Raw genomic sequence first — 288,358 nt, forward strand, 5'->3', positions numbered from 1 at the left:
AAATTGGTAGAAGTACAACTTCATGGTATTGGGAAGGGGTCGAAATTTAGGAGTAGAGCCTCCTTGGATAATGTAGGTCACTGGGGGTTTGATTCTGAGGAGTACGTTTTGTTCCTGAGTCTCTCTCTCTCTCTCTCTCTCTCTCTCTCTCTCTCTGCTTCCACTCCTCCCTTGAGGCAAGAAACTTTCTTCTGCCTCATTCTTCTACCATAATGGTCCATCTTGCCACAGCCCCAAAGCCATTAGACCAAGCAGCCATGGACTGAAACCTCTGCAACTGTGAGCCAAAATAAATTATTTCTCCTTTTAAGTTGTTTTCCTCGAGTATATCATCACAGCCATGGAAAACTGACTATTATATGATGAAACTTCCTTTTGTGAATGACGGTAATACCTTGAAGGATGGGTAAGACCCTGAAGAAGATGAAAGTGGAGGAGAAATGGGAGGGGTAGGCTATAAGTTATAAATGAATAAATAAATGAAATAGAGGAAAATGTGTTGCTCAAAAATGGCAGAAATTCAGTGTGACTCAAATGTAGGCTTCAGGGAGTAAAAAATAGTGTGTAACAATTGAGAAGCCTGGGATGTGGGTAGAGGGCTTTAATTGCACAGCACAGTGTGTCATTGAGGCCTAAGTGGCTTGCACCATCCATTATGGGGTTTCAGAGGAGGGAAAATGCAGTGTGAGCATTTGCTCTTGGAGCCTCTGTTGTGGAGGAAATTCTGTGTGGATATTACTCTCCCTGGGTCTGTCTCCCTGAGTGGTCTTTGAGAACACACATTCTGGGTCTGTGTGTAGTCAGGCACTTAGGGAGTCTGCTAGTGGATCAAGGAACATTCTGTTATGGCTCAAACTCAGGATTATCTCCTCCCTCAGCCAGCGGAGCTGCCAGCGATCCTGGAGGCATCTGAAAGGGTTTGCTCATTCATGCATTTATCAGGCAAAGCAGCACAGAGGCTGCTTGTGAGGAAGACAAGATAGCAAGCTTCTAAAGGGAAAGGGAGGAAGTGACAGAGCAAAATCCAAACCGCGTTGTGGATATACATATGTGTATGTATATATTATATATTTATATGTTTTCTTCTTAAGCGGATGTTATCATTTAGCTCAGTGCCTTTATTAAGGAAATAGATACTTTACTAAAAGAAAATTGTTATCAGGATTGAGGTGTGAAAGTTCTTCACTGTCACTCAACCAAAGCTGCTTTCAGAGAGGGAGGTGTACAGGGTCAGGTGGGGTTGGGGGTTGTGTCTGAATGCACAGAGAGATCTCTGCATTGGGAGGTTCCAAGTCGGGCCCAGCAAGCAGGCAGGCAGTTTGGCAAACAGGTATCTCCTCCCGTGCCAGGAGGAATGAAGGCTGCATAATACAAGAAGATTCTTATTCTATTTCCTGGTAAGAATTTTTGTGGGCTGTCATTTAACCTGTGTGGCAGTGGGGCAGACTAGAAAGTAGCAGGCAGCCTAGGTTAAAATTAATTCAATTATTTGGCACACCTGTGTTAAGCACTTATAGGCTAAGCTCTGTATTAGATTGGAGGCTGAAGTAGAAAAGGAGATAAAATGTCTGTTCTGCATGGAGAAAATGTCTGTTCTACACTCTCTTTTGATCTGTGGATTCTGTCTCCTCTACTCACCATCATTCTCAGTGAATCTCTGAGGAGAGTTCTACTTAAAAGCTTCTTATGGTGTGACCCACAGCCCAAATCTGGTCTAGCACCTAGTTTTATATAATTCAAGATGTAAGAATGGCCTGTGCATTGGAAATAGTTGGGGAAAAGAAAAATAATGCTTCGAGACATAAAAATTAGGCAAAAATTTGTTGGACCCTGGCACACACCTTAGTTTGTGTGTAATTTGGAACTGCCTTCAGTCTACAATGGCAGAGGTGAGTCAGTTTGACAAGAGACCACGAGGATTGAAAAGCCTACATTTTTGCTATTTGGCCTTTACAGATGGCCAGTCTGAAGTCTCAGCCCTTGCTCACCACATTCTCCTCCAAGTTCACTCTAGTCAGACTGGCTCCAGCTTTCTGTGGCAATTATTCCTGTCAAGCAAAACTGTGTTTTCCATACTGCCAGATCCTTGGATGTTTTTGTAACTTGATCTTTCAATGGCATTACACACAGTTGGCATTTCTTTTCTTAAAATATGTTTTCTTTGCTTTTATGACACTTGCTTTTTTTCTCATTGCTTCTTACCTTACTGCCTGCTTTACCAATCCACCAGTTCGCTGTACTTCTGTATCCTGCACCTGCCTCACGGGAGACATTCGAATGCCACAGAGCCTCTCCCTAAAGCCATGCCTACATCTGCCCCTCTCCACCCCTGCTTTCTTTCTCACAAACTCTGCAGTCCCCTTGCTCTTCACTTGCACAAAGGCAAACATCGCTGTATTTTTGGATGACTGTGTTCTGTGGTTTGGTGACAGCTCCCAGGTCTCTATCCTTGATTCCATTCATGAACACACACAGGCGTCTGGATCTGAAGAGATGCAAAGCCAATGTCCTATTGCAACATAGTTCTAAACAATGTGAGCTCCAGAACAGTGCAATAACTATAACCTTTGGGAGGGAAGAATAAAACCACCTGTGGACTGAAACTTGTGGAGAAGATTTTCTAATCCTGTGCAAAGAAATGCAACATAAGCATTAGTGTCCTGAAATTCCTCCTCAGAGAAGGACTCACCAGCCTCAGGCTCACTGTGTGAACTTCAGAACATATTTACTGTTCTCTGGGACATTCTCCAACCCTTCTAGGCTGTTAAGAATCTTTCAAGGTTTCAATTGTTTGTTGTCCATAGTATTGTAGTCACAAAATTTGCAGGTTGCGGGAAATTCATAATCCACATAATTAGTTATTTCCAAATTTAATTTTGTGATACTTGAGACTATTCAGGAATGCACATGTCTTGTTATCTCAGCAACTGCTGTACTGTGCACCATAAAGCTTGTAGTGTATACTGTGCAAACAACTGAAAATTTGAGTCTGGGGTTCTAAACAAAGCCTTGATGAAGCTTCTAGTCCAAGTGAGTGGATCACTTACATGGCATGTTGCCTTTTTAAATGTATGTCTTAAAGTGAACCCGTGAACCTGATTACCTTAACTTGGTAAGCCTGAATGTGTTTACTAGCAGAGATGTGAAGGAGCCCTGGATTCCTTTGGCCTGGGGAGCGCTGCCTCCCTCTGAGGCCTAGGGTGATACCAGATGACCCTTGGCATTTTCCAAGTGCCAAGGTGTCTCTTGGCCTCTTCTGCTGGCCTGTGGGATTGTTCTGTATATTCTCAAGATAGAGCTCTTGGGAATAGCTGAGAGTTCTGCCCTTTATTTAGTCGCCCTGTCTGGGAACAACCAGATTATTTTCCTCTTTGGCATGGTTATTTCATTTACAAGTGTTTCCTGGAATAAACAACTCCCTCATCTCTTCCTGTAATTCTCAGGAGTGAGTTTCCCTTCTCCCTACACTGTATCGGTGAATGGCAGCTACTGTCACAGCATTATAAAATGTGACAAACTGGATATGATCTTTATGAATCTGGCACAGAATGGGTTTCTTTATTTCCAACTATATTGTGCAGGGAATTGAAGATTCTCTATGAAATCATATTACACTGAAAAAGCACTGAGTGGATTTCAGTCACCCATTGCACATATGGTGGTAAAGCGGTGCATTTTGGGGAGAACGGATGATCAGCAGACCTTAGAGAAGGGAGAGAAGGTGATATTGGCACCATCTCAAGGCCCAGAGACTTACCTCAAGCCGTGACACTAAGCAAATGGCTAAACTGAGGTTTGCTCTAGAAGAGACTTTAAAGGATCATGAATAATTTTTAACATTTAAAAGCATACGTAGAGTTCTCTTCAGAGAATGATTGCATCAATTACTGGTGTTGCAAGCTAGAATCATCATCCTTTTCTTGTGTTACAGACTCTGTCTGCACCAAAATGTCTTCCTTATAGACTCTCATATTAAGGAATGATTTTTAAAAATAAACCCTTGAAATGTTTCCCAAGGTGCTGCTGACATGATCCTTTCTTCAGATATCATGAGGGTTCCACACAAGATCTGTTTATAATAGTATCATTCAGAAGTTTCTAAAGACTTACTTAATTTTTTTAAATAGTCAAAATATTAATTAGCAATTTCTTCTGCCACATGGATGCCTTTAATCCAAAGGGAGCTACCTAGTGTGGAAGAATGACATTGTACCAATACTGTGGCATCATCAGACTAAGATTAGAAAATCAGCTGAGGAGGAAATGCATGCATCCTGTACTGTGGCCTGCAGTGTTCTTAAATCCAGAGTGCTACAGACAGCATGTGGTTCCTGGGTTGTGCATTTCCTCCAAACATCCATGATGCTTTGCATCATGGCTCTGGCTCCCCATTATCTCCAAAGCAGAATGTTTTAACATGGCGTGAAGGGTTTCAGGCCCTCCTTCCAGACTCTCTCCACCACCCACTGCAATTCCATGTGCATTTCAAGCATCAGCTCTGCACAGTTGTCACAGTTCAGTAAACGAGCACGCTGCTTTTACACCTGTGGTTTTGGACGTGTCTCCTGCTTCCTACCCAGGGTGCTCTTATACCCTTGCATGCCTCATTCATATTCAGGTCAATGCTCACCACTATTTTTTGAGTGGTATCCCTTCCAATAATCATGTAGATATTTAATCCCTAGTCTGACAGTATTGAAGCCTTTGCAAGGTGACTGAGCAGAGGTGACTGGGAAGGTAGAGCCTTCATAAATGTGATTAGTACTTGAAGTTGAAGGGAGAACTCACACCTTTCTGTGTCTTCTGCCATGTGAATGCATTGCATTCCTTCCCTCTGGACAACACAGCGACAAGACCCTATCTCAGCAGAGGCCAGCTCTCACCAGACATCCATCATACCTGTGCCTTGATCTTGGACTTCTCAGCATCCAGAGTTGTGAGAAGCATATTTCTGTTGTTTGTAAATTTCCTGTCCTGTGGGCTTTTGTTACAGTAATATAAACAAAGACAGTCATGTTCTGGAGGAAGCGCTCACCAGCCTTCCTTTTGTATTCTGTGTACCTCACCCTGCAACAATAATTTTCTCCTTTATGTGGATTCAAGACCTTGTGAGTGTCTTTGCAGTAACAAGTGAACCATAACACTGTTATTTATTTAGTTGTTTTTTGTTAGGACATGTTTGTGGTACACAATGTTTACATTCCATATGTGGACTTGGTACGAGTATGTGATACATCTTAATCACATTTTTCATCGTCTGTCTCGTCCCTCTGTCCCCACTCCACTCATCTGCAGATGCCCTCCTTTTTTTTCTCTTTGTATGTGTTTGCAGTACCCAATGTTTATATTCCTTGAGTGGAGGCGGTACATGTACGTGATACATTTTAATTCCTTTTTAAAATCTCCTATCCTTCCCTTTCCTCCTCCCTGCCTCTATCTCCCGATCTCCTTCTCCTTCGGGAAAGATCTAGCTCCCTATGTCCTATGATCACCTTTTATTTTGCCCTTTATTTATAGTTTGGGTTTCTCATAAGAGAACCATCAATATTTAAGCTTGTGCGTCTGATTTATTTCACTTAACATTATGGTCTCAAGAGTACCGTTATTTACGTATCTGCTCTCCTTCTTTCCTGGACTAGGTGTTTCTTTCTTGAGGACAGAGACTGTATTCAATTATTTTTGGCTTTTCTAGCATCTAATATCCAACACATAACAGGTGTGGGTTGATACATTAATGAATGATTGAGTAATCAATGATTAATGAATTAAAATAATCTTAGACCCTGGTTCATATTTATTGAGCTGCTGTTTCCACTGCTGTACTGGAGCTGTGGGGAATACAGTTATTTTTCTATTGATGGGGTCTTCATGGTTCAACCGTAAAGATAAAACTTCCATACTTAAAGCAATTGGAGCATTGACTGACAACTGGTGTCCTATAGCGCAGTCATTGTGGAAGTGCTGTATCAGAAAAGGTTTTGTGCTGAATTAAATTTGGAACATTGCATTTATGTCCTCCTCCCAGAGATGACCATGTGCATATGCACATAAATGCTCTCAGAAATCCTACAATACAGAATCCTCTGTAAATTCTGAATCTCAAGTGACGAAATGGCCTTTTACTGTGTGGGTGATACCTCCTAATAACCCAAGGTTCTGAGGGATTTACTGATTTAAAGAACAGAGATAAGGGTCGAATTGTAGAGAAACAGAGATATTACAGTGGGTGTGAATAGGTAGAAAAATATCCTACTATGAGGCTGGCTTTGGGGAATTAAATGAAGGGAGAGTTTGTAGTCTGGGTTTATTTGTCTTGCTTTTACTTTTCTGTTTTCACTGCGTGAAACCATCCCTGGGCTGCTGGGTGACTTTTGCTGCTGTGGGAAGTTGTGGAGACCTTGCATGTGCCAGGGTGCCGTATGTTCATTGCCATTATTACATTGCAACCCTGGGAGCTGGAGAGGCTTTCAGGCTATTTCACAGAACAACACCTTTGGGAAGAGAGAGGGGGTGATCTTCCTAAAATTATAAAAGAAGCAAGAGGCAAAGCCAGTGCTTGCTGACCAGATCTGATTCCCAAATACATTCATTTAATCACTGAATGCATAGCATCCGGAAGAAGAGGCTCCTAGGGAAGAGTCACATGGGATAGTCTAGAGACCAGTTGTATTTCCTTCTTTTGTGTAGATTAATTTTATGGGTCAGCTTTCTGGGCCATTGTGCCCAGATATTTGGTCACACATTACTGTAGATGTTTCTGCAAGGTTTTTTTTTTTTTTCTTTTTTTACAGTGAGACTTACAATTAAGTCAGTGGACTTTGGGTAAATCATGTTGTTTTCCTTACTATGGGTGGGTCTTGTTCAATCAGTTAAAGGCCTGAATAAAAAAAACTGACCTGAGATAGAAGGAATTCTATTATAAGACAGTCTTCACACTTAAACTATAAATGTTGGCCTTTACTGAGTTACTAGTCTGATTGTTTTTAGATTTGAACTACAGTGTCATTTCTTTCTGGGTCTCTAGTTTGCAAATTTTGGACTTACTGTTTATGTAATTGTATGAGCCAATTCTCTTTAATATAGTTTTCTCTATGTATATGTAAATATAGCTATCATATATATCTATCATACATGTATGTTCTATTTATTCTGTGTTTCTTGAGAACACTTAATTTGCGAATGAAAGGTAAATCATATAAATGTTATTGGATTATGGTTTTAGTTATGGAGTTAGTGATTTTAGTCACATAGTTAGTAGTTCAAAGGACAGAGCAAGGAAATATTCCCTAAAATGGAACTATCTGGAAGAAATATAATTCTAGAGGCAATGATATACCATCTCAGGCATCTGGCCATCATATAACCAGTACAGCAGTCTTGAAGTATCTTGCACAGAGCAGCTCTTGGGGGCTTCAACATCAAATAAAGGCATCCACCCACCTTGAAATACTACCTTTGTCCATGGTCTGTGACATATTAGTAAAACTAGTTTTCCGAGTCAAGGCTTGATAGTCAGCGTGGATTTTAATGTTTGCTCTTCGAGTTGCTTACCATCTGATTTTTGGTGCAATTTGTTTGATAACTTTTGTCTTGTTTGTAAAATGAGGATAACAGAATATTCTGCAACAGGATTTTGATTTATTTAAAACAGTATACATAAAGAACTGTAAAACAGTACAAGTAATCTATGCCCTGTGATTACAATGGTAATTGTTATTATATCTTGGTATAATTATATCTTGGTAGGAATTTGATGTTTCATCCATGCTAAGCAGTTTGTTCAAAGCTCTTTGATTTACTCAACCTATTTTCTCGTTAATAAAGTTTTTCTATCCTAATTCAACTCTACAACGATCTCTCTACTTTATACTCATTGTCTGAGTTACAGGACCTTGATTCTTTACTTTTCTTTGTGGCTGTTATTTAGTCCCTTAGCAAAAGTCTCCTTGGTCTCCCTCCTTGTCTGTACATCCCGAATCTCTCTTCTATCTCTTTTGCATCACCTCTGCTGACACCTGAGCATTTCAGGTGCAATAAAATAGATTTGCTTCCCTCTTCCTAGCTGAATGGGAAAGGGAACGCCTAAAACAAAGGACCCTGCACCAAGAGAAGAGGCTGTGGAAATATTGTTTACACAGATGGGGTGCTGCTCATGAAAGGCTTTGCTTTGATTTGAAAAGAAATTGAAAGTAAACAGAAGCTTTGATTATCCAGCTAATCAGGCTGAAGGAGGGTCCCAATAAGACTGAACTGAACTCTGTTTTCTCTCCCTGTCCCTAGTGGTAGACTTCTTCTTTTAAGATTTTCTTTCATCTCATGTAAAGACAGTTTTATTGTCAAATTCCTTTCATCTACCTGAATTTGCCTTTAAGCACTTGCCTTGTAACCTTTGATTTCTCTGCTTGAAAGAAGGGGGTGAAATCCTGAAATACTGAAATGGTGTTGATTTCTAGAACTTACATTTGCTTTTTCTTTTGTTGCCGTTGTCATCATCAATTATCTTGGCCTCTACTTTTTGCTTCCTTTCTTTATTCTTCCAAACATACATGTTCTCCAAAGCTGCCTGAGTGGGCAGAAACCGCTCCAATTTCTTTAACTATACCTATATGTACAATTGTATGATATATATATATATATATATATATATATATATATAATTTTTACTGATACAAATATGATACTTAGAAATATTTATAGAGTAACATGATGTTTTGATACAAGTATAATGTTCAAATAAGGATAAATATATCTGTTTTCTCAAAAGAACAATGTTTCAAGGAAAGTATTTGTTTATTGTGAAAACAAAATCCTTCTAGCTTTTGTTATATAATCATCTATAGTCACTCTACTATTCAATAGAATCCCAGATCTTCTCTCTTCCATCTAACTATAAATTAATATCCATTAATCAACTGTTCTCCTTCTCTCCCTCCCAAGTAGTTTTAGAACAAAGAACTAACAGTGTGATTGCATTTTCGTCATTTGGCTTTATTTTATCTCTTTGGCTTCCCACTATCATTATAAATTCTTGATCCTGGTGATCTTGTGTATCTGGTTTGCCACCATATTCCAAGCACCTAACATAGGTCTGGAACATGAATTACTGAATTAATTGATTATTGATTAGTTTTCTAGACATGCTTTCTAACTGCTTTCTTGTTGTAGACATATATGTGTTTTTGATTGAAGAATTTGTCCAAATAATTGATTCATCTAAATTTATCAATTAAGAGATGCCAATTATTACTCAGATGCTCATATTTTCATGGGGTGGGTTAAGTTAATCTTAATTCTGGGCTTTCATAACATATTATGTTGTCTACTGGTGCTTACTCTGCCAGCATCAGCTAAGACTCTTTTGTGAACATTGTGAGAATGCAGGTGTGATGGCAATCTCAGTGCCGCTGACTGAAACTCCTGAGTGGATGCATCTGAAACCCAGGGAGCAGCCCTTCTCTGCCATCCTTGCTTTCATCAGTTACATCAAAGTCTTGAACATTCTTCAGCACAATGCTTCCTTTAGGGATAGACCTTCCTAACACAGGAGAACAAAGGTAACAAGTGACAGTCCATCTTAGTGGCTCTTCCAAGTGTAGCTGGAATGTCATTTCAACAAAGCAGATGACTTCTCAGGGAGACTGAACTGAGACATTCATGTGAAGCAAAAGAGGAAGTTAAATGTGGAGCTGTCAGTCTGAGCAATGCCCTTGCAATAGCCTTCCTGGCATCTCATTTGCATGAGTTGTGAGATAGTGCTCAGCTCTGTCTCATTTGGAAATCTGGAAACCTAAGGGACAGACACTGAGGCACCCACCAGTAAATCCAGAAAGTGTAGCAAGGTTAGTCCTTCTCTGTTAGAGACAGAAATCATGTGCTGGTCACTTCCTGGATGGGAAAAAAGAACCTGTGAAATTATATGGCTTTCCACTTCAGCAAATACTTTCCCAGTTTCGGGAAATTGGTCAGATAAAGAGATTTGACTGTCCTCTAATGAAAGGGAGAAGCCTGCCTGTGAATGAATGAATAAAATTCTCCTCAAGAAAACAAAAAAGATAAAACAACAACAATGATCGAAATCAAATCAGTCAACAAGGCTGAGGGTTATAGCTTTGAGATATTTCACATAGTTACTAAAACTTGTTTGCTTTTCTTTATATCTTTTTCTTCTTTTTTAAAATTTCGTACTCATCTTATAGATTGCTCAATCTGTGGCATTCATTGCTTGATGTTAAGGGGGGAAAAGAAAAGAAAGTAAGGAAAAAAAGAGAAAAAGAACTTTTGAATGAGTATTCAAGGGATAAACAATAGATTTGGAGGAAGGCGAGGTGAGTCTAAGCCAGCAAGTTGGCAAGAAGACCAGATCAGGTTTCCTAGGTTGGGACCTAGAAGTCTGAGAAGCAGTGCAATGCTGGGCTCAGTTATCCTGGGCCCCTGAACAAGCAGGAGCGAGGGAGTGTCTGCCTTGATGTACTCTCCTCTGGCTAATTTGGGACAGGAAAGGCTGTGAACAATGGCAAATATGTCCACAGATTTTGTGCTGTTTCCAGTATAGAATTTCAGAGAGGTGGCAGGACCCACGAAGGAAATGTCAGTGAGCCAGAGCAAACCAGGCCATACAGAGCAGCTAGTTTCCCCACCATTGGTCGTTACTGCAGCAGCAGGACGACCCTGTGTGTCTGTGAGTGCAGAGGGAGAGGAAGCTCAGTCAATCACAGATCTCCTGTGATGGCTCCACCTGGGATGACCTTAGTTGAATGATTTCCTTGCGTGGTGAAAGGTTCTGAAGTAGGTGAGAGAAAGCTGGATTCTCGGAGACTTGGTTGAGAGTGACCCCATCAAGAGTAATCCAGTGAACTAACGAGCAAGAACCAGGAGAGAGGGGGACACCACTAAGAAAAAGCAGCAAGGAACAGCCAGTCACACTGAGACTCCATGCTCAGGCATCGGTACATCATTTCAACAGCCTGACTTTCACCTGCTAGAAGGTTCTTCTTGAGCCTAGATGCTTTTATGTTTCTGTATCAGACAGGCCAGCAGCAGCACCAGAGAATAAGTGCCACTCCTGCCCCAGAGCCACCTTCTATCTGTACAGTAATAGGAGCTAGTGTAGGACCACTGAAGCTCTCTTCTACTCAGGTGGGGAAACTCAAAAGAGTGTATTCTACATTGATCCTCAGGGTTCCCCAGCAGGAGGATGCTCATTACCCATGGCAACTGCTTTGCCATCCGTTCCCCAATTTGCTTCCCATCCCTCTGCCAATGTTTCCTGGGATCGCCTCCAAACTAACTATGTGCACTTGAATCTTAGTCTCGGGATGGTTCTCCAGGGGAACTCAGACATTTACAATTAGAACCAGCATGCATACATGCCATACCAAGATGTAACATCATATAATTTCACTGAATTTGGCACAGCTGGGGTAAGAAATGGTAATTAAAATAACCAAACTGAGGTTTTTATCAATATGGTTTAAAGATAACTGAAGATGGATTTTTTATTCAGTTAGAAAAACCCAAGAAGATTATATAAGTTTGCTTTTCAACTTTTGGCTATATCCTTTTACGGATAGATTCATTCACAAAATATGTCTGTCTATTCAGAAAGGGAGACTTCCACACTGTCAGCTTCTGTTTTATTCCCTGTCTTCCCCTCTCTCTGAACAGCTATGCCACACTCTCACTGAAGACTAAAGGTCCTGGGGAACTTCTGAAAATATTATAAAATCAGTCCTGATGTAAATTAAAAGGTTCAACCATCTGCTCATCTGGAATGATTTAATCTATGTAGAATATCTGGACACTTGTACAGCCTTTGAATTGCTATGTAAACTTTCTGGAAATGTTTTATTCTAACACCGACATTTGCTGACAGAAATACTTATTCTGTAATCTAGAACTTTTTTTACAGCAGAAGGATATTTTTATAATACTATATCATTTTCTGGTATTTTATTATCTCTCTGACTGATTTGGTCATATTTAACATGTAAGTTTTTAAAAAATTTTATTTTAAAGAGAATAAAACCAAACAAAATAAACAGAATAAAGCCAATTAAAACAAAATAGTGAAAGTGATACAGGATTTCAAAACAGGATGATAGGGAATCAGCAATGGTCACCACAATGCCTCTTGTTATCTTCAAAATTGCTCCTCATACCACAGATACAATAAAAATCAACCAAAACAGAATAGAATAAAATGACAAAAAAGGCATTGAATAAAATAAAACAATAAAATGGAACAAAATTAAGCAGTGAGAACAATGTTGGATTTCAAAAACAAGACAGAGGGGAATCCCCCATAGTTGCTATATTTATCATTATCCTCTAAATAGATGCTCAGATTACTGGCTTTAGTCCTACAAAGCCAATCAAACAATACAAGAAACAAGTTACTTTTGTAACTCAGTTGCTGTCAACTCAGCCTTTGATTCTCTGAGTCAGCCCAATGCTTGCAGGCAGTAATGGTGGGTTTTTTTTTCCTGTCTTATCCTATGTGCCAGTTGACTCACAGGAAGGGTGAACTGGCTTGTTTTGCCTCCAGGGCCTCATATGGTTACTGCTGGCTCACTGGAAAGGTGAATTGGCTTCTTGTTTCTCCTCCTTGGCCCTGCAACACATAAGTTCTTAAGGAAGCCTCTAAAGGAGTTTAGTGTGAGTAACCATTTGTTATTATCTGCAACCTCACTGCCAGGTTTCAAGAAATAATGTCTCAGGTCTAGTGTTCATGTATGTCAGGGACTGCAAATTCACAAATATTTTTAATTTTGCATACTTCTCTAAGAGATAAATGGAGGGTTGGGATTATTGATATCACCCTTTTGAGATTTCCTATGAATTCTTTAGGGATGGGCCTTTCTCACCCACCAAGACTAAACTAAAACAATGTAAGATTAAAAAGCACTCTAGGGTAAGATCTTTCTTAGCATAAAATTATCTCTTCCCTCTTGAGTTGTCCCAAGTTATCTGTTGCCCTTGCTGCTGAGTCATCAACCTCTGAGTCTTCCACTTGAATTTTCTGCTAATCCCTCCTATCATTGTGTACACCCAATATATAGTGACTCTGGAATGTCTGTCCTGATGCATTGACCTTCCAGATGCCCTTTGTGTATTACTGAGTTTGTCTCTGTTTCTTATTTCATCTTTTTGTCATACCCCTCATACAGGCAGTTGGGGATCTTGGGGACAGATTCCCTCTAAACATAGATCTTTAGTAGAAAGCCATTTTATGCAGGCAGCACAAAATAATGTATACAACTGCTCCCATAAACTCTATAAAGACTCTTCTCCTTGTAGTTTTGTGTATTCTGGCTTTCATTTTATGGGATACAAATACGACATTGTCTCAGAGGTAGGATTCTGTTCATCTTATAGCTGGTCAGCATTGGTCAAGTAGAATAAGGCTTGGAAATTGACTTAGGAATCAAGGTGTAAGGGCCATCCCTATGAGAATACATTATAATCCTATTCATATTTTATATTCTGTGCTAACAAGCCATACTCCTAAAACATTTCAGCTAAGCTACATGTTTTAAATACTTTTAATGTTCCCAGAACTACAATCTACAATTCATCAGTTATTTAACATGCCACACATTTCAACTATAAAAAGTTCATTCTTACTGTTTCCTGTACCAATTAGTGTTGCTTGAGATATAGATAGTAAATGTGTTTTGGTATTTGCCTACAGTCTGTGTTTTTCTGGTATAATACAAAACGGCTATGTTTATTTAGATATACAGGCTTTTCTCTGCTTTTTTTTTAATGATAAAAGAGATGTATAATAGAGAAAAATAGAAACTAAAACTACCTTTTCATGGCTTTTGGATTTCCCAGGAGTAATGAAAAGGATGCCTTCAATATTCAGATTATTAGGGAGAAAGCGTCATGGGTATCAGGGCTTCCTTTATTCTATGTTCTAGAAAGGACTCTCCAGTGCTGGTGGATGGGAAAAAAGGGAACGGACAGTTGCTGAAAGGAAAACTTGGTGGAACTGAAGTCAAGGGAAGCTGTGTGTTGCTGAGTCAGAGTCTTGACACATAAGCCTTTACTGAAGTAGTGTCTACTGTCAGTCACCACAGCCCATCAACAGTGTGGGTGACCATGCTGTTTACTTAGAGCCAGGGGCTATGCTAGGCTTTTGTTTTGATCAGGGAATATTTCTTTTCTTTTTTTTATTTTAAAGATAATAAAACCTAATAAAATAAAACAAAATATAGCCAATCAAAATAAAGCAGTGAAAGTGGTATAGAACTAACTTCAAAACAGGACAAGAGGAAATCTACAATGGCTACCATAATATCTATTGTTATCATCACAATACTTGTCCATACCATCAGACATAGTAAAATCAAATCAAATAAAACAGAATAAAACCAATCAATGCAGAACATTAAACAAAACAAAACAATAAACTGAAACAAAACAAAATAGCGCAAACAGTATTGGATTTCAAAGCAATACAGAAGAGAATACCCAATAATTGCTGTAGTGTATACTGTTATCCTGCTAGTAGATGCTCAGATTACTAGCCTTAGGCCTGCAAAGTCAATCAAACAATACGAGCATTTAGTTGGTTTTCTATCTCAGTTGCTATTAACTCAGCCTCTCCTCTGAACCAGCAGGTTGCTTGGGGTTGGGGTGGGGGTTCTTGATTTTTAGCCCTCATGTCAGTTGGTTCACGGGATGGGTAAACTGGCTTCTCTCTTCCTGGGCCCCACATGGCTTGCATAGCTTATGGGAAGAGCAAACTGGCTTCTTGTACTCCTCCCAGATCCAGCATGGCTTCAGCCAGTGAATGCTTCTTCTTCTTCTTCTTCGTCGTCGTCGTCGTCGTTTTCTTCTTCTTTTTCTTCTTCTTTCTTTTTCTTCTTCCCCTTGCTCTTCTTCTTCTTCTTTAAGACAAATGAGGCCAGAACAAAACTGATCAGAACAGAACCATGTAAGCAACGCAGTACTTCACCATAAGACAACCTGATATTAACAGTAGCTACCACAATCAGTGAATGCTTCTTTTCATCACTCATTACTACATGATCTACTGGCCCCTTGGGAATATTATTTTTTTAATTTTTACTTTGAAAAGAATAAAACCAAATGAGAAAAAAATAGGGTCATTCAAAACAAAAGGATGGACATAATACATAATTTAAAAGCACAATACAAAGTGCTCTACAATGGATACCATGATGTCTCTTGTTATCTTCAATAAAATTGCACATACCATCAGGTATAATAAAATTGAACGTAGCAGTACAGAACAGAATCAATAAAAACAAAACATTGGAGACATTATAAGACTTCAAAAGAAGGTAATAGTCAACCCAGAATGGACATCAGAGTGAATCTTATTGTCTTCAGAGTAGTTGCCTATACTATCAGATGATGCTATAAAACATAACAGATTTGAATAAAATCAGTCAAGACAACACAGTGAGGGGCTGGGGATTTAGCTTAGCGGCATAAGCACCTGCCTTGCAAGCAGGTAGTCGTGAGTTCGATCCCCGGTACCGATAAAAAAGAAAAAGACAAAAAACAAAAACAAAAACAAAAAACAAAAACAGACAACACAGTGATCAAACAAGACACTCAAATAAAATCAGTCAAAACAAGGCAATGAAAGTAATACAGGGTTCCAGATTAAGTTAATAGGAAATTAAAAATGGTTACCATAGTATATCCTGCTATCTTTGGAATAGTTCTCTATACCTTCAAATCTAGTACAAGTAGACAAACTGGAACAGAATAGAACCAAACTAAACAGAGTGATGAAAGCAATATGGGCTTCGAATCATGATACAAGATTACCAATGTCCTCTGCCTTCCCTATTTAGACAATTCCTCCCCTTTCACTTTCCCTGGGTGCGTTGTACATTTAGGGTTTAGATTAGGGAGGCAGCTCGCTATTTACCTAATTGTTCTGAACCTTTTTACCCCTGAGCTTGATCTCAAGTTGTATTCCTTTACCTACAAAAGCCTCAAGATTTTCCTTCCTTAGAGCTGGGTAGTTCTCCATTATATAAAAGTGTTATGTCTTTCTAAACAGTCTGCAGCTGAAGGACGAGCTACCCCCACATTTTTCTGGTTTCCTGTCACATAGAGCATTATTTTCTCATCTTCGAATTTCAGTCCATAAGCCGTCTTTCAGGTTAATTCTATTTTTTATATAGAGCATCTTGCTGGACCCTATCTCCTGATCCACTCTGCCTGTGTTTCTTTTTATTAGTGTATCAAGGCCATCTGTGTTAATGATTATGGTCAAACTTCTCTGCCATGCTAATTTTCTGCCTTTGGCTGTCTACTTTCTCCCTTCATTGCACTGTCTGCCCCATTCAGTGAGCCTCCTCTGCCATTGTTCTTGAAACCATGATCTTTTTTTTCTTTCTATCTAGAATGTCCTTCAGTGTTTTTTGTAGGGTTGTATGCTTTCACGAACTCCCCCAGTTCCTCTTTGTCATGGAAGTATCTTGTTTCTCCATTAATTTTGAGAGATAGTTTTTCAGGGTATATCAATCTGGGTTGGAGATTATTTTCTTTCAGGACTTGGAATCCTTCACTCTAAGCTCTTCTTGATTTGATAGTTTGTGTTGAGAAGTCTGTCATGATTCTGATGGATTTTCCTTTATAGGTGATCTGTTTCTTTTCTCTGACTGCTTTTAATATTCTGTTCATGTGTTGAATTTCTGGGATCTTGACTATTATATGTCCGGGTGTAGATCTGTTTTGGTTATAGCTGGCTGAAGTTCTGTATGCCTCCTATATCTGGATATCATTTTCTTTTCCTATGCTTGGGAAGTTTTCTTTAATTATTTCTGTAAATAGCCTTTGTATTTCTTTTGTGTTTACCTCTGCTTCTTCATTCACATTTTTTTATTCTTAAATTATTATAGATCCTTTAGCCTTTGTATTGTTACTTCCTGGTTCCTTGTTATTTTTAAGAGATCTTTCCTTTCATGATCACACATTGCAAACCTGTATTCAATGTTTGATAGTCTATCTTTAGTTTCTTTCAAGCAGTTTTGCCAGCTTTCACTGGAGTTTTTAATTTCCTGGTAGTCTCTTTGAATCTGTTATACATATTCTAGATTTTTTTATATTCTTCATTAAAAGTTTGTCTCCTCTTTCTACACCTCTCCATTCTTCCATCTGTGCTTCTTGAGAGGTACTTTGCATTTCTTTTATTATTTTTCTTATGTATTCCTTTATTTGTATTAGAATTTCTGTTTTTAGTTCTTTTATAATGTCACAAAGATAATTCTTTATGTCAGATGCTGCTTTTTCAGGCACTGCAGGCATGCAACCCCTGATCTCTTCTGTGTTTACCTTTCCTGGGCCAATACTGTTTCAGTTGGAGGCTGGAGACCTCTTGTTTCTTCCCCTTATCATGTTTCTGGTTTCTTCCAGATGAGTGGACAATGGGGGTCCCTGGCACTTCCTTATTGGGTGCAATTACTCTGAATAATGCTGGGATTGCCAGGGCTAGGGATTGATACCCTCCCCAGTCTGCTGATGACCACTGAATTATAAATGGGGGCAGGGCAGGCTGGTCCCTCCCTTCTGAGCTGATCAACCACTGGGAGTCTTCACCATGTTAGTGTGTGCTGTGCAGATGGGGCCAGTCAGGTATAGCTTCAGTGGACCTTGTCCTTGGCTATTGGACTGTGCACAAAGACAGGACTCAGTCCAAGCAGTTCTCACCAATCTGCTCTGTGCTAGGAGTGGCTGACTGAGGCTGCTGCAGTTCTGGTTCCAAGCTTATCCTGCTTGACTCCAAAATGTCACTTGGACAATTGCCTACTCCCATGGAAGGACTGATTTCCTTGCACTCACTGTGAGCCAGTGCAGATCTCCAAGCTGAGTGCTATTCTCTGCTCTGCTGCTCCCCTCCAGGACGGTGTCCTTCTGCTGACGCCCTTAGGCTCTCCAACCCCCAACTGCACCACAACTGCATGTCTTTGGAATCAGCGGTGTTTCATATACAGTGGGACCAGCTCCGGTGAGAGCATGTCTGTCCATGATTTTCATCTTTTTTCCCCTTTAGTTTCTTTCTAGGTTAAGAGGATCTATCTCCTTCCATCTAGTCTTCTCTGGGATGTTTTATTCCAGCATCTGAGCTGTTTCTTTCAGAGAAGCTCTTTATTTTGTTGCTTATTGATTTGCCATCTTCCCAGCTCCTCCGGGGCAGATTATTTTTGTGCTTGGATACTGTTCTATCCCTGCCAACCTTATCTTACCTGGATATCTTATCTCTTTCTTCCTTTGTGCAAGGTCCTAAAAGATTTTCAGGCCATAAAGAAAAGCAGGGTGCTGTGCTACAGAAAAAGTATAGAGTGTTGGTGTTTGTCATGACGTGAATGGTGTGAAAAGTCTTATTTCCACATCTTATTTGTGTTTAGCTAAGTGAAAACAGCTAGAGATTTTCCTTGAAGGAAAAAAACCCCAGTGAACTACTCTAACCTGACCTAAATGTATAGATTAAATTCTCTGAACTTGATTAGTAAGAATTTAATTATATGTTAAAAGTGTACTTCAGACAGTTCTGTCGTGTAGGAAGCAAGCTCTGAATTGCTTTGATTAGATTAAGCAGCTCTTCCTAAGATAATCGAATCTTAGGCTGATCTTGCCTCATTTGTTCTTTACAGTTTGTCCCTCTGCTTTGGTCTGCTCCTAGCTGGCCACTTATGAGAACTTATTTAATAAGGTATAACAAATCTCTAGCTATGTCTTTGCAAGAAACTTCATTCTTCTTCCTCAGAAAATTTACTTTAGTTTCTGTGTTCAGTGAAAATATAATATCCCAGCTTTAACTAGGTATAAGGCATTTATATTTGAGGAGAAGAAGCAGTTCTGAGTGGAATTCAGAGAGTGGTGAAGAAATATCTACATGATGTTTGTGCTTTAAAAGACCATGTGGTATGGCTTGTATCTAGATGTCTATCCAAAGCCTCACGCACTTAGGTGGGGCTTTTCAGAGCTGGCTGGAGCTGAAACTGTGTTATTAGAATTAAGGATGTTTGAAGACTATATTGGTTTAGCATGGTTCTGCGTGCAGATAATAAGAGAGCCTACCCTGGGTGTGGGTTACACCAACTTACAGGCTTGTAGCCTGGATGGAAAATAAAGGGAAAGGTGGGATATAGGCTACTGTGCTGCTGCTCCTGCCTACCATGCCTTGGACTGTTTCTCCTCTACCATGAGCTTCTGCCTTGCCACCCGGTCTTGGAGCTATCTTACTAGGGATTGAAACCACTACAAACTGTGAGCTAAAATAAATCTTTCTTTGTTTAACTTGTGAATGTCAAGTATTTGTCTCGGCAATGAGAAATGCAGCTAAGATACAATGCGAATAGCAGATAAGCATATAAAAACGTATTTAACAAATTCTAATTATTGGGAAAATGAAAGTCAAAACCACTTCATACCCATTAGGTTTCGCATATCAAAACAAAAAGAAACAGAAAGTAAATGTTGTCAAGGATGTGGAGAAATTAGAATTCTTGAATATTGTTGACAGGTATGTAAAGTGACATGGCCACTATGGAAAACAGTATGGTAACTCTTGAAAACATTAATACTAACATTATCATATGATACAGCCATTCCACTTCTGGGTATATACCCAAATTACTTGAAATCACTATATTAAAGAGATATTTGCACACCTATGTTCAGAGAACCATTTTTTCCAGTAATCAAAAAGCAACCAAGAGTTCCTCAAAAGATGGTACAGACTGTAGTATACACAATAGTTGTACACACATAGACTGTACACTTAAGATGGCACAGATTATGTGTATACTACACATCAATAGAATATTATTTTGTCTTAATAAGGAAGTATGTTCTGACACAATACAACATGAATGAACTTAGGGTACCATTATGCTATGTGAAGTTGTCAGTTCCGAAAAGATAAATACTATATGATTCTACTTATATGAAGAACCTAGAGTTGTCAAAATCATAGATACAGAAAGTAAAATGGTGTTTGCCAGGGCTGGAGCCATAAGGTAATGAGGAGTTACTGTTGAGTGAGTGTGGATGTTGAGATTTGTAAGACAAAAAGTGTTCTGGAGATAGTGGGGATGTGGGAATGGCTGCTCAGCAAAGGGAATGAAATTAACACTATTGGACTGCACACTTAAGATGCCACAGTTTATGTTACATATAATTTACCACTATTAAAAAAACACCATGTATGGAGGAGGTCATAGAATTTCACATATTTTCTAACCTTGCTCACCAGAATTGTAGATCAGGAAGACATTTAAGGTGGTAATACAAGTGAAGAGCAAAGAGTGGGGATTTTTGTGCAGTTCTCTGATTAAAACACTTCCTGAGACTTTTCAAGATAAAAGTGGTTATGTGAGTGGTAACACAGATATCAGTGTCTGATTATAAGAAGAAGTTTGTTAATGAATTAGGCTACATATTCAACACGGGTGTGTAGAGGGCCTCTATTCCACAGGGTCCTTCAGGAACCCAGGCTGATGAAGGTTGCAACATGTTATGAGCTTGCTCTGTCATTATGGCTTTTAGAGTTGTTCAGAGGAAGAGAAACAGAAGAAGATAACACGGTATTATTGGAGCATCATACTTAGGGTGACAAACATTTTTCCATTTGAATGTTACTGGTCAGAGCTTCAGGTATAATGTCAATTTAAGTGTAGATTGAGAAAATGGTTTACTTTTCCTGGATACCCAGGAAGAGGCAAATGTAGTGGAAGTTCATACATGCATAGAATTGTTTCTGCCACAACGAACTTTCTTAAATGCCAGAAATTAATAGAAAGTTCTACCATGAACCACACACATTCTGAAAACATCAAATCAATGTTGAAACTGTAATTGTCATCCCACTTTTAGCATTCTAGACAATTAGTTCCAATATCTATTAATTTATATATGCCATGTTTCAAGAAAAGTCAGGATTTCTGATGAGAAAAGTATAGAAAGATATACAATAAATAATGGAGAAGGAGCAAAATGGTCAGTTTTGAGCTGTCCAGGCTTAATGTTGGAAATTAAATGCTGTCATTTTTCTGAGCTTTGTTTATCAGGGACTATAACTCATTTCTTATACTGGCTTGGATTCTTATATTTTATATAATGCACACACACAGCATACCAAATAGCTTTTCAATAGCAATTTTACAAAAGATGGCAAATTTTTGGTCTTCTCAATAAGAAGACATAATATTAACTTTGCCTTGAAGGCATTTCTATGGGGAACTAGTATAATAATCTCTGCATGTAGCTCTTCTGGCTATTTGACTTAATTCAGGGACAGAGCTTAGAGGATTGAAGAAAAGAATATTTAACAAATCCTTTTTCCTATCGCTGGATATCAGTCGTCCCACTGAGAGTTTTAACATTAGAGGGATAGATCATAATATGAAGATCAGTGCCTCTGTTCTTAAGCATAATTATTCTATGTTATTGGTTGAAGGAGATCCACGTATTTTAAATGGAAGAGTTGACATTATGCTAGTAAAATTAGAGAAACTGGCTTGCATTGTTACACTGAGTGTGAATTTTACAGTAAAGGACTTAGAACGTTGTCTTTTGAACTTAAAGAAAGTTTGTTAAATTAAATCATGTGTGCCAGGGGCTGGGGATTTAGCTCAGCGGCATAAGCACCTGCCTTGCAAGCAGGCGGTCGTGAGTTCGATCCCTGGTACCGATAAAAATGAAAAGACAAAAAAAAAAAAAAAAAAAAAAAAAAAATCATGTGTGCCAAGAACATTCCTATGTGGCCTGATTTTCACAGAGGTGATTTGACAGAGGTTTGGAAGGATTAAAGCGCATGACCTATTTTGGGGTGACTGACTCATGTGTGGTTCCCATCCCTGCAATCAAAGTTTTCTGCAGCCTGCCTCTGATGCTTTTAGCCAGCTAGTTATAGCTTTCCGACTCACCCAAGCATAAAGGCACACCACAGACACCTGAATGTCCCTTTCAGTTAGCACTTTGGGTGTTACTTATTGCTTCCTGACATAATCTTTACCTTGTCAAACTCTCCTTTCTGATATCCAAGTTGAAGCCTCTTCTTTCAAATCTCCTCTTGATTCTGCCACTTTGATTTTGCATGACTGAAAAATTAAATGTGCTTCTTTGGCATCTTATTTTCAGATACCATCCATAGATTTTGGTTTGTATGCATTCTTCGACTCCTCGTTACTGTTAGTTTAAGATCAGGTCAGCAATCCCTAACCTTGTACCTCTTCTTATCAGATGGACCAACTGTATTTTCAGAAAACTTATTTCAATAAAGTTGGAGATGAATCAAGTGGTACCCTAAAAGTCTTTAATTCTTGTTCACATTCTCCAGGTAAATTTGAAGTCATAGCTACTCAAGGGTATGCCAGTTATGCATGATAATTTTTCATGAAGTCAATCAATAGAGGGCTGATTTTGTTAAAAAGACTAACAACAAGGTTTATTATACAGCAGGTGATCAAATGATACGGTGAATGTTTCAATTAAAAGCTTATGACAAAGCTGGATGTGGTGGCATTTACCTTAATCTCAGCACTTGGGAAGCTAAGGAAGCAGAATTTCTGGGATTTATAGGCCAGTTTGGGTTACTTAGTGAATTCAAAGCCAGTCTGAACTATGTAGTGAGACTCTGTCTCAAAAAAACAAAACAAAACAACACTAAACACTTACTACAGTAAAATAGACATTGCCAAGAATGATTGAATGTATTTGACAAGAGAGGAAATATTTTGAGGATATTAATAGAAATACAAGTTTTATTATAATACATTATAAAATTTAAATATTTATCATATTTTGTGATCATCCTTTGTTGATCAAAAATTCTATTTGTTGTAATTTCTGTCAAATAAAAGCATGATATGTCCTCCTCTACCTTATTCACAGATCTGGTACTATGTGACTCTTCCCCAGCGTCAAAATACCATGAAAATAAACATTTTAAATCAATTTTGAATGTAGAGAAAGCCAGGAAAGTGCAACTAAAGACATTTATGAAATAGAATGTCCAGAAGTGCTTCAGAGAGTGGCAAGAATGATGGGATAAATACATTTGAAGAGAGAAAGTATCTTGAAGGGATTGATGGCAATGTGTGTTTTACAGTAATGATTTAAAAATGTTTTAAAAATTCACTGTATTTTCTGATCATACTTTGTACTTGGAACCCATTCTTGAGAGATGTACAACTCAGTCATTATTTGGATTTCCTTTATTTTCAAGAATTTGAAAACACTTTTTGCTCTGAAATACCCTTCGATTTAAGCTTCATTCCTCAAATACTTGATAATGGCTGGGCTTGATATTTTACAATTAAGTAGAGATTGAATTCTACGTACAGGAGATAGAGGTTAATAAATTGTAAAGTTAGAGCACTTGGGATTCAATATACATTATTAATATCCTTTAACTAGAAAATCACTAAAAGTTCTACACATTTGTGTTTCCAAGCAGATTCTGCAATGTCTGACATTTTGATCTATGTAAAAGATTGTACTAACAATGTTTGCTTCTTAACTTGATTCATCAAATTGACTGCTTAACTTCTGAGTCTCTTTACTGTTTTAGTATCCTTTTGGGAAGTTTTCACTGTGTAGGGCTAGGTAGTTGCAAGAAAAGAATTCAGGTATATTCACTGGGTTAAACTCTGTACTTTGATAACCGTATATTCTTGTGTTCTACTGGATGCTAGGAGCAAAGCTCTGGAATTATCATTTACCTGGTGGCAGGAGCGAATAGGACTAAATGAAGAGTCAAAACATTGCACTGGAGGGCTGTATTTTACAGAGAGGTTTATGTGTCTGTGGCTACTCCCAGATTCTTTCTGTTGTGTTTCCACTTAACTTCCAGAATTGAAGTTCTCAGAGCCTGTGCTGCTTTAAGTTCTTCACAAGAGGTGAGAAACGTGTCTTGAATTCTCTGTGGTTCCAGAGAACCAAAGTAAAGGTGACATTAAGTAGTTCCCAAAAGTTCACAGAGATTAACATGCTGCTAAATTATTCAAAAGGATCGACATTTCTTTATCTTATCCATATGCATCACTTGGTTATCCAGCCAGTGCTGCAAAGTTATGATGAGAAATTTTAAAGATAAGATTAATCAGAATATCCCCCTTTGTTAAAACATCAGCTCTAAAGCTAGATTTTTTTTTTGAAAAAGCACTCTCTGTGGGATGAGGATCGACCTGAAAAATATAATTCCACTGCATTGTGCTGATGCAGCTCTTCAGTCCTCTCTCAAAAACAAGTTTGTTTGTACCCCCTTCAGCAGTGATAGGTACTGTCTATGGCATTAACAGCCAGGAATGGAGAAGTAGGGGAGGGAAGAAAGGAAAGGTGTGTGTAAACATGCACCTCCTGTAAAAACCAGTGAGGTAACTGGACTGGCTTGCTAAACCCTGGTTCTGGAAAGCCACAGACCTTTCTTTGTTGCCCTTTGTTGCCCTGTTTGCTCCTATGTTGGATTGAGTTACACTACAGTCGCCACACTGTATTGTTTTCTCCTCTAAAATGAATGCCCATCAACCTAGCTTTGTGTGATGCAAATGACAGTTTGTTCTTAATCTCTCGGAGGGCACCTGCACAGGCAAAATTTATGCCTATTTACTCTTTTTGCCTTCTGGGTCCTTGCTACGATTTGGTGCAGATGCTGAAACCCGAGTGTGCTGAAAATGCTTAAAATTATGGTGAAGGAAATCAACATGCTTCGCTTTTGAGGATAATTTAGTGTAAGATACTGTTTTAGGATAATGAAGTGTAAGTCACTGTTGATTTGACAACTTTCACTTTTGGACCCACAGAAGGATAGCTGTAAAACAACAATGACAACAACAATAACAACAACAACAACAAAACTGATGAGTGGATTTAGTACTTGGCAAAAGTTTGAGACTTCTGGCTGGAGAGAGGCTGTGAAGCAACTTCAGTGAGCTTGTTGATGATTCTGCTGACCTGACATACACTGATCCTTAGCTGCAAGGCCTCTTGGGAACTGAGCTGCACTGTTTAGAAAAATACTATGAGTCTATGGAGGGAAGCAGGAAGTCACCCAAGATATTCACACTCCTAGCTGATGCTGTCGGGCTGTTGCGGAATCTCAGTGGAGTCCCACTGGAAAGGCTAGGACGAAAGAATCTAGCAAAAGACTGGCGAGCAGAACCACAAACATAAGAGAATTTCATTGTAGGGGATAGAGGTGGGGGAGAAACATTTAGTGAGGCTGGTGAAGTAAGCAGGATTCAGGTCATTCTAAGCCCACCTATCCAATTAAATGAGGAACTTTATTTTACATTTTAAAGAGAATCATACTCTTTAGATTTGGGGATATGTTGAATAGCCACTTGAAAGCTCAAGTTTTCCCAGGGATAAAAGGATTTTTTGAGGTAGGAGGAATTGACCAAAAATTGACGGATGAAGTGTAAGACACTGTTGATCTGACAAAGGCCATTACTAAAATGAAGAGTAACAGAATTCCTTTTAATATTGAAGTAGACAGTCACAGGAAATTGTAAAAATAATACACAGTGGTTCTGTGGGCCCTTCTCCCAGTTTTTGTCAATAGTAACATGGTATGTAATTATAGGGTGATGTCAAAGTCAGGAGAGTGGCATTAGTATTGCCCTCACAATTTATCCAGAGGTCACCCTGCATCATTTTGTGTGTGTGTGTGTGTGTGTGTCTTGGCTACCTTGGTTACTTTTCTCTCAATGCTGGGATAAAATGCCCAACACCTAAAATTAAGGAAGGAAAAACTTCTTAAGCTTACAGTTTGTGGAGGTTTTAGTCCATAATTAGTGGAGGTTTAGTCCAAAGCAGAGTGGCAAGACACAGGGACAACACTTTAAGGCAGCAGAAGACAGCATCGCAGCAAGAACAAAAAAGGGGAAACAAGTCTCTCTTCCTCCCTTATATTGTATGCAGACCACTCCCCTCCCCTTGGTGGTGTAGCCCGCAAAATCTCAGTGTTCTCCTCTTGTACAGGATGGGGATATTTACAAAATAAAAAGCCTGACTCCCTGCTGAATCCCTTAGCTAAACTTCTCAAGTTGACACCGTATCAACCATGACAGTGTGTATTTGTGTGATCTCATCATATGCATGAGTAGATTTGTTACCACCACAACTGATCCATCAACTCAGCAGTTCTCATGCTACCCTTTCATAGTCATATTCACTGGTACCCCTCACCCCATTGCTCCCTAGCATTGTCTCTAACACTTCAAAGTCTACTCTTACTCCATTTCTAAAATTTGGTCACTCTGAGAATGTTATTGCACTAGAAATATGCAGTATGAAACCTTTTACAATTTTCTGCTCCCACCTTCAACACAATGACCTTGAGATTCATGTAAGTTGTTTGGTGTATCAATAATCAGGAATGTAAAGAGTCTACCAGTTTTTTTCTATTCTTATCACATTCTGGTTGGTAGCAATTTAGATAAGTATTACCTTGATACAGGGGACAAAGAAAGTAAAATAGTAGCTAACCCCTAAAGGAATTTTGCATTAAAAGTAAGAAGGACAAATGTTACACACGCTATATCTGGAATCCATGGAACTGAGTGACCTTTTTCTCAGCCATAGCAGTCATAGATCCAGAGATCTGCCACTGTTCTTTACCCCGTAACTTGGGCTTCTTTGGATTTCTGTCTGGGTGGCAAAATGGGAACCAAACTAGCAAAACTTTGTTTTCTTCTGTGCTGTGTGTTGGGAATTACAAACAGTCATGAAAACTAGACCTTGGTTTGCACCCAGGATCTGCCTGAAGCAAATTCCATCCTCTGTGAAGGGAATCAGATGCTTCACATGTTATGTAGAGGGGTTTGAAACCTGTCTTCTCTACCCATAGAGCTATTAGGGGTATTAAATGGGATAATGCATATTATTAAAATGATATTTAAACTGTCAGGGTTTATTTGAATTGAAAATGATAGTTTTAATATTGATGTGTCCTAATGAAAGGCTTAAAAATTACTTTCCTCCTCCAAATCCCCAGTTCTATGATGTGAAAGGGTGCTTGGGGGTAAGAAAGAGCAGGGCAATCAGATCTCATTTATTAAAAGCTCTGTCACATTGAAAATTTACCTATTTTTCCATGCTCAGTTGTTAAATCTAAAAGTATATGTAATACCTACTTTGAAGGATATTGCAGTGACAGATTATAGGCATAATATTGTCATATTATGGAAATATATGAATAATGTTACAAGAATAATATGGAGGTTGGTCTGTAGTAGGTTTATAACAATGGGAGCTTTGCTGTTATTACCACTACTTTTTATGTCCTGTGAACTAATTTCTTTTGTAAAATACATGGTTACTAAACTCTCAGGGTCAATGTCACAGGTGAGGATTTCATTGCTTGCCTATAAATGTGACCCTTATTAAAAAGGTGACACATCCTGGTCCTGCTAGATTGGAGGCATGATATAGTGAGAACACTGATTTTGGAACACAGAGATCTGACATTAAGCCACAGTTGTGTTATTCCTTTCTTAGAGACAGGTGACATAATCTTCTGACCATCAGTTTTTCTTTATCTGTAACATGGAAGCTACTGACACTTTGCCTGTGGGCTGTTTTTAAAATTATGAAAAGCACCTGATGCAAAGGCTGGTATCTACAGGTACTTGGTAAGGACACGGATCCTCAAGCTTTACCACTTCAAAATAAAAAGGTAAACGATCCCAAGGTGCAGGAGAAGTTATTTCTTCTGGCACTCATGCTCTCACCTACTAATTGAAGGGTGGTGAAGATCAGGAATTGAAACCTTGTGGCCTGAGGGCTGTATTTTCTCCACAGAGGGACTCTGATGAGCAGCAATATGTCTCTGTCTCAATCTCTTTCTACTTCTTTATTTATCACTTATTTTTAGTATATGGGCTTGAATGTCGTTAGGAGTGCAAGGACTCACTAGTTCCAAATGCCTCCTCATTCTCTATTACCATTTACTAGATTTTGTCTCAAATGTATTCACACACCTGGGCATTTAAAATGTTTGAACTAGTTACAGCTGAAATAAGCCATCATTTTCCAAAGTAAGATCTAAAGAATGTTGAATTCATAGCTAAATTTGAGAAGCAGAGGCTGAGGCTAAACAAATTAAATAGATTTCTTTAGTATTGAACTTCACAAGAACCAGTGTAGAAAGGGGTACAGAATTCAGTATTTCCTAAATGTATCTCTTTTAAAGCAGAATTCCTATCTTGGATTTGGATATGTCACAGAATTAAAAAAATCACACACTAAATAATCTACTCTGGGAAATACCAGGTGATCTAAAATTGTATCAGATGGTAACTTGTTCTCAAAGATTGGGCCTAAAGATTTGAAATATTGACTTTAAATATATGCAGGAAATACAAAGAGAATACACAAACTCATTTCCACAAATACATGGAAAGACTGAATGGAATTGTCATCAAAGTTCATAGTTTCAAAACCTACTACATTTATACAGAATCCATTTAAAAAATCTAGTCTTTTCAAGTCAATATCGTTTCCAAAAAACTGATTTAGTTATACTTTTAAGCTTGACATTTATTGAAATACAGCTCATTCTGTATTAAAAGGAGCCACCAAGAGGCCACATTCTTTTGATATTTGCCCTTGAGAATGTTATGTGAAACAGACTTTTTAAAAATGACTTTAATCATTTAGTGTGTTTCAATTTAGTACAGTTTTAAATGTACTGTATTAAGTTAAAGAATTCTTTGGTACATGAGAAGATCAATCCTAGTAAGATTATGTTAGCTAGATTTACTCATTATTTTTATATTTTAATTTTATGAGTATAGTATTTATAATTATTCATCAATGAAAGACTACCTAGGTGTTTCTTTTCATATAAACTCAATGAATATGTAAACACATATTTAGCTGATTCAGATATTTTGGCACTAAAAAATCTGTTAACATCTAGTCTGATCAGAATGTGTCCTTTTGATTGATTACTTATTGTCAGCTAAATCTGTTTAACTTCTAAATTATTCAACTTTATTCATTTATTTGTTTGTATATTTATTTTTGATACCTTCTTCAGCTCTCCAGGTGTTTCCATCCCTTAGAATCATATCCCTAGACATACTTTACTGCTAAACAAATATGTGCTTCAAATAATAGATCGGTGTGGTCATTACATGACAAAGTAAACCCACATTAGGTGACTTTATTGAAAAAAGTACTCCTAGCAAAGAAAACATGAACTGTCATTTTAAAATTCATTTCCTATTATTTTCTCATTTTTCTTTCCTTCCTTTCTTTTTGCCTATTTCTCTTACTGTTCTTTTCTCTTTTCTTAGTTTTTAATTTTATGGAAAAAAGTAAAACAAAATTTCATAAAAAAATAATTGGAGAAAAAAATTAGGTAATACATGAAGTATTGTTATCTTTAGAGAAGTTGCTCAGAGTATGAGATATGAGCATAAAATATTCTCTAAATGATATTAGCACAAATCTTTCTTTTCAGTGAACTAACAGAAACTAGCAGGAGAACTATCTTGTATTTTGTATTTTCCTCCCCCCCTTCCTTTTCCCTTTCTTCCATCCCAGTTCTTTGTTCTTCTCATTTCAGTATATTTATGGTATATTTTGAACCTTATTTACTCTTTCAATTTGTCCCACCAGGGAGACAATATGATGTTTATACTTGTGAGTCTGATTTATTTCACTTATGAGTATGGTCTCTAGTTGCAGTCATTTACTTATAAAAGTGTCAAGTTTATCCTTCTTTATGGCTTCCTTTGTATAAAAATACCTTACAATATTCCATTGCAGGAAAATATCATATTTTTTTATTCCTCCTCCTTCTTTATTCATTCCTCAGTTGTGGACATTAGGGTTGTTTCCAAGATTTAGCTATTACAAATTATTCTGTTATAAACATGGATGCACATATATCACTGTGATATGATGTTTTCAATTTTTCTGGGAAGATACCCAGAACAGAAATAGCTGGGTCAAATGGGACCGCTAATGCTAGTTTTTTGAGGAATCTCTACACTGATTTCCATAGTGGTTGCATCAGTCTACACGTCTATCAACTGTGAAGAAGAGATTCTCCCCCCCATATCCCTGCCAGCATTTGTTATTGGTTGATTTCTTGATGATAACCATTTTTTCTGGAGTTAGATGGACTCTTAGTGTTATTTTAACTTGTATTTCTGCAATGACCAATGATGTTGAACATTTCTTCATATATTTATTTGCCATTTGTATTCTTTCATCTAGAAGCGCATATTCATCTTAGATATCCACTTTTGGATTGGCTCTTTGAATTTGAAGGGCTTATTTTTTATTTTTTATTTTTTTTTGATTCTTTATATGTTCCAGATAGAACTCTTTTGTCTGAGGGACAATTGGCTAAATTTTTTTCCCACTCTGTGGGTTGTCTTCATGCTGTCCGTGATTTCTTTTGGTGTGAAAATCTTTTGAATAAGATGAGATCCCAGTTGTTGATTCTTTGAAGTATTTCCTGTGCTCTCGTTTGTGAGCTCTCCGCCCATCCCTATGTCTTCAAGATTTATACCTAGTTTCTCTTCCAGTATATTTAGTGTTTCTCTTTTAATACTTAGATCTTTGATCCATTTTGATTTTAGTTTAGCGTAGGGTGATAGGCACGGGTCTAGTTTTAGTGTTCAGCATGTGAAAAGTCAGTTTTTCCAGCATCATTTATTAAAGAGGCTCTCTTCCCAGTGAACATTTGGTCTCATTGTCAAAGAGAAGGTGGCTAAGTGTTCTTGGAGCTGTTGCTGAATCTTTTAATATGTTCCACTGATCCTCAGGTCTGTTTTTTTTTCTTTTTTCTTTTTTTGTGTCAGTACCATGTTTATTTTTTATCATGATAGCTTTGTAGTATAATTTCAGGTCAGGAATTGTAAAACCTTCTGCCTTGCCTTTGTTGCCCAGTGAATTTTATAAAAGTTTTCTCTAGATCCGTGAGGTATGCTAATGATATTTTCATTAAACATGTATATAAATTTTGGTAGCATGGCCATTTTCACTATGTTGGTTCTTCCTATTCCTGACCTATCTATGAGCAAGGTATATCTTTCTATTTTCTGATATCTTGTTTGATTTCCTGTTTCAGAGAGCTGCAATTTTCAATGTATGGAACTTTTACTTCCTTTGTTAGATTGATTCCTAAGTATTTCATTTTTTTGGATGCTATTTTTAAGGGTCTGGTTTCCCTAATTTCTCTCTCAGTTAATTTCTTGTTTCTGCACAGGAATGCTATTGATTTTTGAGTGTTACTTTGTACACATGTGTGCTACTGAATTTACTTATAAAATCTACAAGTCTTTTGATGGAGCTTTTGGGATCTTTTGTGTAGATGATTTATCTTCTTCCTCTTGCATTCTTATTCTTTTTATTTCTTTCTCTTGGATAATTTCTCTGGCTAATGTTCCCACAACTGTATTGAATAGGAATGGTGATAGGGGCCATCCTTTTCTCATTCATGATTTTAGGTTGAAAGCTTTCAGTTTTTGATCATTAAATATGACTGATTGTAAGCTGTTGGTTTGTTATAGATGACTTTTAATCAGATTGAGATAAAGACCGTCTATTCCAATTTTCTGTAGAGTTTTTATGCAGAATGGGTGTTGGACTTTGTCAAATTCTTTTTCTGCATCCATTGAGGTGATCCTGTGATTTTTGGCTTTGGCTCTGTCAGTGTGGTAGATTGCAGTAACTGCTTTGCACATTTTTAAAAATTTTATTTTAAAGAGAAAAACAGATAAACAGTGAAAATGAGTTTCAAAGCAGAGTAGTAGGACAGTTACAATACTTGATACATTGTTTATTGGTGCTTAGCAGCAGTTATTAGAACACAGGACATAGGTATGATATCTTGTTTAAAGAATAGTTTCAAGAAACAAACAGAAGCTAGCTATATTACTACCTTAACTCTCTTGTATTTACACATTTTTTTCCTTTTACCCATTCTTTGGGTTTGTCTTTTCTTATGAATAGTTTCTTTCTAATTCACAATATCTTTTATATACTTCTTTATTTTAAAGAGAAAAAAAGACAAAAACAGAAAAATCAAGTTGCAAACAAACCTAAAAAAACAACAAAGGAAAAATGACAGCAACAACAACAAACCAAAAATAGGTAAATAGATTTTCAAATTAAGATGATTAAACAAAACAAAACAAAATAAGATGATAGGAAATTTTTTTTTTTTGTCTTTTTCCTTTTTATTGGTATCAGGGATCAAACTCACGACTGCCTGCCTGCAAGGCAGGCGCTTATGCCGCTGAGCTAAATCCCCAGCCCCTGATGATAGGAATTTAACAATAGTTGTTTTCCTGTATATTCTTATTTTCAAAATAGTTGCTCAGATTACCAGATATAGGAATAAAACAAAACAGTAAATGGAACAAAACATTGGATGTCAAAAACAAGACAGAAGGAAATCCTCTACAGTTGTTACAATGTACACTGCCTTCCTTCAAACAAATTCCCAGACCACCAGCTACTATTAAGTCGGATTATTTGGTGGTGAAGCACTAGGTTGCTGAAAAGTGTCATGCTTTAACCTGTATTGTTATGTTGTTATGCCCCCTTTTATCTCATCCTCTCCCTTATTCATTAAAAAATTATTTAATTTTTAAAAAAAAAATATCAACCAATAAAAAATGCTGCTGGATCTGTAGGGAAAAAGAAACCCTTTACAACTGTTGGTTAGAGAGTAGACTAGTACAAACACTGTGGAAATCAGTGTGGAGATTCCTCAAAAAATTAGGATTAGAGGTCCCATTCAACCCAGGTATTCCCCTTCTGTGTATCTTCCCAGAAGGATTGAAAAACATCACACCACAGTGACATATGTGAAACCATAAGGTTCAAAATATACAATAGTCACTGTGAAATGGGAGGAAACTGTTCAATAAAAAGAAGAAACTAAGATAGGGGAAAAGAGAAAGGATAGAAGGGAAAAGAAAAAATGCAAGTTAGTTATACCATTAGTGTCACTTAGTTCACTAAATAGGAAAGGGTGTGCTAATATTGATTGAAGAAAGTTTTATGCCCATATTTTGTACTTGAGTGACTAAAGATAATGATGTATAATTTATCAACAATTGTTACTTTTTCATTATTTTGTTGTGAAAATTTGTTTTACCTTTTCTTCTTAATATTAACAAATAAAGTAATTTAAATAAAAGAAATAAAATGGTTTGCATTTGGAAAACCAAATAAAACACAATTTTATTTGTGGGTGATAGATGCTTCTCTGATCATTAGAGTAACGTGATTTGGCAAATAGAGGTTAAGTGCATCTTTGAAGAAATGCAGGTACAACCTGGTTTATCCTGAGAGAGACTTTTGATATTGTCCTTGAAGTATTCTCATACTTTGGAAAATGCTGTGCTAAATTTTAAACCTATTACTCAAAGTAATGAGTTGTCCCTTCTAGAAGTTTGATCAATGTAATAACTCCAGTAAGGGGCAATCTTTGTGAAACCAGATGGATAATTAGGGGGAAAATGTGTCCATGAGAGAAACCAAAAAAGAACAGCTTTTAAGAAAAAATAGTAATGCTTCTTAGGGATTTATTAAGTTCTTTTTTGTGCTATGGATTCTTTCAGATTGGGAATCAGCGAACTTTTTCTGTGAAGGATCAGATAGCAATGTTTTAGGCTTTAAGAATCATCTAATCTCATCACAACCTCCCTCTTCTGCCCTCGTAACACAAAAGTAGGCACAGAAAAAATACATGAGTGGATGTGAGTGGCCACGTTCTAATAAAACTTTGTTTACAAAACAGTCAGGGGTATGTGTTTAGATGCGGGCTATAGTTTGCCGACCACTATTGTGGAGGTGAGAGGGGATCAAAAAAATCCTACAGAGTTTTTTTCTTTTTTTAAACTTTGTTCTTACACAGAGTTTGCTTTCAAACATTGGGATGGAGTAGGGAAATAATAATAAAGGGTAAAACTGAGAAGGAAAAAAAGAATACGACATCATGAATGCTCCACGGAGAATTATACAGGATGCTACACTGAATGGGAGGAACTTTGGTTGAAGATCTCAGTGATGAGAAAGGACCAGTTTGGCACTGACCTCAAGGAAAAGTATTTTGGCTTTTAAAAGAGATTCAATAAACTGAAATGCACTTGATATAGTACAGGAACCAAAAAGAAGTCAAGGGGACTAGTGTGGATATATGTGATACTTCTTTTTTTGGTTGCTCATCTTTGCATAACACAATGATTTTGTTCATCATGGGATGTTGGTACACATACATAACACTTCTTGATTCTTTTTACTTCTTCTGCCCTCTTTCCACTTGTGAAGGACCTGTCTTCTGATTCCTACTATTTACCTTTAATTTTGGTCTTTAAATTATTTATACTTTGGGTTTCTCATATAAGAAAAACTATGCAATATTTAAGCTTGTGTCTGATTTATTTCACTTAATGTTATGGCCTCGATGTGTGTCCATTTTCCAATAAATGACTCTAGTTAACCATTCTTTATGGCACAGCAACACCCCATTGTGTATAAATGCCACATTTTCTTTATCCATTCTTCCAGGAGAAGATTATTTTTTATAGAAATAATTCCAAAGTAACTATATGTGTGGTGATTTTCAGCTTGGAATTTTTAGTAGTACAAAATCATAAACATTGTCAGTTTTCTCTTAGAAAGAAATGCGCCTTATTTATTTGGCAGTACAGAACTGACTAATAAAACTATCCATAGATGTTTGGTGAAACAATCTAATCTTAATATAACAAATGAATTTTTCCAATGGCATTAAGGCTACCCTGTTATTCTGGAATGTTTTCAAGAGCAATAGCAGAAAGCTGTAAGAATGGCTGCCAGAAATGTGAACTGATTTTTTTACATGATGAGACCTCCAGAGGCAGGTGACCACATGAACTGGTTCAAGGGCTTAGTAACCTCCTGACTAATATGTCTGAACATATTAGGATTTTCTCTTGCATACACAAAATTGCTTCCAAAGAGCTAAGAAACACATTTAGGTTCAGGTTATGAAGAAGGAGAAGGAGCAGGAGGTAAGGGCCAGCAGTGTCTGTTGCAACTCCTTCCTCCCCTAATAGATTTCCCCTTAGGTTTTAATGCTAGAATTTAGTCCCATGATCCTATCAGCTACTGCAAGGAAGACTAGGAAAGTAGGAAATGGATTTGCCTTGATTGGATTAGGTAACTCATAATTTATCACTAGGCTGGGCACATTGCCAACCTCAAATAAAATAAAGTTTCTGTTGGTGAAGGGAAGGGAGATGGAAATTAGGTAGGCCACTCTGAAGATTGCATGTCATTGTGGAAATGCTAATTGAAGAGGAAATGAGATGAGCAGAGTGAAGAATTGTATTCTCAGTGCAATCACCTACATTAAGGTAAATTACCAACCGTCTGAGAAGTGCTTATGAGTAATACACAGTACCTAGTTTATTTCTCATAACAACTCTGTGAGGCAGGTAATTTTTTTCGTATTTTTTATAGTTGGGCAAACGAAGATTGAAAGAGGTTAGGTAATGTAGTTAAGGTCACACAGCTAATAGACCAGCAAAGATTCAAAGTCTGTTCTCTGATTCTAAGTCCTGGCTTCTTGCTATACAGCATCCCTGTCCTGAAGACGCCTTACGGGCAGAGCAAGGTGCACAGAGTGGCGGACAATTATATTCAGTGGAATGCAGATGAATGAAACACTTTGTACTTTAAATTTGGGATTTAGGTGAAGCATATGATTTAAGCAAAAATATTCCTTACAATATTTTAATAATCCTCTGGCCAACACAAATTAACAGAGAGATTCATATTTCATGGGAAAGGAAGTAATTAATTTGTTCTTTTCATTTTGATCTCTATTGATTTTTACTTACATATTTTCTTGAAGTTTAACTAATGTAAGTCAAAAATATTAAAAGTACAACTTAATAAATTTGTGCATTTGTCTAAACCTATGCAACTATTACTAAAATGAAGATACAGAGTAAACCCAAGGTCCCAGAATCCACTACTGTACCTTCTTTAGAGTGATTGTTTTCTCATCAAAACTTCTTTTATGATGGACAAAGTTTGCCTGTTGTTATTGATTAAATACATAGAGTTTTAAACTTGTATTTTAAAGAAAAGTTCACTTTCTCAGCATTTTATATATCAGATTCATTCATATGATTTCACATATCAGAAACACTCATCACTATGTAGTGTATTATTGTATCATGCTACAGTTTATTTCCTCATCCTACTGTGGGTAAACATTTTGGTCATTTCCAGTTTTTGGTTACTTAATAGAATTGATCCAATATTTCTGTTCAAGTCTTCCATAAACATGCAATTCATTTCTGTGAGTGTTTATCTGGGAGCGGGGTGGAGGGTGATGGGACATATGTGTGCTTAGTTCTGGGAAAGTCGATTACACTTGTCCTATGCTTGCTCCAATTTATCTGTCTACCAGAAAAATAAAAGCATTTCATATCCTTGGAGTGCTTTGTGTTGTTCTTCTAAAAATTTTAGTATTTTTCTCTAATTAATTAAGATAAACATCTTTTTATATACTTACGGCCATTTTGATGTTCTTTTTTGTGAAATTTATTCAAGTTTCTTAAAACTGAGGACATTTTTTTCCTTGATTTTCATGAGTTTCTTATGTATTCTGTTATACACACAGGTGTATTTTTTTATACTGTGTATACTGTAATTACTGCCTGATGTTTCTCCTTTATAGTATAGCTTCTCTATTCCAGCCAAGTCAAACGTTCATACTTGGTCTTCTTTGGCTGATACTAGCACACCTGAAGCATGAAACTTGCTTTCCTACAGCAAATACTCCTTTATCACTATCATCCCATGTCCTGTACTTTTTTCAAAGTTCAAATGAGAACCTCCCCCTGGAGGTTTTGTGCATAGGCACCTATTACACACCATCACTTTCATATCGATTTTCTGCTTTGTGAAAGAAGGTTGATAGTTTGCTTCTATTGCCCGTCTGTTTGTATGAGTGTGCTCAAGTCATGACACTTAGGCAGCATTCATTAAGTGTGAATTTTGAGGTCTAATGTGCAAAAATTCTTACATCAGTATTTATTTTCTTTCTTGAATAATTTCAAGATGGGTTCATTGGTAGTCATAAATTTTATTTTCTTTGTTTTCAGCCTGTGGCCACAAACTTCTTAGCCCCTGAGCAATTAAGGTGGGGGATAAGGTGAGGGATTTAGGGGTTAGTTTGTTGTAGGAAGAAATGATTTCTCAAGACTTTGCTCTTTCAAAACAATTAACTTTGTAAACATTTATAATTTTCATCGAAAGTATTTATACAGAAATGTATATTATTACAGAGTGAATAATTGTATAATCACAACCCAAGTCAAGTAGTGAGCCTTTTCTAAACCTTGGAGGCTGTCTTTGAGATCTTGAGACTTCAGATCATCTCCTCTTTCTTATGCTATATTCCAGGATTCATTTCATGGTAATTAATTTCTTGCTTTTTAAAATTACTTAACCTCATTGTTGAATAACATTGTTAGTTTTGGATATTTTTGAACTTAATATAGTATGACATGTTGTAAGAATTCTTTTAAAAAAGAATTCTTTGGGGTGTTTTTCTCAATGTTATATTAGAAAGAAGAAATCCTGTTTTGTGTCTAATTTATATTTATTCCAGCATAGCATTACACTGTTTGAATGAATGGTATGAATCACTGTGATTCATTTGCCTATCACACCATCGATGACTGTCTCCAGTTTGGTTCTATAGTGAACAGTGGCGTTCAGCAATCCAAAGTGGGGATCTAGGTAAGCATGTGTACATCTTTATCTGGATACATGTGCAAGGTGAAATTACTGGTTGCATGACATGCGGGTTTTCATTCTTACAAGGCAATATCCACTTAATTTATCTAAAGAACTTAAGGAACACAATTATATTGGGAAGCTTTGAATGATTCCTACTCAAAGTTTGATATTGTAGTTTGTTTTGAAGACAAAGAATCTGATGCAGACCAGACATCTACTATCTCACTTGCCCCATATCAGAAAACATGATCTTCGAGGCAGAGTTGGGATGTGTTAGTCAACTCCTTCCTGATTATGTCAAGCTGTGGACATTTCAGATCCTTACCATGTCAAGGAGGAAGAGTGGTGTAAACAGATACATAGGCTGCAGTGAGCGAGAGATTGGTGTAGGGGTGGAGTCAAACTGCTTCTGCTACTAAAGTTGTATATCAACTTTCAGCCCAGTTCACTTTTTGTCTGGGAAACTTGTTGAGCATGGATAGGGGCATCATGGAGAATTATGGAGTACTGAATCAAAGTGCTCTAACATAGTGATCTTTACATGCAAGTTCTTAAGATGCATTTTTCTCCTAAAAAGAAAATAGCAATGCTCATCTCTATTTACTTCAATATATAGATCAGACTTTAAGTTGCTATTATATTTAGGGTCACTTTTTTTTGTTTTGAGATGGGGTCTCACTGCATAACTCAGACTGGTCTCCAACTCGCCCCAGTCCTTCTGACAGCCTCCCAAGTGCGGGAATTACAGATGTGTACTACCACATCTGGATTAGGGTCATTTTTAACTTGTCAAAATTCTTGAGTTCTCTTAGTCTCCTCTGTAAAAACTAATGTATGATTCTGTGACTTGAATAATAACTTACATTTTTGCTAGATTATCCAATTTCTAGTAGTCTGAAGGATTTTCTTAAGGGAGAAAATGATTAAGTGTTACAGAATAAAATATAATGTTTACACTGTTCTTTTTGTGTGAGAATTTGTGCCAGGTGGACCTACCCCTTTTTCCACAGTGCAGGAAGATTCCAGTTTCACTAGACTACAGTGTATTTATATGAGTGCATGTGTTTATAACATGCTTCCTTTGTGCTTATCACATAGGTTATGTGTGTTTTGAGACAACACAAAGACTACAGGATGAAAATAGATCATATTTAGCAAGTTTAGGGGATTTTATAGAAATGGATAATTTCTAATTTGGGAGAAAAATTTATTTGTATATTAAACCAATTATTGATGAGTTATAAAGCAGTAAGCTAATTCTACATATATTTTTACAACAACAAACAATGCTTTAGGGGAAAACTGTACCTCTATAAAGTACTTTGAAGCCTGTTCTAACTTCTCTGGGGATACATACTCTCTTTCATTAGAAAGACCAAAAAAAGTTTTATGTTTCCTGTGGAAACTTCATGCACTCCTAAATCACCTTTCTTCTTCTTTAATTATATTTCCTTGAACTCTAGCACAACCCTGTCTGCTTAGCACAGAAAATCTCACGCTGGAATGGGCGGATAAAAGAGTTGCATCTGTGTGGGGCTTCTCATCTCCCAGCATGTTTCAGAAAATCCCATTCTGAATTCTACATCAATCTAAAGAACTAAAAGTAATTATAAAAATACTCAAACAAAAGACACATTTAAAAAAGCAAATTCACAGGGAGCCAGTGGAATAAGATTCAGATACAGTTGACCCTCTGCATGCAAGGGCTCAGAGCACGTGGAGTCAACCAACCTTGGATTGAAAGTGTCGGAAAATGAAATTGTATCTGCCTTGAACATGTAGAGACTTTTTCTTGTTATTATTCTACAAACAAGGCAGCATGGCAACTATTTGCATAGCATTTACATCTTATCAGGCATTATAAGTAACCTAGAGCTAATTCAAGACATAGGAAGGATGTATGTGTGCTATAAGCCCATAGCATAACATTTTGTATAAAGAGACGACCACCCATGGAATTTGAAATCTGAAGGTGGTCCTGGAACCAACTCTTGGAGAAAACAGCACAGTGACTATTTGATCACCACTGAGGTTATTTCTGCTCTTTCCATTTTATGTGCAGATTTTTTTTTGTGTGTTTATGGCACAAGACTTGCTACACAGTTCAGGCCAGCCTTGAGCTCACTTTCAGCCCAGGCTGGTCTCAAACTCAGGATCCTCCTGCCTCAGCCTTCTGAGTGGATGTGGCCACCACACATGGCTAATGTGCAGATGTTTTAGCTTCCTATTTGAACCTGAAACCTTCTGTAAACATCCTAACAGTTTAAGATTTGTAATGCCATTTTAAAAGGCCAGACTGCTTTTTATTCATTTATGAGATGTCATGGCCAAAGAAGGGACACAGGAGATGCTCACTCAGGACAAGTAAGTTCCTTATACTCACAGATTTTAGAGACAAGAGGCATGGCCTGTCATGCAGGGCCACATGGGAAGGACATTAATATTTCACAGTTGTGGGATGAGGGATTTGTCTTATTCTGCAATCCCTGTTGTCAATCCACTTCTCAAGTTCTAGGATTCCACTTTGAGTTTCTTTTGGATTAAGTGCTTAGTGTCACACAGAGAAATTGAGTTTAACATAAAGCTGACTAGTCACAAAGATTTGGGTAATTAAGAAATTTTCATTATCTCAGCAAGACCTTTTTATCCAGCTATATTTTGCCTTAATTGTGGTAATAATAACAAAGCCAATGAACTTACTACCTTCCCATTAAGAACCTTTGAGTGTTTTATTCAGAAGTACAATGATTCTAAAAGGTGACAGGTAACCTGTTCTCTACACAGTAAGCTCTTCTATTTGATTAAATCACGTATTTTGTTTGAGTTAAAGGTGAACACTAGGTGTCAAAACACTGGCTATTATTTCAATATACGCCATTACTTTACAAAAATACTTGTTAACTTTCTTACAAGGTTCATATTTTGGCATGTTCCCCATTAACTCTTGCTAGAGGTTAGGTATCTATATATTTAGATGTGTGTAAGGGGTTCTGAAAAAAAAGATATAATAAAATTTACTCCTTGTGGTATAAGCCCTGTGAATTTTTATTAATTTATTTTTTGTACCAGGGGATTGAATTTACAACCTCACACTTGCCAGGCTGGCACTTATGCCACTGAGCTAAATCTCCAGCCCAAGCCCTATGAATTTTTGACATATGCATGGACCTGAATGTCTACCACCATAGTCACAGTATAGCATAGTTCTATTATCCCAAACTTTTTATTGTTTTTCTTCTGCATTCAGACTTTTTCACCCAGCTCAAGTTTTGGCAAACTTGAATGTTTTCTATGCATATAATTTTTCCTGTTTAGAATATAATATCATAGAATTACACAACTTTCAGCATTTTGAACTTGATTTCTTTTGTTTGGCAAAATGTATCTTGAAAGTCATCCATATTAGCAATTCATTCCTTATCCTTCCTATTAATCAGTTGTATGACTGTATATGGTTTGTTTATCCCCTTCCAACCTGAAAAACAATTAAGCTACTTCTAATTTTTGATTATTATCAATAAAGCTGCTTCAAATATTTGCATAAGAATTTCTGTGTGAATGTGTTTTGTATTTCTTGAATAAATACCTGAAAGTGAGATTACAGAGTAGCATAGCGAATATATATTTAGTTACAAGAAATTACCCAACTAATTTCCCAAGTTGCGGTGCCACTTTGTGATTTTTCCAGTAATGTATGAGATTTTTGGTTGTTCCACACATCCTTACCCGCACTTTGTTTTGCTAGCTTTTTATATCTTAGCCATTTTTGTAGATATATAATGATATCTTACTATATGTTTCATGAGACTGATCATTTTCTATGCTTAATGGCTATCTATATAGTTTGTCATAGTTACTTTTTTCTCATTGCTGAGACAAAATAACTGGCACCTCAAGTTAAGGAAAGAAACATTTATTTAGCTCATAGTTTGTAGAGGTTTCAGTCCAAGATAGGGTGGCATAGCAGAGGGAAACAGTCATGGCAAGTAGAAAGCAGCAAAACAACAAGCAGGACAGACAAGACTCTTTCTATCTCTTATATATTGTATCTAGATTGCTGGGATTAGGGCGGTGCCAAATTATCAGTGAGATGATCCAGCAATCACCCACCCTTAATCCCAGCATTGCACTATGAATCAGCCACATACCCTAGATTCAGCCAACTTTGAAAAATCCCCTATGATTGCATGAAGCTTTGAGGGGTCATCTAGACACAAACTATAACACACCTTCCCTAGTAAGGTGTCTGTTCATTAGTTTATGCTCAATTTTAAATGGGGTTGTTTTCTTATTATTGAATTTGAAGAATTTTTGTGTAGTTTTTGTTTCCAATTTCCTTGTCAAACATGTGACTGGGATATTTTCTGATAATCTGTGGCTTATATTTTCATTTTCCATAGGCTAAAGTTTTTATATTTTTATAAAATTCAAAGTCCAATGTTTCAAGAATTACCTTTTATAAATCATCCCCCTGGTGCTATGTCTGACAATTCTTTGCTTAATCTAAGGTCACAATGATCTCCTGTGTTTTCTTCTAACATTTTAATAGTTTTATATTTTATGCTTAGATTTATTTGAATAAAGGTAAATATAGGTTGCAGTTTAAAATGTTTTGCACATATAGCTATCTGATTTTTCTAACATGATTACTGAAAGTATTTCTTTTGCTATCATATGGCTTTCATAATTTTGCCAAAATTCAGTTGTTTGTATCCAAATGTGGTGCCTTTCAAACTTCCTAGACTTGTTCAACTGAATGTGATTATTGTTTCACCAATAGCTACAGTTTTAAGTAGTAGGTCTTGAAATCAAGTAATGATTTCAACTTTCTTTTGCTTTTTCATAATTAATTTGATTATGGTAGTATTTTGCCAAACTATGTAAATTTTGGCATCTGCTTTCTAATACCTGGGAAGGAGCTAGTGGGATTTGATTGGTGTGCTTTGGTTCTATGGAGTAGATTACAGAGAACTGACATTTTACAGATAGTGACTCTCACTTTATGAATCTACTTGTGTCAGTGTTTTCTATTTTTCATCATAATGGATCTACAGACATGTTGTTAGATTTATATTATGTACTTAATTTTTAGTGTTTTTGTAAATGATAAGTTGATTTCCAATTTTAATTGCTAATGTACAGCAATGCTACTAATTTTTGTATTGATTATAAATCTTGCACCTTGCTAAATTCACTTAGTATTTTTGTAGCTTTTTTTTTTTATAGATTCCTTTGGAATATATATATGTCATACCATTTACAAATAAAAGAAACTTTTTTTCTTTTTGTAATTTGCATGCATTTTTATCCCATGTCTCAAAGCACTAGTTGGATCTTTCAGTACAGCATTGAAGAGGAGTGATAGATGCATATAAACATTGCTGTTTCATTTCAGATTTTAGGGATAAACAGTAGACTTTTATCGCTAAGTATGCTGTTAACTTTACTTTTTTTGGTAGATGCCGTTCATCAGGTTAAGGAAATTTCTATACATTCACCATCATTGAGTGGTTTCTTTCTCATCATTAGTGAATATAAATTATCTCAACAGTCTTAAATTTTTAAAATTATTTTTAGTTTGTAGTACATAATGTTCACATTCCTTGTGGGGAGTGGTGAATGTACACAATACATCTTAATTCCTTATTTCATCCCCTTTCCCCACTCTTCCTCCTTCTCTTGATCCGCTTCCAATTGAGAAATCTTCCTGTTATTTATCTATTCCAATTCCTATTATCTATTTTTTGTTTCTCTCAATTTTTGTAATTTGGATTTCCCGGATAAGAAAAACTATTCTATATTTAAGTTCGTGTGTCTGATTTATGGGCAATGGTACACAGATAAGACTGGGGGCATTCCTTCATCTTTGATACAGATAGCTTTGTTGAGCCTGGTATTAATAAGCACATTCAGAGATTCCATCTCCTTTAGGGCAAATTTCTCAATCTCTTTACGTGCCCCAGGGGCCTGAAGTCCACTACCTGGATGTGCTTGTGAATACTGATGGTGGATTTTTAGTCACCACCTCCTGGAGTAAAAGAAAGGCCTTTCTTGCCACCTTTCTTTGCTGCAGCCATTTTGCTGGGCTCAGATTGGAAAGGTACAAGTTATATTTCTTTATGGAATAATTTTGCCAAATTGATAAATGAAACAATATGATAATTGAATTTTATTATTATGCAAATTTAATTCTTTATTGGCTGTGAGATTATCCTATTTATTTTTCCTTGGACAACTTTTGGTAGTTAGCATTTTTCAAAGAATTGAGGCTACTTATGTGTTGGAATTTATGAGATTAATGTTGTTTGTAGTAAGTCCTTTTATTTACTTTAATGTTTGTACTGAGCATGTTTATGTACTTCTTTCATTCCCAATACTGAGAAATTGTATCCATACTCTTTTTTTATTGGCTAGCTGTTCATGATGATTAGAGATTTATTTTTATTTATTTCTCATATAAAATTATTATTATTTTTATTTGAAAGAGAATAAAACCAAACATAGTGAAACAAAATAAAGTCAGTCAAAACAAAACAAGGAGAGTGATATAGGACTTTAATATTCTGTTATTTTGTGCTGCATTTCTGAGATCTTGATTATTATATGTCTAGATATAGATTTATTTTGATTTGGTTCGCTGGAGTTCTATATGCTTTATTTATCTGCGCGTCAGGTCCTTTTCCAATGCTTGGGAAATTTTCTGGTCTTATTTCAGTAAATAATCTTTGTATGTCATTTGTCTTGTCGCCTGCTTTATCACTTATACCTATCACTTTTAAATTATTTGTCCTTTCATCAATTTGAAGCCATTGAATTGTTATTTCTTGGTTCCTTGTTATTTTAAAGAAATCTTTCCTTTTGTAATTGCTAGCTGCAATCCTGTCTTCAAGGTCTGAAAGTCTATCTTCTCTTTTAAGAAGTTTTGCCTGCTTTCAATGGAGTTTTTAATTTCCTGGATTGTTCGCTGAATCTGTTTCATGCATTGTAATGCCTTTCTCTATATTGTTCAATAAAGGTTCCCATCATTTTCTTATGATCCTGTTTTTTTTTCTTCTTTTTGGTATTGGCAATTGAATTCATGACCTCATGCTTGCTAGGTAGGTTCTTATGCTACTGAGCTAAATCTCCAGCCCTATCTATGTCTTTTTTAGATATGCTTGGCAGTTCTTTAACTATGTTTGTGATTTCTTCTTTTTACCTGGGATATTATTTCTGATCTGATTACTTTTATAGCTCATGAAGTTGTTTCTTTATTTTCTTTGCTATCCTTTCAGAAATTTCAGGTATTTGACTGCTAATTTCTTCCATGTCTGTCTCCCAGACTGTTCTGTGTGGGCTGAATGTCTGAGATTGTCTTTTGTTCCTTTGTCTTGACATTTTCCTCAGTTCCTCTAGATGAGCCAGTTGTAGAGTCCCAAAGTGCTTCCCACATTGGCTGCTCCTCCACAGGGCCAGGCACCTGAGTTTCTTGTAATCTAGGTTCTTGAGGAGTCAGTGGGGCGTGGGGTGGGCTGTTCCCGTCATGTATGGCTTCACTGAGATTCCCTTGATGGTGACAGGTGGTTTTTCTGGTCTTCTGTGGTTACCGGTCCCAATGGTGTCTCGATTATAGTTTTATTAACCTTTCAACAAATTACTCTTTGGTTTCATTGTTTTCTTTATTGTTTTTTTATTTTAACTTCATTTATTTGTGTGCTAAGAGAAGTTAACAACTTATATGGGAGGAAAGATTGGTTATTTTTACCAAACATATAATATTGTCATTATTTGTCTTTCACTTCTGAAGTTCTAAGCTTCCCTCTAGTAAACTTTCCTTCAGCCTGAAGAATTATTTTTTGCATTTGTATTAGATATGATTATTGGTTTTTCATCTGAAATTTTGTAAGATTTCTTTCTTTTGAAAATTAATTTTCTCTGGATTTTGAAGCATCTGTTCCTGGGATATGGAATTCTAAGCTGCCAGTTGTCTTTCAGTGCTGGAAAGATGTTTTATTGTTCTGAATTTAAAAGTTTTGGATGAGAAATTCACCATAATTGGGTCCTTTTTCTCATTTTTTATTTATAGCAAGATGTCATATTTCTTGGATGCATTAAAGATGCTTAGGAATTGGGTACTATAGCTCGGTGGTAGTGCTCTTTTAGAGCATGCAAAAGGGTCTTGTTTTGATCCCCAATACTACAGAAAGAAAAAGATGCTCAAGCCCTAGATTTGCTCTCCAGTGCTACAGAAAGAAAAAGAGGAAAAAATTTAGGATTCTGCTTGGAACAAGACATTGAAGAGAGCCAATGCCTTCTGACAGAGAGTCTTCGTGTAGCAAAACTTCAATATAGCTTCTGAACCTTTTCTTAGACTTATATGTGCTCCTGTTTGCCAAATTCAGCTTTAGCAAAGAACCCAGCTCTGTGAGGTTACCAGAACCCTCACCCTCACTCTCACCGCCTCATCACCCTGCAGACTGGATCAGACTTCTCATCTGTCACCATCCCCTGGTGTAATGTGTGATCATGCTGGCCAATCTTCAAGGGCCTCTTATTTTACTTTCTCTTCCAGAATGATGGTTCCCTCTGCACTTTCTCATAATTTTATACAAGTAGGGATGCTTTCAGTATGATACACAGGAGAAAGAAAGTCAGACAGACAGACAGACAGACACACACACACACACACACACAAAGACAGAGGATGGATTGAATAGGGGTTTCTCATATGCTCTTTGAACTACAAACACTTTGGCATTTTTTCATTTCAAAATATTTTTATTAGTTCACAAAGGTCTTACAACAATAAATTTCATCTTGGCATATTGAAATTCAGGAATAATGCGCTTCAGTTACATACATTGTTCCCCTGGTGTTTCTCTTTTTTCAGAGTCGTGTTATTAGAACGAGTCTGAGAAGAACTTAACCAAACCTAAACATGGACTGTTTGGAGTTTCCCTGACTCCCTTTGGAGGGTTGGTTTTCTCTCAGGGACTCTGCACAACCATTGCCTCTGCAAAGCCAGTGTAGCTCTGACTTGCGCTGTCTTGGGCAAGTCTGAAAGAGAGAGAAAAAGAGAGACACAGAAAAACACAACAAATTCAGGTATTTCTCACACGCCCTCTTCCTTCAGACACCACTTTTCTTAGTCCTTTAGCTAGAGCAAGAAAGTTTCTGTCAGAATTTTTGCTGCCAGAGGCACTGTGAAATTCTATAATTCATTGACCTGGGTCAAAAGGAAAAAAATACCACACAAGGAACTTGACACTGTCCTAGTTGTTAAGCTTTCTGATATTTTTACTTTTCAAAACTGTCAGCTACTTGCTTATTGTATTCTTTCCCAGTTTCTTCATTGCAAGCAGTAGAAGAGACATTGCATAGTGAATTTATTCTATCTTTGCAGGCACTTGTGGTTCTAAAGTGATTTTAAAGGGAAATAAAACTTACCTAAAGGTGGTAAACTGCTGGTAGGTGATGGAACTAGTAGTTACAGTTTTTGAGTCATTTATGGGGGTTGACAGACTGACATTTTGAATATTTGTAATTTTTGAAATTAAGTTTGTTCTGGAAGACCTAGGAGGTATATTTAACAATTTTTTTCTGACGTTAAGCTGTATAAGATGTCTCTATTATGCATTTTTATTGCAGTCACTTATTTATTTCTTTGTTCTTAGTACATTGACTAGAAATAGCCCATTTCTTGTCTTTGTTTTACACTGACTCTTTCAGTTCTCAAGAAAAAGAGCCACATCTTATTCTCTTGGATGATCTCAGTGTAGCAACAATGCCTGGAAATTGATAGGCACTGAATAATTATTCCTTGAATGAATCAAACTATGGAGGACTCATATACATATTTTTCCAAACACAGATAACTACAGGCAAAAAATATTGTTGTAAGACATTGTGAAGTCAACATATCCTTTGAGATTTAAATTATGAATTAAGTCTAATAGTTTCCTGTATGTCTTTTCTGATTCACTGGGCCTTGTATATTCCTGGTCACTTTTTCATATTGATAGTTCAACCCGACTACAATTTATGTCCTATGACTCCTCTTTCTACCACACAGCAAATCAAACAAATAACTTACTATTATTCTTGTTTTTCCATATCTTTTATGAAAGATGGTTTTTGGATATGTGAATGTATGTACGTGTGTCTGCATGGGTATGTATGTATGCAGATTTTGAGAAGGTACAGGCTTTGTCTTGCAGGCAAAAACCTTCAAATGAAGTATTGGTTGCCTCCAAGAGTGCATCTTCTACATTGTTACACAATCTTTATCTCTCTCCAAGTGCATTATTTCTCATTCTATAATAGAACAGTTTATCTTTACCCTCTTCTGTTCATTTGAATCTACTTTTGCATACCAGAAGATACGTTAATAGGACTTTCCAAAATAAAGAGCAATCTAACCCTTTTGTCCGATAGGAAAAAATGGCAGAATTTTTAAGTTTACTGTTGCCTTCCTGTCTGTTTTTTTAATAGATGTATTTCAAGTCACCCTAATTTCCCTATAAAACACAGGAGCAGTTAAAGTAAGCTTAAGAATTTGAATGACAATTTATTTGCCCTGTTACACTTCCTGACAAGTATATATATTGATTTGCCAAAATCCTCAGGAAGAGGACCCCTTCCTAAGAAGAACGTTACATCCTATTTGCAGAAAGGCCAGCAATTTGTAGCTAGAAGGCATGTGCTTGAAATTTGGATATGCAACTTTTTAGCTGCTTAATTTTCAGAAAAAACTTTATTTCAAGCTATGAGGGGGCTTACATATATGCATGTGTGTGTGTGTGTGTGTGTGTGTGTGTGTGTGTGTGTGTGTGTTCTGCACATAAAGTTACCTACCTAATTTGGCTTATCTATTATAAATTTCCATGCCTTGGTTTACCTATTGATTCTTTGATCCTCTGTTTTATCATCTGTAAAATGAGAATAATTACATTTTCTATAAGAATGCAATAATAATACTATAAATCCTTTTGTAAAGTATCACTTCTGCTATGCCTATCAGTCATTACTGTCCTTATTGTGTCTCATTTCCAGTGATTATTTCATGAGAAGTTCCTCTTGATTTTCTAACACTGATACCAGTGGTGGTGACCACGAGCACAGCAAATTTCTAATAGAATATCTGAAAGTTAAACTGGCTGGAAGGAGTTTCCTGTGTATCAAGGATCCATTGTATTGTGAAGAAGCTAAATCTTTATGCTTTGCGTTGTCTTCTTACGTTATCCCAGCATCAGTGTCCAAGGATTTCCTGTGTAGAGTAAAAGAATTAGAAGCGGTGAAAAGAAAACAGATAAAGGGAAGAGGGCCCTGTAAGTGACTGACCTCCAATTCTATTTAAGAAACACGACTGAGGTTAACAAAGACTGACATCTCCGTAGAAATCTGTTCAATATAAGTATGTGTGGAATCTGGTCATCTCTGTGTTCTGTTATCCTCATGATCACCTTTCATGGTGGTTCTTGGCTGTTTTCAAGTGAAGCTAAATTTGATCAAGTAATCTAATAAATTCAATCTATCTGCAAGAATATTTGAAGGACTGGAGAACTGTGAAATAGACTCTTGTTGGGGAATATAAATCTGTACACTATAAACCACAGAACTTTGTATTAGCTATGTCTAATCTCCCATGGAAGCAGCAATGGGCATTTTGATATTTATTTGGTTGGTACATGACTTTAACTGAAAAGGGGGGAAGAATGTTTAGAAAATTACTTGGGCTGATGATCTACTAAGAAGCATATAAGTGTGGTCAAATGTTGTGACATGATCATTAAATCAATTCTATTAGTAGTTTAATGATCATATTTAAAATTCACTCTCTGTAATAAATGTCTGCATTGAAATTTTTGGGTTTGGTAGGCCAACTTGCATCATTCCTCATTCATTAAAACAATTTCTATAAGAAATTTCAAGGGCAATTTTACAACAAAATGAGTAGAAGTTTAAACAATGAAATGTAAATCACTCATTATGCCATTATTCCAGCCCAATAATTGATTTGTTTTCAAATGCTCTCCCAACTCCACATGCATATATTAGTGGTAGTTGCTATCTTAGCAATCAGACTGATTTATAATCTGTGTTTTACTTGACATTGTCATTAGCATTTCCTGTTATGGGTTGCAGTGCTTATTACTATCTTTTGTTATTTAATGACTTCTTAATAACATTTTGGTAGTAAGTTATTATATTATTCCATTAACTGAATATCGTAGTTTATGTGAACATTTATATTTTTTTCAAATATTGCCTGGTATAGATATTAGAGCACTATCTTCATGGATATCAGTTTTGCTGTTGTTTTGTTTTATTATTTGTTTTTGTATTAGTATATGCTTGTAGTGCACAATAATCACTGCTTTAGAATTTTCTTGGATGCATTTCCCTGCAGATTTAAAATTTAGTATACCACATTAGCGTCACCAGCACAAAGGAATAGGAATAATATTGTCATTTTTTGGTAGTAATGATTAAAACCTTTGAATAATATATTAGTTACCTTATTATTTCATGATTGATTTTATATTTTATTAGTAGTGAAGTTGAATATTTTCTATGTTTATTTTCTAGAACTTTCTTTGTGTGCTCTCCACTGCCTGTTTTATCTATTTGTAGTTTGAAATATTTTCTTATATATTAACAATTTGTTGAAAATATTTACCTACTTTGGTTTTTGTTTTTAATGTAAAATTTCTATTTTTAATGCAAAAGAATTTAAATTTTAGGTAATCACAGGTCTTCAATTCTCTTTGTAATTAGTTTACTTCAGATAAGGAAAATGATCATTTCTAGTCTTGTAAGTTTTTCTTTTTTCCCTATGCTCTGTGTTAGAAAATACAATTTAACTCCTTAATCTGTAAATTTAGTTTGAAGAGTTGAGATTCACTTATATATGCCAAATTAGCTGTTTTAAGGAAATAACATGTTCTTAGATTTTTCTGAGTGAAACTGTGAAAGTGGAGACAAACTGTACAAATAAGCATGAAAACATTCCCAAAGCATAAAATTATGACATCCATTTCTTACTTCTTCACATGATCATATTGAGAAACTGATGAACACTTGATAGTATCACATAAAATAATTACTTTTCTATTTTTGGAAGATTTTATATAATCTTGAAATTGTGTGTTTCTTGGAAATTTAGTGAAAATCCCTTGTAGTATTACCTGAGTTTGAATTAAAAAAAAAAAAAAAAAAAAGTTAGGGAACTGTCCAACACCGTTTTAAGCCTGTTTTGGTGTGTTATTATTTTCTCTTAGTTGTTTTCATTTTTTCTAAGTTTTGAGAACATCTTGGAGCTTTTGTAGTGCTGTGAGCATTTAAGAAATCTGTGATATAATATTAGTTATGCTTCTTTTTAAATCATAGTTGTTTCTTTGTATTCTAGTTTCTGAATCATTTTCTAGAGAATTATTGTTTATTCCTTTAAAGAATTGAGTTTTTATTTGGTGCTGCTCTCAAAGTGACTTTGTTGTCTAGTTCATTTATTTTCAATTGGATTACTTTTTTCTAAATTTATTATGCTTCACTTATCAACCTGAGGTTTTTTCTAGTATAAGCTTAACTTTTCCTCTTAGTTCTTTTTAATCACTGTTCCACAGGTTTTTATATGTTAAACATTATCATTATTTTCTCCTACATAGGTTAACAGTTTTCATTCTCATTTCCTTTTGAACTCTCAGTTCTTTAAAAGAGTTATTTAAAAGAATTTTAAAATCTCCAAATGTATGTTCATCTTTCATTTTTTTATTATTGAATTCTAACTCAGTTGTATTTTGTTAGGAACAAATAATCTGTATAATATCCATCTTTAGACATTTTTTTTGAGATAAGGCTAATATTTTCAAATACTCATGCTTGTAAATGTCCCTGAGGCTCATGGAAAGAATGTCCTTTAGTCTTCTTGGGCTGCTGTAACAATTACCACAGACAGAGGTGCTTAAGTAGCAGAAATGAATTTTTTACAGTTCTGGGACTGGCAAACCCAAGGTCAAGGTACTGCCAACGTGACTCCCAACAGAAGCCCTCTTCCTGCAAGTAGCAGCCTCCTGGCTTTGTCCTCCCGTGTGCTTTCCTCCAGGGCAGGACACTGAGTGTGGTCACATGCTAGGCCTGGGTACATTCTGCTAATCTGACAGCTGGATTCTTGTGAAACTGTTGTCTGCAAAGACAAGGGAGGAAGCAGAGGATAGAGAGGAGGCCAACTGAAGTTTTGATTAAAAAAGAATATTCATTAGGATTTTTATTAAGATTAAACAAGTTGAGAACTTACACATCTTCTAGATGAGAAGACAATTTATCAATTTTAGGAGCTACCACATCTTAAAGTTTTGCCTTAAAGTATTTTTCTGATATCACTCTCTATGCAAACACATTTTAAAAATGCTTCATTGGTTTTTTAAAAATTTTATTTAAAAAGAAAAAGAGAAAAAACAAAACAAAACAAAGCAGTGTAAGGGTACAAGTGATACAGAACTACAAAAAAAAAAAAAAAAAAGCAAGAAATCACCTGTTAATAGAGTACACATTATCATCTTAGAGATAGTTGCTCAAATCACAGAGTCAAAGCATACAAAGTGGACATTCAAACAGAGAGATTGCAAACAGTTGTGTTCAATGATCCAACCAAAAACATTAATATGGTCAGCTATTTAACACCCCTAAACACACTTGCTGTTGTATTCTTTAGAGCACTTTTTTTTCCCTCTCTTTTTTACAACAAAATTTACACATTTTGGGTTTTATTACTCCTTAGTTCTTATTACTTTTTTTTTTTTGGGGGGAGAGAATAAAGTCAAATATGGCAAAACAAAGCTGTCAGTCAAAACCAAGGATAGACATTGCACATGATGTAAAACAGAATACAAGGTTATCAACAATGGTTATCAACAATGTCTCTTGTTTCCTTAAAAAGAATTGTCTATCTCATTAGATATTATAAAGTTGGACAAAACAGTAGAGAACAAGACCAATAAAACTTAAGCATTGTAAACATTACAGGACTTCCAAAGGAGACAACAGTCAAACCAGAATGGGCATCTTAGTGAATCTTATTGCCTTCAAAGTAGTTGCCTATACCCTCAAACTTGATACTATCACTACATTGGTTTTTGTTTTTTTATTTTTTCTAAGAGCGTTCAGTTTTTTTAGGCAATACAATCTGATAGTATCTTTTTAAATTGATTAATACAGTTGTTTTAAGTTTATTTTTAATTTTAAAGATAGTAAAATCCAACAAAACAAGACAAAACAAAACCAATCAAAACAATGCAGCAAAACTAGTATAGAACTTCAAAGCACAATACCAGGAAAACAACAATAGCTACCATAGTATATCTTGTTATCTTTACAATAGTTGTCCATTCCGTCAGGTATAGCAAAATTAAACCAAAACCAAAACACAATAAGACCAATGAAAACAGAATATTGAATAAAGCAAAATGATTAATCAGAAAAAAGCAAAACAGTGAAAACAATATTTGACTTCAAAGACAAAATAGAAGGAAATCTCCCATATTTGTATATTGCATAGTGTCATCCTCCCAAGAGCTGCTCAGACCACTGGCCCTAGGCTGGCAAAATCAACCAAGCAATACAAGCAATTAGCTGCTTTATGTACCTCAGTTGCTATTAACTCAGCCTGTCCTCTGAATCGCCCAGATGCTTGGGGAGTGGGGTGCGCTGGTAGGGATGGGAGACACATGGACAGTGTTTGATTCTCAGCCTGCATGCCAGTGGGCTCATGGGATACAATATCTGACTTTTCTCTCCCTGGAACCTGGGCAGCTTGCACCGTTTATCAGGAAGGCTGGCTCGTTGATTTCTTGGTTGGTCCCTCAAGTCCCAGCATGGCGTATTCTCGGGAAACACTGAGTTCTCTCTCCAATACAGGTACTTTAATCTGTCGTAATTATTGATATATTTGTACTTCTGTATATCATCTTATTTTGTGCTCATTATTTTCTAACTTTTCTGTGTTTTTTTTTCTTTCAAGATAGAATCCTTTCAAGCTTTTGCATTCTATAATATTATAAAGCAGGTTAAACTAAATGAAAAGTAGTGTGGGTCAAGCTATACCTTTACCAGCAAGCAGTGTAAGTGAGATAAGCCAGAAAAGGCTACAATCTGAGCTTGTTGTTGAAGGGTGATGAAGACCAAGATCATGAAACAGGATGAGGGATATTTAATACAAAAAATACTTGCAAATTTTGAGCTAAAAGTGAACCAGCAGTCAGGAAAGAGCACTATTATTAGGTCATGACGAGCAGAAGAAAAAGACAGTCTAGAAGAAGATGAAAGGAAGAGGGCATGAGGGCAGCAATGAATGGACTTGGACAGCATCTTAACAATGAGTGTAACAAATATCATCAATGTTTTATAGTTGTTTATGAGCAGACTGGAGAAGTAACTTTAAGTCTTGTGTTGTAGTAGGCTCTCCACGTGTCCTCAGGGGTAATGGCAGAAGAAATGCACATTCAGTGCCATCTTGGTATGAGAGAAGCAGGCTGGGAGTGAACTGCTCTTAGAATAGACACAGGGAAACCACAGATGCCATCTACGACTACTGGAATCCGTCTTTCCCAAGGATGCTGATAGACAGAGAAAGTGACGTCCAAGTTGCTGCAGGAGGCCAGGGACCCCACCAGCTGCCTATGGGCTTCTATGGAAGAGGTGACCTCTTCTGAAATGTTTCTTAGGAAGCTAAATCAATAAACTTGACTTCACAGAACCATTTAAAGTTTAAAGCACAAGGACAAAGGCTCTCCCAGACAGTCTTCCAGAACGTGTTCATAACTGTGAAAGAAAGAGAAGGACCAGGCTAAGAAATGCCATTCAACGAGAGCAAAGTTTGTGTGTCCCTATTTGCATGCTGGGCTAGGCAATGGCCTTTTGTAGTGATAAGAGAAAGGCAGACATCTGTTCGTGACCCTTCCATTAAAACCAAATTTATGAGCGAGAAGGAAATAATGGCAGAAAATTTACAAGATTTATGAGGCAGAAATTGAAGAGTGTGTTCTGCTGCCGTGGCTGTTGCTATTGCTAATAAATCTGTATTTCCTAGTTGCGACTCTTATCCAGGGAACTGGATGATGATCCCATCTCCCTGGCATTAGCAATCTGAATGGAGCAACAAAATGTCACTTTGCTGATGATTAGGTGCTGGCAGGGGTTCAAAAGTGCAAACACACAGTTCAATTCCACCAAAATTTCCCTACTTACACTGCCTTCTCAAGGAAATTGTGCTGTTAGGGCTGAAATTTGTGTAACTGTTCTCTACATTTGGAGTTTTGTCATTAGTATATCAAAAGATTGCAGTGAGAGGAATGCTAAAAAGGTTTTGTGTCAGCTGTCATACATAGTAATTTTTCTATGAAGCCACAGTATTTTAAAAAGTATGTTACTGAGACAGAAGTAGGTAGAATGGACAATGAACAGGCTGGAGGACGCAGAACCTCAAACAGATGCAAACTTAATGCACAGTTAAATTCTCCTTGTGCATCCGATACTAAAGGGAAGAAGTATTGGATTTTAATGTAATGAAACACAAATTTGAGGAATTGTTGGTGATTGCTTCACTGAGACCTGCACTGAAATAAAATTCCTAGGAGACAAGTGGTAGAAGGTGCTTAATTGAGAGTACGGTTTCAAATCCGTATCTAGGGATTTAGTTATAGCAGTAACTTAATGTTTTAACTGGAACAATTTACTTACTCTTTACAAAAGCATCATTGTGCAATCTGTGAAATGGAAATAGGACTTGAAGCTATCTCACAGGGTCATTTTAAACATTAAATGGAATAATACATGTGAAGTGCTTTCTGCAACATCTGACATGAGCTACCAGGTTAGTAAATATCCAGGAGGCCGCTTAGCATAATGCTTACAGTCAAAGTTTAGCTCCCAGTTCTTTACATTTACAGGAAAATTATTTGTAGGAAGAAATGAAGTTGAAAGTTCATTCCCAGGCCCATGCATGAATATATAGAAGAATTTTCACTGAGTTTGAGTGATTAAAGCTGGCTAATTTTTTTGCCTTCGGTGAAACTTGTATTGATACTGGCCTAAGCTTGAATCTAAAAAAAAGGAATTAAGTATAAAATTAGGAAAAGGGTACAGAAGGGAGTAAAATGCCAAAGTGTGACTCTTGCACTATTAACACAGAGAACTAGACATGTATTGGAATTGTGAGTATCCTTACACATGTAATTAACTATGCTTTAATGCTGTAAGCGCCCATGTATTCTTCTCATAGACAGCCTCATTTCTCATATCAATCCCCCCAAAAAACTTACCTGCCACTTGAACTTGGCTTGTCAGAAAAGTTCTCACCCCTCAGTACAAAGACTCTAAAACTTTTAAATGTCCTAATTTATTTATGTATAATTTACTTATTTATTGGGTAGCAGGGATCAAACTCACAGCCCTGCGCTTACCAGGCAAGTGCTTGAGCCACTGAGCTAAATCCCCAGCCCCTTCTAATTTACTTTAATATCGGATACACATTCTCAGGTTGTCTTATTTTGTTTTTACAGCAACACTTCAGAGGAGGCATTTTCATTCCCATTGTCACAGATGAAGAGATTTAAGTTTGAAAAGCACATGCAGAATAGCAAGGCTTAACTAAGATCTCAAATCTCTTGAAAACCAACATCTCATCACAGCTTTAGTGTTGTAAGAAACTTTGCTCATGGCCACTTACAGTTTTAGAAAAGTCACAATTTTCAGAAAAATGAAGTGAGAATATTTGTAGGTAAAAGGTCAGTAAAAGTTTGCGGACTTCCATACCTCATCAAGTAATAAAGACAATTCATTGGGTATGACATCAAAAGATTTCTCTCTGTCACCTCCAGCCTTCTCTCCTTTTCTGTCAACATTAGTCAGTGAGATGAAGCTAAATTAGCTAATGATGATGCAACCAGAGTTCAGATTATGTGGATTACATAAGTATTATTGTATTCATGACCACCTGAAGTCTTGCACCCTATTTAGAGTTCATATTATTAACATTTTGGAGTACAGTACCACCCTATCTTTGATGTGTATATATGTTATACATGTCTCATATATGTGGGAGGAGTTATACATAGAAAACAGACTTCGCCATTGTTAGTGATACAGTGATGAGCACTGATGATGCATATACTCAAAAAAAATCTGGGGTACATAGAACCCTCCATTTCTCTCTTAATGTTGCACTCATTTAAAATTCTTTGTTAAATGAGTGTGTGTAAAAATTAAATGAAATGCTTTTTAAATTCATTGAAAGTGTAATTTTAATAGTCTATTATTTATATGCAGAATTAATTTAAATAAAAATTGAGATATTATCTATGAGTGTTATTTTTTTCCTTTTCTTGATGGGCATTTAATTAATGTATTTATTTGAGTTTATTGACAATTTAAATAAACATATTGTTCCCATTCATAATAGGGATTGCTTCTGTACATGATATATCTTGATTCCTTTTTTTCTAATTCCCATCCCCTTCTTTCAAACACACTCCCCAATTCAGAAAGCTCTGTTTTCATTTTATCCTTCGTTTTTCATTTTTATCCTCCTTCCTTCTTTTTCCCTGCCCCCTCCCTAATACTCTTTTCCTTTTGAAAAATTTCTTCCTACTTCTGAATATTTATTGTACATTTTTGTTATTTACATTTTCAATTTCTCACACCAGAAAGATAGTGCGATATTTATACAAGTAGGCCTGATTTATTTTACTTCTGATTATGGTCTCAAGGTTCATCCACATTTAGCTATAAATGTCTCAATTTTGTCATTCTTTATGGCTGAGTAATACTCCATTATATAAAAAAACACATCTTAAAAAAATCCACTCATTGGTTGATGTGTATTTCCAACATTTTATTTTGAAAATTTGCAAATGCACAGAAAAGTTAAAATAATCATTGGACTTACTTCCTGGATTTAATATCAACTAAGTATTTGTTGACATTTGGTTGTATTTAATTGATCACTTATGGATCTATTACTGTATATCCATCAATCAAGTTTGATGAACTTTAGACTCAGTTGCATTAGCAATAGGCCTAATCTCCAAACACTGCAGTGTATATATCATTAACAAGTATTGAATAAAGATTTCTTAATTATCATCTGTGTAAAATTCTGGACTACTGATTATTTTGAAAAATAAGATATTGGAAAGAGAATTATCAGGTCAAAATTCATGGACACTTAAAGGCTTCTCATGCAAATAACAAAATTTATTTTTAGAAAAAAATATTTTTGACAATTATGTATCTGCCAGTAGTAGTCTACAGGAGTCTCTGTTTATCAATATTTTTGTTTATCAACTTTTTTGTCAGTGGAGTACTAGGAAAATTGTTATGCCTAGACTATGAATTAGTTTGAGATTTGGTGAGTTATCATATCATTCATTGTATAAAATTTATAATTCTTGGGTTAATTTCTGATTCAAGTATGCCTATGCCTTCATTCAAGTTTTAGAGTTTTTCTTATCATTTCATATGAGTTTTTTGTAAAATAGAACTAGTGACAAAAGAACATGAATAATTATGGAGAACTTGGAATCCACCTCCAACTTCCTAGAAAGAGACTATGACACATTGACATAAGTAATGATGAGAAAACTTGAGAGGCTCATACGAATCTCTATTTCCCCATAATCAAATTGCTCCTTCTTAATAACCAAATATGGTTAAAAAAGAAAACAAAAATAATACACTTTCACTCAAAGGCACAAAGAAAATAAACAAGTAGGATGCAAGCATCACTGATGATGTGTGGTCTCCAAATTAATAAAATCTTAATTATTTGCTCTAATGTGGACTCTCCAACAAAGCTAGTCTCTTGGGTGTTTCCGAGATAGGGAAATATATCCCTTACCCAAGTTCACACAGTTAATACGTGAAGGCACTGGGATTTGAACTCAGAAATATTAAGTCCAAAGCGAGAAGACTTAATGATTCTTCTTGCAAGCAGTCTTGCCTCTGACCCAATGGTTGTGGCCCCACTATTCTTAGACAGAAGGAACATCCTAATTCTATCTGTTTGGACCTACAGTACTGCTGCCTTGAGTTCTCTCTTGCTTTGTGCTGTTGACTTGTAGGCGAGCTGGTTAGGGACACCAACTTTTGATCTGAAATGAGACAGTAACATCTACTAGCCTGTTTGTCAGTCAGAACTAACTTCTTATGACAATCTGTATCTGGGTTATTAGAATAAAGATTTGCAAGCCAAGATCTCAGAATGCAGAAGTGATCACTATTGACAGATCCTGTTATGTACCACTTACTACTTATAGGAAGGGTCAGATAACTGCTTAGCAGAAGGAGAGGGAGAGAAAGGAAAGATCTAGAGATTGTTGGGTGGTGGTCACATATGAGTGTGAGTAGACAGAGAAACACTGATGATAACTGACTAATGGAAGCCTAGGAAAGCTGCTGGTACTGGGTTGATGCTTAACATCTCATTTACTTTCCACATGCAGTAGGAGAGCCTGAAGTCCGATTGTGAACACAGTGCCAGAAAATGGCATTTAGCATAGCTAAATGTTCCTAAGGGGACATTTACCCTCAGAGAGCAATGAGGGAAGCAAATTGCTTCTCAGTTTTAGAGATGCTGTCTTGTCCACCCAGAGGATGTGTTTCATTATCTGTGACTTTGCAGAGGATTAGTGCTCACGGTTCACTGAGGCAAATTTGCCTATCAAAGCATTGCACTCACTGGAGGATTGTTGCTTTCTTTCCTATACTTTATCTTCTCTTATCATAAAGGAAATTAGCAGTATAGAGTGAGAAAGTACAATTAGAGATATTAGTGAAGAGTTACTAAAAAGGGAAGAAACAGACAAAGTTATTGGCACAGTCCAGTTTTTAGACACCGTGGCCCAATGCAAGGGACTTTCCTTGCCTTGGAATGGACTCAAGGGTCAGAAAGTGACAACCTGCTCTCTTTCCTTCCCTTTCTCCATTGGGCATCTCTGAAGAAAGGTATTTTATGGTATTTTCCAGTGTTAAGTTATCAGTGTTCTGAATTCTATGCCAGTGTAGCATCATTGCCTAGAGATGAATATATTTGAGTATCAGACTCTGAGATGATTCTCATAATACCTGCTTTTCAACATTGATCCAAGAAGCTGGGAACAAGTGGATCCCTGGCCACCCATGGAGTAGAAGAGGAAGTTTTAGAAACTGCTGCGGAGAAGTTTTGAGTATTGTGATTTCCAATTGTGAGGTCTGTAAAATACTGTGATTTTCAACTTTTTGTTAGTTCTGGAGTCTCTTCTTAAAGTTTACAAGGGGTTGGTGGAAATAAATGGAAACACAATAGTTCTCTTGCATGTCCCTAATCTGAGTCCTTTTGACAAGATCGGTAGTCCTATACTCTTATTTGAATATTTTAAACACAATACATGCTAACTAGGGAAGATATGGACAGTTAAGAAAAAAAAGGAGAAGAAAACTACATCACACAATAGTAACTACTTTCAGGATTCATGAGTCTGTGCTTGCAAAGACATATTTGCTTTAAAAATATTTTAAACACATTTTTGTATTTCTCCTTTTATTTGGAATTTTAATATTAAAATATATTATGTGTATATTGTACTGGCTCTGCATTTTTCTTCATTTTTTATATGTAAATTTCTGCAATTTGTGTCAAAAATGATAATAATAATAATAATAATAAAAAATATTGGGTAATGTCCTTAGAGTAGATCATAAAGTGCAAAAATCTATGTTTTTACTAAAACATCGTACAACCAATAAGATAGTTAAGACCCTTAGATATCTACCTACTATGGAACCAGTTTTATAAGTGGTTTCATGAAGGGATCAAAGAGGCTTCCATAACATGATTACGTTGATTGAGTAACAGAAACAGAAGTGAGATGGTTAATAGGAAGGAAATATCTCCTTTGCTTCTTTGTTTGTTCCTTTCTTTGTTTTTCAGAGTTATTTGTAAATCTGGCTGTTTACAATAGAAATTACAAATCTTTTTTCCCCCTGTAAATGGCCAGGAAGTAAATAACTTAGGCTTTGTCAGTTGTGGTGGGTTGATAACTAGTGGTCAATTTGTAATTCCAACTGAACTAAATCCATGTGGTGCTGAGCATGAATGGCCCACCTGAGGGTTCATGCCAAGATAAAAAGGAGAACTGGAAAGGAAGAGGAGATGTTGTTGGTTCTCTTGGGTATAGTCGGTCCTATTGCCTTTGGTTCTCCTGGAAGAATTTGTCAAATTCCTTTCCTGATATGAACTTGGCTGTTCTCATTGTTAAGGAGCTTGGGACCTTGCTGTTGCTGAGAATGGCTGCAGTTCACTTTGGGGGAGCTGTGGTCCTTACTTTGAGCATTTCTTCCTGGCTCTGGTGGGGAAGATTGTGTGCATTTGTACCCTGGAGAACTTAGTCACACTGGCTTCCTGATATGAACTTGGCTGTTATCATCGGAGGAGCTCAGGACCTCATGTCACTTAAGATGGCTCTGGTACTTTTCAGGGGAGCCCTGGCCCTTACACTGAGCATCACTTCCTGGCTGCAGTGTAGATCCCTTGGCCTACTAGCACATATTCTTCATATGGGTATCACAGACTTTCTAGCTTCCACGGCTGACCCTTGGTCCTTTATTGGGTTTTGTCTTAGATCTCTGATCTTCCAAATGAGTATATGGTGGAGGTTAAATAAAAAGAGACAAATTGTATGATTTTTAGGGCTCCAGGAAGGTCAAACCCTTTAATTAAGCTCAAGGCTTTGAGGGTAAAAGCCTTGAGGATTCTCTGGATTAGTCCACTTATACTAGGACCAAGGACAAAGTGGGGAGAAACTGAGGAAAGTGTAGTCAATGAGCAAGACCTTGGGAGTCACTTTAAGGATATTTCCAAGTAATGAATCAAGTTAATTCAGTAGCACTGTCTTATCATGGTAGAAGTGAGACTGTAGGAATAATCTTTGCAGCTGCAGTCTCTACCTAGCTAATTGGGGTTGGAGCCAAGTGTCCGCAGCTGTGGCCTTATCTTGCCCTTTGAGGTATCTCTGGCCTCACAGGCCACTACAGGCCTCAGCCAGGACCAGTGATTCATAGAGGCTCACTTACCATGAATCAGCTCCCGTTGCCAGGCAAGGGGCCTAGGCCTAGGACAGACTCACAGATAAACATAGAAAGCCAAGTAGTAAAATTTAAATCCTGCTCAGAGCCACTTCGGAGTGGTCTCCAACAGTCCTTCCCAGTTCAGATCCATGAAACAGACTTACATGAATATTGTTATGAACTCTAGGCTGCCAGTTGGATTCATGGGGGTCAGTGTCAAGGGCTCTTCAACTGGACTCACGCAGGACATTGCTATGGGATCCAGACCCTCAGCTGGATTCTTTGGGTCTTAGTGTGGACATATTTCCTGCACTTCCTTTTATATTTAACTCTTTGGGTGATCATTATAAAATAGTACTATAAATTATGTGTCTTATATTGTCTTGTTCTACTTGCAAACCCTGACTACAAAACAGGTCATACAGTCTTTGTGATAACTCTTCAGCTCTGCCTACATAGAGTGAAAGTAACCATAGAAAATATTAGCAAATGGGCATGACTATGTTCAAATAAAACTTTATTTATAAAAAAATGACCTTGAGTTGGAATTGGTCTATAGACTGTTGTTTACTGACTCATGACTTCAAGACTGAGATACTGACTGGACATGGTTCACAAGTGGGCAGGTTCACTGTGATTTAAAAGGATACCCACATTGACTTGTATCTTGAAATTTTTTTCTGAATTTATTAGTTATAACAATTTTTCTTTTTTGTAATGATTGGTCAACCTGGTCAACAGTTCTCTAGGCATTGAAATTAGTGAACTGGTATGGTTTACTAATAGGGTCAGCTATCTCCATTCTTCCTCTACCTGAATATTTGTTATTAGAGCCACATGAAGAAAACTGGACCCAGGCTTGCATGTGAAAAATGGGTGACGATGAACAGGTCTTAACTCTGTGTGTTATAATGCAGTATTATTCTCACTTGTATTCCAGAAGCATTGGAAAAGACTTACTTAAAATCAAGAGAGCTTTTATTAATAATTTTCTAGAATTTCTTCTGTGCTGAGTTTCATTGGAGACCTTACTTGGTGGGAAGTTAGTAAAAGGATTTGATTTGTGAAGGTTTTTAGTCCTATAGTTAAATCCCATTAAAAATTCACTGCATAGCTTTCTTAGAAGCAATCCCTTTTCTCTATGCATTGTCAATATGATATTTTAAAACTGCACACTCTATTTTCTTCCCTGGATAAACTAAAAAATATGTCACTTGAGCGTCGATCTACATATGCCTGTTGCTCAGAGGACAGTACTGAGAGGTGGCAGGCGGCCAGATGGACTGGCCTGTCTCCTATGATCTTCTGAAAGGACACTTTAATGCAAAATAGATTAGATTTTTACCAAGTCAGGCTTCATGTGTCAAATGCTTATGTTGTATCATTTCCCATCCTCGTTACAATTACTGTCTTAAGAATTGATTCACATTATGCTTTTTGGGGGTCTTCTTTGCAATTTTACTGGAATAAAAATAAGACCAAGCAGTACAGTATCTGCACATCATGGAGAACCTTCTTTTGCCTCTAGCAATGAGATTTCTTTTCTTTCTCAGGCAACCTGTATATGGAGGTAACTTATGGAAACACGTGTTTTCCACTGGTAAAAATATGGCATGGGATGCGGAAGATAGAAAATTCATTCAAAGGAGTAGAAGGGAGGATCAGCAGTAGAAATACATCTAAAAGAATGGGGGTATTGTATTGGAAAAGTATTTTTAAAGAAGTAGTGATAACTATATTAGTCAGGGTTTTACTAGAGAGAACAGATATAACACAAGATATACAGTTGTAAAAGAAACAATATTGGCTTACGCTGGTCATCCAACAGAGTCCAATGAGGAAGCATGCAGAAGGTGTCTACACACTGGGGTCAAAGGATTCAATCCAAGGTCTGGAGTTCACCCTAGTGTCTTGTGCAAGTCCACACCAGCAGGCTGATAGGTCTGCGACAGAAGGCCAAAGGCTCTATGATGGAAGGGTCTACACTGAAGAGTCTACACTGAAAGCCAGGAGTCATGTCTAAACCAAAGGCAAAGACTGGAGCTTCTCCCAAGAATGGAATGCATTCCTCCTTCCTCCTTCCCTTTTATACCTCCATGTGATGAGCCATCCTAGGGTGGGTCTTCTTCTACATCCTTGGGCGTAGAGTTGCTAAACCCATTTGGTTAAGCTTCTAAATGTCTCAAGTTGACACAATCAATAGATCACTACAACAACTAATCCTAATATCCAAGGAGAAAAAAAAAAACCAGATGGAGATTATGTGATTAATAGTGAGTGAACGACCTTTAAAAAAGACTTTTTTGTGTCAAGCATTTGGAGGGGAGATATCTGAAAAAAATACGCGTATTACAAGAAATTTTGGAGTTTTGCTAACCCATCTTTTACACTGTACAAGGACAATGTGAATAATAACCAAAATGTGGACCTGATTCCCTGTCTTTGAGTCTCAGATCATTCTCTCAAAGTTTCTGCCTTGCAGAGTGAAACATTTTCAACTTATTTATCATCCACATGTGAACTTTTCATTGCTTTTCCTATGGTGGGTGCAGGCAGCCTTTTAATAGTGTGTTTGGGGGCTGGGGATTTAGCTCAGTGGCATAAGCACCTGCCTTGCAAGCAGACGGTCATGAGTTCGATCCCTGGTACCGATAAAAATGAAAAAGACAACAACAACAAAAAAATATAGTGTGTTTGAGGAGCCCATCTCAGGAGATGATCCGGGGCGAGGTGATGGGGTTGCTTGCTGGGTTAAGTGTGTGTTGGAGGTGCTCACCCCATCCCTGTTGCAGGTGGTTCTGTGGCATATTGGTATACCAAAACCCAAGGGAATGTCACAATCTGGTGCCCGTCTATCTTCATTTAAACCAGTGTCTGGAAAGTAGCATTGCTTGGGTCACTTTTTAGTGTGTGCTAATGAGACATCCTAGAACATAGTTTGGAAACAGATTTGGGTGAGGCTATTCATATACTCCTGATTGATTAACAAAAACTACCTGATCAGGGGTGCTAGGTGTGGCCCTGACTAAAACTCTTTTCCCAGATTCCATCGAATTAAAAGTCTCCTGCACAGCAAAGGAAACAATCAGTAGAGTTAAAAGCTTGCAAGATGGAAGCAAGATCCCAAAAGGATAATCACTTACAATGAAGCCATGGATAGTCCAGATCAATGAAGGACCAGACTACCTATTCATCACTTTTCTGCAGCGTTAGAGCCACCGTTCATGAGGGATACAGGGCTTTTATGCTCCTAGATCTTCAATGCAGCAGAGGAACCATAAGTAGAATCACAGGATAATATATAAAATACACACACACACACACACACACACACACACACACATATATATATATAGTTATTTAAAAAAGGCAACTGAAAGTAATTAGACTTCTTAAGGAATCAAATTTATTTCAAGAGACTACACATGGTTATTTAATCTCCGGTACTGAATAATTTTTTGTTTTGTTTTTCCTTTTGTTAGTTTTTTTTTTTAAGTGTGAATGCAAGTGATTAATGAATACAGACTTAACAAGTGTGGTTCTAAAAGTTCCAGCTGTCATCACCTTGGGCTACAAATGACCCAGTGAAAGAGGCAAATCCACTTAAAAGATCCTCTATATCTTGTTCTGTGACTAAAGTGACACACTAATCACGGGGAACCCAGAATGATTCAACATTTTCTTCTGCTCCCTTGGTATTTTGGTTTTACTTTAAGCCCTGTGAAAATGCTGGATAAATGCCTTGAAGTTTGCAGGGGTGTATTTTTTTAGTGAATATGATTTGCATGTCTTTCCAGGAGTTAAGCAGCCTCTGTGGGGTGTTGGGAAAATATTTTCTTTCCTTTCATTTTTTTTGTGGGGTGGGAGTAGGGGAGGGTCTTGAAGTTCTACAATTCTGGAATAGTTGGTGGGTACATAGTTAACTTGCTTTGGTTACATGTTGGACTTTTTAACAACCGAAGAATCCATGAATACTAAAGAAAAGTTGCAGAACAAGCAATTGGCTTAGGTATGGAACAAAATTCTTGTGCCCATATTTTAATGTAATTGTATAACTGGGAGCAAAAATATACTCTGCTTTTCAACTGTAGGTGCTCCAGACTTGCTCTCTGTCATTAACACTAAATGTGCAGTTTTTTTTCTCATTTTCATCAAAGAGAAATGTATGTATCTTTCTGTAAATTCTCTTTAATTTCTCAGCAAAATCTAAAAGGGGAAGAAAAAACTCATGAGAATTAAAACTTACATGTTTTTAACCATTGAGGCATTAATGAACCCTGCTAATAGGAGGTGTGTTTTCATGCAAATTATACTTCTGAGCTTACTAGCATCTAATTATATCTTAATAAATAGATTTTATTACTACAGCAAAATGGATTTTTAGGGAAAATAATGTGAAATTCTGGAAATTTTGTTTTGGGCAGAGAAGAGCATTAGTCCTGTCTTATCACATTGCCATCCTGTTGCACTCCAGCTTGTGTATAGCATGCTAAAATAAACTTTGTGTGTGTGAAGAAACTAAGGGTCCAATTTAAGATTGGGTGATGTTAGTGGCATAATAACAAGTTCTCTGGCCTGACATAGCATCACACACAACACACACCTACACAAAAATTAGTATATCCATGTATGTCAAATACAGGTTGAAATAGTGGGGCATTTATATAGTCATAGTCTTGTAAAGTAGACCGGATCCCCTGGGAGTATTTGGGGAGAAAGTAACTACTAATTTTGCTCTACCCCTTTGCTTAAGAAATGTCCAGTTTTGAGCAACTGTTGTATGGATGGGTTTTCTTGTTCTATTTATTGAGACTTTTAACAAATATAGTTTATGAAAGAATCGGTTGGGCTCAATGTTAGAGTAGAGCAAATATCTTTTTAATCTGAATTTCTGCCCTGCTTTAGATTTTTAATAAAGTATAAGCATAGATTGCCAATTCCACTTGATGTAAACAAAACTTTTTATACATAATATATATGTATATAATAACTTATTGTATCAGTTCAGGTTCAGAAACTTGTGGTAGGCCAGTTCCAGATAGTTTCATTTCACCTGTAAACTGTGTCATTTTTACTGATAATTGTAATTTTCAAATGTATAATATGTTTACAGATGTGCCCTGCATTTAGTCTGCCTTGTTCCTCTTTTGATTTTTGTTGAGTCTCCTGCCTGCTTGCCAAAAGCTAGGACGCTTCAGGCCCATGTACAATTGAAATGAGAGGCATCCTTGAGCTTTAAAGCATTGAACAAACTGGAAAATGCAACATACCACATACTGAAGTGAAAAGTCTGTGTTTTTTTTTTTTTAATAAAAATTTTCAAAAAGTTAAAAAAAAAAAAAAAAGCTTGTAAGATGAAGAAAATTTTTCCTAGTGTGGTACTTTCCTGACAGAGCATTAATACCAAAATCACAAAAGACTTCTTAAAAATTCCAAAAGAACAAACAACGTAATCACTAAATACTCAAGTGAATTGAATGAACATCCCTCAAAAGAAAAAATACAAATGACCAAAAAGCATACAAAAAATTTTCAACATCTTTATCCATCAGTCAAATGCAAATCAGGGGTTCCAATTTCAGCCATCAGAGTAGCTATTATTAAGGATACAAAAAAGAAATAAAAAAAAAAAAAACCAAGCATGGTGAGGATGCAGGGAAAAAGAAACTCTTCTACACTGGAATGTAAATTAGTTCAGCTATGATGGAACTCAGTATAGAGATTCCTTAAAGAACTAAAAGTAGACCCACTATTTGACCTGACTATAGCATTCCTTGGCATATTCCTCAAAGAATTAAACATCCACATGCTACAAAGACAACAAATATATAGACGCATAACATTAGCTAAGCTATGGAAGCAGCCTAAGTGCCTGAGAACAGATGAATGAATAAAGAAAATGTGGACATACACAGTTGGGTATTATGTCGTTGGCAGAAAAGATGATGGAATTGGAGGTGGTAATGTTAAGTGGAATAAACTGGACTGAGAAAGTGAAAATCAAACTCTCTCTGTTTCCTTTTATGTAAGATGTTTAGGAGCAGAAGGAGGGAAAGAGAGAGGACATGGAAATAGACAAATGGAAAGGAGTTGGGAGGGGAAAGGGAGGCAGAAGGGAGCTGATGGAAGGTGTGATCAAAGCATGTTACCTACACTGAGGAATCTGCCAAAATGAAACTCACTAGTTTGTGTGACTGATGCACACAAATGGAAAATAGAATATTTGAAAATGTCCTTAGCTATGACATTACCCTTTAAACCTTGGATTGCAAGTGTATCAAATAAAATAAGATTAGATCAAAGAAAATTCTCTTTGTCCCAGAAAGAACAGCAAACTAACAGTGCTAACTGAGATTCTGACATGAGTTGAAATGTTTTTTTATATTATAAACATTGCTTCCTTTTATCCTCACTGTGGCTTCATATATAGATACATTTCTCATTTTACACAAGAAAGTAGAGATTCTGAGAGACAAAGTGTTTTTTCCAAGAGATATATAATCAGTTAGTTGTGCAAAAGAGATAACTAACTCTCATGAAACTAGATAGACTCCGAAAGATAAGCATTAGTCATTCCTGGAATGTGGGATTCTTATTGTTAATACCAGGGAAGTCCCAGGCAACAAATGAAATCTTCATTACTAAGCAGCCTCATGCCTCGGAGGGGCTTCCCATGGAGATCTGGCCTTCTGTTTCAGACTTGAAACTTCAGTGAAACAAACTGACATTTAGTGGATTTTACTTTCCTTTAGGCTCTCTCTCATTTGTTATCCAAATCCGTCTTCCCAACAATTTCCTAATCCATTAAATCAGCACCAGTCTTGTTCTTACATTTTGTTTTAGTCTCAGTCCTTGAATTTTAGAATATGTCCTAAACAAGTGATTTACTCACTTAATATAGAAGCTGATGCTTCATTGTGAAGACGGTAGCAATGTATTTATTTTTTTCTTTTACAACAAATAGAGTAAAAATGATAATAAAGAATAAAATGATAATACAAAACAATAAATTAAATATGGTTAATATAGTGTATATTGTTATCTTCAGAGTAGTTGCTCAGATTATAAGACATAGACATGAAAAAATGGTCAAACAATGGAAGCACAAGCCATTCTTTTTGATGAACTAATAAAGATTAGTTGTATAACTATAATATATATATACATATATAATCTTTTCCATTCTTTATCTTTGCCTTTCCCCTATCCCAGTTGTTCTTTTTGAGCAATTTCTTCCCATTTCACTTTCATAATATGCATTGTACATTTTGGATCTTATTTATTCTTTCAGTTTTTTATACTAGGGAGACAATATGATGTTTACATATGCGAGTTTGATTTATTTCAATTATGAATACTCTTGCAAGAAATTGCATCCATTAACCTATAAAAGCCTCGAGTTTGTTTCTTTATAGCTGAGTAGTACTCCATTGTATAAAAATACCACATCATTTTTAATCCATTCTGTGGTTGATGGGAATTTGAGATGTTTCCAAGGTTTGGCTATGAACATGGGTGCACATATAACACTGTATTATGATGTTTTCATTCTTCTGGAAATGTACCCAGAAGAGAAACAGCTGGACTGAATGGGACCTTCAATCTTCGTTTTTTGAGGAATCTCCATACTGATTTCCATAGTGGTTGTAACAATCTACACTCCCTTCAACAGTAGAGAAGGATTCTCTTTTCCCCAAAGCCCTTCCAACATTTAATCCTTAGATCTTTGATCCATTTTTTATTTTAATGCATGGTGATAGACATGGATCCAATTTTAGTGTTTAGCATGTGGAAATTCAGTTCTCCCAGTATCATTTATTAAGGAGGCTGTCTTTCTTCCAGTGAACATTTTTGGCCTCTTTGTCAAAAATAAGGTGACCGTGCAGCTATGTCTACATCTTCTAATATTTTCCCCTGATTTTCAGGTCTGTTTTTCCAGTACCATGCTGATTTTATCACAGTAGCTTTTCAGTAAAATTTCAAGTCAGGCACTGTTTTGCCTCCTACCTTGCCTTTGTTGCCCAGGGTTGTCTTTGCTATTCTAGGTCTTTTCTGTTTCTAAATGAATTTTCAGAACGTTATCACTACATATGTGTGGTATGTTAATGGTATTTTGATGGGGATTGCATTAAATCTGTATAACAGTTTTGGAAACATGGCCACTTTCACAATGCTGTTTCTTCCTATCTGTGATCAAGGAATATCTTTCCATTTTCTGAGATTCTTTCTATTCTCCTTTTTCTGAGTACTGTAGTTTCCAATATACAGGTTTTTAAAAAATCCTTTGTTAGATTGCTTTCTAAGTATTTTATATTTTTGGATGCTTTTGTGAAAGTTGTTGTTTTCCTAATTTCTCTCTCAGTGAGTTTGTTGTTTGTGTACAGGGATGCTATTGATTTTTGAGTGTTGACTTTGTATTCAGCTATATTGCTGAACTTGCTTATTAAATCTAATAGTGTTTTGGTGAATTTTTGGGGGGTCTTTTATACAGAGTATCATGTTATTTGCAAAGAATGATAATTTAATTTCTTCTTTTCCTATCCTTATTTCTTTTATTTCTCTCTCATGTCTAATTGTTCTGGTTTATGTTTCCAGAAATGTACTGAATAAGAGTGATGATAGTGGACATCTTTGTCTTCTTCTTGATTTTAGAGTGAAAGCTTTCAGTTTTCGTTCATCTAACATGTTGTTGCCTGTTGGTTTGGCCTAGATGCCTTTTATCAGATTGAGGTAAAGACCATCTATTCCACTTGCTCTAGGATTTTTATCATGAATGAATGTTGGATTTTATCAAAAGCTTTTCCTGCATGTATTGAGTTAGAGAGAATTGCTTCCCTTTCAATTTTATTGAAAAGTTTGAGAAGTATTGGCATTGAATCTTCTCTAAATTTCTTGTAGAAGTAAGCCGTGACTCCATCAGGACCTGGGTTTTTGTTTGTTGGTAAGTATTTAACTACATTTTCAATCTCATTAAGTGGTATTAAGTTATTCAGAATTTTTACATCTTTATCCAGCTCTAGAAATTCATATGTTTCTAGGACTCTGTCCACTTCTTCTGTGTTTTCCAGCCTATAAGAATAAAGATTTTTGAACAAATTATTGATGGTATTCTGAATTTCCACAGGATCTGTAGTGATTTCATCCTTTTCATTCCTTATTTCACAAATTTGAGTTTTTTCTTTCCTTTTCTGATAAGGTTAGCTAGGGGTTTATCAAGTTTGTTTATTCTTTCAAAGAACCAACTTTTCAATTCATTAATTCTTTGTATTGTTCTCTTAGTCTAAATTGTTATAATTTCTTCTTTGATCTTTATAATTTCCTTGCTTCTGTTAAGTTTGACTTTGTTCTTGTAGCAGCTTGAGGTGCAACATTAGCCTAAACAATGAAGTCCTTCAAATCTCAGATTAACTATTCTCTTGGATAGTGTTGTCTGATACCCTCTGCTAAACACCAGCACTAACCCACACACAATATACAATTTAAGTAAGCCTTTAAAGTAGAACATGATCCAGGGATGTAGCTCAATGTCTCAGCACTTGTCTGGCAAGCACAAGGTCCTGTACCCCACCAAAAATAAATTAAATAAATAAAGTAGAACATGCACAAATAAAAACACACACATTACAAATGTGCAGTTTGATGCATTTAATGAAGTGAATGTGTTTTTGTAATCATTATCCATATTATGAAGCAGAATATTATCAGCACCTTGGAAATTCCCCGATTCTCTCTCTCAGCCACCGTCCCCTTCAACCCACTTTTCTGTTTAATTCTGGTAAAGTAGTTTTGCCTGTTTTGAGCTTTATGTCACTGAAATATTTTGTGTCTAGTTTGTTTTGTTTACTATTTTGTTTGCCACAGGCACAGGTTACAGGAGGAAAGAGTTCATTGTGTCTCCCTACATAAACATTTAAGTTCTAGTTTTTGCCTGATATGAATGGTATTAGGCACATTTTTGCCATCCCTCTTTGGTGAACATAGATAAGCATTTTACTGGGTGTGTACCTAGGAGTGAAATTGCCTAGTTATGACGGTGAGTCCACATTTTGGATTTAGCAAATAGTATCAATTTTCCAAAGGGATTTAGCTAATTTATATTCTGTCAACAATTACAGGAGAGCTTCAAGCTTCATGCATGGCTAAGATTTATTCTAGTGAAGGAAATGTTTATCTTCTATCTTAGGGAAATCTTTGTAAGTCACGTCTATTAGTGTTTATACCCATCTGCCTACCTCCTTTCTTAAAATTTTTCTTCCTCCTTAATTCCCCCTTTTTCATTCTGTCTTTGCTCTGGCTCTTGATTAGAGGTGCTGATTAGGACTGTGACATGCTACCATTGTTCATAAGTGTGGACATTTGTAAAGAAGACTCTTTAAATAAGGCAACACAAGAAAAAGCAATCCCCAGAATTGTAGGCAACCATTCTGTATATACTTGGTTTGATGGAGGGAATTCTGTACTCTCCTTAATCCACACAAAAATTGAGCTCCAGACAAAAACTGACCTATGTATACATCAACTTACAACAACCATTTCTTATGTTTCCTCCTCCATGACTTCGATGGTATTTAATACTGACTCATTTATTGCTTTTAAATTTGCATTTTTTTATTTTAAAGAGGATAAAACCAAGGAAAATAAAACAGAATAAAACCAATCAAAACAAAACAGTGTAAATGATACAGGATTTCAAAACAATATGAAATCAGTAATAATTACCCAATGCCTCTTGTCTTCAAAATAGCTGCAGATACATCCAGACATAGTGAAAATCAAACAGAACAGAACAGAGTAGAACCAATAAAATCAAAACAACAAATGCAACAAAGGACTTCAAAACACGACAATAGTAAATCCAAAGTGGCTATTTTAATATATCTTGCTATCTTGAAATAGCTGCTCATACAATTGTACATAACAAAATCAAATAAAACAGACAGAACAAAGTCCAACCCAGCAAAACAATGACAATAATACAGGACTTCAAAACAAGATAATAGGTAATCAACAATGGCTACCACTCTCAGAAAGAGATCCCTCCTAGATGTCACACTGCATATTGCTATCCTCTGAATAGATAATCAGACAACTGGCCCTAGACCTGCAAGGTCAGTGAAACACCAAAATACCACAGACATCAAATTACTTTTCATCTGAATAGCTAGCTGTGTTCACAGCCTGTGTTTCTCCAAGTCAGTCGGTCATTTATGGAGAATCTGGTGGGCTTGAGGACTGGCTCTTCTTGTTCACCCTGCATGCTGGAAAGGGCTGGGATCTGGCTGTGCCCCACCCCTAGTGGTGGCCCATAGATAGCACTGGTTCACAGGGCTGGCTTGCTTCTTGGTGACTCCTTGTTCTCTCCCCTTTCAGTCTGTGAATGTCACTGACTTATGGGGAAAGGCTTGGGTCTGGCTCTCCCCGCACTGGCAGTGGCCCACGCAGGGCCCTGATTTGCAGAGAGGCCTTGTTTCTTGGTGAAGCCTTGTATTCTCCCTCTGCAGGCCACAAATGATGCTGACTCATGGGAAAGTCCTAAATTTGTATTCTTTAAGGTCTTATCTTTGCATTCTTCACATTTTGCATCTTCTTTGGCTCTTATTTTCTCTTGCTCTATTAACTGAATGCTATTATTTCCAACTGTTGTGAGTTTCTCTCTTTTTTTCTCTTTATTCATTTGCTTTCTTGATTATTTCATCCATTCCCTCTGACAAACAACACTATCAAACTTAGAATCATAACTTTAACTTCTCAAAAGCTCTCGTGAGGCTGGGAAGATAGCAGATTGACAGGTAGCATGGTAGAGAGCTGCTCTGAGAAAAACTCAGATGCTAGAATTTAACACCATGGAGAAGACCAGATGAAAGGAGAGGGATTCTCATGACCCAGCAAGAAGCTGAGGAAAAAGAAAAAAAGTAAAAAATAAAAACAAAAAGGAAGGAAGGAAGGAAAAGCGTGGACAAAAGGCTGGAACCAGACACACTTGCACTTTGAAATCTGTGTTTCTTAAATTGTTTTCTTATGATCTGTTTTGTTCTGTTTAATTTTAGCCTCTTTAAAATAAAAAAAAAAGGTCAACTACCATACTAGAGCAGAGGCTGCCAATGTTATGCAATGTTTCTTAACTTGTCAGTTTTTAAAATCATGAGATTTTCACATTAAAAATTACTTATGCTTGCTTCAAACACAGGTAGCTGGCGGGAGCTGAGCAGCAGGGTCTCTGTGTCCTAGTTTGCATGGCTCATGCGAATTTCAGTGGTCCTGCCTGAAGCCTTCATTTGCTATTTTTCTGCTGTGCCTTTATCTTGATACCAAACTTTTTCCACTCAGATATTGTCCAAACACTTTGTACTCAACAAATTTAACATGCAAACCATCTTACCAACCTTACCCATATATAATTAAGAGGAATTCAACGTCCAACCACTTTGTTTTGGTTTAATACTTAATTTTATTAATACTTAGTCCTCTGGCTACTCCCTCTCCTTTTGCTGTATATCTGATGAGGAACCAAATCCTGTAAACTCTTTCATTCCCGAGTCTCCTATGTGAAAGCCTCCTCCCTTCATTGCATCATCCTAGTTCAGGGTGCCGTTTCAGCCTCATGTATTGCAATATTCTTATCAGTATTGGTAAGCTTTATTTTTTCACAGATATAGTCCACACAAAACTCCTATTTGTTTAGAAATTCCTCATAAAGTAATAGTTATATTGTACCATCTTTCTAAAGAAAAATTATTGGTTGTTTGCTAGACCCTGGTTATTAAAGAATAAACTCATTTATTGTCTTATTAATCATGACCCTCTATACCCTGGCTCCAATCTTCCTTTCTTGACACCCATCCTTTCTTCCCTGATGTAACTTTTTGAGAGTTGACTTTGTGTTTTGCTTATGCTGCTCGCTTACCCTGAAATGTTCCCTACCCTCACATTTCTCTGTAAAATTATCATTAATTCCTCAAAACGAGAACAGCAGCCATGACTTTTCCTAACCCCAAATTGATCATTCCATCATTCCCTGGGTAAATTGTCTTACTCTCCAACTAATTTAAGATTTCTCTAATTGGAGTTCTCCCAACTGTGAGTAATTCTAAAAAGTATCTGAGTTTCATAAACATATGTATGTTCATAGGTGTTACTTTCTCAAGTGTAGAGAATCATAATCTCTATAGAATGTCAAATGTAAAACACCATTTGGTTGTGTAAAAGACACTGATATTTCTTCTTATATAGTGTGATGGTGCTTTAAAGATTTGTGTTTTATATGACACTGTGTGCTATATTATGTTTTTGGGGGATTGTGACAGATCTTTATCTTTGTACCCTTGTACTGCTTGGACAGTCTGTTTAACACCTATAGATTGAAGAAATAAACTAATGTAACTTTTTAGGAACACAAAAGAGTTATTATTTAAAAATGATTAATCTAACACATCGGACAAAACCTATTTTTTGTTGGGCTTCCTATATTATTTTCTAAAATAACTTTTATCATATTCTGGTTCCTCCATTTGCTTAAATCTGGTCATTCCAGAATTGTTTTTACCTCCCAACATCTTCTAGTTTAAAACCTGTATCTAAATAAACACAGATATGCTATTCTAGGTGGGGGAAGGGAAATATTCTTCACTGTAACAGAATCAAATCTCAGAGACTGATATGAAAATCATGACTATGAAATGATCTTCCCCCGTGTGTGAAGATAGAACTATATCAAGTTGCCCTGGCTGATTGGTTCTTACAATTGCTCATGGTGATTTATTCAACTTCAAGTCTCTTCTAAGTTTTCCAAAGACAGATAGGGCCAAATTACCTGCTGGTGCCTAATTTTTCAGTCCCAATACTTTAAAAGACCACTTTGGGGGCAGTTTCTGCTTTGATGATATTATGGTGCATTCACCAGTTAACAATGGTAGGATGATTGTCATTTAGGGGACCCATCTTAAGTGCACAATGGTTTCTGATTAGGATAAGACTGCAATTGTTGTTGATTAGAAGACTGCACTGTGGTTGGCTGTTATCTTCTTAGAAAAAGGTGGCACCTGTAAAAAATCAATGATGTATGAGTTGAGAAAGCTCTGAGATAGCATTTCCGTTAGGTCCAAAAGGGACGACAGAATCAAAATTTCTCAGTCTCCAAGTTACTTGGTTCATTCATATAAAAAAAAAAATCTACATCAAGCACCTGTGTTGTGCTTTTCACTATGCCAGTAGCTGTTCTGGATCAGCCAGAATAAATATAAAGTATTATTCCTACCCTCAAGTAGTTTATAATCTCATTGGATTAAACAAGACATTTAAATATATACAATTAAAAAGCAATGCAAGGCAGTATGTGGACAGGTTGCAAAGTACGTTATGTAAATAGAGAACGTGATCAGGCTTAAAAGAGAAAGAAGAAAATGTGCCATTCTGAGAGGACTGGATTAAAGCCTGGTCTTTGTTTCATTTGAAAGTAAAATGAAATAAATAATAAGAGCATTAATAGAGCTGCTTATGTGTTTAGCTTTTAGTCAGGGGAGTTGAATGCTGAGTAGGAAATCCAAAAATTTCAAGTGGACATCTTGAGTATTTCCTAATGTGTGTTGTATTGATTACTCCTGAAGGTGCCAGACCATAACAACATCTTTCTAACTGTGGTCTTTCAATTTGCATTCTCAGAGTGACTTTATTTACCATTGGGCTATTAATTATCTTCATCAGTGGCGGCTTTTGAGGCATTTATTTGCAGCCTTTACATTCTGGCGTTTTTCCCCACTGTCTCTCTTTGTGAGTGCATAGATCACTGCGTCTCCACAGTGATCTATGGTGCTCAAGAAAGGATTTTTAAATTGACAGGCTGAAAGATGCCAGCACCCGGGAGAGTTTTTTAAACCCTCTGCCAATGAACTTGGTGCACATCAATGCCTTTAAAAGAATGAGTGTCTGAGAAGCTGCAGGGCTCTGCATCGTTTTACCACTGAAAAATGAGACAGTGATTTCAGGTGGTGTGAAATGGTCATTCTATTCTTTAGTCGAAAGTATGTGTTAGAAAGGAGATTACATCAGTGGAAAGATGGAGAACAAAATACAGGGTGAACAGGACAAGTTCACATAAGTGGCAGTGTGCAGAGACTCTTGGGGTCTGCTCTTTCTGAAGGATTAGAAGAAGGGGGCAGGATTCTTCTCAGTGGAAATTAGAAGCTCCACCGAGGGACATTTTAGCCCTTTTCACTCTTTTCCTGATTTTCAAAGAACTGAAGCTTTAAATGAATCAGAATCTCCTGGGTTATTTACAGATCCCACAGGTATGGAGCAGGTGTTTCCTGAGACCGCATCTAGTCCCTGATTTTGAGCATTTCAGTCTCCTGAGAAAGCAGTTTGTGTTTAATCTAAACATAAGGATAGAGTCTGTCGAACCCTTCTATAATACCGGCCAAACAGCTCAAATAGCAATGCAGTGAACTGTGCCAAATGCGTGTTTCATGCTATGTTATCTGGACTGTATCCCCAAACTCCTGTTTTAACCCTCATGTTTTTCTCCGTTACTGAGCACTTCTAAGTGAGAGGAGACCAGGACACAATGATAAATTAGGCTTGGCCTGTGATGAGCTGGAGTTTCTTAGAGTCCTTTCAGGCAGACAGAAAATTAGCAAATGTAATTTTGTAAAGGAAACATGGAGAAGAGACGTCTGCAGGAAGTTGGGGGTCAGAAATGCTTCTGGATGTGTGCTGAATTTATTTCTTGCAAGGTTCCTAGGGAAAATGTAGAATGACCACAAAATTACATTCACAGGACTTTAATTAGGTACTTAAATTTATCTGATATTGAAGAAATTTGTGAAGAAAAACTGCTCACGGGGGCAAATCATTTAAGTGTCTGTACTAGGTTATTTCACGTATATCTGAATAACATTTTTTTTTCCTATGATAAGTTGAACTTTATAAACAAAATGCTACATTATATTGTCTTGGGTTCTTGAAGAGATTCAGAAAGATTTAAACAGTGTCTCTATTAAAGTGCATATTCTTGAATCTTAGTTGGTTCATCTGGTCGTCTCTTGGTGGCAATAATAACATTATCTGAATAATAATAATAATAATAATTATTATTTTATTATTGAAAGACAGGCACTGTGCTACTGAGCTATATCCCCAGCCCCACTATCTGAATTATTATATTTTGGTGGCCATTGGAAAGAGTTGTATGAAGAAAATTTGTATGTTTCCTGTTATTGTGGCCTTTATACTTGTACTCTGTTGGTTACAAATACATAGCAGCCTTCCTAAATGTGTCTTTGAACACAACCCTTAGTACCCCTCTCTTCTCCTTCATCCATTAAAAGGGGAAAATACCACCCCCTCTTCTGTTTTGTTTTGTTTTGTTTTTGCTTGACAGAGTTACAATGAGGAGCAAACAAGGAAAGCCTTACAATATTCTGTCTTTCTATCAAAAATACCAAGCAAATCTCTCCCTGGGAAATTCTGACCTTCTAAACTATTTGGTGTTCTTTTCTGTTTTCAGTTTTCCATTGTCTTACTTTAAGACACTTTTTGTGTAAAATTAAATGATCACTTCAGACCAACTGATTGTGCTTTACAGTCTGCCTTCTCTTTATATACATTGCAGCTCTTGGATCTCTTGTGCTGCTCATGTATCAAATTACAGAGCTGATTTGTTTGCTCCCAAGGCTAAGTTTTTTTGTCATTTACGATTCATGGTGATTTGTGAGACACCCTAGGGGCTGGATTACTATAGGCAAAATTTTGGTGTGAAGCCTCTATGTGCATAGAGTCATTTAAATTTAGATCTGACCATAGTGCAACAAGGAAATATAAAAAGCGGATTCCAGCTCAAAGATCTTCCCGGGAATCATGTCATTATAAAGAATGGAAGTGATTGTCGGAAATATTCAGTTCAGGCACATTTTTCTGTCTATTGTGGAAATTAGGCTACAATAAACTTGTCCACAGTTATATCTAAAAGGACCAGAACTCCAGTCTTTCAAGTTCTTTTCAGACATTTTTATCTTGGCCATTTTACTATTTTAAATTTCAGTATCCATGTGCTCACTTTAGTGGCATATACAGTACATTTCAGTATCCAGATGCATTCTGGTTTTCTAAATAACCCAATGTAGGATTTGTCAATATTATCTTGGTAGCATTGCTGTTGACTTGTATTGTTTAAATTAAAACTGAGTTATATTCATCTTGAAAGAAATTTTGGTGAGTGGGTGACTCGATTGACATAAATTTATGTGACTGTTAAATATATGCAGCTAAAATAGTGCTTACAAATCTTATTTTAGTCTTGATCTGTCTACCCCTTGGTTATGAGAATGCCAGTATGTTACTTAGTTTTTCAGCACCTGAACTGCCTACAAAGTGAGTATATGACTATCTTTGGTTACTGAATGATTTAAAACAATTCCTCAGTGGGAAAGTTCGGATTATCTGCAACATTATACAAATGCATTAATGTTATTTAAATGCCTATCCCAGCTTTGTTGGTTCAACAGGTCACACAATTCTAGCACTCTGCAGTTAGTTCCATAACATACACCAAGGGTCCTCCTTAAACTTTGTTCTTCTGATCATAAGTCACCTTTCTTTCTTTTTTTTTTTTTTTCTTTTCTTTTTTTTTGTATTTTTACCGATACCAGGTATCGAACTCACGACCACACGCTTGCAAGGCAGGCGCTTATGCCACTGAGCTAAATCCCCAGCATAAGTCACCTTTCTTGATAAAAGTAGTAACATGTAAATTCTAATTTTTAAAATCTCTTTAACAAGATTTTAAAATCTTTAAGAAGAATGGCAGTGGAACATCATCTGTATTAAAACAAAAATTATAAATTAAGGGATGTTATGAGAAAACTGGTGTGAGATAGAGGGCTTGGTAATCAGTAACTTTAAATAAGCTGCAGGGTTTATTCTGAATGTTAATTCTGAAGCAGAATTTTTGTGTCTTCCCCCATGGCCATGTCCATACTAATGTTAACAGATGTCCCACCTTCCAAAACAGAGAGACAGCTTGGCAGCTCTCTGTAGTTTGAAAATGTAATTATGGCTGAAAATGTGATATTGCAACAGCCTTTCCAGGTTTTAATTGTATCTGTGTTTGGCATAAGCAACCTTCGTTTACCCACCATATGGGTAACTGCTGGGCAAGGTGCTATCTTGTGCCCTTGCTGTGAGTTAGTCAACTCTTGATTATCTGCAAAGGAACAGGTCCTATGGCAGATCAATCACGGCTCTTATAAACTCAGCCAGCTCATCCAGCTCTGAGTATGTAGCAGGGCTGCCTCCTCATATTGTCATTTGGTTTTGTCTTGGCAGCTGAAAACTTATTTTAATATTTAGTTGGCAGAAAATCCCCTATTAATCTGATGCAGATTTATCAGTTATGCTCTGCTATAAGACTTCACATGATTTTAGATATGTACAGTACTTGGATTTGCAGAATAGAGAAAAACTCAGATGACCCAGACAGCAGACCTGTGGCTTGATGAAGTAAGCAATGCAAATGAAAAATCTGAGCCCCAAACTGGCAGGGCGATTTATCCAAGATGTTCAAAGTAAAAAGAGTGACTTCAGTCTTGTGGCTCTAAAATCAGGGCTCTTCTATCTACCTGATATTTTCTCGTAAAAGATTGGGAAGTTATTTAGATGGATAATTCCCAGTTTTAGTTGTATATATTTGAGTTTCTTTTCTCAGGATAGATAATGAAAAGGTTGAGCTTGATTAAACAAGCTGAAAGACAGAATCTATAGGTAAAGAGGCAAGGTCATCTCAATGTCATATCCATTGTTTCTAAAGTTTCTTCTCTGCTCCTTTTCTTAGCAAAAACTATTAACCTTTTGTGGTTTCAGACAAAGCTCTTTGGTGGGAATCTGGTAATTCACAGAGTAAAAGTCAAGTGGACTTGGAGAAGTAAGAAGATCTAGGAATACAGCCAGTGGCTGACTACACTGAAATTGTAATGGACATGGAAAATTTTAGTCTCAAAATATCTATAAAGGATGCTCCAAGATACTTCGTTGGCCTTAAAAGTAAAAAGATGATTAAAATATGTTGCCTTGGGGCTGGGGATTTAGCTCAGCGGCATAAGCGCCTGCCTTGCAAGCAGGCAGTCCTGAGTTCCATCCCCAGTACTGATAAAAAGGAAAAAGACAAAAAAAAAAAAAAAAAATGTTGCCTTTAAGGTACTTATTAGAAGGTGGGAGACAAATGCATTCGCAGTGATTTCTGAAACCTTAGTAAATTAAAGGTACTTTTGAAGCGTTGTAGGTTCAAGAGAAGGGAAAATAAATTCAGTACGATGGTGAATTTCAGTTCTCTCTTGCTTAGTTTGGTCACAGGTGGGAAAACTGAAGCATTTGATAATCATGGAATCAAAGAAAATCCCTTGAGTCAAATAAAGATATACTGCCAAATGAAAGCTAAATGTATAGGAACATTCAATCTTGCAAGACCTCAGCTGAGCTTTTTACAGTCAACTGTGTTCGGCCATTTTTGGAGGGAATCTTCTGACTTTTAGTGTGAGTACTCAGCATAAAATCACAATGTTAAATAGCAGAGAAACAGCTCTCAGCAGGAATGTGGATCCAAACTACTGAAGACTTTCTTTCTAAAAACATGTGTTGGTCACATCAACTAACCTAGCACACTGAAATAGAATGTCCTAGGCACCGGATGGTCCCAGGAAGAATTCTGATCAATGTAGTCTGGGGGCTGGACTTGCGAAGGGAGGGCTTGAAGTCATTTTATACAGTGCCACATGCTATCTAGGTGTTGGGTGAGGAGGTGGCCTCTCCAATATGTCAAAATCTCATTTTCTGGCTACAAGGTCTCCTACCAGCAAAATGGTTCCTTTCTTGTGCCAAAATAGGAGTATTTACCCAGATGCAAAAGATAAAAAATAATGACATTTAAAAAGATAGCAGTGCTTAAAAAATATGGATTTAATTACGCATTTCTATCATTTGGGGATGGAGGGATTCAGAAAGGTATGTGTAAAATCTAACTTCTACTGCTTCAGCATCTTGCCACTGTGGTCCTAATGTAGGTCTATTTCGTTCTACTTGGGTTAGTGCTTCGATCTCTCTCTCTCTCTCTTCCTCTTTCTTTCTTTCTTTCTTTGTTTCTTTCTTTCTTTCTTTCTTTCTTTCTTTCTTTCTTTCTTTCTTTCTTTCTTTCTTTCTTTCTTTCTTTCTTTCTTTCTTTCTTTCTCTCTCCTTATCTCTGCCAAACTAGAGAACTACTGTTTGTTCCCAGAATCTCACATAATCTTTATCAACCTTTTCTTATGGCTTTTTGACTTATTTCGCTCTCCTTATAGGACCTGAAAATTGATCCCTCTGTCCGGAACGAAACAGAAGTCAAATAATTCTTCCACTGATCTTCATCCTAAATATCCAATCCTCTTTCATATCTTTGGCTCAAGACTCCTTGAACTAAATTTTTCCCATAAATTTTTCCCTAAATCACACCATCTTATGAGCAGATACTCAATAATCCAGTAGCTTTCCTGTACTTCAAACAATTTAGTTCTCAATTTAAGTTTTGAATCTTTGTACCCATAGACACTGTAGAGAAAGAAGTTATGCTCTCTTGGTAAATGAAAGGCTTTCCAGGTTAGAATGCTGCAGTAGTAACTCTGAAAGCAATTCTAATACTTATCAGATCCATTCCAAAGACAGATAAATGTAATGTATTTGGTGAGTGTGAACTGAGTTTTGATATGTGCATATGAATTCATTTGAGTTGCTAGAACAAAAGAGCAGATTTATAATGTTGTAAATGATAATACTTGGTGTCTTTTAAAATACTTCCAGATTCATCTCACTTTCAAAAACTATTTAAAAGTCTTTGTTTAAAATATGCCCTAATTTAGACACATCATCATATTATTGTACTTTATAGGGAAAAAATGAGTATGATAGGTCAGGTACATCAGATATTTGATGATATCAAACACAATTCTAAGCATTTTACATATGTGAATACAATTAATCCTCTTCACAACTCTACTATTATCATTCTAACTTTACAAATAGGAATGACCCTGTAAGATAGATGCTATTATTATTCTAATTTTACAGATGAGGAAACTGGATCAGATAATTCAGGAGCTTGTCAAAATCACACAGCCAATAAATGGTAAAGTTATGATTCAAGTATAATTCAGGCAATTTATTATGCATCTTCATCTTTCTTTTTTAATCCTTTATTCTTTGATAGTAGGTATTGGTTTGCACAGTATTAGTTCAATTTCTTCTCTTTCCCCTAGACTCTTTTCTCTGATGGAAAGGGTTGTGACAGTTACAGCTCTGATGAATGTAAAACTTATCATTGAATCCCAGAACTATTCATCAAATCTCTCCTCTGTGTGTGATAAAGGTGAGTTTGTTAGACAATAAGCAATAACAAAGAGAATGACTATATTCTTGTACTTTTCACCATCAATAGGAAAAGCCCTCCCCAGATGAAATCATATGTGATGTTCTAAAAGGGGCACTAATGCAAGATAATATGCTGGTGCAACTAGTGTGTAAGTCACATGAGAGTGACACTAAAAGCTACTGTTAGTGGAGGAAGAGGTTTAGTGCCAGGCTGCACCAAATCACTTACAAATATGGATTGAGCTGTGCTTAGTCAAGGGGTAATTCTGGAGTTGTTTACCCTCCAGGCTTTCGTTCTTCATTTATACCAATATAAGGGCCATATACCTACAGAAGACGACAAGGATGTAAAACACAGTTAATGACTCTAAATACTCTGATGATTTCTAAAACAAACATACTTGGTATATAAAACTTCTGGATTGACAAAGAACTGGCATTAGAAGTTCTATGTGACTCAGCTATCTCACTGCTAGTATCTTCTGCAAAGAGCTTAAATGACCATACTACATGCATACCAGTGTTTACAGCAGCACAAATCACAATAGCTAAATCCCAGAAGTGGCCAGAATATCCATCAATAGACAATTGAATAAAGAAAATGGGGTGTCTATGTATGATACAATGCTACTCAGCTATAAAGCATGGCATATATGTAGGAAAATGAATGCATCTTGAAAATATATATTGAATGAAATCAACCAGACACACAAGCTTAAATACCCTATGGTATCTCTCATTTAAGTGAGGAAAAGTACAAAGGAAATAATAAAGGATGAAAAGAAAGAAACAAGGAATAGTTCTCTTGCAATAAGGAAATAGTTCATGGGAACAAGGGAAAGGGGTGAGGAGGGGGGAAGGAAAATGAGAGATATAATGATGTGGTGTGTACAGAGCCCTAACAACTGCAATTAACGTAAATACTGTATGCCAAAACATGAGCTAAGACAAATAATAATGAGTAACAGAAGGGAGTGGGGAACCAGTGGTGGTGATGGGATTAAAAAAATAAGAGAAGAAACAAGCTGGCATGTCCCTGTTACCACTCCCCAAGGTGACTGTACACTGTGTAAATTGCAAACATGTACTAATAAAAATATCAAAAAGATTTCTGAGTTGATATTGTGTTAATTCACTAAGTCATCCTCTCATTCACTTGATCATGACAGTGAATATTTACATTTACTGTGTTCTGAATCTCTTAGGGAATGGGGGCCTCTATCTTAGAAAGGAAAGGAGAAAAAATAACTTCTCTGACCATGCAATCATTTCTGGGGTGCAACTTGGCATTGTAGGAGATATTTAAGAAATCACCACTGAATTTGAAAATTTTAAATGAGTTGAAATCAAGGATTCGACTAAAGTTGTGGATTCAGCAAGCATATTCTGACTTTTTGTAACATTTAGACATTGTGGGAGACAGTAAAATGAAATTCTGGCCTTCAAGAAGATGACTGTGCACTTCATCAGGTTTAATGTTGTGTCTATAAAGCAGGGCGTGTGGGGCAAATGGGTGAGGAAGGTCTCTCTGTGTAATGTGAGATGAAGACTTGTAAATTCCTCAGTGCATTGGCTGAAAGTCTCTGATCCAGTGCTCCTCACTATCTTTCTTCTGCTCATCCTTGTGATTGCCAACAAACACAGCCTTTCCAGTTCTGCATGGGAGTGCATTCTGCAGAGGAAGACACGAGCACAAAACATGTGCATCCGCCCAGGAAATCTTCCTGTGCCCTCTTTTCACTGTGCTTCCCCTCCGTCGGGTAGAAGGAGAGGACTCTACGGATTCTGTGTTGAGTAAAACCATGAGATGGCAGAAGCTAGAAAAGCTAACCCACAGTGCAGTGCAATATAAGGGAGAAATTGGTGTTAAGCCACTGTGATTTGGAGGCCTTGTTTGTGACAATTGGCCTAACTCAATTTATTCAGTAGCAGAGTTTGTCATGGTTTATATCAGTGGCCCCCGAGCCTCATGCAATTATGGATGCGACCAAATCTAGCATCTGTGATTGCTTTATTTGTCTGGTGCTTGGACTGGGGGTGTGAGTGCTACACCTGCCTAGGGGTGGAGCCAACACATGATGTAACTGCAGGAAGAAGATTCCTCTCTCTCTCTCTCTCTCTCTCTCTCTCTCTCCCTCCTTCCCTAGTTTGAACTTGCTGCCATGTCACCCTGCCTTGCAGCCAGCTGAGTATGTACTGAAACCTCCAAGAACTGTAAGAAATAAACCTTTCCTTCCTTCATTTTGGGCGTCAGGTATTTTGTCTTAACAACGAGTAAAAAGTAACTAAGACAACGCTTAACTTGCACAAGGGCCAAATCCTAAAAGCTAGAACAGGTCAAGGCATAAGAGAAGATAATCATAAAAGTTATAGTTGTGAAATTTATTCACCTTTACAAAGCAATTTCACATATGTCAGTTCGTTTTGGTATTGAGTCTTACAAGGAGATAAAGCAGATAGTGTTGCAAGCATTCTAATAGGAAAACCAGCTTGTTTGTGTCAGACTGGATGGAATCAGGAGATTCTCAAATTTAGTTCAGTTAGAGAAAAGCTACTGCTTGGAACTAGCCATGGATGAGAGATTTTGCTAATGCAGAGGTTAAAATCATTGGCTTAAAATTCTTTTTTCCTTGCTTTAATCTGATACGTGTCTGGAATGATGGGCAAAGAACGTGAGGGGTGGGATCGCAGTTCTAAGGGGGCATGAACCTGCTTTGAATGGGCTCCATTGGCTGCCCTAGAGCTGCTGTGAATGGCAGGAGAACTATGCACGTGGTTGTCTCCACAGCATGGCAGTCCCGGGCCTTCTTTCTGTTTGGATTACTATAATCATAGTTGAAGATGACCATATCCTTCAGCTGGAATTTCTGAATTTAACTGGTCTCTTTCCACTCCTAAACAAATACAAACACCTTTCACCTCCTAGAGCATCCAATTTGTGCACAGTCATTGGTATATATTTGTTAATAGCATATGGCCTTTGGTTTATATATTTATTTATTGTTACTGGGAATCGAACTCATAACCTCATGCTTGCCAGGAAGGTGCTGTGCCATTGGTCTGTATCCCTGGCCCTTGCTCTTTTTAGAATAGGGAGATTTTTGCATGCAGCATTTTTGTATAGTCTATAAGGGTTTTTTCTGGGTGGTCACCCACCCTGACTCCACAAGTCTCCCACTTAGTGAGTATTTCTAATTATTTTACTTTATCAATTCATGCAAATAGCATACCAAGCATTTTCTTAGATATGGGGCATATAAAAGTGAATATGGAATGATTCCTACCCTTAACAGAAACATTTAAGAGCATATTTAAAGTCAACCAATTTGATTGTTTATTTGGTTTGACTTCATAAAGGCATGCTAAGTACCTTCAACAAAAAAAATGTATTGTACTCACAAAGACTGGGATTAGTGAAAAGTAGAACACATGAGATTCATCAACCAAGCTGCTCTGAGGATGAAAGAGCAGATTATACTCAAGCTCGTCTAAACTGCAAAGCTCATAATCCTGATGCACTGGCACCTTTTGCAAAGGTCAGCCAAGACCTTTTGCAAAGCACATTAAAGACAAAGGAATTTAGTGGTTCCTGGGACTGAAAAATCCAGACTAGGGAACTGTTAGATTTGAAACAAATTCTTTGGTTTCAAAGGTGATACTTACGAGAGATTCTTTTTCTTCTAGATGAGTGACCCTTGTGCATTGAAAGACTCACTCCTGTATCATCAGTAAGCTGTCAGGCAGCACTTGTCTTTTCTGTGCACAGTAGGGCACACAGTATTCCAGCCCAGAAGACAGTTAAGGATTACTAGTGAAGGGTCATCGTGCTCAGTCCTTGTGAAAAGCTGAGTTGCTTTCTTAGTCTTGACAAGATGGGGAAAGATTTGTGTTGTCAGTGAATCTTAGTGGAGGAAGCAGCAGAAAAAGGCTGGGTGGGTGCCTTTTTACCTTGAAATGTCCAGAAGAGATGAAACTTCTCTTTTATGAAATCATTTGTGTGTGTTAGGTAACGCAAGCTCTGCCTGGCATGTAAGCAATGGGGATGAATGTGAAAAAGAGAAATAAATAGGCCAGCCTTTAAATATATCATTAAAACCATTTCCAGATGGCCATTTCAAATATAATAATTTTACATAATCCAGATCATGACAGTATGGTCACATTGTATCATCCAGCCTCATATTAGTAGCTCACAGCTTTAGTGATGTTACAGACCTATGCAATAAGTAAATAAGCAAACAAATTCTTCTTGCAAAATTGCATTTATTTGCAAAGCTGCAGGTACTTGTGTCAAGATTGTATTCAAATCTGATTAGATCTAGTTTCTCAGGTAAAGTTTTTTAAAATTAGTATATATCAGTAATTCATAATAATTATACTCACATACACATGTCTTTGGCTAATACAATTCCTGTTAAACCCCCTACGGTGAACAAGAAAATAAACCCCAGAGCTCATAATATTGCAGGGGACCATTTAATGTTGCCTCCGTGTAGTGTTGCTAATCAACTAAATACTTTTACTAACATGTTAGTTATTCTCTTTCTGTTCATACTCCCCATGTCTAGAGCCACCTCCCATCTCCACGAAGCCCATCTCCAAATTTTATTCCCTCTACTTGTTGGCTATGCTTTCTTCTGTGAATTCCTTCTTTGGCAAGTTATTGGCTTGAGTTCTGAGACTGCTGCTAGCATACCCAGGTTTTTATTCCCCTGTCTCATTAAGCGGTAGGAAGATATAAGGCTTTCCAATAATTTTAAGGAAATTCCTAGAGTTGAGTCTTAGTGAATGAACTTGGGCCATAATCCAATTCTAAATTAATCATTCCCAGTGAATCTCCAAAAATGGGTGGCTCAGTTTGCCAGTCTGGATCTCATGTCACCCAAAGCACACGTGCTGATGGAGTCAAGAGTCACGTCATCAGTAGCAGTGGCAATAGTAATGGCCTTCCTAGGTCATGGGCAATGGAGATGGGGTACCGGTGGGGTGAAGGTTGGGGGCATAGCACCTATTTAGACCAATCCCTCAAGAAAATCTTACACCTAGCATTTTCCTTCCTAGTATCTAATTATTTCTTTTTGATTCAAAATTCTTCTGATTACAAGAAATTGAAAACATGCTGTCTCTACCTAAGACCACAAACAGAATGAAAACCAATTGAACAGAAAATGAAATGCTCAAACAAACCCACTAATGCTTTTTGGAAGGATCCTTGAGTATCTGGCAGGATAAAAGGCAGAGCTGACTATGCCTCTAGAGAAAATCAAGAAGAAAAGATTGTTGGCAACAGCACAGAGTAGGAGTTTATGGTTGCTCCAGAATAACGGAATCAATGTCACTCTTCTATAAAGATTTTCAATATGTGTCTCAATTAAGATTCCAAATTCGCAGGAGACAGTATTTGACTAGCCTATTGTAGGTACAACATAAATCTCTGAATTAATTCTATTGCTGGGACATAGAGCTATCTAATATGACACAAGAAAAATTTTCCCTTTTTTAAAGAAGAGAAAATCATGCTCATGGAAATGAATTTTTCCAATATTGTACAGCTAATTATAGCAGAGCCACTATTTATATCAATGTTGATTGCATAATTTATGTTCTGTAAATAGTATCAGGCCTGTTAAACTCACTGTGACAGAAACCCCATAATTCTTAATTTTGCTATATTAGCTATAATTTGCAATGTCTTATAATTTTGCTTTTTTATGTGCCTTTCTGGTTCAGACTTTTTTGATTCCCTAGTATGAATTAAGCTGTGTTCAATCCCCTGGTCTCTCCCAGTAAGGATGGTGTCCTTGTGGCCCAGAGCTGAGGGGCATCAGAGCTAACCACAGAATGTGTTCATCAGAGGCAAAGCCCCCTCTGGACAGCTGTTCTCCCTCCTTAATGAGAACTCATCTCATCTCATCTTTTGTAACAATTTGAATCTGAGTTATATTGGATTTTGAGTCTAGTTTATTTAAGGAATGATTCTTTCAACACACCATTCTAGTCCCCACAAACATCCATGATTCGAGAATTCTAAACTCTTTAACAGTTTCTGCTCATGGTATGTGGGAGAAAGTTAAACAAACTGTGGTAAAACTAGATAGGAAAAAATCCCTGGTTATGGCACAGTTATGTTAGAGATGATGAGTTCGTGTCCTTTATCTATTCTGCAGATCAAATGTTAGACTATTTTTCAGTAGCTTTTTGAAGATTATATACATATATATATACATACACACATACATATATATCATGATTGTATATATATATAACCTTCAGAAAGCCTATATATATATATATGTGTGTGTGTGTGTGTGTGTGTGTGTGTGTGTGTGTGTGTATTTATATCATCTATCTATCTATCTATGTAGTCCATCAAATCCCATACCTGTGGATTCTGCATCTGTAGATTTAACCAACCTCAGACTGAAAATATTTGAAAACAAAATTTCATATTACTTAATGTGTTCATATTTTTTCTTGCCATTCTTTAAGCAGCACAGTATACTATTTGTCTAGACACAATTTAAAGTACAGAAAAGGATCATATGGATTGTATGCAAATACTATGCCATTTTATTTACAAGAAAAACAAAAAGCAAAAGTGACCAACAAACAACAACAAACCCAAAACACTGAAAATATGGGTTTTCAAAATAAGATGATAGGAATTTAACAATGGTTGTTATATTGCATATTGTTGTCTTCAAGAGAGTTGCTTAGATTACTAGATATAGACATGCAAAATTGATCTAATCATATGAATATTAATTATTCTTTTCTACGAACTAATAGAATTAATAATAGTCATCTCTATCTATCTATAAACTTGTATATATATATATATATATATATATATATGCACACACCCCCCTAAATTTGTGTCTTTTTCATTTTCCCTTATTATGCCATTTTATATAAAGATGTGAACATTTGCACATTTTGGTAGATGTGGTGGAGAGGGAGAGTCCTGGAAGTAATCTTCTATGGATGATCACACATACACACACACACTCTCTCTGAGGGGAATCAAGAGGGAGGAGAGAGAGAGGAAAACAATTAAGACTAACAATAACCTTGTGTATTTTAGAAGATAACTATATGAAACAAATTAAACTCTATATACTATGGTTTTATGTGTTTTTTATAGTCTAATTCAGAAATCAATTTCTAACCCTCTTCACTAAGAAAGTTAAAGTGTTTGTAAAGTACTTATTGGCTTCTTTGTTCACTATCCTTCCTGTTATCTTTTTCTGATCAAAGGTAGCCATGATTCTGGATGGTTTACTCAGGCTAGCACTTCTGGCTATTGGAATGTTATAATACAGAAAGTTCTGTCTCTCAGGTGAGACTTGTTAAGTTTTCACTTTCTGTTGCTATTAGCTCCAACATGGGATTCCCTTGTGCACTATTCCAATTTTCTGCTTGGTCTCTTTGATATGCTGAACCGAGTGAAACCATTTCTAATGGTGAAATTGGGAAAACCTTCCCCAACCTTGCTAAAATCATCTGGCTCTAGTGTAGCATGGTCTGTTTCTCCCTTTATCCTTTAACCTTTGTGTGTACTTTTCCCCTTCTATCCCACTGTCTTCCATGCCCTCACTGGCTCTGTAGCTAAGTAGAATGCTGTTGCTCTAGGAATTTCAGGCCAACATCAGCATAGGCTCTAAAAGCACACGCTGACAGAATTTGCAGGCCGTGGCTAAGAAGGAAGAAACTTATCAGAGAACATTAAGAAGGATATATATCTCTGATGCTTGACCCTTTTCCAAGGCAATCTGCTTCAAGGGAGAGTTAGTGGTAAGTTTATATAAGATGACTTTCCTGGTACAAAAAAATAATGTTATCAGCCCAAAACAACAGATTAGCACTTGATAGCTGCAAACCATTTTTACTTGTGTTATCTCCATTAATCCTCACAAGTGCATCATCTCCTCTAATCCTCATGACTTTGCAGGAGATGGTACTGTGATCCCTCTTTTCAAATGAGTGTCCTAAAGTTTTATGAACTGGTTGAAATGTCTACACCCAAACTTGGGTCTGAACCAAGATCTTTCTGCTCTGAACCCAATCTCTTTCCCTAACACTGGATAGCTGCACTAGAAAAGGCTGTGGTGTTTTGAGGTCCTAACACAAAAACAGACTTTGTATTGCCATTTACATGGGTTTAGAGCACAGATCTAAAAAATGATTCCCTTAAGGAGGGTCAAGCTCAGCAAAAGAATATCTGCTTGTTATACAAAGATGTCTCCCTGGATCAAGCATAAGTTGTAGGGTAAGATTAAAAGATCAAGAATGGAACAAACAGAGGGGTATTTTTTTATGTGATGGAAGAATCTATCCAAACTGGGCCCTCCCTATCCAATAGAGGAAAACTAATTGCATGTTTGCACGAGAATTTTCTTTTCATTTGAAATCACAAAAGGCTATCTTTTAGAAGAAATTAAATATTATTTCTATAGGAAAGGTGATGAAGTTCCTTAGAATAGATGTGACTAGCAATGGCAAAGCAGACAGATGGAGGATTCTTGTTAGGAAAACCTGCTGTGTTAGTCCAAGAAGTTCCTTTATTATGTTGCAAAGAAGCTCAAGATGTGCATAGGGCTGTATCTTATGTGATCAAAGAGGAGCCTTTCTAAGGTCTTTTCTCTCTTTGAGTCTAAGAAGATGAAATATTTTTTTTTCATTTCAAGAAGAGTCTAATATATGAGAGGCAGCCAAGGCTCTTTTTTCCTGTTTGACAATGCTGCTGACGCATAGCTGGAGACTGATTTATCATCACATTTAAGAAAAGCTTTTAACAAACGACAACACATAGGGACATTAGGCAGTTTCTTTTCCCTGCATAAAACAAAGTGATAAATGGTATGTGAATCTTAAAGCCATAATCCCTCCAATGAAAACTCTAAAGTGTGTGAGTTAAAATATCTGAGAATTGCCTTTTCAAATTTACAAGGCATTTCATAGGAAAAAATTGAGTAAAGTTAGTTGAACTTGATTAGTTTCTTCTCATCTCAGTGCCTGTCTTCTATCACCATTCCCTTGCCTCACATTCATGAAATGTATTACGATTTTTTCTTTTGAAGACTCAGGTGAGTTAGACTCGTGACTAGTTCTCCCCGGCATTTCTCTGACACCTGATTTTTATTCTTGACCATTAAATTAAGGAGCTCTAAAGTAGACCATACCCTTACTCCATTAATCATTGGTTTGTATGAGAGATTCAAGAAGGTCAAGCCAAGAGAAAGTCAAGGGCTATTTCAAAGCTTTATGTAGTGTCTTCCCTTACGGTATCTATGGCAACCTACTAACCTGATGGGCTTCATTTCACACACACCTTGTTTTCCTTTGCAAGTTCAGTTGGAGATTTGTGTCCCTTTAGATTCTAAGTAACCATGCTGGCATGAAGTCCAGACCAAGATTGGTAAAGTATGACCAGATGACAGTCCAAATTCAGCCCACTGTCTGATCTTATAAATGAAGTCTTATTGGATCACAGCCATGCCAGTCTGTTTTTGAATCATTTGTGGTTACTTTCTCACCACAATGGCAAAGGTGAGAAGCTGTGACAGTGTGACTCAAAAATGCTTAAAATGTACATTATCTTGTCCCTAGCAAAAATAGTTTTATTTCCCCGGTCTGGCCCCTTTCAGCATAGTGTTAATGGGGGTACAAAGAAGAGATGTTCCCCTTCACTTCTTTCATATACATAAAACTGTTTGTTTTTCAATTTAATTCCTAATATTTAAAAACTCATCAGACTTAGTTGTAGCTCAGATTCCATTTTTTTAATATTCAAAAGAAAACCACTATTGTTCATAGATATTTCATGTTCTGCAGCTTTCTTATTTTGTTATTTTAAATAGTTTAAAATAGATAAAACAAACAAGATAGAGAAATAAAGAGACACCTGTTGGCTTGTCTATTAGCTTGGCCAGCCTCCCTTCCTGCCAACACATAGCTTCCTGCAGATATCCTGCTCATCAATCCTCTTAAGCATGCAGCACTTAGCATAAGTCCCTAGTAAATTAAATACCAAGCAGAACTAGGAAAGGGTTGGTAAGTACATTTGATTATTTTATAAGGTTGGGAGACAGAAAGTACATGGAAATTTGAACCTCCGATTGCTGCTTCTCCTTTGCTGGTCTTCTAAGTCTCCTAAGGAGTTGTAGAAATGTCCCCACTCCTTTCTTGGATATCCATGTCCTGTTGGTCTGCAGTTCTGATTGAGTACCAGTTGTACTTCTTCAAAGAGCATTGGGTGGTTTTCCTTTGTAACGCTGGGAGTCTTTCTTTGGAGAAGAAATTCCTAACTTTTGGACAGTTTGCTACATTACCTGAAGCATTAGAACAATTCAGCAGTGAGCTAGCAACGTTTTTTCGTACCAGGAATTGAACTCACAACTTCGTGTTTGTCAAGCAGGCACTTACACTGCTGTACTAAACCCCCGGCCCTATCTAGCGACTTTTAAACTTCTGTCCCAGAAAGCCGGAGGTTAAGCTCTCCATATCTCTTCTCTTCCAAATTCTGAAGAACAAAATAAAAATCAGTAATATCAAAAGAGAGCTAGAAACGCGACTGTATGCTGTAGCACCAAAAAGGTAGGTTATTTGGATAGTGGGAAATTAAGTTCTAAATCACCTTGCATCATCCAAAATGTGTTCCTTATAAACATCAAGAGAAGAGACTTGAAGTTTTTCTTGCAAACCGATTCAGATGACATTCACATTCTGAACTATGAGGGATGCCAGTCTCTGGAACAGACTTTTAGAGAAAGGCTGTCTTGTTAGATTTACTGTTTTATGTGATATTCTCCCACGTCTTAACTAAACAACTTTCAGGGCAGGGTAGGCTCTTGAATATCCTTGATAAGATAAATGGCCTTTCTATTTAGAAGGTCATATTCTTGGGCCAGGTGTACATCACTGGCAGTTTCCCAGGTAGAAAGGGAGAAAAAGAGTACAAAGTTTCCTTTCCCATCAGATCACCCCAAAGGACTTTGTCCCTGAGAAAAGGCATACTACCAACAGATGCAGACTGGACCATTACACGTACTGTCTCGTCTTGAGCCAGTGGAACAAAGCAACTTCTTTTCTAGGCCTATAATTTCATGATTTTATAGGTTCTAAGGCTCTGATTTTCTTGCCTGTGATTAAAACTTTGAAAAGCACACATTTTTATTGAGATGAATCTTGCCGTAACAGGTGTGGTGGGGCACAGCTCATTAAAGATCTGTCTATGAAAAGGCATTAAATCCTCCCCTTCGTTTTTATAGAAAAAAAATCTCAGCAGTGACACCATAATATCTGACCTTACTCATTGCACCTGGAGTCATTCACCAAGAATTCCACAGGAATTTTGCCAACGAATTTAGCTCTGCAAATTAGCAGTACAATGATTTCAAAATCACATTCATCTGTACTTTGCAGGAGGTTTTAAAGTAGCTTAGTCAACCTTGATAAATTAATTCTTCCTTTGAAATAAGGGAATAATATAACTTATTATTAGCACATTTTATGGAAGTGGAATTAATCCAAATTGTTAGTAATTTAAGATGCATATTTCAAAAGCACATGATTTAATTCAGTGGAATGAATAAGATTAAATTCGCTCTAACCTCTTGTCAAGAAACGAGTACAAGGAGATGTTGTGATGAATGGGGACGGTCTTGGTAGCAAAGCATATTTTAGGATTTAAAGCAATAAATGTCCTTCTACCACTGGCATTCCTTTCAAGGCTCCTTTGCACAAGCAAGCTGCTGCCAGCCCATGGAGAGCAGTGATTCTCCACAGTCTTTCATTCTAGCTATAAAAGGACTCAGAGTGCTTCATCCTTGGGAACATTTAGAAAGAAGTGTCTATTGAGGATTAGGACAAAAAGTAAAGAAAAGCCACATTGTCCAAGTCTGAAACAAAAATACACAAATACCTTTTCTCTTAATTTTAGTCTCTGATATATGGGTAAAAGAATTGAAGTCAGTCCTACAGGAAGTCAAAACAATATTTAGCCCATGTACCCCACCCACAACAATGTCATCCATTTTTATTGTCAGTGCCTGAGGTCAGTGATGATGACCCTTTTAGAGCTTTTAATGAAGTACAGCTCCCCCTAGCATGCATATGGTGGGTTCAGAATCATCGCCCTAGATCAAGGTCCTTGACATTCTTACTTGGAAAACTAACTGCAAAAACACTGAAACTGGTTTCTTTGCTGCAAATTTCTTTTGCCCCAATCCAGTTGCTTTCCATACTGTTAAACCTACTGCGAACACATTTATTAGAATAAAAATGACATCTGATAATTTCCATGCTTAAAGTTTCTCTATATCTCCCATAATGGTTGTGGCAGACTTCAGAGTTGCTAGGATAGAACTTGAGCCTGGCCATCTGGGCTAGATATGCACCTCTAGAGGAATGCTCTGCTCCCATCAAGCCAATCAATGTACATTTCTCCATGAAATTTTTCTTTTCGTGTTCTCAGATCCATGCCACTGAACTTCTCACTTGAACTGAAACTCACTGGCTAAAAAATGGCAGCTAAATTTACAGCGCTCTTAACTTCGAGGCAGACATAATCCTGAGGTTTTGTACTTGTCCATGTGTTCAGTCCTCTCAGCACCAGTGGGGAGTCCGTCCTCCTACTCCCCTTGCTTCATAAAGGAGGAACCTAAGCGGAGCAGTTCAATGATTCGGCTGAGATGCCACAGAAAGTAAGCTCAGATCACGTGATCATACATAAGGTACTTTGGTGCTTCTAGATTTCTTCCTTGAAAATTCTGTTCAGAGGCATTTCACTGGGATGCCTCCAATATGTCCTTGACCTGAGAAGCAATGTGTGTCTATGCTGTTTAATATCCCACACCTTCCTCAGTATAGTTCATTCAGCACTGCACCTGCTGAGTTCCAAGAGCAGCTGCGATCTCAACGCTCTGCCCTGTCTTCCCATGCATAATTCTATGCAAATACTTATGAAAAGGTGAATGATTCACTGGCTTCTACAATGAATTATTTCCTTGTTTAAAAATTCTCCACCTTCCTGGGGAGTAATTTAGCCTCTACAAGACAACAGGTACTTCAGAGTGAGTGATGAAATAAAAGAGTAAATGGATTGATAGACTTTTTCCTGGTGCCTATCTGAAAGTAAACCAACTTCCATCAAAATAGCATTTTGCTTTACAATTTCTTTTGCCATTCTCTTCATTACAAATACTACCTCAGATAACTATGCAGAGAAGTCTTGAGAGGAAATAAATTCACAACTAAAATAAATCTGTTTACTTGGTTAAGCAGTGGCTAATTTTGTCTTGCATTGCCATGTTGGTAGAGAAGAGCAATTCTGGTGCAGACTGTTAGTGTGATGTTTTCTCATTTTTTTGTGTCATTTTAGGCATGTGGTTGAATTCCAACATACATAGTTTTTCAACTCGAAAAACTGGTATAATAGGGCCGAGGATACAGCTGAGTGGCACAAATGCCTGCCTGGCAGACACAAGCTCCAGAGTTCGATTCCTGGTACCAAGAAAACAAAAGCAAAAATACAGTATAAACCAAAACCAAAACCAAAACCAAAACCAAAACCAAAACCAAAACCAAAACCAGTCAGTCCAGCATCTGAGTGGCAAGATTCTCATGACTCCTTAGCTCAGCACTTCTGCTCTCTGGTCTGACTGGAATGCACCGCTTTTTCCTGGGCTCTGTTGCAGCATGGAAGCCCATGGTTATGAATCTAAGAGTTCCTTGGCTGAAGTTCTTCTTTCCTCAAAAGTTATGGTTCTGTTGCCACTGCTCTGTCACGTGCTTTATGTCTACATCATGCTATATAAATTGTAGTCAGTTACCTAAGGTTAACAACTGAAACTCCCAGAAGTAGTAAAGAAGGTAGCTATTTGTAAGTCATCCGTAGTAGTAATCTTTAGTAACTGGTAATTAGACACTAATTAGCTCATTTGTTTAGTGTTGTTTTTACTTAGACATTTAATGAGTTAATTACAAGAGAAAGAATTGAGTGGTAATTAAATGCCAATTAAGGCTTTTTATATATGTAAGCGAAGCATACTGGTTAAGTAATAACGTTTAAAACTAAAACAACGAACTAAATGCTTTAGGGTAATGTTGTAAGAGTTGTTCTATCCTTATAATGATTATCTTGGTGCATTAGTCATGTTTTCTACACAGCAGATTAAACAAGTTTCAGGTTATTAGGATTTCTCAGCCTCAGCTCTATGGACATGATGAGCCCAAAAATAGTTTATTGTAAGCAGCAACTTTGCAGCGTCACACGCCTTTCCTCATTGGATGCAGTAGAGCTTTTTCAATTGGAAAAAATGTCTCCAAACATTATCAAACACCCCTGGGGTTGGGTAGGGATGAAGATGTAAAATCTCTTCTAGTCAAAAGCTAACCGAGTGATACTCTAATTTTTGAATTTTTTTCTTTTATTTCTATTCAAGATTATTTTATTTTCACTACTTGTCTGAAGTTGAACTTTAATGCTAATTTTAATATCTTCAGGCATCAGCAATCAACTATATTACTACAAATTAACTGCTACAGTGATAAGTATTAGGCACCAAATTAGAAACCTAAAGATGTAGACTTGTAGTAAGTGTCCCATCATCAGTGGCTGGTCTTGGATGACCAGTGTATCATCTTTGACCACCATACTAGTTTTCTCATCCGTATAAAGCAACAAAAATCATCCCTACTTTTGTATGGAGGTTTAGGACTTCTCATGCCAAAAAATGTTGAGAAACCTTTTTCCTATGGTCACAAGGATGTGCCAAAATCATCCAGAACTTCACCTAATTTATTATTTAACTTCTTCTCTAGTTAAAATGTATTTGTTGAAGGATTTCATTGTGTGCTGAGTATTCCTTCTAAATAGTGGGAGTAAATCAGTGAATAACACAGAAAACTATATATTGTGTTGGCATGAGACAGAAAGTGTAGGGACAAAAAGCAGTGTGAGATTAGAGAATTTAACTTTATTTTATTTTAATTTTTAAATGTTTTTATTTTAAGGAGACTAAAACAAAAAAGAACAAAACAAAGCAAATCAAAACAGAACAATGGAAGCAGCACAGCACTTCACAACAGGATAATTGGACATCAACAATAGCTACCATAATGTGTCTTTTCTTTGAAATAGTTGAGCATACCCTCACACACAATATCAACGTAACAATATAGTATAAAACCATTCAAGAGAATAAAAGCATTACAGGACTTCAAAACCAAATAACAGGAAATGAACAATGACTACTATCTCATTTTCCTCAAAAAATTTGTCTATACCATCACACATAATAAAATCAAATAAAAACACAACAGGATAGAATCAATCAAAACAGAAGAACAAAACCATGGTAGGACTTCAACATAAGATGATAGGAAATCAGCAATGTCTGCCATAAAGTCTTGTTTTCTTTAAAATAGCTGTTCATACCATCACACATAATAAAATCAAACAAAACAGAATAAAACCAAATAAATGAATGAAAGCATTATACGATTTCAAGCAATATAATAGAAAACCATGATTACCATAATATATCCCATTATATTCAAAATATATGCCTTTACCATCTGACAACATAAAATCTAACAAAATAAGACAGAACAAAGCCAAACTTAACAAAATTGTGTAAACAATACAAGAGTTCAAGATTAGACAGTAAGAATTGCACCTTTCCCTCTCAGATGTTTCCCCCCCTTACATTACATTAACTATTTTGTTTGTGGATCCCATTAACTCCTTCTGTTTCTTATGCTAGGGTTCACGCATACGAGTTCGAACTGGTTTGGTCATGAACATGATCGCCAGTTGCATCCATTTACCTATAGGAGCCTTGAGATTATTCTACTTTATTGATGGGTAGCTTTCCACTGCATGAAAATACCATATCTTTCTTATCCATTCTGTGGTTGATGGGCAAGTTACTCTTGCTTTTTTTGGTCTCCTGTCCTATGGAACAATTGTTTTCTCTCCTTTGATTGATTTTCAGTCTATGAATTTCCTTTCCAGTTAAATGTGTTTCTTGTATACAGTATATCGCTGGATCTTGTTTCTTGATCCACTCTCCCTGTGTTTCTTTTTATTGCTGACCTGAGGCCATCTACATTAATGGTTTACAACCAGCATACATTGGTTTGTCTCTGCCCTGCTATCCTCATGTTGTTGGCCCTCCACTTTCCCCTTCATTCAGTTGCCTGTCCTGTTTGGTGATCCTCCTCTGCTGCTGTTCCTGGAACCATGGTCATCTTTCTCTCTATCTAGAATATCCTTTAGCACTCTCTGTAGGATTGGTTTGATAGTCATGAATTCCTTCAGTTGATCTTTATCATGGAAGTATCTCATTTTTCCATCAATTTTGAAAGATAATTTTGCAGGGTAGATCAGTCTGGGTTGGAAATTATTTTCTTTCAGGATTTTAACACTTTACTCCAAAGTCTTCCTGATTTGATGGTCTGTGTTGATAAGTTTGCTGTGATTATGATTGGTTTTCCTTTATAGGTGATCTGTCTCTTTTCTCTGATAGCTTTTAACATTCTGTTCCTGTGCTGAATTTCCAGGACCTTGATTATTATATGTCTGGGTGTAGATTTACTTTGCTTATGGCTATTTGGCGTCCAATATGCCTCACTTATCTGCATGCCAGATCCATTTCTCATATTTGGTAAGTTTTCTTCTATTACTTCCATGAATATCCTTTTAATTTCATTTGTGTTGCCTCTGCTTCTTCACCACCACCTATCACTCTCAAGCTATGCTTCTTTGTTTCATCTTGCAGATGTTGAGTTATTATTTCCTCATTCCATGTTATTTTTAAGAGATCTTTCCTTTCACCATCACTAGGTGCAATCCTATCTTCAAGGTTTGAAAGTCTATCTTCAGTCTCTTTCAATTGGTTCTGCCAGCTTTTGATTGAATTTTTAATTTCCTGCATCTTTCTTTGAATCTATTTCATTCATTGTAATTTCTTTCTACATTCATTCAAGGTTTCCATCACTTTCCTATGCTCCTCTTTTTTGTGTATGTCTTCTTTAGACCTGCTGAACAATTCTTTCAGTATGTTTGTGATTTCTTCTTTTATTTGAGACATTATTTCTGATTTGATGCTTTTACAATCTCATGCACTTGTTTCTTTAGTTGCTATCCTCTCAGAGATTTCAGGTGTGTGAATTCTGTTTTCTTCCATGACATCTCCCAGACTTGTTCTGTGTGGGGTCTGAGATTGCCTTTTGCTCCTTCATCTTGACATTCTCCTGGGTTCCTTCCAACAAGCTGGTTGTAGGGCCCAGGCACTTCCTGAGTTGGCTGCCTGTAGGCAGTGTAAGTGGATGGACAGGCACATAGGCTCCTCTAATTCCAGAGTTACAGGGAGGTAGCAGGGTGTGCAGCAGGCTTCTCCAGACCTATGCAGCTACACTGGGGCTTCACTGATGATCAGGGGTGCCTGTAGTTGGGGCTGCTTCTCTCAGCCTGTGTGCTACACTGGGACACCCACAAATAGTGGCAGACACATAAGGGTGTGTTTGGTTCTGCTAGTACGTGATAGTTGCCTGAGGGAACCAAAGGCCTCCAATGGTGTCCTATGGATGCACAGGGCTTACCTGTCTGTGTGTCTCTGCTACTTCTGGCTGCCTGCAGGAAGGATCCTGCTGGTGGCAGCTCCCTGAGGTTGAAGGAGGATCTGCTGGTTCTTTCTGTCCATGTTGGCTCCCTGTAGGATGTGGCATTTTGGTGGCCGCGAAAAGAAGGCAGAGGTGGATTTGTCTGTCTCTCTTGGCCAGAGCTGAGCATGCAAAGGAATGGCCTTCCTGTGGTGGTGCCCAGAGGCAGAGACAGATCTTATGGCTCTCGTGGCGCCTGCTGGGTGTGCAGAGGAAAGGGCCTTCTGGTGGCGGCGCCCGGCAGGAAGAGAGTGATAATTGAGTTTTAAAGAGAGTGTTCTAAAAGTCTTGCTGAGAAGGAGCTATGCCTTAACAAAGACAAGGAATGGGCCATGTATCTCAAGAAACATATTCAAGACAGAAAAACTACGTGTAGTGCTAAGCCAGTTTTCCTTTTCTCATCCAAAGGCCACTTATTCTAAATGGGCATCATAACTAATCTTGATCATAAAGTTAAAGCTGAGCATTCTGTTAGCAACATCTCCTGGTTTTTCCTTTTCAAATGTATGAAATGTATCAATAGGATATTTTAAAATGAGTGCATGTCTTTTTTAACACAGAGTTGGGATAAATGAAGAAATGAGGCCTATCCTTGTATATACCAAGAAGAACAGTGAAAGAAGAATGTTTTAGAGACGATTAAAAAATAAACGCACATGGTTACTGTCATCTAATAATGTTAAATTAGTTTTCCTTGCCAGTTTGAGTTTATTGACAATAGTATTTCAGTACCGCATGAAGAAGTCACTTTATGACCTACATGATTTCAAACCTTCAAGATTACTGTTAATCTACTACTTGTTTTAATTAGGAGGCCTAACAAATTAGATAAATATTGAGCTTTAGAACCTCAATCACATGATACAAATCAGGCACAATTGCAGTAAATAACATGTTCTGCTGTTCCTGAATTTTTATATTTTTTTCAGTCAACAAAGTACAAGGATAGATTACCAACCTTCACTTTACAGTCAAACCATGAAAGCTGAATTTTTAAAAACAATAGTTTTACCAATACCACAATTCTTTTTCAATGTCAATTTATTCGTCAATGTCAGAAATGCAGATTCCAGTGATTAAACAAAAGTACAAAAGCAAATAAAAACAAAGTATAATCAAAATTAAAATTGACAAATAAAAATTATATATGCTTAAATATAGTTATGATGTACAGGAAAACGGTTCAAAATACAGAGGTGTGCTAGGATGACTTCATCAATCTAATCTAATCTGTCTATCTATCCGACTTTACGTCCCAGTTAATTCTGTGATGGATTAACAAGCTCACATCCATTGTCTGTGCCTTATGGAATGTATCTTCTGGATGTCCATGCCTCCATCAGTCTCTTTTTTTCAAGATTTCCTGGATCATTTAGAGTGTCTCATTATCTAGCAATCCTCAGGAAAGATAGTAAAGAACTGTATTCCTCATAAATGTGGGTGTTAAAAGTCAATTTATTTGTGCATAAAATTCTTAGCTCACATTCCTTTCTTTAATAATTTACATATATCAATCCATTATTTTCTAGAATAATACAGTGATATAAAATAGCACTTGAATTTTACTTTCATTCTGAGTGAACTTGTTGATTTGCTTGAATGTCCAGAGGAATGTTTTAGAGTCTAGTAATTTCACTTGAGTACAGTGTGTTCATTTATGTCCCTATGGGTTGATTTTCCTAGGTGGATTGTGTACCCTTACAAAATACAATGTCAACTTTTTTTTTCTACCTTTAGGAAAGTTTTCTTTGATTACATTTTTAATATTCATTCTTTTTCATTGCTTTGGTTTATATTTGCAGAAATCTTGTTAGAAGCGCTATGTTAGGTGTGAATGATCACACTGACACATTTATTCCAATCCAACCCATAGTCTTTTCTAATGTGACTGGCACATATCAGAAGAGATGGAGTCCGTTCTCTCTCTTGGAATCTGGGTCACACCTTGTGATTACCCTGACCAATGGGTGACAAAGCAACGATGCCAGTGACTTCTGAGATTGGGACATAAAAAGAAAACATTTTTCCTTTATCCTTTTGTACGTTAGACAGCCTTCCCTTGAAGCCCTGGCACCATACTGTGAGGAGTCCCAAGCTCCCTGGAGAGGGTGGCTACAGTTGTTTCAGGGAGTAGACTCAGCTGGACTTTCATACAATAACCAGCATCAACCACCAGGCACCAGGCATAGGAATGAGTTCATGTTACATAACTGCAGCTCACTTTCTAGAAGTTTTCCAGCTAAGGTCCCAGTGTATGGAGCAGAAATTGACTAGCCCACTAGTATCCTGCCTGGCCCTCAGAAACTGGGAGACAGAATTACTATCCTCTAAGATTTAGAAATATTTAATATATAGACTAAAAATCCAACACAAGTGTCTTTACTCCTTTTTCTCCTTAAGTTACGAAATATCCTTTTTGCCTTTTCAATTTTGATTATACTTTATTTTTATTTGCTTTTGTATTTCTTCTTGTTTAATCAGTGGAATCTGCAATTCTGACATGGTTTTGGGCAATGTATTTTTAGTTTCCTCATGAATTCTATCACCTTAAATCTGAGTTTTTCTGGTTCTTATTACTGTTGTACTTTCATATCTTGTATCATTCTTAGTGCCATCAACATAAAGAAAGCCAGACTCTAACTTGCGAAGGGCAGAATTTTTTCAGTAATATACTTTTGCAAACAGGAAAAGAGGTCAGCATGAACTGAACTCAGCTTCGGTTTGTACTGAGGTGATCTTGTGTTTTCAAGGGAGAGAGAGAAACTGTGTAGGAGGTAAGTGGGAGCTCAGTAGAGACAGGAAAGTGAAAAACTACAGAAAGCAGAAAAAGAGGGTTGGTGGTGTAGCTCAGGGATAGGGTGGAATCTTAGGGTTTGTTAGGACCTTGGTTCAATCCTCGGTACTTCCAAAAAAGATGGGGAAATGTGGGGAGGGAGGGACTGGCCGGTGTGACATTCATCTGGGCTGGTTAATTTCTGCTCCCCACTCCCTAGAGGTGGAGACAGGGGCCCTGTCTTGAGGTCTTGATTGGAAAAGGCAGTAATTTCTTTTGGAAGCTTTGACTTTCCTCAAGCTGGCACTTTAAAGAGGTCTTGAGTCACCATAGCAGGTGGCTTTGAGCTATCTGAAACTACGTTATTGTTTCTACAAGATTCTAGGTGAAGTTGAGGCCTATTGAGCAGAGTGCTCAGAGGAGGCTGGTTGGGGCTTAGCGGTAGAGAGAATGTTTGTCAAGGCCTCTTAGATTGTTTCAGGAGGAGGGTGGGGCGCAGTTTTGATTGGTTTGGTGAACATGTCTGTTGGATGTTCTTTTCTTGTTCATAGGAGTGTGATCCTTTTTCCTGTAGGGACTTTATATGGCACTTTCCCTCTGTCCTTTTCAGTTGTGTGTTTTTATGTGAGGTGGTTTTCCTGAACGCCTCTGAAGAATTAGCTATTCTATTTTCTCATCCCTAGAACTCTTTCTTGCATTCTTTTGCTCTCATCATCTGTTCCAAGAGCTGCCTGTCCTCTGGTGCACTCCTACCTCTATCAGCATGGCCTTTTCCTTAGGAGCCTGTTGCTCTGTAGCCTGTTCAGTTGGGACTCCTCTCTAACAATTCCTCCTCAGCAGACTTCATCATGGAGGGGGCTTTGGGCTATTAATTTGAGAAGTCATAGGGTCTATAGTGTTTTCAGATCTTTCTGTAGATTCCTTTTGCCCAGGTGACCATGGTAGGAGCTTTATATGCCTCCCAGGCTGCAGGGTATGCCATGCCACGAGTATCTGTGAGGCACTAGGAATTCTCCTGTCCTTGGGTTCCTGTGATGCCCTGGGAATTTCCTCTTGAGTAGAAGCCAGTGGCTCATGTGAGATTTCTGTTTGACTATTTCAATTGGAAAATTCAAGGAGAATCATATCACATGGTTATCAACATTGTGATCGTCCCAGAATTCCATGTATACGTTTTAATCTCACACTATTGTATGTAAGAGGCTGCCTTGAGTCATTTATCCATAAAGAGGGGACATAAACAAATTTAGAGAAAATATGAGTGACATTCCACTTCTGCCTACCACATAGCCAGCCCCAGAGAGCTGTCATATTCTTTCCCACTGTCTCTCATTGTAACATCCTCTATATAAAACTTCATAGCTTTATCACATGAAAAAAACATAAAGGTTTTTTTTTTTTTTCTTTCAAACAATGTCTTATAGAAGCAGCACGTTTTGTTGACAGCTGGTTCAAACCTTTGAAACTTGAGAATTTTGGAATGAGCAGGGATGGGGCTGGGGATAAAGCAGGATAAAGGAAACTGTTGGGAATTGGCCAGCTCTGAGCTCTGGAATTTCATTATTTCCTACAAGATAATAACACACGGATCTTTCTTCAATGTGCTGACGGTTGTACAGTGTTGTAGCCCTCAACAACTGCAAACCTCAGATGAAACAAAAGACCTCTGGTTAAGAACTTGCTAGGGAAATGGTTGTGGGGTAAGTAAGAAGAGTACTAAGTTCAAGGTTATCAGCACTGCCTCAGGCTTGACCCTGAAGATCCCCTTTCCAAGGTGGAGGGATCTGTCTGAGCCTGCTGATCTTCCCAAAGTTGCGCTCAGCCATCTGCTGAAACCCAGATGCTTCCGACTTTAACTTTGGTTTCAGGCATTAGAAGAGATTAGACCTGAATTACAATTGGGAAAATAATCTCTACTATTATGAAGCAAATAAACCTTTAACAGCATTAAAAAAGACACTTCAAAGTTTTTGTTCTACCTTTTATTTTTTTCCTCCACCAATCTCTTTTAAACAACATATTGCAGAGTGAAGTATAAACAAATCAGTAGCATATGGCTTAATCTTCCTTCAGATCCCCGTTGGGCTTGGGAAATTAATTGACAAACCCAGTGGCGAAGCTTTCTGGTAGAATTTGGTACTCCAAATGTAGCAAGCATGGCTGGAATTATTTAGGGACCACAGATAACTGTTGATGCCTCCTTTCTATCAAAATGTCTTCAAGGGCGATGTGAACGCCCCTCTCTTGGCTGACTCCCTCAAACTGAGAGTTTTCCTTCTGCTTTTATTTCTCTAGGATTTTGATTGGTTAATTTTAAACCGTCAGTTTTATTGCCTCCTTTGGATTCAACTGTATATGCCTTGGCAAATGCTAAGGTGAGGAAGACTGAGCTGAATTGTCTATGTCCTATGTAATGTTCCAGAAGTCTCATGAATTCTAGGTATCTCATAGTGAACTCAAGAAGACATGAAAGGGATTAGGTGTATGATCAATCGCTGAGATTAATTTTAAAATTCCTCACTATGAGCAAAAGTTAATTAAGATTCTTTTGTGTCTGCCAGGATTGGAATAGAAGAGGCAGTGTGGTAGGCAGGGCCGTCTCTTGGCTTTGGATTGCAGAAAGATTGCAATTGGTTCACCTCTCTGGTTCTCACTAGTTCCTTGACTCTTTATAGCTCAGCTAAAATTGCAGGTATTGCTCTCTAGGAAAAAATAGCTTCATTATATGTGTATTATAGCAAAACCTGTAACTTGGCCTTACTGTATATGTGTTTTTCCCTTCCCCCTCTGGATGACCTAATTGATATGTTAATCAATGCTCTCCTCTGTAAAGAATTGTAAAATCTTAGCTAATTGACATGTTAACCATTGTTGCCCTCTACATATAACAGATGTGGTGCTAAAGTAAGGTGACTAAGGTTGTTAACTGCTGTTCTCTCTATTCTTTGCTAAGGAAAACAAGATTTCTTCTTATCTAACTTGCTTGTATGCAGGGAGACTTGCTTGTTAGCACAACCCTTACCTGATCTTGCTCTTCCCATGAAATGCAATCGCCAGTGTTTCTGTTTTGTAGTGCGCCACACCCCCATCCCCCTCCTTGCATTGTGTGACCAGCAGCTGTTTGTGGATTTACAAGATAAAAGCCCTGACTTTTAGCTGTCAGGTGCACAGTCTCCAAATTGGCTCCTAGAGGCTGTGTCACCAGGCCTGGCCTAAAATAAAGCCTTTGCTCCCTAAATTTTAATTTCTTGCTTCCTTGGGTTTTATTCCAGGGTCCGAGTTATCACAGCAGGTTTATTGCTAGAGGCCTTAGGAACACTGGTGAGCTCTTGCCTGAGCTCAGCTAGGGGTGAGCCATGGGGTCTAGGGACTTGGGGCTAAGGCAGAATTAATCAGGGCAGTGACCTTTGCTCACCTTTTAGCCAGTAGCTCCAAAGATAGCAAATGTCTGCAGTGATTAAGAACAATAGATATCACACTGTCAGCCACCCAGACAATTGCTTTTGGTAACCTCACTCCTACCACTTAAAGATAAAACTGCCCTCCTGCCCCTGGAACTATTTACTTTGTTCTTGTTCAACTCTGCACACTTTCTCTGCTAAGCGAGGAGAAAGGACAGGAGCTGCTTTTTTGAAGTATGTTTTGGGGGCTGAGCTGTATGGGTCTGGAGACTTAGAGAGACGTTAGAGTTCTCATCTAACCCATTTGGGCTGGGGATTTTAATCTCACAAGCAGCCACTTCTGTAAAATGGATAGAATACAACCAACCATGCCTTCCCATGAGCCAGGAGCAGCCACCATGGGGAATGAGAAGACAATCAAGAAGCCAAACCACACCTACCCGTAAGCCAGCCAGTATGGGACAAGAAGAGAAACCTTCTCCCCCTGGTAAGCAATGGACTCATTCAAAGGAAGTCAGGCTGAGATGATAGCAACTGAAGTAAAAAAAAAAATCAGCTTAATACTTATATTGTTTGATTGACTTTGCAGACCTAGAGCTGGTAGTCTGAGCATCTATCTAGGGGATAACAATATGCATTGTAGCAACTGCTGGTGATTTCCTTCTGTATTGTTTTTGAAATCCAATGTTTTGTTCTGTTTTATTGTTTTGTTTTATTCCTGTATCTGGCAACCTGAGCAACTATTCTGAAGATAACAATATGCAATATAACAACCATTGTTAAATTCCTATCACCTTGTCTTGAAAACCTATGTAGCTCTTTGTTATTGTTTTTCTTTTGTTGCTGCTGTTGTTTTGTTTGCTTCTTGATTTTTCTGTTACTTTTTTTCTATTTAAAATACAAAAAGGAAAAAAAAAATGGGTAGAATAACCCGACCTCACAGTTTTTCAGCGAGAACTGAGTAATCGGATGTTCCACAGTATTCTCAGTGCTGTAAGCAGCACACAAAACAGGCTTCCTATAAATCTTTTCTCTCTCTTGGTTTACAAAGTCCTACCCTGACCGTCAGGGCTACCATCTATCCATAAGGGTGACTGTGAAGTCAGATGGTTCTGCTGTATGCAAGCTGATTAAAGTTTTAGGCATTGTAATGAATCTTGGAAGTTATTCCCAAAAGCCCTTTAAAGGACATACCTATGCAAAGCAAGATACCCCTGAAAACACAAGCTGCTATTTTGCAATTTTTACATGTGGGAATGGACTATCTTTCCTCTAAATAATAAAATTCAATCAGTGTAATTACGGAACTCACAGCTGACTGACATTTTTTCTTTTTCTGCTTGATGCTGCTTTATTATCTCTGGAACTGGATATTTATAGTTGTTTTACTGCCCTCATAATATTTTGAGACATCAAACTTCCAACAACTATTTTTTTTAATTTTGAGAAAGATGACATTGGGAAAAGCATGGAGCTTATCATTGGCAACGCTCACTGACGTACCATAAAAATTAACAAATGTGATACTGACAATTTCTTTTTGCTTGTAATCTTTCAAATTGCAACCTCTTTATACCTCACTAATCCTATTCTTCTTGTCCGAAGGCAATCCTTAATTGTAAATTCCACATGACTCTTTCTAGTCCATGCAATTTTATTTTTACTAAACAAGATTCAGTACCAATAGGTAATACTGTGTTGCATTTTTTGAAATATGTATAAAGGTCTTGAAATTCTGTTTCATTCAACAAAGTTTCTGAGAGTCATGCATGTTGCAATATGCAGATCTAGTCAATTCAGATGAACTATAAAATTACATTTGTCATGTGACTGCACCAAAAAATTATTTATTGCTTACTGACATTTACATTATTTGCAACTTTTTTTTTTACAAAAATAGTTTTAGGCACTGATATGGAGCTGTATGATAAAATGCACCTTTTGCAATATGTAGTATAATGAAGAAGAAATAGTTACTTTCAAGATGGGATTCTTTAAGAAGTGGCTTTAGCAGAATCTTGACCTGGAGTAATGACAATGGGTTGGGTGTAAGTTTACTATGTTTCTGTGATTCTCAAAGTTTCTTTCTCTTCCCAGACTCCTCTGGCTCTTGCTTTCTTTATTATTTTCAATACTGGAGATTAAACCAAGGCCCTAAACTGAGCTACAATCTCCGTCTATTTTATTTTTTATTTTGAGACATGGTCTCACTAAACTAGCCAGGCTTACCTTGAGCTTGTGGTCCTTCTGCCTCAGACTCCTCAGGAGGTGGGATTACCAGCATGGGTTGATGTTTCTAGCTTAAAAATTTAGTTTTCAACAGAATCCTCTATTCTACACACTCTACAAAGGAATCCTTATATCTATGCAACCTTTTGAGTTTCTAAATCTCTGTTTTGATTTTCTTCTTTTCTTTCATTTGCTGACTTCTGTTTTCTTGATGAAGTTTGCTTTATTCTTGTATCTCCTCTACTGGTCGAAAATTTCAGTATTATTATTAAAAATTTCTTTCAAAGTTATCCTTAAAATTTTAAACTTTTCTACATACCCAAACACTTGAGCCCAGTGGGGTTCAGAGCCAGTGCTCTAGGGTTGTCAGCTGGGTCCCAGCATCAAGACAAGAGGCTGTGACTTTCCAGGGCAGCAAAGGTTTGCACATCAGAACCGAAGCACGAAGCCCTCTAAACATTAAATGCTGTCTCGGTTGTGCTATGCAGATTGCTCCTTCTGCACATCTTTCTCTTTGCATATTGCAGAGATGCTTTCTGGCCTCCTGGCTGGCCCAGCACACAGGACTCACGTAATTCCCATCCTACTCCCAGTCACTCATCTTCTAGCCACTTCCTTCTTCATGGATTAATAAAATCTGGGGTAGGCCCTGGGTCAAGGCCTTTGTTCTGTGAACCTTCATCTGGGCCAGGTTCAAGACCCTTTGGCTGCCCATAACTATAAATATGTCTTAGTGTCTCGATCCTTGCCATGGGTCGCACTGGAGGTGGAAGACTAGAACTAACTAACTAGAATGCCAAAAACTTTTCCATGAGATTACAAATGTAGACTTCCTGGATCACAGTGAGGTTGGAAAAAAGGATCTGTATACTTTTGATTTCTCACATCAGAGAAACAATGCAATATTTACACACATGTGTCTGATTTATTTCACTTATGAGTATGGTCTCAAGATACATCAATTTACCTAGAAAAATTCAAAAATATCCTTCTTTATGGCTAAGTAATATTCCATTATATAAAAAATTCTTTTAAAATCTATTTTTCAGTTGATAGGCAGTTAGACTAGTTCCAAAATTTAACTATTAAAAATTTAGCTATGAACATGGGTGCATGTGGATCATTGTGGCATGATGTTTTTAATTCTTCCAGGATGACACCCAGAAGGGGAGTTCCTGGATTAAAAAGAATGTCTAGTCCTAGGTTTTTAAAGAATCTTCACACCAATTCCACAGTGGTCGCACCATTTACACCATGATTGGAGAAATGTTCACTTTTCCCTATAGCCTTATCAATCTTTATTGTTGATTGTTTTCTTGAAGATGTCCATTCTTTCTGGAGTGAGATGGAATCTCAGTATTGTCTTAATTTATATCTCTCAAATGATTGGTGATATTGAATATATTTTCACTTTTTTGTGATTTGTACTTCTTTATATGAGAAGTGTCTATTAATTTCAGATGCTCATTACTGAGTTGAGTTTTAATTTTGGGAAGTCCTTTTGTGGAGCTTTTGGCATCTTCTATATAAAATATCATGTCATTTTTAAAATTCTTGATTAAATGTTCCAGATATTAGCTTTTTGTCTAGGGGACAACTGGCTAAATTTTTTTCCACTTGTTAAGCTGTCTTTTCACTCTATTGACAATTTCTTTTGCTGTTCAGAAGCTTTTTAACAAGATGAGATCCCAGTTGTTGATTCATTGTAGTAATTCTCATGCTATTGGGATTTTGTTCATGAAATCTTTACCTGCACCTGTGTTTTCAAGAGGTCTGCCTATTCCTTCCACCAGCAGAATTGGTGTTTCTGCTATGATGTTTAGATCTTGATCCATTTTGGTTTGAGTTTAGTGCATGGTGAGAGACACAGGTTTAATTTTAGTCTTCTGCATCAGGAAAGTCAGTTTTTCTTGAACCATTTATTAAAGAGGCTACTTTTCTTCCAGTGAACATGTTTGACCTCAAAGATTAGGTGATTACATGTCTGCAGTTGTTTCTGCATCTTCTGATCTGTCCCATTGATCCTTACATTTGTTTTTTGCCAGTACCATGCTGTTTTTTAATCACAATATCACTGTCATAATTTCAAGTCAGTAATTGTGATACCCCTGCCTTGCCTTTGTTGCCTAGAATTGTTTTTGGTATTCTAGGTCTCTTCCTGTAACAAATGAATTTTAAGATTGTTTTCTCTAGTTCTGTGATGCATGCTAATCGTATTTTGATTAGGGTTGCATTAAATCTGTATAACAATTTTGAGAGTATGACTCTTACCGTTATGTTGGTTCTTCTTACTCAAAGCAAGGGATATCTTTCCATTTTCTGATATCTTTTTCAATCTCCTTTTCCAGAGTACTGTAATTTTCATTGTATAAATCTTTTACTTGTTAGATTGATTCCTAAGTATTTCATTTCTTGGATGCTATTGTGAAAGTTATAATTTTCCTAACCTCTCTCTCAGCATGTTTATTTGTGTACAGGAATGCTATTGATTTTTGATGTTGACTTTTACACAGCTGTGTTTCTAAATTTGGTTGTTAAATCTAGAAGTCTTTTTGTGGCGCTTTTGGCATCTTCTACATAAAGTATCATGTCATTTGCAAATAATGACAGTTTAAATTCTTCCTTTCCTGTCCTTATTCCTTTTATTTCTTTGTCTTACCCAATTGCTCTGGCTAGTATTTCCCAAACTAATTAAATTAAATAGGAGTGAGGTTAATAAACATCATTGTCTTGTTTTTTATTTTAATATGAAAGCTTTATGTTTTTGACCATTTGGTATGATGTTGGCTGTTGATTTGTCATAGATGGCTCTTATCAGATTGGGGAAAAGGCCATCTATTCTAATATTCTGTAGCTTTTTTTTATTAATCATGAATGGGCTGTTGGACTTTGTCAAATGCTATTTATACATTTATTGATATGATCAATGCCATTTTTGTCTTTGATTCTTATGATATGGTTTATTATAGTTATTGATTTACATATGCTGAGCTGTCCCTGCATTCCTGGAGGGAATCCATTTGGTCATGGTGTACAATCTGCTTGATGATTTGCTGCAATCTGTTTGCTAGGATCATATTGAGGATTTTTGCATCTATGTTCATGAGAGAGATTGGCTTATAATTCTCTTTTTATTTGGTTGAGTCATACTCTGGGTTTCGAATCAGGCTTATATTTGAATCTAAGAATGATTTTGGAAGTGTTGCTTCCCTTTCAATTTCATTGGAAAATTTCATCGGTAGAGGTGGTAAATCTTCTCTAAATTTCTTGTAGAATTCAGCAGTAAATTCATCAGGACCTGGGTTTTTCTTTGTTGATAAGTTTTTAATCACTTCTTTAATTTCATTGACAGATATTGAGTTATTTAGAATTTTTATATCTTCTTGACTCTGCTTTGGTAATTCATGTGCTTCAAGGAATTTGTCTGTTTTCAATTTTAATAGATTATAGGGTCTCAGAGTAGGTATTGGTGATATTCTGGATTTCTACAGAATGTGCTGTGATTTTACCCTTTTCATTACTGATTGCATGAATTTGAGTCCCTTTTTTCTTCTTTTTATAAGGTTTGCTAAGGATTTATCAAATTTATTTAATCTTTCAAAGAACCAGCTCTTCAATTCACTGGTTCTTTTTATTGCTTTCTTAGTCTCAGTTGCATTAATTTCTTCTCTTATCTCCCCAATTTCTTCCTTTGTTTGTGCTTTGTATTTTATTTATTCTTTTTTTTTTCCTAGGAGTTTGAGACTCAAAATTAGGTTATGAGTGCACATTCTGTTTTCCTGATGTAAGAATTCACAGCTATAAATTTCCTTCTTAGCCCTGCTTTCATTGTGGCCCAGAAGTTCTAGTACATTGTATCAGCATTTTCATTTAATTTTAGATAATATTTTTTTCGACTTTTTCTGTGACCCATTGGTTGTTGAAGAGGGTGTTATTTAATTTTCATGTGTTTAGTGAGTGTTCGTGGTTTGTTTTGCCATTGATTTTCATTTTACTGCACTATAGTCAGAAATATGCAAGGAATAATTTCAGTTCCTTTGTTTTTACTTATATATATTCTATGAGTTCATATGTGGACTATTTTAGATAATATCCCACGTACAGCTGAGAAAAATGAATATTCTTCTGTTGTGGGTGTAACACTCTATAAATTCCATTTGTTCACAGGTTTGGTTCAGGTCTCTGTTTCTTTGTTGATTCTAGTTGACCGGTCTATTTATAACAGTGGGGTTTTAAAGTCCCACATTACAATTGTGCTAGTGTTTATTTGATTTTTCATATTTGTTAGTATTTGCTTTATGCAATTGGGTGCACTGATATTTGATACATATATATTTATGATTGTTATCTCTTCTTTCTGGAATTTTTCTTAACAAATATGTAGTGATCTTCTTTGTCTTTTTTGATCAGACTTAGCTTGAAGTTCACATTATCTACATTTTTTTCTGAGTTCCTGTTGCATGAAATATTGTTTTCCATCGTTTGACTTTGTCGACAAATTTCTTTTTGAGTTGAATATGTTTCTTTTATGCAGCATATTTTAGGATCTTGTTTCTTGATCTATTCTGCTAGTCTGTTTCTTTTGATTGGTGAATTGAGTTCATTTACATTGATAGTTATAACATACTTATTAACTTATCTTTCCCATATTATTTTCTTGTAGTTAGTACCCTGCCTTTCTACTTCGTTTGTTTTCCTGCCTGGGGACTTCTTTCTGTTGATGATTGTGGAATTTTGATCTTCTTTATATCTTTCTAAAATATCTTTCAGAGCATTTTGGAGAGCTGGTTTTGTGGTCATTTCTTCAGTTATTTATTGTCCTGGAAAAAATTGAGGGCAATTCAACATAGCTGAATAAAGGAGGAACTACAATGGATCTTCACAGCTATGTTGAATCCCCTTCAGTTTTTTTTTTTTTTTTTTTTTTTTTTTTTTTTTTTTGGTAATACTATCTCACTGTGATTTGAATATAAATTTTCCTGGTGTTTAATGATGTCAAATATCTTTTAGGTGCTTATTTACTACTTTTTTTGTCTTTTGTAGACGAAGAATCTATTTAAATCTTTATCTAATTTTATGCATTTACTTATTAAGTGATGAGTTTATTATATATTCTTGATACCAATCTGTTGTTTGATGTTTTGCACTCAAAAGTTTTTCCCCTCAGACTGTGGGTTACTTCTTTGTTTTTTTCCAGCACTATCTTTTGTTGGAAATTTTTGTTAGAAAGTCCAGAATTTTATGGGCAACAATCAGCATGGAGAAGAGACTGTTCTGTATGCTGTTCTCATCACAGTACTAGTTTTTATTTATAGTTGGGTTTTTGGGGTTCTATAAGATTTTTCTTTCAACTAAGGCATTAGGGTAAAGGTTTGCTTTTTGCTTGAATATCCATCTTTTCCATCACTATTTGTTGAAAAGGCTACTCCTTCCCTGTTAAACTGCTTCTGTACCTTTGTCAAAATTTTTATGACTACTACTGCTACTACACACATACTCAATTATATGCACACACAGGGTCTTGATTGCTATAACTCAATAGTAAAACTTGAAATCAAGTAGTGTATTTCCTCTAACTTTGTTCCTCTTTGTTAAAGTTCCAGCTATTCTGTATCTTCATGTTTCTATATAGTATTGTCAAATTGTACTGAACGGTCTGCTTGGATTTTTCATTTCTATATTTAATTAGCTGACAAAAACTGTGTATATTTGTGTATGTTTCAAAATATGTACACATTTCGATATGCCTAAATCAAGTTACTTAACATATGTATTACCTTACCTTCCTTTGTGCGTGTGTGCATATGTGTGTGTATGAGTTGAAAACAATCAAAATTTAACCTCTTAGTGGTCTGCAAGTATGTAATACATGATGAACTGTTACTAGTATTTTGTATAATAGATCTCCTGACCCTACTGGGATTGTGATAGGGATTGCAGTGAATTAGTTCATCATTTGAGGAGAATTGACATTTTACATTAGTGATAGCTCATCCATCAGTATAACATCGATCTCCATCCTTTAGGTGCTTAATTTGCTCTGGGTACTATTTCCTAGTTTGTAGTGTACAGATCTTACATGTAGTCTATCAAATTTATCATTCAGTATTTCATACTTTCCGTACTGACTAGAAACCTCCGTAAACCATTAATTTGAAAGATTGTATATGACTTTCTTTGATGTATTCCTTATCTTCAGGGTTGATAATTTCTTACTTCAACATTAAATATGATGCTAATGTTGGATTTTCACAGATGGCCTTTGTTAGGGCAAGGCACTTCCCCTTATTCCTAGTTTGTTGAGAGTTTTTATTAGAAATGGAGATGGATTTTCTTAAATACTCTTCCTGTATTCAAATGATCATGGATTTCATTTTAATCTGTTCAGATTGTTACTTTCATTGATTAATTTGTAAATAATAAACCAACCTTACATTTCTGGGATAAAACCTCTTGGTTATAATGTGTTTTCCTTTGTAAATATTGCTAGACTTGATTTGTTAACATAGTGTCTGTGGTTTTGCATTTTTCATGAAGGGTATTGGTTTGTAGCTTTCCTTTCTTTTAATGTCTTTGAGTAATTCTGGCTTCATCCAATAAGTCAGGATATGTTTCTCTGTGTTGAATTTTTTGAAAGAGTTTTGTAGCATTAAATTATTTTCTTTTGAATTGTTTTGTAGATTTTACCAGTGAAACCATGTAAGACTTGAATCCCTTCCATAGACATATTTTTAAAGAACAAATTCAAAAAAAGAGAGAACAAATCCAATGTCTTTACTTGGTTTGATATTGTACAGAGTACCTAATTTAATCTTGAGTGAGTTTTAGTTACTTGTTACTTTCCAGGATTTTACCCATTTCATTCAATTCATCAAAGTTATAGCCTTCATAATTTTTTTTTACTATCTTTTTACCATTTGTGAGATCTGTAGTTATAATATCTCTGTGCTTTATCTTTTGTTCTGGTAAGGCCAGCTGGACTTTATTACTTTTATTTATGTACTCAAACAACCAGCTTTTGGTTTTATTGATTCTATTACTTTTATGTTTTCTATTTCACTGGTTCTACTCTGCTCTTTATTTTCTTTCTTCTAATAACTTTTATTTGGTTTTCCTTTTTTGTTTGTTTTGCTCTTTTAAAATCAAGTTGGGGTCATTAATTTCAGACCTTTTGCTATTCTAATGTAAATGTTAAGTATCACAGAGTTTCCGCTAAGCCCTATGTTAGCTGAATCCCACTGATTTTAATATTGTGTTTGTACATGTTTCTGTTTAGTTTAAAATTCTTAATTTTCTTTTTAATTCCTTTTCTTTGGCTTTATTCAAAAATCCACAAATTATAAAGGTATATAAAAGATGATCCTTTCTCAGCTTGCTAAAATTTTTTTTCACAGTACTGAGCAGGGTCTTGTGCTTGCTGGGGAATCGCCTTACCACTGAGCTACAAACCAGCTTTCTTTGAAGCTTTTAAAGCTGAAGTCAGAGCAGCTTTTAGGCAATGGCTAATCTTTCTCCTTTTCTGAAAAATAAGTGCCCTTCTGTATACTCTGCCCAATGTCTGATACATTATGAGGTATTTTTACTCTGTAGGTGGGAGCACACACTGTTCTTGGTTCCACGTGAGCTGTAGATAATGTTTTTTCCATTCCTTGTGAATGGTTCTTTCTCTGGCTTTGAGTAGTTGCTCTACTTGGCTTCACTGTTAAATTCTTACCAGAAGCCTTAAGGGGACTCTCTACAAATCTGAAGAGCTCTTTTTCTGTGTAACTCTCCTCTCTTCCTGATAATTTTCTCTGAGAACTCTTGCTATGTTGATCTCCCTGGATTCCCAAATTCAGCTCCTTGACTCAAGGGTTGGGAAACTGCAGGTAATAAGCTGAAGCAATTGTAGGGCTCAATTGATTTGCTTCTCTTCTCTAAGGATCAGTATCTTAGTGTTACCTACAATACCCTTTATTTATACATATATATAAATATAAATATATGTTTGCAAATAAAGGGTCTTTGCATTGAGCTATAATCCCAGCTCTTTTTCTTTTGAAACAGAGTCTCACCAAGGGTAGACTTGAATTTGTATTCCTCCTCCTCATCTTCCCAGGGATTATAGGCATGCAACACAACACCCAGCCCCCAGTTTTAAAATCATTTTAAGTAAGAGTCAATCCCATCACTTTTACTTCTTCTATGTAAATGTTTTTTAAAGTGAGTATGACTTGCAGTTTTGTTAACAGAAGTTACAATGTACTGAAAAGTGAAGGTAAATAATTCATGGTGCTTTGAAAATGCTGGACAACACTCAGAATCTTACATTCAGCACATCTTTGAAGAAATTTATGAGTAATCTAGACTGGAGGCAGAGATTGCAATGAGAACACGTCTAGTGTGAGAAGTAACAGTCTTGAAGAATTTATTCTCTATGCAGCCATCAAAATTATTCTTTTAAATAAAAAATCAAATTATATCACTATATAAGATTCTGTGTTAAGATTCTCCTGTGGCTGGCTATTGCACTATAATAGAATCTAAAGTGCACAACAGAGTCTGCAAAACCCTAGGTAATGTGGTTAGAGCCAATTTCTAATCTCCTAAGCGCTTATTCCTCTCCATCTAAGATTTGCTCCCCCAGGCCTCCTTACTGTTATCCAAATGTATTAAACTAACCACTAACTCAGGTCCTTTAAGCTTGTTTTTGCTTCTAGTTGTGTGATCTTTTGCTAGACCTCTTCTAGGCCAGCTCAAAACCATGTTTATGTTATTATCCAGACATTTACCTCTCCAAAGAAGCCATCTTTAACTATCCTAATGATGTAGCCATTCTCATCCAATATGATCTGCAGAACACACATCATTTTATCTCTTGATTCATTTGTTTATTTATGCGTTGCTGACTTTCCCCCTACTGTGTAAGCTTCAAGGATTTGGCTTCCTTTCTTCTACATGCCCATATTCTAGACCAGCACTACAGTATGAACCTCACATGTCCTCCCAAAGCCCATGCATTGAATGAAGGCTTGGGCTCCAGCTGATGATACTGTTAGGAGGTGGTGGAAAGTTTAAGAGACGGGGCCTGGAGAAGGAAAAAAGTCACTGAGAGTGTGACTTTGAAGCATGTATTTTGTCCTCAAGCCTTGGTGCATGCTCTTTTCCTCTCTCTCCTTCCCATCTGCTAGGTGAGTAGCTTAAGTCTGCCACATCTTTCTGCCATGATGTTTCTGCCTGGGAACCAGCCAAGCCATGGTCCGAAACCTCTGAAATCATGAACCAAAATAATCCTTTCCTCACTTCACCTGATTTCATCAGTTAATTTTTCACAAGAACGGAAATCTAACACAGGAAATTAGTATAGACACAGGGGCTTGTTTCTGTGACTACTCTGACAATGTGATTCAAAAGTCTTAGGAAATGGCTTATGGGAGGAGTTTGGAAACTTTTAGAGAAGCAAGCTAGAGAAATCTTAGAATGTTCAAGTGGAACTTAAATGGATGATTCCTATGCAAGATCAGAAGACTAGAGTGCTGATAGGATAAGAGACAGTAGACTATGCTCATGTGGCTCTAGAAGGAATCAAGATTATTGGATAGTGAATGAAGGTTTTTCATGTTACATTCTGACAAAGATGTTGTTTACATTTTATTCATGCCCTGAGACTTTTTGGGAAATGGAATTTAAAGATTATGGACTTCATTAATCTGGAAGAGGAAATTTCAAAGCTGTACAACATACAGGTAGTGGCATGGGTACTGATTTACAGTAAGTGCTGGGAGCAGAATGAAAAGATTAGAAAAACTTATAGTTGGCCCAGAAAAGGGTCACATGTAAAGCTTCAGCCTAGGATGATGTTATTTCTGAGGAGAATAATGCCCATAAAGAAGCCAAGTACTTTGCACCAGGACAATAGGAAGCAAAATTTGAGGCTTGAGGGCATCACAGGAATCAGCAAGTCTCCAGCCATCACCAGGGTACCAAAGGGTAAACTTTTGATTTGAGAAGAGAAGCCCTGAATTCCCTGCTACAACAATGCTGCACAGGGAATTGGTCCAATTCCTTTGAAGGCCTGTATTTCTGCATTTTGGAAGGAAATATTTACATTGTGACATTGTATCATGGGATTTTACACCTTGCTTTTTATTTTTATAGAGATTAAAAGGTTAAAGTTTGCTTTGAGTCTCAGAAAAGACTTTGGACGTTAGCTTTTGAGCAATGATGAAACTGTTAAGACTTTCATGACTCGTGAACTATATGCATTTTGCTTTATGAGATGGACATAAGCTTTTGGAAGACACAGACAGGGTGTTTTGATTTGGATATTTAATATCTTCCGCAAGTCCATGTGCTGAAGGATTGAACCCTGACTGATGATGCTACTTGGGAGAGGGTTGAAAACTCCAGGAGACAGGGTTTGACTAGAGGAAGTCAGTTACTGGAACTTTGAAGGGCACATTTTTCTCCCACAGCCTGGCTGTCCCTCTCTACTCACCGGCTACCATGAGGTGAACAGTTTTACTCGGCCACACTCTTCTCCCATGATGATTCTGCTTTGGAGTCAGCTGACCATGGGTTGAAACCTCTGAAATGGTGAAGAAAAATAAACCTTTCCTCTTTTAAACTAATTTTATCAGATATTATATTACAGCAATGGAAAACTGGTACCCATACTATTGAGTACATTGTGGATAGGCTATAAATGCTGATTTAATGAGTAAAGATGTATAGGTAAGACTTTTGTATGAGTTTTAGATATAATTTCTTTAATTATACCAAAGCCAGAAAAAGGAATGACAGTTATTAAGCACAAGCCACTTTCTACATATTATCTTATTGAATAGGACATGAAAAGTTGTACAGAATTCAGCAGGGTCGTATTTCTTTGTCTACTTAATAGAAAGTCAGAGATATAGGCCTCAACAAATGCCATAATTGTTTTGTTTTATTCCAGTACAGGTCTTCAGCCTGGTCACTAGAACACTGATAGGCTCATTAATTTTGTTTAAAAGAATCACTCACATCAGCCACCTGGCATACTATAGTGGGTAAGAACAATTGATGTTTTCACTCTGTAGTGGCTTAGTGCTGGCAGAATAACTACACTACAATTGGTTAAAATATGTTCATATTTTTCCTCAAAGTTTCTTGACCATTCCCTTCCTATTTTTCTTCCTTTAGACTCTCTAGACACATTTAAAATGCTGTCTTGAGCTCGCAGAAACTACCTCGAGGAAAGTAGGAGATAGGAGATAACAGAAGGTATTTGTAGTTGAGGTTAAAGACCTTTTGTTTCTCCTAGAGGAATCTCTAGTGAGGGAGAAAAGCCTTCTAAGGAGAATGGCTCTTCAAATTCTCTGCTGAAACATTTGTAAAAATCAACAAGCCCTGAATTTATTAGCATGGACAGCAGTAATCCAGTGGGTTTACTTAAGGTTATGGTTCACAAGGGCAGGGCAAATAACATAGCTATGCTTGCTCGTGTACTTTCTTACATCCTGAATACTCTATCGCAAGAATGCTGTAGACTGTCCTAGGTGAGATGGCACCTCCTTATGGACTTCCAAGGAACATTTGATCAAAAAGAATAATGAGGAAGAAAGAAAGAAAGTTACGCAGACAGATTGGGCTATATAATGGAATCTTCTGTTTGTTTGGCAGCCTAGTCAGTTACCCAGCCCCATGTTGCTTGTTATCTTTTTGTAATAGCATTCCCACTAACCTTTGAAAAAGGACTCCTCTGTGTTTGTGTTTTAAGAATGAAACTGTGAGTCAAGTTGGCTTTCCTTCTTCCATTCAAGAACTGAGTATATATGGTAAACTTTGCTTGTTTAGTCCCTCTCCTGTGATACTATGAAAATAAAGTTTAGAGCCTCTTTCTTCTAATGTGGGAACTTTGATCAGATGTCTTAGAGAAGTCTTATAATGCCCAACTCTTAGATCCCAATTTTTCAGCCATTCCATTTTTATATGAGCTGCTCAAGAGCTTTCTAGGACATCTTCACTTTCTCTTTAAACTTATCAGAGTTCACTTCTGCTGCTTATCACCAAAGAAACTAACTTCAGCATGTTTGTGAGTATATATTTGTGGATGCTAAAAGGATTTTCCCCATTATGATACTTCAAGTATGATATGAAAGTCAAGTGATCCATTCTGGTGTAACAAGGAACTTCTCTAGGTGGGAGTTGGAAGACTCTTAGGTGCTGCTCTAACCTTGAGTTCTTCAACTTTGTGTGTTCCTTGATCACAAAACTTTGGGGACCCTCAGAAGAAGGAGAAATTTTTTCAGCATCCTCTACTTCCTTGTTTTAATGACTTGCACCCATTTATATTGAAATTTTGCTTATTTGATAATACTCTGAATTCAGAGCAACCGTGGAACATATCACAATTGTGAGCTAGACCTTCTCAGGGACCTGGTTCAGCATGTTTCTTCCTTGGCCATAAGACAGCTTATCCATACCTTCGAGGGAAACAGACTTTCCAGAGTAGGAGTGCAGTTCATGGTTCTTTTTTCTTCAACAAGAAAACATGGGTTACTAGGCAAGCGCTTGAGCCACTGAGCTAAATCTCTGGCCGGATTTTTTTAACACCACAAATCAGAAAAAAAGGAACAGGATCTATAGTTACAACTCCAGGGAATTTGGGTATACTATGTGGAATTTATGTATTTATTTTTATTTTAAAGAGGAAAAAAAAATAAAAAATAAAAGTTTCACAAAAGGCTAGTAGGAGAGTAACAATAGTTAATACATTATATATTGTTATATTCATAATAGTTGTTCAAAGTACATGATATAGGCATGAAATATTGTCCAAACAATATGAGCATAAGAGATATTAGCTATATCTTTTCAACTAAGAGATATTAGCTATATAACTATCATAAATATCATATCTATCTATCTATCTATCTATATATATATATATATATATATATATATTTAATTTTCACTTCCTTTCCTCATTCTTCCATCAAGGATTTTTCATTTGTTTTTTTTTTTTTTTTTTGGACACTTTCTTCTCTATTCCCAGTATGTATTTTATACATTTCAGATGTTATTTACTCGTTCAATTTCTTACACCAGTGAGACAAAAATATGTTACCACATGTTACTCTGATTTATTTCACTGATGAGTATAATCTCAAGTTGCATTTATAAAAGTCTCATTTATCCTTGTTTATGAGTCAGTAGTAGTATGTTTTTTATCCATTCCTCAGTTGATGGGCATTTGAGTTATTTCCAAGATTTAACTATTACAAATTGTGCTGCTATAAACATGGGTGCATATATATCACTGTGGTATGAATATTATGTGGAATTTAGACACTAGTTTTTAGTAAGAGTAGGGAGAAATATAAATCCCTCCAATACAAAGACTGAAGAAATGTACTTGAATATGAAGCCTAGATCTGAGAAGGCAATTCAGTGTTTTTTTGACAGTCCTTTGAGGTGACACTGAAAGAGATGGTGGTCCTGGGTTCAGATAGACCTACTGCTCTTGGCTGATGGCACGTGTAGTCTGCAGGAGTACCATAGAAAGAGCACCAGGTTTCACTGGGGTGCCCTAAGCTTCAAGGTGAGGGAGTCTGTGTTTACAGAACTATTGGTATAAATAGAAACTCAACATGGAGAAAGAAACTTGAAAGAGAAAAGACACCCAGTTCTGCTGCTGAGTTTATCCCTGGCTCCCACTGGCCTCTGAAAAGCACAAAGATACGAAACACTGATCAAGTATGGAGGGAGGTATGGGGGCAGTGGGGATGGAAGGTTGTGAGGGGCTGGAAGTGGAGGATGGGAAAGGGAGAAGCAGTGAGAGCCAAGGAGAGAGAGCCTGGTGGGGTAGTGGGGTAAGTGGGAGGGGACTGAGGCAAACAATGACTGCATGGAACACAGATCTGGGGCACAAGGGCATGGAACGATTGTTTTATAGCTTACAACTAAAGTTACTGGCATCCCAAATGATGGAATTCTTAATTTTTTTATTTTAAAGAAGATAAAACCTGGGAAAATAAAAGAGAATAAAACCAATCAAAATAAACTAGTATAAGTACCACAGGACATCAAAACCTTATGACATCAGCAATAGTAATGCCTTTTGTTGTCTTCAAAATAGCTGCAGTTACCTTCAAACATAGTAAAAATTGAACAGAACAGAATAGCATAGAAACAATAATAACAAAACAATGAATGCAATAAAGGACTTCAAAACGAGCTAACAGTAAATCCAAAATGGCTACCATCAGATGTCTTGCTGTCTTTTAACAAGTTGCTCATGCCATCAGATTTAGCATAATCAAACAGAATAAAAAAAGAACAAAACTTAACCCAAGAAAACAATGAAAAATGATATGGTTTCCGGGAGGAGGTCACCTCCTTGTGAGGCCTGGTTCTCTCCCCCTGCAATTGCTAATGGCACTGACTCACGGAGAGGCTTGGTGTGGCTGTCCCCACTCTGGCCCCTGCTTAGCTGATGGGATTCTTTAATAGAATCCATGGAAAGATTTTGGATATGCAGAATCAGGAGAAGTGAGAAAAGAGCTGAAGCTCAAAGAATTAGAATACACATTTATTGAATTACCTGTAAAGATCAGAGAGATGAACATAAATTCTCTAGGTATTTATATCCTAGCTATGTTTTGGGGAAAACTTAAGTTCACATAAAAGTAGAAATTAAAATGTTTCATGGTGAGAAATATTAGAACTACCATATGTGGAGAAATTTATCTGTAAATTAATATAACTGGTTTGAGAAGGCAAGTCAGAGAGATAAGTGGCTTCCCACTGCCTTAGTAATTTTAGGAGAGAGATATATTTAGGGCATCAGTAAATAAAATAGTACTAGATCTTTCCATGTAAGTGGAAGTTAACAATGGAGGTTGCAATCATTACAAATGTTTTTCCTTCCAACCAGATCTCTTACTTATTAGACCTTTCAAGTGTTTTATTAATAATATCTTCAAAGAATTATAGAAATGTAAAAAGACATTCTTGAGCAGGTATATTAGTCAGTTTTACTGGAGAAACAGATGTAACACAAGATATACAAATGTATAAGAAATGACAAGATTGGCTTCTGATGGTCAGCCAGAGTTGGATGAGGAAGCATACAGAAATTGTCTGCATATTGGAGGCCAACAGATTCAATCTAAAGTCTGGAGTTCACCCCCAGTGTCCGTTGCAAGTCCGCATCCGCAGGCTGATGGGTCTGTGACAGAAGGCTGAAAGGTCTATGCCGGAAAGCTGTAGAGTCTACACTGGAAGCCAAGAGATGAGATCTAAACCAAAGGTGAAGACTGGAGCTTCTCCCAAGAATGGAATGCATTTGTCTTTTCCCCTTCCCTTTTAAACTATTCAGGTAATGAGCCACCCTAGGGTGAATCTTCTCTACACTCTAGGGTGTAGAGTTACTAAACCTACTTAGTTAAGCTTCTAAATGTCTCAAGTTGACACAATCGATCAACCACTACAATTGGGTCATTGTTCTACTCCTCCATCAGGTTGTAAGAATATTCTTTCTCTGCTCACTGTTCCTTTGAATATTCACTGAATTTTCTCAGATGTATGGCATTGGGACAACTTGATGTACACACTTCCCAGCCCAGTTTCCAGTCTCTGTCAACCATTTATCTGGTTTGTTATGGCTAAACTCATTTGGGATCTTATCTTACTCCCCAGTGGCTGCTCATGATCCTCTGAACTAATAGAGAACATAAAAGCACTATCAATGGTAACAATAAATCTGAAAGAAAATAACAACAACAAAAGCTTTAGACATAGGCTTTAATCCAAAACATGGATTTTCTCTTTCATTTGTCATACTTGGTGTTTTACTTGTAGAAATGTTGTGTAACCTGGAAGGCCTTTCAACCTCTGATTCTTTCAATCCCCAAATTCTTGTTTTCTTCTACACTCCACTTATACCAGAGGATATCAGTCAAATATCAGTTCCTGATCAAAGGAGAGACTTGTGCTCAGTTTCCAGTGGGTGCTGGCCATAGGTCTCTGTGTTGGGGCAGTTGGAAGTGGTTTCTTACTTTGTCCCAGCAGTGCATCATTTGATGAGTCAAAGTGTGAATACACTATTAGTCTTTTGGGTTAGACCAGTGTTGGTGAACATTTTAGATACCGAGTGCCAAAATGCAACCCCAAACCCATTTATTTATCACAAAACATTAACAGTGAAACTAAACCTGAATGTTGAGGTTTTATTTTAGAAAAAATAACATCACAATAATATCTTTTGTCTTGAAAGAAAAGCACAATATTATGTGTACCATGGGTTTGCCTATACTAGTCTGGGATCTAGATAGTTGTACATTTCATATTGCTATCTGTCTTCATGGATAAGTACTTATTTATTAGAGAGGGAAATCAAGAAACTTTACTTCAAGAAGTATCAGTTAGAGAAAATTCAAAAGTCTTGGCTGCATTGTAAAAAGGGTGTATTAGACAAAAAAGCCAAAACCGAAATCAAAACCAAAAATCTTTGTAATGGGTTCTGCTTCTTTCTTGAAAATATGAGGAAAGCTATCTATTTCTACCCAAAATATGGACATCTGAGCATGCTTATGATTTTGTGATTCTCATAAACTGAATCTTGGTAGGGACCTTTTGATTTTAAGTAGTAATGCATACATAGCATTAATCAATACATGAGAAACACTGTTTATGGTCTGTTTTCTTTTTCTTTCTTTCTTTTTTTTTTTTTTTGTCTTTTTAAAATAAGGTCTTGTTCTGCAGTGAAGATTGGCTTTGAGCTTACTTTGTAGCCCAGGCTGGTCTAGAACTTGCAATGATCCTTTTGCCTCAGCCTCCCAAATGCTGGGATTACAGGCATTCACCACCACACCTGGTTTAAGGTCTGTTTTTCACATGTGGATTCTAAACCATTTAAAACTGAAACTGGCAATTCATTTCTTCCTAAAATTTTGGAATGCTGTAGCTTCTTTCACAGGTCAGTGTGCATTCACCCTATTTTACATAGGTTCACTTAAAGCAATGTGGCTAGAAAAATAGTCCCTAAAAGATGTTATGATCAAAACGTAACAGAAATACTTTTGATAATTCACTGTTTTCCAGTCCCCACTGTCTTGCTTTAGGGTGAGAGCACATACAGTTATTTTAAGGAAATCTTGGATAAATGAGGTCAGAAATAAATTAACCTCAGAGTATCATATGAATTAACTGTTAGGAAATGCTGCATCCTGATTATATGAACTGGGTCTTCTTATGATTACTTGGGATAACCAGTCCTATGTATTTCTGTTCTTTTCTTTGAATTTAAAAATACAAGCTCAAGTTATTCTTGTGATATTAAGGATGAAAAAAATCTAAACTCTTTTTCATGTGAATCACTCCTTTTAGAACGGCAGCATCATAGATTTGGGCCTGATATTGGATACAGTAAAATAAACAAACTATAAAGCGCTCACTTTCCCAGCTGCATTTTTTAAGTAGCGTTCAAATAGCCCTGTTCGAAGCCCTCAGCAGACTGTTCAAAGGTGTTGGAAGTTTTCTGTTGTGTTGTCAACTCTGAGGCCTGCTGAGGGTGGGAGGGGAGGAGAACTTGGGAAAGGGCGAAACTTTGTTGACTTGCATCAGACAAATTCTTTAAGGTTTAGTTTACACACTGCGTCAGGAGTAAAACTTCAGAAAACTGCAGTGAGAGAAGAGAACTCTAAAATCCCTTGATTACCCATCTGCTTCACCTAAAACTCAGGCTCATCTCCCCTGGCTGCTGTAATATTTTACCTTCCCTTCTAACTTCAGGACTTCAGTTCCCATAAAGATGCCAAGAACTGTACCTAAAACAGCAAACTTTAGTAGGAGTAACGGAGGCAGGATATTGATAACTGATGGACAATTTTCTTTCTTTATGTCTCTCTCTCTCTTTTTTATTCATTGGTGGAGGGTAAAAATTCAAGTCTCAGGGACCATCCTACAGTGACACCCTCAGACTTCTCTCCAAGGACTTGATTTGCGAATGTTCTGGACGTATTGAATCAGTGCTCACAGGCAAACAGACTTCATATGTGTCTAAAGTGCTGAAACTGTGAGTGGCTTCTCATGGAACCAATCATTTTTCTTGTTCCTTGTCTTCAGTTTCCAGCTTTAGGATTAAAAATGTCTTGGATATGCAGCCAATGGATTGGAGTCCCTGTGTCTGAAGGGCCTCATGATTTGTTGAATGCTCTTCTGTCCACTTCTTAAAATTTTTAATACTTGTAGAAAAATACTAAACTGGTTTTGAGAGTAAATTACAGATACTACTTGTTTCGTATCAGACTGAGAACGGTAAGAGAAGCACTGGTCTATGAGATTTGGTCTAGCGCATACTGCTAATTAGTCTGACCTAGGGGCAGTTGCCCATTTAACCTCTGTGGTAAAAGCTTAGTGAGTTGGATAAAACTGGTGGTTCAAAGCAGCTTAATGCTCTTCTTTCCCCTCCAATATTTTAAACATTTGTTGAGAAAAATGTAGTTGATCCTAAGGGTAAATTACAAGTGTTGTTTTTTGATGTTAGAGAATGGTATTGTTCCCTTTGAGATGTCACTATTTTTGTCCCCTGCAGGAGTTTGAGGTGGAAAGCGTGGACTCTATTTCTGTTTCAATGCAAAAAATAGATTGTTTATCTCATACATTTTCAAAAGACCTCTTCAGGAGCTATAGTTCTGTGAATAGCATTCCTGGTGATCAGGGCTTGTGGTTTGAGGAAGTAAAAATAGATTCATATAGAGGGCAATGGTATGCCAGGGTGAGAGGAGTTTGCTTGAAGATGATTTAAGTTGGAAATGGTGAATTCTACAATAATTATTAAAAATTAAATATTCTTTATATGCTAATTGAAATATTATCTTGATGAAGAATGATTTTCTCTGCCTAACTTGGTTTCAAGTTACAGAACTTCTAACTACAGAACTCCCATAGTCCTTAAACAGTATTGATGACACTTACTTGACACATACATGTGCTTTTTGAGAGTAAAATTTATTCATAAAAGTGCTAATGTTTTATGTTAGTACTGTATTTTCTTTTTCATATAGAGAAAGTTTGCATTTGTTTAGCTCGTTTTTCAGAAGTATTTTGGAATGAATTCATGTAAGGGATGAATGTAAGTTCCTTTGAGGTTGACCAAATTAATTTGCATTTCTTATGTTACTCTCAGGGTCTAGCAAAGGATTATGTATATTGCTCATGATAATGATTATGAAGTGATTTATCAGTTTCTTTAGGATGTTTCCCAGGAAATGAAGGAAGGCTCACTTCTGTTTCTTTGGAGGAGCTTCAGTCTTCACCTTCACTGTGGACACAGAGTCTCCTGCCTTCTGGTGCAGACACTTCCGCTATCATTGCAGACCTTGAACTTCCTGACACAGATTCTCATGAGTTGCTACTGAGATCCAGACCTTTGACTGGTTTGTTTGGATCTCCAGCACACAGATAGACCTTTTGTATTCTTTCACATCTCACTGTGTGAGCAGCCATTGCAAGCCAGTTTGGTAAGTTCATATATATTTGGGTATCTTGTATAAGTCTGTTTGCCTAGTGAGCACTGATTGATACACCTGGATTCCAGGAAAGGTGAAAGCCTGCATGACAGACCACCACAGACAGAGACAACCCTTCCTGGGATTGTCCTTCAGCCATAAATCTATAAACAGTCTTTGGCTGTAAAGATTCCAGAACTGTGATTCTAGATCTGAAATAATGATCAACAGGACCCCAGTGTACCAACTTATCCTTGCAAGCTGGTCTCCTGCCTCTGGAGGCCTCCTGAAGTTCTGTAGCAGAGAGTGCCCCCTTCAGTGACCTAATCTGGAGTCCCTTACTACCTTTCCTCTAACTTTCCAACTGAAACTTATTTTCTGATAAATTTGTGCTCTGGTTTAACTTCTATTTCCACTAAAGCAAGAACCCACTTGAGCAGGTGACATTAGCATCCACATATGTCCCTATAAACATACCCAGCTTTGGGTCACAAGATGCCTCTCTCACTTTTGAAGAGCTTCACTCTAATTCTCTGCATTAGTAATTTTAAAATTCTGCCAAAAAACACATTTTGCATTCTGCTGATGAGTCTTTAAAATTCTTTTTCTGTGATGAAAGTCACTAAACTTCCTCTGGGTTTGGGTGAGGCAGGATTCCCCATTTCTGCTTTGAGGGAATTCTTTGAGTGCTAGTTGTACAACTCAGGTTGTAGTAATGGAGACCAGCAGTGTTACAAATCCCTAGGCAACAGTTTTCCAGATCATATAGGAAAGAAACTTCCTTTTCGGAATCATTTAGTTCAAATTCATTCCTTAAGGATTATGTTCTGAACATATTAACCAATAATTAAAATAATCCTCAAAATTGGGCGTGGTGGAGCATACTTGTAATTCTAGCATTCTTGGCAGCTGAGACAGAAGATTCACAAATTTGAGCCCAGTTTGGGCAACTTAGATATGCTGTGTCTCAATAAAATGGAGTGGGGAGCTGAAGATGCCGCTCAATCAATCAATCCTGGAAAAAAACAGAATGAGACAAAGCTCTGCAACCCATAAGAGGCTCCAGAGGACCACTGAGAATCTGATCAGCATTAATTCACGAGAAATGATACTGTTTGAGAATGATATGTACTGCAGTGTAAAGTGAGAGAGACGACTCACAGTGTAACTCTCACTGTGTGTTTATAATGTGTTCACATTACGCATTGCTACTTCAGTCATTATTAATAAATCCTTTTTTCATCTTCCTACCATCTCAAGACAAAGAAATCATTCAGGTGCTCCTGTCAAATTCAGATACTTAGGTTGAATCAGTTGCATGTAATTATTAGAATTAATGTGCTGGCACCAGGAACATTTATAGAATGCAGACTTAAGGAAATTACGTTTTGGAGTGTTATGATATACAATGTTCATATACAAAGGAAAAATTTGATAGCATCTGCAATATTGATAAATCAATCAATTAGTCAATAGGCAGATGTAAAAAGAGGATAATTAGAAGGGCACATCTTTTCATCTACCTCTGCCTTTTTTTTTGACCTATTCATAAGGATTCTCTGACTTTTATTCTGTAAAACAGCTTTCTCTTCCTTTCAATTTTTCTTCCCACTCTGGTCTTTCTTAGTCCTTTGTTACTACTCTCTCTCTCTGTAAGCATTTTGATTAGTATATTCCCTGAGTAACTATGGAAATAAAAAGCCATAAGCCATTGTTTACTGACATAATATCCTTCGGGCATCAGTGATAAAGCCACAATGCCTTGTGGATTGTCTGAGGTAAAATATTCATCTTGGGATGAATTCTATGGTTATCTTGCTAAGGTGTTTATTTTTGAGATGACAATCTTTTGCCTGTCAGAGGACAGAAAATCCTGAGATAAGACATGGAGAAGTAAGATCAGGTGTATGGGTACTCATGCTTTGAAAATAAACATCATTTCAACATCTCAGGGTCAGTGATAACAGAGAAAAGTTTGAGAATAATGTTTTCTATTCTCATCAGCTGGTATTGCCATGACATTTTATTGATCAAGGTCTTCTGGCCACATCTTTCTCTTCAGGGTCCAAACTGTCAGTGTCTCAAATTCAAGATGCCAATAGGTCAAGAGTAACACTTTCTTCTACTTGGAGACACAGTGTTCTATTTATCCCAAGACTGCTTGAGGAGACCAGTGCAAAGAGCCTTTCCTATGTGCCAGCAAATTGCTTCATTCTTTTTAAAAACATTAGACGTATTCAATAATTATAAAGTTCTTTTTAACAATAGGCTATCGTGAAGTTAGGTTGGCATAGCATTTGAGGATTTTGGCTGTGTTGAACTGATGGGCAGCATTAAAATAACGTCAGGTATGATCCCAATACTATTGTAGAGAACACAAACAAATTTTAGTAACCAAACTATTTTCTTAGGAAATATACAGTCACTGAGGTCCGATCTAGTTTTGAATTCTGGTTCTGTCTGGCTTTATTTTATTTTTTGGTGTCAGAGATTGAATTCATGACCTCATGCTTGCCAGGCAGGTGCTTATGCCACTGAGCTAAATCCCCAGCCCATGTCTGATTTTAAAGACTGCTTCTTTCTCAGCTACTTAGTGAAAATGCCACAGAGATCATTGGTGTTTTTTAGCTTCGCTATATTTTAACAAAATACTTTAAATTGATTGTCAGTATTTATTGGAAGCCTTCATACAAATACATGGACCTTCAGATCTTAGAAGATAGGAAAAATTTTCTGAGATGAATACATACCCAGTGTGTATGTATGGGATTAAGGGAAGATGTAATAAGGCAGAAAGGTAGATTGATGAACTTAAAACATAGGAATGGAAATATCCAGAACAGAAAACGCACACACACACACACACACATACACACACACACGCACATGCACACACATGTACAGAGAGACAGAGAGAAATAGAGGGGGGGGAGAGAAAGAGAGAAAGACAGAGACAGAGAAATACTAAAATACATAAAATGTCATTTAGCTAAGACACAACATTGAACAATCAATAATTATGAAACTGGAGTCCCCAAGAGGAATGGCCTGATTACTTAAGTGGTTTAGGGATCCATGCAAAGTGAGGTTGGATCCAATTATTGGTCAGTGCGCCCAGTACTGAGATAACTACCCAAGGTTCAGAGTACTGTGCTGAGTTTTCTTTTAGGGAAGCCCTGGTTAAGGGATAGAAACCAGCAGCTCTCCACAAGTTCTGTCACCTGTGAGAAAGGCATTACTGTCCTACAGTACAGGCTTTCTTTTTGCTATTCACTTAGTTGATCCCTGGGAACTACTTAAGTTGTCAAAGGATGTAACATGGGATGACTTCCTTCAGCACCATGAGGTCTGGAAAAGGACCAAGAGTGGAAACCACCCTTCATATAGATAGTTACATCAAGAGTGTCTAGGTTTGGCTCCATCCTGTAGTAAGGAGGACTCTCACTGTGCAAGCTCACAACATGCTGCTTCCATGACCCAAGTAAATATGGGAAATTACAGGTTTAGGGCCCTTTATAGCATCTGTTTCCAAGAGAACTCTATGTAGCCAGCAATTAACATATATTGCTATATAGCACAGGACCTAGGAATAAAGTCAGAAATCCATGAACACCTTATAGCTATTATGATTTAGGTGATCGAGAGACTCCACAACACATGAGAGAGAGGTTGCTCAAGTCTACAATGAAGGAAACTCTGAGGGTAGTGCTTGTTCTTTTTCAGTTTGAAAAGATTCTTTATTAGAGAAGATCTCATCCGAAATGAACTGATTTTCAACAAAATGCAAAGTTTGTATGTTGCTTTTAGGACCCCACATGGTGTAAAATGTTGGACTTTTACTAAAGTTGTGAGTGTTGAAAGAGTCAAGGGCTATGTCTTCACAATGTAAAGTTTGTAGTCATCTTAGTTTGCCATATATTTCGAAAATTAATTAATATCTTAGAACTCACACTATTTTTGGGACAATGGGCCATCTACTTGCGATGAGCTGCTTTTTTTAGTATTTGCCTGCACTAATGAGTATGTCAAATGTGTCAGGCAAAGATGTCATCAATGTAAAATCATGCTTGTGCTGTAGAATAAAAGTTCATGCAGTTAAGATGTTAACTGCAAAGAGAATGTGTGATGAGAAACAAGCAAAGTGCACCATGGTCTTATAAAAGTTTACCACGTTCCCCCTGGAAGTGAGGAAACCTATGGCTGACAGATTGTTGAAATGGCCCTAAACAGAGCATCTGAGCACATTCATGTCATTTTCAATAGACTTGTTCATATCAAGCACATCAAGCACAAATAGCAAGCACATTCATTGTCAGTAATGACAGTGATATGTCTTACATGTGTGGGAACACAGTATTGAGGTTGTGAACATTCTGTACGGCAGCCTGTCTTTCCTCCAGGTTTAAGAACCCAAAGGCCAAGTTAGGATTTTCAGTGCAGAAGCACTGGGCATAATGTGCTGTCTAAACAGGGCTTGTACAATGAGTACATTGAGTTCAAAGAGTTCAAGGCTACTTTGAGTTTACACAGGGACACTGCCACAAAGATGAGATCATTCCTTCTCGAGGAAAAAAAATGGCAGCTTCTAGGAAGCTGGTTAGAGCACCTCTTGGGGGAAAACAGCTCTGATGCTAGAGTTTGACAACATGAAGGTGGCCAGATGATTGGAGAATGAGTCTCACTAACCCAGGAGGAAATCAAACAGAAAAATAAAATTAGAAAGAGGAAGGAAAAGCGTGAGTGGAGGGCTGAAGCCCGACATGCTCAGTGAGACCAGTTCTGTGCTGTGCTGGGCGTACCATGGAGTCGGATGATTCAAGGTCAGGCTGAAGCTGCGGCTGCCAATAATGGGAGTGGGTGAGTCCAGGACCCTTGGTGGGAGGACGCGATGCAGTGTGGAGTGGAGCCAAGGTAGGGAGCTTTACTGGCTCTCAGTGAGTGCTGGAAATTGGGTCCCATGCTGTGGGAGGTTGACTGGAAGACACCTTGGAGTAGGGCAGAGCCTGGTGGTGGCAGTGCCACGGTGGTGTCAGTCAACTGTAGCTGGCCCAAGCTACTCCCACCAGTCCTCTCTGGGCCAGTTTGTTAAACCGCTGTTTTGCATTGACCGATTTTATTCGAATTTGGTGTGCTTGATGGTGAGGAGCCTAAGAGTAGAGGCAACCACTCTGAAGATGACAAGTTGTGATAACATACCAATTCCGGTTTATTAACCACTTTTGAAGTTCTGCAATGTCTCCAAAGTTGTATTTTTATTAAAATAGCTATGTAATGCTATGTTCAATTATTATATGTCTGATGATGTGGACACTCTTTTGAAAATAACAAGAGAAAGCATAGTAACTACTGTAGACCACCTAATATTGTGGTTTTTATATCGTTTTTTCATTTCATGTTTTTCTAAGAATTTGTTTTTTTTTTTTTTTTTTTTTTGTCTTGTTATGATCTGTTTTTTCCTGTAATACAGAAAGGATAAATATACATGTAGAGATTCACACATGGGGAGAATTTCTAAACAGTTTACGGGAACAGAGTATATAATGTACAATGTAATGAACAGATACTCTGAAGAAGAAGAGACACTAAGAAACCCAGTGCTAATTCTGTTAAATTATGGTATAAAATCTAGCAAAACTGTTATTCACTGTTCAGAATGATATTAGTCTAGTCTTTTATGTTCAATTTCAGCGTACATAAAGATAAGGACAGCTACTATGAAGAGAATGAGGAACATTATCGAAGTAACTATTGACTTTTGTAATGTCAGGTCTTGAAGACCTAAAAAGCCTTCATCATCCTGTAATGATTTGATTAGTTCTATAATGTTCAGTATGTATTCAATGCGTGTGAAGATGGGGACAACTATTTGGAAGAAAACTAGAGACAATAAGACAGACAGTGAAGATCTCCAGTGGACTTGCTTTGAAATCAGTGTTTCTTAAAATTGTTTCCTTATGATCTGTTTTGTTCTGTTTTGGTATGTTTAATCTTACCCTCTTTAAGATACGGGCAATTCTTTTGAAGATAGAAAGAGGCATTATAGTAGCCATTGTTGATCACCTTGTATTTTGTTTTTACATCATATACTATGTCTATTCTTGTTTTAACTGACCTCATTTTGTTTTGTCACATTTGGTTTTATTCTCTTTAAAGAAATTAATAAGAACTGTAGGAGTAGTAAAACCTAAAATGTGTAATTGTTATCATAAAAAAGAGAGGAAAAGAAAGTGCTCTAAAGGATATAACTGCATGCATGTTTAATTGTGTAAGACAGATAACCATACTACTAAATTTTTGTTGGATCATTGAACAGAACTGTTTGCAGTCTCACTGTTTGAATGTCAACTTAGTATGCTTTAATTTTGTAACTTGAACAGCAACTTCTAAGATGACAATATGTAATCTATTAACTAGTGATTTCTTACTATTTGGTGTTTTTTTTTTTTTTTTGAAATTCTGTATTACTTCTACCCTTTTTACTATTTTGTTTTTTTTTCTCTTTAAACAAAATTCTTAAAAAAAAAGATGAGACCATCCCTTCTCTAAGGTTCTTTCCTATAAAACACACATGTAACAACACTCATTCTAGTGTTTTTCTGAGTATTGAGTGAAATTTTCTCCATTGAGTACTTGGGCTCTGAGTTCCTCCTCGGTGGACATTCCCCTTTTCCAGCACACCCTCCTCTCCATGTGCTATTTACAAAGGAATTCCATGTCTTAGACATTGCAGTCACCAGCCAATGATAGCTTTATGGGATATCCAGAAGGACCCTCCCTCTTTGGGCAGACTCTGCCATTGCCATTTGTAACTTGCTTGGGCTTATCATATTCAGCGTACAGTTACCATGACTAGTTATTTCTAGAAATGGAACCTTTCAAGTAGAAATGCAGACTTGCTAAGACCTTAGGAAATAAGTTTCCTACAAGAGTGCGAGAAGCAGATGGCATTCTCGTTCCTCATGCTATATTCTGAATGGTGAAGGGTGTTTGCATTTTTCAATCCTGACGATACTATTTTTTGTGAATGAAGCATGAGAATAGAACTCGCTGCCTACTCCACTTCTGCTTAGAAAACTGCCCTTCAACTTTGCTCAACTGTATTCATCCTCAGAAACTTTCCACTGCCCACTTCTACTCTCCTCTAAGGAATTCACACTCCATCCTTCATCTGACAACACATCTACCACAGACCTCACATAATGCTGGAAAAGGAGGGACCTTCCACTTCACCAAATCGCAAAATTATTATTTTAAACACTAAATTGGTTCCCTTGTTCCTTAGCCATAAAGAAAAGGGACTTTGTCGATTTCATAAGTCAGCTTTAAAGCATATTTCTTTAAATACTATTTTGATTAATTCTTTGCATTAATGTATGCTTGATGTAATAATGTAAACATTACAGAAATATTTAGATTAAAACAGATAGTGCTTTCTTTTTAAGCTCCAGTTCTTTTTTCAATGTGATCATTATTACAAATGTAGTACTTATAATTCTACTTATTTTAACTTCTTTATGCAGCATTATTCAAACTGTACACATTATAAAGTAGGATAAAAATGTTTTAGTTTGAAGCTTTTTTCACTCTTATTTCATGAATACATGGTCAATATTTTAAAAATATAGCTCATTTTTGAAGTATGACTTCACTGTATTCTATATTAAGAGTTACAACAAAATGGTCAATCATGCTCATATTGATGGACATTTGCATAATTCCAACACTTTTTTGCTAATAAAATATTACTGTCAGAAACATTTATATGTCAAAATAGTCTTTCTCAAACAAGAAAAGAAAAACATGTATATATGTAATATATATTAATAAGTGGATATTAATATATTAATATAAAAGATGTTTATACACAATTTATATATAAAATATGAATTCATTCTCAGAGTTAAGATTATTTGGTTAAAAAACTTATACTATAAATTTTAATTAGTGCTATCATGAGACTATTTAAAAATTGCTGAAAATTACAACTTTTAGATATGTAAATAGACTAATTTTCATACTTCCTTATTACCAGAAGTTGTTATTCAGTTTTTTCAGAGGAAAACATTATGACTTCTAGAAATCTGTGTCTATTTAGTTTTTTTATCAACTATTCCAAATATTTTAACATATTTGTTGATTTTTGCATTTTGTTTTAGTGACCGCCTCTTCAACTATTTTGTTCTCTTTATGTTAGTTTTTCTTTCTAATTATTTTGAAGAAACTGTAAATTGATAGTTTTTACCTTTGTCTTTCCCATATATTGCAGATAGATTCTATTTCACCAAGTCTATCTTTTCTTTTTACTTTGCAATAAAAATGTTTTCAAGTTTTGCAAAATTAAATAATTTTAAAAAAATGATTTCTGAATTTCCTGGTTTCCTTAAGAAAACTTTGACAAGGAATGCATATTTCAAGTGGAATATTTTACATATAAATTATCATATTTTTCTCATTTGGAAGAATTTATATTCTCTCATCCGGAGTTAAAAACCTGAGGTTATAATTTGATTGTCTAGCATGAATATTTTCTCATCTATGTTTTGGAGCTGCACTTTAATGAAATTGACTGTGCTTGTCATTAATTTATTGTCTCAGCTTGAAATTTACCCTTCTTTCCTGTGCTTTGTGAAACTGGAGCACAGTTCTGTAGATATTTTTTCCTTCTAGTTGGTACAGCTTTAGTCTTTGACAACAAAGAGTGCTAAAATAATTCTTCAAGGCCAGAGCACTTCTTCTGCATCCAGTATACTGTGGCGAGCAACATTTGGGGTGTGTGTGTGTGTGTGTGTGTGTGTGTGTGTGTGTGTGTGCAGAAGGCTGCCCTGGGTTTCTAAACTTTTTTTGTTTGTTCTTTCTCAATCCTATAACTGTTAACCACTTCCTGTATCTGCAACACCAATCACTATTATGCTTCAAAATCTTCTTTTACTCCTTTGAGTAGAGAACTACTCTTTATTCCTTAATTATGTCTGTGATAACTTGTGCTTGTTCAAATGACTAATACATTGTTTTTCTCCAGACTTGACTCTATCTGATACTGATAATATCTGTGAGGCTTCTGGGAGAAATTTAGCAGATAAACCTACTGCGGGCAGCAACATGGTACAGAAGACAGATTCACCCTAAAAAGCACAGTTGTGGCTTCTGACCCAGTGACAAAAGCAAACAAGATAGGACAATCAAGCTCCACACTAAATGTCAGGCGGTCTAAAGGCTGTACTTGGCTCTAGAGCTCTGTGATTCTCTTAGCCCCAGGCTACCTCTCTGCAAAAGACCACATTGGACATGATCAGTATTTCTTTTTTTTTTCTTATTTTTTTAAAAAGAGAATAAAACAAAAAAGGACAGAACAAAGCAGATCAGAACAGAACAATGCAAGCAACTCAGCACTTCACAACAAGATAACCAGATATTAACAGTGACTACCATAATGTCTCTTTCTTTGAAATAGTTGAGCATATCTTCACATACAATAATATCAAACATAACAAAATAGTATAAAACCATTCAAGACAATGAAAGCATTACAGGGTATTCAGAACCAAATGACAAAAAAATGAACAATGGTTACTATAATATCTCCTTTTCCATAAAAAAATTTGTTTATACTATCATACATATTAAAATCCAATAAGACACAGCATGGTAGAACCAATGGAAAGACAAGAACAAAAGCATAGTAGGACTTCAAAGCAAGATGATATTAAATCAGCAATGGCTTCCATAATGTCTTGTTTTCTTCAAAGTAGCTATTCATACCATCACACATAATAAAATCAAACAAAACAGTATAAAACCATTCCAGCTAATGAATACAAACATTATAAGGCTTCAAAGCAATGTAATGGGGAATGAGATTACCATAAAATTTTATGTACTCTTACTCTTACACTAGGGAGGCTATACAGTATTTATACATGTGAGTTTGATTAATTTTGCTTATGTGTATGATCTCAAGTTGTATCCATTTATTTATAAATATCTCAATGTAATCATTCTTTATAGCTGAGTAGTACTCCATTGTATAAAAATATCACAACTTTTTTATCCAATCCTCAGTTGATGGGCACTTAGATTGTTTCAAAGATCTGGTTATTACAAATTATGCTGCTAAAAACATGGGTGCACATATATCATTGTGGTATGATGTTTTCAGTTCTTCTGGGAATATGCCTAGAAGTGGAATAGCTGGAGCAAATGGGACTTCCAATCCCACTTTTTGAGGAATCTCCAGACTAACCTCCACAGTGGTTGCACCAGTCTACACTCCCACCAACAATGCAGAAGAGCTCCTCCCCTCGACCCCCATAGCCTCCCCAGCATTTGTTGTTGGTAGTTTTCTTAATCCTGGCCATTTTTTCTGGAGTGAGATGGAATGATCAGCTTTTCCTAAACTCTGGTAGTTTGCATTTTGCCTTATGTTTGATTATGTTGATTATCTGTATTTCAGTTTAATTAATATTCTTCAGTCAAATCATTTTAAATTATTGTTTGCCAAAATATATTGCTATAAGCAAACATTTGTTTACCAAATTAAAATGCTTATATAAGAATTAAAAGCATATCTTATAATGCTCCTTATATTAAAATTTAGGAAAGACTAGACCAGAAGATTCTTGAGACAAATCTCTTTTAGCTCTACAATTCTGGTCCATGGGCCCATGTAATTCATGTGTTTTGTTTGTTTGTTTGTTTGAGAGTGGTGTGAGGATCATTTTTAAAAAAATTGTATTAATGAATTGACAGAAATATCCATGTCTATATGTATAAATAGATACACACCTATTTTTATAACTGTGTGTATATCAACTAATCTACCTAGCTTGTGGCTCACACAGGTGGTAAGTCTTAAACTACATTCCAATATTTTTTCTTCTTAAGAATTTGTTCTCCTAATTGGTGTGTTTGCATAAATCAAGCTAAAAGTGTCTCTTTGTTGGTCTTGGCATTCCTATTTAAATGTTAACCTTGAAAGGACAAAAACAGATAGCTGTTTCCACACTGTGTAACTCTATATAACAATCAAATGGTGCTTTTTATGATTCGTTCGCGCTCAGAAAATGTTTTCAATGAAGAGGATGATGAAGAAGTTTCAAGGATTTTTTACTGAGTTCAAACAGTATTGTTAGTTACTGCTGTCACAGTAACAGATCCATCCACATTAGTTCTACTGTTGTTCGTAGTGATGGGAAACTGGAATATTGTTTTGTGTGTCTAAGTGTAGGCTTGCATATATGCATTGTTAGGTGGGCCTTCATAATCTTAGGGATTTTGTAGCATCGCTTCTAATCCTTTCTGGAATCTCAGTGCTCCCATTCTTTTCTCAGTTCTGCTGTCACAAAAACCTTAACTTTGCAAACTGATGACAACCTCTTTATAGAAAGTTGTTTTTGTTTAACGCCCTTATTGAATTTAAATCTGCTATCCTTGTGTTAGATCTAAAAGGTATAACTTTATTTTTAAAAAATAAGAAGTTGAACAAATGAATGAGGTAAATTCTTCACAGTTTGTATGTGATGTTTTTTGTTCTGCTTTGTTTTTTTCCCCACTTTTAGTATCTGGCATCTATTCTAATGCTCTGTAATCCTTACTCTATTTAAGCGATCTACCCATACTGTGTCTAATCAATATGGTCTCAGAAAATTACATATAAATATATTATGCAAGTAAAAGTATAAATATAATACAGAAGATTCTAAATAGTGTGATAATTTCTTACAGGTTAATTGTACGATGCCCTAAGGTGTTAAAAATGTTTTTCTGGAAAACTGATGTCCTATTTGAAACCTGAAAGACAGGTCTTTTAAAAACACATTATAATGCATTAAATGTGCGAAGTGCTTTATAATACATCATGAAGTTCTTTGTCATTATAATCCCTAATGCTGTAGCAAATTATAGTTCCTTATGTACTGCTATTTCTTCTACCTCCTTTGATTACCAGCCCTTTGATGGGAAACCATGTCTTTTAAACAGTGGACTCTCAGGGCCAAGTGTAGTCCTTGACACAAAACTCATGAGTAAAGAAATAATACTGAGTATGAATATTTTAATAAAAGACACTTAAAAATAAAGACTATATACTGAAAGTCACATCAATGACACTTTCACAGGAACTCGAGTTATTTCCAAGAAAATCTGGAACATGCTATGCTTTCTTTTTCTACAATAAAATGTAATAGTAAGATATCTTGAGTTATTTAGATTTTATTTCTACATTCACCTTCTCACAAGATTTGAAGCAATTTACTCTGGCTCCAGGTCAACCCTGTAAAATGAAACAGTGGCAGCCTCAAAACATGAAACAAAAACATCACATAATATTTTAAGAAATTTAACTCTAAGAGAACTCTATGAAAGTAGTGCTATACACAGATTCAGAACATCGTGGTGGAATTTAAACATACGTTAAAGAAAGCTATTGCTTATATTTTCTTTTCCATTATTTTGTTGTCACATACATCACATCTTAATAATTGCATTCCAACCCAAAGCCCAGTTTACAACTTGGAACACAGTGGGTACTCAACAAACATTAGTATTTGGTGATTCTTCTACCTGCTGAAGTGTTGTCACCAGTAGCATAATATCATAGAACACAAATTCTTTGTAAAACTTATGAAAAAAAAAGAAAAGCACATAAAATAAAAATAAAATTGAGATGTCTCTAAGTACAATATCTACAAATAATCATCTTAACATTTGGTTATATATTTTAATTTTGTTTTTCTAAGTATAACCATACATACCTACAAACTCACTTAGCAAAAAATGATGTATTATAATGCTGCTTGTGAAATACAATTTTCATTTCAACATATTTTATTATTATTTCATAATGTTTTTGCACCTCATATAATAAGTCAAAGCATACAAGTTTGCAGCCTCTCCTATTTTCATAATCCAGAGGAATATATGCTTAGCTGTTATATTTATAAATGCTTTTTTCCTTGGTTATCATTATTATATTTATTTTCTGGCATACACATTTTAGGCAATAGTGCTTTTCTTTCATGTGTTTTGAGGCTTGGTTGGTCAACTTCTTTTAATGCTTTATAAAATCCAATTATTGTCTGCACATACCACAGTTTATTTTACTTTTCAGCCACTAAAGGATATCCTAGGTTGCTTTCCAAGCTTTAGCAATTATAAGTAAAGCTATCATTGATATCCATGTGCAAGCATTTTTTTTTGTTATAAGTTTTTATATCATTTGTGAAAATACCAAGGAGCACAGTCACTGGATCATACAGGAAAGTTTTGTAAGAAACTGCCAAATTGTTTCTTGAAGTGATCATACCATGTTACACTTGAAATGAAGGAGAGTTCTAGTTGCTCCACATCTGTATCAGCAGTTTGTGTTGTCACTGTGCAGGTTTGTCTGTTCTAGAAGATGTATAATGGTGTCTCCTGATGTTTTCAATTTGCATGCCTGATGACATAAGCCATTCTTTGGAAATTCTTTTCTATATTTATTTGCCTTTTGAATATTTTCTTTTGATGAAATGTTCATTTAAAACTTTTGGCTCATTTTTCCATGAGGTTGTTTCTTGTTGATGTTTAAGAATTTTTATTAACTTTGAGTAAAAGTCCTTTATCCAATATTTTACTTACCAATATTTTCTGGTGGGAAATTTTTAAATTATTGATTCAGTATCTTCATTTGTTACCAGTCTTATCTATATTATTTGATTCTTATGTCAGTTTCAATAGTTTATAGGAATTTGTCTAATTCATCAGTTATCTAAATTTTTGGCAATCACTATTAATATTATTTTAATTTTACTTCTGTAAAATATCTAATGTTCCCCTTTGCAGTCCTAATTTTAGTACTTTGAATTCATTCTCTCTTTTTGTCTGTCTCTGTCTCTTTCTCTATTTTTGGATCAGTCCCCTAAAGTTTTGCCAGTTTTGATGTTTTTTTCAAAGACTCACCAGTGATAACCTGTGGTGCATTGATAACTGGTGGTCAACTTGTAACAACCAGCTGAACTGAATTAGTGTGTGCTGAGCATGGATGGCCCCTCTCAGAATTGTTGCCAAGATAAAAAAGGAGAACTGGAGAGGAGGAGTTTAATGTTGTTGGTTCTCCTAAGGAGCTTGGCAAGCTTCTTTCCTGCTCTGAATGGTTTTTCTCATCATCAGAGGAGCTCAGTAGCTTGTTGTTGCTGAGAATGGCTGTGGTTCATTTTGGGGGATTTCTGGTCTTGTCTTTACCACTTCCTGGCTTGGTAGGGGAAGATGTGTGCTGTTCAATCTCCAGGAGAAGCTTGTCACACTGGCTTCTGATATGAACTCAGCTGGTTCTCATTGCTGGAGGAACTTGGGAACTTGTCACTGACAATGGCTGTGGTACACTTTTGGGGGAGTCTTGGTCCTTATTTTGAGTCTCACTTCTTGGTTCCAGTTCAGAACTCTCAGCCTGCTGGCACAGATTCTTCACCCTCCTGGCACAGATTTTCTAGCTTCCACCATTGACCTTTGGCCCTTCCCAGTGCAAATCTATGAAACAGACTTGCATAGATATTATGGTGGGCTTGAGACCTCCAGTTGGACTCATGGTACATATTGGCATGGGCTACTGTAGGTCTGGACTCATGCAGAATTTTTTGTTGTACTGTCGTTTTCCTTTCTTTATATTTTAAAAAGTTTTTTTTTTAAATTTATTCTAGTGCTCTAGTATCCATTGCACCAATGGGTACAGTTGCTTTATTTTGTGTATTGTTTATAGATATGTAATTCTACCTTGTCTGAAATTGATTTTGACACTATTATTGTCTATTCTTTTTGCCTAGTATACTTGCAGTGACCCTTTAGGTTTAATAATGTCATTTAATTTTAAGAAATCTGATGGAAATATTCACATATTCAATAAAATTTTATTGAACACTAACTGTGGAAAAGGTTGGGTTTTGTGACCATGAAAGTGTTGACATTTTAATACATGAGCTTAACCACTCTGTTCATATCAAAACTAAATTATTGATTATATTTTTGCTTCATAATCTTGTTTTATAGTTGCTTTGAACTTCATTCTTTTGACTTTCATGCATACGTCAAATTTTTCTTTTCTTTTATTCTCTCCAGCAAAGTGAAAATTATTTATTTCTTTTGTTTTTCCCACCACTTGCTATTGGTTACCTTTAAATTAAAAAAAGAAGCTTGGGCCAATGATACAGCTTAGCAGCACAGGGCTTAGAGATTTTTAATTTATCAAAATAATAATTGAACTATTTGGTTCCTCTGTGTGGGATAAGAAGATCCCCCACTCATTGTTTCTCTTTCCTCTCCTCCATACTCCCAAGTTTTTAATGATATGCTCTAAGATTTTATATCTAGATTATGATTTAGTTATTATTTTTAATTGTGCCATTTTTCTTTAAGCAACTTCTTTGGTGATTGAATCATTACCTTTGGATTGACAGGAGTTACATGATTCACTCCTGTTTTTTGGTGATCACTGCCAATTTTTCAGATGTTCTTATTATTCTTTAGTTGATTTAAATTAGTCTTTGGGTTGACAGATCCAAAGAACTGTAAAAAAGTATAGACTAAGGCAACATAGAATATGCTAATTTAAGAAATCTAAACAAAGTCATTTTAGTGACTTAGTTTCCATGGCTTGGCTAGTGAAATCATATATGTGGTATCAGAGGAACGGAAAGATTTCCAGTTGTATCTTGCAGGTGAGCTGAGGTGAGACTTAGAGACTACTGAAGGATTATGTCAAAGAGCTGCTTTGTTTTGTTTATTTGCTTAAATTTATTAGGGAAGACTACAGTTAAAAACCAGTGAATATGTCATATATGTTTCACAGTTGTCTGCCCTTGTTATTAGTGGATTGGATAATTCTGCCATTGCTCAAACAACTATTATTAGTGTCTCTAACAACTCTTATACATAACTATATTTTATGGCAAAGACTTACATAAGAACTAATACTTTCTTCTGAAAAAATTGAAGAGAAAGGCATGACTTACAAAGTCAGTTTTATTTGCTGTAAGCAAGCCAATAAGGATGTTTGTGAGACATCTTATATATAATACAGATTTATGTTAGAGAAGGTATCATATAAAATTTTTAAAAAAGTAAACAAAACAGACATGAGAGATGTATGAAAACAGGAATGGGCAATTGTCTCACAGATACCACCAATTCAAGGATGTGTGATGATCTTATAAGACAGTGATAATCACATTTGTACAGTGGATTCAAATTCGATGAATTGAATAAATTCAAGTTTTGAGCATACATAATGGTATAGATGCCATGTTTGACACTTTGCATATGCTTTTTAATAATCACCAATTTCTGTGAAGTTCAAATTTGTTTATTCATCAGTCCTTTGTGACATACAAATATATCTGAAACATAAAACTTCTCATAAAACTGGTCTACATATCTGTTATGGTTTATGTCAGATTCCCCCTCACTCAGGTCTCATGCAGTCATGGATGTGGCTGAATCTAGTATTTGTGATTGGTTTGTTGTCTAGTGCTTGGATTGGTGGTGTGAATGCTACAACTGCCCTGGGGTGGAGCCAGCATACAGTGTAATGACAGGAAGAAAGCATGTCTTTCTCTTTTGCTGTTCCTGTTTGCTGTTTGCAGCAGGCATGTTGCCCCGCAGCCATGTCATTTTGCCTTGGAGCCAACTGAGCATGGAGTGAAACCTCTAACATGCAAGCAATAAACCTTTCTTTCCCTAACTTTGGTGTCAGATATTTTGTCTCAACAATGTGAGAGAAAAAAGTAACTAAGATAACGTTTATTCCATTTTATCAAGCTATACTACCTACTAGTGTTGGAAAACAGTGAAGTTACTTCAAAGTTTTTTCTTTCATTCACCCTTAGTTTCTGGATGCAAATTTCTTTCTCTTTTCATTAGAGACATCTCCACTCTCATGGACACTGTTGTACTAAGGTCCTTACTAACACTGAGGTCCATTACTGTGACCTCATTCTTTACTGCATGCCATTTTCCAGTGTAATTTCCATGTAGTCTCTGCCCCACAGTGCTGTAGGGGAAACTGAGGAATAGTGCCCACAAAATGAATATGACTGAGTTGCCTCAGGTGCAGGGCAGAGGTGCAAGCTAGCTGAAGCACTGAAACTGCCTTATCTTTTTTGTTTCCTATGCCATAACATACTGCACTTTTTAAATGACATGTACATTTTCATGATCTTAAAATGTTTTGCATATTAAAAATGCTGGCCTGTATTTACCTAGCCAGAGGTATAATGCCTACTCTTGCATTTACTAGGTTTATCGCATCTCCTGACACATGCATTGGGATAATGGACAGAATTGTATTCTTCTAAGTGAATTCCCTGATACTCAATAAATCAGTTTATTTCTGTTTAGATGGGGTTGTGCATAGTCTGGCTCGCTGAAGATATTGTGGGTTGGTGGGATGTTAGTCTCTTGAAGACAAAACTTTGAGAATTAGGAGTCTGATAATTAATCATTAACAGATGTATTTTTTAGGGAAAACTGGTGTATTTTTTTAAAAAATAGAATCATTGAAATTTAAAATTCATGTGGGTGGTTTACAAAATAAAGCTCACAGATGGCAGAACTTGGATTTGATCCTAATTCTTCTGACATCAGGGCCCATTTTCTTTAAGGAATGCTTTTTAAAATTTTGTTAATTTTTTTTTGTAGCCTAGACAAGAATAACCATATTAAGGAGAAATTCTGCAAGATCTGCTTTTTCTTTTGATTAGTCCAATTTTGTCAGCAAAAACTTGTCACTTGGAGTTTACCTGACATATATTACTTTAATTCGATTTTTGGTAAGATTAATCATTTATTTCCCCTGTAAAAGTAAGTATAAGCATATAAACATGAAAAAGTAATACAGAATTTTGTAATGCAATGAAAGATTAACTAAGAATGATTGAATATACTGAAAAATATAGTTTCCTAGAGAGTTAATCAACAGTCTAAGACATAACCTTAAAATAATATAATGCTTGGTTTTGCAACACTTTATTCTATTCTTACAGAGGAATTGGTTAAACTAGCACCGGGACATAGCAACCAACAGTGTCTCTTTCAAGATTCTATTTGGGTAGATTTAACACATATTATTCTCATACAACACTTTCTATTGATGCTTCTCTGCATTCAGCTCTATTCATCAGTCTATATTATCCTTTTTATTGTCAGGATCCTTAGTATTAAAGATAGAGAGGCTTTAATGCTTTTTTTTTCAGTCTGTTACTGTTGGAGACTCAGATTTAAATAAGAGATTTGTCTGACTTTATCCCTAGACCTAGCCATCCCTATTTCTATTTATAAAGACATTAAGGTTTTCTTTGTGCTCATTCTCTGTCATTGTGCTCTGTGATATTGTAACCAAAACACCAAGACTGGATAATTTGAAGGACAGAAATCTAATTTCTTTGAGTCTAGGAGTCTGGGGAGTAGGAAGTTCAAGATCCAGATGGCAGCAGATTCGGCATTCTGGGGAGGGTTCTTCTCATGGCAGAAGGCGGAAGGCAAGCTACTACTGAGTGACCCAAGTATTTTTCTCAGGTGGATCTGAAGCTGGGAAATTTTCTGTAACTTAATAAATGTTGACAAAGATGTCAGGACTCATCTAGCTTGAAGCACATGATTTGGGTTGCTGCTGAACACTTCCCGACTACTCATTTCTAGAAAGATTGTCTCAAAGCATGTGGTCCTGTGCATTCCACCTCTCACACTCCAGGTCACACAACTGCAATGATACACTTTGCTAATATTGTGGAAATTTCTTGTGACAAGTGACATGGTCATTGGTCATCTCTTCCTCCATGGGATTGACACCTTGAGGTTATATTCATTTACAGCATCTAGACTCATGCCTTTATTCTTTTCCAAAAAATGCCATGTGTTGCCAGGCATAGTGGTGCATATGTGTAATCCCAGCACTCAGGAGGCTGAGGCAGGAGGATTGCTGTGAGTTAGAGGCCAGTCTGGGCTACAGAGTGAGTTCAAGGCCAGCCTGAATTGCATAGCGAGACCCTGTTTCAAAAACAAAACAACAGAACAAACAGAACAAAACAAAACGAAACAAAAACCCTGTGGCCTGTCTTAGAGTTTCAAATAGCTCCTGATTCTGCATCATTCATTAATTGTCGTGCCTGTTTTGTAAGATGGCAAATTGTCACCAGAACAGAAATTCAATATTAGGATAGACAAAAAATTGCAGTTAAAATTCCCACATAGTGAGACATTAGCAAAATGTTAAAAGAAGATCAGAATATACTTCAAATTTAGATACTTTGATGTGTGCAAAAAGAGGAAATTTAAAGCAGAACCTTCTTTTCTGTAAGGACTATTGATTAGCATAGTTCCTGGCACAAAGCAGATATTCAATAAACAGGCTGAACTGAAGAATAAACAGTGAGCATACATGGTCTTCCTCCTGTTCAATGATTCATTGATGCCTCTAGGTGACCCAGTCTTCTTTCCCAGAAGACGTAGTCTTAGGTGGTCTTCTGTTTATTCTTCACTCTTGTTGCAGTTTTAAAAGGAGTCCTTCCCCAGTTCTGAAAACATCTAATGTAAAGTTTTATTCCATCTACCAGTCTCTCTATTTTATTATATCCTTTAAATTTTAATTTTTATTAGTACATGTTTGTAGTACATAATGATTACATTTATTGTAGGGAATTGATATATATATATATATATATATATATATATATATATATATATCCCCATTTCTCCATTCCTCTTTTATTTAGCCAGCATCAGATTCATTTATTTACCAGACTTACAATAGTAGTTATTAAATATACAGATTAATAACCAGTAAATAGGACAAAGATCATATAAAACACATGAGACAGTTAAAAGAAATCAAGGTACACTGTTAGATACATTGACCATGTTGGATTATAATAGCTTTTTTTTCTCTTTCTCTTTTTTCCTATTATCTGTCTTTTATTTTGTATCTTATTTATGTATTAAGTTGTTCATGGGAGAGAAATTATATGCTATTTAAGACTGTGTATCCAACTTACCTCCTCTGCACATTATGGTCTCAAGGTACTAAAAACTATTGTTACTTTTTGGAAATCTTGTTAGGGTTAGTCATCTGGGCACTAAAACTTCTAAAGAAGCAAGGCTTAAATCTGTGTGTTTGGGAGGCAAAACAAGCCTTAAATGTACTTCGAATGAGCTAGACCTCTCCATTTTGTTCTTGCTGCTTACCTGACCTACCTTTTCCTTCCTAGGCAATTTCCCTGTACAGTTTCTACTGTGGTGTTTCTTCTGGCTGGGAGACCTAACTCCTGTTCTTTAAATACAAATCAGCCAGGTGCTAGCCCTGCTTTATTTTGACTCCTTGAGTAGTTTTCTTTACTGGGTTAGTGTTTGGAATGATATTAAGGTTAGTACTGGAAAATATTGTACAGAGAACAACCACAGGAACCTTGGAGCTATTTGATTTATAGTCATGGCATTGCATTCTTAGTCTGTTATGTTACATAGTTATTACATGTGATAATTCGGTATAAATTTCCTTCAGTGAAACTAAGAAAGGCCAAACTGCCTCTAACAGTAATCACCCAGAACTTTTCATTTCTGCCCCAGGAAATGAGATACAAGTGTGTACCTCCCTTAATCAAAGTGCATAGGCTGTCAAATATTTTGAATCAATCCTGTATTCAACTTTTCACTTTTTTGTTCATTGCCTTTTCACATTCATTATCTTATTTCAAGGTTTTATATGGTTTGTTTTCTCTTTTCTTTGCATGAGATACTGTTCCCTTATAAGCCAATGAATATGTAACTAAATGAAGATTTGATATTTAATAGTCTGTCCAATTAGTGAAAAACTTTTGTTGGAATAAAATTGATTTTAAAATAGATTATAAAACATTTGATATTATATTTGAACTCTTAGAAAGCATTCAAATTATATTGTTCATTAACTTATATCCTATTAATTTAAAACTTTTCTTTTATTTAATTGCTTCTGAATTAATTTTTTCCAAGCCATGATACTTTATAATTAGTTAATTTTTTTCATTGGATTTTTAAGCATTTGGGAAAGGAAACTCTGCAAACACAGAGACGAGATTTAATGTTTTCTGTTCAGGTTCTTGATTTTATATTTATGACTTTGCACATTTATATTATTTTTGCCTTGGAATTGAAGCTTCAGGGTCTATCATAATTCCATTGCTTACTATTCCTCTACAACAAAGTGCCATCATTGTTCTCCTGTGACCTTTAGCAAATGGTATCGCTTCTCTGAGCTCAAGTTCATTCTTTGGTAAAAGATGAATAATTACAGTATCTATTTTATAAGGTTATTATGATTGATTTAAAAGATGCAATATTCATGTTATGTTTTGATCACACTTTCTGTATAAGGGTAATAGATATGTATATGTCATATGTATACCCAAATATCTAGTATATATATGTATCATATGATGGGAGTGGTAGCAGTATGTGTCTGTGTACGCAGGGTGAGGGGGTGGGAGAAAGAAGTATATCTTGAAAACATTTTGTGGTCCAGGCTGAAGGAGACTACATCACTTTTGTTCATATGTTGTTAGTCAGACAGCATGGCTCTAGTGTTACTGGAATGTAACTTGGAAACCTCGTAGCTGTAAGGACAGCTTCCTGCTGGCAACAACTCTTTCTTACAGAAAGTGAGTGTGGGTCTTTGACAGGTAACAGGATGCCAGTCCTACACAGTCACATAAGAAATGATTCATGAATGTTGGATGCAGTTTGTGTATTTTTGTGTGCTCTTTAATATAATGTATCTTACTTACAATTTACTTGTTTGACTTTCCAATTAGGCTGGGAATCCTCTGAAGTCACCCAGTGATTGTATCCTTCACAGGTTGTATCCTTGATAGTTGGCAGAATTCTGGAAAGGTTTAAGCTCTTTTTTTTTTTTTGTCTTTTTCATTTTTATCGGTACCGGGGATCGAACTCACGACTGCCTGCTTGCAAGGAAGGTGCTTATGCCCCTGAGCTAAATCCCCAGCCCCTAGGTTTAAGGTCTTAACAAATGCTTGGTGAATAAATGTCTAGGGATGATATACACTTCACAGAATAAATGAGTACCTTATCTGATGTTAAATATACAATTATAGTCCCCCACCCCCCCGTAAGGGAACAGAAAATTACAAACAGTTCTTTGATAGTTAAAAGTTAAAAGTTCCAACCATGTGAACTAGCCTCCTTGTTTGGCCTCATAAGTATCAACAATCTGAAGAAAACTAAGCCATCTGGGTATGGATAGCAGACGATGCTATGCCAGTTAAAGACAATGCAGATAGTCCTTTCAAAATGTAGTCTAAAGATTATCATTGATTTCCTTTTTCTCTGCCCTTTAGGAAGAACTAACTGCAGCTAGATGTGTGGTGCTAGTTATCAATGATTTTGCAATTTAAAAGCAATATCTGGAGTTATAGGAATCTTCTTAGAAGGACCGAGCTTTCCTCTGGTGTTCCAGGGCAGTGTTAAAGCTTGCTTTTCCTATTAGATTCCATTCAATCTAATGAGAATGGAATGCTGAACAGAAAGCTATGATCTTTCATCACTTATTTCTCTGTACTTCTAGTAGGAATCACAGAAGAGGACAGGACTCTTGTGAAAGGCACTAGAACTTCTATTCTCTGCGTCCTCAGAGCCTTGTGTCTCATTGCTGGTGAGTAGAGTGCTGGTCTCTTATAAGGAAGCCAGGGCTGTGGGGGAATAGTGACACAGGCTGTTCCGTTACTGTTCCTTTGGGGCTTTCTCTTTGTTCTCAGGAGGAGACCAAGGGAAGGTTCTAAATAAGAGAAAACCCTTGCTATTAGTTGTTTGTCATTCCTTCATGAGTGGAATGCACTGTCTTGTGTTGTGCATAGGAAACTAGCTTTTCTGTGAAATGCATGAATGGATTCTTCAAAGTCCCCCTATGGGCGTCCATCTCAGCTAAATTTTTGAGGTAGGAGCAGATGTTCATTTTAAAATAGTATCATTCTAAACCAGGGACTCTCTCTCTCTCTCTCTCTCTCTCTCTCTCTCTCTCTGTCTCTCTCTCTCTCTCTCTCTGTCTCTCTATCGCTGCATCTATCTCTATCTCTGCATCTATATCTTTTGCTAAGTGTGAAATTCTATTACATATTTATAGATATGAATTACACTGAATATGGAAGAAAGCCTTAAGAGACTTTCTTGAAATTCTTGGTGCATGCTATCCTTCACTTGACAGTTAACTATGAAACTACTGGGTGTAATATACACATACACATACGTAATGGTGGGCTGAGTGTGAGGTGAACTTATCTGCAGACCAGCCTAACTATACATTCATTACTCTCTTCTCAACAAAACTGCAAATAGACCACATGTGAAATATCAGGATGACTCGTAACTATTTTTTAAATCCCATGTTAAATGTGCAGATATCTAAGATCTGCTATATTAATAGATCATTTCCAGGACTAAATGTAATAATATTTTTTTCAAATCTTGACATCACAAATAATTCTCTACTTGACTAAAACCTTCTTGAGGTCTCATACTCTGCCTTTCTTATTTGTGTCCTCCCCCACCATCCCAGTGGGGTTGAGCCTGTGACTTTAAAAATGTTGACAACTTGGATTGCACTCTGGAACCTATTGAGAATCCTGATTCCTTTTTACCTTCTAGGGAAATTACAGTGGTTTGACCTCTTTGTCAGAATGTTTATACTTTTTTTTTAGAAAAAAATTCAAAAACAGCTGGCTGTATTTCCTATTTCCAATTCCTCTGCTCTATTTGTTTTGAATGACACACTAATTTGTGTCTTCCCTCTACCACTGAGTCTTGCCATGGGTCTTAATGATTGCCATGATTCCAGACCTGGAAGTTGGTCATTACTTGAAATTAAAAAGGAACGATCATTCCCTTTTTCAAGTACTTCACTTTGATTCTCTTTTAATCTTCTATTTTATTTCTTACCTTTTTTCAATTTTTCCCACTCATTCATTTTGCAATGTCTTGTGTTCCTATTTTTCCTGTGGTTTGCCACTTACACTTGTCTTTCACAGTTTCATCGTTTAAAAAGATATATGCATGCTGACAATTCCTAAATTTATGTCTACTACCCACATCTCTTTCCCTAAATCATTTTCATGTACCCTCTGCCCACTCCACACATGTCCCTTCAATATAAAGTTGGCATTTTAGGTTTAAAATGGACAACACAACAGGGTTTCTAAGCTCACCAAATCCATTTTTCTCACAATTTTCTTATCTTTATGTTTGGTAGCTTCATCCTGACAATTGCTTTCTCAAAAAAACTTGAAGATATTTTACAACTGGGTGTGGTGATTCATGCCAGTAATCCCAGGACTCAGGAGGTTTAAGTAGGAGAATCACTGTTAGTTTTAGATTAACCAAATAGTGAGTTCATGGCTGGTCTGACCAGTATAATAAAGACCTTGTCTCACAAAAATTTTTTAAAAAAAGAAAGAAAACAAAACTAGGAGTTATGCATTTCCTTTTTCTTATAATTGCACAATAATCTGCTTATATTTTAAAATTTCCACATAATCAGTTATACAATCAAAATGTATCTTCTATTTATTTCTCATAATCTTCTCTACCACTAATATTATCTAAAATAATTATAAAATAATATTCTTTCTCACCTGAGTTTTTATAATGATCCTCTAATTTCTTGTATGCTCTGCCTCTCAATTTGGCAAGTATGCAATTGTATAATATGATTTAATATTCAATTTGAACTCCAATTTTTGTTATAGACATGAATGAATGGGTGCCTTATTTCTAGATGTCTGCTGAGAAGTCACTCTACCCAGATTCAGCCTCAAGATGTAAGATAGCCTTGAGCTTCCTTCACCAATCAACCAACATACATGCACATGCACACGCACACACACACACACACACACACACACACACACACACACTTTCAGGGTGAGGTTGGGGAATCTCACTTTAACTTAGTGAGGTATCATTTGCCTGGAAAGTGTGAGGTCTTGAGTTCAATTCCTGGTATCCTAAAATAAGTAAGTAAGTGAATAAATAGATATTGTCATGTAATTCCTGGGAAAATAGTTGTAGTGAAGCAGAGGAAAGAGAGATCTAACCAAGAACAAAACCTAGGCTGAGTTAGCCAAGACAAACCAAGAGGAGCACTTTTTTTTCTGAAGACTAAGATTCTTGTATTATAGATGATGGAGTAAGAAATCTCAGTGAATAGAATCTGGTAAACTTCCTATTCATGTGAAAATCTGACCAAATATCTTTTCCCTGTTAATAGCCACAGTGAGTGCCAAATATTGTAATATAAATAATGTAATCCCTTTACCGATCCACCTTGCAGTCCAAAAAGTTATATTTATTGAAAGGGTTTTGGCCCACATGGGACACTGTAGCCAGAAAAGACCTCAGCTGGAACCAGGGAGCTCCTATCTCCTCCGCCCCTAGAGATTTACCTGTAACTCTATCCCCCCCCCCACCCTTCCGAATCTTCCCCTGTCACCAAACGTGTGCCAATGAAATAACTGTGCATCTCTAATGGCCCTAGGGCACTACCCTAAGCTTAGGCTACTTATATCCCCCCCACGCCACGTGTCCTGCAAGAGAGATCACTGGACTTCAGCAGCCAGGGGTGTCAGTCATCTCTCTCCGTGTTCTCAGAATAAAGGCCTCTTTTTGTTTTATACTTTTCATCTTTTGGAAATAATCCTATCATTTATAATTCTATGGAAACATTTGTGGAATCTCAGCCAGTTAATTTCAAGTTATCACTTCTAGTGCAATCCGTGGTGAGAATAAACACACTAAGACATACTTACAGTTACAGGCAGCCGAGTGACCTTGAGTCTGGTCCAGGTAAAGATATACAGAACAATGGCCTCACTCTGGTGTTTCACCCAGAGTTTAACTCATGAAGAAGGAAGTGGCTCGAGGATGAGTGACAGAGGATGAGTGGGAATTACATGATACTTACTATGAGCTAGGCTTGTGTAGGCAGCTAGAAAGCACCTCTGCAATATGCAGACAAATGGACATGCAGAAAAATCAATCTGCATAACTCAATTGGGGTAGCATTTAAATGTTTAGGAGGCTGTTGCTTTAATTTCTGATATGTAAACTTTGGTGCCCTGGCCTCTAATTTTGAGGTTCATACCTGCTTGACTTTCCTGGAGCTATGTGGCTCTGTCATCCTGCTGTGCTCAACTATTTTTAGGGAAACAAAGAGAGAGAAAACAGGAAACTGTGGGCTGGCTTCAAAGACTACACAAAGGTGCCTTGGCTAACCTTATATACATTACTTAGGGCCAATTATAGTGGGGGAAAAGTATCTTAGCCAACTCTACATGCAACAATACATTGAGACAAGGCCTGGTTTAATTAATGCAGAGGTAGTTGTTTTACATTCAAGGAGAGCCATCCAAATGTTTTTCTGTGACTTTTCATGACAAGAATGACTTCAAAAGCAGTGTCACTGAGAGATGTTTTCTTTCTATAAAGGTTCCAAATCAGCATTTATCTTATCTCATCTTGTTTTGTGTTTTCTCTGACCCAATCTATTATTTTCTGGCTCTGGTCTGAGACTTGAATGTTACTTCAACCCTGTTTTGTTTAACTACATGTTATGTAGACTTTATCTGCCTTTGGCTACTAGGAGCATCAAAATTTTCAGTTTTCAACAACTTTCCAGTTCTCTGAATGAAATAACTTTCCCACTTTCATTAATAGGAGAACAAACTTCTGACCACCCACTCATCAGATGTGGCATTTCATCCAAGACTCTTGTGTAGGGTAAACAGACCTGAGATTAAATCAAATGATATTTGGGTCCCATATGTGAAGAAAAATGTGAAGTATTAGCACTTGACTGCATCTCTGCTTGTAGTATACAAGTAATAATAATTACAGCTGTAACTGATGTCATCGGCTTTGTGTTGAGCAGTGTGCTGCATTTTTTTTCTTCACAGTAGATGAGGTAGCACTGTCTTTATTGCTTCTCTGTTTATGAAGGCATGGTGACTTGGCTAAAGTCATGGGAAAGCAAACTGTGAAACAGACATTCACAGATGCTTTCCTAATGCCAAAACCTATGATGTTAACAATTCTACAGAACTATCTCCCTTAGGATAGGGATTAGTAACTGCAAGGCAAGATGCGTAACTTTTTTCCCTTCTCTCTCCTGTACTTAACAACTCTCTTGTACTTGAGTTAATCTCATTATATTCGTTTCTGTCCTGGAAGAATAAAGTAACTGAGCAGTTTCAATGCAGGTATAATGCCCAGATTGAGATAATAAACTGGGCTCTTGAAAGATTTCCTAATGTTCCCTACTTGATGGAAGCTGAGGGAAGCTTAGTTTTAAATAGATCATTGTGTCATTAAACAGATCATTAGATGAGGATATTTTTCATCCCAGTAGATTGTGAAAAATGGAACCAGACACCTTTTGTAGGAAGAATCCATATTTGGGCAGCTTTCTTCTGAGTTGCCACCAGCTTCTGGTGGCTCCAAAAGTTCTTTGGTTGTGACTGCAGACTCTAATCTCTCTTGCTGCTTACTAAAAATACATTCAACTCAAATGCTAATGCTTAAATTTGATATTTAGTATATCAAGTTTACTGTTTTTTTTTTTTTTAAAGAAAAAATAAACTGTAATTCTACCTTTGGGCCTTTTTAGATGTATCATTAATTCCAAAGTCTACATAAATAACTTCTGAGAGCAAAAAAATACTTCACAAATCAGACTAACAAAAACAAGGAATTCCAAAGTCATCTGAAACTATAATTGATCATTCCTACACTCGGCAGTCCCTTGTATATGCCTAAACAAATTAAAATGATTACACCTGACACCAAGATGGCACCAATTTTCACTTTAAATTAAAGAGAAGGTGCAGTGATAGGTCTTTTTTCAGACCAGAAAAGAGGTCTCCAGAGACTCCTGGAATTCATTAATACATCGAGCTTTGAAGTTTTTCCTTTGGCAGAATTTCTATTTTGAGTCAAAATCAAGCTACGGTATGCTAAGATTTCTTCTCAGTTGGCACCATAAGTTAGAAAATACTGCTGGAAAAGCCATAAAGTCTCTGTGGGGTGGAGAAAATGCTTGTGATTCTAGATTATTGGTTGAACCCTTAACCCCAGTTTGTAATTCTTTTAGTGTTTTACAGTGAAGGCACCAGGGATAATAGCATGCTTAGTGCCATCTGTACTTTACTAGGATGGATGTTGTCATTAAAGAAAAACTATTATACTACTTTCCTTCTCTCTCCATGAATCTTGTCTTGCTTAGTTAAACCACACAAAGAGAAAGGAGGACACTCTGTGTTATATCTAAGGGCACCAATGTTGGAGATAGAGTGTGTTACTTTATGTTAAGGATTATTTCACCAGGTGTTTCACTGTGTATGGAACACTCTATGATATCTAAGCAAAGAGAAGAATGGGACTCTCAGGTTCCACTACTGTGTAAATTACATTCCAGGTCCATGCACAAAGCTTCCTACCCAGTATGTCCCCTCAGTCAACTAAAAGAGGTCTCAGAACAACATGTGCAAAACAAGACTCTTACCTGAGCCTTATAGAGAGTTGAATGGTGTCCTTCCCCAAAGTGATTTATGCCTGTATCCTTTATTTAGAAAAAGGACTTTGAGGATATAATTCAGTCAAGAATTTTGAGATGAAATTGTCCCGGATTATCTGAGTTGGTTCTAACTCCAATGACAATGTCCTCATAAGAGAAAAGAGAAGATACACAGAGAAGGAGAAGAGGGAGACAGAGATTAGAATCTGCAGTCATAACCAAAGGACATCTGTAGCCACCAGCAGTTGGAAGAGGCAGGGAAGGATGTTTGCCTGAAACCTTTTGCAGAAAATGTGTTCTTGCAAAGCTTTGATTGCAGACTTCTGCCCTCCAGAAGAGTAAGAAAATAAATTTCTACTGCTTTAAGTTAGCAAGTATGTTGTTATTTGTTACAGCGACCCTAGGAAACTAAAACACCCTTAGATCGATTTCAGCTCCGGTTCTCAGATGCCTGGTGTCATGCTTGACTCCTTTTCTTTTCCTGCATCTCTCATCTGATACATCAACACATTATATTCATGTTTGCAAAAAATCCCCAGAAGTCAGTGTTATTTCTATTGGTATAGCTTTTGTACAAGCTCCATCTTAACCAAGTGGGTCAGTTGGGGCAGTGTGGTCTAAAATCCTCTTAACTCATCTTATTTTGATCATGTCTTACTATACTCAATTTCGACAGAAAAGTCAGAGTGATCCTTTAGGAAAAAAATCATATTTTTACATTTGAATACTTCCAACCATTTGTTCCCCATTTTACTCAGAACAAAAAGTAACATTCTCACAATGATCTCTGAGGCTCCAGGTCAGCTCCCTCCTACCTCTAACACTCAGAGACTGGACAAAACTTGCAACTATTTCTTCCACAAGCACCATTCCCAATACTACTAAACCTCTCCATTACAATTTACATTCTGACAAATTAAATGATTTTCTTATTAAGTGCCTTGATTGTCTCTCCTTACTTGAATGTCAGTACCATCTGTTTTGTTTCTTTGTTTTTCTGTTTCCCAAGCTCCTAAAACAATACTCAGCACGTCTTTCCATTAAAGGCCAAGGAGTGACTATTTCATTTGATTATGTGGACTACAGAGTCTCCGTTGCCACTATTTAACTTTGGTATGGTAGTACTAAAACAGCTATTGATAGGGGACCATGTGCCCAATAAAATCATAATTGTAAAACAGGTGTTAGATACAATTTGTTCTGTGAGCTACAGTTTGCTAACTTTGTCTTAGAATAATGTCAAGCAATTAACATTTGTTGAATAAACAAGTAAGTGAAATACACATGAATGAGCAGGCTACCAGTCCTCCCAGACCTCCACTGATTTTAGCTACAAATTAATATAATACCTAGACAGATGTTATAAGCTATAAATGAGAAATATAGGAGAGAACTTCAGTCTGAACGTCACAAGTATGTAACACACAGTAGAACTTTCTCCTTCTGCCACATAAAGAGAATAGGAAAAGGTAGATCAAGTTAGTTAAAAGAAAGTTTTGTATTTGTGCAGTGTCTTAATGTTTGCCATTTTTGGATGTATTATTTTAAGTCATGATCACAAAATGCCTGTGATATAGTGAGAGACCACGATACATACAGTGATGTGATGTGATCTGGGAGAAGCAGGATGAAAATTCTAACCTGGGCTCCTGCTCTCTGTCTTCATGCTAATCCTGCTGCCATCCACTTAATCATTAAAGAGATTGTTTTTTTGGGGGGGACGGGGATAATGCTATTTTCCAGAATAACTTTCTTCAATCTTTTCCAGTATCAGTGCTTCCAACTTTGGCCCCAAACCTGGCTGTTACACAGAACAAACATTTAAAGGAATCTCTGTTCCCTGGTACCTGCAACACAGCCAGTTGTGTTTAGTTACTGAGAGGGTGCCGCAGTGGAATATATGTTTTAGTTTAGTTTTTTTCCCTCAGTGGAGATTCAGGGCAATGAGAAGTAGACGAGAACAGTTAGCAGAGGAGAGCACCTCATAAAATGCAGAAGGGCCACTAAGATGTAAGAGTGAAGATTTTGATTTATATACAGGCTCTTGCCCAGCATGATTTGGAAGAAATTACAGCTGTAAAGCTGTTACCCACATCCACTTTGCTGTGTAAAAAATTTGAATACCAAATGTCTCTGCCCCCAGCGTTAAGAATGTTCTTCCAGTTCATTATGGGGAGTTTTCAGGAGTTGGCTTGTCAATATGGGATGAGAAAAACTGTTACGATGCCTGATACTCTCTAAGCAGGAATACTGCAAGGGAGTGAACCACTGAGGTTCCAATATCTCTTACACATGATTTTTCTCTACAGGGAGAAAGGAAACATCACCTTGCCTCTTGGTTTCCTGTATACCTTTCTGGAAGACGCTAATCAAGAAAGCATGCATATTTCTCTTTTTTTGAGTATTAATCCTCTTCTCCTTTCTTTCTTCATTTCAACCAAAGGAAATGCTAGTTTCATTACTTTTTTTAACCACAGGAAAGAGGTCCTTCATAATTCATGGATCATTGGTCACTCCAGGCTCATTAATTTTCTGTGTCACATGTGTCCTGAGACCCATTAATCTCAGGATTATTGACAGGAGGATGCAAAAGCTCTTTAAGATATATTAAGATATAAAAATAATGCAATTTGAAGGGGCCTTTGTGTATTAACTTGAATTTAGTAAATGTAGTTAGGGTTGGGGAAGAAAAAGATGAAAGGATCACTCTGACTGAATGGCCATGTTAGCCAGGAGCAGTTTTGGTAATAAGATCATTTGAACGTGTTTTGGTAATGTGCAGGCACCAGGAATGTTTGAAGAGTGGCAGGAAAGAAAAGCATAATATTGAGAACAGCAGGGAAATAATTTTCTTCTGAATCTCAACTCCGCCAAAAAGACAGCTCAGGAAGAGAAAAATGAAGTGAAATTTTTGGTTGCTGAACAAAATAGGATCAAAGAAAAAGAAAGAATAATCAGAGGTAATGATGGTAATGTGTTTTCCAGTTCAGAGATAATTGACCTACACAGAAGATATAATTATAGTACATTAAGGAGACAGACAAAGGCAAAAACATGGTGTGATGACAAACATGATTCAAGATCCCATAATTACATTGTTTTTAAAGTCACAATATTTTGATATTAGCCTTTCAACCTAAAAAATATAAGGAAAACAGAAAACCAAGCTGATTCCCATTTCACTTGTCCAATTCATGTTGTCTTTTTTCTACCCATTTTTCCCCTTTTAGGTTTCTTTTAACAGCTGTTAGTACTTGAGTGGAATATGCTAGAAATAAGGAGGAAGGAAAGTAGAGCAAAGTGATGGTGTATTTAGATGAGAACAGTGAATTTGCAATGAGAATTCCCCCTACTGCCTTTTCATCTGGCTCTTAGATATTTTAGACTTGGACTGAAATTTTAGAAGCTCAAAGCTGAGATTTATTTCAGTAGTATATTTCCCACCCTGTGACTTATGAGGCACATAAGATGGCTTTAGTTTTTGTGTGGACAATGTTTCATATTGCATCAGCTATGGCTATGTTTTAATGACCATTGAAAATGTTATTCAGCCCTTAAATATGTGCTGTCATGGTTGTTACTTGCTTTGGATGAAGTCAAGTAAAAACAGTGAGCAAATTTAGGGGTGATACTATATAAAAAATTGTACCAATGGTGCATGACTTTGGAACAAAGCATGGCGGTGGCTCAGGAATTACTGACATTTTGTGAAGTACTATTCTGGTTCTTCCCTTTCCCTCATCTTCCAAATTGTCCTATTTCTTCTCTGTGCTAACATAATGAGAGACAGATGGGGTAGCAGTTCTGAAACACGAATGGAGTACCATGTACTCACCACTCTGGTATTATTTCTAGTGATCTATGACTTCCAAAGATCTGGACTTGCATTGCATTATGTATCAAGCACTGTCTGATGGCAAATTAGTTACTGATCTCAAGAGTGTTTAGAGAGAAAGATAGATATATCAGTGAAGTCTCATGAGTAGGGGTGCTCATGAGTTTTTTTTTTTGTATGCGTGCACTGGTGCGTGGTGTGGAGGCTGGTGACCAGATCAACTGTAGTCCTCAGATTATGATGATGTTTCAATGCAGAACCATCCAGTTTCAATCAAACTATTATCTGTCAAGAAAAACCTGTAGAGCTCATCCATGAAAAGAAATTCAGTATTTCCTAGCTCAATTCTTGTTACTCGACCTCTTTGGCCATACATTCTCTTTGATTCAGAGCTCCATTCATCTTGTTTGGAGGTACACTTCACCTCTAGTTTAGTTATTTAGAGGTTAATGCTTACTCACTAACTACGTTTCCCTCTCATCTCATGAAAATGTTTTTATTTGGACAAAAACTAGAAATGACATCCAAACCTCTCGCTCAGGGTGAAAGGAGACCTCTGAGTGCAAAGGGCTAGTTAAGTGGGTTGCAAAATCTACAGGAGCAAAAATCTTCATTTTGAAAAAAAAATAGGCATGGGAAATACAAGGAAACTGGATTACAAACCATTCTTACATGAAGTATCTAGCCAACTGGACATCAAAGATACCTTTAATATTTTTTTTCCAAATTAGACACTCTATCTTGATCGTACCTTTCTTTGTGACAACTGTTACTGCTTTGGAAGCATATTCTAGTGCTCTTTCTCTTTCCCAGCACCCTGCGGTGCCTTGGTGCTTGGCTTTCCAGGCTACCCTGTGCTGCTGCTTCTTTTGTGTGTGTTCTTAGTTCATAAAATTCCCTTTTAAATCATGTTTTTTTTTTCCTCACTCAATTCCTACATTTTTGTCACTAGGCTCTGAAAACTTAAAGTTGATATGGTTTTAAGAATACTCTCAGGGCTTTTCCCTGTTTTAGATAACAAGAAAAAAATACTCCCCTCCAACCTCCAGAAAAATTCAAGAAAAGATAAAATTGATTATGCTTTCACTTTCTGCTATGCAGAATGTGCATATTCTTTATCAGTTGTCCGAAAAACACATTCTGTCTAACCAAAGCCAACGTTATTTATTTGTATGTGGTGTTAGTTTCTCATTGTTGCTGGAATATATTATCATAAAATATTTATTATCTTAGCACCTCTGAAGGTCACATGCAGATTGAGTCCGCTGAAAAAATATCAAGACATTGACAACGCTGCATTTCTTCTCAAGGCCCTGATAGTGGTAGGGAGCGAAGTGGGAGGGGACATCAATTGTCTTCCCTTTCTGCCACGCCCATAGATCACTTGCCTTTGTCTTCCTCCTCCTCAAGGCCATCAGTTTAGTACTAGGTGAGTTAAATTAAGTTTCCTTTCCCTGTCTCTGATCTTCCTGACCCAGTCTTCTAAGGACCATCATGACTGTGTTGGACCTAGCTTGCTAGTCTTGAACTCCTTAATGTCAACATCACACCTTTAAAGAGGAACTAGTGGGAACAATAATTCTCTGAACCCAGACTTGTAGTGAGTGGAATGCTGTCCTGCAGGGCCCTCACCAGGTGCTGAGGTTGTATCCCAGCCTCTACCACCATAAGGTCATCCAAAATTGTGGCTTGAGAGTGCTTGCTGACACCTCTGGCGCTCCTGGTAAGGGTGGGATGGGAAAAGTGTACATATGCCTTTTCCCAAGGACGACTTCCTCCTTCTCCTCCTCCTCCTCCTCCTCTTCTTCTTCTTTAATCCTGCTTTTGATATTGATTTTAACTAGATCCTTATGTCATCAATAACTTAGCAAAACGAGGTCAATGACTTTGGTAATGCTACAGCCTGTTAAGCTGTCCAACATTCTGTAAGCGATCCCCTGATAAATTCTTTGATTCTGCAAGTTAGACTTCTCCAAGTTGTCCTTTGGACTGTCAGTTCCCTCTCAGTTCAGAGGCAGACGTTACTTTTATTTTCTCCTGCAAATTCAGGGAACACCCATTTTTCTGTATAATTGAACATGTTAGAATTTAAAGGTGAGAACATGGACATTTGGGGGCAGAGCATGGAAGGGCATTATTTAGCTACACCACCAAAAATTGATTTTCAATTCAAGCACTTTATAGAACTCCTATTGTAGAGATATTTAAAGTTAGGTAAATGAAAATGTCATGGCTATTTCTATTTCTATTCCATTACCCTATTTTTAATTCAATGTTTTTGCAAGTTATATAAATTGTTAGATATTTAGTAGTAGGTAGCATACTGACACTTTTCTTTTTTTGTAGTATGTGGTTCACTGCATACCTCACATTTTTCTGCAATTGTCAGGCAAACCTATATCCAGTTACCATTTATTAGCCATACTTGAAGTATCTAACTTGATCTTACTTTCTGAGCAGCTCCATCTTTATTCTCGGTTTGAAATTCAGACATGTTTTAAGGCTCCCTTTACCCTCCTATCCTTGTCTCAGAGGCTTTCCAGATTCAGACCTTTGAACACTTGCTATTTCTGCAGCTGCTGTGGCCAGTTATTTGGTTCATATTCACTACCAGGTTTCTTCTTTAACGCAATGCTTCCTTTAATTTTTACTTTTCTCTATGCCAAATGCAGTGTCAGGTTCCGCTTTTACATACTCTTGACTTAATGATTTTGTTTTTTCCATGTACTATAACACCATCAGACAAGAGGGTGCATTTAACTTAATAATAAATCTTTCTGTAACAACCTACAGAACTATGTCTTATTATCTACACTTACTGTGACTCAGAACAGAGAGACATCAAACAGAGCAGTACTATACCAAGAATTTCGGTTTGCAGCCAATACCCAGTATGCATGTTGATATTTTCCATACCTTCCTCTCCAGCCAGCATGGATTGTGATCTTTTTTAGTTTTAGTCTACAAATACTTCAGACTCCTTAACACAGTGCTCAGCATAACCATTATCAAGCAGGGAAAGATAATCTTCCAAGGACAACTTGTTTGCTTCATTGGAATGAAATAATAGGTGGAAACTCATTTTAGAATGACGTGGACATTTGTAAAAGAAAATAATTGATCACTTAATAATCATTTTTGCTCCTTTACTTCAGAGGGCATTATAGTAGCTTTAATAAGTATTATTTTTCAAGCAATGTATAACCCTAGAGAAATTGCAGAGCCTCAATATATTAGTCTGTTTAAGATCAGTAGAGAAAGGTTCAATATTAAACCTTCTAGGCTTGACAGTTCCATTTTAGAAATGCCCAATTTACCACACTTCATCCTCAAGCAATCTGCCGTAGGTAAAGATTGCATTCTGCTCTTGTTTGACACCTTCTGAGCATCCATTGTCAGCTCTAACAAGCAGCGTATTGACATTATTCAACATACCTTATCTACCAAGATGCAGTCCACTCCTAGAAACAAGGGGTGCATTTACACTGGCAATGGGAATGACTAGCAGAATGTGTGCAGTGTCAAATTTGTAAACGGTGTCACTCATTGATTGTTTAGGTGTTGGGAAAATGCAAGATACAGTATTTTAGTGTCCAGGAACTTTGCAGGAGAAAGGTAAATGACTCTAGGAACTTTATCAGTCTGTCTGTCGGTGGGTCTGTCTGTCTCTTTCCCTATCACTTCTTTGCTTTCTTTAGCCTTTATTTACTTTCCCTCCATTGTCCAAATACTACTGCATGTGCCTCCACAGCTATTCTAAGAGCTTAGAGTAACTGAAGCAAATTTTAATGAAAAAAGGGAGAGAATACACAATTCAGCTTTCCCCATAGCAGAAAGCATCCAAGGCTCTCACTTTTGGAGATGTAAGGGAAGATGGGAGGGTTTCTTTGGGATATTTTCTGTTCCTTATTCTGTCTCCTTGTTCTCAAATACATTTCTTCCTGGGAAAAGCACTATTTTCTTCTACTGTCTGTTCTGCTTCAAGCCATTCATGCTGTTTCTTACTCATAAAGAAGATGGGCCAGTGTTTCAATTATTTCAAGATTCATACAAGACATAAAGGAATTTCCTAGGAGTATTTTCCAGCAGCAACCATTAGGAATTCTCTTCATTGTTTTGGTGGTCTAGTAGCTATCTATAAAAATCAGACAGAGATACTTACCTTTCAAATACTTAACCATTCAAAAAGAAATAATTCTTAGGAGGAGGATAGTTTAAACCAGAAGTGACAATCAAGTAACAGTTGCTTACCTGATCAGGTAATGAAATTAATCCAGCAGGTTAGACAGAGAATGTGGCACACGGAGTGTATCTGTTTCTTCTAAAGGTCTCTTTCCCAGATACAGGGCAGTTAGGAGTTGCTCAATTCCAGGGTGATGGTGCATTTGTTACACTAGGTAAATTCTAGTACATTAATTTCACTTAGGATAATAAATATTAAGTGATAGCCTTTGAGTTTGTAAGACAATATGACTCTATGGCACAGTGGTTAGTGGTTAGTATACGCGCAAATTTAATCTTAGAATTGGCTTCTCCAAGAGGAAACACAATGCTATATGAAATGTCTCATTTATTTCTTTCGAATAATTCAAATAAACAACCACCATATACAAATCAACAAAAATATATCTGCAGACCAGATTTGTCTGAAAAGCCAAGACATTGCCTTCTATCTAAATCTATAAGGCACAAGAGAAACATTTTCCTAACTGTCCTAATAAGTTGAGAGACTGTTGTTCCTATTGCAGGGTTCAGTACTTCATGGTATAATTAGAATGACTGCAAACAGGTTTTGCCTGAAGCACCTCTAGTTTAGGGCATAATTATTATTTCCAGCTTGGTTTTGCATTTTCCCTAGGGTTTTTATTTTTTAAGCACAGGGTATTGGTAGCTGAATTTGATTGATTTCACTTCAGCATCCAGCTTCTACCGTGTCCAGTGTGAGATGCATATGCACTGAAGAAGTTCTCATTTTAACATGGTGTTAAACACAAAGTGAATTCATGATGGTCTTTGCTCTTTCTTTCCAAAGACAAGACAACTAACACTAATTTCTTCTTTTCAATGACAGCATTCTTGTGGTGAAACAGAACCTACTTTTATAGAATAAACTTGGGACACAGAGAATACCTACTTTTAAGAGTTGATGGGAGACTTGTTTTTCACTGCTTGTTCGTCTGGCCTCTTCAACTTTCATGGCCCTACCGTGGGATTCTAAATGCATAAAGCAGTAGGTCACTGTTGCAGAGGGGAAACAGTCACAATTCCGCACTAGGTACATATAAATACATATGGGGAACAGAGACAAGATGGAATGTCATTGCTGTATTTTTTGTCATTTATTCTGTGGTAACTACAAAGATTTATTCATTTTAGTGTTTCATACTTTTATTTTGCAGTAAATTCTTGGCAGCAATGAGCTATTAAAGACGATTTTTTGTTTCTTAAAAATTGTTGATAAAAAAACCCTTATTGATAGAAATGAACTTGCATACAATTTTTACGCATAATTCTTATCCAGTCGGGTGATTATCATGATATTGGGAGCTGTATAAAGTAGGACATAAATATGCTAAGTAAGTATCTGCATCTAAAGTTAATAGCTACTTTAAGAAGTTATTGATTACTTTAAGTTCAAAAGTGACTTTGTAGTTACTAGTTCAAAAGTTAATACTTCAAGAAGACGGTAGTATTGACAATGGTTTAACACATACAACCACAGAAAGTATGCTCTCTGTATTGGAGACTCTTTCCATGGTGCCAGTTATTGAAGACCCTTTAAAGGAGCTCCCAGTCTCTTGTATGTGGGAAGACAGAGCAAGAGGTGAAATGGGGGGATGTAAGCAAGGATCTGGGATGACCAGTTGTATCCAGTGAAAAAAGGGTCATGAGGTAGTCAGAACCTGGGTATTCATTCATTACATCTGAGTCAAGGATAATGGGTGAAGGGTACTGGGTGTTTCTGGGTCTAGTAATGGAGACTACGATGGACTAGTAAGAACAAAGCATTCTTGCAACAGCAAGACTGTGGTGCAATAAGGAAACTATAGTTTCCCCAGATGGCTTATCATCTCCAGCAGGTCTTGTCTTGCCCTGTATCACAGCAGTCATTAGTCCCTAGAGCTTCCAGCTGGGACCAGAGAAGAGCAAGGAGTTTCCACTTTTCAGTCTGGCTCAAGGGCAGGACAAGAACAAACTTTGGATGTGCTCTAGACTCAATTTATAATTCATAGTCCCCAACTAGTCTGTAAAGCATGACTTTTCATTTAGACCACACAATTGTTCTAAATGAATTGTTTTGTCATTATATACCAGTGTTCCCTGTGAACATACCAAAAGACACCATAGCAACATGATAGTGTCATTAGCAGAACTTTGCAAAGACTTAAATGGTGCCAGAGTTTTTGCTCAGTGTCAACAAATGCTTTAAGTGGGAAATAAATTAAGATACATGTAATGTTATTTCATTTATTGAATTCTCAGTGTACAGAATAAAAATCATTCTGCTGAAGGTGTAACAGCTGGCATTATTGTGAATGCCATTACAAATTTCGTTAAAGTATATCAACATAATAAAACTAGTTGATATTTTGGAGAAAATATGGACAGATCTTAATAGAGTATAATATGTTGATTAAAGCCTTTGTTTATTAAATTGAGAGGCAAGGAGCAAAAATATAGTTGAACTTGGTTGTGGTATATGGTTACTTGATAATAGCATTTTAGTAATCTGTATTATTGTACCAGTTAAAATGAAGACCAGATTTAAAAACATCAAATATCAGATTGCTAGATCAGAGTCTTTGTTTTCACAGAATTCCCAAGGTATTTTTTTTTAAAGAAGCAAAGGTTTATTTATTTATTTATTTTTGTATTCACAAAACCTGAGAAACACTGGTGGAAGAGAATATGTTATTTAGAAGTTTTGTAATTACATATTGGACTGTCTTGATACACGGTAAAACATTATGTCACTTTTTTATAAGTTAGAAGACCATGTTCTCTGCAAAGTGGATAGAAAATTGAAAAGACCTACAAATTACAACATCTAATATCTAAATTCAGCAAAGTATACAAAATAATCATAAGTAGAAAATACATTATCATAAATAATTATAGACATTTGGTGATTATTGAGAAAAATATCTAAATATGCATAGAAGTATGTATTTATAAAATACTTCTTCTGAGATATGTATGCATCAGTTATTTTGAAAGTTGAAATGACAATCACATTCATTTATCAAAAGTTTTTCTAAGTTTAACAAATATTTCAACTTCTGTGGAGAAAGACTTTCTCAACTAAAACCATTATGATCTACAGAGAAGATTCATTTGAAGGGATAATTTTAAATCTATTAATTATAAAATTAACACTGAAGGGAAACATAATTTAATTTTAAAATTTAAAATAACAAGGGTATATTGAAAAACAATTTTTTTAAGAAATATACCAGTAACTGGTTACTGAGGGTAGATGTAACTAGATATCTGATTAAAATAAGTCAATCTATGTCAAAGTAACTCTATTTATTTATGATATTATAATAAATATATTGTTTTATAATGATGCTGCCAAATGAGAACATAATTAACAGTGTAGAACCATGAAAATTACCTTTATGTGGGTCTAGCTAGGATTATATTCTGGAGAAACACAGATTAAAGCAGTTTTGAAAATGTGCTCAGAGGTTTTGCACCACGCCAACTGTGTTCATGGGAAAGGGATCTGGGGACGGAGAATGATGGGAAGGGAGGAAGATGAAGGGAAATAAAAATGATTAAGGTACAGTATGGATTTGTACCCCAAGGTAAATGTAACTTCTACAATTTTTTTGTCTTTTTGAGACAGGGTCTCACTGTGTGGTTCAGGTTGGCCTTGAGCTCGCTTTGTAGCCTAGGGTAATTTTGAACTTCCAATGATCCACCTGCCTCAGCCTCCTAAGTTCTGGGGTTATAGGAATGTAATGTTTATCTATTGCAAACATATACCAATAAAAATCCAAAGAAATCACAGAAGGGGAGACATCGGAAATTACATTACTCTTTAAACTGTTCTGTAAATAAGGAATTGGGTGCAGTCCCACACTGGATGGCAAGGGGTTCAGTGCGTGGAACACCAGCAGAGTTCAATAAACTGGTTTGGCTCTGCAAAAGGACCTTCTGTATCACTGGGTGGGGGTGGGCTACCTGTAGTTCAGTTCACAGGTGCAGCTGCTGATGTTTCGGAGGATGATTACGCCTGCAGGTCTGTTTTAAGTGTCCTGAACCAGTGGTATCCACTTTTATTTTCTTGCTAGACAATACAACAGTTTTATTTGTTTTTATGTGGATACATAATTTGGAAAATCATTATTAAGGAATTATTTGTGTATGTATGACAATATAAAACAATAAAAAACAAATTGCATAGTCAATACATCGTTGAAGAAAGTATAAAATTTAAAATTATTCCTCAAACATATCCTAGCTTGAACAAGGTAATGCAAAGCAGCTCTAGTTTCTTTGTGTTTGGCTCTTTTGTCTTACCCTTAAAAAACACTTTAATAAGTTGTGTGTATCTCATCTATTTTCTTTAATGTGACTACTTGGTAAAAGCCTTGAAACTTTTCAAGGCTTATCATTTTTTTGGACTCAAGTAAGCAAAGATTACCAGTAGGGGAAATAGTCATGGTTGGTTTTGAGGAATGGGAGAAGCTAGAAAGTAAAGAGAGATGAGTAATTTCAGAATTGCATATGAATCTTCTTAATGTCATTTATATTAGTACTCTGTCTAATAGACCACATCTAGATATAGTACTTCTGCCAACTCTGTTGTGTCTGCAGTGTCAAAGCCACCAATGGCTCTCAACAGTCATAGGAGGGGCCAACAAATAATATACCTCTCCTCATCATGTTACTTAAATATTAACATATTCATGGAAGCATTGACCTTGCAAGTTCAATATAAGCTTCGTGGCTTCTGCTATCCTTCCTGACAGTAGCAGATGTGGTATCCTTTGACCCAGTGATATATAAAAAATTGATAACTAGGCCAAGGAAAGTGAGAAGCCAGGCAAAGACCTAACAGGAAAATAAGAGAAATGGGAGAAACACTTCAGCTTGAGGAAAACCTTAAGAGGACACGATGCTGATGAGGGCAGCTTGAGGGAGAATGGTCTAAAGGTACACACCTGTGGTCCCAGCTGTCTGGAAGGCTCAGGCAGGAAGATTGGAAGTTTCCACCTAAGCTGGACAATTTAGTGGCTCGGAGGAAAAAGCAAAGCTAGAAATCAGAGGCACTGGAACCAATCCTCAGCCCAAAAAATTAAAGAAAAGAAAGAAACAACAACAAAAAAAGAAAGACAGAAAGAAAGAACAGAGAAATAAAGAAATGACAGAGAAAAAAAGGAACTAGATCTGCTCATGGGGAGTTGCAGGGTTTGGATAAGTTTTTATTGGGTCATGAGAAGGGATTTTTAAAGAAACATTTTTTCCTCTTTGTGTAAGAAATGGATCAGTGATTAAGCTCGTCCCTGGAGACATCATGATGCCTTCCTGCTGTGGTAGTCACCTGGTCCTTGGGACAAGAGTAGGGGCATAAGGAAAGGGTTCGTTGTATACATTGTTGGTTAAGGGAGGCAAGGAAAAAGACATTTTCCCCTTCATTTGGTAACAAGCTGTTGGTTAAGGACTCTCTATCTCTTGTCACCCTGAAGGATTCTTTTCTTCTCAACAATACAGGCTGACAGTCACTTACAGTGTAATTGTTTTCATCTCCGAGTTCTTGATATGGGAACCCCAACATGAGGATGTTGTCTTTGCAGCATTACTAACATCACACCCAATGCTTTGCAGTCTTACGTGTCTCCCACCATGAGACATGCCCCATTTACTCTCCAGCTCCACCTGCTTCTCTTTGGAGAGATTTTTCATTTGCCAGCCAGCCTTCCCCTGTAGTTCTGGGGATACAGTTTCCTTTCTCATTTTATTACACATGATTATTAGCCAGTGATCTATCCCAGTGAGGTTTTATCTTCCTAATCTAAGGCATGCCTTTCTGGAGCCCAGTCAATGAATATTACAGCTGTACAGACCTGTTTGAATATGATTATGAGCAAAATGTATTACAGCATAATTTCAATGAGTCACAGACATGATCCAATTTCCACTCAAAGCCTGCAGTGTTGTTTGTTCTGACCTTTTCAGTTATCTCTATTGTGAATCACCCATGTGTATATTTGAGAATGGATTCGGTTACAGTGATAATCATCCAAGTTGATGGCAGTCTCTCAGTATTCCAATCTCTAAGAGAAAGTGTTTTCTGTGCCTTGTATTTGGACAATAGAATGTTCTCCATATTATCAGATGTATAAGTAGTTTACTCACTCAAAATCCAGTTCCTGCTACCAGTAGGTGCTGCAGACTGAGCACCCTGAGGATTAAGGGCTATTTTCAGGATAGGATTAGCCATATGACACCTTCATGCTATTTAGGAAAATGAACTCTTTTTTTCTGAGAAGACATAATTTTGTATCAGCTTCCAGAGCTTGATGAACAGAGTATTCAGTCTTTTTATTGGGGAGCTCTGGGCAGTGAACTACCTGTACAATAGCTTGTGATCATTCAAGAGATGAAAGGTATTTCCTCTGCCCTCAAAGGGCCTCAGACTATTGGAAATTTCCTGAGGATATCGACTCTGGTTTGGGCTTCTTTATTCTCCTCCATAGCTACAGGAAGGGCCTGAATACAAATTAATTCTTGATAAATTCTTACAGGAATGGAATGTCTGGCCCAGAAATACTAGGATAGTACACTGTAGAAATGCACATATGTGCTTTCAATAACTTTTGTCTGGTTGTTGCAAAATTCATTTCTTAGACCATCAGGGGAATAGAAAAACAAAATACAAAAACATCAGAAAATGACACACATATGGGGAGGGTGGCATGTGTATTCTTACTTGATAAATTACATTATACATTCATTTTTAGGAAACATTAAAATACTATATAATTATGTAATTTCATTGAAGGAACTTGCTGACTCTCAGTTGCTTTCAGAGGTATAATTTCTCATACACGTCATAATAAAATGGCACTGTTTGAAATATGAATGATGAAAAAGTACTTTGATTTCAGACATCTAGTCAGCCTCTCTGTGGAGAAGCAATTGTTTAGCAGATATGTCAGAGAACCTCTTTGAATTTTACTGATACCTTTAAAATACTGTATTCAACCAATGCTGGTCATATTTTTGTCTATCAGTTATGTAAAAAGATGTGTCACTTAAGTTAAACCAACATCTCAGAACAGAAATTAGCCATTTCTGTTTTTTGGCTCGTCTCTTTTGGAGGGACTGAGAACAGGTCTCACAGCAGCTTTATCCCTTCTTTATTGTACTATTTAGATCTGAAGTACACTTTGCCAGAATATCAATGACATCCTAGTGAATGTAGCACCCATTAAACCCAGCTTTTCTCTAGCAGGCTTGTGGCAGCCATGAGGATGACACTCTCAGACCTCTGAATACAAAAATGTTATTGGCAAAGAGACCTAAATATTGTGCTCTGAAATCTATTGTTAAATTTGTACTGAGGCTACACTCTCCATGAGTTGCTTCGAGCTAATGACTTGATTTGGAATGAATACTATGTCGGAACCATTCCTGGGTACATGGGACTTCTCTGATGGACCATTTTAGCTCAAAGACTCACTGAAGACCTTGTAAACTTTCCTTATAGTGAGATTATATGGAATACATTAACCAGAACCCCTTTTCTCCATCTTTCTGTCTCTCTTCCCCTTACAGTCAGATTTGATCATGGTTTAATGGCTCTCCTGGCCTTCGCTGTGTTTCCATGATGAAATCTTGGCAAGCAAATTTATTTCTGCCCTGGAATCTGCTTGTTGGACAATTGGACTGACACAGTACCCAGCGGTGACTTTCCCTTAGCAGCAGATCCTCAGAATCCTGCTTGCAGCGAAGAGCCTTTGTGCTGTTTCAGACTGCTCGTAACGCATGGAGTGCCAATACCTTTTCCTTCTCTTTTCTCCATCTGTTGTGTTTTAGCCATTTAATCCCCAACCCTTGAGTCCTGCCTGCACTCTAGAAAACTGACCCTGGTCACTGACTGTACATGATGCTGGAATTTCACATCCATGTGATGTGGCTTCTTAACTGCAAACCACCACATGCTCTTAACCTCACCCGTGTCCTTGGCTGAAATGCAGCAGTGGGTTGACTTTTGGGGTGGCTGAATCTCTACTTACTGATAATAATTGTCAACAGAGGAATTAATTGGATTAGAATGGAATGCCTCACTGATATCTTTAACATTTTGTTAAATTTCTTACTACCGTCTGTGCAGGCTCTGTGCTAATTGATATGCATGCTTTATCGTCACCAATTCTCATGATAATCCTATTTGAAAAGTATCATTATTGACCCATTTTGCAGGTAAATCTCAGAGTTTTTACTCTTGCTTTTACTTTGAATGCCACATTGCATCACAATTAAACTAAAATAACTCATTCAACTGTTATTTCATGTATAAAAAGAAGCTAGTAATAATATCTGACCTTTATTGCACTCTTTTGTTTCGTTTTATGTAATACACCACACTATTCAGTTCTCATTCAAATCCTACAAAGTAGTCATTGTCCTTATATTAGTTCTTTATTGCAGTATAATGGAATAGAATGAAATTCAGTGATAAGTGCAATAATAGTTTATTGTTTCTCGTAATTTGGTGGATTAACAGTGGGGTGGTTCTTTTCATGTCTGCTGTCATTTGATGGCCCGATAGGGCTGGAGTTTCCAAAGGCCTCAATCACATGTCTGGAAGTTGAAAGATTGGAAATTGAACACATATCCTCTGGCAACCAGTTCGTTACTCTTTTTAGCATGCAGGGGATGGCAAATATGTGGCATTTGTGCTACAGCTCTCTGTCTCATGTCTCCAGCAGATAGCACTAATTAATCAGTGTTGAAACGTGAGGTGAAATTTATTCAAAAGCCTCACATGTCTATCTCTTTGGGCAACTCAGCAAAAGCCATTGATATTTATCTTCCTATAAGGTAGAACTGTACCCTGCCCAATTCAAGCCCCTAAAATATACAACCTAGGATATTTTGTCATCAAAATAACTCCTTTTTTCCCTCCTCCTTCCTTCCATTAGAAATTTTTGTCTAAGTGAACCAAATTAAATCACTTTCTGATTGTGATTTCTCTTCTTTGCTGCTTTTTTCTTTCTTTTTTTTTCCTCAAAGGCATAATTAGCACATCTTGCATTTAGAAATAAAATCCTGCAGAGTGCACTATTATACTACAAATAATGGATGCACCCAAATTACAGTAAAAATGCCATTTGTGATAGGAAATTTAACGTTCAGCACATCTGCAACGAATAAATCAAAAGAAACTACTGTTGAGTTTATTCCATGATTTCTGCAACCAATGTGAGTTTTGATCAAAGCAGTTGTTTAGTGTCTTTCTTTCCAGCAGTACGTTACTGCAATAATGAATGGAAGCATTAGAAGGATGTCCATTGTTTTACAACAATGTAAAGGAAAGCATATCCACGATTTCCAGAGATCTGCTTGTGTGCAGTCCTTGCTGACTTCAAACAACAATTTAGGGATCCTTAGATTGTAACAGTGCTGGTAGAAAATTAAAATTTTCACTTGTCAGAAACTTTATGCTGACAAAATAGAACACACATGTAACTCTGATAAATTGATAAAGCTAATCATGAAATCTATGTTATGCTGCAAATCCACATTTCACTCTTGATTTTCTGTCTGAGTGAATATGGAAATTTACTTCCCGTGCCAATTTTTAAAAATTATAGGGATGCAAATGGATTCTAGGGACCATTTCATCTAGTTGACCTCTGTATTCTGAAGAGGAGGAAGGGGAGGCAGGCCAGGACAGTGACTTTTTAAAATTAATATAATAAATCTTATCTAGGTCAGAGGGGTGTTTCTATTTTAGAGCATTGTTAGGAAATCATTGACCTGTTTATAGTATCCAAGCAGCTCTATTTCACTTGTATTTCTAAACAACTTTAATTATCATGAAGGAAAGGGAAAAGAAACCTTTAGCTCTCAGCTTATATACAAACAAATTGTTATTTCCCTTGGTTCCTCTGCAACTGAAGAAAAGATTTTATAACTAATGAAAAGAATTAAAAATGCATTTGCTTCACAATGACTTGGAATGAAATCTACTTGGCATAAATTCAATTAGTCTTTTATTTTGGAGAAGTGTATTTCGCTGTGTGATTGTAGAACTGGCTAGGATTGTTGTTGCATCAGCTATTGGAAGTCTACTAATGCTTATATTACATTTATGATTATTATTTTATCAATGCAGGTATATTTAACATAGAGCAATTAGTCACGATAAACTTGAATAGTGATTTGTTTGCTTTCCACCAGAAAAGTCTTTTTTTTGTGTGGTTTAAAAAATTTTTTATTTTAAAAGTGGTAAATTACAACAGAACAAGACAGAATAAAGCCAACTAAGATCGTACAGTGAAATTGGTACAGAACTTCACAGCAGGTTACCGGGATAACAGTAATAGGTATCACAGTATATTTTGTTATCTTTACAATAGTTGTTCTTTCAATCACGTATATCAAAATAAAATGAAATACAGAACATTATAGAACTTATCAAAACAAAATATTGTATAGAGCAGTACCATTAATCAGAATAGAGCAAAACAGTAATAAAAATATTTGTCTTCAAAGAGATGGTAGAAGGAAGTCCCCCTTATTTGCTATGGTCAACCTTCCAGGAGATGCTCAGATTTCTGGTTCCCATTTGCTAATGGGGGGGGAGCAGGAGAAAGGGGGTAGTGGAAGTGGGATGTTCACTATTGCTTAGCAGGGAGGCAGGCTGGTTGCTTGGTTTCTCAGCTTCCTAAGTTCCAACATGGTGTGGATCTCAGAAGACACTGGGGGATCTTCCCCTGGAGGGACTGTAGTCTGTCACCCTGCAGCCACTTACCAGGGAGGGGAGGTACTTGCTTGGTTTCCCAGCGTCCTAACTTCCAACATGGCACGGTTCACAGGAGCTACTGGTGGTTCTCCTCCTGGGAGGACCGCAGTCTGCCACACTGCTGCTGCTTACCAGGGAGGGGAGGTGCTTGCCTGATTTTCCAGTGTCTTGGGTTGCAACATGGCGTGGATCTGAGGAGCTGCTGGTGATTCTCCCCCTGGAGGGGCCGCAGTCTGCCACACTGCCCCAGAAAAGTCTTAGTGGTATTGTCCCATAGGATAAGTAATAATAAAAGTGTATAATTTTGCCAACTATAAATTGCACATGTAAACATACACACAAATGCATACACAGACATGAATGCATTAGAATGACTTAAGCAAAGAATTCTATGAATATGAAAAAATGATACATGAGCACAAGTAAATTAAAAAAAAATTTTAACCTAATTGTCTAGTATAAAAACAATCAGGGCATGGAATCTAGTGGTTATCCCCAGGGTAGGACAAAAGGGAAATTATCACTTAATTTATGTCATATAAATTTAAGTAACTGAAAACATGCTTCAAAAAATGCAGCTCTGAAATGCTCAGCCAAACATGGAAAAGTAAGTGAAACTTGTCCAAATCGTATATGGTTAAAACAACTCACTTCAGCTTCCATTGTCCTAGATTCTTAGGAGCCTCCTTTCTACTATCTCATCTCTCCCACTGAACCATCATACATGGGCCTCTTGTGCAGCACACTTAACCTTCTGAAAGTCTAATCCTCTGAAAATGCTCCTAACTTTCTCTGCCACCACAAGCACTGGCTTCATCCATATATCTAACCAAATATAATAATGTTCCCTTTGTTGTTAATAAAAACTCACCCACTATTGAGAGGGAGCACAAAAATAAATTCAAACAAATGCAAATATGTAGTCTGATGTGTGTGATCCCAGTCATTAAAAAAGGTGTGACTTCATGTTGTTGAGAAGTGGAAAGCTTTTATATTTCCTTTTTACTTTTCTTCTGCAACATCTGTTGCTTATGCTTGGCATCCTTTGTAATGCACCTGTGAAGGAAAAGGTAAATTCAACAGAAAATGAGGAAAGATGGACAGGAATAGAGATGTGTGAAAGGCACTTAAGTGTTATCAAGTTATGAATGTCAACATTTCATTTTTTATACAATACAAGGTACTGTGGTGCATGTACCAAATGTCTGTGAATATTGTGTTTGGTTCACCTGGTTTTCTAATTAGGAAAACCCAATGCTGTTTTCTAATTTGTGTGTCAGCGAAAGACACAATTGATATTTCATGCACAGGCTTGGTTTTGTGAGTCCCTACATCCCTCCTCTTTCTTGTTTTCTGAGATGAAGCCCTATTCTTCTGGAAGAACAGCTCCTTAGGGAGTAGTCTTAGTCCCTCTATTTTGTATTCTCTTGACAGTTTTGGATTGTTTCAAATTACTGTCTCTTTTAAGGCTTTGCATGGTGATCACGCAAAGTGATCCCCACAGTGAATGCTGTGGGGTTATAGTATATATAAGCCAGATAGGTGACTTTTGGGGTTATTTCTTGGCCAGGGAATTGGTCTGACTGCTTTGAGTGTGGGAGACCGGGTGTCCTAGAAGAGGTTGGCAATAAATAAAAATGTAGAATAGAGGCTGGTGGCAGATGGTGGCGATGCTTACCTAGTTCTTAGTGTTTTCTTTCCTTTGTCTTTTGGCTTTTGTTCTCACATTTCCCATCAAAAGATACTTTGGACATTAATTGAAGATTGACTTAATCTGTATGAAAATATTTAGCAAGAGGCAGGTAGGAGGGTACAAAGTGAACACATACTATCATTCTACAGATGGTAAGTGGAGTGTGGCACATGATTTGGAATCATTCAGACCTGATTTAAACCAGAGCTCCTCTCTTTGCTTCCTCGGACTAACTGCTTTTTCATTTTCAATGCCAGAAACTCTCTTGCTACAGTCTTCTATGTATGTCTCATTCATTGGATTTTGTCTCAAATACCATACTTTAGGATGAAAAAAATCCCTGGGTTAGGTCCAATCATCCTCAAAAACACACTTTGGTAATATTTGTCATTCTTATATGACAGCAAAGATTTTGTTTGTCCTTTTCAGAGTGCTTTTATCTGGTGTTTTTAAGTTTTACTTGTTTAATGAAACACTGAACGTTAAAGAACCTCAGTTTCCTCAACAGTGAAAGAAAGGACATAATAATGCCAATCCTAAGAAATTTAACAACTAACATATGCAAAGCGGTAGCATGGCAATTGGTAGGCAGGAAAGTGCATTTAAAATGTACCACATCTCATTAATTCCAAGGCGTATGGTTTAAATATGAAGTGTCCCCCAAAGGCTCATATATTGGAGGACTTAATCTCCAATGTAGCAGCGTACAGACACAGGACATAGAGAGGTGACAGAATCAGGAGGACACATGGGTTCATCCATTGGTCTATTCGCACCAGGATGGGCTACTGGGAGATGGAGGAAGTAGGTGGCTGGAGGTGTCTCTTCCCCTTTCTGGCTTTTCCTGACTCACTCGGGCTCCTGACTGATATGAAATCAGCAGATTTCCTCTGCAGCACTGTTTCTGCACTGGGGCCACCCAAAACATTTATTGAAACCTTTGAACGATGAGCTAAAATAAACCTGTCCTTTAAGTTGTTCCTCAAAATGATGAGCAAAATTGGAGTGTCAACAACTTGAGAAAGCTACTATTGCATCTCATAACAATTTATTTCCTAAAGGAGTAAAGTATATTTTAGTATTGATTTGCACAGAGAAAGAGGAAGCTAAATTCTGTTTCTTTTAGAGATTTACAAACTAAAAGAATCAATGTCAAATGAGTAAATTATTATAATAAAGGAATTACAAACTGCCTGTTTTAGAAATTGCCTATGGTAGCCATAAACTACAAATAGCTAAAAGATTCTATCAGAATTAAAAGAAATTGAGGATATTAAATGATGCCAGGAATTAAACAAAGAAAGAAAGAAATATAGACTATTAAATATTTTATGTCCTTGTAAATGGACAGGAATGACTTCAAAATATATAAGTACAACAGTGACTTTCAAAGAACTAATTTATCAATAGTTCTTACATGTAGCTGATAGTACCTTGCCAAGAATCCAACTCCATAAAGTGCATTTATGTTAATATCAGGATGGATATGAATCTTAACTAAATACAAGGTGAATATATAAAGCCAGTAATTATTGCAAATTACTTAACTATGTGAAGAATTTTGTGGGTATGAAAAATCTCAATTCAAAATTTTAACTCAGAATTACAGTAAAGTAAGTGAAAATCTAGAAATAGACTTCACCCCAAATACGTGAAATCTGTATCAAGAAAATCTGTAAACATTTCTGACATTGAAAAAAGAGACTCAATTATGGAAAGTAAACTTAAAAGATAAAAAGTTTGAAATGATAAAGGTGCAATCATGAATCAATTTATTTAAATACATCAATACTTTTTCAAATTTCAATAGTTCTTTAATATAAATTGAAAACCACATTTAAACTCACAAACTGGGAAACAGTTTTTCAACTGAAAGCCCATTGAAAGGTATAAATCATTTAATGAAAATAAATATTTAAAGCATTGTATAGATTGGTTTTATAAACAAAGGGGGAATACAAGCAATTAGGAGAAAGTTTGCCAACATATGATTGCTATAAAAAAATGAAAATGGGCATTGAATTACAGGGAAGCCTGTATATTGCCACTATGTCCAGGCCCTCCTGGTTTGCCTTCGGAAGACTGAATCCACAAAATCCTTGGATGGCTCTGCAAACTCCCATGAGCCTGGTGACATTTTAGTCTGAAAGCAGCGATGGTGAGGATCAGTGTGGGGCCTTGTCAGTCTATACAGAACTGCAGCTGTGAGTGAGCAAACTAACAGTAACTGCCAGAATGGAGATGTTTTGATTTTAATGTTAGCTGAAGAAATAGCATATGCCTGGAGACTAATCACCATTATGTAAAAACAGCATAAACCTTAAAATGAGAAAATGGCAAAACTCAGAAGTGAATATCTTGAGTTACAGAAAAAATGTTTATTATAGTAAGGCTAATAATCTAGAACTAAGAATTGTCGTAACTGTTGTTACTTTTGATTATAATAGGGGCTGGCAAACTACAACCCAATATCTGTTTTTGTAAATAAAGTTTTATAGGACACATTGTCATACCTGTTTATGTATCTGTTGGGTAGGACCTAGAACTGGACAACCCAATAGAGATATATAAATTGCAATTGTCTTCCAACTTACGTTGCAACAATACCAATTGCTCGATTTGTACCACGTGACCACCCTTCCATTACCAGTTCCCTCAGACTATTACAAAGGCTGAAATGGCAGACAAAACAATATATGCATTGTCTGGCTACTCTGCTATTTTATAGACAACCCTTGCTGATCCTTGATTTAAAGCAATGTTCTGTTCCAGTAGAATGATCTGGACACAATTCGAGGGCATACTAAAAGTCCTTTGGTAGAAAATTCTTGGTCAAGCTAGTAAATCATTGTATTTATGTAATGTACTTTATGACATACATTTCAGGACCATGTGGACATACAAACCATTTGTAATATCTTCTGAGGTAATAAACAGATTAACTTTTTACACCCAGTAGTTTGGCTATGAATCGTCTGTAGTACAGAGTAGGAAAATTTGAGAAAATCCACCTCTCTTCTTGAAATAGTTTGAATCAGAGTTTGAGTTTCAAGTAAATGCCATCTGGACATTGTGCAAAGACAATTGAGTGGCCCATTAGCAAATTGCTCCTCAAAACTGGACTGTAAAAACTTGAGTTAAATGAGTTCATTGAGGAAATTGGGTCCCTAAATGTTCAGTGGAAGAGAGCAGGGCTGTATTGAGAAATCATTTATTCAGGACAGAAGAAGACAAAGCACAAAAATAAACCTAAGAATTTTTGGGTGTCACCTTCTTACTATGTTGTCATGTGGCTTTTCATCCCTACATTTGTAGAGAAAGAGAAATGCCTCTGTGTAGTGCAAAAAAGATATAGGTAGTGTGTTCCTCTTTTAATAAGGACACAAAGCCTATTGCATTAGAGTACCATCCTTGTGGTCTCATTTAATTGTAAATACATTTTCAATGTCTATATACAGTCATGTGAGATATCAGGACTTTACCATCTGAATTTTAGGGGCACAATTCATCTACTATATGGAAAAATATTTTAGATAAAATAAAGACAGTGGAGAAATAAGACAGAGACGCAGTTCTCTAGACATTTGTATTCTAACGTGTACACATAATTCACTTATCTTCCACCCTACATTGTAATAACCCCAAATGCTCTGTTCATACCATGTGATGACTCACAATAATTTCCCCAGATACTTGATCATTTAACTGAGGAAGTCCCACATAGGATTGTCTGGAATATTCTCCCATTTAGAATACAAGCTGAAACATAGAAAGATGGAGGCTATATAAAGTAGATTCATCACAACAATAAAAAATTAGAGGGAAAGTCCATGAATTCGGCCACTGGGGTTCTCAACCTTATTCATTCTGGGGCTTAGCTTTCCTTAGATTTAAGGAAACATGAAAGTCATGTTCATACTTAAACTGGTATTTGCCTACTGAACTAAGGACCTAATTTCATAGTCAAACCATAAGCAAAACTGCAAAGGTATCAGAATGTAAGTGTTATGGAAGCTGAAAATAAAAGGAGAAAAATTTTTTTTTTACTAACATCTTCAGAGAAAGACATGTGACTTGCAACACAGATGCTATGGATGATTTAAATATTTGGTAAATGAATTAAGTAATTTTAGTTAATGTAAGAGAAGGAACATTATTTCCATGGATACTGGGAAATTAACTTTTTAAGTTAAGGGACAGAATCTAAATCATGGAGAAGATGCATAACATTCTCCTTGAAAGAGAAGAGAATCTACATTCAGACCCAGGTGGTTCTTAGTTACTTCTCTGTCTTCCTGAATATCCCTAGTTCCACTCTGGCAAAATAAGAGTTAAACTTTATGTTGCATGCTGAGATCAGAAGACAAAGAAATTACTGAGATCAGTAATAATAAGAAAAGCTTTCAGGAAGAATTGGAGCTTGTGCTGGGTCATGAGTGGTATTTCATATTTAGGTAAAGGGAGAAGATTTGTAAAAACAATATGCACTTAGGGACAAGGTCAGCTAATTTAAAAGTTGAATTCTGGGGAACCAACAACTTTTAGACATTTTAATTTAAATGCTAAATTAAAAGAATTAAAAACGTATTTATTCTAAATTACTTTTATTTGTTCAATGTTTAGCATTTTTTTGTTTTGTTTTATTTTGTAGCGTTATTGCAAGCATTTATCACTTTACATTTAAAGACCTTTGCCGGGTCACAAACAGGTACAAAACATGGGATCTTGTTCTCAGGAAGACTTCTATTTGCATAGCAAATGGTTCACAAATATCATACGTTAAATACTAAATAGATGTATCCAGCTGTGAAAAAAGTTCAGAGGAGAAAGAAGTTTCTTGGGCTGGACTAATCAGATTATAGGTGAGCTTTGAAAGGAAGGAACCAATATTTTCTAGGCTAGAAAGTTCCACCTCAAAACTCATTTTCCTCTTGAACTTGTATGAACTCATCACAGCATAATCCCAAACGTAGTGTCTTCCTAGTTTTCTATCATGCTTGCTCTGGTCAGAGAGAGAATTAGAGAGTGAATCCTTCCGTCCTTTGGAGTTGTCTAGACAGCCCCTACAAATGGACTTGTTTTTTTGTCTCGTAGGAGGCATGTTGCAGGTTGTGTGCTGGAAATTACTGAGCATTTTATTTTGAGTTTACCTCTTTTATCATAACCTGCAAAAGGTAGTCATACATAAACTGGGTCTCTCAGATTCCCTTGCTTAATTTTTCCAGTGGGAGATACTGAAGGAAGATGGAAGCAAGAAATTAGATCTTAACAGCAGGTTTCTGGGTCCTGCTCAGGTAGAAGTCTCTGGGAGGTGCAGCAACTGTACATACCCAGTCAATGGCAGAGTGCATCTCTTCTCTGTGTTTGGCAGGGGTGACAGAGAGAGCAGCAGGCATAACTCCTGTGGCTCTGGGACATGCTGTCCCAGTAATGGCTTTAGCTGATTGTGTGACAGTAGAAAGCAACATCAGGAACCACAGGACACCAGCTTTCTGATAAGTAGTAAAAATGAGTCTGCACCATTGTGGCTGTGGAGACTTCAACAACCTTACAGATACAGCAATTAAAGCTTTGGTCAGAGGACTTTCCCATTTACATTTCTGTTTTGATGAGAAAGTAAAAGCTTCCCTTTGTAGTCATTTCTGAACAGAATCAACCTTTCTTATTTTCTCTCTTAGTCCTTCCAAAATCTCAGAAGTGAAGGATTAACTTCTCCCTGCTTAAAATACCTAACACTGTTTCTGCTTTTTTGGAAATGGATGTTGAGTTTAAGCATTTGTATAAAACTAGGTTTCAGGGCTCAAGGTCCTTGAGTGACAGGTTTTAGGTAAAATTTTATACATCTTTCTTTATTGTCTCTGAGACATGTTTAACAGAAATTCGATTCACTCAGATGATTTTTCTAATGCATTTTCTGCTGATGGCAGCTACGTCATGAGGTATCAGGGAGGATTTAAAGAGTGGGAGTAGCTGCAGAGGTGATGGATTTTGCTAGAGGATCTCTGCATTTTTGGAAATGGATGACTCTTGACCACATATTTGACGTTACTTAACCTTAAGCACTATTGAATGCTGAGTTATACTATTTTACGTATGATATTTCCTTTAGCTCTACCCCATCACCTTGATCCTGTAGGAATTAATATTTCCTCCTTAGAAACAAAGAATAATAAGACAAACTGAGTTGGTAGCAACTAAGATACAAGAAGCAAGTAAATGCTTGTACTGTTTGGTTTATTTTGCACACCTGGGGCCAGCAGTCTGAGCATCTATTGGGAGGATGACAGTATGCAATATAGCAAATATGGAGGATTTTCTTCTACCTTGTCTTTGAAATCCAATACTATTCTCACCATTTTGCTTTGTTCTGATTAACTGCTTTGTTTTATTCGATATTATGTTTTGATTTGTTTCATTCTGTTTTGTTTTTGGCTTGATATTACTATCCCTGGTGGAAGGGACAACTACTGTGAAGATAACAAGATACACTATGGTAGCTACTGTTGTTTTCCTAGTATCCTGATCACCTTTGCTGCTTTGTTTTGATTGGGTTTGCTGTGTTTTATTTTGTTGGATTTTATTATCTTTAAAATAAAAGAAATAATGTCTGAAGAAATAAGGAATTATAGACTTCTAGAGCACTTTTTAAGTGACAGTCACAGACCATCTTCATTAGGATATCTGGAGGTATCTATTAAATAACATTACCCCCCAAAATGTATACACGCACACACACACACACATACACACATGCACGAATGCGCACAAATACAAATACACGTGCACACATACACACACACACACACACACACACACACACAGAGCCATGTTTAACAATCTCAAGTGATTCTTATCAACCTCAAATTTGAGAACCACCATTAGTGAGGGTAAGTAACTTGCTCAGCCCCACAGAAAGTGTTTGAACGTGCTAGTCTGAGTTGAAAATCTGTTTTCCCCACTCACCTCACTTACATAACCTCACTGTCTGTGGGAAGAATGACCAAGCAAAGGCCAGTGACCAGGCGATGTTAACCTTCACACTACTTTCTTTCCCCAGGGAATGCTGGCTGATGTTGCCCTGTCCCTGTAACCATGCATGCTGCTTGGATGGGGTAATAAATGAGGTGGATGAAATTCATCTTCTCATCTTTGAAATGATTCAAATTGGCAGTGAATGGCTTAGCTTTTTCTTTATTAGGATATCAGTGAAAATGTCCTAAAACTACTCTGGACAAGAAAGTTGAAATTTCCAATATACAAAGCAGTTGACATTGAACATGTTCCAAACAAATCCCCTCTCAGGACTAACATATTCCGCAGCAGTGGGCCACATCTCATCCATTTGTCTTTCCAATGTTATGACGCCTATATAATGAATAATGAAATAATTAATATATAATGATATATAATATCATATGTAATAAATAATATGTAATGCATAATGAAAAAACTGCCTACTATGGGAAAGTTTCATCTTGAGGGAGCTTACTCCAGCTTCTGGCCCTCAGAGCTAATGGAATGGCAAGTCAATCTCTGAATTTAAGAGTCTCAGGACAATTTCCATTTCTAAATAAGAGCTTGGTAAGTGTGAGCCACTTTAAAACTGAAGGTGGGCTGATAGAAAGTGTTTTTAAAATGCAGGAACAAACTTATAAAACATTTAGCAAACATCCTAATGCGCTTATGGAAATGCACATATGGGGAGCAATAAAAATAAAAATAAAATCTGGGTTTGCTTCACTATCAAGTAGTTTACTATTCAGATTAATAGGAATATATACACATGATCATTACATAAGGCATTTTTTAATGATCATAAAATTAGAATTTGACCTCTGAATTGGTGATGATAATGAATGCAATGTCTTTTAGTTCTTTATATTTTAAAATGCTTTCACAAATGTATTTTTGTTTAAGTCTCACAATAATTTTGTAAGGCCAATAGAGTCCTGTTTGAGAATATTGAAAACTACTGATTTATCTATGACTCCAAGATATTAGGGAATCAATACAGGTTTAATAATTTTATATTTTTTTGTCTATGGACCAAAAGTTGGGGAATTACTATGACGGAGGTATGAGATCACTCCTGACTTTTTTTTTTTTTTTTCAGTACTAGGGAAATCTAGGAACTTTGCAATTAGCTACATCATTAGCCATTTTTTTTTAAAATTTTGAGACAGAGTTTTATTAAGTTGATAAGTATCCCAGACCAGGCTCAAATTTGGAATCCTCCTGCTCAACCTCCTAGAGTATTGGGGTCACAGGCATGTGCCACTAGGCCCAGTTAGTCCTTTGGTTTTAAGAGACCGATTTAAGAAGAACCTGTCTCATCTCCTGACAGGAATCCTATACATTAAAACTCTTTCAGTGCTCTGGGCTTTGTACATCATCCAATAAAGCATCCTGCACTGTGTTAATAAACCAACATAAAATTTCTAACCCATATTCAAGTGTGATTAATGATTATGTGACATTATTATGAAAATAATAAGTTAATTTCATTAATCACTTGGCAGTATCTCAACTCAGGTCTACTAATTGGAAAATGAGCTTGGAAACGTTGGTCAAAAATAAATTACACCAATACAATCATACTGTTTTGGACCTAGTTAAAAGAATTAAACATTTAAATCATTATGCTTTCTAATTAGCCATTATTCTAGTATACCCTTAGAGAAAATTCTGAGAGAGGGAAAACATTCTTGCCAATATCACTATGCTGTCTTGGAAGGAGAATGAAAAAGAGAAAGGGGAGAGAATTTTAAAATTTTCCAAATTCATAATCCGTGATGCCTTCATAATAGAGATCACCTAATATTGTGGTCCTATATGTCTTTTTCATTTCATGTTTTTCTAGGAATTTATTTTTTTGTCTTGTTTTGATCTTTTTTTCCCTATAATACAGAAATGATAGATATACATGTAGAGATTCACACATCAGAAGATTTTCTAAAGTATTTATGGGAACAGATTAAATAATACACGATGTAATGAACGGATGCTCTGTAGAAGAGACACTAAGAAACCCAGTGCTAATTCTGTAGCATTATGATATGAAATCTAGCAATACTATCATTCACTGTTCAGAGTGATATTAGTGTAGACTCTTATGTTCAATTTCAGCATATGTAAAGATAAAGACAGCTACTATGAAGAGACTGAGAAACATTACTGTAGACATTATTGACTTCCTCAATACCTTAAAGACCTAAAAAGCTTTTATCATCCTGTTATGATCTGATTAGTTCTATAATGTTCAGTATATATTCAATGTGTGTGAAGATGGGGACAACTATTTGGAAGAAAACTAGAGAAAATAAGATAGACAGTGAAGATCTCCAGTGGACTTGCTTTGAAATCTATGTTTCTTTAAATTGTTTCCTTTATAAACTGTTTTGTTCTGTTTTGGTATGTTTAATCTTACCTTCTTTAAGATAAAAAACGTGTGTAGGACTTATAATCATATTACTAAGTTCTTGTTGGATCGTTGAGCAGAACTGTTTGCAGTGTCGTTTGCATATCACTTTGTATGCTTTAATTTTGTAACTCGAGCAACTATTTCCAAGATGATGGCATGTAACTTATTGACTGGTGATTTCTTACTGTTTATTTTTCTGAAATTCTGTATTGTTTCTGCCCTTTTTATCTGTTTTTCTTCTTTAAATAAAAAAAAAGAAAATTGTATTATCATTTTCCCTTCTACAAGAAAACTAGGAATCATTCTGTTTGTTCCTTTTTGGTGTGTCCTATTCCCCAGTTTACACACAATCAACTTGTTGGTTATATGTCCAAAATAAATCTTGAATTGATTCAGTTATTTCCTACTCACATCTCCAACTTCAGCCCAAGTTACCGTCTCTCTTCTGAGTTCTGTGGTAACATTATGATATCACACCTGGTATTGCTTTCCTGGGTGTCTATTTCTCACCCCTACTGATCTGTGTTCTGTGTCAATATTATGGACTGGGTGAGTTATCAAGAAAGGAAATTTACTTCATCTGACAGTTTCTGAAGTACAAGGCTGAGGGGTTACCTCTGCTGATGGCCTTTCTGCTGGGAGAGTCCTGAGGTAGAGCCGGGTATCACATAGCAAGAGATAGAGCATGCACATGTGTGTCTCATGGCCTCTTATATGGCTGTCCATATTCCATCATGGAGGATTTTAAGACCTTATCAAATCCTAATTATTTTTAAAATTAAAAAAATTATTTATTTTTAAAATCAAAAAATTCAGCATATTCTTAGATATAGATTCCATAGATATCTAGGGTAAAGGAAAAAAGATGTTAAAAATTGAATGATGATGAAAGTATGCATTGCAAAATAATTGCTCACAAGCACTAAAGATTTTATGGGAAGTTGACACTACTGAAGAGGACATTTTGGATATTACCATCCTGGAGATAAAAGAGTGACAAAAACAAAACATACAGTTTCATAGGAAAGATTGCGATCTGAATCCTTATGCTCCAAAATGCATGTTAGTGTTGAAATTCTAACCCTCAAAGTGGTGACATTCAAAATTGAAGCCTTTGGGAGATAACTGTGTCCTGAGTAGCATTATAAAAGAATCTCTAGAGAGACTTCATTCTTTCAGCTTAGGAAGTTACAGTAAAAAGATGGCTATCTAACAAGCAGGCTCTCACTGGATACCAAATCTATCAGCAACTTAATTTTGGACTTCCAGCCACCAGAACTGTGAAAAATAACTTACAGTTGCTCATCAGAAAAATACAGCCTGTGACATTTTGTGCTGAGCATGAAACATAGTGCTTAGTGCTATGCAAAATACTGAAGTTTGAAATCAACATCTAAGGCACTCTAAGGAATTTATAGTCAGGAATGGGATGTTTCCATTGTTTTCATGGATACTTTGGTGGCTGAGCAGGTTGAACCACAAGGCCTGTCAGACAAGAGAGAAGAAACAGTGATCAAAATAGACAAAGTACGTTGAAATAGTTGGGAGACTGCTGCTACTATATAGAATGGTTCACCCCAAAGGAAATATAATTTTGACAAGATGTGATCTGCAGGTTCAAAAACAAATCACAGTAACAAAACCAAGCAAATAGACAAATAAAAATGTTCCATCCTAGCACAGCTGTATAAATGCAATCTATCTATGGAAGGTAGAATGCTCAATTGGAAGAACTGACGATTTTCATGAACCAAATCTAAATTTAGAGAAGTGGATGATCCTTCTCCATTGGACAATTATTCAGTTCAGTTAACATTGTGTTGAGTTTAAAACACAGTGCCTGACGCTTTGCAAGACACTGAGTTTTGAAATCGTCACTTAGGTTGCCATAAAGAGTTTATAGTTAGTAACATGATGAGTCAGTTGCTTTGATGGCTATTTTGCTGGCTTTGTAGGTCAATAGTCACTTTGCATGAATGTCACAGGGGAAGTGCTGGCATGTGTCCAAAGCCCAAATGTAATCAAAGCTGTGTCATTTGTTGCATCCTGAAACTGCCTCAAAACATGCAGTATTTATTTTCTTTGATGCAACAGCTTTTTGGTCTTTTTTTTTTTTTTTCCTCTTTTTCCTTTTTATCGGTACCAGGGATGGAACTCACGACTGCCTGGTTTCAAGGCAGTCACTTATGCTGCTGAGCTAAATCCCCAGCCCCCTTTTTGGTCATATTTTAAAATTGCACCTTAAATGTTTTGGAAGTGGTTTTCTGTGAATATGTCTAACACCCTTACACTCCTTGTTCAACAAAATTAGGGCTAGAAAGATTAGATCATTTGACTAGAATAAAACAGCATTGGGGAAGAAAAAAATTCTCAGGCCTTTTGACCGGTCTCAAAATGACTTTTCAATTTGATAAAATATGAAGAAGAACATAATCATAAAATAATTAAAAACTGATAATGGTTCAAATCTAATAGAAGTTTATTTTTTCTTCCTGAGTGTGAGCAAATATGCTTGATCAGTAGGAGATTTTTGTTCCATGGTGATTTAGGAACCCAGGTTCTTTGAAATCATGGTTCCCCCTTTCTGAAATGCATATAACCATTTTGTTTTCTGCATTCAGGGGATAGTAGGGAAAAAGAAGTGGTAAAAACATATAAATTAAAGCCCTGCTTGCAAGTCTTAGTAATACATTCCTTTGAAGAAACTGTTCATGCAGTTATGTCTCAGAATCAGGCAGGCTGTGTGAGAGAATGAATTTTATGAGCAAAAGTAAGTCTCTTCCATATTTTACATATGAGATTTTAAAATACAATAATTTAATTCACTATATTAATAATACTGTGTTGATGTATCTGGAAGTTAAGGGAGATCACTGCACGATAACTAGGTTTCTTTGATTACTTGCTTCCATTCTGTAAATATATGGCAATCAGATGATTCTTAGTGTTGCTTCTAATCTAGTGTCTAATTTATTGATATGCACAATTTCTTACTGTCTATGAACATAGTAACATAAATCCTCCAATTGTCTTATCACTGCTGCAATTATGTGGAATGTTCTCACTTTGTCACTAGTTCACCAATATTTATCATCCAAGAAAGATTTTCTTTGTTGAAGCAGTTTTATTGAAGCAGATTAATTAACAATAACAAAATGCATCTCTCTGCAGATTTATTCTGAAGACAGGAGAACCAGCATGTCTTTGCTGGTAAAATGCAACTCAGAAGCACAAGAGGCAGAGACCAGGTCATAGCTTACATGATCGAGCAAGTGTCTGTGTTTGTGCTGCCACTGGCCCAGGGTGCTTGACTCTGCAGTCTTGTGTTGTGACATTGTAGATGCCAGGTTTAATAAGGAAAACAGGAGACAAGTAGTGCTGATATGCAAATATCTGAAGCTTTCTACTGGGGCTGAGCTGATTAAATTGCTTATTATGCTGAAAAGTCAAACAGAAGTAGGAAAGAAGCAAGAATTTGTTCCCTAAAGCAGTTCTGATCATAGACCTATACCCTGCAGGTAGAATATATATCTCGAGTGCTTCCTCAAACCAAGGTAGAAATTGCTGGGCTTCTCTTTTTTCTGCATGTCAGCAGCTTGAAGGGAGAGTGGATGGGCTCATGGTTGCTCCCTGTAGGTCAAAAATTCATTATTATTCTCTTTTTTTATTGCCTCCATGCCAATGTATTTAATTTATCAGAATGAAATGAGATGAAAGGAAAATAGAATTTGTGATAAAAAATAATTTGGTATTTCAGAAGAGCCTATATTTTCAGAGAAATTTGGTCTCTTAGGAACCCCAAACTTTATTCCTTCTCTTTCAGCCAGAGAATTTCAGACTGTGAAGACAAAAAAAGATATATTTTGTGCTTATCCTTTGACCTGCTAGATTCGTTGTTCATAAAATGGAAATATTAGTGCTGCAAAGACTTAGCAAGAATTTTAAGGGAGAATTAGGACGGGCTATATTGAACTCCCAGAGGCCAGCTAAGCCTTGATTTCTTTTTTTTCCCCCAAAGTTCTTTTATTAGCCCTTAACATTCTGCATCTCATTGTGTCTTAGAGTGCATGCTACTGAAATGGATTAGTGCTTTTCATCTCCAAGTCTGCCTTTCTTGTCACTCTTAGTGGCTCTAGAACTGGCCCTATGAACTCTTCTTTGTCATCTGGAATAATTATTTACTTAACACTTTTCCCAAGGACCAGGAATTTGGAAAAAGTGCAGCTGTATATTTGTGATTTGTTACTTAGGAGGTTTCATTTAAGATACTGGGTAGGGTCATGGTTATCTAAAGAGTTAACCGGGACTAAAAGATATAATTTTGTTATTAAATTTGATCCCAAATTTGTTTTTTTTTTTTTTTCACTCAGACTCGTGAGCCCCATGATACCAAGCTCTGGTGGAGCAAGGAACCTTATTTTTAGCCAAAGAAGGCTCACAAGTCAGTCTTACAGCCTGAACAAAGGCTGACCATTCTTTGAAGGGTAAGGGGAGAAAGAGGAGAATTTTAGATATTTAGTAGGAGAAAATTTCATGACTTTTGTTGGGGGAAAACATGGGTCCATCTTGGAGATAAGGAACCACCTTCCCTTAGCTATCATATACACTGGGTCCAGTCTGGGAAGAAAGTGAACAGGAATAAGGTGATATTGGTGAGTGAAATACTAGGGGTAGTGTATTACAACATGGAAGTGAGTTTGGGCTGAAAAGTGGGTTGAGATGGCATAGTCCAAGGCAGTCATACCTGATAACGTTGAGTCTTGTTTTGCAGCAGAGAACAGATCCAGATGTCCATGAGGCTTTTCCCACTGGCATTTTTCAGGTGGCATTTCCCACCTGAAATAGCACACTGATTAGTGAAAAGAGATAGTTTTCTTCCAGAATGAGAGGTTTTCTTTCTTAAGGTTTGAGAAGGGGGCTGCTTCATGACATTTCCAAGGACGTTCAGTCACAGGGCTGGCCAGCTGGTTTGACTATTGACTACAGCCCCCAATTCCTCGTAAACTGGACTTCTCCAGCGCGCTACGGGAGTCTCTACCATACGGAGACTGGCTTCTCAGCAGAGAATAAGGACAAAACCTTGTCACATACTGTCATGCCTGGTGTTTTCTGGTCATCATTCAAAACAACCCTGAAAAAAATATAGGCAATTGATTAAAGGCATTAGTAGCAGGATCTGAGGATCATTGGAGCCCATCTTGCAGACTGATTACCACCCGTGTTTAAAGGGTACAAGGCGGAGGCAGTTGCATGATGAGGCCAAGCTCAGCCTAGTCAACTTAGTGAGTCCTTGCCTCAAAATAAATAAATAGAAACAAAAAAGACAAGTGGAATAATTGGGAAAAGTACTATGCTTAAGACCGAGGAGATTCATACGTTTTAAAAATTAATTTCCCACGTATGACTATTCTAGCTGAATGAAAAAGTTATTACTGTTATTTTTTTGCTTAAGGGCTCTGATAAGTTGGTTATATTTTATGTAGTAATAAGTGTGTTAGATATGTAAGGATATTTTCAAACTTAATTAAATGGACAGTCTCTGCATTAGCTAAATTTTTAAATGTTGTAGTAGTTAAAACAACATAGTGGTACTGGATTAGAGATCTTGCAATACTCCAGTGGAGATTCACAGTGATAGCAGGAGTAAGACTTCTGTTTTGATATGAGGCTGCTGGCATTGGAAGCTTACTGCTACATACATCCTTCCTGCCCTGCACCAGAGAGAAGGCTGGTGAGAAAGCCCTGGTGCTGCTTTCATGGGCATCAGCGGGAAGTTGAAACCACAGGAGACCCTGTGTGGGAACCCTTATTCTTTTGCTACCATAAACACTTCGTTTTAGATTGAACTGTGTCCTTAGCAAAATTCATATATTTGAAACATAATCCCTAGTACTTCAGAATATGAATCTTATTTAGAGATAGGTTCTTTATAGAGGTAACAAACTAAAATAAGATTATTATTGGCCCTAACCCAATGTGATTTGATCTTTATTAGAAGGGAAAACTTAGATATTAAGAGCCATGCAGGGGAACAGCATGTGAATATGAAGCCAACCGCCTACAGACCAAGAGATTCCTGGGTCAGATCTTCCTCACAGTCCTCTGGAGAAAACAGGCCTGTCACCATCTTTATTTCAGACTTCTTCTTTCCAGAACTGGTAGATCATAAATTTCTGTTCTTAAATCTACCAACTTTTAGTGGCAGCCCTAGAAAATACTGAAAACTTAAACTGACATTCTTTCCCTGTTCTTTCAAGCCCTGCTTGGATTTGTTTTAGCATCTACTATACTTGCTTGATAGAGCCTTATGTAAGTGGCAACTTTCCTATTCTTTTGAGGTGTGTGCATTATCATTAATCTTAACATCTGAGTTAATTGTAGCTGGAGGTTCACCCACCTCAGAAGATATCACAACTGGAATGTCTTGGTTACTTTGCCTCATTGTTGAGGCAAAATGCCCAATGCCCAATACCCAAAATTAAGGTTTATTTATTTTACAGGTTATTGGAGGTTTCAGTCCATATTTAACTGAATCCAAGGCAGGGTGGCATGGCTGAGGGGCAACCTTTCCCGGCAGCTGCAAACAGCAAAAGAAAAAAGATCGAAAGATGAAGGCACACCTCCTTCCCTCTCCTACCCCTGGGTGAGTGCAGCACTCACACCACCAATCCCATTTCTAGACAACGAACCAATCACAAATGCTAGACTCACCTGCCTCCATGACAGCATGAGGCTTGCATGGGGGTTGAGTGGGGGGAGGGGGCACAAACCATAACATGAAATTTAGTTAGAGAGCTACCTGTTTGGAGGAGTACCATAATATAATGGTTGAGAATTTGTCCCAGAGCCAAGTTCCTGGCTTCAAATCCAGTTCTATTGTTTACTGCATGGTCATGGGAAGTTCCTCAATCTTTAGAGGCTATAGTTTTCTAGTCTTTATTGTGGGAATAATAGTAGTAATATTTCATAGGGATTTTGGACAATGGACTAATATTTTAGAGTGTTAAGAAAATCTCTGGCATATAATTAATATCTTACTTCAATGGCTTAATAAAGAGAAATGAAACATTATAATAAGGTGAGTAAAAAAGAATTATTTTATAAATGTTTAATTTTTCAAACAGATTTAAATAGATGTCTATTTCACATTATAGCTACTTCTGCATGCAAAGCAATTTCCAGATGCATTAAATATGGAATAATTTAAAAACCATAAAAGACCTAGTAAAAGTATAGGTAAATATTTTTATCCAGACATAAGCTAATCTTTCATAAATAATGTATATGTGTGAATGTGTGTAAACTTCAAACATATGAAAGGGAAACAATAGATGTCATACACTCAGGAGGTATGGTACAGATGGCTGGATGTGTACGGTCCTGTTCCTCTCCTTCGTCATGAATGTGTGAGGGATTGGTGACTATGTTCTGGCTGAGGGGATCTGGAAGGAAGTGACATAGGCCACTTAAAGACCTGATCGAATAATGTTTGTGTAGTCTTTCCTACTGTCTAATCCCCTTGCCTACATGCTTACAGGCAAAGAACTCTAAAAAGGCAAAGCCACAGAATGCATAACCACATATGATCAAGAAATAAACTTCTATGATGGTAAGGCACTGATGCTTTGGAGGTTGTATATAATATCAACCAACATTACGTGTTCTCAGTGAAACTGAAGCACTTCACTCAAATATAGTGAAAAAAAGTTGTCTCTCATAACCAATTTTTCTGAAGGCAAAATGTAAAGAATTAAAAAAAATATAAGCCCTCAAAATTCAAAGATTGGATTGAAAAATGGGCATCTGAGATGAGTACACACTTCTCAGAAGAAGAAACACAAATGGCAAATACATACATAAAACATGTTCAACACTATTGGTCACTTGAGAGATGTAAATCAAAACAACACTGAGATTCCATCTCACCCCAGAAAGCATGGTTATCATCAAGAAATCAACCTATAACAAATGCTGGAAAGGCTGTGGGGAGAAAGGAATTCTTCTCTACTACTGGTGGGTATGTAGACTGATACAACCACTGTGGAAATCAGGATGAAGATTCCTCAGCAAACTAGGATTAGAAGTCCTATTTGACCCAGTAGCCCCCTTCCAGCTATTTTACCAGGAGAATTAAAAGTATCATACCACAAGGATATATGTGGACACATGTTTATAGTAGCAAAATTTGTAATAGCTAAATCTTGGAAACAACCCAGGTGCCCATCAATTGAGAAATGGATAAAAAGATGTGGCTTTTTAAATATAATGGAGTACTACTCAGCCATAAAGAAGAATAAATGGGAGACATTTATAGGTAAATGGATGCAAGATAGGAGCATACACGTAAGTGAAATAAATCAGACCCACACATGTAAACACTGTATTATCTTGCTAGTGTAAGAAGCTGTATGAGTAAAGAAGATCCAAAATGTACAATAGAAATTTTGAATTGGGAAGAAACTTCAAAAGAAAAAGGGAACTGAAATGGGGCAAAGGGAAAGAAAAGAAGGGAAAAGGAAAAAAAATATGTGCATACACAAGATAGTCAAGATAGCTGTACGACTAGTTTCTCTTAGATCACTGAGAAGAAAGATTTGTGCTAATATTTTTTGGAAGATATTTCATGCCTATATCTCTTATTTTGAATAATGTTAACAAAATTCAATGTATTAATAAATTTTTAATTAATAATTGCTACTGTCCTACTAGCCTGTTTGAAACTCAGTTTTATTATTAGTGTTATTTTTATTTTTTCTTTCTCTTGTTAAAAAAGAAAATAAATAAAACAAAATTTAAAAGAAGAAAAACATTTAAATACCATAACGGAAACATTAGTTTAAAAAAGTATTTAATGAATATTCACACTTAGAAGTGCTATTGGTCTACAAATATTGGCTAAAAAGCATTTACTCACAAAGAAATAAAAGTTGACACAATAGTGATTTGTAACATTTTAGAATTACAGATAAATATTCAGTATTAAAAGTGAATAATGCTTAGTGTTCACATCGATGTCAGCAAAGAGGCATTCTTAGACATCCTGATTTTGGAGATGTGTGTGATTGCTTGCAGTCATTCCATGTTCTTGGAGAGCAGATGGTACATGTTATTCTGTCAATTTGACTTGTGTAGCACATGTGTTGTATAGAAATAAATAACTATGTGTAGTGTTTACAATAGTGGAGGCAACATCACCCTCAGATCAGGTTTTTGATTAATTAGGATAGATTCATACAACTGTTATTCCTGTGTTAAATTAAGTGAGGTAGTTACTTATCATCTGATGCAGAAAGTCTTCCATGGCATGTTATTTACGACTGAGAAAGCAGGCTTAAGAAAGTTGTGCAACCATTACATGTTCTAGGTTTCCATCACTTTGTTTTTCCTTTGGTACTGGGAATGGAACTCAGGACCTCATGGTTCTGTGATGCTGAGCTATATCTCTCTTTCACTTTTTATATAGTTATTTTCTACCAGTGTTCTAGTAAAGAAAATTTGTGCCCAGTATTCACTTCTAAGTGTCCATCCTTCTCCATTCTTATCCAATTCATGCTTGCTTCTTTAACATTTATTTTGAGGTTAAATTTCCTTTCGGGTCTCCCTCTCTTTTTCCAATAGGGTATTTTATTACATGCAACAGCAATATAGGGATCATATAGGAAAGGAACATGGAATTCTTCACACCAAGAACGATCATCTTGAAAGAAAAAAAAAACAATGACTTTTTGGTCAAACTATAGAATGGGTTTAGGTCACACTCATCACTTTGTATATTGGACAGAACAAGGAGTGAGGTCTTTGCTGGTTGATAAACTGGCCCTACCTGGATTTCCTGGGGAGGAATGAAAGGAAAAATATCCTGTTCTCCAGGAAAGAACTCAGCCCTTCCCCGGCGATCTCTCAGCTTCCCTGGCTGGTTTGATTGCAGCATTTCCTCCCCTCTGCTAAAATCTACTTTGACTCTTGGCAAGAATGACATTAGTGGAGAGGAGACAAACTCGGACTGACATATTTGGAGTTAATAGCACCATTAAAATAGCTGTCAAAGTAAACCCTGCCGGAATTCATGGCACTCATGAAATAAAGAGAGTAATTTGTTCAAAATCTTATTATCCCAGGAGAATATATATTAGAGGAAGGGACATTAGGTGCTGCTTAATGTTGCTTGTAACGAAGTAGATCTCTTTTCCTCTAATTCTAACACAGGGCTACAAGAAAGGACGTGGCTTCCAATGGAAAAGAGTAGGGTGATTTTGAACAGGAGAAAATAAAGCACGAGATATCTTTTTTGTCCCTTTAGTATTTTCTTGTCTAATATCACACACATAACTTCAGAGAGCACTATGAAGTTCTTGCAAAATTGAGCTGACTCCTAGTATTGACTTTGTTAGATGTGACTGCGTAGTTAGGATGCAGTGCGGGAAATCACACAATAGACGATGCTGTTGGGTAATGCTTTTCAATCACTGAAGCTGGTTGATGATAAATATTGTATTCAGCAGTATGTATTATGCATGCTTTTTGTAAAATGTCTGCAAACTAATCTCTAGCATGCACAGATGACAGGAAATACTTAAGACACTGGCAGCTTGTACTGTAGACAAGCTGAAAGTTAGCACAGGCAGAAACATCACAGACAGGAACAAGAAAGGCTTCACAAATGGGTTAATAATATTCTTCTGTGTGGAGTGTGTTATCAGTTATCCAGGGACTTCAAAATGTTTCCCAAAGGTTATCCTGTCCTTCAGTGGTTAAATTAGCAAAATGGAGACAGGTTAAGTGGTTCCCTGCAGTCTTCTAGTAGGTCTATCATGGGTGAGAATTCTGATGTTATGTGCATAAAGGTCCACAGCAGACATGCCAATTATTTGCCCTCTTCTTTCCTATCAAGGAGTTAGGATATTTCCTATCAGAAACATCAAGGTGCTGTAGGTGTGGCTTTAAAATGGTCTACGTGACATAGATGACTCTAGAAGGCCTGCACTCAGCAGTAAAGTTGAAATGGAAATATGTTCAGTTGAGAATCAACAGACCAAGGTGTGTATGGGTAGGAGATGTAGTTTGAAATTCCTCTGCAGCTCTCATCTTATAGGTCTAAAATTTTATCAGCTTCAAGCCTGCAACCAAGGGGAAACCAAGAATGTGTTTATACCTTTCAGGTCTCTGAAAGCTATTGCAAACTAAAACAAATATTATTGATCCAGAGCACTGCAGGGAGTATGGGGATCAATTAAACCACATCCAACCCTCACTAATTCTGCAAACAAATAAATGAAAGCTTCGTAAAGCACAGTGAAAAAAATGACTTAAATAATGTCATACCATGGGTTGGTGCAGAACCAGGAAAAGAAACCAGTCCTGTCATTTATTTTGAGTTCCTAGATATGGGTAGGAATAAAGGAGCCTGGGCTAGTTTTGAACCATTTTTTTCTTGGAAATATAGAAAGGAGGTATCAAAACTATTATTTCTACAAATAGTCTCTTAGCCCTAATGATTTTCTTTTTTCCTTTTGGATTTCCAATAATACTAACATTGATTTTGTTTTTTAAATTGTTCTGTAGGTATTTGCTCAGTCCACTTTCTCTGCTGTCAGATTAGGTAGATTCTTCGATCTGCTCTCATTCACCAGTTTTAATCTTTAGCTACTCCACCTCACTAAGTATTTTATTTTTAACTAGTTTAAATTCCATCATTTGCACTGGGCATGGTAGCTCTCCAGCACTAGTAAAGGTGAAGCAAGAGGATTACTGCAAATTAGAGGCCAGCCTGGGCTACAAATTGAGTTTTAAGGCCAGGATCAACTGTATAGTGAAATCCTATCTCAAAAGCACACACAAAAGTCACAGTATTTATTTGGTCCTTTTAAAATAACTAATTATTTACAAGCATGTGCTGTTTTGTTTATCGCAGAGGAATTTTATAAGGATGCATTTTTATAATAGCAGTTTTAAAATTTGTTTTTATAATTAAGACAGTGTCTCATTGTAATGCCTGGGCTGTCTTCAAACTCTTGACATTAAGCAATCTTCCTGCATGAGCCCACTCAGCAGCTGAAACTTCAGGTATACCTGATTGTGCCCTGCTCCAAATTTTTGTTACATAATTCAAACATCTGATCCATTTTGGTGTTGATGCCACTGATCATCTTTTCTCATTGAAGTTCTAAATCTTTCAATTGTTAGTATATCAAGTTGTTATCTATTTATAGTATCCTGAAAATTTTTGAATATTGTATGAGTTATAGTCCAATTTGAATTATCTTTCTCAGCAGGCAATATCCCATTTAGATGTAGAATGCAAATTTTGGCTTATTTATGTGAACTGTGTGGGTTTTTTGTTTTTGCTTTTGTTTTTGTTTTTTGGACTGTTTAGTTTATCTGTTGACACTGAGGCTGCCCCTGGTCCTTGCTGGAAGAGATTTTAATGGACTGGACCACCTCATTGTCTCCCCATATGGCAGGTGCACAAAGATAGATTCACCAACCAGGTAGCTTGTGGCAGATCCCTTGCTGGAGTTGCAGGCTGCTCCTCCATTATCTGTAGTGTGAACGGGGAGCCACAGGCTGAAAGGAAAGAAGGGCATTTGCTATGACTCTTCCATAGAAGAGCTTCCTCTGATCCATCACCTTGGCTCGTGGTGGTTTTATTTCCTTCCCACTCCTAACTTTGTGTTTTCCCTTTGTTTCTTGTAAAAAGAAGAAAGAAAGAAAGAAAGAAAGAAAGAAAGAAAGAAAGAAAGAAAGAAGAAAGACCTTGCTCTTTTCCTAGTTCCTTGAGTTTTAAGGATAGGTTAGTGTTAAGGATATTTCTTTTATCTTTTTGTGGCTATAAATTCTCTGGTTAGAATCTCTTTTTATGCCTTCTGTATTTGGTATGTTGTGTTTCAGTTTGTACTTCCTGCAGTTTCCACTTCCTTCAGAGTGTTTTTTGAAAGTTCTTTGACATACTGGTTGTTCAGTAGTACATTAGGTTCTACACATTTGTGAAACTTTCAGTTTCTTCCCGTTACTGATTTCTTTATTCATAACATTATTGCAAGAATAGCTGATATGATTGCAATTTTCTTAAGTTTACTAGGACCTTGTTATCCTAGAGAATGTTTGCATACTTAAAAGGAAAATCCATTCCCTTGCTATTGTGTAGAATGTTCTGTACTTGTCAGTAGGTTCATTTGACCTACAGTATTACTCAACTTTTCTCTTTTGCTAATCAACTTCCTGTCTAGAAGGCCTGTTTATTGTTGGAACTGACATTTTGAAGTCTTCTACTATTGTATTACTTCCCATGTTTCCCTTAAATTGGTTAAAATTTATTTTGTGTATTTTTACTCTACTGTTGGTTCCATATATATTTTTTCAGTTGTTATTTCTTCTTTATGAATTGACTCTCTCATCATTATATAATAACCTTATTTTTTCCCTATGGCAATTTTTGACTTAAAGTCTATTTTGGCACTCCTATGTTCTTTAGGTTACTGTTTATGTGAAGTACCTTTTATTATCACCTTACTTTCAACTTATGTGTATCTTGCAAACTGTAGAGTTTATGCAACATGTAGATAGACCTTGATTTTTTGAAAATCAATTTAGCCACTTCATCTATTCATGAGAAATTTTAGTCTATTTACATTTAAAGTTATTATTAATAAGTACAAACTTACTATTGCCATTTGCTACTCTTGTTTGCTTGTTTCATCGTGCCTGCATTCTTATCTTTCTCTCTTGCTGACCTCTTTTGTGAGTGGAAGATTTTTTTTGTAGTGATTTGCTTTAGATTCTTTTTCTTTATTTTTTTTTATGGAAAAAATGTAAAACAAAATTCCGTAACAAGATGATAGGAAAGTAACAATAGTTAATGCATTGCATATTATTATATTTAAAGTTATTACTTAGAATGCAAGATATGAGAATAAAAAATCTCCAATCAATGTAAGTGCAAACCTTCCTTTTCCAAGAACTAAGAGACACTAATAGTATAACTAACTTGCATTTTTTTTCTCTTTTCCCTTATTTCTTTTTTCCTTTCTCCCATCCTGTTTTTTTTTCCTTTTTAACTATTTCCTTTGATTTCACAACATGTATTGTACATTTTAGACATTATTTACTCTTTTTCTTTATCTTCTGTATTTCTACTATAAACATTTCCTTGTGGTTACTATGGACCTACATAAAACATTTTTAAGCCAACTAACAATGTAACTTCAATTGCATAAAAACATTCTGCACTTCAACTTCTCCTTAATCTATATTTTATGTTTAGATGTTACATTTATGTCTTTTGTGTTGCACATATATTAAAATGTTATTATAACCTAGTTATTTTAATATTTTAACCTTTATAGTACAGTTAAGAATAATTAGTATATCAGCATGACAATTGGCTACTGTGCAGAAATTGATTACATCCTTACTCTTAAATGTGTTTGTCCAGCATCACTGGGTAGCCAAAGTCCAATTTCTATTGTTCATTCTTCCTCCTCCTTCTCATCTGTAAATATTGTAGTGTCACCAGATCTATGATTTTGAGTAATCGTTTGGATTCTCCATCTACTTATCTGATAATTAAACCATACTGAGTAACATTTGGAAAGTGAAGAAATGGATGGCTGAAATTTCCAGAACATGAAGAATTATAGTTAAGTTTAATTAGAAGACTTTGGTTATTTCATAGGTCTAATTTGTCTTTTTACGCAAATTCTGTCTGGGCACTAATTAGCACCTAACTCATTTATAATTGCGTGGACACATACACGTGGATACATGAACACACATTCTCACATCTTTCTGTCTGTATTTGTATCTGTATCTTTCTATATTTATATCTATATTTATGTACTGCATATACACACATAAAGATATATATGGAGAGATAGACACAAGAGAAATATGTATATTGAATATTTCAACATTTTCCTTATGCTTAGGGTTTGGTTTAAAAGAAGTTTCTATCTGTTCTCCAGGAGGCTGATTATGATTCCATCTATGTTTCAGGCTATAGACTAATATTGATTTCCTTTGCAAAGGTATGTTCTGAGCTCTCTGATTCCACTAGCCCATGCCCATCTTCAGACGCCCATGGGAACTGTGGCTCACATTTTGCTGAGGTGATTAGACAGGCAGTGCAGTGCTCTGCAAAGAAACCTCAGAGATGACCTGGGAAATGTTACTCGAAGGGGTATTGAGTTTTTTAGTGTCCACTTTGGTTGTTTCTGATGAATCCCAAACTGATCTACAAAATAAAAGAACAGCTTTAGAGCACCTGAAACTGAATACAAAACAGAATTAGAGGTGAAACATTTATGTGTGCTCACATAGCACTATTTCAAAAATGAGCCCTGCAGACTCATGTGTCACAAGGTGGGCTCTAGGACCCCTTTGTTTTATGGGCAGTCACTCAAAACTATCTCAACTCCCTTCACCAATTGGCTTTCTCTTGAGGATCTTGCAAAGAATCACTGATATTCCTTGAGGAAAGACACAAAGATATGTAAATGTGGGGCTTCGTGATATCAACAGTGCCATCTGATTGCTTACAGGAAAGCAGCTGTTCTGCAAGTTATAATATTGTATAGTATTGTCTTAGTTATTTTTAACCCGTCGCTGAGACAAAACACCTGATGACCAAAGTTGGGAAAGGAAAGGTTTATTTCTTACAGTTTTTGGAGTTTTCAGTCCATATTTAGTTGGCTCCAAGGCAGAGTGGCATGGCTGGGCCACAGTTCATAGAGGCTGCAAACAACAAGGAGGAAATAGGCAAAAGAGAGAGCCAGACATACCTTTTTCCTGCCATTACATTACATCCTGGCCCCACTCCTAGACCAATATAACACTCACACCCCAATCCAAGGGCTAGACAATAAACCAATCACAAACGCACAATGCAAATGCAGGAGTCCTGGGGGCCACCAACATAAACCATGACAAGTATGTCGAGAATTAAAGTTTGCCATTAATTTTAATGAATGAATTATTGTCTTTAAAGCTATTCAATAGGGTTACTGGAGATACGTAGTTGAGTAATAATACTTTTCCTGAAATGCTTTAGTCCATCAATCTTCTATTACTATATATTTATATACCAACAGATTAATTAAAATGAATAAATGTTTATCTTAGATGACTCTGTTAGGGCTATTTCAGTCAAGAGAAAATTAAAGAGAAAAACAAAGGGAATATAGATATCACATGGAAAACAATTGGAATTTATGGGATGTGTATATTTTCCCTGACTTAAATTATGCTAAGTCTTTTTCTAACCTAGAATTGTTTCAGTAAATATCATTCCAATAGTTCACATTTGGGCTTTCTTTGAATTTGATGCAACTCAATTGAATTTATTTATTTTAAAATTTTTTATTTTAAAGATGGTAAAATCAAACAAAACCAAACAAAACAAAGCCAATTGATACAAAACAGCAAAACTGGTACAGAACTTCAAAGCAGGATACAAGGAAAACAACAGTAGCTACCATAGTGTATCCTGTTATCTTCACAATAGTTGTCCCTTCCATCAGGTATAGCAAAATCAAACCAAAAACAACAGAATAAAACCAATCAAAACAGGATATTGAATAAAGTAAAACAATCAGAACAAAGCAAAATGGTGAGAACAATATTGGATTTCAAAGACAAGATAGAAGGAAATCCCCCATATTTGCTATATTACATAATGCCATCCTCCCAAAAGATGTTCAGACTGCTGGCCCTCAGCCTGCAAAATCAACCAGACAATACAAACATTTAGTTGCTTTATGTACCTTTGGTGTTATCAACTCAACCTGTCCTCCAAACCAGTGGGGGTGGTGTGGGGAGTGGGGTCGATTCTCAGACTGTGCACTGATAGGCTTATGGAGGCACTGACTTTTCTCTTCCTGGAAGCTGCATAGCTTATATGGCTTACCAAAAAGGCTGGCTAGTTGGCATTTTTTGGGATCCTCCCAGGCCCAGCATGGTTGATTCTTGGGAGACGCTGAGTTTACTGTTCCTGGAAGCCAAGTAGCTTCACTCAATTGAATTTAACTTTCTGGAATTTTATATATTTTGACTATGAAAAGTTGTGAGGTGGTTACACAGAAACTTACAGTTACTAACATTTTCTCAAATGAAATATTCTCATATTTTAAGGAACTATGTACACCTGCATTACACTTTTATACAGATTATGCCATATGACTTTTACCAGTGAGAATGTGGTAACATGAGATACGGACATGAGTCAGCGTAGTCCCTACCCTCCACTAGCTCCCACTCTAGTTTAAGAAACAAGCCAACAAGAAAGTACGCATTACTACAATAGACATTTCAGAGGGATATGATATCTTCAGTACTCTATACGGAACAAGAGATCATGTTTTAAGGATCAATGTGATAGGGTCATTTAAAATGGTTACTAGACTTCCAGGAAGATGGCAGCGTGGTAAGCAGCAAATAAAGAGTCTGTCTGAGATTTAGTGTCCAAACACTGCAATATAGCAATGTGAGGAAGAGAAGAAGGAAGAAAGTGGGTCCTCTGGCCCCAGGAAAGTTCTGAAGCAAGAACTGAAGCTCACAGGGAGAGCAAAAGAGAACCTTCAATAAAGAAGGAGGTGGCAGGCACCTTCTCGCTGAGTTGGAACTCACTATGTAGGCAGAGCAGTGCAAACTTGTGGACACATGGTGAATGCTGGTAACTCCAGTGGCCTCCACAGGGGATGTAGTAGTGGAAGGAAAAAGCAGAATGGGGGGCTTCAGGGGCAAGTGGTGAGTGCTGTGGGGGTTGGACATCCCATGGGAGAGACTGATTGGTTGGGAGCCACCTTGGAGTGAGACCAAATGATCGCGGAGCTCAGAATAGCTGTTGGCTCCATCTAGCAGCTTCCAGCTGAGTTCAAATCAACAGAAGGTGTGCTGACAACTCACAGCCAGAAACCAGTCTGAACTTTGGGGGAAATACAGATGCAGGCTTATTGAGATTTTTCACTTCCCTATTGTGAAGCTACTGCTGATTTGCTGGGATAAATCAACATGGATCAGGACTCTCTCCACATGTTTGTCTACCAACGACAGCAGAGACAAACCTTGTAGTGGACTCTCTGTCTCTGTTTCTCTGCCCTCTTTTTTTCTTTTCTCTTTATTGTTTGACCTTATTTTTATAAGAGTGTGAATGTGGTTTCAAGGTTTTTCTGATTGTTGTTTTCAGTTCTCTCATTATTTTGTTCTTCTCTCTTTCATCTTGTTTTCTATACCTGTTTCCCAAAGATTGCTTGCTTGATGCTCTTTTGACCTCCAGCTTTGCTTCTAATCACTTCCTCTTTTTCTATTTCTCTGTTTTTCTCCTCTAACCTCTTTTAAATTTTCTCTCCTGAGTGTAAAATTAGCATATTGAGGGCTTATTTGCTGCACACAACTTTCTGGTTTGTTTTAGACTTTGTCATATAACAACGAATCCAGTTTATATGGTTAAAAGTGGAAAATTAATGGCTACTTCAGTTCGTTATTTTCTAGGCTGCATTCAAGGCTGTTGATATTGCTAACTGTATCACTTTAACTAAAGTGATATAATTGTCCTCACCAGCTGTTCTTCCTAGTATACCAAGACTGAGATTGCTTAAGGATAACAGAAAATGATGGGGATCATTGTCACAGCACTAGGGGCAGGGACAATTAGGCAGCAACTTCTCATCCTCAATTAATTCAAGAAGAAGGGTCTTGCAATAAACTCAAAACTCAAAATCCAGCTATACTGGAGAGACAAGTCTGAGAGGTAGTCGTATCCTAATGGTTCTAAATACTAGCAATAAAGCTACTCACCAAAGGGCATTTATATGCATCAACCCAGGAATTAAAATGAAAAATAAAGAAAAATAGAAAATAAGAAGACACTTAAGCAAGATGCAACTGAGACATCCAGTTCCCCAAAGGCAAACTCAGGGCAAAATGAGGTGGCAGGATGCAAAAGCAAGTGAACAAGGCTCGAGAAAAAAATCAAAGTAGAAGTAATTTCTAAGATAACTACAGAAATGAGGAGCACAATGAAAAACATGGTTAGTGATCATTGTAGTCAAAGTTTTCAAGGGAAACAATTTAAAACAGGACATACAATCTACAGGATTATTTTTATATTTATTCAAAGATTAAAATGCAAGAGTGTGAGGGATCTGTTCACATGCAAGAGACCCGCGGAATCAGGCTGAAGACTTGGATCCCACAGAAATGTCCTTCAGGAAGCCAGTTGAAAACCTAAAGCCCATTGTAATGTCCACCACGAGTCCAACTGGAGGCAGAAAGCCCATTATAAGGTCTCATGTAAGTCTGTATCGAGGACCTGCACTACGAATCCCTAAAGATCAGTGATGGAAGCCAGATAATCTGCACCAGCAGGCTGAGGGATCTGTATTGTATCCAGGCAACAACATTTAAGGTAAAGATCAGAGCCCCTCCTGAAAAGAACCACAGCCATCTTCAGCAACAGTCAGGTTACAAGCTGATGAGAACAGCTGAGTTCATATCAGGCGAGTCAGCATGACAAGCTTTTCCAGGAGAACCAATAAGACATGCTCTCTCCAGTTTTCCTTTTTATGTTGTTGGCAACAATCCTCAGCTGGGCCCTCCACACCCAGCATCATACTGATTCGGTTCAGCTGGGTATTACAAGTTGCTCACCAGTTGTCAATCCAGCACAATGATTCTGGAGCATATATAGATAAAAAAAAAAAAAAAAAAAAACTATAGCAGCTTAGGAAAATGATGAAAACCAGGAATATCCAACATGGGAAAGAAACAGAATCCATAAAACAAAGTCAAACAGATATCCAGGAGACTTAAAATTCTATAGAATAAATAGGCAGCAGAATAAACCAATGTGAGAATAGAATCTCAGACATAGAAGATAGACTTGTGGTGAGCAGTCAAGAAAAGAAAAACTTAAAAAAAGCAAGGAGCAATGAGAAATCAAATCAGCTCCTGCCAGATGATGCAAAGAAGAGTAACATAAGTTGATTGGCATCAGTGAAAAGGCATTACATAGCACAGGTGATATTTTAAAAAAGCTGTTCACAGATGTTATGGCAGAAAACTTCCCTGGCAGTGAAAAAGAGATTGACATACAAAGAAGATAGGCATATAGAACTTCAATTAGTCATGACATTTAAAAAAAAATAAAGCTACACCAAGGCATATAATAGTCAAGTTTCCAGAAATCCAACACAAGAAAAGACTAGTAAAATCTGTTAGAGAAAAGAAGCAAACTACCTATAAAGGAAAGCCAATCAAAATCACAGCTGACTTCTCAACACAAACCCTTAAGAAAAATTTGGAGTGAGGTATTTGAAATCCCAGATTAAAGCAACCTCCAATCCAGATTGATGTACTTTGCAAACTTATCTTTCAAATTTGATGGAGAAATAAAATACTTGCAAGACAAAGAAGAGCCATGGAAATTCATGAACACCAAACCAGCACTACAAAATATTCTGAAGGACATTCAAGAAAGAGATAACAAGTTTTACAATTCTGTGAAAGCCAACAGAATGACTTTACTAAGCAAGGCAAACAATAAAATAGAGGACAAAAGGGGAGCCAACAACAGGAAAATAACATGACAAAAGTAAGTCAATACATATAAATTATAATCATAAATGACCTCAAATTACCAACAAAAAAAGACTGGCAAATTGGATTAATAAGCAAAATCTAAGAATATGTTACATACAAGAAACACATTTAATTAAAAGACAAATTAATAGACTGAAAGTCAAAGGATGGAAATCAATACTCTATGCAACAGAAAACTAGAAATGAAAAAGCTGGGGTAGCTCTTCTATTTGAAGATAAAGTGTATTTAAAGCCAAGACTGATTAAGAGAGACAAAGAAGGCCACTACATCCTTTTAAAGGGAACAATCCAAGAGATAGAGATAACAATCAAATGTATATGCAATACCAGTGCACACAACTACATAAAATAAACATTAAAACACATGAAAAAAAATCAAATTAGCACTAATACAGTTGCATTGGGCTTTTAGTAGTGCATTGTCACAACTAGATAGATCAATCTGACAAAAATAATCAACAATGAAATATTAGAACTGAACCAAACTTCACCAAGTATACTTAGCAGATGTCGATCGAGTGTTATACCCTACTACATCAGAATATACTGGAATACATTAATACAGGATACACTAATACACAATACAGAATATGCTAATTCCTCTAGTTGCACACAGGATGTTGTCCAACATAGATCATATACTAGCTCACAGAACATGCTTATGTAAACACAATGTAATTGAAATTATCCCATACAAATTATCAGACCATAGTGAATGAAATTAGCAATCAATTGAAAAAGAAACCATAAGAACTTCATAAACATATGCAAATTAATAATGCCTTCCACAATAACCAATGGGTTAGAGATGAAATTAAAGAAGAAATTAGATAGTTTCTATAATTAAATAATAATGCCAGTACAACATACTGGAACTTCTGCGAATGAAAGTAATCCTTTGAAGGATATTTACAGCAGTGAATACCCATATCAGGAAAACAAGTGAGCTCAAATAAACAGTTTAATGTTGAACCTCAAGCTTCCACCAAAAGAAGACCAGGGCAAACCCAAAGCTCATATGAGGGAGGAAATAATGAAAATTAACACAGTGGAGACTAAGAAAACAATACAAAGTATCGATGAATAGAAGACTTGGTTCTTTGAATGATTAAATCAAATAGTCAAACCCTTAGTCAACCTTATCAAAAAAAGTAAAGAAAAACTCAGATTGGAAATGAAAAGCATGAAATCACAATAGAGCCTGCCAACATATAGATATCTATATTTGAGAACTTATATTCTAATAAGATGGAAAATTCAGAAAAAATGGAAATATTCCTAGATACATATAACTTATCAAAGCTAAATCAAGAAGATACGAGAATCTTAAATAAACTGATATCAGTCAGTGAAGTTGAAAATATAATTAAAAACCTAACAACAAAGAAAAGCCCAAGCCCTGACAGATTCACTGCTGAATTCTACAAGAACTTTAGAGATCTAACATCACTGCTTCTCAAACTCTTTAATGAAATTGAAAGGAAAGTAGTACTCCCAAATTCATTCCTGGAAGCAAGCATTATTCTGATACCACAACCAGAGAAGGACCCAATCAAGAAAGAGAACTACAGGCAAATCTCCCTAATAAACATAGATGAAAAATCCCTCAAAAAGATATTGGCAAATAGAATATTTCAAATGATCAAGAAGATTATACACCATGACCAAGTAGGATTCATCTTAGAGATACAGGGATCATTCAACATATGAAAATCAATAAAGATAGTACACTGTATTAACAAAATGAAGGACAAAAACCATATGATCATTTCAAAGCAGAAAAAGCTTTTGACAATGTCCTACACTCATTCATGATAAAAACTCTACAGAAAATTGGAATACATGGTCTTTATCTCAATCTGATAAAAGCCATCTATGACAAACTAGCAGCAAATGTCTTATTAAATGCCAAAAAATAAAACATTTCACTCTAAAATCAGGAACAAAATAAGGATGTGCACTGTCACCACTCTTATTCAATATAGGTCTGAAAACACAATCCAGAACAATTAGATAAGAGGGAGAGATAAAATGAATAACATAAGAAATGAAGAAGTTAAATTTTCATTATTTATAGATGACATGATGCTCTACGCACAAGATGCCAAAATCTCTACCAAAAGGCTTCTAGGTTTAATAACCAAATTCAGTAGCAAGGCTGGATACAAAGGCAACACTCAAAAATCAGTACTGTACACAAACAACAAATTCATTGAGAGAGAAATTAGGAAAGTAACATCATCAAAATATCATTAAAAATGAAATGCCTAGTAATCAGTTCAACAAAGGAAGTAAAAGATCTCTACACTGCAAACAACAGTACTCTGAAAAAAGATTGAAGAGAATATCAGAAAATGGAAAGCTATTCCTTCTTCTAGGGTAGGAAGAACACATACAGCAAAAATGGACACATTTCCAAAGTTATTATACAGATTGAAAGCAATTCTGATCAAAATTTCAATAGCGTACCCACAGAATATGAGAAAACAATTCTAAAATTCATTTGGAACCAGAAGAGATACCTTCTGGTATCTCTTTACTATTCTAGTAAAGACAGTTTGGGGCAACAAAGACAAGACAGGGGAAATCACAATTCCAGACTTGAAATTATATTATAAAACTACCATAATAAAAACAGCATGACATCGGCAAAAAACAAACTCATAGATCAATGGAAAGATAAAATGATGAGAAACAACTCCACTATCCAATCCTGACCTAGATACCCAATCTCCCAAATGAATGTACGGCGGAGGTTAAATAAAAAAGACAAATTGTATGATTTTTAGGGCTCCAGGAGGATAAAAACCCTTTAATTAAGCTCGAGGCTTCAAGGGAAAAGACAAAGGATCCTCTGAATCAGTCCACTTATATTAGGACGAAGGAAAAAGGGTGGAGAGACTGAGGAAAATGCAGGCAATAGCAGGACTTTCGGAGTCACCTCAAGGATGTCTCCAAGTAATGAATCAAGTCAATTTAGTAGCACTGTCCTATCATGAAGACATGGTAGAAGTGAGACTGTAGGAGTAATCTTTACAGCTGCAGTCCCTACCTAGTTAATTGGGGTTGGAGCCAAGTGTCCACAGCTGTGGCCTTATCTTGCCCTTTGAGGTATCTCTGGCCTCACAGGCCACTACAGGCCTCAGCCAGGATCAGTGATTCATAGAGATTCACTTACTATGAATCAGCTCCCATCGCCAGGCAAGGGGGCTAGGCCTAGGACAGACTCACAGATAAACATAGAAAGCCAAGTAGTAAAATTTAAATCCTGCTCAGAGCTGCTTCGTAGTGGTCTCCAACACTCCACCACTTTACCTTCAGCAGAGGAGCCAAATACATTTGGTGGAAGAAATATCAGTGGAAAAACTGACTTTTAACATGCTGAAGATTAAACTTAGACTCATATCTTTCACTATGCACTAAACTAAAATCAAAATGGATAAAAGATCTAAATGCTAAAAACAGAAATATTAAACCAGCTGTAAAACAGAATTGGTAGAACTCTTAAGACATTGAGGTAGGTGAATACTTCATGAGTAAAACTCCAAATGCACAGAAACTATCACAAAGGATCAACGACTAGGATCTCATCATACTAAAAAGCTTTTGCACAGAAAGAGAAAACAACAGAATGAAGAGGTAACCCATGATGTGGGAAAAATTTTTACCTGCTGTTCCTCAGACAAAGTATTATAACCTAGACTATATAAAGAACTCAGAGATATCATATCCCCAGATTTAAAGACCCAGTTCATAAATGGGTATCTGAGATGAATACACACTTCTCAAATGAAGACATTCAAACAGCAAATAAATATGTGAAAAAATGTTCAATATCCTCAATCATTTGAGAGATGCAAATTAAGACACGGAGATTTCATTTTGTCCAGGAATGACTTATCATCAAGAAATCAACCCATAACAAAGACTGGAGGGGTTTTGGGGAAAAAGGACCCCTTCTCCACTGTTGACGGGCACACAGACTGGTACAACCAGTGTGGAAATTAGTGTAGAGATTCCTCACAAAACTAGGATTGGAGGTCCTATTTGACTCAGCTATTCTCCCTTTGAGTATTTTTCCAGAAAAACTAAAAACATCGTACCATAGTGATACATGTGCATCCATTTTTATAGCAGCACAATTTGTAATTGTTAAATCTTGGAAACAACTCAAATGCCCATCAACCAAGGAATGGATAAAAGATGTGGTATTTTTATATAATGGAGTACTACTTAGCCATAAAGAATGAGACTTACAAGTAAATGGATGCAACTTAAGAGCATTGCTTTTTTGGTACTAGGGATCAAAGTCATGATCTTGTGCTTATTAGGCAGGTGCTTGAACTGCTGAGCTAAATTCCCAGCCCAAGAGCATAGTTATAAGTGAAATAAATCATACTCATATGTACAAACATCGTATTGTTTTCCTAATGTAGAAAACTGGAAGAATAAATAAGAGCCAAAATATACAATAGATATTGAAAATGGGAAGAAACTGTTCAAAAGGAAGAAGAAACAGGTGGGGAAAGGAGAAAAGAAGGAAGGAAAAAGGAAAAACATATATATATATATATATATATATATATATATATATATATACAAGATAGTTAAGATAGTTATTTTACTAATTTCTATTCATTGAAAAGAAAGGCTTGGGCTTACGTTGTTTGATTTATTTTTCATGCCTATAGCTTGTAATTTGAGCAATTACTTTCAAAATAACAATACACAAGATATCAGCCATTGTTACTCTCCTATTATCTTGTTTGGAAATTGTGTATCGCTGTTTTTGTTTTTCCTCTTTAAAATAAAATGTACCAATAAATTTTGATTGGAAAAAAATAGATAGTGAAGGATGCATGGGATTTTGATGAGTGCAATAAGAAAATATTGCATCCACTTGTAGCATACAAAATTACCTAGAGACAGAAATTCAAATTTCATGTTCGGGAAACTTAGGGAACATTCCAACGTTTGTCTGAACAGAACATACATGCAAAGAAGTACCCTGAAAACCCACAGGTGAAGCCCATTGTGACAAACTGGACATTTGAACTGTAGGCAAAATTGATCACTAAAATGTTTTCAAATACAAAATGAAAATGAACATAATGATTATTCTGGCTAGGATTTGGAAAGATGGGAGACAAAAGGAGGAAACCAGGGTTGCAGTAGCATTTAATCATTAAAAACATGTACTGAGTGTTTACTAAGTGCTAGGCAGTATTGTAGACAGAGTTTGTGTTTAACATAATAGAGAAAGAATGCATTAATTTTTAAAGTTCATTTTACTTGTTTGAGGAGAATTAAAAGATGTGACTTTGATATGCACATTTCAAAGACAAGTCTTACTTTGGCACTAAAATACAAATAAGAGGGTCCAGCTCTTGGTAACCAGTATTAAAACTTGTAATGAAGTCCACTTTAAAAAGGAAGGAATGTTTTCCAGAGGAGTCCTAGAATCTGACACTTCTGATGCCTTAATGAGATGAGAAAATTTTCCATTACATCCGTGCCTCAGGCTTCAGGGAATATAAAACAGCTTCTAGTTATTACTCTGACTAGATCTAGTTATTACTCTAAATCAGATATCTCAAGGTAATGTCTATAGGTTGATGAATCAGCATCTCTGATAGTAGCAGATTTGTGCTTCCAAATGCGGAAGGACTTTGTTACTATGGTAACAAGAAGGAAAAAAAACACATAATGTAAAAATCATATTTTTAGGGGTTAGGAAGAAAACAAGGAAGCTTGCACTGAGTTTGAGAGATGCTTTTCCTGAGGGAAAGCGTCTGTTTTGAGTGGGTCCATATGGTACAACTGACATATGAAGACATGTAGCAGGGCTGAGAGAGATCAGCTGAGATTTTGAATGACAGGATGGTGAACTGAGTTGGTGTCTCAGCATTAGCACACCCAACCTGAACATCACCCTCCTTTGCTCCAGCTCCTTTCACCAAAATGTTTGCCAGGAATATGTAGAGGAGGGGATGGAGAGAAGACTTTTTATTTTACATGAACTTACACATTTTCCTAGTGTTTATATTCTGGTTTTGCATTAAAATATGAGACAGAAGTATCAGAAAAATATGATTCAATCCCATTCTCACTTCAAAATACTCTAACAGTCCAAGGGATGGATTGCTGATGCAAGCTTCACCAGGAAGTCTGAGCTAATCTAGTGAAGTCAGTCTAATTAAAGTTGCAGGCTGCCCAAAGCTCAATAACTCTCAGATGAATGCAAATGGTCAACCTTCTACCATTAGGGAAATACAGGGAACAGCTCACTTTTGAAAACAAAGCAAAGCAAAACAAAAGAAAAGAAAACAAAACAAAATGATCATAACTGTATGCTTTAGTTTTCACTGACTTTCATGCTCACTGTTAAAAATGCAGTAAGAAAGTACAAAGCTCGTGAGTATTGGGTCTATATTTCAACCTTACCAAGATCAGCTAACTACTGTTTGAAAGAGATAATGAAATGGAAGGGTCTACATGTGTCAGGGAAGAAGGTAGAGAGTGGAAACATGAAAGCCACGGACACAAAATCTGAGGAAGTGAAATTATCTAGCGAAGGAAGTGAGAAGCACCAAATGCTTCAAAACAGAAGAAACAAAGCACGTGACACAATTATATTGACTTTTCTTTTTTTGTACCAGGGATCAAACTCACGATCTCTCGCCTCCCAGGGGCAGGTGCTTGTGCCACTGAGCTGAATCCCCAGCCCTGGTTTCTTTATTTCTTACAAAATGGGCTCCTCTTTTGCTTGCCAGGAGTGATTTTTTCTGATTAGATCTCTGGAAATTCTAACTACTTTTTGCTGATTTGAAAGAATAGCTTAGTAATTTGAAGACTACTTCTTTTAAAATGCCTTTCTCCTGAGGCTGTGGATAGAGAGTTCAGGGGTATGGCATAAACTTAGCTTGCACAAGGCCTTGGATTCTATCAGCACCACAGAGGGGAAAAAAAGACCAGTAGACTTGCGTCTCAAAGTGGGTTAATAACTTCCTAATAATGACTTCCTTGATGCTGGCAAGATTAGCAAACCGCAAAGAGAAAGAAGGGAGGAGATGTTCTTTGTGGCTAACTGTATTTAATCAAGCTATTAATTTTAACCAGAAAACTAACACTGTATGCTGCAAAGAACAGAGAATTAAGCAGATGCTCATCAATAACTTGCAAAAGAAAATTCTATTTGAAAAGCAATGGATATTTTCTCTATTATCCCACTTAAACAGATGGTCTACCTAATCTGCATTCACTTTGCTTAGTATCTTATCTCTGACCTTCCCTTTGAAGGCATTCATGGAAGAAAATGCCAGTATTTACCTACCTGCTGTGCTTCCATCTGTCTGAGAAGAGCATGGATACACAAAAATTATATTTCCTTTGTATGACTTTGAATGACAGAAGCATAACGAAGACCTCTTAGACACTGAACAACCAGATATTATATCTTTAGTCCCAGAATAAACTACAACATCGTCTCACACCTGGGTAGTTTATGCTGGGAACAGGTGCTTTCAAACGTTTCAAACTAGCAACACTAATTTTTGAAATATCCAGAGGTATTTAGAAGCAGCTTTTTTTTTTTTTTTTAAGGAGAGGTTTTTGTGTTGGGCCATTTTGTTTTTGATTTTCTGTACTTGGATAGGAAACTGCAATTAAATAGCAAATATTATTTGTGACATAAGATGATTAGTTTAATTACCAGGTCAAATGAGCCCTCGTGATTATAGTCTTAGGCATTCGGGGTCTTGATTTGAAGTTACAACTCAGTCTGGAAAGAGCTTGGGATCTTGAGGTCTTATGTTATTGTTTCAAATATTTTGATAGTTTTCCAATGGACAGAGACCCAAGACAGAAAAATTAACTCTGATAGGATGGTTGCCTAGATCTCTTGGATAAAAATGTATTTCTTGCCAATAGGAGTTTTTAGGTTCCATTTTCTTAGTCGTGAAAGAGGACAATAGTAACTTAGACTGTTTAAACTGGAAACCTCAAGAAGCTAGCATCCCACCACCAAATTGTAACTGATATCGAAGGACTTTGGTCAGAGAAATATATTAACATGGTGGTCTGATGATATAATTCATAAATACATCAAGATAGATTTATAGGACACTGTTCATCTCCATTGTAGTAGACTGGGAAATACAGACTTCCTATTCCAGAAAAGGGCAAAACATCTTGTAGTTATTTTAACTAGTCTGTTTTTATACATTTGGAGCATAATTTTCCTAAGAACCAATCTATTTGATAAAGGTGGTTTATTTCATTATAAATCCATGAAATCCTCCTGTCCCCAATATACATGTAAAATTTAGTATAGGCAGTACAAAGTGTGTATTTTTATCTCAATTGAAAACTAAGCTTCACTGTAACTCTGGTTTAAAATAACAAACATTTATTGTTTTACAAAGTCTGTCTCAGCCATCCAGTAATGGCTTGAATGTGTGATTACAGCACCTGGCTGCTCTTTATAGAGTTCTACTAAGGTGTTGGCTGAGGCTGCTGCCAGCTGAAGGATTAACTGAGGCTTGAAAATTCCCTTTAAATGCTGAAATTTTAAAAATATAATACATGATATAAAAACCTTACTGAATGGGTTCAGTAGTGGTCAATGCAATTATACGCTAGCCAATGAAAACTAATTTCAAACATAATGTTATGTAGACTGATTCAACATAGCAGAATGAAAAACAAGAAATTAGAATAACACCAGGCAAAAGAAGTGGGAATGGCTACATTTAGTGTAAAATAATGTAGATTACAGGTAAAGAAAACCAGTGGAATAAATAAGAATATCAAATAGCAATACAAGGTCCATTCAATAACTGGCTATAACAATCCTAAATGTGAATATTCACAACACAGCGATTTAGTATCCATTGTCTTAGTTATTTCCTTTGTTCCTGTGACAAAATACCCAATACACTCACAACTTACAGGAGAAAGGATTTGTTCTGGCTCACAGACAGTAGGCTTTCAGTCCACAGTCAGCTGACTTCACGGCAGGATGACACAGCAGAGGCACATGATGAAGACAGATAAGGACAGCTGCTCAGGACATAGTGCAGGGAGGCAGGGATCAAAGGAGGAACCTGGAGGGAGACAAAGTCTTCCAGCAAACCTCTAGAGACCTGTTTTTCCTGACCGGACCCTTCCCCCTAATGAGAAGCTAGCTCTAAGCCTCAGTAATCCAATTGCTCTTCAGAAGCTCTCCCTATGAGTATGTGAGGCTCTTGGGAGACATCTAGAATATAAAGCACAACATCTGCCAAGCCAGAATGACTGCACTAAGCGGAAAAACATATATCTATAATCGCAGTTTTGTGGATTAAAAGCTGGAGGTCAGCTTAACACCAGCTGAATTAAATCAGTATGGTGCTGAGTGTAGATGGCCCAGCTGAGCAAAGTTGCCAGCACAGAGACATGGAGATTAAGAGCTAGGCATCTTGGGTTCTCCTAAGTGTTGCTGTTTTGAGCCATTGGTTCTCCTGAAGAAGCTTGTCATGACCAGCTTCTCCAGTGTGAGTTTGACCATTGTCATCAGAGGATTTTGTTGGTGAGAGTGGCTGTGGTTCACTTTGATAGAGCTCTGCTCCTTACACTGAGCATCACTTCCTGGAGGGGAAGATGTGTGCTGTTAATCTCCGGGAGAAGATGGCTTTCTGGCATGTACTCAACTGTTCTCTTCTTTGGAGGAGCCTCGGGACCTCGTTGTTTCTGAGGATGGCTGTGGTACTTTTCAGGATAGCCTTGGTCTTTTTTGTTGACTGACTCGTTGGCTCCAGTATAGAACCCTCAACCTGCCAACACAGTTCCTTCACTCTGCTAGCATAGACTTTCTAGCTTCCACCACTTACCTTTGGGCCTTCCCAGTGTAGATCGGTAAAACAGACTGGCATGAAGCCTTGTAGGGGGCTCTAGACCTCCGGTTGGACTCATGGGTGGTGTTGTCATGGACTCTAGGTCTTCAACTGAACTCATACAGGATGTTGCTGTGGGATACAGGCCCGTGGCTGAATATTCTGGGTTGTTAGTGTTGTGGAAAGATTTCCTGTACTTTCTTGTGTTTAACTCTGGGTGACCATCATAAAATAATACTATAAATTCTATGTCCTAATTGTAATTGTTCTCTTCACAGCCCCTGACTACAACATGCAGTTAGGTAAACAACACTATTTCCCTAATTGATTGACCACTAGACAATCCACAAGGATATTGATGAACTCAACATGATTGTCAATCAGAGGAATCTGTGATGATTAACCCAGACTTGTCAGTTTAATTGGATTAGGAAATGCACAGTTGATTATTAAAGCTTCTGCTGGGTGTGTCTGGATGGATCAGGGAGGCATGACCTGGGGTGCTGTATTTTCCCTTGCCCATTCTTCTCTGCTCCCCTTCTCTGCTGCCCAACCACCATGAACTAAGCAGCTTTTTTCTTGCTGTGCCCTTCTTCCATGATGTCCTTCCCTTGGAACCAACTAACTAGAATGAATCTTTCCAAATAACAGGCTAACCTATATTTTCCTCTTTTAAACTGAGTGCTAAGTATTGTCTAGCAACAGGAATACTGACTAACACAGTATCTAATTGGTAACAATATAGTACATGCCATCCAAGTAATATCAGAACGTATTTTTTTTTCACATACACAGGAAACATTTACCAAGATTGACTACACCCTGAGCCATTAAATATAAAAGAAGTCTTTAGCAAATTTAACAACTGAATGCATAAATACTTCTCTCATATAAAAGAGTCAAAGCAGACCAATATCAGAAAGATATCATTTGGGAATTAAAGAACATGACTGTAAATATTTCCTTGGTTAATTGAAAGTCTTATGGGAAATCAGCTGAGTCTGAGATCTAGCAAAGTGAGTTCAAGAATTTATACGTTTCTAGTTGCTACTGATACTGCCAGTCTATGGCAGCAGCATGGCAGAACAGTAGTAGATGACATTTTGAGAACCTTTTATGTAGAGGATTACAAATACAGAGTTCTTTTTCTGAAGATATTTACATTTACATATACTCCAGTTACAGTAGCAAAAGACTCATTATAAATAATAAGAACTAATGCCCATGTGTCCTAAACTTGTACATTTTCATCCAATTACATTAATTTACATTTATACCACAGGCCAATAGTGGCTCTAGATGAATGCCTGTGCCTCTTTGCATGCATGGCAACCCAGCTGTTTATCTCATTCATAAAGCGCTTAGCCCATGAACTGAGTTAGCTGTGGCTTTCGTTTAGAGGGAAATTGAATGACAGTACATAGTTTAATAGTCCGCATTACTTCATGTGTTTGAATTCAAAAGGCCAGAAAACGTAGTTTTTCATTTCTAGATACCACATCTACAAATAAATTAATTGTTACTTCTTTTAGAAACTTTTGCTGGCTGCCTTAAGTTTACTGTACACATTTTAAACTCCCCTAAAATCCACTTTCCAATAACAGTTTAGGGATCTTTTCATCTGCACATCATAAGTTTAAAAAAAAGCATGATAAATTGTGGTTTTCTAGAATGCAGAAAGATTACCTTCTTTCCACCCGACTGTACTCGGCCTTTTACTTTCTTTCCTTTGAAAGTTGATAAAACTGTTAATTTATAATTGGATCCCCATTCGCTTTTTCACTGATTTCTGCACTTTTTGACCATTTTAAAATTAGCTTCTGATTCTTAGTGGGAGCAGTTCTCTTCCTTAAAACACATTTATGATTGCATTTAAATGCTTAGCCTGAAGCAGGAGGAGCACCATAGTTATTTGTGACTTGGGTGGGTGAAGGTTACTTAGGTGTAGGTGTGTTGTAATAACTCATGATGATTTGCTTATTGTCCATATGTGCACAACATCACAATCATAAAAAGTTATAAAGTATAATTGACTAGGACGTGAGTCTAGTCTTTTTCAGAAGAGATTTATACTGTTTGGTCTCCAGATAATGTTGATTTTAATTATGATATGAAACAATAAAAGTCTCCTGGAGAGTTTACAAATATTGTTTGGTTTTAAAAGGGCTACAGATCTTTAAAATCACCTCTATTAGAGCTAACAATGGAATCCTCCAAACATGTTGCAAGTTAAGTCTGATGGTGCCTGGTTTCCAGCTTCCACAAGCTTGTTCCTCTCACAGCTAGGTTACTTGACCCCACTTTCCAATGACAGTTTGTCAAACACTTTTGGATTTACTCCTGAGCAGATGACATTTGAAGAGCATGAACCTAACATTTCAGATTTCAGAATCTGGTTCCTTCAGCTCTAGTTACGATCTTTTGCCCTAGTTCTAAAAACTTAACTTCTGTCCTGTTTACTGAACCTAAGTGCTGTCTGGCTTTGGGAACTGACACTTACTCTTTTCTTTGTAGGATGGGAATCCTGCCTATCTCTGCTCCATTTTCCTATTTTCCCCAGTGATTGATATCACTTAGCTGATCCTTGCCTGGTGTTTGGTCTCTTGCTGCCACCTTACAAGCCCTTTTGATCTAACATTTAATAAGTTCTTCAATGTTATCTCTTCATATTTTCCTTTCCTGGCAACTTTGCTAGATATTCTTTGCTAGTTTCCCTTGCTTCTAACACCAATTACTATTCTGTTTGTACCTGTTGTCTACTTTCATAGGAGCTTGCTCTTGTCATATCCATTTATAATGCTGGACTTCTTTCTAGGTGCTACTTGAATTTATAAACAGTGAATTTAAAATGGAAAGGATTTTGGAGTAGAAATGCACAAGGTTTTCCTTTTATAGAGGGGGATACTAAGGCTCAGCTAAGTGTTTTTGGTAAGTATACTTTCAGGTAGTATTTTAGCAGAATCATATTTTAATATCCTCCAAAAATATTTTCTTGCACACAGTAACAATAATCTTTTATTTTTTGGTACTGAGAATTGCACTCAGGACCTTGCGATTGCCAGGTAGGCACTATACTGCTGAGCTGTATCCTTGACCCAATAAAAACCATTTTCTTACATGGCAATCTGGTTTCTTGTGCAAGAAGGTATCTTCATGTTTGAACATTTAAATTCATCATAAAACTACACATTCCAAGAACCAGAGCATCCTGGTTCCCAAGTGTTACAGAAATTACCAGGGAATTAGTGGTTTGGTATAGGTCTGGAGCTGGCACAGAAAGGTCACATTTGAGAGCTCAACCCTGAAAGATTTGGCAAGAGCCATAGATTGTAGCAGCTGGTATCATAAGGTGCCCAAATGACCAGATGGAACCAACCACAGTTGAGTGGGCACCAATACTGGATGCTCAGTGACCATAAAAGATGAGAAATACGTCAGAGAAGGCCAACAAGGACTCAGAGGGCAATACATGTGAGAAGGACTCTTTCTCACCGGATGCCAGTATGGGTCTCATGGCAGCTTGAGAACTGGGGAACGATTTTGAAGGGGGAAAATGAACATAATAGGAAATTGGAAATTGGAATAAACTAAACTTTATATTAATAGGTTTAGATGGATAAAGTGAATTATAGTTACTGAGTTTTACATTTCCTTCTTTTCTTTGAGTAAAGTGATAGTTTGCAAATGAACTCCAGGTAGAGGCCTGGAACTGGCACAGAAATGTCACATTTGTGAGCCAAAAAATTAAATTTGCAGCTGTTTTGCATGTCAGCTTTGCAAGATATTTTCACAGGCTTGGGGAAAGTTTGAGGATAGTGGTATGCGACTAGGCCTGGTCCATAGGGAGTGTCCTAAGGAAATACACAGGAGGAGGGATCATTGCAAAGAATGGGGAACACTACAGATCTGAATGGTTCATGTGGACAGGAATAGGAGGCCTCTTAAAACAGGGCTGTCCTAAGTGGATAGATAACCAATAACATATTGCTTGGAGTTTCGATTTCAGATCCAGAAACTCTGGGAGCAGTAGAGTACCCTATGAATGTTCCAGAAACACTACTGTCCACTAGCCCAAGAAGGACTAAAGACCTAAACTAGGCTGCTTGTACTCCAGATAGAAGCTTTGTGCAGGTGCAAGCAGTGACTAAAACACCAAGGATGGGCTAGCTCAGGGCAGTAGCAGCCAGCTGAGTCAGAAGGATACAGCGTGACAGGAGGAGAAAGTACAGCAGTTGATTCTGGAAGTACTGGTCCAGACTTTCCTTCAAAATCTAAAAACGATGCAGGAGTTTTGGAATCAACATTGAAAGGGCCAGTCTGTAACTGAATAGTTACACTGTTTTTTGAGAGTTTATGAAAACTCATGGGACACAGGTTATATTTGAAAATAATGGTGGATATGTGGATGGAAAGGCAACAGTAAACAATGTTAAATGTTAAGTATCATACTGTGAAGAATCTCAGCATGGCAAGAAAATTTCTGATCAAAAAAACATAAAAAGAAAAAAGAAAAGGAAAGAAAGCAGAGTAGGATAATTACAAACAAAAGGTGATGGCTTCTTCTATGGATCCAACATCATTTGTAGCTTTCTACATGAAATTGAAGATGAAGTTGTATTTCCTGCCTCATCTAAACTTTTGGAGTTGGAAGAGCAAGAGATTCAAATGAAAGACACTTTAAACTTGATTTTTGAACAGGAAATCCGAAGCACTCAGAAAGAAAAGATTCTAGGGCTCTTTTTGCTAGCCCTTCGTTTGAGATGAAAAGTTGTTTCTATAGAAATTCAGGATGCTACCATAGAAATCCCTCCTAGATGAAATAGTTCTCATGTTTTTTTTGTTTTCTGTACACTCATTGCAGTCATTGGAAAACTCAATATATCACAGACATTTGAGACCTGACATAAACTAAAGTTTTTGTAAATATGCTTAAACAGCAACAAAAAGACCAAAGTTAAGACAACGTGGAGAAGATACATGATATTTGACACATCCCTGTTTGTAGGTAAATATTACTTGCAATGGCTGTCTAGTCATAATGAGAAAGCTGACTGGCAGAGAGAACCAGAAGAGCCATCTCTCTCCTGTGTGCTGTAGCCTTCACATCAGGGTGGAACCATATGGTCTACCTCCAGAAGAATGCTTTCCTATCACACTGAAACATGTTGTGATGGTTAATCTTGATTGTCAACTTGATTGGTCTGAGAGATGCCTAGGAGACTCAGAGGTGGGTCATGGGAGTGACCTTGGGGAGTATATGTGGAACCATTCCCCTTCCTCTTTGGGTCCTTCCCTTTTACTGTGCTTCCCAGCCACCTTGAGGTAGGCAGCTTTCTCCAACACTTCTTTCCACTAGGGTGTTTCTGTCTTGCTCCTGGTTGACCATGGATTGAAATCTCTGAAACTGTGAGGCAAAATAAGTATTTCTTTTCTCTTTCAAGTTGTTTTTCTTGGACATTTGGTCGCAATGACAGAAAGCTGACCACTACAGCTGTTTCTTTCAAGTTCTGATTGATTATTCCAACATTTTTAAAATCAAGACTTTCTAGAAGTTGGTACAAACAGGTGTGTCTTAGACCGCACTAGTAGAGATTTTTATCCAGTCTTGACAATAACTGTTTGCTTGTCAGAGACACAAAAGTTACTGTGGATGTATAAAAATGTTGTCTGTCAATTGACTATCGCTGATATTTTTCTACAGATTCTAGTTGTGGTAATTCTGAAACTGAACTGCTGCCCAGCTTGGGGACCTGCCACAGAGCTATACCCTCCCAGGAGATTAGTATAATTTGATGAAGATTTATTAAAACAAAGAGCTTGAAATAATTAGGATCTGCACCATATGTCATCCCACATTAGAAACATTTGCATCTTCTGCTCTGTTACAGTGGAAAGAGGATAAGCTGTGGAGCCAGAAAGTTCTGGAACTTTTCCAGCCCCTGTCAATTTATAGCTGTGTGACCTTGGGAAAATTACTTCATATTTGTACACCTTGTCTTTTTCTTCATAAAAGGTGTAAAATTAATCTCCCTTGGATTACTGGGTTGCATGTAGTACATTAGTGGGTGGGCACTCCAGGCCCCCTTTCTTCTTAGATACAGCACTGTAATATCTTGCTTGGGTCCTTTCCTCCTTTGTAATGCTTATTGCTGATATAAACCTCCTTTTCACTGCACTTCTCATCTTTGGTTTTCTTATATGTGGCATTTATATCTGCAGAGTCTTACACTAGTTTGGGAAATATTTTAATTCAGTAAGTCAACTTTATGTCTCTTATTTTTTCTTCTCTAGTAGGTAGAAAATGGCAACTCACCACAGGATGTCCACATTCTAATTCCTGGAATGTTACTGCATGGGAAAATTAAGACCACTAGACACCTAACCTGAAAAGAGAAAGAATATCTTGGGTTATTCAGGTGGGGTTCTGTGAAATCACAGAATCTTCAAATGTATAAAAGGGAATGAGAAGAATTAGGGTTGGAGAAATGTGAAGATGCTGCTGTTGATTCTGAGGATGGAAGCCATAGTCATGGGCTGGGTGGCCCCTAGCAGCTGGGCAAAGAAAGAGTCTCTGCTAGGAATTTAGAAGGAATGCAACTCCAAGGACACTTTAATTTCAGCCCAGGGAGACCTATTATGAACTTAAGACCTCCAGAAATTACCATATAATAAATTTGTGGTGCTTTAAGCCACTAAGTTTAGAGCAGGAGTAATTTGTTACAGAAATAATGGAAAAGCAATATACTTCCTTTCCTCATTTTTGAAAACACTGCGAATTTGCTGCCAGGTGCCCCTTACTGCTTTGTAGGTGCTGAGAAAGTACTATTTTCTTTTCTCCCTACTATGAGTCTGAAGATTAAGCTCCTTTCTTTACCCTATTAAGTCATAAAACCCTTAAGAGAAGAGTATATAAAAGAGTGCTTGCTACGTTTTCTGAACTGTCTGCTACTGTGCTATGGTAGGCACATAGTCAGCGAAATGGCATTATAAAGAACAAACATTTAAAGTGAATAATTTGAAGAAAGTCTAATGAAAGGACTAGTCACAAAGGTGTGGGCAAAGCAAAGAATTCTCTTGGGAGTACGAATTTACTTGATTAAATTCTGAAGTGTGAAAAGAAGAGGGATTTGTTACTGGAATCCAGAGAAAGAAAATCAGATAGAGCTAAAGCTAGAGCTAGACATAAAGCTAGAGCTGGAGCTAGAGCTAGAGAATAGTGAAGCATGCTATGAAAAATCGATGTACAGAGAACTGCCTGATATAGTTGGGATTTGGTGGAGAGATAAAACTGACCTGCAGCCAGATGTTCTTCAGACAAAAGATTACTATTGAGCACATATAAAGAACTAAAAAGAATTAGTCCTCCCAGTTTCAAAGACCCAATACCAAATGGGCATCTAAGATGAATACAAACTTCTCATATGAAGAAGTACAAACAGCAAATAAATACGTGAGAAAATGTTCAGCTTTACTGGTCACTCGAGATATGCAAATTAAAATAACACTTATATTCCACCTCACCCTGGGAAGAATGGCTAGTATCAAGAAACCAACGAAATATAACAAATGCTGGAGATTTCTCAGAAAAATTAGGATTGGAGGTCCCATTCAATCCAGCTATTTCCCATCTAGGGATCTTCCCAAAAGAATTAAAAACATCATACCACAGTGACATATGTGCACCCATGTTTATAGCAGCACAGTTTATAATAGCCAGATCTTGGAAACAACTTAAATGCCCATTGACTGAGGGAAAGATAAAAAGATGTGGTAGTTTTTATACAATGGAGTATTACTCATCCATAAATGACGATAAACTGGACACTTTTATAGGTAAATGGATGTACCTTGAGAACACACTCATTAGTGAAATATATAAGACACACATACAAACATTGTATTGTTTCATTAGTGTGACAAACTGAAAGAAAAAAACATGTATATGTGTACATATATGTATATAAAAATAGTTAAGACAGTCATACTACAGATTTCTGAGTTCACTGAAGAGAAAGATTTGTACTGGTAGTATTTGGACAATTAAATGCAGATGTCGTGTGCTCTTGGTCAATGATTTGGGGATGACAATGTACAGTGTATGTACCATTGTTATCTGCTGATTGACGTACTTTAAAATTTTGTTGTACATTTTATTCTTCTTTTCTTTCTTTTTATCTATGAATAAAATGGATTTGAAAAAAAAAAAAAAAAAGAAAACTGACCTGCTACAATCCTGCAGGGAGAGATGAAGCAAGTAGCTAAGTCCTGCTCTCCACTCCCTTCAGTCATCTTTAGTGCTCCCTGCTGACCATCTCAGTCAGAATTTGAGAGCAGAGGGCCAAGCATAACCATAGTAGTCAGTCTCCAGGGACAGAGTGCTTCATGGTGACTAAGTAAGGTCAGGTTTAGGAAAGCAAGAAGAATCCAGCACACAGCAATATGCATTAGTAATTTGTGGAATATTATGGCTTGTATCTAGATGTCCTCCCAAAGCCTAACTCACTCATAGGGTATGTGATAGCTAAGTTGGTCCAGTGATTGGTTTAACATAGTTGAGTGTGGCTGATGGGAAGTCTACCCTGGGTGTGGGTGCCACTAACAAAAAGAGTTGTGGCCTAGATGAAATACAAAGGAAAGATGGAAGGCAGGATCTTTGTCTTTTGACAGCCAGGCATGTACTCTTTCTGTTTTGCCCTGTCCCTCTTCCATACCACCATGTCTTTGAGTCAGAAAACTATGAACTGAAACCTCTACAAATTGAACTAAAATCAACTTTTCCTTCTTTAGTTTTAGGTGTTGGGTATTTTGTTTCAACAACATAAAAAGTAACTAAGACAAGGGAGGAATGACTGGTGGAGGAAATTTACCTATAGAGGTAGGGATGGCTTGAGAATGGACAATGCAAAAGATTATTTTAGTAGAAAATTCAGTGCCTAATTCTATCAGATGCTCAAATGAGCAAATGAATGCATTTATGTTCATGTAAGAATATTAGCTGGCATTGCTGAGCAGAGAGCCAGACATTGGATGGAAATTTTAATTCCATAATTGGGATGGTCTCACAATTCTTTAAGTGGGGTGAAAGTTTGGTCAACAAACTTTAGTTGATTCTTGTTATGGATAGACACAGACCCCTATACAAAGGGTTATGAAATAAGGCATGGAACAGGATTACAAGGTAGTGTCCATTTAAAAGACTTATCCAATTATTTATACACGTTTTTCTGAAATGCTGGAACTTGCTAGCGTTTCATGTACCCCTTAGTTGGTGACCTTTTATGGGATTGGGATCTATCTCTACATTTAATTTTGTTTAAGTTTGCCTTGCCAAGTTGCCATTTGAAATCATTGCTTTCTTGTCAGGTTGAGAGCCTGTGGAAGCCTAACCAGAGAAATGAAGAAAATCAAAACACAGTCCCGTAATTTAAAAAGCCAATCCAGTAAAATCAAATTAAGTACCAGTCCATCTGGCTCCTCACTACACTACCTGTGATTTCGTTCAGGTGTACTGTGCACCTGATTGGAAATACAAACACTAATTGCTTGTATCCTGCCAGACTTCTTGATTCCTCTGGGCCTTTGAAGAAAACAAAAAATATATATATCTCCCAGGAATAGAATCCATCTGGCTTAAGGAAAATGACATTAACTCTCAATAGACTCAGAAGATTTTTTAAACTACAACTGCTGAAAAACTGGGGCAGGATATTTCTAATCAGACCCCAGAGGAAAGGGTGTGTCAGGCACATCAACTTTTTGTTATCTTTTCTTGTGTTCTCAGCTGAAAATACCCAGGCTTGGGTGACTCCCAGATAATCTCTAGACAGAATTGTTACTTAACCCTAGTAAGGAAAAAAAAACATAGGTGGGCTTGCATTAATTTTCAAGGACTGTTAATTCTGCAAAATAATAGGAAACTGTTCATTAAAGGATGTTTATTAGGATCAGCTTCTCCAAACCATGAACACCATCTCCCAGACTGCTGAGCAGATCCTGTGGAGGCTGGGAATTGATTTCCTGGGTAAGGACATCTCGTGGAGAAAGGACAATGGAAATGCAGCAGTATTATGAGCATCTCATCCTCATTCTCTATTACACATGTCTGGTATTTTATAATTTCCTCTGATACCCCACAGCTATGGTTTCATTTAATCTTTTCAACAGTCATATGAATCAGGGTGAAGAGATGCTCAAGAATTTTATTAGTCTTTTTTCTAGTCAGCTTATCCTCTGCTTTCAACCTTCTAGTTCATCTTCCTCAGTTCAGTGAGAGTAATCTATTTAACATGTGCATTTTATCAACTCAATTCTTGCTCAATTATTTTTCTAAATAGCTCCCCATTACTTTTAGCATAAATATCACTTTCCTCATAGGACATAAAGCAGCAGTGAATCTGGTCTCTGTGTATGTTTCTGCCCTAATCCACCATTCTCCTCTCTTCCTGTGTGAATCTTCTACAACACTGACTTCTCCTTTGCACTATGTATCATAATCTCTTTCAAACTCAGCCTACAAGGTCTCCCTCCCAGAGTCTATCATTGCTTAATCCTTACTCATTCAGTTCTTCTTGGCCAATCAATATTTTCTTTCAATTCATCAATGATCCCAGCAGAGAGATTTAGTAGGCTTTTTTTGTTTCTGTCTATTTCTCATTTTATTACTGGACAAGTCTTAGTTTTTATGTCTGTTTCCCTATTACAATGTAATTTCTGGAAAGATAGGAAGAGTGTCATGTAATTTTTGTAATCCTAGTCTGAGGGCAGAGCCCAGACTATCCATGAATGAGTAAAGGAAAGTCTATTAATGCTGTCAAGAAATATTGGTGCCCAGTTGGGCTATCCTTGCTGAGATGGCAAACTTCCTGCAGGCACAGCCTGGTAACATCTGTCTTTCTCCTGTTGGGTTCACTTGTTGCTTCTGAGTGATGAGACTAGTGAGACCTACTTCTGCTACTCACCCATATATAATCAGAAAGTATAGCAAAGCTAATATTCATAGAGAATTCATTGGACTCACAGGCAGTGGGAGAAGGAAAAGAACCCGGGAGGACAAGCCTGAGATGCTGAATTTCTTATGGCATTTTCAAGATGGTCCTACCAGGTTTAGAGGTATGTATCCAATGATAGTCAAAAGTCAACTCACACATGTTGGGAGCCTGTCATGTTATTCATGAGAGCATATTCATAAGATGGCACCCGCCTGCCGCCTCTGCTGCTCCCCCGCCCATCGTGTGCCCAAGATGGCACCTACATCCTGCTTCCGGGTTCTTGCTCAGCTCACCGCCACCGCCAAATATGGTAGTCATTGATTACTTCCCCATTATCACCCAATTGCCTGTCCCCACGTGTAATCTCATGGTTGGATAGTACTAGCCTTATAAGCTTAGGCATAGGAAGTGCTCGGGGCACAACACGGAAGAAGCCGTCGAGGACGGACATGTATTGAGGTTGCTGCCCAGTCAATAAAGGTGCTTGCAGAGGCTGAGTGTTCGTGTGCTCCATTCAGCGGGATGGAAGCGGCTCCGGACAGCTGGTGGCCCGTACGGGGACCCTGTGATTGCCCCCGCGCCCTCTGCGACTCCTGTGACTGCGTTGAGAGACGGTACGTACCTGCGGGTGAGTGGAGGCTCAACCCGGCCCTTGGTGGACGCACTTTAAGGGATTTGTTAGTCGACCCCTTGTTAGGGTCGATTTTGCCCGAAAAGGAAGGGCAGGCCCCTGCTGGCTATAGCGCCTCGGGGCTTTCTATATTTGCTAAAATGGGCAATGTTAATTGTGGCCCCCTCGCCCTATCATTGCGGATGTTGCTTGGGGCACGAGGAATTAGGATGGAAAAACAAACGGTTTTACAATTCTTCAAATGCATCAACGATTTGGCCCCGTGGTTCCTGCCCACCGGCTCCCTCACCTTGCCCTCCTGGGAGAAATTAGGACGAGACATTCAATTTGCAGAAGAGCAAGGCATGGGTGTCGACCCCATGGTTCGCCCCATTTGGGAGATGGTTCGTGCATGTCTCAGAACCGAAAGTATGGTAGGCGCAGCCCAGGGACTCAAAGAGGCACGCCACGCTTTCGAGCAGGCGCGCTCAGAGAGCTCCAGGGAGGCCTCAGAGTTTGGCTCACCGAGCCATTCAGATTCAGAGGGGGAAGACCCTAAGGTGGGCCCAAAGGAGGAAACTGACAGTAAGATAGGCCCACATTGCAATACAGGGCAGAAAGTTCATAAACCTGCTGGAGCCTTGTGTGAAGGGATGATGGAGAGCCTAGGGGAGGAGCTCGAGAGGGTGGAGAGTGATCTGCAGGAAATGCACACCCCCGGCGAGGCGGGGTTAGTCCCGTCGGCCCCTCCCTGGGAACCACCCCAGGGAATGAGTGCCCCTGGTGGTTGGGGGCCGCCTCCTCCCTTCCCTGCCACACTTCTGTTCTCCGGGCGCCGCTCATTTCATGGCCGTTTATGGGACGTCTTGTGTAGGGGCCTTGCCTCGTATGACGCTCCCAGCTTCTACCCAGTCTTCCAGGACCAGGCCGGCGTGCCTTATTATCAGCCCCTGGACATGAAAGTGGTTAAGGGGTTAAAAGAGGCAGTCTCCACTTACGGCCCCAACGCCCCCTTTACGCAGGCTCTTTTGGAAAACATAGGAGCCACCCCTCTGACACCCTCGGATTGGGCACAACTCGCAAGGGCGTGTTTGTCCCCAGGCCAATTTATGGACTGGAAGGCATGGAATGATGAGTATTGTGGAGAGCAGGCTGAGAAAAACGCTAGAGAGCGCAATGTCAGGTGGAACAAAGATATGTTATTAGGCCAGGGAGCCCATGCACAGGATCAAATTTGACATCCTCAGGCAGTTTATGATCAGATTACTAAGTGTGCCATCGCTGCTTGGAAACAACTTGCCAAGGCAGGCGAACATACTGCCTGTCTTACCAAAATTGTGCAGGGAACGACAGAGCCTTTTTCTGATTTTGTGGCCAGGATGTTAGATGCCGCCGGCAAGGTCTTTCCAGACCCTAGTGTAGCCCAGCCCCTGGTAAAACAGCTAGTCTTTGAACAGTGTACCAAGGATTGCCATGCAGTGATTACACCGCACAAAAATAAGAGTCTAGAGACTTGGACCAAGTTATGCAGAGAGGTAGGGGGGCCGCTATCCAATTCAGGCCTTGCAACCCTGGTGAGCGCATCTATTAACGCCGCCCTCAGCTCTCGCACCCCAGCAACACAACAACAGACACAAAGAAATAAAAAATGTTTTGAGTGCGGCCAGACAGGACATGTTAGGAGATTTTGTCCAAATAAAGAAAGCAAAGGTGACCACCCTCAACCAAGTGGGACACCCCATGGAGGACAAGCGGGCCTATGTCAACGGTGCCGTAAGGGCCACCATGCCGCCAAGGACTGTCGTTCCGTTTTTGATAAGGAGGGCAATTCTCTAACTGGCCGCAAAGAGTCCCAGTCAAAAAACGGCCAGAGGGGGCCCTCCCACTGGGCGGGCCCCCATCCCCTCAACAACCTCTTCCCGGGAATGAACAGCCAGTTAGGGCCACCCCAGGATCAGCAGGAGTGGCCCTCTGTGCCACCTCCGGACTCATACTAACACCTGACATGGGAGTCCAATTGATAGAAACTTCATTTAAGGGGCCATTGCCACCGAATACTGTTGGCCTGCTTTTAGGGCGCTCTTCAGTGGCCCTTCGTGGCCTTATAGTTGTGCCAGGTGTCATCGATTCTGATTATATGGGCAAGGTTAAGATTATGGCTCAGTCATTACAAGGAACACTGATTATAAACAAAGGGGATAGGATAGCCCAGTTACTTATTCTGCCCAGCTTGCATGGTCAATATCCAGCTAAGCAACAGTCTCGGGGTGCCCAGGGATTTGGGTCCACAGGCGAAAATTTTATTGGCCTTCATATGACCTTGCAGGAACGACCCATGTTGCTCCTCTCAATCAATGGTAAGAAAATTAAGGGGTTGCTAGACACCAGCGCTGACTGCTCTATCATTGCTCATAAAGATTGGCCGGCCTCCTGGCCCCTCAATGTGGCAGAACAGACCCTTCAGGGATTGGGATTTGTGCATTCACCCAGTATAAGTGCGCAGTCCCTTCCCTGGCAGGACGAGGAGGGACATGGTGGGTCTTTTCAACCCTATGTCCTTAACCTCCCAGTAACCCTTTGGGGCAGAGATATTCTAGTCCAAATGGACATCACCCTACATATGGGATGTTCTGAGGTGTCTCAAAACATGATGAAGCAGATGGGCTATACCCCCGGTAAAGGCCTGGGAATCAAATTGCAAGGAAATACTTCTCCTGTGTCCACTACCATTAAACAAGACAGGAAAGGGTTGGATTTTTCTTAGGGGCCGCTGCAATGCCTCTCACACCCACTCCCATAAAATTGACATGGAAGTCAGATACCCCTGTCTGGGTGACGCAGTGGCCCCTGCCTACAGAGAAAAGAGAGGCAGCATTTCAATTGATACAAGAGCAGTTACGGCTGGGGCACATCCAGCCGTCCACTTCCCCTTGGAATACCCCTATATTTGTTATCAAAAAGAAATCTGGAAAGTGGAGGCTTCTCCATGATTTGCGGGCCGTCAATGCACAGGTCCAGCCGCTGGGAGCAGTACAGCGAGGCCTGCCGGCACTCACAGCCCTACCGCGAGGATGGCCTCTCTATGTGATAGACTTGAAGGATTGTTTTTTCTCTATCCCATTACATGAGGCAGATACCCCCCGATTTGCATTCACCTTGCCCACGATCAATCAGGAGGGTCCAGATTTACACTTTGAATGGAAGGCTCTGCCCCAAGGAATGACCAATAGCCCCACTATATGCCAGCTGTATGTCAGCTCGGTCATTCAGCCGGTGCTTCAAGAATTCCCTACCATCAGGTGTTTTCATTACATGGATGACATCCTACTTTCTGGGAAGGACGAGGTCAAACTACGGTCTGCCCTCAGTTCACTGGTTGACACACTCCACCAGGCTAACCTGCATATGGCCCCAAACAAGATCCAACAGTCTGCCCTAACCTCGTATTTGGGGGCTAACATCTCACCTACTCAGATCTTTCCTCAAAGGCTTACCATCCGCAGGGACACCATAAAGACCCTCAACGATGCTCAGCAATTGCTAGGTGATATTAATTGGATCAGGCCGTATCTGTCTTTGCCCAATCACTAGCTACAGCCCCTATTTGAAATTCTCAAGGGAGACTCAGATCTAACTTCCCCCAGGGTGCTCAACCCGGAGGCAGAAGCTGCCCTGCAGAAGGTTGAACAAGCACTAACTAAGGCAGCACTGCAACGTATTGACCCAGAAAAACCTTTTGTCGCATGCCTCTTGAAAACAGCAAAACAACCTACAGCCGCTTTATGGCAAGATGGACCCCTGCTTTGGGTCCATCCCAGAGTCTCCCCTGCTAAGGTTATATAGTACTACCCAGAAGCGATAGCCTCTCTCGCCCTAAGAGCTGTCCAACAATCCATCCAACATTTTGGCGTCCCGCCCGCAGCGTTGCATGTTCCTTATGCTGAGGAACAGATACAAACCCTAACAGCTTGTGTAGATGTGTGGGCTATCCTCAGATGCTCCTTTCATGGACCCATCAATAATCAGATGCCCAGAAGCCCGCTCCTACAATTTATGACTGCCCACCCGGTTATTTTCCCTAAAATAACCTCCTCACAGCCCATCGCGAATGCTCCGGTAATATTTACGGATGGGTCGAAATCGGGGGTAGGGGCATATGTAGTGGCCGGCCACCCCCCGGTCTCTCACCAGTTCGCCCCTGATCGGCCTCAGGTAGTGGAACTCCAAATTGTGTTAAAGGTCCTTCGAATGTTTCCAGAGAACATTAACATCGTTTCAGACTCCAAGTATGTGGTCAATGCCATGCAGATCTTAGAATCGGCCAGATCTATTAAGCCCTCTTCCACAGTTACTCACTTATTACAAGACATACAGAACCTGCTGCTCTCCCGCAGGGGTAAGGTGTTCACCACTCACATTAGGGCCCATAGTCAACTGCCTGGACCTCTGTCCCAGGGCAACGCTGTCGCTGATGCAGCAACGCGCCCCTTGTGGATCTTCGAATTCCAGGACCCATATTCAGCAGCAAAGGAGTTCCATTCCTTGTATCATGTTAATGCGCGCACCCTAGCGGCACGATTTGGGATACCTAGACAACAGGCACGTGAGATAGTAAGGTTATGCTCAGATTGCACGGTTCTTCTACCTACACCCTCTGTCGGAATCAATCCTAGAGGCTTGAGTCCCAATCACATCTGGCAAATGGATGTTACCCATATTCAAGAATTTGGAACCCTTAAATACATGCATGTGTCTGTTGACACCCTTTCGCAGGTTATCTTTGCCACTGCAGAAACCGGTGAAAGGGTCACACATGTTATTAATCATTGCCTGGCTGCCTGGGCTGCATGGGGAAGGCCAAAAATACTAAAGACTGATTATGGCCCGGCATATACTAGCCAAGCCTTCGCTCAATTCTGCTCTAGAATGCAAGTAACTCTCAAACATGGAATACCCTATAACCCACAAGGGCAGGGCATTATTGAACGAGCTCATAGAACACTCAAGACTGTCTTACAAAAACAAAAGGAGGGAATAGGCCATGGCCTCCCCCCGAAAGGAAGACTCTCATTGGCTCTGTTTACATATAATTTTTTAAATCTGAATGCACATGATTGCTCCCCTGCAGAGGAGCACACAAGTCCCTCTCCTAAGCATAAGGGTATGGTAAAATGGAAGGATGTCCTTACAGGACAATGGAATGGCCCGGACCCAGCGCTCAGCTGGACCCGAGGTGCGGTTTGTGTCTTCCCACAGGAACCAGGAAAGGAACCAGTGTGGATTCCAGAACGACGGTGAGGATCTCCAACGCGCTGCGGACGGAGGAACCACAGGAGCTGGGAAATGACTCCGTCACCGAAAAGCAATCGCCCTGCCAACAATGCGACAGTTGAGGTCTGGGGGATTCCCCTGATGTTACTGGTCACAGGTACCTTGGGAACCCCCACTCACGTCAAGTTTGCTAGGCGAAGCTATAGTGTATATCTCCACATAGTATTGCTTGCTATCGCCACCAGCATGGCTGCCGCACAGGATACCCAGTATCTTTGGGGCCTTTGGCACCACCCCCCCACTTTGGCCCCCTTTTCTGCGGCTTCCCCTGCGTCACCCATGGTATATACTATCAATCAGACTATCCTAGACCTCCTTCATAAGCATGTTTCACGTACCCATTATGATTTTAACCTCTCCTTCCTGCTTACTTCCGATACGATTATACTCTCTTATGCAAACTTATCCATCACCAAAGAAAGGGCCAACCTGACATTCCCATTGCTGGAATTTGTTAATTGGACACGCCAGGAACGTGAGGGTACATCCAGGGTCAATTCGTCAGAAGGATTAAAAAAACCCCAAAAACCTGTCTGACCCTTAATGAGGCGCGGTGGCCCATACTGCCTGACTGTAATAAAGATTTCCAGGCCCCAAGGCATCCGTCCTTTGAATCCTGCTCTAATATTCCCAGAATGACTAACTAGAAGCCTCTAATATTCCCAGAATGACTAGACTAGAAGAACTCTTCTGGCGCCGCTGTGTCCTGGTTGTGCATCCCTACCCTGTAACACAGGAGGGATGGTGGCTCTGGACCACTCACCCTAGAAAGGAGGGTAATATATCCAAAATCCTAAATTACTCGGTGGAAGCCGCCTGGTTGTCTATGAGTTACTGCAATGAGCCTCAATCTAACCTCCTCAAATATACTTCCTCCATATTTGCAAAACATCAGCTCTGTAACATAATGGGAGCATGCTTAGACCTTCGCCCCTTCATGACACTTAATCAGACATTGTCCAATACTTCCACTGCCACCGGGGCAGCCAATAAGACCCACCCGCTCAACAAGGAGATCTGTGTAGACCCTTCGTTTGTCTTTGTCCTCTCCCATCGGTATTCCTTTTATTGTAACTCCTCTGCTGATAATGAGACCAATGAGACCATCTGCACACTGTCCAACTGCTGGAATGGTTACCCTAATTTCGCCATTCTAGCTTACCACCCAAGTTATCTTTGGATTCCCGTGCAAGCCCAGGACTGGGTTGGACCGGTCTCACAGCAGATCTCGCTCTCTTCCTTACCAACCAGAACTAAAAGAGGGATAAAAGATTGGTTGTGGCAGGCAGCGGGGGTGGTCTCTTCTTTGTTTGTCCCTGCAGTGGGACAGGCTGTTTTGCAGGCATGGACCTCCGACCAGCTTGCGTTGACCATGGAGGCGGTCAATCGGCTGAGCAACGCCACACGGGAAACCATTAGAGCCCAGGAACAACAGATAGAGCTAAACAGCCAAGCAATACTCCGGCTACAAGAAGAAATCCAACTCATCGGACAAGAGATCGATGCCCTGTGGCAGGTCGCCACTCAACTTTGCGACCAGAGGTGGCTGTCCTTCTGGGTGTGCGTCACTCCCGTTCGCACCAACTTGACTGAAACCACAAAAACTATGACCGCGTGGTTACAGGACACTTATCTGCCAAAATTTCATAATCTGTCTGTGATTGTTAATCACGAGTTAAATGAGATAGAAAAGGTTCAATTAAACCCAGTTAGGTTTGATTTGTCTACCCTGAGGGACGTCCTAAAAGGTTTGTGGGACCATGTCGCTTCCTGGTTCTCTTGGCCCAATTTGACTACTTGGATTCTGATTGTTGTTGCCATACTGGTGGGGTTGGTGCTCATCAAATGCTTGCTAGACCGCTTGATGCAAACCCAGCAGCAGGTCAAGTTCACAGCTATGGCGTCAATGCAGCTGGTGGAGGGGGGCCCATCCGGTAGCCAGGCGGCTGCATATCTCCTCCATGTCGCAGAGCATCAGTTATAAAATGCTGGATGGGTGAGCCAAAGACGGGTAAGACTGAGGTACCCCACCTTGCTCAACCTAAGACAGGCCCCATTCCACACAATGACAGCAAGAGGCACCAAGGTGCGAGACCAATGGTACTGCATGACACTCTACTCTTGGGGGTGTAAGAGAGAGGTCAGACTATATGCCTGTATGCATCTAGGTTTCATCCTAAATACCCTAGCCCCACGCAAAGGGATGAGGCTTGAAGGTTCCTTTGGACACAGGGGTGGCCAACCTGTGCCTGAGGGTAGCCACAGAGCCATACACAGCGGGGTACAGACCACTGTAGTCACTTGGAAGACCTCGCTGTCATTTGCTTGTAAATAAGAAAGGGGGAGATGTTGGGAGCCTGTCATGTTATTCATGAGAGCATATTCATAAGATGGCACCCGCCTGCCGCCTCTGCTGCTCCCCCGCCCATCATGTGCCCAAGATGGCACCTACATCCTGCTTCCGGGTTCTTGCTCAGCTCACCGCCACCGCCAAATATGGTAGTCATTGATTACTTCCCCATTATCACCCAATTGCCTGTCCCCACGTGTAATCTCATGGTTGGATAGTACTAGCCTTATAAGCTTAGGCATAGGAAGTGCTCGGGGCACAACACGGAAGAAGCCGTCGAGGACGGACATGTATTGAGGTTGCTGCCCAGTCAATAAAGGTGCTTGCAGAGGCTGAGTGTTCGTGTGCTCCATTCAGCGGGACGGAAGCGGCTCTGGACACACACATATTCTCTTTCTTTATTTCTTTTGTGCCTTTTCTGTCTCTCCTACAACCCCATTAAATAGCCCATATCCTAACCAAAGGCAAGGTATAAGCTTCCCTTGCAGGCTTCTTTTCCTGGGCAACTCAAACAGTAATTGGTAAAGAATTTAGTTAGAGCTTAATAAATGTGTGCTAGAAGAATGAACAAAACATCAGAAACTTTCACCAGCAGTTGTATTTTAGCATAATTATTGTATTTCCTGCTTCTAAGTGCAGTCATAATAATTGCAGAATATGTGTCCGCAAGTTCCAGGGAGGAAGAGAATGGACAGATTAAATTTACATTTCTACTACAGTAATATTCAAACCATTTAATGGAATATTTCAGGTTTTGATAACACCTTATATAGGAAAACTTATTTCTCTCTCTGTCTCTCTCTCTCTCTCTTTTTTTATCCATACCAGGGATCGAACTCACAACCACTTGCTTGCAAGGCAGGTGCTTATGCCGCTGAACTAAATCCCCAGCCCCTTTTTTTCTCTTTTTAAGTCCAGATAATAACCAAAAGAATGCTTTCTAACCATCTAGGCTCATCCAATTTTTCGCTGGCCTAGTCCATGTTAAATGAAGATAAATTGTCTTGGACCACATATAAAATGTACAATATAGTTAATGTATATAAATAACAAAATTTTCTTTTAAAATATTTGTGATTATGACATTTAAAAAAGGAGGGACAGCTTTAGGTCACATATTGGACAAATACAGAGAAAAGAGTCATAATTTTAACATAATATTTCAGGTATCTGGTGTTTGATGGCTATTATTGAGTCTAAATGTGGGAATTTCCTGTGACATTGCCATAAATGAGTTCCTGCATGGTCGAGGGGCACCAGAAGGTGGACCTAATAACTTCAGCACAGCAGAGAGTCAGTAAATTTTGGCTGCTATGAGTAGGTACAATATATTTGATAACCAGCCCAAAGCTCATCTCTTGAGCTGTGCTTACAAAATAAAGATTTTGGTGTTAGCTAATTTTAGCTGAGTATATATTGAACAGAATTATTCAGATTTCTAAATTAAATGTTTATCCTTAAAGGAAAAAATGCTTTGAGATGAAGAGTCTTACTGATTGACTGCCCATGGGAGTCATTTTGATTCTTTTTAATCCTCAGTTGCTGTTGTGTGACTGAGAATGAGTACTCTTGAAGCTTTGTATACTGCTGTACTGGACCAGTACTTTTCAGATTGCAATGAATATAGGAATCACCTGGGCATATTGTTGAGAAGCCTCTCATCTATTAGTCTACAGTGAGACTCCAGATTCTAAATTTTAACAAACTCCTGGGTACTTCTTTCTTTTCTTTCTTTCTTCCTTTCTTTCTTTCTTTCTTTCTTTCTTTCTTTCTTTCTTTCTTTCTTTCTTTCTTTCTTCCTTTCTTCTTTCTTTCTTTTGTTTTCTTTTCTTGTAAAGAGAATAAAGTCAAACAAAATAAAACAGAATAAGCTCAATTAAAATAGAACAATGAAAGTGATATAGGACTTCAAATCCAGATAATAGAAAATCAACAATGATGACCATAATGCCTCTTGTTATCTTCAAAATAGCTGTCCATACTATCAGACAAGATAAAAACAAACAAAACAAAGCAAAATGAAACCAATCAGAACAAAACAATGGAAGCATTACAGAACTTCAGAATCAAATAATACAAAGACAGCAATGGCTATGATAATGTATCTTATTATCTTCAAAATAACTGACCATATCATCACACGTGATAAAATCAAATAAGACGGAATAAAACCAAACCTAAAAAAACAGTGAAAATGATACAGGAATTCAAAACAAGAGAATAGGAAATTAATAGTAATGACCACCTTCCCTTTTTAGATGTTTCCTCCTCTATCATTTTCACAATATCTACTGTACTTTTGGATTCCACTAACTCTTTCAGGTTTTTATGCTAGGGAGATAACACAATGTTCACCATTGTGAGTCCAAACATTTCATACATGAACATGATCTCGAGTTGCATCCATTTACCTTGAGATTATCATTCTTTATAGCTTATTAGCTTTCTATTGTAATAAAATACCATATCTTTCTTATCCATTCTGTGCTTGAAGGATACATTGCTCCTGCTTTTTTTCTGGTTTCTTGTCATTTGAAACAACTGTTTTCTCTCCTATGACTTTCAGTCTGCGAATTTCTTTTAGAGTTATATGTGTTTCTTTTATATAGCAATTGATGGATCTCAACTCTCAATCTACTTTTCCTGTGCTCCTTTTTATTGGTGAATTAAGGCCATTTACATTAATAGTTACAACTAGCATGCATTACCTTAATCTCTTTCATGGTATTCTCCTGCTATTAGCTCCCCACTTTTCCTCTTTGTTCAGTTGCCTGCCTTGTTTGATGATCTCCCTCTCTTCTGTTCCTGGAACCATGGTCATCTTTATCTCTCTAGAGTACACTTTAGCAGTCTTTGTAGGATTGGTTTGGTGGTCATGAATTCATTCAGTTGTTCTTTGTTATGGAAGTATCTTATTTTTTCACCAATTTTGAAAGATACTTTTGCAGGGTATATCATTCTGGGTTGGAAGATGTTTTCTTTCAGGATTTGAAACACTTCACTCCAAACTCTTCTTGACTTTATGGTTTCTGTTGAGAAGTCTGTCGTAAGTCTGATGGGTTTTTCTTTATAGCTGACCTGTTTATTTTCTCTAACAGTCTTTAATTCTGTTTCTGTGCTGAATTTCTGTGATATTAATATGTTTGGATATAGATTTATTTTGGCTTTGGTTAGCAGGAGTTCTATATATCTCGCTTCCCATGATTGGGAAGTTTTCTGCTATTACTTCTGAAAATAGTCGTTTTATGTGATTTGTGTTGATGCCTTCTTTTTCATTTACACCTAACAGTCTTAGATTCTTTTTGTTTGCATGTCTTGCAACTATCAAATTGTAATTTCCTGATTCCTTGTTATTTTTGAAAGGTGTTTCCTTTCACCATTCCTAGCTGCATTCCTGTCTGTGAGGTCTGAAGTCTGTCTTTGGTCTCTTTCAAATGGTTTTGCCAGCTTTTGATGGAGTTTTTGGTTTCCTGGATTATCTCTGAATCTGTTTCATGCACTATAATTCTTTCCTATATTGTTCATTCAAAGTTTCCACTATTTTCCTTTTAATCTATGTCTCCTTTTAATCTATATCTTTTTTAGATATGTTCAGCAATTCTTTTATTATGTTTGTGTTTTATTATTTTGCTAGAGATAGTATTTCTGACCTGGCCTCTTCTGCAACCTCATGAAGTTGTTTCTTTACTTCAGTCACTACCTTTCAGAGATTTCTGATGTGCAAATTCCATTTTCTTCCGTGTCTATATCTCTCAGGCTGGTTCTATACGTGTTGGGGATCTGAGATGTCCTTTTGTTCTTTTGTCTTGACATTCTCTGGTTTACTTCTGACAAGCATGGTCCCAGGCACTTCCTTCTTTGGCTGCCCCTTCACAGTATAGGGGAATGGCCCAGGCATTCAGGTTCCCAGGGAGGCAGTGGGATGTGGGGTGGGCTTTCTTCAGACTGGTGCAGCTACACTGCAGCTCCCGGATGGTTATGAGTGCATGGTGGTGGCCTGCTTCTTCTCTCAGCCCGTCTGCCTACTCTGAGACTCCCCCAATGGTGGCAGAGACACAGGAGTGTGTTTGTCTGATTCTTCTGGCACATGCAGGCTGTTCACAGGAAGCAAGCATCTCCAAAGGTGTCCTGTGGGTGCATAGGGCATACCTGGCTTTTTCTTCTTGCCTGAACTGGTTTTGTGAGGGAAAATATTGCCACAATAGTGGTAGGCATGCAGGGGAAAATTATACTGCTTCTCCCTGCCCATAGGAAACAAGTATTCCAATGGTGGCAGGCATACAGGGGCAGGTTTGCCTGTTTCTCCCTACCCATGCTGGTTGTCTACAGGAAGAAAGCACCCTGATTACTCTAGGTGTTTATGATGGCACTTGGACCAAAGTTTTTGGACCATATCTTGAGTCACATCCATCTGTTAACAAGTAAAGATATTTAAGAAAGTCCAACAATACTTAGAGAGCACACCAGAGTCAAAAGTCCCAAAACCCCAGGTAAGATTTAGGAATTAGATTAATTTATTTGGGTCAGATAACTATGTTTTCTTCATGATGATTATATAACCATCCATATTAAAGTAGAGCTGAATTAATTTGGATGATAGTAGAGAAACTCAGGCCGCAATGAACGCAATATGATTTCTTAGCTACAGTCTTGAGTCCGCCTAGTAAGGAGTCTTTCACTCTCCCCAACTTTTAAGCATAAGTAAGCAGCTTCTGTTTCCCTCTATTTGTCTTGCACAGTGAGAAGAAAGGCCACATGAGGATACAGCCAGAAGGTAAAGTGCCTCGAGCATTCTATCAAGGATAAAGAATAAAGAACACAACAAATAGATTAAAAAGGAGAAAGTTAATAGAGGTTACCAATATAATTGATAAAGGTAAGATTGAAATCATTGTGCGACTTCTCTGATGCAAAATAAGACAGAAAATCTCTGTTATTATTTTATTTCCTGCTGTGATCTGAAATTGAAAGGTCAAAAGTGACCTTAAGTAAATTAGGATAGTTTTGTTTTGCCTCTGGGAATACTAAAATAATGCTATCAACATGTTTTGATTTCATGTTGTTTGAAGTGTGCCAGGCTAAGAAAATGAGAGAAGCCACCTGATCGAGGGGCTTGGGACCCTGGTGATGGACTAACAGTTTGCCAGCTGCCTGCAGTGCTGTAAGGATGAAGTGTAGCAGGTGTGTTAGTTTCTCATTACCTCTGTTTCACAAGATGCTCTTGCCCTGCAGACTTAGAATAGGCTGTGCCTGAGTTTCTGTGGCATTTCAGGTGTTTGGTGATTTGCTATTTACTCTTTCTCAGGAGAGACTGCTTTATGGGGGTCAAGTCTGTAAGGGATTTTGGGGCCCTGTGTCAGCCCCTCTTGTAGTTCTGCAGGTGGCATCCACTACCATGTGTCCTTAGCCAGTGCTCTTCTCCCTGGCCACTTGTGGAAACTATTTTTGTTGGAAACCTTCTGATTTTCAGAGACACCATTATGTTTTTTCTCTCCCTTCTAAGAGCAGGTCAGAATTTTCCTCATTTCTCTGATTATGTTATTCCCGGAAAACTTTGGAAATAACAAATCAAGACTGTAAGCTTTCAGCACAATTTTAGGACCAAAAACAGTTTAAAGTTGCACCTTTTGTATCTAGTTTTTTGTACTTTCTAATAAAGAAAAATTACTTGAATAAATATTGATATGTGATATAAAATAAAGCATTACCCCATACTAATTAACACTGTTTACAAAATTCTCTCTAAAATTTTTGGCAGAAATTTTTATTATGAGGGAGAAAATGTATCTACATTTCCCACTAAGTCAGGTACAACCTCACCTCACACTGCCCTCTTCCTCCTTCTTCTTGGCTCTTTTTCTTTCTTCAACATTGCTCTTATTTATAAGAACTAAGTGTCTCCAATGGCTTGATTTTTTATGGATCTCATTTATAGATTACACATTTGAGCATTATTTATCTGGGTTATAGGCTACATTTTGCCAATAAAGAGCTTTGTTTGATAAAGGTGATAGCTCGGTATGTTATATTTTAAAATTCTAATTACCAAATGTATTGAGCATTTGCCATATTCTTTCTCTATGCAGTATTCCTTCAACCTTATTATAGTTATATGTTACTTAACCTGGGGGACATGTCCTGAGAAATAGATGAATTTGTCTTAGTATGTGCTAATATCATACAGTGAACTCACACAGCCTTAACTGTCTTCACTTGTCAATATAATCTTATGGGAACATTCTCACATATGCAGCCCATTGACCAAAATATCATTATAGCATTGTATTGGGGAAATTTCCTATAAAAACACTACCTTTCTTTGGTTAGCTTTGTATCCAGATCTCAGATATGTGCCCTTTTCAGCTTTCAAAACCAGGAGAATGTATATTTATGTAGTTTCAGCAATGCAGCATATGGTATTTTTGTTACGGCATCCCAAACAGGCTAATATACTTCTTTCTGTTCCATTTGATTAAGGGCATCCTGAAAAAATTAGTTCCATGTGGAAGCTATTTAGTTGGAATAAATGGTTGTGAGGCCAAAATGTTGGCATTTTAATATTGATGCTGCTGGTAGGCTTGTTCAAAATAGGTTCTATTTATTTTCCATCAGCAGTTCCAATAAAAGCACCTGGGTTTTGGTGGAGGCAGTGACCATAGAGGTCCTGCAGCAACAGTGAAACTATCATTTCTGGATCTTAGCTCTGAATTAGATTCTCTGACCCACCCAATAATTTTGTATGGTATCCATGGTCTTTTCAACAATTCCTGTTAACATTATCAACAATAGTAAGCTTTGGTTATTATCCTATCACTCAGGAAATTGAGGGATAAAAATTTCAAAACTTAGAGTTCTCATTTTAAGAGAAACAGAGCTCAGGAGTACATAATGTGGTGCACATTCCTAAGTTTCCTGAAAATATGGTGTGTTCTGTGTTTACACTTTTCTTCTCTTTACCATTATGTGTCTTTACTTTTAAGGTTTACAGAACCTTGTAGGCATCACCATTAGTTTTTATATTTGTTTGTGTCATTTTTTGTTGCCCACATTTTATTTCTTTAATTTTTATTTTAAAGAAAATAAAGCCAAGCAAAATAAAACAAAATACAGCCAATCAAAACAAACCAGTGTAAGTGGCATGTGAGTTTAAAACAGTACAGCATCAACGGTGGTTACTATAATGCCTCTTATTGTCTTGAAAATAGCCACAGATACCTTCAGACAGAGTAAAAATCAAACAGAATAGAACTGATAAAAACAAAACAATGAATGCAATAAAGGTCTCAAAATAAGATAATAATAAATCCAAAATGGCTACTATAATGTATCTTGCTATCTTTGAAATAGCTGCCCATGCCATTGGATATAGCAAAATAAAACAAAACAGAATAAAACCAAACCCAATAAAACAATGAAAATAATACTGGACTTCAAGACAAGACATAGGAAATTAACAATGGCTATCACCTTCAGAAGGAGATCCAGTCCTAGACCTGCAAGGTCAATGAAACACCAAACATCACAAGCATCAAACTGTATTTCACCTCAGTAGCTATCATTTCAGCCTGTGTTTCTCTGGATCAGTTGGTTGCCTTTGGGGTTAGGGGAGTGTCTGCTCTTCCAGTTTTCCAGCCCATCAGCTGGAAGGGGCTAGGGTCTGGCTGTCCCCCTAGCAGACCATGCATGGTACTGATTTGCAGAGATGGTTTGCTTCTTGGTGACTTCTTGTTCTCTTCCCCAAGAGTCTTTGAATGGCACTCCTGTCCACATTTTTTAAAATAGACTCACAGCATATTCTTCTGAAGATTTCTCCATTTTAGTTTTAACACTTCTTGTTATTATCCTATTTTTTTCTTTTTCTCTTCTTCTTCTTCTTTTGTTGTTGCTGTTGTTGGTACTGGGGACTGGACTCATGACCTCATGCTTGCCCTCTTTATTTTTCTAAACAGATTTATATTTAGTTTAGTTTTGTGCTTTACCATACATTATAGATCCAGTGGATTAGTAACTTTGGAGAGATAAATTAATGTTTATAGTTTAATTTTACAGAGCAGAAAAACTAATATTCACAAAAATGTCTCAGTGATATTTTACAATATTTTGAGGCCTGGCTTTTAAAGTAATTTTTTTAGTCACTATTGATCACTGGTCACTTCAGTGTGTGAAACCTGTATGTAAAATTCTGATGGTCAAATTTTGGGCTAGATTTGTAGACATGAATATACATGATTGTGATAGTTTTCATGTCAACTAATGGAAGTTTTATTGTACAGTAAGCTAGCAGACATAGTTCCTTGTGAATGTACAGATAAAATTCAGATAGACAAGGTACAGTAACACTTCAGTTCATGAATGCTTCTGTTCATGAACAATTTGATTTGCAAATGAAAACATTTGGCAAAATTTTGTTTACATTTGCAAACTCCACGTTGGGTGATGAACATGACTGCAACCATGCTCTCTGCAAAAAGAGAGATGGTGGAACAAATCAAGTTTGTAAGCAAAGGACCACTTTTGCCTGATTTGTGTCTCGTATTCCATGTAAATACTTTGCCAAGTCTTTTAAACTCCAACTGCTAAATTGTTTGTGTTAGTTGTGATTCTAGCAGGAAACAGACAGCACTTTGACTAGCATAGTTTGAGGAAGTGTATAATAAAATGCTTCTATATAAAAGCAAGAGCCTTTATTTTTTTATTTTTTTATTTTCTTATTTTTATTTTTTTTTTTATTTTTTATTTTTTATTTAAGGAGAAAAAAAACAAAACAGTGAAGGGGTACAAGTTATACAGATTTACAGAAGAAAAAAATGCGCAGTAGGAAATCACTAGTTAATGAATTACATATTGCCATCTTAGAAATAATTGTTCAAGTCACAAAATTAAAGCTTGTAGAGTGGACATTCCAACAATGATACTGCAAACAGTTCTGTTCAATGATCCAATAAAACTCTGTGATATCATTTTCTATCTTATACACTTAAATATACATGCAGTTATATAGTTTAGAGCACTTTCTTTTCCTCTCTTTTGTACAATGACTATTACACATTTTGGGTTTCATTGCTCCCACGGTTCTTATTGCTTTTTTGGAAGAGAGTAAAACCAAATGTGACATAACAGAACAGAATCGGTCAAGTCAAAAGGGTGGACATAATAGATAATATAAAAACATAATACAAGGTGATCAACAATGGTTACCATAATGCCTCCCGCTATCTCTAATAGAATTGCCTATATCATTAGTTGTAATACAATTGAACAAAACAGCAAAGAACAAAACCGACAAAACCAAAACATTGGAAACATTGTAGGTCTTCAAAAGTAGATAAAAGTCAACGAGAATGGGTGTTATAATGAATCTCATTATCTTCTCAGCTGATGCCTAAACTTTCGAACCTGATACTATCCAGCAAAACAGAATAGGGGAAGCTCAGTCAAAAACAAGATGGTGAGAGTAATACAAGGCTTCAAATCGAGATAATAGAAAGTCAAAGTGGGTTACTATATTATATCCTGCTATTTTTTCCCCTTTAATTAAACGGATAAAAATAAAAAAGTAAATAATGGAGTGGAGATTGAGAAAAAAGAGGGCATAACAGCGAAACAGGGCAGATCAAAACATAACCATTTAAGCAGAATAGTGTTTCACCACCAGATAGAGCCTTTATATAAAGAGACTACAAGAGACAACCCAGGGAGAAGGAGCAGTTGCCCCATATTGCAAGGAGAGAGGCCTGGGGAGACCTCTGAGGATGGATTCAGTACGCCAAAGGCAAGTCCTGCAGGAGAGAGCTGGAAATAAATCGCTGTCACCTTGCTCTTGTTGACTTCTTATGTTCTCCATCCAATCCGTCATCAATTTCCTTGCTTTTACTTAGGGTATTATGTCCAGAGTCTGAGTATGTCTCATCTTCATCACCATAATTTTCCTCCCTTGTCTGGATTATTTTAATAAGTTTTTAACTGGTATCCTTGTTTCCACATTCGGTTTTTTTTAACCTACTCTGAATATGGAAATCAGATTGATCTGGGCGCAGGTTGAGTCCCATCTGATCACGCCTCTGTTTAAGCCCACCAAGCGCTTCTCACCTCAGAATGCAAACCAAAATGACCACGCCAGCTTGAAATTTCTAAACAACCATGTTTCCCTTTTTCTTTGCCATATAACCTTTGTGCCATATTTTCTCTCTTTAATCCCTACTCACTGTTTTAGCAACACGAGGCTTCTGATATTTTTTTGGATATATCAGGAAGGACTTTTCTCAGCCCAAGCCTCCCTTGGAATTCTATATAAGTTGCTTCTTCATTTTCTTTCTACTTTATTCTTCTGTTATCTATCAGTGCTGCTTTCTCTGATTGCTCTATCTTTTCCCATTTCTACCTTTCTTTGCAGCGATAATTATCCTTAATGACACTGTGCAAATTTCCTATCTTACTGTATCCTGCTCCCACTAAAAGATAAGCTCCATTAAAGATATGGAGTTTCTTTTATTTGTAGTATCTAAAATACCGCTTGGCAGAAAGTGGATGCTAAACAGACATACACTTAATAAATAAATGACTTAATGAATCTGTATCAATAGCTGCTAGGTTTAATATTCTTTTGTCTTTTAAAAAATTTAATTAGATTCATATACAACTGTATGCAATAATACAGAGAACTTATGTGCCTTTGAAATGTCTCCCCAAGTGGTAATATTAGACATAACTAAGATATCACCTTCTTCTATTATACCCCCAAATGAGAAACAACCCAATGTCCTTCAATAAGTGAAGAAAATTTTAATAAACCATGGTGATTCCATACCCTGAAGTATACCACAGTAACTTGAGGGAACAAATCATTTATACACATCACAATTTGAAGTTCAAAGGAGTTATCTGAAAGAAAAGTCTCATCTGAAAAAGTCATATACTATGTGTTCCTGTTGTATAATATTCATTATATAGCAAAATGCTAGAGATGGAGAACCAAAAAGTGGTTTCCAGGTGTTAGGAATGGGGGAGAGAGGATAGAGCTATAAAGGGGTTGTATGAGTGAGTCTTGGGTAATGAGACAGGTGAGTATTTTGATACAAGTCTACATATGTGACAAAATTGCATAAACACACGTTTTATGAATAATTGGTGAAACATCTATCACCATAGTTTTCCTGGTTTTGAAATTATGCTATTGTTATGCAGAAAATTACCATCAGAGAAAATAAGGGTTAACAGTATTTAGTACCTTTCTTCACATTCTTTTGCAACTTCCTATGAATATATACATACAATATTTCAAAATAAGTCATCAGTGGTTGCTAAGAGTTCTCACACAATTTCTTGTCTTTTCCACTTTGAAATGGAGACAAACTGGTTGAGTGGATTTTGGTCTCTCTATATAGAGAAAATTCAGGGAAAGAGAGAAACAAAGAGGTTAGGGAGGGATAAAGAGAAGGAGAGCTAAGGAGGAATGTGGAGTAGAGAGAGAGAGAGAGAGAGAGAGAGAGAGAGAGAGAACCAGCCAGCTAGCCAGATACAAACCTGACAAAAAGACAGAGGGACAGACATAGAGATGGTTGAGAATTAAATGTCTTTGACCTTACTAAATAAGAGACATTCAAATAGTTGTTGAATAAAAAAAATTAATAAAACTATGTTTATATATTAGATTTCAAGTTTATAATATCCATACAAAAGCTATAGCCTTTTATTTGTACTTTAAAACATTATCCAAATTTTAATGTATGTGTGATTCATGAACTACTCAAGATCTCCTCTTGATGCAGATTCTGATAGGAGATCTGCAGCTAAACCAAAGCCTTTATATTTCCTCGAAATTCTCTGGTAACACGTAGACTCTTGGTCCAATCAATACTACCCTGAACCATGGAAATCTGAAGATACCCTTCACCAAGAGCTGTAGCAGTTGAGAGGAGAGTTCTTAGAGGATTCATACTAGTAGTCAAACTAATAGATAGGCTCAAGGGAAAAAAAAGATGGAAAAGGCTTGCAGAGTTCTTGTACATACTAAATTCAGGATACCATGGGAGGCTAATTTAGACTAGAAGCCTGTGCTGGGCAATCATAGGAAGAAAATTTGATGTGTCAGAAGGAACCAGACAGTGGGAGACTGGAGGATTTGAGTTTTGTTGTTACAAGTTAGCAATATTCTTTCTTAAGTGATATGATAATCAAAAGGTGTGTCCAACAGTTCTCATATATAACCTGAAGCAGGCTGACAACAGACATGGTATCACTGAACACATATCAAGAAACTCCACTTACTGGTCTCTCTCGTAGTTGAGGCACATCTGTAAGATTCTAGGATTTGGAGAGTCACCTTTGGAAATCAACTGCTATAACCACAGAAAGATTGTATGACTATATAAGGGCAGAAATTTAATCTTCTTGAAGCAAACACATATTAAATATTTGGACCTTTAAAATAAACCTTGTTTTCGTTGTTTTGTGATTCTCTATGACATTTGTAGCTTGAATGAAGTGGGAGCTTGACAGAATTATTTTATATGAATAGTCTTCAATTACTTACTTAGGATTGGGGGAAGCTTAGAAACTACTGAAGAGAGATCCTAAAATGGTGGCTTGCTAGGGGATTGGGTGGAGAGTCTCTCCGGAGAAATCATGTTAGATGCTAGAATATGACAACATGGAAAGGGCCAGACGAATGGATAATGATTCTTATTAACCAAGACAGCACGGCTGGAGGATTTGAAGTCATGCTGAGACTGTGAAGGCTGATAACGGGAGGCTGCAAATCCCATGCGTTTAATGCGGCAAACTGACCAGTGGACCCAACAGGAAAAGCTGTGTTGGCTTTTGGTGACTGCTGGAAATTGAGACCTGGGACCCCAAGAAGCAGCCAGGACTGTCCCACTGCACCCACTGCACTGGAGATTGTGAAAGGCTCTGGAGCTCCGAAGCCGAATGCTGTGCAGTTTTCTGACCATTCTACGCTGTGCCGGGAGTGGAGTGAGAGCAAGTGGTGTGGTGTGCAGTAGACTCAAGAGGAGGACTTGCATCGAGCCCTGGTGAGTACTGGGGACTGGGTCCCACGGCTGCTGGGGTTGGCCAGAGAACATCTTGGAACTGGGCAGAGCCCACCACCACGGGGACATCAATAATACAGAGAGTCTGGCGGAAAACATCTTAGAGTTGGGCAGAACCTGCGGCTCGGTGACATCACCGAGTCGCCCCTGTAGAGAGGTCTGGTGGAGGACATCTGGAAATTGGGCAGAGCCTGATGCCATGTTGGCTTCAGCGTCATACAGAGAACTAGTGGAAGACATCTTGGAATTGGGCAGACCCGCTGTCCTGGTGCTCCTGGCACACAGAGGTCTGGAAGAGAACAGCTGGGATTTGGGCAGAACCCTGTGCCATGGTGACATTAGTCAACTGCTTCTGGCACAGAGAGAACAGGCAGGATCTACTGGGGCTGAACCAAGCCTCTGCTTGGGGCCCAATAAGCAGATACAAAATAGTCACAACTCTGTGACATCCAGAAAGTACAGCCTAATTTACGGATTGACTGGCACTGAGGCTGGAGGCTAGCCTGCACCGAACCTGCATCCCTGCCTACCCCAGATAACAGCAAACTGGGAAGGACAGCAAAAACTCAAGTCAGCACGCTTCTGAAAGGCCCTAAGCAATACGGAGAGGGCCAGAGACCCCCAGGACACTCCAGTCTGAAAGAAACCAGAAACATGACAAGAGATAAAAAAAAAAATCTCCAGCTGCCCAACATGAGAAAATAAGTCCAGGCAGGAGAAGTAAACACTGAAGAGAACAAGCACAGTAACCATCCAATACTGGACACAGCATCAGCCGAAATTAAAAAATACCTCCATGACCTCCTAGATGAATTTAAAGCTGTACTCATGATCCAAGTGAGGCAAGATATAAAGAGATTAATTAAAGAAATGACAAGCCCTGCCCAAGAGAACACAGATGGAAGAACTGAGGAAATCAGAAAAAGAGAAACTTCTAAAGTCAGAAGAATTTAAACATAACTTAGAATACATGAAACATCCAAAGAGATTACCAGGAAACTAAAAACTCCATTGAACACTGGCAAAATATCCTGACAGAAACTAAAGCCAGCCTTCTGAAACTTGAAGAGAGATTTATGACATATGATGGGGAAAGAAAAAACCTCTTAAAATAACAAGGAACCAGAAAGAAACAATTCAAAGGCTAGAAGATGACAAAAAGATACATAACTTAAGAATAAAGAATGTGAGTGAGGAAGCAGGAGCAACCAAAAATGAAATACAAAGAATATTCACAGATATATGAAAGCAAAATTTCCCATGTATAGCATAAAGAAATGATATCCAGATAAAAAAGGCATACAGAACACCAGCTACCTACAACCAAAACAGATCTATGCCTAGATGTATAATAATCAAGATTCCAGAAATCCACCAAAAGAACAGAATATTAGGGGCTGGGGATTTAGCTCAGTGGCATAAGCGCCTGCCTTGTAAAGCAGGCAGTCGGGAGTTCGATCCCCAGTAACGATTAAAAGGAAAAAGACAAAAAAAAAAAAAAAAAAAAAGAACAGAATATTAAAAGCAGCCAGAGAAAAGAAGCAGATTACCTACAACAGGAAAATTATCAAAATAACAGCAGACTTATCAACACAAATTCTTAAGTCAAGAAGGGAATGGGGAGAAATATTCCAAGTCCTGAAAGAAAATAATATGCAACCAAGACTCATATACCTGTCAAAACTCTCTCTCAAATTTAATGGAGAAATAAGATGCTTCCAAGACAAGGAGGAACTGTGGGAGTTCGTGGCCACCAATCCAACCCTACAGAGAGTGCTGAAGGACATTCCAGAGAAAGAGAGGAAGGGATACCAGGATTCCAGCAACAATGGCAGAGAGGCCTCAATGAACGGGGCAGACAGTGGAATGAGGGAATAAGGTGGACAAATTATAGCAGAAAAGTGGAGTAGCAGACATGAGGCAGAGACGGTAAGCTATAGTCTTTAGTATAGACAGCTCTGAAACACTATAAAAAAAGGCAGAGGTCATTGTTAATAGTGTATCAGGATTTAAAAGACGCAGTAGTCTTATCGCCATATTTAGTTTGAATTTAATTTGTTCTGGTCTGTCCACTCATGTCAGATTTGAGGGCACAGGCATCTGACTCAAAAATAGCAGGTTATACCATGGTAACTATCCTTATTTTCCTATTAACTTAAACTGAAATCCTGTATTACTTACATTGTCTTACTATGACTGATCTTAATTGAATCCAACTCATAAGACCATGGGTTGGCCTTGGCTGATTTTATTTGAATTTGGTATGCTTGTTAGTATCAACCCTAAAAGTAGAGGCAACTACTCTGAAGATGACAAGATGTAAAGGATATCCATATTGGTATTAATTATTAACAGCTCTCAAATCCTACAATACTTTCAAAATTGTATTTTTATAAAAATAGGTAATACTATGTTTAACTATATTAAGCTGATGTTGTGGACAAATCTATTGAAAACAACAAGAGAAAACATAGTAACTACGGAAGATGACCTATATTGTGGTCTTATATGTCTTATCCATTGCATGTTTTTCTAGGAATTTGTTTTGCTGTCTTGTTACGACTTGTTTTTCCCTATAATACAGAGAGGATAGACATATATGTAGAAATTCACACATGAGGATTTTTTTTTAAATTATTTACGGAAACAGATTATATAATACAAGATGTAATGAACAGATACTCTGAAGAAGAGACGCTAAGAAACCCAATGCTAATTTTGTAGCATTATGATATAAATTCTAGCAATACTATTGTTCGCTGATTAAAATGACATTGGTCTGGTCTCTTGAGTTAAATTTCCGCATATGTAGAGATGGGGACGGCTACCACGAAGAGAATGAGAGATGCAATGGTAGTTATTATTGTCTTCCCTAATGTTGGAACTTGAAGACCTAAAAAGCCTTCATCATCCTGTAATGATTTGATTAGTTATATAATATGCAATAAGTATATAAAGTGGGTGAAGATAGGGACAACTATTTGTAAGAAACTAGAGACAGATAGACAGTGAAGATCTCCAGTGGACTTGCTTTGAAATCTGTATTTCTTTAAATTTTTTTAACTGTTTTGTTCTGTTTTGATATGTTTAATCTTACCCTCTTTGAGATGTAAAATAAGTGTGTAGGACTGATAACTATATTACTGATTTTTTGTTCGATCATTGAGCAGAACTGTTTGCAGTGTCACTTTTTGAATGCCATTTTAAATACTTTAATTTTGTGGCCTGAACAGCTATTTCTAAGATGACAATATGTAACTTATCAACCAGCGATGTCTTACCGTTTGTTTTTCTGTAATTTTGTATTATTTCTACACTTTTTTATTTCCATGTATTTTTTTGTTTCCTTTTCTTTAAATAAAAAAAAAAAAAAAGAAACTACTGAAGAATACTATACCTTTAAATCGAGTCCATGGATAGGGGCAGTGACAAAACTTTTATACGTTATCTATTTTTAAAAAGAACATCTAATTTTATTATACTGTGAATATCAAAAAAAAGAGACAGCTTTAGGCGACAATGTCAACACACTATGAAGCAAGCCCAAGTTGTTGCAAAGAAAAGGGTTGTTAGCGTGTGTTGAAAGTTATTTTTGATGTTTCTATAAATAAACTCGTCCCATATATCTGCATCCTTCCTTCACTTAATAATAATAAAAAGTCCATCAGCGCAATTCGCTCTTTTCATATATCATCTAAAATCTAGTTAATTATTTTACTCTTAGAAAAAAAATGAATGGAAATATAACTACTGAATTTTTGCACTCATTAAAATAGTTTTAAGTATAACTGTCTCTTTGCAGAAGTTATTTGTCACTAAGGTGTCTATTCGAAAACATGCTTGATTAATTTTATAGAGCTGCCTAGGATAAACTGTCAAAGATACAGATCTCTTATTATAAGGCCCCAAAGCATGGCACTAGAATATGAACAAGTTTAAAATTAGCAGATATTATTAGATGACATTATAGAAATAGCTGGTTGTATCTCAGAACTCTATAAATTATTTCATATAAAAGTGGAAGCTAAGGAACAAGAAAGTGTGATCACAGGTCTTTTGATATCTGCAGTAATTTTCTAACTTGGAGAAGAGGAGATTATTTTCATGATGGAAAAATATATGTTCTGTATGAGATAAATAATCCTTTAATGAATTTAAATAAAAAGAGAAACAATAGAACAAACATGAAATGAAATCTGTGCCCCTTCTATCTAGTCATCTCAGTCACCTTCAATTCATTCTCCTGTAGTTAATGATTGTCTATTAAGTGCTCTCTACATCCCAGAAATATGACAGTCTGCAGGAACATAATGATAAGATTTTTCCCTACCCTCAAGGAATCCAAAGAGAGAAAGATACCAAATGAGCAGTGTCAGATGATGAATCCATCTGGGAGGTATGTCCACAAAGATCAAATTTGGTCTATACAGAGCTTTGTGAAAGTTAAGTTTTATGAAGCTTTAAGGTTTGACCAGCTAAAGTCTAAGACAGAAGACTCCTTCCATATTCCCTGAGGTAGGAGAGAGCTTCCCTTATTCCAGATGCACAGAGAAGTCCACTCTAACCAAGAAAACATGTCATTTCATTTACAAATATTTTATTGACAAATTTAATATATACTATGTGTACAATGCAGTATAACAGTTGGTATATTGGTAATGAGGCCCAGAATCAAATGAACACAGCTGCTACTACTCTGTATATTAGATTCCCAGAATTTTTAATCTTGTAATTGAAATATGTATCTTTCAACCAATATTTTTATTTTTTTAGAGAAAAAAGCAAAACATAAAAAGAAATAATACAGAATTTTAAAAAACAATAAGAAATCACTAGTTGATAAAATACATATTGATATCTTAGAAATAATTGTTTAATTACAAAATCAAAGCATCAAACAATGACAGTGCAAACAATTTTGTTTGATGAACTAACAAAACCTTAGTAGTATGGTTATCTATCTTGCACACTTAAACATACATACAGTTATATCCTTTAGAGCACTTTCTTTCCCTTTTATTATCTCAATTTCTCTTTTACATATTTGATCTTTTTACTCTTTCAGTTTTTAATTATTTTTTATACTAGAGAGACAATATGATATTTACAAATGTGAATCTGATTTATCTCACTTGTGAAGATAGTCTCCACTTGCTTCCATTTACTTATAAATGCCTCAAGATCATCCTTTCTTGTAGCTGAGTAATATTCCATTGTATATAAATACCACACTTTTTCATCCATTCTGCACTTGATGGGCTTTTAGTTGTTTTCAAGATTTAACTATTACAAATTGCGCTGCTATAAACATGCACGTATATCACTGAGACATGACCTTTTCAATTGTTCTGGGAAAATACCCAGGAGAGGAATAGCTGGATTGAATGGAACTTCCAGTCCTAGTCTTCTAAGGAATCTCCATACTGACTTCCACAGTGGCTGCTCTAGTCTACACTCCCACCACAGCCTCGTCAACATTTTTTATCAGTTGATTTCTTGATGGCAGCCATTCTTTCCAAAGTGATATGATATCTCAGTGCTGATTTAACTTGCATTTCTTGAATGCAGTGATGGTGAACATTTTTTCATGTATTTGTTTGCCATTTTTATATCTTCATCTGAGAAATGTGTGTTCATTTAAGATGCCCATTTTTTTGGAGAGAGTCTTTGAATTTGGGACCCTGATATTTTTCAATTAATAGTATGTTCTAGATTCTTTCAACCAATATTTATCCATCTCTCCTACCGTTCAATCCCTGGCAGCCACCATTCTAGTTTCTGCTCCTATAATTTTAACTATTGCTGTAGGGAGCAGCTGAGCTGGAGATCAACCACACATTCAGAGCTAGAGCAAGGCCAGCCCCAAGCACACAGAGCTCCAGGGTGAGTCACGAAAATGAGTTGTTGGGATTAGCACAAGGCCAGCCCAGCAGTGTCTGTCATTGGTGTTCTTCCCTGTTAACTACAGCACAGATAGCTCTGAAAATACTTCACTTTCAGTGTTCTCAGCAAAACACTGAGACCTTGCACTTTTTGGCCCTGTTTTGCTTCCCTGCTTTTTACTGTGTATAATTAAAGAGGCAAATGATGCTGGGTGGTCCCTGCTTCCCCATCAGAGAGATCAGGTCCCACCCCCCTCCCCAGCTTTTCTTTTTGTATGTGTCTAGTTTTTTCCTGATCTCCCATTACCTCCTCTCAGGACTCCTCTATGGGTTGCTGCACGACTATAAATTTCTACACTGTATGAAAACATGTAGTCTGTGTTTGTTTTATTTCACTGATGTAATGTCTTTCATGTTTATTCATATTGTCATGTATTACAGCCTATTTATCCTTTATCTTTACTCATTCCTCTTTGATGAGCATTAGATTCTTTCCACATTGGCTATTATGAATAATTCTTCAACGACCATAGTGATACAGATATCACAGTTACTGATTTTTTTGTATGTAGAAGATGTACCCAGAAACAGTATAACTGGATTATAGGGTAGCTGTATTTTTATTTTGGGGAAAACCTCCAAACTATTTTCCAGAATTCATTGTTATGGTTGAAATATGAAGTATACCCGAAGACTGAGGTGTTAAAGACTTGATCCCAAATGCAGCAGGATTCAGAGTTGGGATCTAGAGAAGTCATGAGCGCACCGACCTCATTAATGCATTAATCCATGGATGGAGTATGGAAGTACATAGCTGGATGGGGTATGGAAGGCAGGGGGTACAGAGGCACATGGAAGCAGTCACTCAGTATCACAGCTTTGAAGGGTATATCTTCTTTCCAACCCTCTTCTCCTTGCTGTGTTTCCTAGTTTTATGAAGTAAGGTTTCTTCTACCATACACTTCCAATTTACTATAGGAATAAAAGCAATGGAGTCAGCCAATCATGGACTAAAATTTCTGAAACTGTAAGCCAATATAAATCTTTCTCCCTATCTTCAAATTGTTTATGTCATATATTTTGTCATGGCTATGGAATGCTGTCTAACCATAATTCTACCAACTTACATTTCCATTAACAGTGCACAATGAAGCTAAGTCATAAATTTTTTCATGTATAGGACTGGAGTACGAAAAATTTGTATTTTAAAATACCATTTTAACTGAATGAGAAAAAGATCCCCAAAGTGTGACTGACAACAAAGTAAAAGACAGCTTGTTGGATTTTGAGGGTTTTACAAGTCAGCCTCTATTAGATTTGGTGATTCAGTGGAAGTAAGGAATAAGAGAAAAAAAGAGGACTTGGGTCAGTTTTAGGATGTGGATATGATGTAATATCTAGACAAAATTAGCAACATGGCAAATGAAAGAAGAGCATATTACGGTGTTGAGAAGGGAAGAATGTGCACATGACTGTAAAGATGCGGTGACAGTTTGGGTCTGGAGGTACATATTTAGGGATCAGGAACACACAGCATAAAGAAACAGCATGGATATGATAGTTTGAGGAAGAGCAAAAAGAAAAGCAGTTAGACATGGCATTTCACAAAATCATGATGAAGGTAAGCAGTGTAAAGGCCTGAGGAAAGAAATAAGGATACCATGTGTAGACTTGTATTTTTGTGTTTCTCGCAAAACAATGATAGCCACCATGCTAAACCTTGTTTTTCATCTCTCATTTGAGATCTTAAATCCATTTTTTTACTGTCAAGCAGCTGAAATAACCAGTTAATTCAGATGTGCAAGGACATCTTTTTGCACTAATGTGGAGCATTAAGGGTGAGGATGACAAAGACAAGTGGGAACAATCTCTTATTCACAACATGCTGATATTAAAAAGATAAAAGCCAAAGTACACAGGTAATCAGGGACTGTCACATTCACATCAGATACACAGGACTGAGTGCAGGGTAGAGCTTTAAAGCAACAGACTGACACTCTGTTAAAAATGGATGCAGTTCACATGGAACATATGAATGTCTTGCATCTTTATGTAGTTTCTGATGTAATACCACACTCATAAGACAAAATTGAAGAAAATAGGCAGAGAAATCGACATAAGCACATCTCTTTGCTGTTGAGAGATAGAATACACAGAGAGACACACAATGGGGAATGAGGAGGGATCGTATGCATCTATATCTCCGACTGACTTGTTAACAGAAATATCCAAAAGCATTATACACATTGACTATCTCCAAAACCATGTGAAACTATGAGGAAATATGGGAGTAGGGAAATGTTTAGCATACGTTATGTGCATGCAAAAATCTGCCAGAATAAAACCCATTAATCTATTTGACCAATATGCACTAAAAAAAAATCTGTGGGAAAAATATCAACCAATAGAATGCAAACACATTGCTTTGACCTTTTGGGGAAGAATATAAGTGTTCATGTCGTTATAAACATATTCATGTACATAGATTTGTAAATTATTAGTCTTTTAGGGCACAGATGCTCATATATATCCTACAAAGCATAACAACTTCCAAAAGTTGAATGAGACTGAACATCTTCTCTGAGCTGAGTTCACTTAAACTAGAAGTTATTAACAAAAACAAAACTACAAAAACAACTGCTCTGAAATAGAAGATATACAAAATCTCTTATTTGCAAGTGGTAGTTAAAATAGGAATTAGAATTGTTTAAAATCAAAAATAATAAATGCATAAGTATCAACATCTATTTGATTTATTTAAATTATTCTAAAATTACCCTTTAAACATTTATTTTACGAAATAAAATATAAGAACAATAGAGTAAGCATTGAACTAAACCTAGCTTGGATAAAAGCTCTTAAAATTTTAAGAAAATTGGAGAAAGTAAAAGCAAAAAATGGTAATGAGATAGAAAATGGACGATGAACATAACTGAGAACTAAATCTAAAAGCTGGTTCTTCCCAGATCTGGCTCCCAGAGTTACACTATTTTTTGACTTATTATAAATGGCTTGAGACAATTTAGTTATTGTTAATGCACAAAGATTGCTTCCAAAGCAGCTGTATATGAAAAATAAAACTGATTTCTAAAATAGCATCATCAGTTTTTGGTAACAATAAATCTCAGACTAAAATTTGTCATGAATATCAACATTTCTTTTAAAACATGTTTTGAAAGCTGATGCAAAACTTTTGGAAAATTTCACATGTGCATTTGATACCTTTCTTGTTGCTAAGAGAAAATACCCAATAACCAAAGTTAAGAGAGGAAAGATTTACTTCAACTCACAGTGTGTAGTGGTGTCAGTCGCTAGTCAGGGGGCTCCAACATAGGGTAGCATAGCAGAGGGGCATCGTGAAAGAGAGACTTCAGCAGCATAATGACTTCATTCCGTCCCTTTATAGTTCTTCCAGGCTACTTTGGGTGGTGCTACTAACATCCAGGATGAAGCACCATCAATCCCAGCATCACACACTCTAGATACAGTCGCTTTTAAAACTCTCTACTTATGACTGGCTGCATATGAGGCTTTGGGGGTAGAGGATGTCTAGATACAAATCACAATAATGTGCATTCTGCTATTCCTAGTGTAGTGATTTATGTATGTCTTTTAGGTCTACTTGGTTTGTACTGTTAAGTCCATTATTCCTATTGATATGCCTGTATTTCAGTCCTTACCTAAAGAGGAATTCTAAAGTCTATGTTCTTTCCTTGAAGGCTACTATTATTCTAGAACTATTTGTCCCATTTAATTCTGTCAAAGTTTTTTTCATGTATTTTGGAATCCTCTTGCTAGTTTGTTCTTATAATAGCTATACTGTTTTGATGTGTTGGTCCTTTCATCAATATATGTTATGATTTATGTTTAGATGTTCCTCCAAAGCCTCATGCAGTCATAGGACTTATAGATGTGGTCGAATGTACAGAGTGTGATGCTGGTATTAAGGGCATGTAATTAGTAAACCAGTCCACTGATTGGTTTGACATAGTTCTGGCTAGGATTAAGAGTGTCAGTATTACACCTGCTCTAGGGTAGGTAGCCTGCATACAATACAAGGGACAGAATGAATCTTGTCTCTTGTCTCTTTCCTGTTGCTTTTGCTATATTCTGCCACTCTTAACAGTTACCCCTCTGTCAAGTTCTATCTTTCCTTTGAGCAAGGGGATTATGGACTGAAACCTTTACAAACCGTGAGCTAAATAAACATTCCCTCACTTAACTTGTGGGTGCTTGGTATTTGTCTTAACAAGTAAAGTAATTAAGCCAATATATAATGTCTGTTCTTTTTCTTATATCAATTTAACTTCAGATATATTTTGCTTTATAATAATCAGTGCAATTCTTTTTATTACTGTTTACACATAATAACTTTCCCCATTCTTTCATTTTCAACCTATTTGTGTCATTGGATCTCAAATGAATCTCTTATTGGAGACATCCTCTATGATGGAACACTGGCAAAGATACCTATCATTAACTTCTTCCCTCTGCTTGTCCTTCCTCCCTTGCCATTAAGAGAGAATTGCTTCTTGTTTCCTCAGTCTGGCTTGGCTCTGAAATACACTGTGATTCTTAAGTTTGACTGGGTCAATTTGATTGGCTTTGGAGTCTCCCATGGGGATTAGGAGAGCACATTTTTGGGTGTGTCAGGGTGGGTCATGGGGTCATCGGGTCATAGGGTCATGGAGTCATGGGCATGGGTGCCATATCTGTCCCTCAGCCCTTCATCTTTGGCATTGAATCCCTGCTATGCTTTCAGGCCACCATGAAATAATTGGCTTTGTTTCACCATCATTCCAACATTATGTTCCTTCCTGGAAGCCTACAGGCAATGAATAGAGTCCTCTGAATTCATAAGACAAATTAAACTTGTCTTCCATTAAATTATGGGTATTATGTTCCAGCAACACAGAAGCTGACTAATACATGCTCTAAGAAAATACAGGCAAAGAGTTATTCTTGTTACCATGAACCAAGATCTTAAGAGGTGTGATAATCTTTTCTCATTTCTTCACCCAGCATCATTTCAAGAAACTCTTTCATATGTGAAAGAAGGAAGTCCTTGTAGTCTGAGCTAACTTTCCAGTCAAAAGTTAATGCCAACTTCTAGCCAGCTAGGTAAACATATTGGGTATTTCAGGTCAACAAGAAAAAAGTGACAGAACTCAAGGGATATGGAAGCCTTAAAGAGTGGGATAATGTTTTTGAAGTACTGATAAAAGCAAAATGATAACAGAAACCTATCAACTATGACTTGTATAGTCATCAAGTTATTCACAAAGAATCAAGGAGAAATTAAGATGTCTTTAAATATGCAAATAGGGATTAAGTTCATTTTTATGGGACAGCATTAATGGGAAGGGTAACTTGTACACATAAGAAGGAAAGATGCTAATGGTGGGCATCTTTGAAAGTATTCCATCATAGAGGAAAATGCCTTCAATGTGCTCAAGGTAATTAATTTGTCCTGAATGTAACCTGTGTCAGCAATAAGTGACCACTGTGGCATTTTTAAAAATACAGGTTGGAAGTCATTTTCTTGGTGAAAATCATATGATTGTAATTATGTTTATTCCAAGTGCTCCGGTGTAATTGACACATAAAGAATTGAAACACTAACAGCAGTCAAATCAAAAAAGGGACTTTACCGGACAAGAATTGCAGATGGTCTGTGAATTTATGATTAAAAACTCTACAGATATTTTTTACCTTAGGTGTAAGTTCAGCTAATGCATACAGAGTGCCACATTGCCTCTGTTGAACATATTGAAAGTAAATTACAGACATCATAGATATTTAAAAAATAAGAGAAGTCAGAAACAGAATTAAGAAATGAAAAGTGAGCTACTCACAGATACAGTGAATATTTTTTAAAATGAGAGAATATTTACATTGTGCAAATGAATAGAAAGTCTGGGAAAAAGGGATTATCTTTAAATGAAAATATCAAAATATCAAAATATTTTAAAAGCAAATGAGCTTATATAATAATGAAAAATAGAAAAATAACCTTGGAAAAACTTCAAAATGGTATTGAAGACTGTTTTCTAAAATTAAAGGACAAAAACAAAAATAGAAAAAGTAACCTATCTGTTTCACTGGTTAATTCTTTCATACCAAAAGAATTTATTTTCAGTGTGATTTGTAAGTAATAATCATTAGCATCATTTTTATTTTTAGAGAACAATAAATTTCATAAGGTAAGATAGAAAATAAAAAAATTATCAAATTTAGCTTATTAGTCTTGATTTTAAAAAGTCAAAAATAAACTCAGAGAATCTAACTGTAAATTAAAAGCTTAATATAGCATGATTAAGAAGGCATAGTTAAGAAAGTGAAGATGGGGAAAATAATCATTCTATTATTAAAATCACAACAGAGAAACTAGGTTGGGCTGAGGGTGTATCTCTGTGGTAAAACACTTGCTAGCATGTTCAAGGCTCCAGGTTTAATCTCGGAAACATACACACAAACACATAGACACACATAGGAAAAAATGAACAAAATCTTGTGAATTCATTTCAAGTAGTGCCAGTGTCAACTATAAGGTAAAAACCAAAACAAAACAAGCAAAAAAAAAAAAAAAAAAAAAAAAAAAAAAAAAAAAGAGGTCACAAACATGTGTATTAGATTTAAAAATAGAGGCCCCTGTGCAGCCAACATGGGAATGCTTGCTTTCCTTAGGTAATTGGTGTGGACAGGTACAAACAGCAGACATACACTTGTGTACCTGCCACCATAGGGGAAGTCCTCCTATAGCCACTCAAGTTGAGAGAAATAGCAGATACATCATTACATACTTCTAACCATTAAGGAAGACTTGGCGAAGCCGTGCAAGTCTGGAGGAGTCCATCTTATGCCTCACTTCCTTGTGGGAACCTGGGTTCAGAGAAACTGAGTGCCTGGCCCTTTACCCTACACTGTGGAAAGGCAGCCAATCTGGGACTCCACAATCAGCTTGTCAAGAGGAACATAAGAAAACGTCAAGAAAAAGGAGCAAAAGACAATCATAGAACCCCAGCACACATAGAACAAGTCTGGGAGACATAAATGTGGAAGAAGATGGAAGCCACACACCTGAAATCTCCAAAGGATAGCAACTGAAGTAAAGAAACAACTTTATTAGGCTGAAAAAGTAATCAGATCAGAAATAATATCTCAGGTAAAGGAAGAAACCATAAACATAATGAAAGAATTGCTGAGCATATCTAAAGGAGACATAGATAAATAAGAAGAGCACAGGAAAATGATGTAAACTTTGAATGAATAATGACAATGCATTAAACAGATTCAAAGAGATAATCCAAGAAATTAAAAAAAATCAATTGAAAGCTGGCAAAACTGCTTGAAAGAGACTAAGACAGACTTTCAGGCCTTGACAGATTTCTGTTAGCAATTGTGAAAAGGAAGACATCTTAAAAATAACAAGAAACCAAGAAATAACAATTCAACTGCTGCAAAACGATGCAAAGAAAAGAATTTAGGAGTGATAAGTGTCAGCAAAGAAGCAAGGGTCAACACAAATGACATGAAAGGACTATTTACAGAAGAAATAGCAAGAAACTTCTCAAATATGGGGAAAGGACCTGGCATATAGGTGAGTGAGATATACAGATCTCCAACAAGCCATAACTGAAGTAAATGTACATTAAGACATATCAAAATCAAGATTGCAGAAATTGAGCAAAAGAACAGAATATTAAAGAATTTGAAAGAAGATAAACATATTAGATATAAAGGAAAACCTGTCAGAATTACAACAAACTTCTCAACACAAACCATCACGTCAAAAAGAGTTTGGAGTGAGGTGTTTCAAACCCTGAAATAAAACAACTTCCAACCCAGATTGATGTACCCTTCAAAACTTTCAAAATTGATGGAAAAATAAGATACTTTCATAATAAAGGAATGGAAGGAATTCATGACCACCAAACTAATCCTCCAAGAGTGTGAAAGGATATTCTAGAGAGAGATAAAGTTATGCATGGCTCCAGTAATAGCAGTAGAGGGGAATCCCTGAGCAGAGCAGTCAATGGAATGTAAGCTTAAAGTAGGGAACCAGCCCCAGAAGGACAGCATGGCAGAGATGAGCCTTAATGCATGTCGGTTGTAACCATTAATGTAAATGGCCTCAATTCACCAACACAAAGAAACACAGGGAGAATGGGTCAAGAAACAAGATCCATCAATATGCATTTAACTTGAAAGGAAATTCATAGACTGAAAGTCAAAGGAGAGAAAAACAATGTTCCATTGTTTTCTCTGTAAAATTGTTCACTAGGTGACAGGAAACCAGAAAAAAGTAGGAGTAGCTTGCCCATCAATCAGAGAATGGAAAAAGCCATTCTTCCATCTGATAAGTACAGGAAGACCTTTTACTTATTAGAAGCTGAAATTTCCATCCCCTATATCAAAATCAAGATTGCAGAACATCTGTACTACCATGGTAACTCACACAGCGATGCTAGTTTGAATTAATCTTATTCCATAATTAATGGTGTACTTTCTAATTCAGGGAGACGGGGATTTTGAGAACCAAAGCCATCTGTAACTATAGTGCCAAGAGTACATTACTATCATAGGAAAATCTTGCCCAAGAAGATGAAATAACTATGCTAGTTGTTTCAGGAGCTTGTTTCAAATCCATTTATCCAAATAACAGACTAACCAACCAACCATCCATTATCTAAATATATACTCCATCTTGGTGGTAATAGATCTTTCAGCTAGGCTCCTCAAAACAACTATTTACTCTTTAAGTTTACATTTGAAGCCTTTCCCTGCCACATTTACTATTCCTAAATTATCATGTCATGAATTTTCCTTATGCCAATCCCTAAGTTATTATGCCACAAATACCAATCAGGTTGTCACCTTCCCCTCTTAAATAGATCTGCCTCTACACTCGAAATTCTACAAATATCTTTTTCACTCGTCCCTTCTTAAACACAAAATATTTACCTTTGCTTCCTCCGCTGAAGGTGGACCAAGAATCCTGCTTTGTTTAATCAACAATTTTATTTTGTTAGTATTTTTAGAAAGCTTGAAAATGCAAAGGGAGAAAGTCAATCACTGATGGAAAGCCACATGATTGTAAGGGTTGTTGCAGAGATTATAAACTTGTAGAGCCAGGAAGTAGGCATATTTTGTTGAGTTTACAGTGTTATCTTATTCATTTAGGGAAAAATGTATTAGTAGGTACCATTTGAAAAGTGCACATAAAATCTGTACTTATTGCTTTTCTTAAATATTGACTGTAGTGAAGCTGGGGTGCTTTTCCACAAGGTCACAATTAATGATCTGCATGTAGTGTCACTAGTCACCACAATCCTTGCTTCTTACTTCCATTTGCACCTGGCCTGCTCAGTGACATCAGGGGTCAATGAGTAAATTTTTATGGTTTTGCCAATCACTATTCTACCTCAACTACTCAGCTACGCTATTGGAGCCAGAAAGCAGCCAAAGACGATGCATAAATGGGTATGATATGGCTGTGTTCCCACAGAGCTTCATTTAGAAACACAGCCCCTAAGGCGATAATCTGTGACCCCTAATTTGTACAATACGCTAGAGCACAGTTGGCGTTTGAGTTTGCAGTCACTTAGAAGTCAGCTAATCTTGTACTAGTTTCTTAGAGGTGTAATACTTATAGATTCTGAAAAGAGTCAGTGCACAACTAACTGTGTCAGAAGGTTTAAAACAAATCTATGATGGGACTGCTGCTTCCTAAAAAAATTTGACCAAAGAAGTGAAAGCTGTATTCCTACATGGTTTGAGTGAAGTTAAGCACAATGATCCAAAAGGGTCAGCTGTACTTGGTACACTGATGACACACAATCACCTATTTAAGGCTTTTTAATCAACTTTAAATTGGCTGGCTAAGAAATAGTCCACTTGGATCTGCTAATGTTTTATATCTATCTGCCAGTATGTATGCTATATAGAGATATATATCTACTGACATATACAGGTAGATATCAATAGATATATCTACACGTGCAATGTATATGTAGTATTTCACAGCTGGTTGCTTCTAATACACAAGAAAATACTGATTTGTTTCAAATTAATATTAAATTTTGATGGCAAAACTTCAGCTAGAAAATAAAACTATTTTAAGCAGCAAAGGTCTTTAACATATATTAATTCTGACTAGATTTGTGAAATCCCAGTTGTAATTTTTTCCAGTTGCTTATTTAGGGCCTACTGCAATACCAAATGTTAACTGAAAATATTGTACCCAGAAATGCAACTATTTAAAAAGGAATCAAATGTGTTTTAATAACCTAACCAAAATAATAATCATAACAACAATAACAAATTATTGTTAATTTATTTGATTATATATAGCATATTATAGGATTCTTGAGACTTACCTAAATAAATGGAAATCTGGATGGTGAAAGCCAAAATATAAATTTTCAAGTGCTCACTAATTCTCACGTAACCAATTCATTCTTTTGAAAATTCTGAGAACAGCTGGGTGAAATCATTATTTGGCTATGGGTGAAATGAGTTGGCAGGAGATGCTTGTTTATTTACAAGTCTAGGTACATTTCTTTTTAATTGTATTGGCAGTTTTGTGGCCATTTCCCTTGGTGGCACTGCCAGTACTTTTGTACTCCAGGCACATTTTTGCTATCTTAATTTCTTTACTAATTTCCCACCACTGTACTGAAACTCTTCTCTAGATTTCTTATTAACACATTCATTAACCTTTTATCAATTTTCATTTCCCGGGACTTCTCTGCTGGGTATTTGAAGTTTTGCCACCTTAACCTTTTAGAACCCGCAATTTGCTTTATTCTTTTATCCTTCCAATATCTCCTTTTGCTGACTCAATTCTTACTAGTTGAGTAATCTTCAAGTGTCTGTTGCTGACACTTCCTGTTGGACTTTATTTTCTTTTACTCTTGTAGTTGCAAATCTCAGACTTCAAACCCTCTGTGTAGATTTATAGTAATATCTTCTTGCATAGATTATATTCCTTTATTTTTGTTTCCTGAAAATTTTCAGCAGAAGTTTTTAGAAGATATTTTTGTTAAAATCTTTCCTCGTATCCCATATAATTATGCCTAATCATATATCTTCTCTTTCTTCTTGTTATGCTAGAATGGAGGATATTGAATTTATGCCCACCATTTCTTTCTTTCTTTCTTTTTTTTTTTTAACTTTTTATCGGTACCAGGGATTGAACTCACGACCGCCTGCTTGCAAGGCAGGTGCTTATGCCGCTGAGCTAAAACCCCAGCCCCTATGCCCACCATTTCTAAAAAGGTCACTGGATTCTTTTTACCATATATTTGCCTGCTTGCTCTTGAGGAGGGATACTTTCTAGATTTCCTGGTTGAAATGGTCTTATTCAGAGATAGTGTTGTTTGTATATTCATGTATCTAATGGAACTAAGTTCTATCTAGTAATACTATTGTTTTCTTATGTCCTAAAGAAGATTATAAAAAGGGTTCTGCAGCCAACTCAATCCTTCTTACTAGCCTTTGACTTCCTGACCTAGAAATTCCTGCAGAGTTTTAGATAGAGGCTGAAGAGAGATCACCTCATTAATCTTCCAGTTTGAGATTTAGATAGTCTAGGACTACCTACATAAATGATTTCAACTGCAATCAAGGGGTCAAAGCAAAATAAAATCAAGATTTGCACGGTTTAGTGGGGAAGAAAACACATGTCATTTTAAAAGATTTCAAATGTTTTTCTTCTCAATGCAACTAAAAGTATATGAATTGCGTTAAACATCCTAAACAGGGTTGTGTGTCACCTTCTAATCTAATATGAAGTAGATACATTACCAATATCACATCCTCACTGTATCTAAAAATCCAATTCCTCATTTTGAAAAAATATAACCATGCCTCTATATCACTGCCTACATCATTGTTGCTCTTTTCCTAACCAAAAGACTGAATAATAATGGCGAGAAGCATTTAATAAAAATCAATGGCATTTTCCAGTCACTGGTCTCACCATAACCTTTTGTTGGAAGTGATTACTATTCAGCCACATTTAAAAAATGACATTTAAAGTAAAATGAAATGCCCAAGATAGTAACATAAGAATTAAGTGATACATCTGAGATATAAATCTGTTTTGGTTAGGTATCTCTAGGGCAAAAGTTTTAATGTACATATGGACTTTAGTAGGTTTGCAGGATGAGGAGCAATAGCCTTCTGTGTGCTGGAGAGCCGAAGGGTCCTGTAGTTGCTCAGTTTAAGAACTGAAGGTGTCAGAACAAGAGGGTTCAAGGACCCAGTGTCAGTTCAAAGTCCACTGTTGTGGTTTGTGTTGAAAGGCAGAAGAAGCTCAAGTCTGATGTCTACAGATCATGGCAGATGCAACAGATGCATCCCCTCAAGCAGACTCAAGCTTGTTAAGGGAGGCTGTTTCCTCTTCTTTTTGTTCCATCTGGGTTCTAAACCTATGAGATAATGCTATTCACAATTAGGATGAATATTACTCGCCTATTTGTTGGGCTATATGCCAGTCGTGTCTGGTACCACCCATGCAGACACACCCAGAAGAGTGCTTCACTAAACTCCAGGGCATCTCTTAATCTAGTAAAGTAGGCACCATCACATGAACCCAGCCAGCCTTTCTTCACACATTCCCTTCCCTTAATCATTCTATATGTGATTTCTCACAACTCAAATCACCCTGAAGAGCACTGAACGCTGGAAAGATGGTGTGAACACTATGTAGTTCAAAATGAATTGAAATCTTTTCTCATGTTCATGCGGATTGACTTCAGGTTAAGCTAATTACCTTCCTCTGAACTTTCAGTTCATTACTGGTTAACTAAATAGCTATCCCAGCTTTGTGGTCATCTTGAAAAACCTGATTTAATCACTGTGCAATGCAAACATGTACCAGAACATTACATCGTACCTATATATATATAAAATTATACAATCATCATTCATCAAATACAAATTTAAAGAACATAATTAAATTAGGTAATATCTTTTAAAGTGCTAAAGACAACAGGGCTTTCAACATAATAATGATTCTCTTTATATCCTAGAAATCCATATATGTAATTACTAGTTGCCAAGTTCCACTGCATAGGAATATCTTTAACATTTTTATGCTAGTTTCTTTGCTCAATCATTATTGGTATCACAAACAAAAACTAGCTACCTTCAATGGCTCTCCATTCCGTATTGTGGTCAATATAGATTCCATGTTCTGGAATTTACGCTTCCTCGGGGGTCCTCCTCAGTTGCTGTCAGTGTCTTACCTCCAATTACTCTCAGTCGACTTCTGCTCTATTGAGAATGTGCTTTTGTATCCACCATCTAAATGTGTTTTTGTTGTTTTCACCTCAAACACTTGTTCACATTGTGGTTTCTACATTCTGCATCTTAGAAATACTAACACGTATGTACAGGACATTAGGCAAATGAAAACTGTTTTTCTGCTTTTTGCTGGGAAAGCTGGAAGTATTCACTGAAATTCCAGAAGGAAAACCTCTGAGGAGGCTAAATAAATCACTCAAGTTAATTAGGATTTAATATATAGGAAACATATTGCTTCTACTTTTCATGTCAGAATCGACAGATTGTTTTTTCACCTAAAGACATTTAAACTACTCAGTCGCAGAAGGAAATAGAATGGCAAAGTAGGATCCAAACTATATTCTTGCTCCATCTTAATCTTTAAATTTAAGGTAAATGCAATGAAAAAAATGAGTAAGTTATGCAAGCAAATGAAGCAATGCATTGTATTTTAAAGTATGTTCAGCCATTCAAATTTTTATAAAGGGAGATTCATCTTTCTCTAAATAAGATTATGAACATTGCTTCTGTTTTGCTGGGGCATAAATGGTGTGGGTTAATGCAAATTAGGGCCATTACTTGGCAGAGAAAGCATAAAAGCACTAGTTCCTAGAAATACTGGATTTGTCAAGAATATTATAGAAAATTCAGACATTAAAGACAAAAAGCTGAGTGTACACAGCTGTGCATTATTTTTGCAATATTTGAATATTGTAATATTCAGAATTTTGATAATATTGAGAATTTAGGTATAGCCTAATGTTGATCAATATAATCACCTTTTAAATTTTCTCGCAAAACTTAAGATATGAAGACATAGTAATGAAATCTTTTCTAAAGGTCAGTTTTTAATAAAGCAAAGTCACTGTGCAGAAAATTCATGCCTGAGTGTAGTCTTTTATCTTTTGGCTCTCCTTCAAGAAAGTTACCTTAGTTCCAGAATCTGTCTCATTTTTCAAGATGATGTCAAATTAGAACATGGCAATTTTCTCCACTCTCTCGGGCCCCAAAGTCTTCTCCCCATGAGTGAAGAGGATATGAACAGTAAATATATTGACATGGAGTATATCACCTTTTAGTAGGCCAGAGTGATGTCAATGTTACCACTAACATTTTCTTTTTCCTTCCTAGTTTTTTATTCGCTCTATTTTGAGGCAGGTTATTTCCTATAACTTCAGATTTCTAGGAATGACAGAATCTATCAAAAGAGGAGCTGAGTGTTTGGCAATTATGCCAACTTCAAAGCAAGAAGTTACAGCAAATGAGGACGAAATGAACTCTCCTAGCCAGCACCACTTTAAAGCTGGAATTAATATTGATGTTTCACAAGCACAAGCCCTGAAGATGCGGATGATGGAAAATGATGTCTGAGCTGAAGTTTTTATTTTGGGAGAATATGACTGTTACGAAGGACCATGAAAACACATTTTTAAAGTTGGTCAATTTAGTATAGATGTGGCTGCTGTGAGACTCTTTGAACCACCCTACTCATGTTTGAGAAGCAGAAGAGTATGCAACTCACTGGCCTGAGTCACAAGGCTAATCCCAGCACCTCTTAACTGTAGAGGTATTCTACAAGCTATTACGTTTGTTTAACCTTTAAATTTCCTAACAAATTTAATTACAGAGCTTCCCTTATATTGTTATGGAGAATATTTCTTTTATTATTATTATTATTATTTAAAGAGGAAAAAAAAGAAAGGAAATAAAATTTAAAAAAAGCAAAGCAGTAAAAGGGTACAAATAATACAGAATTTCAAGGAAAAAAAATACAGTAAGATATCACTAGCTAATAGGTTACATATTGTCATCTTTGAAATAGTTGTCCAAATTATAAAATTAAAGCATGTCAAGTGAACATTCATACAATGAGATTGCACACAATGCCGATCAATGATCCAACAAAAGTTCAGTAATATGGATTTCCATCCTACACACTCAAACATACATGCAGTTATATCCCTTAGACCATCTTCCTTTCCTCTCTTTTTGATAACAATTACACTTTTTTGGGGTTCTTTACTCCCACAATTCTTATTATTTTTTGGAGAGAATAAAACCTAACTTAGTTAAACAAAACAGAATCGGTTAGAACAAAAGGATGGGCATAGTACATGATGTAAAAATAGAATATCAGGTGATCTAAAATGGTTACCATTGTGCCTCTTGCTATTTTTTTAAAAAGTTGCCTATATCGTCAGGTATACTAGAATTGATCAAAACAGTACAGAACAAGACCAATAAAACCTACACTGGAGACCTTACAGGACTTCAAAAAAAGATAATAGTCAAACCATAATGGGCATCATAGTATATCTTATTGCCTTCAAAGTGGTTGCCTATACCCTCAAACTTGACACTATCAAACAAAACAGAATATAGAATAATCAGACAGTACAAGATGGGGAGAGCAATACTGGGGTTCAAGTCAGGTTAATAGGAAAACAAAAAAGTTACTATAATATGTCCTGCTATTTTTTAATTTAGTTTTCCCTTAATTGAAAAAAAAATGTAAGAAAAAATGGGATTAATTTTTAAAAAAAGGATGGGATTGAGGTAAAAGAGGACATTGTATTAGAACAACACAGGTCAGAACCGAACTATTTAAGCATCAGTGTGTTTCATCCCCAGATAATCTAACACAATAGTAGTCACCATAGTGCCTCCTTCCTTGAATTATCTGAGTATAACTTCATATACTCTAGCATCAAGCATATCAAGTCAGTCTGAAGCTATTCAGGAAAATGAAGAAATTACAGGGTATTTAGAACCAGTTAAAACGAACAATGGTTTCTATATTATCTCTTTGCCTATAAAAATTTTGTTTATACTATTGCATATAAAGATAGTAAGATACCACATGTTAAAACCAGTGGAAACAGATGTAGAACAGCTTGATGGGACTTCAAAACAAGATGATATTAAATCAGCACTGGCTTTTATGATGTGTTGTTTTCTTCAGAATAGCTATTTGTACTATTACCGATACTAAAATTGAACAACCCAGGTTAAAACCACTGCAATTAATGAGTGATAACATTATATGGATTAAAACCAATATGATTGGGAATCATGTTTACCATATAATTTTATGTATTCTTATCATTTCTTACACTAGGGAAACTATTCGGTATTTATACATGTGAATTTGATTTATTTTACTTATGAGTATAGTCTCAAGCTGCGTCCATTTATTTATAAATACCTCAATGTGATAATTCTTTATAGCTGAGTAGTACTCCATTGTATAAAAATACCACAACTTTTTTATCCATTCCTCAGTTGATGGACACTTAGGTTGTTTCCAAGATCTGGCTATTACAAATTGTGCTGCTATAAACATGGGTGCCCATATATCACTGTGGTATGATGCTTTCAGTTCTTCTGGGAATATGCCTAAAAGTGGAACAGCTGGAACAAATGGGACTTCCAGCTCAGCTTTTTGAGAAATCTCCAGACTGACCTCCACAATGGTTGCACCACTCTACACTCCCACCAACAGTATAGGAGAGTTCCTTTTCCCCCACAGCTTCTATGGAGAATATTTCAATGGAAATATACTGAGAAATTATTCTGCAAAGTTCAGGTAAAATTATTTAGATTTTTCTTTTGTAAACTTGTTTAAAAGTCATAAATTTGTGTGTGTGTATATATATATATATATATATATATATATATATATGATAGCTAAGATGACTATACTGCTAATTGTATTAGTTCTTAGAAAAGAACAGTTAGTACTCATATGATTAGGTCAGTTTTAGTTATCTATATCTGATAATCTAAGCAACCGTTTTGAAGGTAACAATATGCAATGTCACAACCACTGTTAAATTCCTATCATCTTGTTTGGAAAGCCTGTATTGTTATTGTTTTGCATTTGTTGTTGTTGTTCTTTGTCTCTTTTGCTTTTTGTTTTTCTTCTCTGTGTCTTTTCTCTTAAATAAATAAATAAAAGGAAGGGAAGCGTGGGAGTGAGGAGAGGAAGAGAGGAAAAAGAATAGAAGAAACAAAATGGAAACAAAAGTTTTGAAGTAAGGAGGGTGGATAGTGAGAAAAAGAAGAATCAAGGTATATTACATGAAGGTACAAATTCTGTATGATAAGTGTGATCATGAGGTATACCTAAAATATACCAATAAAATTAATTTTTAAAAATCCAATAAAAAACGTCATTTGAGTGCATCACTGCTGAATACGTATTTTGGTTAAATGTGGAATCTGCTATTTCTTTGGTCCTATTTCATCCCGTTTCAGTTTTTCTCATAGCTTAATTTTAGTGTGCTCTCTCCTATCTCCTCCCTCATTTCTGCTTCCTACTTCTTGGCCCTACTTCTGTTACTCTTCCTCTTTCTTCTTTTCCTCCTTTTTTCTTTCCGTTCTTCTAATATTAAGAATACATAGCCAGTTGAGGAGAATGACACAGTGGTAGTTGTTTCCCCCCAGTTCGGTTTTATCAAGAACTGTAATAATCGGGGACATCTCAGTGGACATCCCCCTCTATCGCATCTCTATATCCCATTCTCTCTCCATTAGAGATCATTTCTGCTGTGTTTTCGCTAAAAGGAGGATTAAAAATTAAAAACAGCTCTGTCATTTATCAGCCATGACAGTTAATCTTGATTGGCAGCTTGACTGGCTTTGAGAATGTCTAGGAGATTAATGAATCACATTTGTATGAATGCCTGGGTAGGACAGAGGGATGTGACTTTGGAGACTATGTGTGATCTCTGTAACCTTTGTCTCTGGCTCTTTCTGCATCCAGGCTTCTCTGAAGTTAGTACCTTTTCTCCACTTTACCCCACCTCTTTTTTTTTTTTTTTTTTTTTTTTTTTGGTTTGGTACCAGGGATCAAACTCACAATCTCACGCTTGCCAGGCAGACACTTACACCACCAGTTTGAATTCTTGGCTCCACCATACCTTTTTGACAGAATATTTTTCTCTTTGAAGCCAGTTAACTATGGACTGAAACCTGTGAATCTGTGAACCAAAATAAACACTTCCTCCTTTAAATTGTAGGTGTCAAGAATTTTGTTCTCACACTGAAAGAGCTAACCAAAATACTGTTAAATAACAAGAACAAATTAGCTGGGTGTGGTGGCTCATGCCTGTAATCCCAGCTCTTGTGAGGTTGAGACAGGAGGATCATTGTGAGTTCAAGATCAGCCTAGGCTACAAAGTGAGCTCAAGGTCAGCCTGAACTGCATAGAGAGACCCTCAACAAAACCAGAAACAACAACAACAACAACAACAACAACAAAAGAATTACTTAATCTCTCTGTGTGTCAGTTTCCTTATCTATAAACTTGGAGTTAAACACACACATGTGCATGCACACATACACACACACATAAGTATATATTTAGACTCTCAAAAATGTTACGATTGTTAGATGATACAGCAGAAGTATCATTAGTTTTGGTATTTATCATTCTTGTATATATTTTTAGAAACACATATTTTTATACTCTTCATAGTGTTAAACTACTTACCCAGAGGACTTATGGGCAGAAAGTTTGTTTAGTACCAACTATCCCAAGTGTTGCTTGGGAAGATGCTGTTTTAACCAATTGATTCTTTGTCATTTTTTATATTTCCTGTTACACTAGGTTATAAAAATGAACAAAAATACATGCAATTTTGGCTATCCCATATTTAATAACTGGACCTGTAAGTAGTTAATATGCATGTTTTAAAACTGAATGTTACATATATTATATATCATTTTATTATGTACTTTGTTTTGGTCAATATTGGGTGTTAAAATTTTATTAAAACATTAAATATATTTTAGTTCATGTAATTAGTTCAAAGTGTGTAAGACATTATACAATTGTGTCATAATCTATCTTTGGTCCCATAAACGGATATTTGGGTTGTTTCTAGTTGTCCTGCTGAGTAAATAAGGTTCCAACAAGTGGTATTTACTTTGAAGCCTTTGCTACATTCACTGAGGTTTTCCAAAGGCCTCTGTGCACACTCTGAACTTCTGGACAGAGCAATACATACAACCTGTTGTCTTTACAGTGATGGACATGTTGTTCTCAACAGCAGTTATTCCAACATTCGTTCTTTCCATGCACAGGAGAAGTTAGAGTTTTAAATGTCACTTGTTAGAATGGACATGAATATACTTCATTATTATTTTAATTTGTGTTTGCCAAATTACTAGTGAATGTTGAGAGCCTTTTTGTTTATTGAACATTTCAGTTTCTTTTTTTGTGAATGTCTCATTCAGATTTTGGTCTATTTAACCACTCGATTTTTCTTTTTACTGATTTGTGGTTCTGTGTAATTCTGAATACTGACTGTTTTTCAGTTACATATGTTTCAAATACTTCTTTGACTCTGTCTTGTCACTATTTTTAACAGAAGTTTGACATTTTAACATATATAATATCAATCTTTTTCTTTTCACATGATCAGTAAAATATTTTCCTTTTTCCACAAAAGTCTAAATTATCTTCTATGTACACTTTTGCCATTTTAAAGCTTTTCTTTTCATTCTTAGGTCAGACCTATTTGAAATTTATTTTTGTTTGAAATATTAATGGAAATCCAATTCCTATTTCCTACTTAATTTGCTAATTGTTCAAAGAAAATTTATTTAAAAAATTAATGTGTTCTTCTTGAAAACTTTAAAGTTCTTTATTCACTGTATTTTAAAGCAAAATATTTCCTAAACTTCAGGTATACAGGAGCGACAGAATCTATCAAAAGCGGAACTAAGTATTTGGAAATTTCAACCTCAGAGCAAAAGTTTACAACAAATTACAGTGAAATGAAACCTCCAAGCTAGCACCCACTTTAAAACTGGAGTTCTCATATTGATCTCTTTGGTTGTTTGTTGTTTGTAAGACAGAATACAATCAAAAGACTAAAAGTTCATAGAAAGAGGATCTGTTGACCCCATATTAAAAATAGGTAGAACAATTTAATTTTCTCTCATTCTGAACTTCTCAGGACATGTAAGGAGGAGTCTCTATTTGTCCATCTCTAACATTTTCTGCTTTAATGTAATCTGTAGTTTCGGAATGGAAAGGCTTTCATTGGGTAGAGTTCATGATCCTGGGAATGCTCATGAATAGTTTTGGATAACCAGGACAACGACACAACTGCAGATTCAAACACTGGTAAAGATTGAAGACTAAATGATTATTACAGTTCCTTCTCTCCTTTCAAAGGGGGACAGAGAGCTGGAGGAATGGAGAAAAAATGACAATGGCAACTACTTTAGTATGCTACTCAGAACAGTCCCTGGGAATACGAACAGAACTCCGATGAGCCGCTTAGGGCTTCTGGCCGCACTGAAGGCATAATTTGATGATGCTTCTCATGTACTTAGTGTAAATATCAAGACTACATAGACTACAAGGGGGTTTTCTAAAGCACAGCCTTGATCTTCTGAACATAAAAGAGATAAGATCTATTGGAGATTAGCTTTAGAAGCCTGAGCCAAAAAGGCAAATTAAGTGTAAAAATCCAAGGTTTACTATTTAGAAGCACCATGGGGAAAAGCAGACTGAGTGTATATGAATCAAGTAAGTAAATGATTTTCAATGCACAGTAATCAAAGCATTATTTACCTTCATATGGGATAAAAGGGAAAATGTTGGTGGAAAATATGTCACCCTGGGAACAAATGATCAAAGTTAGGCAGATACCTTTATCTCAATATCTATCTTAGTCTTTTGGAATACATGAAAGCTCTTCTCTTAGTTATAATTTCCTACAATAATATTTGAGATAAGACTTAAGAGAATCACTGAGGAAGTGATCATAGAAAAAGAGAGATAGAGAGAGAAAAAGAATTAGGCAAAAAGAGCTAAGCACATGTATATTGTACACTGGAAATTATCTTTCATTTTCCCTTTCTGAAAATCTGGGGCACAAATTGTGTCTAAGCGTATGTCCCGCTAAAGGCCGGAGGGATAGTTTTTTGCTAGTGCCAAGGTCCGAGGTTGCTGTGTTGGCAGACAGAGTACCATAAATATGACACTTTAGCATTTGAGAAAATAGCAGAAATAGGAATGTGACTCTAAACTTTTACTTCATTTCTCCACTGCAGTGCCTAGAAATAAGGCTTTTGTCCTTCTTCTGAAACAGGTCATGAGATCCTCATCTGGGTGGTGCCCTCCCTGTACCTGGAGGAACACCACAAGGATATAGAGAAGAATCTGAAAAAACCTTGTCTTGTTAAGTTCCCTGCCCCTACTTTATCACGTTTACATCGTGGTTTTCCAATCATATTCCCCACAACCATGCATTTCTTCATCAAGTTTATACAAAACTTCACAAATTCTTTGTATCTTCATTTCTGAAGGTTCCTGTCATGTAAACTTGTTATAAACAAATGTGCCTTTCTCTTAATAATCTGTCACTTGTCACAGAGGTTTCAGCCATGCACAGAGTGATGAGTGAAGAAAATAAATCTTTTCTCCTTTACAAGGATTTGCTGAGTGTACTGCGGAGACAGCCCTTGGATAAGGGAGTTCTCCAGAGAAGGGAAAGCAATACATGGTCACTCAGTCAGCACTTCAGACAGCTATTGTGTGGTTGGCTGCTCAGCTGGTTAAAGCGATTTTGGTGGCAGGACCTCCAAAGCATCCATTTCTTGGATCCATCTTTCTAAGGCAATCATTACTTTTTGTACTTCTATCTCATCCTGTACATAATGTAGGATTATTCACAATTTATTTTCATCCATTTAGTCTCATAACTGTGAGAGATTTATGTGTGGAAATTTTGGGCTTTTTCCATTTTTATTTTTTATTAGTACTTGTTTGCATCACATCATCACTCCCTTCCCTGTGGGGAGTTGATTCATTCACAGAACACATTTCCACCACACTTCCATTATTTTTGCATCCCATACATACCTACCTCCATCTCGTGTTCCCCTTCCCATTTGAAAGAAAAAAGATCTATCACCTACTTCTTATTATCTTTTACTTTGCTCTTTGTATTTTGAGTTTCTCGTATAAGAGAAACAAGGCAATCTCTAAATTTATGTGCCTGATTTAGGGGAAATTTGCTTTTTAAATCTCATGTCCAATAATTAAACACAAGCACAACCTTTTTCCAGGTACAGGAGGGAGATACAACATTATCTTCTTTCTAATTTGTTATTCTTACAATTCATTCCAGATTCCTTGAATTATGTATTTACATCTCAAATTTTAAGCCACGAACACGTGTGTCCAGTAAGGTCTCTGAAATGGACTTAGTATTTATATTCACATTCCACATTGGCTTTTACAACCATTGGCTGTAGTTTGCTGACTTAAAGGTACATTAATGTGTCCCCCGGTAAACATTAATTTAGAAGAATGCTTTTGAGGGTTGGGGCATTCCGTCTGTTATGGAGTCCTTGGTAAATCAGGACTGAGGTCGGACTGTGACAGTCCTTACATTTCTGTCACTCCAAACTCCTTGGCCTTCTGCTTCACCATATGGAATTCATGCCACATTTGTCTGATGTTACTGGAATCTATAATTGAGATATTTGCCCTGCTGCCAGTAGTTTAATGTGAGCTCATTCTGAAGTCAGGCAGGAACTGGTCTTTTCTGTCTGGTGCCTCATAAACCACCCGTATCAAAATTGAACCAGTTAATTAAGGCCGTAATTTATGTATGGCAAACTAAAGAGTTGTTAATGGCTCATAACATATTTGTGCACTTTAAGAAAGAGTCTGTGAAAATCAGATGGCCCATATATTTCCCTTTTGTTGGCTTACCCTACTTGATTTTTGAAGCTCACATTCAAGGTTAGTTCCTCTTGGTGTTAAAAATTTTTAGAGATTACACTATTATTTCATTTATTACATTTTTCAACATGAAAACTTAAACTGTAAAGTAGGTACCAAATTGGTAATGTGATCTTTCTTGTCATTACAGCCAATTTTTTAAAAAGTAATCAACAAATCCCTTTCTGATTATCTGTTTTGTAATTCATAATCCAACTTGGAGGAATCAACAACTTAGTGAAAATGGCTAAAGAATATAAATATATACTTTATACAAAGAGGCATAAATTACTGTTAAGTATATGAAAACAATGTCAATACAATAATGTTTTATTCATAAAAATAGATTCTGTATATATTATTTTGCAACATTTTTTTTGTGTTAGTGAACAGACAAGCATGAAGAAAGGGAAATTTATAAGAAATTTACTGACACTTTATTGTTCGTGAAAATGAAATACTTCATGTTGAAAATGTCTATCACTTTAAAAAAAATAATATCTATCCATTTAGTGAACATTTCCCATGTGATAGATGCTATAATTCGTGTTCATAGAACCATTGTGGTGTGTAATTCTTATTACAACTTTATTGTTTTATATATAAGAAAATTAGGGCTCAGTGATTCTGAGATTTTTCTTAAGTGACACAGTTAACAATAGGGGAGCTTATATTTAAACTCAGATCTGTCTTTCTCCAATTTTGTACTCTTTCTAAAATGAGATTGCTCCTTAATTTAAAAGATGGGATTGCATTTTGTTGAATTTGTATAAGGATATTGCTCTAAATCCACCAGTTTTCAGAGTTAAGTGATCCACGGTCCTATAGGAAAATAGAGTTTAAGAAAGTAGAGACTGACAGCCAAAGGCAATCACAGGTCAATTTCAGAAAAAGAGAAAATTGGTTCTCAATTACTGTCTCTAAGTTTGCCTGGCACTATGGGTTGAGCAGTGGTGCTATTTTTTTTTTTTTTTTTTGAGCATAAATACAAATCCAAAAGCAGAGAAGATCACTGTGTAACTATGCTGGGGAAAGACAAGACAAAAGCCCTCTGAAATAGTATCTGAGGCATAGAAAAAAATGACACTATCCAAACCACAGTCTTGATCAAACATCTGCCTCTTCCAGCTAGTCAGAGAGATAGATACTTCCTTATCTATGACTTAGCTTTGCTCCAGTCCTCCAGTTTTTAAGTATTAAGGTAATTGAATAATTGTTTCTTCTCTTAAGCAGAATTCAATGCAGAGCAAAACTCTGTTTTAATAGTCTCTGAAATTACCTACTAGACAAATACAGTGATAAATTCCTCTAATCCCATCTTCCTGAGACCCTTATTACTCTCAGTAACATGCTATCTCTCTTGTCACAGTGAGCCAATAAGTTCAGCTTTCTTTGAGTACAGTGTGCCTTCGGACTGGTTAGGAGGGCACTGGAAATCTCTGTTCCTAATGAAGCCCCAACATCCTGCTTTGATAGTACTACTGTCCTCGATTGGTTTGACCAGGTGTGGCACATTTTTTTCTGTGAATAGCCAAGGCGGTTATTATTATTATTTTGCAAGGCACGGGCTCTCTGTTGTGACAGTTCATCTCTGTGTTGTATGGTAGATACAGCAAAGGCAAATTGTAAACAAATGAGCCAGGCTGGGCTTAGCTTTATCAGGTGGTTGTTTTGGAATCCCTGGGTTAGACTAACTTCATGGGGCCAAGAGAAGCACATGAACTCATTTTCCCCAAAGTTTCTCTTTCAATTGCCTTTGTTTTCTTAACTAGGACATGGCTACTACATAAATTTCTTCTTCTGTGGTTGTCATATGAAAATATTATTTTGTTGAGCTAGAACTTGAAGTTACATAGGATCTACAAAATTGTCTTTATTCATTTGAGTTGTTCCTTGAGTTTCCCCTGTAAAATAGATTGGTGCAATTATTTAAGCAAAGTCATACTTTCTAAGTCGCTATTGTGCACTGTCTATTCTTTTAGGTACAAAGGGTAGAAAGATAAGCAATTCCCTGTAGGAGGAATTCAGGGTGTAGCTAGAGTGTCAGTGATGCAGGCAATTAGTAATGAAAGCAACTTATAATAGTTGATAAATTCGAACCTAGTATAAAGACAGCTCCTTAGTGGAAATGAGTAATTCTGTTATACTGAAGGAGAAATCTAGGAATTTGCAGTTTTGAAACTAAGCAGATCTGAGGTCTTTCCAAAGCCTGAGTCAGCTCCTGATCTCCTGTGAATTTGGGAAATTTATTTAATCTCTCATTTCTTTGTATTTAATGGCACTAATATTCACTTTAGTGGATTTTTATGTGAATTAGAAATAATTTCACATAAATGCACCTACCGTGATACTCAGCGAGGGACTGGGGTAGACAGTGCAACCGTTCACCAATCTTCAGTTATTGGGTACTTTACATACATAGCACCATAATTGCTTTAAACTCAAAACTAACCGTGGGACTTTCTGTAGCTCGAGAAAAGTCATGAAAGTGACACACATCATTTCCAAATGGAAGTACTTAGTATTTTGTGCTCTGCATTTATAGCGGTGGTGATGAAAGCTGTGCTAATGTGGAAGTGCCAGAAAATCAATGCTATCTGGAGCGCTAAGTCAATAGTTAGGGACAACCCATAACTTCAGAGGATTTTGTGCCCTTCAAATGGGGAACTATTGGGATCCTGGTTTATGGGAGCAAATTCTAGCCTACTGTGAGTAATATGATAGTTACTAGGGCAAGAAATTTATTTTTAGGTGGAGATATAGAGAAGATAGACATACCTATACACCACTTGAAACATGAGTAATTTATTGTACTGGATAATTTAGACTTATAGACTGGGCAAGGAGAGGTGTAGGATGAACAGGAGAGATGTTGAAATTAACCTAGCCTGTAACTTCACTTCTGCATTCTGACTGAGTGATGGAGAAAATTATTTTACTTTTCCATGCATCGGGGTCCTCACCTACAAAATGGGGATGATTTATGTAGGTGTTGTAAGGATTCCACAAAAATGTACCTAGTCAGGTACCTCTTAACCCCTAGTATGTATATTGATTATTTTATCAGACAAAACGAGGGGAATGAAATGCATAGGATCCCTTAAGCAGTTTTTTCCTATTGAAAAATATAATTGAGTAAGTAGGAAGGGTATTGGACAATTTAATGGCAATAAAGGCAAAAATATGTGGTTTATAGAATAAATTAGCAACACTTGGTTTGGGAATCAACTTCACCACTTACTGGCTATAATATATTCAGCAGGTCCTTTATACTTTATGACTTTGCCTCTAGGTCTATAAAATCTGAGATAGCAAGTAAATATTTCACAGGATTGTTGTGAAGTCTAAATAAGGTGATATGAAAAAATTGTTATTTTGATTGTGTATCTATAGCCCCGCAAACAGCAAGATTATCGAAGTTGCTGAGGTCTGAGGTTTTCTTCTGTGGCTCACCACGTTTACTTTTACTTAGATCTATTTTCCTTGGGCAAGTTAAAAAAATTGTTTGGAGCAAGAAATTTAAAAAAAAAATAACATTTGGATTCAGCTTCTCATTTTTTGCATGTGTGCTTTGGGAAGGGAATTGCATCCAACTGTGAGAATCCAAGCGAACTCCTTCCTTCCCACCTGAAGATCTATTCCAGGGCTGAAATTAAGTTCACCAAGGTTCCTTTGTCCTCCTCCATCTGTGATGTATCTGTCCTTGCTCTCAGATCCAGCACCTGGCCAAAACTTTAGAAATATTTGGCTGATCACCTAAATAGTCCTCTAATCTTAAATCTCAATTTGCCGTTTCTCAAAATGTATGAAGTAAAGTTTTTTTTTTTTTCTATGTTGACAGCCAAATAGCCTGGGGAGTGAAGGAAAAAAAAAAATCACCACTATTATCAGCTGCTATGTGTTTTTCATGCCAGGTAGCTTGTCTTCATTGTTTATCCTAGAAGTGAGCCTTTTCTCTCCCTCTCTAATTAAACAGTCAGAACAGCAGTGATTATTCAACCAAAAGAAACACAGACCTGTCAAGCTCTCCCTCCCTCAGTTTCCTTCAAGGCTGTCTATTGTGATCTCCAAGAAGTACTGGTGTCAGGAGCAGATGCTTACAGAGTTGGGGTGGATTCACTTCTTCTGGAGACTCCTTGGGGGCCTCTCTATTGCCATGAACACCTCCGCTTGTTTGTCAGCTCCTCTGAGTCTAGATTTGAGCTGAGTTATTGATGAGTCGGAACGAAAGTTGTATTAGTAAATCTCTAACAAGGAGGGCAGGACTGGCTCTTCTATATTATTAAGTTTTCTTAGTGGAAATAGTGTTAAATGGAGGTTCATCTCTTTCTTTTCTCAGAATGATAGCAGGCATCGTAAACTTGAATGAAGATACATTTGATACCCAACAACCTCAAAAAAGAGTTAAAAAGAAACCACCAAAGCTTTGTGGACATCCATCCATCCAGATTCATTAAAATCCCACTGACTTTATTCTTTCTTTCTTGTCCTCGGGTTACATAAAATAGAGAGAAAAGGCAGGAATGAGAGGTGTGTGTGAGTAGGTATCTCATGGGTCATGACATGAGTCCTCCTCCCATGCAAATCAAGAGATGACAGAAATTTAGGAGCCTTACTGAGATTGTTCTTCTGTAAGAAAGAGACAATGGCATACGAAGGGCACATCTGCTCTGTGTCCATTTGTAGAAGAGGAGATGAGACAGAATGGGGGTGAAAGAGAGTTGCTGGTCAGTGGAAGGGCAGCCTGTGAGTGTACTGTAGGGTTGGGAAGGATGGGTGTGTTTGTTGTAGTGCAGACAAAAGGTACTTAGTAGAGATATACACAACCATGACAATCTCATAATCATGCACTTGGTTAGATGACAGTAACTGGTCTTTGACTCTCTTCTCTCTCTTGTGCTGCAGCATTGGACTAACTGATAGAGCTGTAGGTTCATTAAACTACAGGTCAAGCCCGAATATGGACTTGGAAGTTTTATAATGGATAGCAGTGGAATACTTTAATCAGAAACAATGGGAAGGTATGATCCACGCTTGAGAGGTTATGGTAGAACAGGAAGAAGAGATTAGACAGAGTATGGTAGAAGGCATGGTTGGAAAAACAAAAACAGCACTGTTTACCTTTGAGTTCACATAATACAGACAATTAAACCAGCTGGTTTTGGTTGGTCTTGGAGTCATTTTCCTCACTCTTATGATAGAAGACAGTAAAAGAGTGAGCTATTTTTAGAATTCTTATTGTATGCCAAGGGTTATAATGCCAGGGATTTTGAATATACTCTTATTTCATTGATTCTAAAACTTACATTTTGTATTTTAAAGTTTCTGCCTACCTGATACCTTTTGTAATTGATGGAGTTTTATGAATGTAATTATTAATGCCTTTCTTCATTGAAATAACTGTCCATCATTAAAATATGGCATGATATTCTTAAGATGAGATCTAATGTCTAAAACCTATAGATGTGGATCTTTACATTTCATGCACATTGCAACTTTTTCCATTTTAGGAGTAAACTTTCCATGTCCAGTAGTTTTAAGATTTTTACATCCTTTGGCAGGATCCCCATGTTGTCAGACCACATTGGACTACCCCTTAGTTCGTATGGGTCTAATATGGTGTCCCTTCATAATTTATGTATTCCAGTCTTAAACTCCAAGGTGAAAATATTAAGAGTCAAGCCTTTTGGAGATAATTAGATCAGGAGTGTGAAGCCCTCATGAAAGGAATTGGTACCTTTATATCAAGACCCCAGGAAGACCCTCAATCCCTTTCACCATGGGGAAATGCGGCAAGAAGGTACTGTTTATAAACCACAGATAGAGACATCACTAAACAATTGAGCCTTCTCTTGTTAACCCTGGATTTGCCAGCCTCCATGAAAAAATAAATTTCTATTGGATGAGTCAGTCAGAATATGATATTTTGTTATAGCCAACTGAATGAAATAAGATACCAGCCATTGTTTTATTCAAGGTAGATCAGCAACTTTCAAACATTTTGGCGTTAGAAATCTTTCATAATCATAAAATTTATTAAGAATCTCAAAGAGCTTATTTATATATGTCTGGTATATATGCACAAAATTAAATTTGAGACATTTTAAAATCAAGAGAATACATATCTAAATTAGCTATTGGAACAATGACATCATCACCAAGGAAAATGTGACTGTGCATTTGTGGGAAAATGTGACAGAACAAAGACAAACATCTTTGACCTATTGCCAGCATGGTTGCAACTTCAGAAATCTTCAGAGTCTTGGTGTTCTTGGAGCTCACTTTGAGGGCTGCTGCTCCACAGCTTCCCTTCTCCCTTTTGCAGCTGAGATTGGATTTCTCTGATGGTTGTCCCATGAACTGAAGGATGGTTTGTCACAGCATGCTTGGTGTTCACTGCAGGATTTTCTCTGCCCATCAAAAGTACAACCCCCCTGGGCTAGCTTGTGAGCCAAATTTCCCAACCAACTGGCCTGAAATTTTCAATGCAAAGTTTCAGAATACAAAATCACAACACTCTCTGCAAAACACCATGAGTAAGACATACACGGATACACTGAGGAGACCCATAGGCTATGCTCCCACTAAGTCACAGTCACAGTTTAAAAATAGAAGTGACATCAGATTCCACCTGGATCAACCCCTCTACATACATACAAGGAAATGAATATCGGAATGGTGAAGCGTCTTGTCAGTCATCTTGTGACCATGACTAACAAGGGTGTCTTTTCATTAGAAATTAACGACCCTGATGCTTTCCATTATCTAGAGTACTTTTAAAAAACTTCTAGTTGTTTCAATAGGCAGGAGAATAAAGTTAATTGTGCAGGGCAGAGGCATAAAAACCTGCTATACTGGAAAGAAAAATTATTAAAATGTTGAAGGAAGTAGAGAAAAAATGTATTGATGTCCATGGAATTTTGCCTTGGAATTTACTATCAATGGGTCTAGGGACAACTTACTCAAAGTGGAACCTTCAGGAGAGGAAGGGAAAGATCTGGGGCCTGAACAAAGTTCTCCTTGTAGGTTTTAGGTCTCCTTTTTAATTCTTTTCACAGTTTACAACTGTTCCTAATACTACTAATAGAGACCATTTCTCCTGAATTTAGGAGAAATCTCTGACAGAACAGTAAGCAGGTTGTATATGTTGTCTGATTTGTGGTCATGAGTACCTGTGAGATAGCCAATTTTATTATCATGGTGTGATAGATGAGGAAAATAACTTTAGAGAAAGTGAGTAACTTGCCCTGAGTTGCGCGGCTTATAGATCATTGCACTGAGACTGAAATTAGGCATTTCCCTCCACAGAGCTCAGACTGCGACATTGCATAGCTTCCCCTGGCCACATGCTGGGAGCAACTCCTGCCACTGAAGGGGACACAAGCTTTCTTGTTCATTACATCCTTTGATTCCGACAACCAGTTTTCAAACTACTTCAGTCTTCATTCTGCTAATGAGAATAGTCAGTACCTGAGAAATTATGTAATGTTTTGCAAATTTATGTAAGTAGCAGCAGGACCAATGTTTAAACTCCGATGTTTATGTAAATGTTCCAAAGTTCAGTAAAGGCTTTACCTCTTTGCAGAGAGAATTTTCTGAGAACTTGCCAGCAGGAGAAGCTAGAGATTAAAATATTTCCAATACAGAGCTACACATTCAATTTCCATCCTGGTCCTGTGACTAACTCCTAGTGAGCCCTGGGTTATATACCCAGTCTATAACTTCCCATTCTATGTTTCTTTGGGCTCCATTAAAAACAATGTGACTATATCACACTCCCAATCTTTCCCTCACCCAAAAAGAGAAATAGAAAAGAAGGGAAAAGATCACCCCACATCACTGCAGGCTCTTGAAACAAAGTCTGACAAATACAAGAAAGTGATTGCTAATCGCCATACTCTGTACTTCCTAATCAATAGCATGTCTTTGACCGTGACCTTCTTCCAATGGAGAAAGAAAATCCCTGAAGTAACTCAGAACTCTGTCATTCAGTCTTGTCACAGAACTAATTCTGATTCTGGGATCAGAATCCTTAAGTGCTCAACACCATTGGTATTAAAAGCTTCAAGACTTCAAACTCTGGGATCCTCTTGTCTTTTTCAGTCCGGGACTTGTACTTCCTCTAATCATTCAGCTGGCTAATGATCCGCTTCCAGCAGGTGTAAATGAGTTTTCACACTCCAACCTGGCTTTTGTCAAGCCTTTAATGCAAGGAGCTAATGAGTGCTATTGCTCTGAGTTTTCTGCCATGAGAGAAGGGTATGTCTAACCAGTGATATAATGACAAATGCATGCTAATGTTATTCTGTTCGGTGGTGCCGAAGAGCACTGAGAGTTTAAGAAAGATGAATCCCTCAAACAAAGGCAGACTAAAAACATATTAAGCAGAGCTGTGCTGACAGCCTAATTCCATTACTTCTACACGGTCTTGGATCCACTCAAGCATAGCGAAGATCCCTCAGAGCCACAAGAAAAGGAGGCAATATCCTCATTAAAAATGCGAGCTGGGCTTGGAGGCTGGCCCAGCATGGTAAATTGGCCAGGCTAGTGAGGAGAAGCCAAGGAGGGAAATTTGATCAGACCAAACATTGAGACTTCAGCGTTGCAGGGCACGGAAAACCCCCAGACTTGACATCCTGCCAAATAGGACTGCAAATGAATAGTCTCCTGGACTCTTGATGTTCTTGCTGTTCACCTCTCCCCGAACAACTGGTTTTTATTTTGACGATGAACTCACAGAACCCAGAAAAGTGCTAAGCCCAACAAAGCAGTTTTATTTTCTTTGTAGTTGGTGTGCAGTGGCCGTGTCTCCAATGTGATGGCATGCATTTTAAACAATACAGGTAATAATTTGGGAAAGAAACATAAAAAGAAGCTCTGTTATAATTTTCTGCGATTGTTATAAATATCTTACAGCAGAAATTGTTTCCTTATTCAGTAAATGGGTGGCAGGGATTGGATGCCATAGTATTTCTTTGTTTCTTATTAGGAAGGAAAGTTCCCTGTCTGCCTTAGAATTTCCTCTGTTATTTTTTTAAACATCTCAAGTGTTGGATTTCTCTATCTTACTAGATAAGGTACATGTTCTGTTTGTCTGTGTAGAGCCTGCATTGACTGATCCAGAATATTCACACAAATGGTTGAGTAAACATTGAATGAGCAAAATGTATTTTGTTAACCCAAAATTGAGTGAAAGTAGAGAATCTTATAAAAAATCTTATAAAATTATACATAGTCCTCCTCCCAAAAGTGCATCAGCTGGGCCGGGGCTATAGTTTAGCATTTCTGAGGAATTCCCAGCAATGCAGAAAAGAAAAAAACAAAAAGCGTATCGATTAGCTGCCCCAGAGTTCATTGTGAATCTGGTCCA

General features: G+C 37.0%; 1 protein-coding gene across 2 annotated transcripts; it reads left to right on the plus strand.

Moving 5' to 3' along the window:
* The first annotated feature begins 1,038 nt into the window (after positions 1 to 1,038).
* LOC134476529 (uncharacterized) lies at positions 1,039 to 237,355 on the plus strand. Of its 2 annotated transcripts, none has more exons than XM_063251301.1 (3): positions 1,039 to 1,052; positions 229,247 to 229,342; positions 234,595 to 237,355. In XM_063251301.1, the coding sequence occupies exon 3, from the start codon at positions 235,337 to 235,339 to the stop codon at positions 236,651 to 236,653; it is 1,317 nt and encodes a 438-aa protein (XP_063107371.1). In that variant the 5' UTR covers positions 1,039 to 1,052; positions 229,247 to 229,342; positions 234,595 to 235,336; the 3' UTR covers positions 236,654 to 237,355. The 2 variants fall into 2 exon arrangements, with proteins under 2 accessions (XP_063107371.1, XP_063107370.1); XM_063251300.1 differs by lacking the exon at positions 1,039 to 1,052 and adding an exon at positions 151,417 to 151,434.
* The last annotated feature ends 51,003 nt before the right edge of the window (positions 237,356 to 288,358 follow it).

The sequence above is a fragment of the Cavia porcellus genome, unplaced genomic scaffold (assembly GCF_034190915.1).
Source record: "Cavia porcellus strain 051 isolate PalLab524CR breed Dunkin Hartley unplaced genomic scaffold, mCavPor4.1 scaffold_6, whole genome shotgun sequence".
Taxonomy (NCBI): Eukaryota; Metazoa; Chordata; class Mammalia; order Rodentia; family Caviidae; genus Cavia; species Cavia porcellus.

Coding starts and splice junctions, on each gene's coding strand:
- LOC134476529 (XM_063251301.1), top strand. CDS start 235,337: ATGACTAGACTAGAAGAACTCTTCTGGCGCCGCTGTGTCCTGGTTGTG.